The sequence below is a fragment of the Balearica regulorum genome, chromosome 23, assembly GCF_011004875.1.
Source record: "Balearica regulorum gibbericeps isolate bBalReg1 chromosome 23, bBalReg1.pri, whole genome shotgun sequence".
NCBI lineage: Eukaryota > Metazoa > Chordata > Aves > Gruiformes > Gruidae > Balearica > Balearica regulorum.
In genome coordinates this window covers 2,584,483-2,856,135 of record NC_046206.1, presented here as the reverse complement: position 1 = coordinate 2,856,135, position 271,653 = coordinate 2,584,483, and the positions used below count along the sequence as shown (strand labels likewise).

General features: G+C 55.4%; 15 protein-coding genes and 1 long non-coding RNA gene across 31 annotated transcripts; 6 read left to right on the top strand and 10 right to left on the bottom strand.

The window, feature by feature from the left end:
- Window positions 1–58,298: 58,298 nt before the first annotated feature.
- Window positions 58,299–65,894, bottom strand: LOC142604889 (uncharacterized). The gene is made up of 4 exons (XM_075774445.1): window positions 61,878–65,894; window positions 60,920–61,122; window positions 59,828–59,936; window positions 58,299–58,569 (listed from the first exon to the last, which is right to left on the bottom strand). The coding sequence occupies exons 1-4, from the start codon at window positions 61,980–61,982 to the stop codon at window positions 58,417–58,419; spliced, it is 570 nt and encodes a 189-aa protein (XP_075630560.1). The 5' UTR covers window positions 61,983–65,894; the 3' UTR covers window positions 58,299–58,416.
- Window positions 65,895–66,040: 146 nt separating this feature from the next.
- On the bottom strand, window positions 66,041–72,834 carry BUD13 (BUD13 spliceosome associated protein). 2 transcript variants are annotated; one of them, XM_075774412.1, is made up of 11 exons: window positions 72,700–72,834; window positions 72,315–72,405; window positions 71,714–71,798; window positions 71,498–71,555; window positions 69,989–71,133; window positions 69,349–69,533; window positions 68,889–68,997; window positions 68,268–68,406; window positions 67,769–67,953; window positions 67,572–67,653; window positions 66,041–67,383 (listed from the first exon to the last, which is right to left on the bottom strand). In XM_075774412.1, exons 1-11 carry the CDS (start codon window positions 72,828–72,830, stop codon window positions 67,290–67,292), a joined length of 2,304 nt encoding a protein of 767 aa, XP_075630527.1. In that variant the 5' UTR covers window positions 72,831–72,834; the 3' UTR covers window positions 66,041–67,289. The 2 variants fall into 2 exon arrangements, 1 of the variants encoding a protein (XP_075630527.1); XR_012838738.1 differs by lacking the exons at window positions 66,041–67,383; window positions 67,572–67,653 and adding an exon at window positions 68,520–68,634.
- A 68-nt stretch (window positions 72,835–72,902) lies between these two features.
- Window positions 72,903–77,052, bottom strand: ZPR1 (ZPR1 zinc finger). The gene is made up of 14 exons (XM_075774439.1): window positions 76,809–77,052; window positions 76,467–76,628; window positions 76,027–76,117; window positions 75,782–75,852; window positions 75,513–75,599; window positions 75,308–75,430; window positions 75,113–75,166; window positions 74,954–75,020; window positions 74,615–74,685; window positions 74,405–74,494; window positions 74,196–74,306; window positions 74,024–74,110; window positions 73,689–73,754; window positions 72,903–73,201 (listed from the first exon to the last, which is right to left on the bottom strand). The coding sequence occupies exons 1-14, from the start codon at window positions 76,935–76,937 to the stop codon at window positions 73,067–73,069; spliced, it is 1,344 nt and encodes a 447-aa protein (XP_075630554.1). The 5' UTR covers window positions 76,938–77,052; the 3' UTR covers window positions 72,903–73,066.
- A 1-nt stretch (window position 77,053) lies between these two features.
- On the bottom strand, window positions 77,054–79,464 carry APOA5 (apolipoprotein A5). 4 transcript variants are annotated; one of them, XM_075774438.1, is made up of 4 exons: window positions 79,308–79,462; window positions 78,486–78,561; window positions 78,281–78,392; window positions 77,054–78,085 (listed from the first exon to the last, which is right to left on the bottom strand). In XM_075774438.1, exons 1-4 carry the CDS (start codon window positions 79,410–79,412, stop codon window positions 77,173–77,175), a joined length of 1,206 nt encoding a protein of 401 aa, XP_075630553.1. In that variant the 5' UTR covers window positions 79,413–79,462; the 3' UTR covers window positions 77,054–77,172. The 4 variants fall into 4 exon arrangements, with proteins under 4 accessions (XP_075630553.1, XP_075630551.1, XP_075630552.1 ...); XM_075774436.1 differs by lacking the exon at window positions 79,308–79,462 and adding an exon at window positions 78,693–79,062; XM_075774437.1 differs by having other exon boundaries at window positions 78,281–78,561; window positions 79,308–79,464.
- A 452-nt stretch (window positions 79,465–79,916) lies between these two features.
- On the bottom strand, window positions 79,917–81,543 carry APOA4 (apolipoprotein A4). Its single transcript, XM_075774440.1, has 4 exons — window positions 81,470–81,543; window positions 81,292–81,359; window positions 81,037–81,163; window positions 79,917–80,929 (listed from the first exon to the last, which is right to left on the bottom strand). The coding sequence occupies exons 2-4, from the start codon at window positions 81,338–81,340 to the stop codon at window positions 80,002–80,004; spliced, it is 1,104 nt and encodes a 367-aa protein (XP_075630555.1). The 5' UTR covers window positions 81,341–81,359; window positions 81,470–81,543; the 3' UTR covers window positions 79,917–80,001.
- Window positions 81,340–83,614, top strand: APOC3 (apolipoprotein C3). Of its 2 annotated transcripts, none has more exons than XM_075774449.1 (4): window positions 81,340–81,720; window positions 82,985–83,044; window positions 83,181–83,307; window positions 83,422–83,614. In XM_075774449.1, exons 1-4 carry the CDS (start codon window positions 81,714–81,716, stop codon window positions 83,516–83,518), a joined length of 291 nt encoding a protein of 96 aa, XP_075630564.1. In that variant the 5' UTR covers window positions 81,340–81,713; the 3' UTR covers window positions 83,519–83,614. The 2 variants fall into 2 exon arrangements, with proteins under 2 accessions (XP_075630564.1, XP_075630563.1); XM_075774448.1 differs by lacking the exon at window positions 81,340–81,720 and adding an exon at window positions 82,838–82,856.
- A 490-nt stretch (window positions 83,615–84,104) lies between these two features.
- On the bottom strand, window positions 84,105–85,718 carry APOA1 (apolipoprotein A1). The gene is made up of 4 exons (XM_075774442.1): window positions 85,699–85,718; window positions 85,443–85,498; window positions 85,025–85,178; window positions 84,105–84,945 (listed from the first exon to the last, which is right to left on the bottom strand). Exons 2-4 carry the CDS (start codon window positions 85,483–85,485, stop codon window positions 84,348–84,350), a joined length of 795 nt encoding a protein of 264 aa, XP_075630557.1. The 5' UTR covers window positions 85,486–85,498; window positions 85,699–85,718; the 3' UTR covers window positions 84,105–84,347.
- Window positions 85,719–86,940: 1,222 nt separating this feature from the next.
- Window positions 86,941–170,761, bottom strand: SIK3 (SIK family kinase 3). 7 transcript variants are annotated; one of them, XM_075774384.1, is made up of 25 exons: window positions 170,740–170,761; window positions 124,715–124,831; window positions 122,479–122,542; window positions 116,545–116,706; window positions 111,047–111,171; window positions 110,186–110,309; window positions 109,071–109,189; window positions 108,584–108,694; window positions 108,267–108,410; window positions 107,610–107,690; window positions 107,388–107,497; window positions 106,395–106,548; window positions 105,772–105,927; window positions 105,105–105,175; window positions 101,358–101,501; window positions 98,038–98,188; window positions 97,209–97,334; window positions 96,814–96,899; window positions 96,026–96,135; window positions 95,191–95,548; window positions 94,008–94,876; window positions 90,157–90,320; window positions 89,415–89,547; window positions 89,004–89,171; window positions 86,941–88,730 (listed from the first exon to the last, which is right to left on the bottom strand). In XM_075774384.1, exons 2-24 carry the CDS (start codon window positions 124,754–124,756, stop codon window positions 89,014–89,016), a joined length of 3,762 nt encoding a protein of 1,253 aa, XP_075630499.1. In that variant the 5' UTR covers window positions 124,757–124,831; window positions 170,740–170,761; the 3' UTR covers window positions 86,941–88,730; window positions 89,004–89,013. The 7 variants fall into 7 exon arrangements, with proteins under 7 accessions (XP_075630499.1, XP_075630500.1, XP_075630503.1 ...); XM_075774385.1 differs by having other exon boundaries at window positions 107,610–107,687; XM_075774388.1 differs by lacking the exon at window positions 170,740–170,761 and adding an exon at window positions 170,076–170,304.
- Window positions 170,762–170,897: 136 nt separating this feature from the next.
- On the top strand, window positions 170,898–177,746 carry PAFAH1B2 (platelet activating factor acetylhydrolase 1b catalytic subunit 2). The gene is made up of 6 exons (XM_075774443.1): window positions 170,898–171,034; window positions 172,126–172,213; window positions 172,690–172,779; window positions 173,022–173,138; window positions 173,793–173,915; window positions 174,573–177,746. The coding sequence occupies exons 1-6, from the start codon at window positions 171,006–171,008 to the stop codon at window positions 174,849–174,851; spliced, it is 726 nt and encodes a 241-aa protein (XP_075630558.1). The 5' UTR covers window positions 170,898–171,005; the 3' UTR covers window positions 174,852–177,746.
- Window positions 177,747–178,047: 301 nt separating this feature from the next.
- Window positions 178,048–179,681, bottom strand: LOC142604893 (uncharacterized). Its single transcript, XR_012838741.1, has 3 exons — window positions 179,475–179,681; window positions 178,901–179,443; window positions 178,048–178,415 (listed from the first exon to the last, which is right to left on the bottom strand). It is a non-coding gene; the product is annotated as an uncharacterized LOC142604893 (long non-coding RNA).
- A 24-nt stretch (window positions 179,682–179,705) lies between these two features.
- On the top strand, window positions 179,706–187,296 carry SIDT2 (SID1 transmembrane family member 2). 4 transcript variants are annotated; one of them, XM_075774409.1, is made up of 28 exons: window positions 179,706–180,308; window positions 180,550–180,671; window positions 180,791–180,952; window positions 181,069–181,114; window positions 181,224–181,325; window positions 181,404–181,487; window positions 181,605–181,716; window positions 181,873–181,938; window positions 182,053–182,146; window positions 182,305–182,360; window positions 182,656–182,667; window positions 182,818–182,889; window positions 182,969–183,043; window positions 183,317–183,379; window positions 183,832–183,953; window positions 184,039–184,112; window positions 184,207–184,273; window positions 184,417–184,490; window positions 184,601–184,724; window positions 184,830–184,947; window positions 185,022–185,158; window positions 185,236–185,344; window positions 185,433–185,509; window positions 185,622–185,668; window positions 185,985–186,090; window positions 186,210–186,320; window positions 186,420–186,533; window positions 186,618–187,296. In XM_075774409.1, the coding sequence occupies exons 1-28, from the start codon at window positions 180,108–180,110 to the stop codon at window positions 186,678–186,680; spliced, it is 2,610 nt and encodes an 869-aa protein (XP_075630524.1). In that variant the 5' UTR covers window positions 179,706–180,107; the 3' UTR covers window positions 186,681–187,296. The 4 variants fall into 4 exon arrangements, with proteins under 4 accessions (XP_075630524.1, XP_075630520.1, XP_075630522.1 ...); XM_075774405.1 differs by lacking the exon at window positions 182,656–182,667 and having other exon boundaries at window positions 179,732–180,308; XM_075774407.1 differs by lacking the exon at window positions 183,317–183,379 and having other exon boundaries at window positions 179,733–180,308.
- An 809-nt stretch (window positions 187,297–188,105) lies between these two features.
- On the top strand, window positions 188,106–191,338 carry TAGLN (transgelin). Its single transcript, XM_075774447.1, has 5 exons — window positions 188,106–188,248; window positions 189,666–189,865; window positions 189,989–190,166; window positions 190,262–190,364; window positions 190,605–191,338. The coding sequence occupies exons 2-5, from the start codon at window positions 189,686–189,688 to the stop codon at window positions 190,744–190,746; spliced, it is 603 nt and encodes a 200-aa protein (XP_075630562.1). The 5' UTR covers window positions 188,106–188,248; window positions 189,666–189,685; the 3' UTR covers window positions 190,747–191,338.
- Window positions 191,339–191,785: 447 nt separating this feature from the next.
- PCSK7 (proprotein convertase subtilisin/kexin type 7) lies at window positions 191,786–209,316 on the bottom strand. 2 transcript variants are annotated; one of them, XM_075774410.1, is made up of 16 exons: window positions 209,198–209,316; window positions 207,553–208,035; window positions 206,933–207,067; window positions 206,355–206,520; window positions 204,480–204,570; window positions 203,915–203,969; window positions 202,013–202,151; window positions 201,315–201,415; window positions 198,040–198,207; window positions 196,869–196,976; window positions 195,819–195,921; window positions 194,213–194,369; window positions 193,987–194,081; window positions 193,771–193,864; window positions 193,390–193,507; window positions 191,786–193,215 (listed from the first exon to the last, which is right to left on the bottom strand). In XM_075774410.1, exons 2-16 carry the CDS (start codon window positions 208,021–208,023, stop codon window positions 192,814–192,816), a joined length of 2,403 nt encoding a protein of 800 aa, XP_075630525.1. In that variant the 5' UTR covers window positions 208,024–208,035; window positions 209,198–209,316; the 3' UTR covers window positions 191,786–192,813. The 2 variants fall into 2 exon arrangements, with proteins under 2 accessions (XP_075630525.1, XP_075630526.1); XM_075774411.1 differs by lacking the exon at window positions 209,198–209,316 and adding an exon at window positions 208,363–209,148.
- A 26-nt stretch (window positions 209,317–209,342) lies between these two features.
- RNF214 (ring finger protein 214) lies at window positions 209,343–216,876 on the top strand. The gene is made up of 15 exons (XM_075774417.1): window positions 209,343–209,554; window positions 209,642–209,879; window positions 210,296–210,355; window positions 210,733–210,873; window positions 211,573–211,712; window positions 212,130–212,198; window positions 212,908–213,004; window positions 213,286–213,374; window positions 213,819–213,909; window positions 214,344–214,442; window positions 214,806–215,182; window positions 215,424–215,559; window positions 215,855–215,962; window positions 216,332–216,427; window positions 216,621–216,876. The coding sequence occupies exons 1-15, from the start codon at window positions 209,463–209,465 to the stop codon at window positions 216,684–216,686; spliced, it is 1,899 nt and encodes a 632-aa protein (XP_075630532.1). The 5' UTR covers window positions 209,343–209,462; the 3' UTR covers window positions 216,687–216,876.
- A 1,214-nt stretch (window positions 216,877–218,090) lies between these two features.
- On the bottom strand, window positions 218,091–226,230 carry BACE1 (beta-secretase 1). Its single transcript, XM_075774425.1, has 9 exons — window positions 225,782–226,230; window positions 222,294–222,382; window positions 221,569–221,785; window positions 221,164–221,301; window positions 220,949–221,083; window positions 220,698–220,799; window positions 220,404–220,553; window positions 220,109–220,280; window positions 218,091–220,010 (listed from the first exon to the last, which is right to left on the bottom strand). The coding sequence occupies exons 1-9, from the start codon at window positions 226,025–226,027 to the stop codon at window positions 219,769–219,771; spliced, it is 1,491 nt and encodes a 496-aa protein (XP_075630540.1). The 5' UTR covers window positions 226,028–226,230; the 3' UTR covers window positions 218,091–219,768.
- Window positions 226,231–226,385: 155 nt separating this feature from the next.
- CEP164 (centrosomal protein 164) lies at window positions 226,386–263,789 on the top strand. The gene is made up of 31 exons (XM_075774359.1): window positions 226,386–226,703; window positions 228,715–228,802; window positions 229,160–229,271; window positions 229,451–229,664; window positions 230,501–232,135; window positions 234,275–234,433; window positions 235,328–235,456; window positions 235,640–235,717; window positions 242,380–242,454; window positions 243,775–243,858; window positions 247,121–247,206; window positions 248,768–248,917; window positions 250,904–251,116; window positions 252,363–252,494; window positions 252,773–252,989; window positions 253,587–253,664; window positions 253,922–254,053; window positions 254,343–254,465; window positions 254,700–254,843; window positions 255,065–255,148; window positions 255,958–256,026; window positions 256,374–256,552; window positions 257,119–257,245; window positions 257,674–257,741; window positions 257,926–258,133; window positions 259,185–259,292; window positions 259,782–259,896; window positions 261,123–261,470; window positions 261,935–262,001; window positions 262,431–262,553; window positions 263,457–263,789. The coding sequence occupies exons 2-31, from the start codon at window positions 228,721–228,723 to the stop codon at window positions 263,554–263,556; spliced, it is 5,439 nt and encodes a 1,812-aa protein (XP_075630474.1). The 5' UTR covers window positions 226,386–226,703; window positions 228,715–228,720; the 3' UTR covers window positions 263,557–263,789.
- The last annotated feature ends 7,864 nt before the right edge of the window (window positions 263,790–271,653 follow it).

The following is a 271,653-nucleotide window of genomic DNA, read 5'->3' as shown; positions in this document are numbered from 1 at the left end:
CATCAGGCTGAATAAGCCAATCTCTTGGCTAAATGGAAAACCGGGAGATCTTGGATGTGAAGAGACACTTATTTATCCTTTTACCAGACGGTCTAATGAATAATTTCATGTTTGCAAAAGCTCATTTTGAAATTTGAAGACAAGAGATATATTGCCAAGACGACTGGGAGACTGCGACATTAATTTTGTGCTGAAAGATTTACTTAAAAATTAGATTTTACAATTTTAATGCCTCCATTCTTTTCTTTAAATAAGCTGTGAAATGCAGTTAATTAGACTTAAACCCTAGAAGCTTAGACATTTGGGCTGCAGTGTAAGCTACAAAAGAAAACGGTCTTTTTCACTTGCAAATTAAATCTAAATTCATTACTAAAACCTCCCTTTGCCCATAGCAGCCCAAAAGCTGCTGGGCGGGGGGGGGGCCGGGCGCAGGCACCCACCCCGGCAAAACCCACGGGGTGCCCCCAGATGCCCGCGGGGAAGGGGAAAAGGAGGGCGAGAGAGGCAACAGGAAGGGTTTGACTCATTAGCCGGGCACGGAGCGCCAACATCAGAGCCGAGGGAAGGGTGGTGGGGTCTATAGCGAGGGATATATCGTGGAGAGGGGGCAGGTTTCTGCCCCAGGCTCCCGGCAGCGAGGGTCTCCTGGAGCATCCCCACCTTGGAAGGGCTGGATGCAGCCCAAAACCAAGTCGCAATGTGTTCAGCTGTCATTGAAAACATCTCATTTTGAAACTACAGAGGAGTTCGAACCAGAAGTCCCCTCGAAGCCCATCCATTAGCACAATAAGCTCGACTCCCATTTTTAATACGTTTTCCTTCCTGCAGCCACGTCTGCTTTTGCATCCTGTCTCCCCGAGGCTGCAGAAAGCACGTTTTCCAGCAGCAGCGCCCGTGAGGGCAGCACGTTAGAAGCAAGGCGCAGGGCAGACCGCCCACGGAGCGCGGACACAGGATCGCAGCAGCGTAAACTTTTTAACTGATATTCACCCTCTACAGAGCAATGCAGGGCCACACGCCCCATGGGGATGAAATGGCAGCAGCTGCCCAGCACTTTTTGATTATTCCCGGCTAAGTTCATTTTTCACAAGGATTTTTTTGGGGGGCAAATGATTGCAAGTGACGAAGAGATTTTGGAGAGCTGTATCACACCCCCACTGCCCCGCCACATACAACATCCCAGGTACACGAGAGCGATGCCACGCAACCCTCCAGCGCGCCGAGCGCTCCCTGCCCGCCGGCAGCAAGCTGCTTTCCCTGCCCGGAGCCAGCAGCCGCTGGGGACCGGGGCAGCCCTGAGTCGAGAGAAGAAAGAGGGGACAGTGAACACACGGCTTTGCCAAGCCCTTCAAAGGAGAAGAGAGGCTCTGCGGCCGCTGTGATGAATTATACATACGTGTGTGCGTGTGTATATATATACACACACACATACACACAAAGGAGGGGCCCGGTGCAGGAGCCCGGGCGGCAGGCACTGCTGAATTCCCGCCGGTGCGGGGATGCAAAGGTCTCGTTAAGGAAAAGGGAGGATGGGGCCGGGGAGCCGATGCGGCGTGTGTCTTGGCAGCTTTTGTTGTTTCAGACAAGTCAGTCCTGCGTGTGTTTAACCAGGAGCCAGCTCTTGAGAGGCACAGCGGGTAATTGGGAATAGCCTCGAATGAAAAAGGCATCTCAGAGCCCCGGGGGAAATCTGTTAAAACACAAAATTATGAATGGTGTTAAACTGTAGAAGACAAAATGATGTCTCTGTTTAGATGCCGAATTTACAGTAAATACCACATTCTCCCTGTGGCTGCTGTTGTATTTATTAATGTTATTTGAACACATCACAGAGCCCGCGTTCGAACTGGCTTCCAGCAGCAGCAATAAATCTTGTCCAGGTGGCTCCAAGAAGAGGCTGCTGAGGCCCCCAGGGCTTCCACCCCGACCCCAAGGCTGAGGGCACCTCTTCTTCTGTGCCCTGCCTCGGGCAGGAGACCCCTCAGTCCCCTCACCTCCCACCCACGCAACAGCCATTTATCTCCCCCGATTGCACCGTCTTGCCAGGGATGACAAAATACGTATTGTAATAAGCGCGTCGCTCTAAGCGTGCCCGGGCCGTGTGTCAGCGTCGGTTTGCGATACCGGTGGCAGAAGGATCTCAAGATAATACGAGCCTCTTCATCTTCAATGGAACTGGATGGGAGCAATTGAATGTCTGCGGAAGATTACAAGCAGTTATGGATATTGCTTGTCATGCTGCCATCAGCTGCCGCCTCGTTCAATCGACTGGGCGCGTGCATTTTCGGAATGGCTAATGCCAGAAATATTTACCGTGGCCAGCACGAGGTGGCCGTGGCCCTTGGGAACGGCAGGGCAGGTCTGCGCGGGGCAGGCGATGCCCAAGCGCCGCCCCAAAACCATCGGGACAGCCCCCGCCTCAATGACGGGGCCGTATAAATCATCTGCCAAGCCACTCGCGTACGCGCAGGGACGGTTAACCAATTAATGCCTTTGGTTACGAGCCAGATAGCAACTGGTTAATTACCACGCTGTCGTCGCCACCGCGATGTTAGGAGGTAAACATGGGGTTATACGCCATCTGTCTCCCAAACCCAAATGGTTAACCAGGAATATTCATTTTGTTCCTATTAAGTGTAATTACCCACTAATCTGTAGGAGCCTTTTATTTCTATATAATTACAGGATATTTAACAAATAAGCCAGAGAAGAGCAGAACTGGTGGGGCGACGGGGCTGGGTGCTGCATTGCTGATGTTTGTGCCGACGGGAGACCCAGGACGGGCAGGGGATGCCGGTGATGCGGGGACCAGCATCCCTGCGGCAGAGCCGGGGCCAGGCATAACCGTGGGAGGGAGACCGTGTCGATAGGCACAGCCTAAGGGCCTGGAGAGGAACGAGGTGACTGTATCCCAGTGTTCCCATTAGCCGTCCTGCAAACAAGCGTGGCGTGGCACAGCCGTCTTGGCGCTGCACCCCGGGGTAGACAGGGACGATGGGAACAAATAATGGCTCTGGACCTGCCTCACGGCTCAGCCGCCCAAGGCACGTGGGCGTGCTGAGCAGGGGCGAGGGAAGGGGGAAATGAGACCACGCAGGAGCCATTTAGAAAATTGCAGAAAAATGTTTGGGTTTCCTATATAAAAACAGATCTGTTATAGGAGAGGAGAGCCTGGAGCAGAGAGCGTGAAAGGCCAGGGAATACTCAGCAGACCAGAAAGCCGATACGAATGTATTACCCGCTCTTTATCACACCTTCCTCACACTGCATCTGGTGCAAACACAAAACCGAGGCTCAACGCCCCCAACGTGCTCCCCACAGGGCCGGCACCACGAGGCTGTTGGGACTCAGACCCCGAGTGCTCACCACTGGCTGTTCCTGGCCGAGACCCCTCAGAGGGACGGCTCCTCACCGGGGTGAGTTACCCTGAGCCTGGGTGGAAACATCCCCGCCCAGGACAAATCCCCTGCCTGGCCAGCCAGCATCCTCTGCAGAGCCGTTCCCTCGCCCCGGGGCATGTTAGCCTGTTAATATTTATGAAGCTCAGTTCCCGGGATCACAAGATAATCTTTGCCTAATTTACAGCCCTGATTTCCCCCTTGAAGACCCCAGCTATTTATTTAGCTTATTTATTTATTGCCTCTCTCCCTCCCTCCCTCGCATCAGCTGCCCGCACCGCTGCAGGAAGAGGCTCCTCTGGCTTATGCTTCGGCATGAGCCGTCAGCAAGGACCACAAACATGCAGAGGGGTCTGTGATGGATACAGCATCCTGCATCCCATCTCTGCCTGGAGCAATGGTGCACAGGACCAGGGCAGCATGCCGTGAGCTCTGCTCAACGCCCATCAGCTGCTGCCACCAGCAAGTCCCTTGCCAGCATCATGGCAGAGGCAGGAGCAGCTTGCTGTCTCTTAGGAAACCAGCTCAACAAGCTCCGGAGGCTTCTCGTGCAAGTCCTGCTCACCCTTCAGTTAGGGGCTGACTTGGGCAACAGAGTCTGACGGGTGTCACCTGGTCGCTTAAGCCGCCCTTCTCTGGGCTTTGCCTTTCTCTGGGGCACTGCAGCGGAGCCCTAGCATCATCTCCCTCATTTTATCTGGGCATCTTTGCTTAAAGATGCTAAAGCACATCCTTTGCTTGCCGGGCATTGGCCTGTCTGCCCTGCCCAATTCCTCTGGCACCCCAAACAGGCTCTCCTAACAATCACAAGTCTTGAATTACCCGAGGGGGAACAGGAGGCATTTTCCATGCACCCTCAGCCTCACAGCATCATGCGCGGCTCCCGGTGAACCCAGCCTAGATTTGGAGCAATACCTCTGCTGTCAGCAGAGCCACTGCCCTGCCTGCACCACGGCCGGCACGGGGAGCCGCACTGCTCGCTGTACCATCCACACGACGGTTATTAAACACACAACTGAAGCACCTCTAGCCAACCAGTGTTTTAAAGGAAAAAAAAAATCAAGGGGATAAGTGCTTAATTTAAAGTGATTTATTCCATTAAGTAACTCTTTACCATAGGCCTTTTTTAGATGTTCAAGTGTATTTTTCATTAGTGCTGCATAATAAAATAATTGCAGACATAGGACAGAATTTGTCTTTTTTTTTTTTTCCTCCCAGAAAATTGTACTACAGAAAAGCAGACATATTTTCTACCCTTTCTGCTCTCTCTCTGCCACAAGCCAGAAGGTGGCTGGGAGCGACAGGGGAGAAGTTTCAGACTCCTTGCAAGTCCTTTCCCCTTGGGGTGAGCCCCCGAGAGGCTCCTTCACCCCCCGCTGTGCCCCCAGTTTGGCTCTCTTGCCTCGCAGCACCCACACGGGTGACACAACAAGCGCTGGGAAAACGGCAGCGGGAGAACTCGGCGCGGGCAGAGATGAGGATGAGGATGCTGCGGCCGGGTCCGAGCCCCGCGCTGGGCCGGTTGCAGGAGCAGCCCCGGCTTGCCCAGCCTCCTGCCATGGGGCCAAGCGCAGGCTCCGGCCATGCCGCGGATGCTCTAGGTACCAAACGCGAAGCCGGCGGCCCCGAACCGGACGGGAAAGTCTCCCGGAGCCGGCCCGGCCAGGGAGCCGAGGAGAAGGCGAGGGCTGAGCTCCCCCTCACGGCTCCGCGGCAGCAGTGCCGCCCCTGCAGCCGCCCGGGGGGATGCCGCCGTCCCAGCCCGTCCCAGCCCAGGCGGGAAAAGGCCTGGAGCGGCGCAGAAACGCGATCAATATTGTCCGGATGCTCCGGGCAATTGGCACGCAACGGGGAGCAAGAGGCGAGTAAGAAGCTATAAACAAGAGTGACTTTGCCCGGTGGTTCTAAGGATGCAGGAGCTGGAGCCCGGCAGCTGCATCCCGGGGGAGCGGGGCAGAGGTGTGCCCGCGGGATGGTTTGGCAGGGGCCCGGCAGCAAGGCACTGCCTTGGCGAGCCGGGTCGCCTGGTGTCCCATGCCGCTCCGCCTGCTGCGGCCACTCGGCAGTCCTGGATCCCACGAGCATCCTTGTCCGTCCGTCCCTCCCCAGGCGTTGGGACCACAGGATCCCACTGGGGCAGCATCAAAACCCAAAGGCAATCAGGTTTCTTTGGGAAATGCTGAAGCATTGGGTGGGTTTGATAATTTTTTCTTCCACGTCATCTTGGCCAAAGCTATTTGCAAAATTCGGCCTTAAGCGCTTAGCAATGCTGGCCCTTCCCAACATCAGTGGGGAGCTAATTTGCCAGGTGTCAGGAAAAACACCCAGTCTCCTACCTTGAGTCACCAGCTGCTTTCAAGAGTACACCTCATCCCTGTCCCTGTTTTCTTGTCATTTATTCTGGGAAAAGCTGCCCAGCTGCACCTCCCTACAATTTTTCCAGAAGGGTGGTAAGTTGGAGTCGGGCATCCCACAGAAAAAAAAAAAAAAAAACCCCAACCCACAGCTCTGATTTTTCCAGTAAAGACAAAGAGGAGGAGCAGGCAGGTGCTCCATGGAGACAGTCTCTCCAGAGCGGTCCACGCATGCATTGAATTTAATAGAGCTGGTTTTTTCCCAGGTACAGCCTGTGCCAGTGCCAGGCAGCATTTGAGGGACTGGGGTTGAGCCCAACCCGGCAAATCTCTCCTTTATTGTCATCCCTGCATTTGTTTCCATGAGGTAATTAGGGGAAACAAGCGGTGACCTGAGACGTCGCACTCCTGCTCCGGCAAACGGCGGTGCCGGGCGGGCAGCGAGCATCCCAGGCAGCGCCGCCAAGGGGAAAGCTGAGATGTTCGCTGGCGTCTCAAGAAAGGAGCAACCTCCCCGCGTCCCCTTCACCTCCCTCATTCATCACTGTCACACTTGGAGAGGGTTTTTATTTAGCCATCAATTTATTTCCAATTTGACTAATCTCGGGCTGGAGCATCTCGCACAAACTCGCCGAAGATGCCGGGCTGTGACTAGACTGACGAGCCGCACCGGTTAATAGAAACTCCCATGCAAGTACGTCGGGCAAGAGAGATCCTGGAGGCAGACTGCAGGCCACCGAGATGCTCAAGTGGCTGCAGTAAACATCCCTCCTCCTCCTCCTCCACGGCCACTGCTGGGGCCTTTGAGCAGTTTAAATTTATGTATTTGCCTTCTGGATTGCCCCGTCTCACCTTGGGAAGGCAAGAAAAGCTTTCAGAAACAATTTATAGGGAGATAATGCAGAGGGGCTGGCAGGGAGGGGGGGCAGGCGCGGGCAATCGGTGTGGGGAGCCGTATTTCTCGGGGAGCAGCTCCCAGCACCGTGTTAGCATACCCTTGCCGGTAAGGTCATGTTGCAGCCATAGATGTACTCTGGAACAACAATTACTCTAGATAAGAAAAATCTAACTGGATAAAGGGACAGCTAATCAGGAGACTACAAGCCCTCGAATTGCTCAAGGAATCCATATTGATCTGAACAAGATATCAAATGTAAAATAAAGGATTTTGCTAACTCCACAGGCTGCTTCAGCCCCTGCAACCTGGCGCTGGACCAGCAAGCAGAGGAGCTGGCAGTCCACACCTCCTCTCCCAGCAGATAAAGCCTCCTCTGCCCCTTCACAGGTAGAAGCTGCTTTTTCAGCCTTTGCTCATGAAAAGCACCTCCCGGGTCTGTCCCAGTCAGCACCCTTTGGGGACAGGAGGGCATGCTGGGCCCCCCCACTCCTGAACACCTCCTGGCAGACACACCCTCAAAATCCCATCCTGGCCCCCCACGACAGTGGCTTCAACCACCCTCCCGTACACACCACCGAAATATGAGGCTGTAATTTCTCCCACGGCCAAGTCACGGCAGAGAGGCTCCCTCCAGCAAGAGCATCCATCCCCCGACCCCAGAGCGGAATATAGATGCGCGAAGGGCTGGCCTTCTGCCCCGTGCCACCGTAGATCAGGAAACAGCGTGCTGACATTAATACGCGAACACCAACGCAAGCGAGAGAAAGCTTGGGCCTTAACAGCCACTATTAATGCACTGTCAGAGACAGAGCTGCTCTTGCCTGGCAGCCCCGCAGGAGGCTGAGCCCCCCAGCCCACCCCTCCCGAAGCTGGGGGCTGCGCCGTGAGACACAAAGGGCCCCATCTATCTGCTGGGGGACGCTCTGCTGGTACTCCGTGCCCTGCACGAGGTGCCATATTTCCATCTGCACCCAGGTCAGCATCCCCGATGGTCCCTGCTGGTTTTGGAGGGGCCGGTCACTGCCTGCAGGCTAGCGGGGATGCGCTCACGGCATGCATCCTGCTCCCAGCGCAATCCCCTGGGACAGCCCCAGGGACCCTCTCCCAGCGCAATGCTGCAGCCACCCCACACCCAACCCCCAAGGGAGCAGCTGGGGACCGCGGCCAGCCCTGCCCTGGGGCTGTGGAGGAGGACGGCGGCGAGGAGCAGAGATGGATGCCCTCCCCAGCCCTGCAGAGCCCGTGCCAGGCAGCCCCTGAGTTATGTCTCTGAACCACGCGCCGTGCTCTGCTTCTGCATCGATTTAGTAGGGGAGTTGGTTTATGCTAAACAAACACTGCTTGATTATTAAAAGCATATTTATCGAGGCTTAGCAACTCTGGTAGGAGAGACGTGGCTGGAGCTAGTGCCAGCAAGGCGAGCGCTCCTCGTTGCAGAGCCGCCTAACAGCAGCGACGAGGTGCCAGTGTGCGTGTCCCCCCAGAAGCAGCGCCAGGAGCCTCCGACGCCAACGACCTGTGGCTTGAGCCAGCGCAGAAAATCCGGCGTTTTCTTCTTTCCACGCAGTTTGCACCCGGCCATTGGCTGGCATCCAGAAAGGAGGCGGTGAGGGATGGCGGTGCCCCGTGGAGCGGGACGGGGCTGCCGAGCTGAGCCGCCAGCACCCTCCAATGGGGACAGGACCGAGCACCACGGACCTGGGCACGCAGGGAGCCACCTTCGTCTCCACTATTTCTGCAGCATGACAGGGCTCAATGGTGGCTGGAAGAGCTCCTTCCCTTGCCATTTAAACCCAGTTTTCCTTCCCGCCAGGCTCTGCTCAGCCCCTGCCTTCTCCTGGTTTGGGTTGAGCAACTGCAGGGAGGAGGCACAGGAAGCCCCCCTGGGTGGGCAGCCATCCTCCCGGCTCCACAGGAAAGCATCTCTCTCCCACTTGTGTTTTGATGTTGCTATGGTGATTGCCAAGCGATAAATCTTGATTATTATTGCCCAGCGCTTTCAGCCGCAAGCAAAGGCAACCTTTCCTAAGCCGCTGGGGTGCCTTTGTCTCCGCTCTCCACCCGCCTCTGGCTTTTCTGTGCAAAGCCTTCCCTTGCCTGGGCACGCACCCCCGGGCAGGTCACGCTGCGGAGCCGCCCGGCTCTCCTGCCTCCATCCTCAGCCCGGGAGCATCACCCAGGGCATCACCTGCCCCTGCGCCGCCCGCCCCCCTCGCAGCTGGCTGCCTGCTCCCAGGAGACTTCATTTCACCAGCACCGAGTCGTTTCCTAGCCGGCTTTAGCTCCCAGCACCGGCACATCTTCCCACACCCGCGAATTCACATGAGCATCCTTCCAGATCGTTCCTGCGCTGTTTGCCCAGCTCTAATCGATACCCCTCAATGAGAGGAGCTGGGGCGTCTAATGGGCAGTTATAGGCTCTCCCACGGTATCCACGTGTAGGTGACTGCCAGCCAACAAACCGGCCCTGGAAATCTGGGCTTTGGACCCCCAGACCGCATATGCCCCTGTTTCGGAACAAGCTCCGCTGTCCCTCCTGGACAGATGTCATTTGCAATGTATATTCCGGGCTGTGCTTTCATCTCGGTCCCTTTTGTATTTTGCCAGAATATTTCTCTGTGTAATTTCACCCAGGGGGAAACAGGCATCTGAAATTCTGCTTTCAAAATTCCCTTTCCTCTGCATCCCCAGCTCTCTCCCATGCTGGCTCTCTGCTCTGCACCGCAACTGGCGGTAAATCTATAAGCCAGCTCCCTTCCCCTTTGAAGTGCAACTGGCACCACTTGGATTCCCTGACTTTTTGCTCCTTTTATCTTCCCTCCTATTTCACTTGTGGATATTCAGATCCACAGATTACATTTGTCTTCCAAAATTGCTTTCTCAGTCGGTAGCTCCTTCCCCAGCTCGTTCCTACAGGGTTCATTCAGCTGCTTCTACAAACCTTCCCGTTCCTGCTGGCTCCATGCTACGGTGACACAGCCTGGGGACAAGACCCCATCTGCCAAGCCGGGTGAGAAGTGAAGAGAGCCTGGGGACAGCCCAGGACCGCTCGCCACCCTTTGGGCTTCCAGCAGTGCCCGTCAGGCAGCTTTCGGAGGGGCAAGGTGCTCATGGGGAGATCCAGCCAAGGGAACCTGGACGGATCTGGCCCTGGCCGCCAACATCAAAGGAAGATAATCAGGGCTCCACACTGCTTCCGGGGAAGCAGATGCTGCGGCGGATGCTTTCTGCTGCCCGTGCCTCCCCCCTTGCTCCTCAGGCTCCCTTTCATCTGCAAAATCAGTAATTGAATTAAGTCTCCAGTGGGGATGCTGGGACAGGCTCCGCACGCCGTCCTGGTCAGCGCTCACCTCGCCTGCCGGGTAGAGGAGGAGGAGAGGCCAGGAGGAAAAGCGATGCTCAGCCATGGGGCAGTGATGGGCCAGTCCTGCAGAGGGGCTGGGCTGGGTGCAGCCACCTGCACAAAGACCCAGGGAGCCCATCCCACATTCGCCCTGCACAGGGACTGGCTCCGCTGAGCCAGACTGCACAGGGAGGCCGCACTGACAACCAGCCCAACGTTTCCATCCATTTATCAAAGCTCCAGCAGTTCCTCTTTCAGGGTGAGCAAAACAATAAAACACATTGAGCATAGAAAGCGGCATCCAGAACGCTGTATTAAACGCAAGTTAAAAAAAAAATAAAGTAGAGACCTGTTGGCTCATGCCATCTCTCGTTCTATATCAAATGTCTCGGTCCCAGACTAATGGTGTTATGTAGACTGTTATATTGGTTCTTTGCTTTACAGCACCGTACATCCACCCCTAATGCTGGAGATTTATTCTCCTCTGCTCAGCAATTACTTGCCATATTGTCCTCGAGCGCCGCACGCTGCATCGCGCCGCCGTGCGCGCCGCCGTGCCCGCCGCCGGCCCCAGGGAAAGCCGGCAGGCATGAGCGGCTGTGCCGGGGCTCGCCACGCTGCTGGCCGAGCACTGACCATGCGAGAGCCCTCAGGAGAGGCAGAAACAGCTCCTGCTGCTGCCGCTGGCTCCCCGCATCACCCCTCGGTCTCCTCACGTGTAAAATCCTCCTTGGCGGAGCCATCGCAGCTCCACAGGGAGAAGCGCCGCGCAAAAGCCAGGTGGTCCCCGACCAGGGGTGCGACGCAGCAGGGGGAGAACTGGGAGAGGGGGAACCTGCATTTGAGAACCCACCAAAAACCCATCCCTGAAAGCGTTTGCTTGTTGTCCTGAAAGGGGAATTAGAGTCCGGCACTGGTGCATCCACTCCTCTGTCCCATCCGGCGCCCCATGCTGCGGTGAAGCAGAGCGATGCTCGCTCTGAACCCGGGGTTTATCACCTGCAGGATTATTAGCAGGTATGCCAGGATGTTTTGCTACAGGATAAATCAGTTCCTTCCTCAACATCCGAGTCGTCTGAACACCTCATTTGAACATTTATCATAGGGCATGGCACGCGCTCCTCTTTACAAATTGAGGTGTTACACGGCGCTGGGCGAGCTGACACACCGCAGATAGCGCCGGGAGGATTTTGTCACCCTGATATTTCACAGTGCGCTCGAGTTGCACTTGTGACTGCTGTTTGTTCGGGAGGTGTAATGAGCCTTTTTAAACAGTGCTACTATAATTAAAGTTTTATATAGACCTTCCTAAAGAAGAGGAAGGGGGAGACCCGTCTTTGAAACCTGCTTACAAAGGGATGTCACAGAGGGAGAAGGAGAACCCTTGACATGTGCGGCAATCGCCGCCATGCTCCAAGGCTTCCCCGTGGCGCAGGAGGCTTCACCTGCCACCGCACGAGCAGCGGCATCCCCTGCCTGCCCGGTGCCCCGCTCCACCAGCGCTGCCTGCGCCCTGCCTGCGCCCTGCCTCCCCACCCGCCGCTGCTCCAGGCAGTGCCCCCCCGCCCTTTAGCCATTTCCCTGCCGCAAGCTCCCCGCAGCTGCAAAGTGGGTTTTTCTGAGCACCCTCAGTAAAAGCCGTTCTTTCGGCGTGCATTTTACTGGGGCTGGAAATATCAGAAGCACGAAGATTAAATTGCAGATCTGCAGCATGGTGCTGGCTGGCGCCTCAGGCAATATGTTTGGATGCTCCGCTGGATTAGCTGGAGCTCTTGACGTTGCAGAGCCTGAGCCAAAAGCTCCTCTCTGTGTGCGGCGTGCTCCGGTGCCGCACGCCGGGCTCAGCAGGGACCCGCAGGCTGCGTGAGCTGCCAGGCGAGCGTGCCAGGTAAAAACAGGTTGGGCAGAACCTTGCTTCATGAGGGGGAGGGCTGCAAACCAGAGGGGAGCAAATTCGGGCATCCCCTCCGTTTTGATACCCCTGTGCTGCAGCCGTGCCTGCTGGCAGCAGGATCTGGCCAGAGAAGGACGGTTTGGAAGGCGCCCGTGCCACCGCGGGCATTCTCGTCCTCCTTCGCCAACCGCAGCGAGGGAGGGACAGCACGGAGCAGCAGTTTTCCCACGCCACGGGGTGCTCTAGCTGGAAAGGGCTGTTGGCAGGTCCATGCCGGGGCAGGCAGCACCGCGCCTCCACCCGCACGGTCCGTATTGACTAACATCCCCAGCACGGCGGCACGTGTTGCCGCTCGGGGGGAGCGGAAATTATGGGCTTTTAAGTGCAGGAGGAGGGATTTACGGTCCAGCGCTATTAGCATTTGGCACGACTTCCCCGCAGCACATCACTCAGGCACTGAAGCACAAGAGATTTATGGGAGGGCAGGGTTGGGGAGGGGGGGGCATAATCCCTAATAGCGTCGCACTAATTCTCCACAGGCAGAAAGGGCTGCGACAGCACAACGGGCTCAAAGATAAGCAGATTATCTTGTCCTGCCTCAGAGGAGCGCTGACCCCTGACTTGCTGAGCCCAAGATTAAGACCGAATTAACCTCCAGGAAGGGGGTTTCGTGGCAGAGGATGGAGGGTGCCGCACGGTTTCCCCGGCCCCTTCTCACCCGACAGGACTCGCACGGGTCCCGCGAGGCAGAGGGGACTTCTCCCGCAGGACCAGTTTGGGGAGACACGTCACGTCCGCTGCCCGAGAGAGGACAGAGAGCAATGCTGTAGGCAGATATTCACTGCCGACATGGGCGTAGCCTGGGCGCGAGCAAATTAGAAAAACCTAGGCAGACAGACAAGAACTCCAAGACCTGTCCTCGAACAAAGGAAGTCAACCCCTGGTCAGAGACTGCTGAACGATGTGCGATAACACCCACTCCACTCCAGGCAGACTCCAACTAGTTAGGAGCCATGCATCAAATATCAACCCAGGGAGACAGAACCGCACGAAGTGGCGAGACGGAAGAGACGGCAACAACACGACGCGAGTTGCCACCTGCCCCTGCTGCGGCCGAGCAGCCCCCCAGCACCCACCCCCCCGGCACCCAGCTGCAGCCACGGCACCGGGGAGAGGCGCAGCAGCGAGCAAACCCAAAACAGTAATGTAAAATATCTGAGGGCTGTGGAAACAGCCCTGGGGATAAAACTGATAGAGCAGGCCAAGCACGCCTCGTTCTGCATGCCGAGTGGCATCTCTATGTTTTGGGATCAAAGCCGAGAGAGCTCGCACGGTTTGGGTATTTGCTTGGCACTGAATTGTGAGTAGATTCAGCCTCTCGGATTGTAAAGCCTGCAACAATAAAGTTGTCCTCAAAGGGCGACTTTCAGCCCCCTCAGATTTTTCTTTCTTTCCTTTCCCTTTGCTTTCTGCCATTCACAGAAGATTGCGGATCGAAATCCGCGAGGGAAGATGAGCGTGAGTGCTGCGGCAAGGGGAAGCAGAGCTCTGCCTCTGCACCCCCCTGGTCCTGCAGCAGCCTCTCCCGCGCCCCATCAACCCCTCCGAGGCTGCGGGGTATTTACCTCGATAATCCAGGTACCTTCGTCGATTTTCTGATCCCTCCATCACTGCCAAGAGCTGCCCTACCTGTTTCCCAAGCCCCCGACTCACCGAGGGGCTGTGTTTGGTTTAGCTCTTCCCTCTGCCCACCTGCGGCTGAGCTGGAGCAGGAAAACACCAGGCAGAAAAAGAAAAAAAACCCAGGACCTTCACTCAATGCCCCTGAGCACGTTTGTTACAGAGAGGCAGATATTTATTTATTTATTTAAGCGTGTGACAACCCGAGTCAGCCTTATCTGACCAAAACACTTTGTTGATCAGACTGAGAAACGCATCCCGGGCAGCAGAGCCATCTCGGCACGGTGTGAAGAAACGCCGGCGGACCCGCCATGGTGTTCAGAGACAAGAAATCACCTTGGAGTTCAAAAACCGGCGAAGGAGATAGTCACCTTGGAAACCAGAGCCGTGCCAAGATGCTGCCGAGACCCCGCCGGTGCCGGCTGCCCCCCGCGCAGCAACCTGCCCGGTCCTGGGAGGGTGTCGGTCGCTTGCCCGGTGGGGGAATGCCTGAGCACCTCACCCAAAGAGCAGGTGGGGAGAGGGAGGCACCTCCCCGGGGCAGCTGCTCCAGCAGAAGCAGCAACCTCAGGCTTCTGAGCCCGGTTTGATCTTTGTGAAGTCACTCCTTACTCACAGCTGTGGGGAGGAAGGAGCTCACGCAGCTGGATAGCAATCCCCGGGCACATTCCCATCACCCCCCTCCTTTTCCCTTAAGCACAGGGATTGCAGATCCATCATCCAGCGCCAGGAACAAAATGCCTTTTACAGGTGTTTTGCTTCAGCACGATGGGCTGACGCATCCACAACGGGCACACGCTCTGAGCAACGTCGCAAACGGGGGTTTGCGGCCCTTGGGTACCTGCGGTCACGTAAACCCCCCTGAGCCAAGCAAACACCAAGCATGGCTGCGCTGCAGCCCGCTAGCTACGTTGGAGCGAAGCGGGCCACGCGAAAAATCACCGTATTGCTAATGAAAGCTCAGAACAATTTCCCTCAGCTGCCCCAATGACAGGATGCTGGGGCAACTTTGAGCCGTAACATTAAAAGTTATCTTCCTTTCCCGCAGTAACAGAAAGCACAACGCAGAGATGAAAGTATTTACAAGCCCAGAAGAACTCGCCTGCGGTGCATTTGCAAAGCGTTGCTGGCAGCCAAGGAGGTAATAACATGTCCCTTAAACCCGGCACCGCTAAGAGGATCACAGCAGTCCCGGCATGAAAGAGTCTGCCCTGGAGCCCGGCCAGCCCGACGCCCTTCCCCGAGCTGCCACGGCTCGAAGCCGCCGTCCCCCCGCTGAGCCGGGAACACCACAGCACCCGGCATCGCCACCGCGGGGGAGACCCGGATTAAAGTTGTCCCTTAAAGTTTGTTGGCTTGGGGTTTTCTCCCCCCCCCAACCAACCAACCAACCCCCGGTGAGATGATAGGAATCATCTGCTGGCACAGAGCTGGAATGCTACCACTGCCTTTTCTATATATATATATATACACAAACACACGTATATATATTTATAAAAACCCCAAGTTAGAATTGGTGATGCCTGGTATGAAGCAGTTTGTCACCTGTGCTTTTATGATTACAGCAACTAAGGGGAAAAAGATGTCCTTTCAGATAAGCATTGAAAGGGGGGAAGAAAAGGAGCTTTCAAAGGGTCTTTGTTCTCTTGAAGTGCTCTCGCACCCGAAGCCCGCAGATTTCTCAGAGGAGGTAGGATTGAAAAAAAAAAAAAAAAAACCCAACAAAATGCGTCCTCATTTTCAAACTGTTTCATATTAGCAGTCATCAATTACAGAATTTGCCTTGACTAATGTTTCAGGACACTATATCAGCCTCTATGTTTATAATTGGATCCTAAATTAGGATTAATTCTCAAGGAAAAGGTTCCGAGCTAAACAGGTGATTTCTCTCTCCGGAGCTGCGGTGACACGCTCATTACTAAAATAATCATCTGCTTTTTAACGTTTAGACGGAGAGATTAAAGACCCCGAGGCACCTCTCACGGGGCACCCTGGGCTGCGTTTTAGGGACAGGACTGCAGCCAGGGGCTGGGGGGGACCCCCGGCCCCCTCCCAGGGCTGGCGCGGGACCAGGCTCTGCCAGGAGCTTGGGAGGCACTGAACGCCGTCGGCTCGAAAGGCCGGGGCGAGGATGGGACCGGGGATGCTCTCACGGCACGCTGCTCCGCACAGCCCCTGGTCCCTCCCTACCCGGTGCCCCCAAAGACGCTGGGACCCTTCCAACGACTAAACAGTGAGATATTGTTATTATTTATTAAACAGTCGGTGTGTTTCTCAATAGAAACTTCATTAGGAGCGTTAGGTATAGATAGTCACCGGCCCAGAACCTACAAGTAATTATGTTTAATTATTATGCCTGTATGTTTGGAATAACGATAGCTGCCGAGCACCGAGATTAAGAAGCAGAGTCAATTGGAACAGGAGCTTTTTTAATTTTTTTTTTTCCTTAACAGTTCCCCTCTGTTCTTAATTGGTTTTTGCATTTCTCAGCCATTGCTAAGAGCCGGCGAGAGACGCTGCGCCGCATCCAGCCCTGGCAGAGCCCCTTCCCTGTGCGATTTGCTTTCCTAAGCAGGGGTCCTGGAACCGGAGGGATGCTCACCCACGGGGCAGGGATGGTGGGAGCCCAAAGGGAAGCCCGGCTGGGGCAGCACGCTGGGTGCATCACACATCGGCTCCTCACAGAACCTGACCCAGCCTCCTCAGGCACGTTTCCTGAAAATACCGGGTATTTCAGTCTGCAAAGCAACACCACACAAATACAGCCCCTCCGGCCCCTGCCAAGGGCGCCCGCCTTCCCCCCGTGCCTCCCCAGCTGCACCAGCCAGGAGCTTGGAGGAATTAGAGCATTTGGGAAGGAAAACAGAACTAGAGAGAGGCAATGTTGAATGTAAATATCAAATATGCATTACCATATGCCTGCGCCTTCGCGGTCTGTTAGGAGGCAGCGTGAGCCAGAGGGAAGATGCAGAAGCAGAGCTGGAGGCTCAAGAAGAGTGCGCTTCTTCCCTGCCAGCCTGGCACCCCCAGCCTGCGCCGGAGCACATCGCTCATGGAAATAAGCGGCTGGGGATTTGCGCCTGCTGCTCTCCTCCCCACCGAGGGCAGCCCGCTGCCTGCCCATCGCCCTGCCGAGCTGCGGCCACGGGGCCGGGACAGAAACGTCTCCCCCGCGTGCGAGCCAGAGGAGAGGGGCAGCAGCACCGCTGCACCCCCCCCAAAAGCCACAGGCGCCGTCAGCCCGGACAGAGGACCTGCAGGGCGAGGGAACCCCTTCCAGTGGGATGGGGACAAAGCAGTTTCCCCAGCACTACCCTGCAGGCGGCGAGGGACATGACCCACCTGCGAGGGCTGCCCCCCAAGCAGCCTCCCCCAGCCCCGACAGCAAAGCCTCTGCCCGGGCACAGCTCTGCACGAACGCGGGGCCCAGATGGCGGTTCTGGCTGTCTAATCACGCACGCAGATGCTATTAGCCCAAAACCTTTGATTCGCACTGGAGTTCCAGAGCGGATCAGCCAGCAAGCCTGCTCGGGGTGCGGGGATTACGCAAACGGGGTAATTTGCTAGCAGGCGATGCCGCGTAATTCCATCTCGTGCCATGCGCCAGGTCCCGCTGCCTCTGCCTCATGCCCACATCTCGTCCCTGCTGCTCCCGGCACTCCGCACCCGCATCCAGCCCTGGGGCATGGCTTGGCTCCGCTCTGTGCAGGGTACAGCGGGAGAGAGGCAGCTCTCCGGAGGGAGAGCCAGGAGTCGCTTTGCTCCCGGAGGAGAGGAGGAATGGTTTGGGGCAGGATGTCACCCTCTCCCCACAAAAGTCAGCCAGCCCTGCATTTCACACCTTCCTCACAGCACGGCCATCTGAGCAGCAATAAAAGTCCTTCCCCGCGAAGGTTTCTGCGGCGGAAGCGGCCCTCTCCATTCAGGCTGTGTGGGCAGGTAACGAAGCCCGCATGATTCACAGCGCAGGGAAGGACAGCCGCTCTCCCAGATCCACCCAGCATCGTTAGGTACGGACCGGGACCTGTCAGTGCCGCCAGTCCGCAATTATCCGCTTGCTTAAATCCCTGCACATTTTCAAGTGCTTTAGTTAATTGGAAATATATTAAACATGGGTTTATAAAAGTTAAACATGTACTTAAATACTTTGCTGAACTGCGGCGTGCAGCCAGGCAGCCTTCACCTGCGCAGGTGATGGCAGAGCCCTGGGCAGTGTCCGTGGGTACCGCTCCCGCAGAAGCGAGCTTCGGCCCTCCGTTTAGCGCCCGTCAGCAAGGCCACGCGAGCGAAGGGATAACCGAGGGTCATTTAACTTTATTTTGCTATCAGTGCGCTGCGATGGGAGTTAATGGGTGTTTTACCGGGTGTTGCAGAGCGGCAGCGTTCGCAGCAGGATGCGGGAGGGCAGCTCCATCGCACTGGCTCACGCCAGCCAAGGCTGTAACCGAGGTATCTCTGCCATGCTTTTGTCATTATTCATATGTTTTCTTTAGAGAGTTCCTTTGCCAGCCTGATTCTGTTTAATCCTGCTGCTTGACAAGCTAGAGCAAAGAAATTCAGCAAAGGGGCGGGGGGGGGGAAGGGAAAATATTGTCCCAGCATGGCATTACAGGGGTTACAAAACTGCCACGTTTCAGGTGGTTTTCCCGCTGGCTTCTGGTCTAGGATTCTTCAGAGGCACATTCTCAGCTTTTCTGCCACAAAGGCTCCCTTCTGGTTTATTTAAATCCGAAGTGTTATGAACACACCAAGCACCACAAGGTCCGCAATGAAATCACCCGACTCAACCGCAGTGGTACGACGTGACCAGGAATGGGGGTTGCCCTTCCCTCCCCTCCTTTTCCCCGTGGCAGCGCAGCACCCGAATAACTTCTGTTTTCACGCCTCGGCTTTGTGTCCCAGGTTACAGTGAGCCTCCGGTCCTGCCTTTGCTCTGCAAGGATGCTCGCAGGAGCCAGGACGGGCTCTGGGAGAGCTCACCACCCCGAAATCGGGCTGGGGAAGGGTGAGGACAGACCACCAGCCTCCAAAGCAACCCGAACCTGAAGTCCGAAGCGTAGCGCGTTTTGCCAGCGCTGGGGTAGCACCGGGCAAGCCCTGCAGCTGGGGTAACGGGCTCTGCTCTGCCACACAGGGCAGCGCTGCTCTCTGCATCCCTCCGGCTCCACCACACCTCTCCAGCAACACTCGGTTGCTCTTAGATACAAGCAACGGGGTTTCTCAAAGAGCCCAGTATTTTCCCAAAAGCCTACTGAGCGGTCGCGTTGGTGGCTGTGTTATAACGACGTACCCCTAGGTCCCCCGCCAAATTCCAGCCTCAGCAGCTCACGTTGTCGCAGTGTAAAAATGCTTTATCAGGTTAAATAAACCTTCCCCGACTCAATCTTGAGTGAAGGGCTTTTAAGAGGTGATGGTGAGCAGGGAGAAGAAAAAAAAAACCCAAACAACAAGATAGACTGCAGCAGCAGCTTTACGCCTCTCCCCAGAGAGGGTCATCCTTAGAGAAGCTGTTCCTGGAAAGAGAATTGACACAGGCAATTACAGACACGTCCAAAGAAGTCGGGTCCAGCGAGTCCCTGCAGCCCCGAGCAGGCATCCCTAAAACACAGACGCGTATTCACGTGGCACACATTTCGCTGTCCGAAAACTCACAGCCCTGGCTCTTGCTCATGCGACTCGGCCAGGACTCGCCGAGTTTCCTCGGGTCGATACGTGCCTTGAGACGAGCGCTGGTGTGCTAGCTGGCAGTCACGCCGCACCACTTGGTTTTTCTTGACCCGTGAGAGATGTGCTCGAGGGACCCGGTGGGATCGATGCGCAGGCTGTCGAGCCGCGGCAGGGACAGACGCCTCCCTCCGAAAGCAGTGCCAAGTGTGGGGAAGCTGCACTTGCATCTGTCAGGGTGGGGGGCACAGCCCCTGCATCCTCTGCCAGAGACCCAAAGCCCTCCTTGGGAGGGGCACAAATCGCCAAGTCCCTAGTCCATGCTGGCACAGGGCACCGGTCCCACCAGCAAGGGAAGGGCTGGCCCAGATTGCATTTATAGGCAAGAAACAAGGCTTTTCAGGCTGGAGAGAGCCGCAGCGTTTGACCTCGCTTTGTTCTGCTTCTCTTTGCAACTCTCTGCCGGTTTTTTGGCCACACTCCAGTTTCTCCAGCCATTTTTCAACTCCCCTGTTCAAAAGCAGGCTGGGGACAGCCCAGCAGCAGCTCTGCAGTAATAAACCTTGCAGGGAGCACGGGGGGGAGCGCCCAGCCCGGGGACCTACGACAGCCCCCGGCAGGCGAGGGACGGGGGCGGGGGGGTGTCTGTCCCACCCCAGCGCCTTCTCCTCTCCAATCTTTTGGCAGGGACACAGCTAACTCTAATTGCAATTTCCATTCTGGTGGCTGCGCTCTGCAGGCAAAATAGGTTCTGTCTATATAATGAGTCACTCCTGAATATCAATCTACGCAGTATAAAATGGAGACAATAGCTGCTTACATGCATAGTGAGTTAATTATGAGCATCTGCTATTAATCTTGCTATCAGACTGCTAATTGCTCCTTCTCCTCCACAAAGGCGTGCTGGAGGTGAAACGGCTCAGCCGCCCTTCTCCGAGCCCCGAAAATGTGCCTGGGGACAGGGCTGCACCCACAGGTGCTCCTCACCTACGAGAGCCACCAAACAGGCGCAGACCCTAGGAAAGCCCAGCCTCGGAGGAGGATGAGCAAGCCGGCAACCTGCTTTCTGCCCGGAGGGCTCTCCCCATCAGACTAAACGCTGTGTCCCCCCCGCACCGAGGCCGTGGGGCAGAGGGCAGGGGTGCAGGGCACGGCATGGGAACAGCCCCGAGGGGTGCCAGGGCGGGAGGCAGAGCCATTGGAAAGGCGGGTGGCAGGTCCCCCGAGGCGGACACCTCCGCAAGGACCCTGTCAGCCGGCTGCTGCGGGAGATTGAAGCCTTTCGGGGGGAGGCTGGCGGGCAGGAGAGATGTCGAGTTGCACTCTCGCAGGTGAGGACTTGACATCTCGCGTGTAATGAGGAAAGAAATTGCATCAGGAGCGTTTGGGGAAGATGACAGCGGATCAGAAATGCCTCCTTCTCCCACAGATTTATTTTGTCAACCAGTCACTCAGGGAAGCGGGAGGAAGGCACCGTCAGCAGTGAGGGCACTGGCAGGCTGAAGAGCCCTGGCCCTTTCATCCGACAGGTGCTCAGCAATTGCTTTAGACAAACTCCTGGCGATTGCCTAACAGGGAAGCAGCTAGCACGCCTCAATTAGCTGCCTAGCAAGGCAAGAGCCGGCGGTTGTCCCTCATTAAGGGGCCGGCTCGCTTCCCCAAAGCACAGAAGCGCAAGGCTGGTGGAAGGCACCGAAGCCCGAAGCGACGGGGGTCAGCAGGCGGGGGGCACTGACACACACACACACACCCCGCTCTCTGTCCCACCTATGTGTGCTTGGGCAGGGAGGCGGCCAAGGCCACTTTTTAGCCTTTCCAAGGCTTTCCTCGGCTGAGAAAGGGGTTGGGGAGGCTGGAACATCAGTTCCTGGAAAGGGATGCTGAGGATCTCATCAGCATGTGAATAAAAGGGAGATTAAATCTGAGCCCTGAATATTCACTGTCGGATGTAGGAAATGTTTGCTCCGGTGTTCTGAAAGGCCTGAGAGGAAAAACAAACGTGAAACAGTTTCCTCCTCCTTGTCCCCATCCCTGCTGGATGAATGCCCTTCGGTCCCCAGCTCGGCTTCGGCAGCAGCGGGCCGGGCAGTGCTGAATATTCATGCCACTGCACACAGAGCCGACCAGTCCCCCCCGCCCCGGGATAAGCAGATTTCACGCCTCGGGCTGCGAGCTGATCTCCCCATAAAGGTCAGGGAGAGTTTCCAATCGCTGTCCCCCTGGGATGACGCTGTCCCGGTGTCCCCGCACCTGCGGCAGCAGTGGGAGGCCAGGTCTGAGCACAGCTTGTGCTCCTCGCGGCGAGCCAGCCCTGCTATTTTCCAGCGAAAATCCCCAAGTCCCCTGCCTGAAGCTGGCAGGCGTAATTTGCCGAATACATATAACCTTTAAAAAATGGACAAACTCACATGTTTGTTTATTTTTAATTAGTTCCCTTTTTCCATCTGCCTGAAATCTAAGTGTCTCGCCGCCTTTGAAACCCCACGGTCCTCCATCCCAGCGCAGACACAAGAGGTTTTTCCAGGGCTCCCGCAGCGGCTCCCGCACACCCGTGTCGCACCTTCCTGGTGAAGCAGTGACGGCCTGAAGCCTGATCTCCCTGAGACCACAGAGCCCCCCTGAAGCTAGCGAGCAGCACCATGAAAGGGAAGGTATTTCAGATATTTTAAGACACTTTGCAATCTTCCGTATCGATTCCCCCTTCCCAGTAATTAGATGTAGCGATTAGACTCTCCTTCCCACTACATCGTAAGGCTGCTCTGAGCGGAGCTTACCAGCAGTGTTTACATCGGGGATGCTAACGCAACCTCATCCACATGCACAGCAAACAGCCCAGCTGTATGACCGGAGAAACCTCCCTAAGAATCTGGCATCAGGATGCGATATACATAATATATAACAAGCATGTTTATCAGATGATAACGCATCGCAGCTGCTGTTAAACGAGCACGCAAGCCTTGAACTGCACGGAAACTTCATGTATTATTTAAAATACTTTCCCATGAATCCTGTCAAATCAAAACCAGCTACCGTGCCCATGAGGATCGTGGTCGGGGTACCGCAGTAACATCTCTCAATGATAATGCCTGCCAGCAGCACGCTGCCTGCAGCGCCCAGCCCCGCTGCCCACCTCGGCAGGCGGTCTCACAAGCGCAGGGTGTTTTACTGGGGACAGCAAGTACACGATGGGGAGTCACCCCTGCGCCCGGCCATGAAACTGAGCGCCCAACAGAGCCAGCAACAAAATGCTGTGCGGTTTTTTGGTTTTTGTTTTTTCCAAAACCAAACTTCCCCAAAGCCCCTAAAATCAACGTCCTGCTAAGTAAGGGGCTGAAGGAGGAGGTCCCTCTCTTTCCCATTCCTTTCTGAAGCCCAGACCTTTTGACAGAGGCTTCGAGCCACACTTGGGTGCGAGCCCAGCCGCATCCACTGCTGTCAACAGGAGGATTCCCAGGATTCGACCAAGGCCCAAGTCACACATTGGAGAAGACGGGCATTACCGCACCACGGAGCCTGGAAACCAGCCAGGCTATACGAAACACCGAGCTGGCACAGGCAGCATGCATTAACGTGTCCACTACTGTATGGGTTCCTCTCTGGTTCCCAGTGGGAAAGGAGCCTCCCGCAGCAGGGCATCCCTCCGCCTGCCTCAAAGAAATGAGGATTTAGCACCAGCTCCTCCCAAATAGCTGCAGCAGGCAGGGTGCGATATCGATCCCTGCTCACGCGAGCAGCCCGTGTAACCTTGTTTGCTCAGAGCCAGTATAATTTGGAGATTATGCGTTAATGAACAGATGATGTATGTTTCAATATACAGAACACGAAAAGCAACAGAGATCTCAGGTAAATAGACAGCATAACTCTCGACGGATGTTCACCAGTCCCAGCTCCCCCAGCAGAAGGGCAGGCCACCACGGAGCTGAAGTCCCAGCACCCAATTTCATCACCCAAGACCCCTCCGGACATGTGCCTAAGCCCCCTGGGGGGGTCCAGCCAGGTGACACTCAGCAGAGCCATGGGACAGGGTGTGTGGCCGTGCTCTCCCTCGACAGCCGATGGCCAGAGATGCCAAGCAAAGGACCTCTGAGAGCTGCATCCCACCCAGCCGCAGTTAGGACACCCAATTTGCCCTGGAAAAAAAAAATTGCACCGGGTCGGGAAGACTCTGTCATGGAGGGAAGCAGCTTGAAGGAAAGTGTCTATCCGCTGCCAGGCAGCCCTTTTCCCTTGGACATCGCCTGCCCGTGCTGGGTTTCTCCCCAGATTTTAGGGCCGGAGCAGCCCTGTATGCTCGAGCTCAGCAGGGCAGTGAAAGACAAATGGTTTAATAAGTGCTAAATCCAGGCTCTGGCTTCATCACTTACTTTTTTCTTCTTTCTTCTCAATGTTTCTTACCGCTCCAGATAAGAATGAATGTGATACTGTTATTAAAATCTTCCTCTATATTATACGCAGAGGTCGATGTGGTTTGCCCTGCTATTTGCATTTTTAAAGGCATTTCAAATACAGGCTTTCTCTTTCACAGGGAAAATAAAATAGACCCGCACGCCAAGCAGGAATAATCCATCCTCAGCTGCAACTGAGACGGAGGCTGCTGCCAGGGCCGGGCAGGAGGGAAGGATCTCTCTTCCAGGCTGCACCTCTGCTCCCCACCTTTGCTTTCCCACTCGCCGACAGGAACGGCCCTGATGCTCAAGTGCTTCCCCAGGAGCGGCAAGGCTCCATCCCTCCCCATTACTCCTGCACTGGGTGCAGCAGCAGCAGCATCTGCAGGGCTCGTGTTTATCGGAGGGCTGGGCGAGCCTTCGGCGATCTATCCCCCTGCCCGCCGCAGCGCCAGGAACCGATCTCGGAGGCATTTCCCACAAAACCCTCCTCTCCCCAGCACGCCGCGCAGGAACGGCGGGAGAGGCTGCGAACATCGTGGCTTATCGCCCTGCTGCCCTCTGGGATGCTGCCGGGACAGGATGCAAGCGACCACTGCTTCGCCCTGGCACCCGAGCAGGGGTCCCGGCCAGCCCGGCTGCTTATTTCTTTACTTCCCGTTCGGCTGCCTGCAGACAGCCTGGGAGAAGCAGCCGAGGGACTTTCTGTTTGGGAAAAGAAAAACTGCCATAAATTTATTTACTTAAAGGATTTCTCACCAGAAAACAGCCCCTCGAGACTCCCATTTTCCGAGAGTGAATCTCTCACCTAATCACAAAGTGCTGCTATTTACTGTATCTGCTATCAAGGCAGGCAGTCTCTGTCCCGCCTCTCCTAACATCTATTTACCAAATCCATTTGCAAGTCTAAAATTTAATCAGCCAGGTTTCATCTTAGAGGCATTAACATTCAAATGGGACTCACTCCCAGAGACAGAGCCCGAGTAAACCGACTGATTCGGGGGGAGACGGCGCATTAATAACGGGCGCCCGTGAGCCGGGCAGCTCTCTAGTTCCCGGGTTGGGTATTCAGCCATTTATTCACAGGCTGCTCAGAAGCAAACCCTCCGCAGCGAGCCTGGAGCTGGGATACAGGGGGGTGGCAAGGGGCAGGACCACCACATCCTGATGGGCAACGCAGCAGGTGTGACACAGGATCGTCCCGAGGCACCTGCATGAGTGACCCCAGCAAGAGGTAGACGATAATCAAAGCAGCGGTCTGCACACAATCCTAGTCCCCCTTCTAAAAAAAAAAAACCTACCCTCATTGCTTTGCAGTGAACCCCCCCCCAAAATGCCGAGGAAATCCACTCAAGGGGGATAAGAAGGAAGTACTCCCAACCGCCCCGCTGCATAGCGCATGCCTCATGGGAAGGATTCATTAGCTAACGCTCATAAAGCATGTTTTACAGCCTGCCCTTCTCATTGAAATGGATGGGAGGTCCGCACTTGACCTCGGTCGGAACAGGAGACAGTTGATGACAGAAGCCAACAGTATTTTATACAAACCAGATTAACAGGCCCTGTAAAGCACCCAGGCTGCTCGCAGGACGGACCGAGGCAGTCTTAACCCAGCTAATATGAAGAAAAATTTAGCAGCTTCATCAAAAGCTGGACCACTGCATCTTTTGTGGAGTTTCACAGGATTTTTGGTGCAGACAACCCCGGTGGGTTCACAGACCCGGCTGGGCAGGGAGCGATGCTCCACGCAGCCCTCGCCCCTGTGCCACCTCCCGTGGCTCAGCACCACCTTCCCCAGCAGTGAGCATCCCTCCGTGGGGGACCACAGGACAAGCAGCCAGTTTCAGGCTGGCTAAACTTCTTCCTCTCACACCACTGGCTTTCCCAAGCATCGTTTTGCTAATTCTCCAGCTCCTTCCAGGAGGAATCGGAGATTGTTAACCGACATTTCCCCTTCCCTATGCCCAGCTGGGGAGCACAGCACTGTAATGAAGCGCCTGCTCCAGCTGATGTATCTAGGACATCAGGCATCATCGGGGCTTCTTTCATTATCCTCACCTCTCGCTGTCTCCAGCGCTGACAGATTTAAATTATTTGCACCGCTTTCTTGCATACTTCATGAGATCAACTCCGGTGCCTCCCGGTGGCACCTGCAGCAGGAGCCAGGACCGCTCGGACCGAGGGGGCAGGGATGCCAAGGGACATCTTTGGCTCTGCCCCGCACCAGGGCCAGCCGGGATGTGCCGAGCCGGCGGCCGGGCTGGGGAGCTGCACCCTGTCAACGAAATACGGGGCTCTCGGAAACATCAAGCGTGAGCAAAGATGACACGATAGTTCATCGGACAGGGCGAGCACGTGCCCGGGCACGCGAGCAGGGCTGCTCCATCCAACACAGCTGGGTACCGGCCCAGCAACAGCCTTTCTCCTCTGGAAATAACCTTTGCTGTGCTTTATTACAAGCCATAAAAAGAAAGAGAGTGAGTGTGAGCGAAGAAAGGAGAGAGACATTATGTGTCGCACTGTGATAGCCTGCGATGTCTTCGACTCCAATAAATAAATAAAGGAAGAAATATTCCCCCGGGCCCCTCTGACATATCTAATTGATATCACTAGGGATCTTCCATGAAGCAAACAGGAATCTAATCTATTGCCTCGTACAGCCAAATGGAAGCAGCGGGGTGGCTGCCACCGAGCCTCCAGCTCCTGACAGGGACGCGCCTAATGGAAGTGGAAACCGATTACGGGCAGCCTGATATCCAAAAAACAAATAGGGGGCCTGGGGAGACAGTCGCTGCACTGGTGTTGGAGGGGAACTCCGCTCATTTTCCCACCCGCCTCCCCCACCGTGCTCGCTGATGGAGCTGCCTGGTGAAGTCCCGCTCACCCGCCCACAAGAGCACTTGGCAGCTAGGATGCAAACGCGCAGGTGCCCGCACGCACCGGCGCGACATCAGCTCCGTGCCCAACTCCCACCACCGTCGCGCTGGGGGGATTCCGGGAGCAATCGCGCTGACGGGCAGGGAGGAGCAGCCAGAGCCCCGGGAAAAATGCCGTTTTCCAGAGATTTCCCCAGGAGAGGGGAAGGAAGAATGGGGCTGGAGAGGATGCGGTAAGGCACCAGAATTTTCCAGCCGCTCCCCAGAGTGCGCCAGCCCCGACGTGAGCAGACGGGCTTTGCTGAAGGCTCGCTCTCGTCTGGCACGCTGTCCGGAGGAGCGATGTACGAGCGGCGGCTGGCGCCACGCGGGAGCCCGTGCCTCTGCGGAGGTGCCCTCAGCCACATTGGCTGCCACCTCCCACCTTCCTTGTTTAATTAACTCCCTCCTGATGTAGGTAATGGAGCTCCGGAGCTCTTAAACAAAGATTTAATCAGCCCAGCCTCTGCGCTCACAGCAACTAGCTCCCTTTGTTAGATTGGTGTGAAATCCAGGGCACGGCTAGCCCGTGACAACATCCTCACTGTTAATAGCTTCCAGCATCCCGCGTGTCCCTGGATAGTCCAGCACCGAGTCCTCTGGACTCTCTTCTCCGTGCATCAAAGAGTCGCTCGGGTCATTGATTTTTAGCATCATGCAAATCGAGTTGGCGGGGAGCTGGAAGCTCCAGTGCATTATTATTTAGGATAGATAAACTCTTATCCCGAGTTCACAGCACCTCGCTGAGACCGAGGGAGGGTTTCTGATTTATCGTGATTGTTTTCAGTCCTGCGGAGGAGCCACAACAGAAAGTGGAGGAAGGGGAAGCGGGCAAAACCGCTTCCATCACGAGGCCCTTGCAGAACCAGGGTGCTGCACCATCCCCGCCGCACACCCTGCCCTGCCCCGCTCCCCTCCCAAGGGCAGAACTTGTGACCTTCATCGTTGGCTTTGCAGGGAACAAAGAAACCGTCAGAGCCAGGCACCAAGGGAATGCCTGACGAGTTGCCGCCGCAGCGGGTGTGAGGTGCAGAGCCTCGCAACCCCCCCGATCCACATGCCCAGGCACCCCTCACCAAGCGCCAGCCGGCCCCAGCACAGGCGGAGCATGCCGCGCCGGCTGCCAGCCCGCGCCGAGAGCCCCCGCAGGTTAGCGAGCGATCCCCTTTGGCCACGGACGATGAACAAGACGGTGATCTATCGGCAGAAAGTAGACATCCAAAGCTGTCCCGGCCCCCTTCTCCCACCCCAGCCCGCTCTGCCCTCGTCAGCAGCTCCTTCCCGACCCGAAGCGAATTGCAGATAGATTGGCTCCCGGCAAATGGCAATAGCTTTGCAGAAAGCCATCTTAATAAGTGCATCTCCCAGCCAGGGGTGAGAAGCAGCAGCTGAAGCACTGGCGTGGATGTCAAGTTACAAATGAGACATCCAACTGCTTCATTTATTAGAGGGAATCAATTCGACTTTTCATATTCACCAGGAGTTTCAGGCAGGAAGGACCCCATCAGCAGCCGGCACTCAACCCCTCACGCTTCAGCTCGATGCGGCACACGGGGGGGACAAAGGGAACGAAAAGAAAAAAATAATCTCTTGCTGCACAGCATCATTGGAAAACACTGGTGCTGTTCTCCAAGACCAGGAAGGGGAACAATGAAGAGCGCACACTGAACATGCTGGCCCCTTCCTCCCCATCACCCCGGCTCTGCCGGGGGCAATGCTCGCGGACTCCAGGGAATCACAGCCAGCAGATGAGCGTGGTTAGGATACGTGTTCCAGCCCAGCAAATGGCACGTTGGTCACTGAAAACATTGAACTGAATATTTAAAAATATAAAAATCCCAGAAGTGTCCCCGATTCCTGCTCCAGCAAGAGCAACTGGCAGGCCAGCAACTGAGACAGCAGCAGTGTGGCCCCCAAATATTGCGAGGGAACCCACCAGCCCAGGCTTGCCCCTCTGCACGCTCGTCCCTGCCTCAAAGCCGGCTAATGCATATCCCGCTTTTACGGTGCTTGGGCTAAATGGGGTGAGGGGAGAGAGGCGCCGGCTGTCTTTGCACCGGGGAGCCTCGGCTCTGCCCTTTAGATGGAGTTAACGGGTTGTGCGTGTGCATGCGGTTTAATCCTCCAAGAGCCGTAATTGCCACTGTACAAAAATATTACAGGTCACTGGAAGCAATTTAATGATAATAAAAATTTTTAAAAAAACAGGAAATGAAGCAGCTGCCGTCCTTGATTTTCAGGCTGCTTTATCATGCAAAAAACTCCTGTTCATTTCCCCACAGACAATTAACATATCCGCAACTGCAGCAAAGACCTTCCTCTTCCTCCTGGCGCCCCATGCTTGCAGGCCCAGGGACGAGGACCGCTGCTGAGCCGGGGGGAGCAGGATGCGGCCCCAGCAGCCCTGAGGCGATGGTCCCAGGGCACCCCCCACCATCGCTGCTGCCGGCCGTGCCCGAGCTCTGCCCTCCTTACCAGCGCTGCGGACTCAATCGCGTGCCTATGTAGGTTAATGCCCGCTGTCCCCCAGCTCGAGCTGACCTTGCAGCTGCTTCCCAAGATGATTCAAGTGGGCAACTGCATTTTCTTTGCCACTTTAACCCCTTCTCTGCTCAGAGCCTGAGGCCACGGGCAAGCCAACCCTTTTCCAAGGCACAGGGAACATTGAATCACTCAAATGAGAGCGCTGATGTTCATAAAGGTGCCCTGGAAAGGGGAATGACCGTCCCAGCTCCCTGGTTTCCCACATCTGTGGTTAGGCAGCACGAGGAAGAACAGCTTTTCCCTCCGTCACGCTGCCCAGGGAGGACCCCGGACCTCAGGAAACACCAAGGGGATGCTCACAGCCAAACTTCTCGCTCTGCATCCATCTCCCGATGTCCCACAGCAGCATTTCCCCCGCAGGTGCCCTCTGCCTTTCCCCTGGGCTCCCCGAGGGGAACCATCACTTTAAAGCGCACCTAAAGCAAAACATGTAATTGCACGCATGTCTGTTAATTACCAAATCAATCAAGCCTGCCTTGCCAATTAAGAAAAGGTAGCAAGCGTTAGGCTTCTTGCCAGATGCCTTTCCGCCACTCTGGCAGCCTGATGGCGTTTGTCTCCAGATGTGACATCCCCTCTGCCCTGGTACATACAGCCCGGCTCCAGGCACCCCAGAGCTGCTCGAGAGAGACACCTGTAGGCAAAACACCGGGAGAGCCCTGCAGACCCCCGAAACCCACCCAGCACCGCGCGATACGGAAACGCAACGCCGCAAGCGTTGCAAGGGAAGGGACGAAGCCGGGGCTCGGGGGCTGGGAGCGCGGCCCCATCGTTTGCTGTCACCGGTGAGGTGGTGCCGAGCGGCACCGGGAAAGGTCACGCTGCTGGAGAGCGCTGCCGCATCTCACCTAACACGCTGGCCATTAGGACGCTGTCGCATCCTCTCCCAGACACTTGTAGCGCAAAAGGGGAAGGGAAAACACAGAGCTAAATTAATTCTGATGACAAAGATAATAACAAGATCAGGAAATGGTGCAAAATGAATCCATTACAATTACAGCGGCAGCACTGTCGGCCCCAAGGTCTTCCTCCGGGGCTGCGGGAAGATGAGCAAGCACGGTGCTCGGACGGCGGGCGCTGGGCACGCAGGCAGATCAGCTCTGTGGAGCCCATCGCCATAGGGACAAACGCTCTCAGCTGGGAGGAGACCCTTCCTCTGCCAGCCAGGGCCACGTTGATTCTCACAAATAAAGCACCCAAACTCATAGCATACCACCTGCTTCACCGTCATGTTTACGTGCCAGCCCTCATTCCTCAACATCCCCTGTCGAGGCACATCCCACACCCGGGGTACGGCCCGGCCTGAAGAAACGCAGTGCGGAATTTGGGGAAGACCGCTGGGTTTGTCCAACCCCGGCTCCCTGCGAGGTCAGCAGCGCCAGAGCGCATGCCAGCGGTGATCCCTGGAGCCGGGTGGAACACACACGCCTGCCTCACCAGTGCTACTTCCCAAGTGACTGATTGATGGTGCTGGGCAATCTCACCTCTTTTCAATCTCTCCAAACGCTAATTAATCTGTGCTACCAGAGCTCGGCCCACCCTTTGTCCCAAATGATTTACCCGATGCGCTTGGCCCTTCACTCCACTCAGCTAGAGCGATCAGATAGATTTTAGTGAATTGCTTTGTTATTCACAATTGCTCAATGAACCTCTATGTGAACTTATTGCAGTCTCCGAGCTGTTCTGAACTATTTGCTTCATTGCTGTCACCCTTTGTTATGCCTCGCTAACGGCCCTGGGGTCGGCTCCCTCCAGACAAGCAGCTGCACTTCGCCTTGCCGGTTGGACAGGCGGAATACGGCAGCGGCCGGATGGAAGGGCGGCTGGAAACCCCCCTCCCTGCAACACCCATCTGAGCCAAGGCTTTGCCTGTTGCCTTCTTATGGGCGGGAATAAACTTACACAACTCCCCCCCACCCCAAGCATGAAAAATCGGCAGTCACCGCTGCTACTCAAGAGGAAGGTGGCTTGCCTATTTATCTGTCCGCAAACGCCCACGAGGAAAGCGCGGTCTGGCCACGGAGGGATGCAGCACCCAAACTGGGAGGGCTTGCATCCCCACACCTCTGACAGGAAAGCTTGTCCCTGCCCACGGCTCCCAGCCTGCTTGGGGCAGCAAGCTGTCCCCTCCGACAGCCCATCCATCCAGGGCCACAGAGGAACGCGAGCGGGGTCTGGGTGCCCGTTCTCCTGGAGCCGTGCAGGCACTTGTCAGAGCTAGGCGATGGCGACACTGTTATTATACATGGCCTCAAAGCCCATTCAAGGCACTGGAAGATGAATTATGTTTCATTTATATCAAAGAAGCAATCTCAGAGCCCATTTGTGATCAAATTTGCTGTCAGAGAAACTTTGCTTTATCTCATTACATCTGATATCTCTTGGCTTCTTGTCCTTGAGACTATTAAAGTTTAATGTCAAATTTGAGATGAAATGGAATCGTTGCTGTATCATCTCATCAGGACCCCGTGCGCCCCGTCCATCCTCACGGACCTGACAACTCATTACACCAGGGCAGCCGGGGGGAGAGGAGGACAAGGGGAGGAAGCCTTCCTCCCCACACCCTGAAATTCGGGGGGCTGCAAAGGAGGGTGACCCCAGCTCCTCCGCACTCACTCCTTGCCAGGCTGACCAGCTCTGCCAGCCCTGCGTGGGGCAGAGCATCAGCCGGCCACCCCGAGGACATTTGCCCTTGCAAAGCAAAGGGGGGGGTCTTGGGGGGGGCACGAGGGGAATTGGGAATGGAAAGAGCTGGCACAGCCCGCCACACCACCCTGCCGTGCTGCCGCTCCTCAGGGTAACCAGAGCTATGCACCTGGGTAATCCCGGCTCTGAAAACCATCCACCTCGGTCCTTCGGACACTGAGCCAGGCCTGCGGCGCAGCAAGGAGTTTGCAATTCAGAGCCAGGCTGGAAAACAGCCCCCTCCAAGGTGAAACATCCTTTCCAGATCATTTAGTCTTTCCACAATCCTGTTTCCTGCAAAGACTAAATGCCTTTGATGATAGGCTTTAGCAGGCTCCCAAGAGGCTTTCCTGGAGCTACCTTGTGCGACCTCCCAAAGACGCTGCGCAGAAGGGTCTGCCGGGTCTAGATTAAAGTTAGTCCTCCTTGACTGGTCCATGAAAGCGTTCAAAGCCAAACGCACCGCGATTTTTTCATCTCTCCAGGAAAATCACTCGCAGGCGCCGCTCTTCCCACCTCCCCAAACACAGACAACAGGGTTTCTGCCACCGCCGAGAGGAAAAGGATGGCAGACGGAAGACCGCGGGAGAAGCAAGCAGCAATTGCCCATCTCCCGGGCTCGGGGCAGAGACCGCAGTCGGGGAGGGAGGACTCGGAGAAGAGCCAGCATTTCCCTGGGTAATCTGCTTCCGAGAAGGAGTTATTATCCATCGCAGGACAAAAAAGGAAAAAAAAAAAAAACATGAACAGAAACTTTCCGACAGAGTCACTAGCACAATCCCTCTGCAATCTCAAAGCCCACTGCAAAAGGGGGGGAGAAGCAGAGAGACGTAACAGGGCGAGTTCTCCAGATACCCTCTCGTTTTCAGGTGCCCAACCTTCGACTCTCTGGCTGGGATTTTCAAAGCAGCCGAGGGACACAGAGGCACAATTCCTGCCTTGTTGCAAAAGTCTCAAGGAGTTCAGTCTCTCCAGATTAACAAAGAGAAGGTGATGAGGTGACTTGATCAAAGTCTTTAAATACCTACACAGAGAACAAAAAAAATTGATAATAGAGGGCTCTTCAGTCTAACAACAAAGGTGGAAAAAAACCCCAGTGGCTGGAAACGAGAGCCAGCCGAAGGCAGACCAGACATCAGGCGCAGGCTTTACAGCGAGGGTAATTAAACACAGGGGAAGGTGGCAAAAGGAGCCCCGGCACCCAGAGAGCTGTAACCCCTGAGGGGTGTTTGGGCAAGAAATCTCCCCTGCTAAAGGAAAAGCAGGTCAGGGAACTCCTCCAGCCCCTGTCACGCAGGGTGGACAGCAAGACCGGTCGTTCCTCAGCGCTTAATTTATGGGAAAAGCTCTTCCTTGTGAAGTGAGGGAAGCTGGCTGACTACATCCCCTGGGTAAATAAATCTGGACACCTCTGTCCACATCGCTTCAGATGATGATGGAAGCCGCACTACAAGCCGAGCTAGCCAGACCAGACCCAGGGACCCGAGGCAATGAATCAACCCAGACAGCCCCCGGTCCTCCAGCCTTTGCACAGAGCTCCCTGCGGAGATGGGTTCCTGCGATTTGTCACCTTGGGGGTGAACTGCGTTCTGGGGGTGATGCCAGAAGTCAAGCGAGGCAGAAGAGTGGCCCGAGATGGGCTTCAGCCAGCATCTTGCCAAGCCAGTGCGTCTCCGGAGCGACTGTGGCTGCGTGTTTGTCAGTGTACGTTTATCCATCCCAAGGGGCAAGCAGACGCACACCAAACGTGGCCCCACTCCTAAGCGAGGCTTTGCCTTCCCAGAGGCAGCTTGCGAGAAGAGCTTGCCCGACTCCGTTTACATCAGTAATTTAACAGAGAAACGATAAGCGATCCAACCCACGGGAGGCAATTCCCCTGAGGGAACCGTCACAGCAGCCACGTTACACGCTATCATTGCGCCAGGGTTTAAGAGCCTGACCCTATAGGCACCCAACACTTGGCCCCCCTAAGCCCAGTCCCACCGGGGCCACGTCTCCCCCTGGGATTACGGCAGGAGCCGGCACCCAGGGCAAAAGCTGCCAGGGATAAACACAAGCTCCTTTCTTCAAAGCGTCAAGAGGCTTTTCCAGCCTGGGCTAAACCTCTGGCATCAATAGCCGCTAAACACATCATCATCCACACTTAAAAGCATCAACAGCAGCCTTCATTAGGGCACCCAGGCAGGGGCCAGGGCTCCGCTTTTGTGCTTTTCTGTTTTTAATGGGTTAGTTATGGCACTTCCAAAATGAATGAACTCTGAGCCCAAAACCCCCAGCTCAATTGTCAGTTATTGCTGGCAGTTTATCAGCATTAACTGATTAGGCTCAGGATGATGGATTCCCCTGCCTGCGACTGGTGCACGGCAGAGGAAAAACCTCCTTTCCCTCAGTTTTCTCTGTCACCGAGCAGTAATTGCCATCTCTAATTCTCCCCAGCCGCTCCCCCCACCGCAACCTCCGGCAGCAGCTTTTGTTTTCATCCTCTTGCAATCACAGAGAAATAATAATAATAATAAAATAAAATTCAAATGAGAGGGAAGCTCAGCCCCAGCAGAATTTAATTGATGATCATTACACTTTGGAATCTAAACTCTTTTAATTTCATTGTGTTTCACAGAGAAGAATTATGAAATTACGGCTGGCCAATTACAGATCGTGCCTCTGCTTTGTGTGCCTTTCAATTCCTCCCTTCCCTTCAAACGCCCGGCTCTTTCCTTTGAGCAAAGGACAGATGGGAAAGGGGAAACGCTGCCCTTTCTTTATTACCCCGGAACACCAGGGAGAAAAGGAGGGCTGCGGAGTTTAACGTGCTGGTTCCCAGCAGTCCGTGGGGACTGGGGCTCCCCACAGCAGCCTCTCACCCCGGGACGGCCGTGCTGGGGTTCACCCAGGTGCCGCCCCAGGCAAGGAGCGGCCCAAGGATGCCCAGGGGATGCCAGCTCCGGCCTCTGCATCCCAGAAGCAGCTCTGGAGCAGGGACAGCAGACACCCGGGTCCTGCAGGAACCTTGCAAACAGCCTTTCGAGGGGCTGTCAGAGACAGATATTTGGAGAATCAAGGCCACCGTCCAAGAGCGGTGACACAGTGACACAGCCCTCCCCAAGGGCTGAGGTATCGCGGTCCGGACATCCTGGCACAGCTCGCCAGCCGCCTCTGCGGCGCTTGCAGCCGCCTGACTCCAAGCAGGCTTGAAACCCATTTGACAGAGCCCAACAGATGTAAGGTACATCATTCCTGTAATCTCATTAAGGGAAACTTTAAGGGAGCCTGTTCCTCGCGGCTCTAATAAAGGTTTCATGCATTAAATTTCTCCTTGTTTTGTTTCATTTGCTGCAAGGATTTTACTCTAAGTGGAGCTTCACCCAGTAGGAAGGGGAGAGATTTGAAGACGTTCGTGATGCTACACACAGACTCGCAAGTCTCTCCCACGCTGTCTGGTCCACTTAGGAGTTTCCATCTCCTTCTCCGGCACCGCCTCGCAGCCCGGCTTCACCACCTCCCAGCGCAGACCGGCATCCGCTGGGGACCGGATCAAGCCGGGCAACCCCATCCCACACAGCGGCTCTGCCCCCTCGCTGGAAGCAAAAAGCTCCCCCCCCCCCGCCATCCTGCACAGCAGAAACCTTGATGCAACTTAACATTTAATTTAGGAAATAAAACAAACCCCACCGCGCAGCGGTCGACAAGAGGTGGAGCAGTTTGAGGGGCCCGGCAGTGAACGCACTACGGGAGCCGAGCGCAAAGTTAGCTCCTGTGCCTTCCAGTGGGGCTCACAGAGCCGCCTTCCCCTTTCTTTTGGTTTGGGTTTTTTTTTTCCTAGGGCTGAATGGGAAAATAAAGCCTTTTGCAAAGCGTCACTTGAAGAAAAATACATGCCACCACCAGAGCTTTGCAAAATAAATAAGTGAAAAGTGATAAATTTTGGCTGTCTTAAGACAGACCGGCATTGCTTATCAGCCACGATTTCACCAGATAGCTGCTTCAGAAAACAGACACTGGTCTTTTTGTAATAAATGAAAGCAATAAAGCCAAAGTGCCTCCTCTGAGCTATAATTAAGCACCACAAGCGAAGCCATTCCCCCGCCGAAGAGGCTGCAGCATGGGGAGCCTCCTGGGGAGGGGGCGCAGAGGGGGGGGCCAGTGCCTCTCGGGTGCTGCACCGCAGAGGATGCTGCTGCACAAATGCCGACCCCGTGAAGCCATTCCTGTGCTCCTGCTGCCACCCGAGATCGTGGCAAAGAGCACCGACACACATCCCCGGAGCGGCTTTTCCTTAAAGAGGTGTCTATTTAACACAATTTCCATCACAAGCGGCTGCTTTGCATTTCTTCTGGCTTTATTAAAACTGATTTTCTATTTGCACTATACAAGCTGATCTGATTACATTTCCATTTTCCCCCCCCCCGCCCCTGAAGAGAAGGGGCTCGCTCTCCTAAGACAAAATGAAGATCAGGCTTGGCCCCCCCACACCTCCCCGCCTCCTGCTCAAGGGCTCTTCTGCCAGGGGACCGGGAATGAGGACCAGCTTCCAGAGTCGGAGCTGCGAGGAGCTCTGTTCTGCAGCATCCCACATCTGTTTCCATGGGGACAGGGAGGCAGCGATTCAGCAGGCCTGATCCCACTTTCGCCTGTATAAATACCAGCCAGGAGCTGTGGCGGCAGAGGCGGTGGGTTTGCCTTTCAGCACAACAGGAACGGGTGAACCCAGGCAGGAGCCAGCTCGCAGCCCCGCAGGAAGCCGTTGGGATACCTGCCCTGGCACGTTCCCCTTTGGGCTGGCAGTGGGAGCGTCACCGGCACGCGCTCCGAAAAACGGCTGGACCACCAGCAGCCTTCCTGCACGGAGGCTCCTCCTCCCTGCTTCTTGCTGCTCTCCATCCTCATGGGACATCTTCTAAACTCGCCTCCTGCGTGTCCCAAGGGGGTAAACTCAGGTCTGGCGTCAGCGGGCAAAAAATGCCCGTAAAGCAGATGCTAATAAATAGGTCAGCAATTCATCCATCAGCACGGCCCGCCGAGGTTTGGCAGGGCTGTCAAGCAGCGCTGTAAGTGAAATGAGAAGATGTAGCCAAACGCATGGGTCCTCGCCGGCTGCTGGTGAGAGGACGGGCCAGCGGCGAGGGCTGGGACAGGCGTTCCCGTGCCTGTGGCCAGCCGGCCCCGTCGTTTCCAACCCCCCTTGCAGGGATTCTGTGCTTAAAAAGCCAAGAAAAGTTTTCATCTCAGATAGAGATTTTTGCCTTTTTTTTTTTTAATTAGGAAGCATCCGTTAATGTCCCCGCCCTCTACAAGGCTTGATAATTTCTCCCCCTCTTCCCCTCTCGCTCCATCACCAACCTTGTGGGAAACCATTACCAGGACGACGCTCTGAAGTACCAACTTTATTAAGATTGATTCCGCCTGCCTCCAGTTTTGACAAGTCCAAAGCAAACACACGGGGCCACGGGGAGATTTGGTAATAATTACCATCTTTCATTACTACTAAAACATCAATTGCTCTTGTTCAATTAGTATCACAGATCCAGGCATGGCAAATTTCGTAGCACAAAATAAGCTGAAAATTGATTTCTGAACACTTAATGCAGATCCGAAATTGCTAACCTGATAAGGGGACGATGGCAGAACAAGCTTACCGTCAGGGAGGGATCGCGTGCCGATGTAATTGCTTCAGCAGAAGATTAATAACTTGTATACTTACATCTTGTACATCAAGTAGGAGTTACTCATTAGGGGGAGCACGAAGAAGGGGAGAACACGTTAACAAGGATGGAGGCAATTAGAGGAGAAATTGAGGCAGAAACGCTGGCGGCCCGTCGGCTCGCGAGTGATGCCGTGGCTGGATGTGGGGCGGCTGCCCTGCTCACCGACACGATGCCACCCGCGATGGTAACGCACACTCCAGACCTCCCACCCAGCTCGCCAAGCAGCTGCTTCCAAAAAGAAAACCCTCACAGGATCTGCAGCCAGAGCCCCCAGCCCCACCAGGGATGTCTCTTTCTCTGGATAAAGAGAGAGGGAAGAGGGTTTCCCCACCGTCCCACTGCGAACTGCCGCCGCACACAGATGCTTGCTACCTGAAGCCCAGCCACGCTCCAGGGCACACCATGGCGCTCATTGCAATTAAAGACAAACATTTATACCAAACACTTCCAAACTCCACTCGAATACTGAGGATTCGCGCAAAAGGCCAATGTTTTCTTCCCTGCTGCACCGCGGGACCTGGGGATGGCAAGGAGGCATCTCCTCCCAGCCCAGCAGCACGGCCCACCTCCCTGGGCTCGGCTGATCTTCAGTTCCCAGCAAGGAAGAGGAGGAGAAGGGGCTGCTCCCGCACCTCCATCCCACACTGCCCAGTGCCTTGAGGGAGGCAGCTAATTGCCGCGGCGATAGGCAGAGGCATTTGCATAATGAAGCGTAGAAGGGATGTTTGGCTCATGTATTTTTTAGAAGGTTTATCTTTAATTTTATTTAGCTTAAGAAGGGCACGTCACTCAAACCCGGCTGGTCATTTATAAAAAAAACCATTTCAATTGTGTCTGTGCAAAGCTGTCTCCAGGCCTAAGTGGCTCCTCCGACCAGCCCCGAATACTAATGGCAATGGCACCGACACGCGAGCGAGCTATGGAGCCCGCTGTCACGCAGCAAGCCAGCAAGGTTCCTTTCTGCCATCCTCACCCAGGATTTTGTGCGGAAAAACCTCTACCTTTTGAGCAGCGGTTTTCTTTAGTGCTCTTGAGCACCACCTCTGCTAGGGAAACACCAAGATTAAAGTATTGACGGCCAGCAGAAGCCCAGGGGCAGCTGGTTTCTGAAGAAAGCTTTAAGCAACAGCTGCTGGCAGACTCTTTATGCAATGTAGAGATAGACTGTCTTTGTTTTAAACCATGAGAAAATTAATCAAGCCAGCCTGACACCCCACCCCACCTCCCCCCAGTCTGCCCCGAGGGTGCCCAAAGCCCTGGCACACAGCTGGGGAAGGTGCCAAAACCCTGCGGTGGCCCCAGGACCACCCTCCACCGAGACCCACCAGGCTACTGAGGGGGAGCCGACACGCACCGGCTGGGACTCGGCACATCATCTCCAGCCAGGTGGTTTTCCTTTCGCTGCAGACCCCCCGCAGCAACCCATCTCAGTGTTAGACTGGCCAATGTCTTCCCAAAAACTGCCTGCAAGCCAGCAGCCAGCATCTCCTCGCACCCCAAAGACAAGGTTTTCTCTCTCCAAACCCTTGTGACAAACGACAGAGGAAGGACTGTGAAGACACAAAGAGGGTGTGGTTGCCTATTTGCTCAACACATTTTCTCCTCTCTTTCATCTTCCACCTCCCGCACCGCTTCACCTCCCACACCTACCCGCAGCTTAAAAGGAGAAGCTCAGCTAAAGTCTCAAAAGCCAGAAATTCAGCGCACGCCTTTATCCATGCCGCAGGTAGCTGGAGAGACCTTGCCAGCGTTGTCCCCGGTCCCACGCAAGCCCTTCTTTTTCCTCCTGCGCTCCCTAGAAAGCTCTCCCAGCATCCATACACCAACTTTGCCGGGTTGGAGGCAGTTTCTCAGCACCAGCACAGCCCCGCGCACCGTTCCAAAACACGCTTTTCTCCTCTACAAAACCCCCGCGTGCCGGGACGCAACTTGCCTGGGGCTCCCAGAGCCGAAGAGCATCTCTGCCCGGTCCCGCCTGGCCTGGGTCCTACAGCCCTGAGCTGGGAGGGGTCACCCCTATTTAAAGGCTCTCGATTTGCCCAATTACCCCTGCAGCAGCCCTGGGTGCTAACGAGCAGAACCCGGCTCAGGTGGGCAGCAGAGCTCGCCCTCACCTGAGAGCTTCTCCCTGCCGCGCCGGGATCAAAGCAGCACGCACAGGCGCACCGAAGTTGGAGAGAGGGCTCCAAAGTAATTAGCACGTGCGCAGCCACTCATTACTATTATTACTATGACATTATTAATTTCCCCACCTCTCATCTGCAGCTTTTCAGTCACTTCGTTTCAATCTGCTTTAGCATCGGGAGATGGAAATTAAACCCAAGCATTTATCCCGGAGTCACGCGGCCCTTTCCCTCCTCCTCCCGCTCCATCGCGCCCGGTCCCCCGAGTTCCCAGGCTGGGTCGGGGCTGGCAGCCGCGGCTCCGGGTCGCCCCCATAAATCTGGGGCTTCGCTAACCCTGGCAGCGCCGGGGGAGATGCGTCCCCGTCCTCCGTACGGGAGCCGGTGCACGGAGGAGCGTGCACAGGGCAGCAGCCAAGCAGGGAAAAAGGATACGGCGGCTGAGATATATTTGTTGGGAGTCATTAGCTACTCTCTGCGATCAATCTATTACCATAAACTTAAGCTTCCATATTCTTTCATTTTAAATGAATTTTCACATCGTATTTCCAAATGAGCTCTGCCTCCAGTCAGCTCCCATTTATCTAATAATGCTATGCAAATATTTTGTTATATTTCAATGAAATATGTCGAAAACTATTACCCAGTGCATTATCTCAGCATCAGCAGGGGGGCTCCGGTCCCTGCCACCGGCAGGCTGTCGCTCATCGTGCCCGGAGCTGGAGGAGGATGAGCGGCCCCCCTTGCCCCCTTGCCACCCGGCGTGAAGGTCACCCGAGGCAGGCAGCGCTTGCCCGTGGCGGCAGGGGGGTCTCGGAGGGGGGGCAAAGCGCTGGCAGCACCGTTAAGCAGGCGCTGAACCCCTGGGGCCAGGCGTGGGCAGGAGGCAGCTGCTCTCCCGTGGCAGCCCCCTCGGGCCCGACCCGCAGCTTATTGCCGGAGGGTGGTCTTGCTGGGCAAGAAGGACCACCGAAACGACCCCTCGGGGTACGCAGCTGCTCAGTGGGAATGGCATCGCAAGCCTTGCAATTGCAAGTTGCTCCTCTCTCCTTTCCCGCCCCAAGTACCGATTTCTGGGAGCGGGGCAGCTTCCAGCCTGGGAGACACGCGCCTGTCTCTTGCAAGCCAAAGGGCTGAGACATCTGTATAAATAACCCGCCTTTGATTTCCAGCAGACGCTGCTGTGGTAGCGGTGCTACATCGCTTCGGTTCTCCTCCGCCCTCCCCTCGACTTGTTATTGCCAAAGGACACGATGTGCCGTCCCCCGCCCCTCACCACCGCACGCAGCCCCCTCTCCTGATCTCAGAACCTGCTTTTATAGATTTTTTTTATTTTTATTTTTTAAAAGCACTTTTATACTTTTAATTGGTATTCTGCAAACTCAGGGCCTTCCCTAAGGAGCTGGGATGTTTGTCTTCAAAAAGCCTTTTTTTTTTCCCCCAACAAATTTTTTAAAGTACAAATTTTCCTGGCACGGATGAATGAGCTGCCATGTGCCCCGCACGACCTGCCCGCAGACCAGGCAGCTTCTCCCAGTTTCAAGCACTACGTGAGGTGGGGGAGGAGGAGAGGCAGCATGGCGATGCAGCATCTCTCCCGGCAGCCAAACCTCCGCCCCATGCCCTCCCAGATTTTGCCGGGGACTGGGGGTCCGGACCCCAGCCCCACCACCGCCCGGCGAGCAGCCGTAGCCTCCCTCTGCTCACGCTCTCCTGCGCTGGCACCAAATTAAATAACTGCAACTCCCTTTTTATTTTCCATTTGACAGTAACGTATTGCAAATGCAGCCGGTTTTGACATCCTAATATTCAGGCTTGTATCCCTTGGGACAAACACGTCATCTGTTATCTGAGCAAATGATTTGTACCAGGACAGTGGGGAGCAGGAAAACGGAAGAGACAGGCAGTAGCCAGGCAGGAGCGGAGTGGAGCAGAGCGTGCCGCAGGCAGAGCATCCCACGAACGTGTCCTCACCCCGCCAGGGAATGACATCCCCGTGCCCCGAGCACGGCGTTCGATGCCTTTTACCACCGCCGCCGCCGCAGGTCGCGTCCTCGCCACGGTGAATAGGGCAAAGCTGAGAGCCCGGCGGGCACAGCCACGGTGATGCCCAGGGTGACGGCATGGCTCTGGCTTTTGTCTTTCCTCGAGCTCTGCCCGACTGTGTTTTACCTGCCAGGGGAAGCGGCCGGCATGTTGCTGGGGCTCATGCAGAGATCCCCATGCCGGCGAGCCCACGCCGCACACCTGAGCATCGCCTCGTCCAGCTGCCCAAAGGGCCACGCTTGGATTTCACCGAGGTTGCCCCCGCCGGAGCGCGGGCTGCCTTCAGATGCCAGCGGCGTGGCCATCTCATCAACACAGCAACAAAGCGCTTGTCACTGGGCTAATTTTATTAGGCGGGATCTCAAATGGCTAATTTCCTTTTCGTAATGAATAAATTAGTGGAATCTCTGCTCTGTTTTTAAGGCACTTATCCTAATAAAAGGCAGAGTGGCATCTAAATTCGTTGTGACCCATGGTGACTGATGCATTGGGTTTGCGTGGCCGGGTGCAGCGGTCAAGCACAAGGCATTTCCCTCAGCAAGGCACCGAGCTGCCCATCCAGACCCTGATCGCTGGGAATTTGAGCCATGGCTTTTTCTGCGCCTGTTTCTTTTTAGACCTTAATGTCAGCTGTAGCCACTCAGTGTCGCGTCCCTTGAAAAGGTTCGCACGACTTAGGCTGTATCAAAAAAATCCACTGATTATTTGGCTATCTGTTTAAGGAATAAAAGTGGCAGAGCTTTAACAGCGATCCTTTGAGCAAGCAAGACGCAGCCGTGGCTCGTGGCCGAGTGCAGAGCAAACGCAGGCTTTTTTCTTTCTCTTCCCAACACCGCTCTCCTGTTCTCGCTCCGCAGAGGAAATTGATTGTTGGGCGTTATTTAATCAAAGGCGGGGGCTGGTTCCCAGCTATCCGCCCTCCTGCTGCATCCAACGGCTGAGCCCCCGCCGGCTCTAATCCAGGTATCCGTGCAGTGCCCCCACGGCCCCGCCAGACCCCCCCACCCTGCTCCGGCTCCCGTGCTCCCCGGACCACCCGCATCCCTCGGCCACACTCCTCCGTCAGCGCCCTGGAGGAGAATCGTCGCCTCGGATGTTCTCCAGCCACATCTGCCGGCCAAGGCCGCGGGGACGTGGTGCCCCAGAAGCATCCCGGAGCTGCAAGGTACCCTCAGCCCGGGCTCCTCGCGGGGGACATCGGGGCTGAGACGATCACCTCAGCATTGAACCCCAAACTAGAGATCCCCCCACCCTGCCCTGCCGCCTCTCGCCTCTCCCTCCCCACCAGGCGCTGATTTTAGAGCGGTGGCCGGAGGAGGGGCGGGGGGGCGGCAGTTTGCAAGCTGGTGTCTGTTAAAATCTGTGAGGTAGGAAGAAAGAGGCTTGGCGCCCATGAATATTCTGTAGGAGGAGATGGATTAGTGTCTGAGACATATCTGAAGGGATTTGCGAGGGAATTATTTATGGTGGTAACAAGTAAGCACTCATTTAGCTTATATTATACATTATACAAACAAGGCATCGAGCTCTGGAAGTTAAGGCAGCAATGCCACTCTAAATTAAATCCATCAGTGCCTTAATTAAGATCTATATTTAGTTCTTAATTAAGGGGAGTGGAGCCAAGGGTTAGATGCTGCGATCCCGTGCAGCGAAGGAGTATGCGGCGGGCGCTTGGCGGGTTGGGGAACCCGCTTCCCGTGACACCCCCCCGGGAAGTTTGGGAGGAAAAAGTTAACTCGGCCACAATGGGAATTCGAAGGCAGCCGAGGACACGGCTTTCTCCTCCCGCCTCCCCTGCACCCGCTTAATCAGCGGCTACAGCGCGCGGCTTTGATCCCAGAAATCAAACCCCCCGTCTGATGGGTGACTTGATGTTATGCTAATCCTGGTTGATTGAGCTGAGATAATTACACTTCATCCAGGTTTCCTGGGAGTTTTGAATAAATATTGATGCGCAGCTGTCCCCCCGCTCAGGTACGTACGACGGAGAGCTCTTTGCCGGCTCCGGGCTCGCCCCGCGCCAGCGCACAGGCGATGGGACCGGCGTCGCTCCTTGCGCTGCCTGCTTCTCCAAAGCGGCGCGGCACCCGGCCACGGGACCCTGCCCGTCCCTCCCTCCCTTCACAGGGAGGCTGTGCGGGGCCGCTCCTGCCCGGGATGCTGCCGGAGAGGGAGCAGCACTGGGATGCTCCGGTCGGCATCCCTGGCGCTGGCGGCGGGGCGAGGGGCTGCCTGAGCCAACTCGGGAGCAAAAGAGAGGCGAGAAAACAAGCTAATCAAATTATACATTCCTAAGAAGCATTTATAAGCTGTGTGCATTCTTTAATCTTAATTAGAAATCTTAGCGGCTCCTGCCGGCTCTGTAATCAACGTTTGAACGCGGCTGACCCCCATGGCGCTAACCTTGAGAGGCTTGGGCAGGTATTTGATGAGGGACCTGGGGAGAGAGCCACCCTCGCCACGCTCCTCGTGGCGGGGAAGCCCGGGGGTGCAGAGCCCGAGATCAGAGCCGAGCGACGGGGTAACAACGAGCATTACAGCTGAGCGCTAATTAAACAGCCTGCGCCGCCAATTCCAGGAGCCCCTCATAATCTCGCTCATCTGGCTCAACAACATCCCTGTTTGCAAATAAACACGGTTTCCTTGCATTCCCCCGCAAGGAGGGCAGCACTGGCTTTGGGGAAATCGGGGAACTCCTGCCTGGTAAGTGCGATGCGTGGGATGGAGGCCCCTCTGCAAACACCGTCGTCTTCGAAGCTATTACCGGGCAGTGTCAGCTGCCTCTTCGTTAGCGCCGAGTATAAACAGAAAATCGTTTGCTCGCTGCAGATTCCAGCTCAAGCTAAGCAAATTTGGAGAGGGATAGGCAAACAGGGGGCTGGCTGCCCGGCTAGCTGGGCGCACAGCGGCAAGCGCAGACGCCGCAAGCCCCGTGCCCGGGTCCGGACTGGTTTAACTGGGAGATGCCACTGGGAAGGGCTGGTTCTGGGCGCCACGCTGGGCCCGCGCTGGGCCGTGGCTGCCGCCTAGATTTCCGTGGATTCTTTGAAGCTCGGGAGTAAAGAGAGCAGTGGTAATAAATAAGAGAACCGCCATCCCGGGTGTTACTCGTGTAATTTGCAGTTATTTAATAACCTCTTTGTGACTTTAAGCAAGGCAGCCAAAAATCCTTCCCTCCAAGGGGAAAACTACGGGGCGCTGCATCCTGGGTACCGCCATGCATAACTGCTAATAAGCAATAAAGACAGAGTTTTAGCAATAATTAAAGCTACCAACGGCAGACTCCCACGTCCTCGGCGTTAATGACTGCAGCCGCCCCACGCAGCAAAGGAGAGGCACGCCACCCGCGCCGTCGCTCCCGGCACGCGCTGCCGGCGTGCCCACCGCTGCCCGGAGCATCGTCCCCTGTGGCACCCTGCCCTGCCGAAACCGCCCCGCTTTGCCGCAGCCAGCGGGAAGCGTCTCTCCTTTTATTTTATCGTATTAAGCGCCTCGAAAACAGCAAGACCTCACGGTTGTAACCTGTTGCATCGATCGGAACTCGCAGGCTAATTAAGTCGCGTCCCTCCCTTCCCACGGATGAGGAGCGGGGCTCAGCCATGGGTGGTGGAGCCAGCCGTGGGTGAGCGGTACCCAGTACAGGTGGCATCATCCCGGGTCTCTGCAGAGGGCCCCAGCACGTGGGGTGCCAAGGGGAGACCCCCACCACCGCCGCCACTCCATGCCACGCCGCTCCCCGTGCCCACCGCCCCTGCAAACAGAGGAGGGAAAGGTGGGATGATTTGGTGGCATCTTTGCTTCTGGTCATGATAAAAACAGACAAATAAATAAATAAATACAAGGGGCGGGGGGGGCCATGCCGGGGGGGGGGGAGAAAAATCCCTGTGAACATGAGTAATGGCCCAGGAATGAGCAACCCAAGATAAAACTGAATAATAACATGTCAAAAACTACACGATGTGGGTTTTTATTCCCCAGCGGAGTTTCCTTCCTGCTAATCCATCACTGTAGAAGATGCAAGATTACTGCTTTCAGAAAAAACTCCGGGAGATAAATGTGAGTAAATTAGGGTTTATTATATTATTTAGGACGATATAATTTCAAACATTCCTTTATTAAATTATTTATGTCCTTGGCGGTGGCTCGGCTGGGCAGCGGCCCTCCCCAGTAGCATCCCCCGGTGCCAGGTGGCCACTGCGGCGGCGGGCAGGGAAGGGGACAGCAGCGGTGACACAGCCTCAGCCGAGCTGAGCCGTCGCATCCCGTCAGCAGGGACGCCAGCTCGGATGGATCCACGGGGTTGACGTCGTCCCACCCAGCTCACGCTCTGCAGCCCCCCCCCCGAGGGGTGACATCGGTTGGGGCAGGTGGCCCCCCGGGGAGGTCCCCCGCTGCCACTTAATGCGCCAGGGGAAACAAACCCTGTCCCGCTCCCCTCCCCGCTGGCGTTTAAACAAGGTGCCGGGCACTTTTCTGGAAATTGCAGCAAAATTACAGTCACATCAATAATGAAAGGCTTGTCCTCCTGAGGGGAGGCTGGCAGGAACCAGCCATCCTGCTGAAAGACAAATGTACCCTGTATTTAAATCCAGCGGCAGAGATGCTCGCTGGTGTATGGCCTTTCTATTAGCGTGCAGCAAAGCCCAGCGGATAGGTCAGCACTGTCAGAAAATGAAAGGAGACGCAACGCCGGGACAAGCAAAGCAGGTAGGGAAAGGTGAACTTTGTCACGGCGGGGAAAAGAGCCTTCTGACAGAAATTTAGCGTGCTTAATGAGCAGCCCAGCGCCTCCGCGTCAGGCCTGACATCTCTGTTTTCCCAAGCGAGCGGCGCCGCTGCTCCTCCCGAGACCCCCGCGTCGCCGGCTGGGCCCCCCGCGCACCCCATGGGAGCTGTGCCGGGAGGCAGCGCCTGGGCAGCCGGGCTCCGTCTCTCCCCAGGCATCTATCAGCCGCGCAATTGCCAGCCGGCTCCCCAAGCCGGGCGTGCAAAGCTCAGCTCACCGCTGGAAGCGAACTGACCGCGTCCACCAGCCCCGGCGAGATGGTCGCTCCATTTGCACGGCCGTTCCCCGGGGAAGGGCAGCGGCCACCCCGGCTTCGGGCACCCGGCACCGGCTCCCAGCCTGCGCCCACGGCACCCTGCCAGGATCGTCAACAAAGCCGGGGTCCCCCACCACGTCACGCCTGCCACCGGGCTCCTCGGCGAAGGCGGCGGCCGCGGCATCCCTTCTCGTTAGCTCTCCCCAGCCCCACGCGGCCGGCTAACTAGACCGGAGCTGACAGAGGAGGATTACCCGCTCCCAGGAAGCCAGCGTGATTGTGTTTACTCCAAAACCTGGGCCGATTTAGTTGTCGGTGCGCATCATTAATCTTCTTCTACAATCCCTTCCCCATCTGCTCCCACTTTTTAATGAACTGCCACTTGCCACACTCAATAAAATCAGTGCTTCGCGAGGATTGCAGCAAGAGGGGGAAGTGAGAGGCAACGCAGGGAGGGAGGGAGGGGACACCGATAAAGATACAGACTTTGCTTTGGGAAGATGCTGTCTCATCTGCATGGGCAAATGAATCACAACATCCCTCCCTGAGACACTTTTGGCTGCCTTGCCCCTGAGCAAGTTACTAATAACCACATCAGACCGCGCCAAACACGAGCCTTACGACGCAAAATGTCAGCCCAAGTTTGATCCCAGCTATGCTGTTTTACACAATTATTTTCAGCGCATGAATACTGCAGGCGGCACCGAGATTGTAGTTTTCCAGCTTGCTGGCAGCTCTGGGGATTCATCCGATATCAGGCTATTACCTTCTGATTACTTTCCTTGGCAGCCAACCCGTTCGGAGCTGGCAAATAAACAATAGGGAAGAGTGTGATGGGGAGCTTAGCTTTCAAATTACACTTTTCAATCATTTGTCACACCAAAAGTATAATGAGTGTTTAATACAAAACTCAAAAGACTGCGGGGCTGGGGCGGAGGGGGAGGAGGACGCTGAGTTTGGGTGGAGCTCGGAAACTTCGTCTCCATTCCTCCGGCTTTTCCACCCGCGGATGTGGCCAGCACTTGGTGGAAAAGCCCCGTGGCCGTGAACTGTGCTGGGACGAGGGAGCCGGAAGCCTGCCCAGGCGTCACAAGGGAAGGACGTGGCGGGGGAACGTCCAGACATGCTTACGGGGATGTCCTGGCGACGGGGAGGGCCGGCGTGGGACGCAGAGCCACGGGCCAGCGCTAATCCTCAAGCATTTGTTGCCTTAACGTCACCTGTGACCAGACTATCTCATCTTAATGCGGATCTAATGTGGAAATCCATACAAGCTCTAGAGTCGTTCGGTATTAATTAAGCGCCGCCATTATATTACTCGGATTGCTTTGTGTTTATTGCTCTCTGCAATTAGCGGACGAGACCTGCTCTGCAGCTGCACCGCCTCCCTGCGCAGAGCGGAGCGTCCAAGCTGGGTGCCTGGGGAGGGCGAGGGGCGAGAGCAGCCCACCCGCCCCACCCCGGCCCTGCCCTTTCCCAGCGCCCGCCTCTCGCCCTGAACAAAGTTTCGTACGGCAGGCTTGGGGGAGAAGATGCTTTCGGAAGCGAAGATGCTTTTGGAGATGGGAGGAGGCCGCCTCGGTCTCAGCATCTTCCCCCGAGGTGTTTCAGTCCTGACTCGTTATTGAGGCTCACAGTCCCTCTGCCCACGTGTCAGATGAGAGAGAAGAATAGAAATCGCTCCTTAAAGTTCACAACCCGTCACTCCGGCTTTCAGAAATACAAGCAAAAATGGCAAAGCAGTAGGGGGAAAATCCATTTCTTTCGAGATGATCTTTCCCTGGAACATGTCCTGTTGATTTGCAGTCAGGCAAAGGCAAGTGTGTTTGTCTGCGATAGGGGAATCAGATCTGTCTAAACTCTCCGCTACTCCAAACTCCCCCCCTTCCAAAGAGCTTTTGAAAAAAAAGAAAAGCCTCAACAGAGAAAGCTCTCCCGATCGATGCCTTTTCCTTTGTGAACGTGCCCCCCGAGGACCAGCCCTCCCGCCCTTCTCCTGTGCCGCTGGGACCAGAGCTGGGGGGGCTGGGGGGGCTCCGGCCTGGGTGCCACGATCCCCAAAGTCCCTCGGACCGTGCATCAGGACCGCGGCGACCTGCCACGTCTCCGGGCTGAGCAACCGGGAGGAGGCAGGAAGAGCGTCCCTTTACTTCGAAAGGGATAAAGCCTCTTGCTCCCGGGGGACCAGCCCACGCAGACCCCCCTGCCCACGCGTTCAGGGCTTCCTCGTCGCCTTCCAGCATCCCGGCTGGAGGGAGAGGGGGCCCGGGGCGGCGAGCAGGGCCTCCCCACCCCGCCTCGGGCTGCTCTCGGACCCGCACCTCGCTCCCGGGCCGCCGGCGGGCTGCGGGGGATGCTGTCGGTCCCGACCGGGCGGGAGCGGGGCTGCGATCCCGGCCTCCCGCTGCGACCGCGGGGCCCGGCGTAGCCACGGGGCTCTTCTTCCACACGATCCGCAGCCGGCGCAGGGCTGCGGTTGGGGACGCGGGGCGCTGCGCCGGTGCAGCACTGCCATCTCCCGTCCACGCCACCGCGGGGACAGCCCGGGGCTCGCCCACCCGCGCCAGCCCACGGCCGGCCCCACGCAGCCCCCCCCCGCCCTTTGCCAGGGGGTCCCCGCCGGGGCTTCGCTGCTCCCGCACTTAGGCTGCCCCCCCGCCCCGGGAGCGTCCCCGGGGCCGGCTCCCACGCAGGACCCCGCCAGTGTTGGGGGGGGGGGGGGGGCTGCCGGCACCCCAGCACCTGCGAGGGTTTGCACGGCTCCCCGTGGGAAGCGGCCCTTCTCACCTGGCACGGAAAGGGGAAACCACAGTGCAGCAAAATAAACCGGAGAAAAAGAAACCCTTCGTCACAAAGAAAGGGGGGGAAAGACAAAAATGCAGAGCGTGACCTATAAACATCTGCTCACGTTCCCCTTCAGTTACTGCAGAGAGAGAAGCCAAAGATATTTCAGGCTTCTCATACATCTGGGAAGGGTTTTCGAGTTTGTTTTGCTTCTCCTCCCCCCCTCCAGTCACTTTTCAGGCTGTGACAACCAAAAGGCCCCCGGAAAGGATCACAGCATTAAATCTCCCCGTCATCCTTTCCAGGTAACGTCCCTAAATCCTCGCCTTGAAAGGGTACACGGCAGGGAGGTCCGGCAGGTCTCCGGAGCACAGGGAAGCGTCGCAGCAGTGAGGGGGACAGGCAGAAACGCACGGCAGGGCTCAGGGGAAACACCGCGTCTCTGGGCGTGGGGGTCCCCCTTGAATTCCCCCATGGGGTGCCCCCAGGTAGGTGCCGGCATCCCGGGAGGCGGCAGCAGTGGCTGGAGCCCCGTCGACCACCAGCTGTTTGGTCCCCGTGGGCCACGCAGGCTGCAGGGAGGGGTTGCCCACGGCTCCCTGCCCTCACGGCTGCCAGCCCAGCCGCGGTGATTGCCAGCAAATAATAAATACTGCATGTTCATGTTTGCTCTCCTGCTGCCCCTAATTTCTCACCAGGATGAGCAGCTCCTCACTTCACTTCCCCAAAGGCAGCCCTTTGGGAGAGCCCCGCTCCCTGCGGGAATACACACGGCCTCGGGGGGAGCAGCCCGGGGTCTCCCCACGAACCACCAGCCCAGGGTGGTCCTGGCTGCTCAGCCATGAGTTACGGGGGGTTGGGGGGGGCTCGTCGGGAGAGAGGCCGATGCAAAGTCCTGCCTCCCCTTTAAGCAGGTGCAAGGGATGCTCGCCAAAGGGAGGATGCAGCAGCTGGCCCTCTGCCAGAAAGGCACGGGAGAACCCGGAAAGGCAACGAGGAACAAAACCCAAACGGCGTACGGTGCCGGGAAATCCCGACGGGAGCTCAGGAGAGGAGAAGGAAGAGGTTTGTGTCACCTTGGAGACAGAGAAAACGAGCCCGAAGCGGAGGGAGCGCGGTGCCAGGAGCAGCGGGGGTGGAGGCACATGAGCCCCTTCCCAAAGCTGCCCCTTGACATGGGAGAGCTGGACGGAGGGCCCGGGAACGCAGCCCACGGAGGGTCTGGAGGAGCACGAAGCACTTCTGTGGAGAACCTGTTTAGCGGAGAGGGAGCGGGAGGGTGAGGCCGATGAGATAGCGGAAGAAGAAAGAAGTGATGTGGGAGAATAAAGGGAGCGAAGCGGAGGGGAGACAGTGATGCAGGAGAAAAGAAAAAAGATCAGATGTGAAATGTGGGAGAGCAAGGATAAAAGCTGTAAAGAGGCTGCACCGGCACTCCAGCCACCATCACACAGCCAGAATTTTCCATCTTGTTAAGCGCTATATCTATTTTGATAAATCCTAACCATTGTCGTGCACCGTTTCTCCAGAGCAAGCAACGCCTGCAGTGGCCTCAGAACTTGGGCTGAATTCTTTTCGGACTGTCCACCCACCCCATCATGCTCGGCTCTTTGCTCTTTCCATCCTGCACAACCCCCTTTGCACAAACCTCCGGGTTCTCTCCCGCTTGGCAAGAGACTCAGCAAGGGAGCCTTTCACGGAGAAATTCCCCGGGGGGTCCCAGCCTCAGATGCACGCTGGTCCCCGGTCACCACCGGGGCGATGCTGAGGATGGAGGGGTCAAGCGACCAGCAGACACCTGCTCAGATACTTGCATCGCTTCTGGGAGAGGTCCAGATTCCTCTGTACTCACTTGGGGTAGAGATTTTTAAAAAGAATGTTTAAAAATAAATAAATAAACCCAGCAAGCTCTGAAACATCTTGGGGGCGAACGGTGGCCTCACCAGTCTGGGCGGATTAAAGCTGCGCACCGAGGCAGAGCTGTTCCTACCTTCACAAGTGGCAACAGGCAGAGCAGGGAGAAGACGTCACGTCACGGGCAGGTGACAGTGCTGGCAACTGGCTCCAGGTGTGGTGTCACCTCCCGTCTGGCACCCCAGAGCAGATTTGGGGACCGGCGTGCATCCCCTCCTCAGCTCCGGAGGGAGCCCACCTGCCTCCCCGCCAGCCCAACCACACCACACTCTGCAAGGGACAACTCGGTTAATGTAGGGCATCAAACAGCCCGCAATTAGCTCTTGATCTTAATTACACACATTACTGATGAGCTCATCAACTTAATCTAATTAGTCTGCAGAGCTCAATTGCCTGTCCCTTTTTCTTAAATAATGTGCTATGTAAGCCTATTAGCCCTTTTGACGAAACCCGTTCGCTTACGCGATTTGTCAGCCAGGCGCAGCACCGGCCGCCTGGCACGGCCAGCCCTGCCACGTGCCCCCCGTGCCACACGCACGTGGCACGCACACCCGCCACCGTCACCCCCGCGTCCCTCTGGTCCCCAGGGATGGGGGAAGCTGCTTTCCCGAGGGGGCTGGTGTGCTGCAGAAAGAGAACATCAGGCTTGGGGGGGGGGGGTAAGGGGGGGGTGGGCACCCCCTTAGCAAAGCCGAAGCGGGGGGGCTGCTCGGCGCTGGCTGCGTCCCTGCTGAAGCTCGCCCTCCTCCCCGGGGAGCCCCCAGCACCGCAGCCACAGCCTCCCTTCCAGGAACCTGCCCTCGCCCTCTCTCTGAGCAGGAATCGATGAAATCCCCTAAAAAGCTCATAACTCGGAGGTAATTATAAGAAGCATCAATTACCCGGCGATGCGGGTTTCATGAATTCAATTAATTTGCATAGCGATCGATTCAGGCGGGTCCTCTCCGGGTCCCTGGAGGAAGTTAGGACATTGTTCTGCACGCTATTGATTTCAGAATGTAAAACCAAAGCGCGCTCTCCTCTCATTCAGAGCTGCTCATTCAGCCATATTAACTTTCAGATCATTTATTTTTGTATGTCTTTCAACTCTGTTTGTTGCTATCACACAAATGCAGAGTATTACATTGTAGAGAATAATTGAATCAATACAGTCATGGCACTCTGGGTCTCCCAGGCTCGCAGGAGCGCGAGCTGGCAGGAGCCCGCACAGGCTGAGAGGGCTGGTTGGTTGTATTCTTTTTCAACCTTTCCAGTTATTAAAAACGCTCGTCTGGCTACATATTAACTTTCTGCACCACGCGGCTGTTATTGTTTCGCCCGCGTCGCGGTGGGAGACGCCGGTGCTGTGATGAATACGCGGAGAGGACGGCTGGCTGGCTTCCTCCGAGCATCCCTGCATGCTCAGCGGGAACGCTCCGCGGGACGGCTGCGTGTGTGTCGGCCGTGCAGACCTGGCCGGCCTTCCTCCTCACCCCGCCAGCCTTCCTCGCCTCGCCGGCCCTCCTTCCCCTCTCCGTCCTTCTCGGCCGCAGGCAGCCGCACGCGAAGAAGGGACTCGGCGAGAGGAAGAAGCCCCTTCAAATGAAAAGCCACTGCATAAAGGAAGAATCCTCCTTCAGATTGAAATGGCTCTGAAAAGAGATGGGTTTTAATTCCGCTTCCCCTCCCACTGGGATATTAGACAGCTAAATAGCAGCGCGCCTGTTTCCTTCAGATAACCGGTTCCCAATGAGCACCCTAATTGTCCCCGGCCCCTCTCCGCCGCCGTGCCGAGCAGGTCATTTACCGCCCGGCACACGCAGCTAAACACCAATCCATTTTCCAAGGGAAATTTCTATTCTTATCTGGGCTCTGCAAGAGGGTCGCAAGCGGCCCCTGTTAATTGAAGCTTTGATGTTTGTTGGAGGAGGCCTCTAATCAGCTCCGCAAAGGGCTGAGACGCCGCATCGCGCCTGCACCTGCCCATGCCGGGCAGCGCCAGGTTCCGCGGCCGCGCCACGAAGGGTGTCCAAATAAAGGGGTGAAGGCGCAGAAAAACGCCGCCTTGGCGATGAAGGGTGATGAGCCGAGGTGCCCCCGAGCACCCTGCGGGCCGGCGGCCACGGCACGTGACGACCTGCAGCGCCGAGCGCCCGCCCGCGGGCAATTCCCGACCATAAAGCGTCTTTTTAAGCGCTTTGGCTCATCTTCCGCAATATCCTCCAGCAAATCAAGCATCCCCTTCTTGGGATGTTTTCAATCTGTTTTATGTTGATTTTAATTAAAGAATTTGAAACTGAACAAACAGTTCGTAGCAGGTGGCCATACAAGTGTGAAATAAGCAAACTGTTTTATCTGCCACAAACTCCGCCAGTAAATTCCTTCAAATTAATCCCAGCCTCCAAAAGGCTGCTGATTCCGACTGAAGCACTGCGCAAGCCGGGCTCTGCCATTCCCCAAATATTTGCCTTCATCCCGGCACCGGGAGCAGGTGCGGCGGGAAGCGGGGATGTACGGCGGCTCCAGCACCGGCAGGGCTCCCTGTCTGCCTGCCTTGGCTCACACCCGCTCCCGCCCCTCGAGGGCAGGACGCTGGATTCCCTTCTGGGAAAAACTGCACCCTGGGTTGTTTGAGTGGCTCCTGGAGCCTGGCCGCACCCCGTAACGCCACCGGCATCGGCCCTAGCCAAAGAGGAAGCCTCCCCCTCATCCTCATACTGCTGCAGGGCAGCACATCCCGCCTGAGCCTCGCTGCTGCCGCCTGCTCCGCTCAAGGACCATCCTCTGCAGAAAGGAGCTCCTGCCATAACCTTGACGGTACCGAGGCGGCGAAGGGCCTTTGCCCAGGTAACGGGCCCCGCATAGTGACGGCCCCCTGGGGAAGGCAGAAGCGAAGCACAGATGCCCACAGGCTTTTCTTCTCGCAAGGCTGCACCGGAGATAGCTAGGGGAGGAAAAAAAGACAAGGGAGAAGAAACACGCACACACACACTCCTCCTCGTCTCGTACTCCCGCCCTCTGTCAGAAGTCTTATCAGCATCTTTCAGAGATCACGTTTTGCCGTCTGCAAACGACATCTTTCTCGCCAGCCAAAGGTGGAGAGGAGCCGCCGGCTCAGACAGCGTCTTGGGTCCTGGCCCTGGGGCACGCGGGGTGCAGGGGCACCTCGTACCCTCGCACCGTGCCCATGTGCTCCCCGGCACTCAGGACCCCCTCGCACCGGGGCGTGCGGGTACTCAGGAGCATCACCACCGGCGGGCAAGCAGCTGTGCTGCCAGAAAGCAGCCATTTGCATCTCCCTCCTCGTCCCCGCCTCACCCGCCATCCCCTGCTGCTGCACGTGCTGCCGGCTCTGGGGTTTGAACGTTGCTCTGCTTCGCTCCCTGTCTCCTGCCCGGGGGTTTCATCCCACCGCCACTGGCGGGAGCATCATTCCCACGGCTCGGCGGAGGGGCCGTGCTCTCACCCACCATCCCCACACCTGTTTCCATGGCAGTGGCAAGCGCTGCCTGCCGCTGCCTGCCGCTGCCGTGCACCCAGGCAGCGCGAGGCCCTCTGCTCCCCTGCGCCTTCCCGGGGAGGCTTTGGGGTGCACGTCGCTCCCCCTGCCCTGCTGCCCCTTGGCGCCGAGGCGGGGACCGCACGCCCGGGCGCTGCGGGAAGTGGGCAGCTCTCACCCTGTCTCACCCGAGCAGGAGGCTCCCGGCTCGTCGCCCCGCTCCTTTCAGCGGGAGAGACGATTGTCCGCCAGCTCCTTTTTCTCCCCGTGATGTTCAGAGCGTGTTTAACATCCCATCTCTCCCCGTTCGCCCTCCCCAGTGACCCGGAGCTGGGAAATCAGAGCGGCGCTCCCGGTCAGCCCGCTCTCGGGAGCCCGCACGCGCCCGTGCCAGCCGAGCTACCCGGATAATTACAAGATGTTCCGCTTTCCTGGGATTACCATCGGGTTTTCTTCTCTTCCCCTCAATAAATATGGATGCACAGCTGCTGCTAAAAAAGAATCAACAAAAATAAAAAGGGGCAGGTTGCGAGCCCCGCACGCTTCCCTCCCAGCACGCGGTCCCAGCGCTGCCTCTGTCCCGGATTCCGGCGGGTTGGAGGCGAGGGGAGGGCAGATGGGGGGTTTTCTCCAGACTCGGGTGCCTGTGAAAACAAAACAATACTAACAAACGCATTGGGAAGGATACGGGATTTAATAGAAAGTTCGGCAGCGCGCCTTCTCCCGCAGCCTCGCCCCTGAGGTTAAGCAGCTTCACCACCTTCCTTGAAGGCATCCCCGGAGTGCCTCATCCCAATAGTTCCTCCTGGCCTTTAAAGGCAAGGATACGCTCTACTCCATCTATTAATCTCCTAATCGCTAAATTAATTTCCATCTCAGTTACAGTACATTCGGAGTCTATTAGTAAATCAAGTCGTAGCTGCTTAGCAACTTTCGTTATAAGATTCCTATTAGATCGTGTTTCAAACCGATGGAGATGGAACAGCTATTATCTTAATAAGTTAAACATTAAAGGCTCTACGGCGGAGACGGGGAGCGCTCCCGCCGCTCGCAGCCCCGCACGCACACGTGTGCAGCCTGTGCACACACGCCTCGGCACGGCCACGGCGCGGCGGGGACCCCCACACCTCCCGCCTTCGAGGGAGCCCACCCTGCGCCCCGAGCATGCCCGGGGCTGGCTCTGTGCCGCAGCGCACGTCTCTCCTCGCTCCTGAAGTCCAGGCAGAGCCGGTCCCCCGCTGGGCTTCATTTCAGAGTCCCAGGCTGTCATTACGGGGAGAAAAAAAAAAAACAGAAAAGTGTTTGCTCGCTCATCCGTGCTCCGATTTTCATCCAACCTTGCAGCACGTCCCCCCCTGCACGGGGCAGGATGGGGGCGCAGGGCAGAGGGACACCCAGCAGCGCCCGTGCCCTGCTGCAGAGGAGCTCAGGACCAGCGCAGCTGGATGGAGCCCGGCTCCGGGGTGCCCGAGAAGCAGGCGGGCACGGCCAGGCACCATCTGTGCCCACCCAGCTGGGACGGGGAGGCTGTGCCAGCAATCGCTCGCTGCAGATTGCCTCCACCATCCGGCCCTCTTCCCCCCTCGCCGCGCCGCACGCCGACTCCTCCGGCTCATTGGCGTGAAATTTAATTTGCAGCAATCAGCTGGAGGTGAGGCAGGCGCCGAATTAGCTCGACGTGATGCTCTCGCCTCCTCCCGGACCCCTCCTCCCAGCTGGCAGAGGCACGCGGTCCCCCTGCCCGCACCCTGCCCGTCACCCCAGCCCTATGGCACCCCAGCCGGGGGTGGGGGGGTCACCCCCAGCCAGGGCCGTGCTGGGATGACGCAGGAGCGGTAAGAAGCCGCCGCGCTCCTCCTGTCTGGTTACACGAGCGACGCAAAGGGTGAGTTATGGCGTGGCTGGATGCACACATATTCTGATAAGGAAGAATAATAACTTGTCAAAGATATATATGATATGTGTTTTCTTTCCAGACAGAATATATATTGGGATAATTCATCAACTCGCCTGGCACTGGCCAGAAGAGAGAGAGAGAGAGAGAAGAGAAAAAAGATTCGCAATGAAAAGAAGCCAACGTGGAAAAACCCCTTGGCATTGAGTGCTGCCTCCGAGCTGTGGAGATCCCTTTGCTCCGAGCCGTGCCTGGTGGGGACCCGTCGCCTGCTCCGCTGGTGCCGGAGCCCGTGGCCGGCCACGAACAGGGCTCCAGGAAGGCTGAAGTCACGGGAGCACCGGGACACGGCCCTGCAGAGCGGCGTTTGCTGCAGCGGCAGGGCTGCTGAGCGAGCAGAGGCTTTAGCAACAAGCCGCCGTGTTTATCCAAACGGGCTGCCCGAGATAACAGGGGCTTTACCGTGGCAAGCCCTAAATCCAGCTGAAACCCTACGGCAGAGCAAAGCGGCGTTCCCTCCGGCGAGAGAGGAAAAGAGAGCTCCTGCCGAGCTGCCATCGCTCCCTGCGACGCCCGCCCCGGCCTCCCGCAGCCCCCCAAAGCCGCTCTTTGCCGTGTTGTTTCCCCACCGTGCGGGAGGATGGAGCTCCATCCATCGGCAACTACCTGCTCCCCGCACCGGGCAGCCGCTCGCTCTTTGCGGGCAGCCAGACAGCGCAGCCACGAAGTGCGTGCACCCCCCACACCAAACCGGCCAGATTTCCCTCCCGTCAGCTGAGGGATTAGAAATAAAGCTCCTCACCAATTAATTAGTAATTACTTTGTTTGAAAGATAAACGTGCCGGTAAATAAAAGCCACGGCAAGGCAGAGCGCTGCCGAGCGGGCGCGGGGGAAAGCGGAGGCTGTGTCCCCAGCGGGGACCCCGCTCCAAGCCGGCACGATGGGGAAAGCGCGCTCCCGAGGACGAGAGCAGCAGAGCCGCTGAGACGCGAAGCTGGCACATCCCAAAGCAGCAAACCCAGGGACCGCAGGAAGCGGTTGGTAAAGTGATTTGTCAACTGACAGGCAAAAATATATTAGCAATTTAGGACCGTGATTTGCCTGCAACTTTTTAATCCTTGAGATGCTGTTGAAAAGATTAAAGTGTCAGCTTTGATCCATGCATTTGGATGGAAAAATAAATATCGCCAGCATTTATCCTCCTGGCACCCCGGTCAGTGCCCGGCACAGAGCAAGCACCCTTTGTCACCCATCCGCCCTTCGGCAGCCCCTTTCGGGCTGCTCCTCCGTCCCCGGCTCGACCGCCGCTCCCAGGGCTGCGTTCCCATGGGAAACGCCTCGCCGTCACCCAAAGAAGCCTCCTGCGAGGAGCGCTAGCAAAAGCCAGGCCCTATTTTTATTTGATGCAAGCCCCCGGGAGCAGCAGGATGCTGGTCCTGGGCAGCGCCGAGGCAAGAGCGGAGGCAGAGCAGGTCGGTGGCAAACAGCTTCCAGCAGCAGGCAATCAGTGCTCAGACAATACTCCCAGAAATGTCAGGCGAGCAGGGCGAGATGTGGAATTACGCTGACATTTTATTTAGGGGAAATCTGGATGAACCTGCCAATGTTTTAATTCTGGTCTAAAAGCCGGACTCAGCTGGAAAGTGCCGGGGGGGGCTTTTGTTTGCACCGCTCAGGCGGAGACTCCGGCAGCAAATGGATGGACGTGGGACGCGGGATGCACAGCCCAGGCGCGGGACGTGCCACCGGGACCGTTCCCATTCCCGCAGCCACGCGGGACGTGGCCCCGTGGGGTGCGGCGGTGGCGGGAGCCAAGCACCTGCTCCTGAAACAATAAGCAGAGATCAATGTTCTGGGTAATTTTATGATGCGGAAATATGCAGCGTAATTCAATTTTCAGCGAGGAAAACAAATGAATCTCTGCTTGCTCCCCTCTCAGTTTTTTTCCCCCTCCTTCCCGCCCTCGTTTGATACCGCTCCATGTGGCAACATCAAACGATCTTTGAATATTTTAGCTCCTGTAAAATATTTATATTATAACGCGAGGAAGGAAATTGGTCGCTTCCAAGCCATGTAAACATATGCCTTCTAACAGCTGGATCCCTGGCAGTGCTCGCCCGGTGAGGAAGCGGCTGCACTGCTGTCGTGCTCCCAGGTATCTAAAACGCTTGGGGACCGAGCATCACCGAGGAAGGGCAGGACCAGTGGCTCCGGCCCCGGGCAGCCCTGCCCGAACCGCTGGCCTTCACCCCGCCTTCCCCTGCTTGGCAGAAGGGTGGGCAAAGGGGACGGATGCTCTGAAGGCCCCAGAAGAGCGGGGAGAGGGCGAGGGGCTGCCCTCCGCCTGGGCAAGGCGGCACCGCCAGCACCAGCCAACTGGAGATTAATTGAGGACTGCCATTAAAATGTCACTGAGAAAATTATTAAGTTAAGGTAAACCACTTCCACGCGTCAAAAGCAAAGGCAATCAGTCCCAGGCATGTCCCCCTAGGAAATTATGTGGAGTAATTAATCAAAAAGCTAATGAGAAATGTGTTTTCTTTCCCAGCCTAACACCACATCATATTCTTATTAGCCAAGGTTATTACAATAGTAATCATGCATGCTCCGAGTTCAAATTGGGTTTTTTTGCTCCACTGCCACCAATTTAGAAAGCCATTAATGGAAAAGATAAACCCCGATACACAAACCAGCCCTTTGTGTTTATTCACCTGGCGTATGATAATTGCCGCACGCGACCCCCACCCCACCAACATATGTTCGCCGTTACCCAATTACGGGCCGCCCCTTCCCTCTCCTCGGTGGGCACTGCCTGTCCCGGGGGAATCGCTCCGCTGGGACGGGGCTGCCGGCTCCCCTGGTCCCTGCTGCTCTGCTCCTGCAGGTCCTTCCCAGGATAGAAACAAAGGCCCAAACTCGAGCACATTTTCCTCGCTGCGCACAGAGACGGGGACCGGCGCGGTTCGCGAGTGCAGGGAATCTGCCCTGTTTGTTTGGATGCCTGGAGGTGGGATGGGAGCTGTTCCGTAAATCTGGCTGCAAGCGGGTAATTTGCTCGGTACGACGGGTTCCTCTCCACCCACCTTGGAGAGCCGCCATCTGCCAATCTTTCCAGCCCTAAAGTGCACAGTCAGCAGCCCGGCAAAGGGAAAACATCTCTGCTTGATATTCAGCATTAAATAATTCAGCCCCCTACAGAGAGACCGGGGAGAAGAATGAGTCTGACAAAAAATACAAAGATTTCCTGTGCCATGTTAAAAATGCATTGAGCGGCTTAGTGCGCTGGAGGGATGCAGAGCAGGGAAACCCTGTCTCACGGTGACAGAGGGGACTGTGGTGGGGCATATAAAACTCTCCAGCGTGCAGGAGTACCTTTTTTTTTGTGTGTGTGTGTGTGTGTTTTCTCGCAGAATCTGTTTTTCTTGCTTGTGCTTATGCAGCGTCTTGGAGATCAGGCTGCAAAAGGGCATTCCCCTGGCCAGGAGACACCTCGCACCTTCCCTTCGCAGCTCCGCCGGCCGCGGCCCCGGGGGCTTTGCATGCAAGCGCCAAAGGCTGGGAGCCCGGCTCCCGCCCGCCCCCGGGGATCACGCCGCGGCTGCCGGCAGATGCTCTGCCCCGAGCAGCCCAGCTCCGAGCCTCCCCGCACAGCTCGCCCCTCTGCCTGCCCGCGACACCGCTCGGGAAGCCGGCAGGATCTCTCCGGGATGTTTGGCGGCTCCAGCTTTGATGTGCGGATTAATGAGAACTGACACTGCTGGAGCAAAGCCTTCAGAAGCCCAAAGGCAGGGCCCAGGGCAACACTGGAGGGGACGACACTCTCTGCGCGTTCCCTTTGATTGCTCAGGGCTCGGCCTCGCCTCCTGGCAGCGGGGCGAGATGGCAGCTTTGCAGGACGGTGGCAGGGAAAGGCAGGTTGCCCCAGGCCGCCCAGAGCCCTGGCTGGTCCCACTGGGCACCATCGCCGGGGCTGGCTTTGCCACGACACCCTGGCGCGCCAGCCCACACAAACGCCAAGGTCCTAGCGGGAGGCAGGACGCTACGGGAGCCCAGCACAGAGCCGGACAACGCTGCTTCCATGCTCGTGCCTGTTGCAGGCTCTCTGCCACAGCGTTGCGCTCCCTCCTCCTCCTCGCCACACGACCGTGGCACTGGGGAAGGTCACGCACGCTCACCTGCGGCACTGGAAAGGGACGCGGTGTCCCTCTCTGTCCACTGCCAGGGATGGGGTCCTGTCTGGGCTGGAGACCTCATGGCGCAGCACTTGAGCAGGGCCGGGTTTGGCCAACGTCCCGGCGTGGCACGCTTGCTCGCTCTGCACAGCGCTGGCCCGGCTCTGCTTGCACGGGAGCTGCGGCTGCAGCACACTGGAGCGCACCTGGAGAGAAAACATTATCATCATCATCACCGCCACTAAAACACCCCAAAGAGGAGCTGACCCAATATAACAACTCCCTCCTAATCTGCTAACTGAAGAACCCCTAGGCATAACGTTCCCTGGCACACAAATTGCACAGCCAGGGGCGAGAGCTCCGCTCAACGCCGAGCGGGACGAGGGAGCTCGCAGCACGAGCAGCAGCCAGGAGCCTCTAATCCCCCCGCCAAAGCAGGGATCCCCCACTCCCCAGGGCTCTCCGTGGCCCCCAGCTGATGTCTTCATCAGAAAGGGGTCCCTCGGGACCACAGCAAGGCGGGAGCCCCTGCGCCCACCTCCCAAAGCGCCGGCACCACAGAAGCGGTGGGTGGGCGAAGCCCCCGGTGCCCGCCAGGACCCCTCTCTGCATTAAGCCGTTTAAGAAGAAATCTATTAGCCGGTAATTACACACAGGCTAGAACACTACAATTTTATTACGGCTATAAAGCACTCCACAATTATAATCTGTAATTTCTGCTGTAGGGTGTTTACCGCTAGAGCAACACCTGATTTACAGGACCGCAGCAGGGCAAAGCAGGCAGAGGGTGGGGAGCTGAGGCGGGGTCCCGAAGCGTGGGGACGACGATAAAGGCTCTGGCTCCCCGCTCAAGGGTCTGCCTCGCTCCTTGCAGCCCTGCAATCCCCGGCCCCACAGCCTCAGCCCTGCCACCAAGGGGACCAGGCGGCCGCGGACAGCAAGCCCTCGTCCCCATCCTCACCTCCTGCGCTTGAACGGGAGCCCAGGCTGGAGGGTTGCGGCCGGCTGGCTTGGCTGAGGAAGTTACAGTTTCTGAAGGTCCTCCAAAATGAATATGGATGCACATCTGCCTCCGCTTAGGTGTAACAAATTCTTAGAGACCGTGTTAAATTATCCCAAAACTGTGCCCACCGCTGACATCTCAACTTCCCTGGGCACGGACGGGTTGCGGCCCGGAGCTGCCGTGGGATGTTTCATCACCTGGAAGGAAGAAGCGCTGCAGACTTTTAATTTTTCATCAGTGCTGTGCAGATAGAGGATGAGCGGCCGTTCTCCGGGAGGCAGGGGCCGCTGAGCTGCCCCCGAGACCCCTCTCCATGCACCGGGACACAGGGGTGGGCTGGGGGACTGCAGGGAAACTGAGGCACGGGAAACTTCCCCCGCCCTGCGCAGCCCCAAACCGCAGGCCCCAATCGGCTTGGTGCCTTGCTCTAACCGGCAGATAACACATCGAAAATGTGTTTATTTCCATCCAGGCTGCTTTTTAATTTGATTATTTATCTCCCGTTTAGCTTTTGACAGATCAAAGGCTCGGCGGAGGGGAAGCGGAGCTGGGCCGTGCATGAAAATGAGTCTTGATACATAATTAATTAACATAAAACAGTTTCATTAAGAGATGGTGTTACATGGCTGTTTGTCTTAAAAATTTAAGCTGTGTAAAGAGCGCAGGGGAAAGGCTTCTCCCCGCCGGGGTGGCCGGGGAGCCCTGACCCCGGCATCGCCCGTGCCAGCCCTGGTCCCGGCACGGCACTGGCTCCCGCATCCCCCCCGGGGGAGCGCCGTGAGGGGCCCGAGGGCAGCCCCCTCTTCCTTAATTACGTGCAACATCTCCAACCCTTGATTATTAATCTGCTTTTAATTCTATTAAGAGATGGCCAGGAGAAAGAGTATCAATTTTAGATTAACAAGGTTATTAGCACTTAATTATGTGAGGTGTCTTTGTAATTGAAAAGGAAAAGAGGAAGCGCCATAAATATCCCCAGCCCCTGAGCTCCTGGGGGTTCGCGGGTGGCTCTTTATTCACGAGGCTGCGGAACCATAAATATTAAATATCTCGCGAAAAAAATTACAAGGCAGAGAGAGGATGCCCTCTGGATATTCCGGCGCCGAATGTTCTTGCATTTACAAATATTCATTAACTGGGATCTGCAAAGTTATTTCCACCAAGACTCGGCGAACGAGCAAGAGAGAGAGAGAGGTTATTTAAAAAAAATTGAGTCTAGAGTAAATATTATTAGTAATTTTGATCTCTGCGTGTCCCTAATTATTCCATAATTAGGGAGAGTGCACGTATGCATATGCAATCGCTAACCTGTCAGCCTCTGTGACTTTCGCTCCCGGCCCCGCCGCGGGACGGAGCCGCAGGGAAAGTGCTTTTCCCCCCAAATCCTGCGCCCTGGGGACCCTGCCGCAGCACCGTCCCCCGGTGAGTCACGCAGCCATTGAGCTCTGCCGAGTGCCCGCCACTTGGAGCCGCTGCCCACGATAGGAAAAATTAAAATGACAAATCTCAGGCTGTTTTTAATTAAAAAATAATAGGAAAGCTCAGCAGGAAAGCGGTACAATAACACGTCACTTGCCAGAACCCGCTTTGCTGGAGCTGTGGTAAAAAAAGAAAAGAAAAGCCACCAACCAAGAGCCAGGTTGTCGGGAGAAGCCCCATTCCCCCTCACCAGAGCAGAACGAACGTGGCTGAACGTGGCAGCCCTCCACCTCTCCGGCCAGCCCCACGAGCGCCCACCGCCACGGGCGAGCCCTCCCACCAGTGGGCAGGGGTCATGGGGGGCAGGCGGCAGCACACACCGGGAATTCGGCTCTTAATCTTAACTAAACACATTGCCGATGCGCTCATCAACAAAAATCTAATTATTATGTGCGAGGCCAAGCTTAATTGCTTGTCCTTGACATGAATAATGCACCACGTAAGCCTATTAGCCAGTGTAAGCCTATTATTATTATTATCGTGCTCGCTGTCAAAAGTATAAAAGTAAAACAGTCGAACGGGTGTGGGGGGGGAAATAATGTTGTGCAATTAGCACCAAAATGCCAGACAAATCAGCTCATTAGTTGTTCACGGGGGCAAGCTCCGCCAGTCATTAGCAAGCGCGCATTTGGGGGCTGGTCAGGGGTGAAGCCTGCCGGGACGCCGGTGCCAGGAGCGTGCGGCATCCCCGTGGCATCCCTGGCCGCCCTGCAGCATGGTTCTTCGGAAGAGGAGGAAACTGGCTCCAAAAGCAGCTTCTCCGCAAAATTACGGAGTTTACAGTTGAGAGCTGGACTCCCAGTTCAAGGTGGGTGCGAGCAGCCAGAGCGCCCGGCTGGTGTCCCTCTCCCCTGGTCTGAAACCAGGCACCAGCCCGTTCCGACCCTCGACCTGCCCCCAAGCCCCGCTCGGCTCCTTTGCATCGTTTGCTAATTAAATTCCAGTAATGAGAAAATCAGGATGCAGGAGCTAGCTGAGCAATGCCGCCTCCCATGCACGCACTCCTCCCGGATTTATCACTAGTCACAGGATGTTTACAATAATTTTTAATTTGCACAATTATTAATCATTTCTCTATCTGCCTAATTTGCATAATAATTACTCTGCTCGGTGTTTGCCATGACTGTGAATGACAGTGTTTTAAATTAAATTAAGATTTTAATATTCATTTTTTGGGGGTTAAAGCTAATCAAAGTCACCGCTCACTGCCAGGACCGGGGCTGCTGCCCTTCCAGAGACACTAATGAAGACATCAGCTTCCCGGTGGCACTGGCTTTATCTCCATCACCTCTCTCATCCCAGAGGATCCCACAGCGTTACCCAAGCGCTCTCTGATGCCAGAACCGCTCAGACACAGCCACAGCCGGGACAGGAGAGCTGCAGCGACGCGGGATGCAGACCAAGGGCACTGGGGCAAACTGGCCTTCGCTCTTCTTTACTGTCCCACCTTAGTGTTCCCTCAGGTAACAAGACAGAAAGATCCATATTAAAATGTCAGAATTGCATCCTGTGAGCTCTCCCATACTCTGTTATGTTTCACAGATACATTTTACGGAGAAAATATCTGGTAATAAACGAGTAATAGACACATTGTGTAATTCCAGTACGGTAACAAACACTGATAGGAGGTCCCTTGGGTAGTAACAAACACACGTACCTCTAACTAAAAATCTGAAAACTGCAGTTTTCACAGTAAGTTGCAAGAGCAGCAGCTCACACTGTTTTCAGGTACTAAAAAACGTGCTCCGTACCAGCATTAAAACGGCTTTGCTTCCCCAGTAGCAGGTTATACGCCCAACCATCGCGCCAGCTGCCGCCTTCTGCTGCTCCGCAAGAGGCACGCTCTCGCTCAAGCAGCGTGGACAGGAAGGTACGAGCATTTAGCCAGGGCAACAACTGTCCACAGTAAGGTGAGTTGAGTAATTCCACAGTATTTTACTGGTTTTTTACATCTCCAGAAGCACTTGGATAAGCGAGAGCAAAAATAAGTATGTGTCAAATGTAACGGCACCCTTCTTTAAGGCTGCAGCTGCCTCAAGTTACATGAAAAAAAAATAAAAATAGGGCCTTGGTGATTGAAGGGGAAAGTACAACTGGAAAATGGGCACGGCTGAGGAGCAGGCTTTCAATAAACAGCAGGCAGCTCCAAACTCTCGCTGCTGCCTCACGCTATCGCCTCGCGCTCCCAAACCATTTTCCTGCCAGACAGGCTGCAATAGGGCCCACGTGAGTAGAGCCTTCCTGACGCTGCCTTTGCGCCCACAAAAGAAATGAGACCGGCTCAGCTTTGGCTATGAAAGTAAAATAAAAAAAGCCACAGCTCGCTCCCACAGGACCTACAAATGGTGCCTGGTTCTCCATTCCTCTCCCAGCCTCGGTGACCGGCTGTGAGCAGCAGCCCACGGTTTACACAGAGTATTTTTCCCCAAAACACGCGGCGAAGCTTAGCTGACTACCCCATAAATACAGGCGGGACTGGCAGCGCAGGTAGGGTCCAGTAAGTTCCCACTTGTATATCCTATATATATTCCCACGTTATATCCAATTCTATTACCAGGAGACTAACAATGATTTACCCTCCTCATCCCGGCCTTGGAAAAAAAAAAAAAACAAACCACAAAACCAATCACCACCACGCAAAATCAAGTAAGAAAAGAAAGCTGTTATTGGCAAGTGTACACACAGATTCCAGGACTGCTAGAAACATAAGACAGTGAATAAAAAAATTAAAAAAAAAAAAACAGGGAAGGAATTCCCAAGACTCTCCCACTCCAGCAAAGACTTTGTCCTTATACTTCTCACCCACAGCCCTCCTAGGGCTCGAGAATCCCCGCAAAAACAAGGTATCTCCATGGAAACTGCTGGCTGCGTTTAACACACGCTCCCTGGGACTTCAGCGAAGAACTGTATTTATTTCCACGAGTGCTTTCTCACAGTCGGGGATTAAGGGAAGCTCTCTGCCTGGCCTCCAGCTCCAAGCCCGACAAATCTGATCACAGGCAAGGGGTTACACTTCACATGCTCCGAAGCAACAGTCGGGGGAAGCAACTGCAACGCCCTCTGTACGTGTATTTCCACAAGAAATTGTCCCCCCGAGCATTGCCAGGGCTCCTGAAGGTTTGGCTCTCGGCCTCTTCCAGGGGAGAACCAGAGACACAGAACGACCAGCCTCCTGCTCGGCCCGGGCTAAGAGCAGCTGAGCTTCACTAACTTCACCGCAAGTCGGTGACTCCATGAACTGGGGGACATGGTAACTACAGAAACTTAAGAGAAGCCCTTTGGGTGCGCTGGGAAGGACACAGGGCAGAGCTGACATCAGCTTGCTGGATTAAGAGGTTTTAGGGTACCATCCCTCTCTGGAAGAACTCGAACACAACTGAAACTGCAACTGGAACAGACTGACCTACTGGATGAGGTTCGCTCCCCACTGGCCAAGGGTTTGGCGTACTTTCACCATGAAGAAAAACCTGAGATTTAGGACACCTGAAGACTTGTGAACCGCCCTCAGAGGACAAAGCATTTGGCATAAAACAATTAAGCATAGAGTTTCTACAGTTAGAAGACAAATAAATGGACCAGAAATCAATGTCTGCAGCACCTCAGGGGAAGCAGCAGAGAGCCGAGGCACTGCCACCAGCAGCGGCCACTGCACCTCTCCACCACTACTCCAGTTGCAGTTCTCTGCGCCCATCCTCTCCACCCGACGGGAATATCCTCTTTCAGCAGCTCTCCTCTAAATTCAGCCTTGCCTCTTGGAAGCAAGGTCTGCTGGGACACTGAGCGCCAAGGACAGGGCTGGGTCCAGGCAGAGCGAGCCATTCCTCATGGCTCCAGCAGCAGGTGAATCTCAGCAGCATCAATTCAGGAGCTTTGCACAGTTCTTCGTCTTGTCTACATGTCCTCAACGCTCCACTTGTACGCGAGCTCCTGAACTGCCTTCTTGTTGGCCATCCGGGCAAAGCGCTGCTGCTCGAATCCGTTGGACCTACAAAGCAATACAGAGAAGACCGTGGGTTGCTGTGCAGATGCTTTTCTGAAGTGATGAAACTTTTTGGAGACATCACAAGTTTTCCACTCTTTTTCCCTGGCTCAGTTTCCCTGCTCTATCTGTGGTTAGCAGCAGTTAACGTCTCTGAGGCTACTCTAACACAGCGCCGTCCGAGGAACACGTACCTGTCCACACCATCCCAGCGATGCCCAGGCCATATATTAAATCTGTTGAGTGGAGGTGCTGGTCCCTTGTACCTGGGTTTTTCTAGAAACAAAAAGAGCAACACATACTACTTCAGCACAATCACGCGGTCGCATCGCCATCGATGCCACACCGCCAGGGCCTTAAACCACGTACTGGTGAAACTCAACATCCAAACCTTTCTTTTCTTTGTTCTCTTTGGCCTTCCTTTTCTTGATGAAGTCAGCCATGGGGTCTCCTTCTCTCTCTTGCTCCCGCAGCATTCGATCCAGATCCTGATCATCAATGTAACGGGCCAATGGCTTCTGCATCTCTTTTATTGCATCCTCCACGTTCTGCTGCTGCTGCCTGCCCTGCGCTAGCCTGAAAACAAACACAAACAGGTTCACCTCCAAAACAAGCAATCCTTTACCGTGACTTGCTCCATCCGCAGGATGGATCGCAGCCCTGAACTTCCGCTGTGCACACATCCAGCAACAGAGAGGATAACTGAGGGAGTCTCTATGACACGTAGGATGTCTGCTCTCCTGGTCCTAGGCTCAAACTCGGAACAAAGTGAGGTGCCACCAACACCACAACACCGGTACCAAAACCGGGCTAAAAAATCAGGGAGCGGAGAGTCCTAAACTGTAACGCGAGGCCCAAAGACGGCGCCAGGGAGCTCTGGAGAGCCTTACCCTCTTCCCCATTTGGCGTACTGCTCGTCTCTCTCCGACTTCGCTTCAGCCTTCTGCATCTGCTCCAGCCGCTCCTGCGCAAGGTCTCTCTTGCGGCCTGTCTTGTCTCGGAAGACCGTCTCTGAGTGTCGGGACTCCTCTGGAGCGGGGAGATGCCTCAAGTCAGGCGTGTGGGAACGTTTCACCTTCTCCAGACAATTTGATGACTAACCGTGACTTGTTTCAATGTGTTTTCTTTTCACTTGTTCTAACCTTCAAAAGAGCTCGTCATCCAAAACCAGGCAAGATGACAGCTCTTGCTTTTAGCTGCTGCCCCACACAGCCACGCTTGTACCATGAATATCAGTCTGCTTCTTCAGACTCGCAGCTGGGGCAGACAGAGGGGGGAAAAAACCTCTCACCCTCTCTACGATTTCACCGGCATTGCTTTGAAATCACCATAAGTCTGTTACTTCAGAGGCTCCGTGACCCTACCCAGGGAATCCATCAGCATGCCCAGCTGCTGCCGCACAGGGATGTTCCCCGTCAGCACCCCAACACCAGGCCCTGATACAGCATCAGGAGCCAGCTGAGAGCAGAGAAAGGGCAAGCTGGTGCTGATGCAGCGTTTTACACCCCTACCTTCCAAGTGCTTGTTACTTTTCTCATGCTTCCTCAGCTCCTGCTGTTCCCTCTGCAGCACATCAGCTGACACCAAGCCAGCTTTGACCCCAGAAAACATCACATTTGCCTACAAATGAAACAAGACAAAAGTCACAGTTACTGCTACCTGAGAGCTGTCCAGCGATCCAGAGGCATAACGAGGGGACTGCCTAAAATCAAGAGATATGTGCCAGCAGAGTCAGCCGTGTTACAAAGGCACTTTGCTCACAGACAACTTCCCCAGACCTCCAGAAACAGAGCAAATCAAGGCAGAGCTCCTCTCTCATTCCGCCTCTTATTGCGAGCAGAGGGTCTGGCACGACTGCGTACACGAGGCATACGAAATTTCTACTCCACAGTTTTTAAGTCGTTAGGCTTTTACAGTTTTCTATCAACAGGAAATCATCCACAGCTTAAACGGAAAGAAAAAAGTATTTACCTTCTTGGGAGGTCCCTTCGCATCACGGTCAGGGGGACTCCTTGGACTGTGCTGATCCTTTCCGGCTGGCAGAGCCCGTCGTGGGGGAGATAAATCCGAGTCTGAAGATTGGCTCCGGTTGCGTTTGAGAGGGCCTCTCTGAGGCGAGGCCACCTGCCTGAGCTTTTTCGTGGTCGGAGAAGCACCTGCAGTAAAGATATACACTAACTAAAAATCGCAGAATTAGTCCCACAAAAGGGCGCACGAGGTGAACTCCTGGAAAAATCAAGGCCTTAAGAGATGACAAGCTCTAGGGAAACAACAGGTATGTGACAAAAGCCTGAGAATTCTCTTCCTTCTGAACACATACTGCCTGGAGACAAGGCTGAAACTCTGTTTTCCTTTCTGACATGTTTCAGCCTTAGCCAGCTAACCCTTAGGTTAATTCTGGTCCAGCTGATTTCAAAAAAAAAAAAAAAAAGAGATTACAAGATGTAATTTGCATTTACCAATGCAAACAGCCACCTATCTGCTACCATTCCACGATCATGGACTACTAATTCCACGCCACTTGCCTCTGAGGAGCATGCAGACATGATCAGAGTGGGCAGCCAGCAGAGCGCAGGACAAACAGACAGAACAAACTCTTAGTCACACTCACCTTTTGTTCTGCTCTGCTTTTTCAGGCTAGGTAACCCAGTCCTCTTTTGCTGAGACGGTGATGAATCCGGGTCAGAATCGTACCTCTTCTTCCGTGGGGGGGATAGATCTGGAGTAGCCTGATGCTTCTGTCGTGACGAGGACTTGTCAGAGGCACCGTGCCTGAGCTGAGACTGCTCTCCTTGCACTCCCCCTGGTCGTGACTTGTCTGTGGTTTTGCAGCCCTTTTTCCCCGTGGCTGAACTGACTCTCTTTGGAGAGACGTCCGGGGAGTCGTGACGCTGCCGCCTGGGAGGCGACAGGTCCGGGGAGTCGTGACGCTGCCGCCTGGGAGGCGACAGGTCCGGGGAGTCGTGACGCTGCCGCCTGGGAGGCGACAGGTCCGGGGAGTCGTGACGCTGCCGCCTGGGAGGCGACAGGTCCGGGGAGTCGTGACGCTGCCGCCTGGGAGGCGACAGGTCCGGGGAGTCGTGACGCTGCCGCCTGGGAGGCGACAGGTCCGGGGAGTCGTGACGCTGCCGCCTGGGAGGCGACAGGTCCGGGGAGTCGTGACGCTGCCGCCTGGGAGGCGACAGGTCCGGGGAGTCGTGACGCTGCCGCCTGGGAGGCGACAGGTCCGGGGAGTCGTGACGCTGCCGCCTGGGAGGCGACAGGTCCGGGGAGTCGTGACGCTGCCGCCTGGGAGGCGACAGGTCCGGGGAGTCGTGACGCTGCCGCCTGGGAGGCGACAGGTCCGGGGAGTCGTGACGCTGCCGCCTGGGAGGCGACAGGTCCGGGGAGTCGTGACGCTGCCGCCTGGGAGGCGACAGGTCCGGGGAGTCGTGACGCTGCCGCCTGGGAGGCGACAGGTCCGGGGAGTCGTGACGCTTCTTTCTTGGGGGAGAGAGGTCCGCAGAGCCGTTGTGCTTCCTTCTTAGTGGTGACAAGTCTGGGGAGTCGTGACGTTTCCTTCTTGGTGGGGAGAGATCTGGGGAGTCATGGCGCTGCCGCCTGGGAGGCAAGAGGTTAGGGGAATTGTTTCTCTCTCGCCTGGGCGGAGACAGATCCGGGGAGTCGTGGCGCTGGTGCCCTGGAGGGGATTTGTCCGGGGAGTCATGCCGCAGCCTCCGTGGCGGCGAGCTGTCTGGGGAGTCGTGGCGCTGTCGCCTGGGAGGGACAGAGAAAGTGAAAATAGGAGTGAGATTTTCATTTGCTTTGCTGACTCCAGACTGGAAACAAAAACCAAGTGGGACCCGTAAAGCTAGCAGTAGGGGTCAAGAATGAAAACAGCTTTCTGAACGCGAATTCATTCTTGATTCTGCGCCTCCATGTAGTGACCTACATCACTGAGCCGCAGACGTCCCAAAGTAGACACCAAAAAGCCTCTGAGGCAGCCTGGACCACAGGAGGCTGTCATTTGTCTCCAGGGACCCTTGCAACATTTCAACTATAGAACCCATTTTGTGCCCTCACAATACCATCCTCTCACGTGGAAGCGCTCCGTCTAGAATTTCTAGTTTGAGCCCCGTACCTTGCGGTGGATTTGGCAGGTACTGAAATATCCGAGCTTTGTGAGTCTTCATTCTGGTCTGAAGAAAGACAATCAGAAAGTCACTATCATTAGGCTTCGCCCCTGTGCGTGATCTCTTTGGCATTTCAAGGATTTATTTTTTTTAGCTAGTATGATTTTTAACTTGCAATGTCATTTTTTAGAGCAGTTAAAACATTCAGGGAAAGAGGGTCTCACCTCCTAAAAGTTTCCACTTTGTATTTGTTCGGAACTCCTCCATGAGCTTCACTTCATCTGGACGCTCATCAATAAATTCTGCCACCTGAAGATAAAACACCAGAGTAAACAACACGCCTTTGAAGAGAAAGGACCAAAGAAAGGCTTTCTACCCTCCAACACAAGTAACTAAGCCTGATCGCACTGACAGGCAATTGACGGGCAACTGACATGTGGCCATGGCTTAGCTGCCTTCCTACACACTGATCTCAAAACCACCTTCCGCAGCCTTTGCCTTCAACCTTTATCTCTGTGCTGCCGAGACTTCCAGCTCCAGCAATCGCACAGTCGCCTTCTACCTTGTCTTGACTGGCTGTTTTAAAGCTGCGAGAACCACCGCGCTGACCCTACCACCCGCTTTTGGCCTTTGTGGAAACGCAAAGGCCATAAAGAAGGGGCTAATCCAACCCCCGCGCACTTAGGCCAGAACTCCCCCATCCCTGCTGCAGAACCTACCAGAAAAGGGGGGGGGGGAGGGTTCGGCAATCGCTCCCCACAGGGTGGGCCATACAGGGAACGGATTTAGCGTGTGAAACCACGTTTGATACGACTCCCCGCTCACCACAGGCATGTCCCCTTCGTCCTCCTCCTCCTCCTTCTCCGGGACAGCGGCGATGCTATTCCAACTGACATCGTCGTCCACGATCCGCATCCTGGCAGCGGGGAGAGGGACCCTGCCGTCAGTCCACCGGCCAGGCAGGCCGCGGCCGATGGCTGCCGGCTGGCCCGCAGGCGGCGGCGGGGACCGGGCGGGGGAGGGGGATTTCTACCCTGAGTCGGGGGGGGGGGACGGACCCCGGGGACTGTCCCGGCCCCGCGGGACGAGGAGAGGCTCGGGGGGAGGGTCGCAGCGGGCGCGGTCCGCGGGGAACTCCCCCGCCGAGGCCCGCGGAGGGTCGGGCCTGCCGCGAAAAGGCCACGGGCGCCCCCTTTTCCCCGCAACTCACCCGCCTCTGCCGGCGCCGCCCGGCTGCTTCTTCTTGCGGCGGCGGCGGACCTGGGCGGCCTCAGCGGCGGCCGGCCCGCTCAGGTACCGCCGCAGATACTCGGCCTTGGAGAGCCCCTGCGCCGCCATCATGGCGCCGGCCGGAAGGGACGGCGAGCGCGGAGGGACGCGCGGGGCGGGGCGGCGGCAGGCAGACACCGTCCCTCCGTTCAAAACCTTTTATTGGGGCGCAGCCCCCAGACCCGGCGCTCCCCGCGACGCACCAGCCGTACGCGCCGTGGGGAAAGGGAGAGGGACCCCGGCCCCGAATCGGTCCTGGTCCCCAGAGCCAGCAGGGCAGGAGGCTGAAGGGCTCCGGCCGTGCCCAGCTACCGGCCCGGGGCTCCCTGGGACTCGTAGCCCTCCGTCCGCATGTCGTTCAGGCCCAGCTCTTCGTTCTGCTCAAACGTGCGCTCGTAGCGCTCCACCTTCAGCTCCGGGTCCTCCTCCGGGGCGTACACGTTCTGCGGGGCGAGACGGAGCCCTCCGTCACAGCGCTCCCCTCACAGCGTCAGCCCCCACGGCCTCCGTCACAGCGCTCCCCTCACAGCCTCAGCCCCCACGGCCTCCGTCACAGCGCTCTCCTCACAGCGTCAGCCCCCACGGCCTCCGTCACAGCGCTCCCCTCACAGCCTCAGCCCCCACGGCCTCCAGCAGCGCCCGGCGATGGCGGGCGGGGGGGGGCTTCGGACAAGGTGCACCGCCCCCAACAAGGGCGAGGCTTGTCCGTCAGCCCACAGAGAACATCCCGTTCCCAGCCCCGGGACTGCCCGGGGAGCGGGTACTGCTCCCATCTTCCTTTCCCCCAAAGCCAGCAGAAGTTTCCCTGGGCAGAGCCTGCGGCGACCCGCTCACTACCACAGCCCCAAAGGGAACCCTGCCCCCCCGCCGACACAAAGGAGAAAATCCACTCAGAACGGCTCCGGAGACTTGGAGGAGTTCAGACCGTACCTGAAGATAGCTGTTGCCCGCAGGGTCATCCATGATGAAGTGAGCTTTTCTCTTTCCCTCTGTGATCTGCAGAAAGAGAGCGCGTCCAGGCATTAAGGCTCTTTCTGACCCTTCAGCACCAAGACTTTCTGCAGCTTTAGACGGTTCTAACATTTTCCTCAGTTAAAAACCACCACCAGACTGATACGACAAGCAGGGACGTGACGGGTTAAGGGCGGAACAGCTAGAAAAATACGGCTACACTCGCCAAGGAGCTCGGTTAAACAGACGTCATAGCTGCAGCGACAGTGGCGAAAGCCGCATCACGGAGTGTGGAAAATTAAAAGCACACTCACCTCACACAGTTTCCCAATGAACTCTTGAAGCTTCTCAGTTTTGCTGGGCGTAGAGCTGTCCCCCAGAGTGAAGGGGTTTCTCTCAACCTAGAAGAGCAGAGCCGCTCGCTCAGCCAGCTCGGAGCCCCCCAGCTCAGAGCCCCCCAGCAGGCAGCGGCGCAGGACCACTCACCAGCTCTCTGATGTCCTTCAGCAGCCCTTCCAGCGTGGTGAATTTCCCCCCCAGCGCTCCCATCCCCAGCTCGAACTCCAGCTCTGGGATCTCCACGCTGCATGTCTCTGACTGCGAGGGCGAGCACCCCATGAGCCCCTCGCCGAGGGACGGCCGGGCCCTGCACACCCGCCACGGGAGGACAGGGCGGGTATCCAAAGGCACCGTACCTTGAGGATGTCCCTCGTCATGTCCGAGGGGTCTGTAATCCTAAGGGTAATCCTGGTGCCCTGTGGTTCGATTGCTCCTCCAGACTTCACCTGGGAACACCCGGCACTCAGCTTCGCGGACTTTTAGACTTAAATCACGCCCTAAGAACGTTTACCCTCCAAACCCAGGGACGGTTCCTTAGCCCAGGGCTTAAGGGTTTTCCACCTCACCTCATTTGTCCTGTGCCCACAGGAGTCGCAGTTTGTGGCCATGATAATCACTTCCTTGAAGTGTGGGATTTCTGGAGCAGGCAGTCAAGGAAAACTCAAGGGAAAGAGAGTGCCTGCACCCTCCTCGTGGCCTCAGTCCTTCCCGAGGCATTGCAGGAGCTCACTGGCAAGTTGGGAGCATCACGGAGACGCATGTACACCCTGACGGGCTCTACTAGAAATAATTTATTCCTGCCTTATAGGTGCAGCAGAAGAGACCCAGGTCAGCACACAGAGTGACTGTCACCCCCACGCCAGCCTCCATGCAGAGCCCCGCAGAGGGCACCCGCTAAAGGATACGCACTAGCTTCATGTTTGTGTTAGCTGGGGCGTTGCACTCGGGGCAGTTGGTGTTGAACTGCAGTACCTGGGTCACGGGAATGGAAAGCAGAATCAGAAAGCCCGTCCTGGGTGCCAGTCACCCCGGCACGGCCGCTGCTGCACCGCAGAGTCACCTACCTCGTTCCTCAGATCCTCCGCGGGATCGGCCACCTTCTCATCCAACTCCTCTCCCTGCAAGAGGGGGCACCAGAGGCAGCATTAATTTCTGTTCTTTAATTCAGGGTCACCCAGAGAGCGAGGGGGCCGATCGGCCCCGCTGCCCCGGCGCACGTGGGCCCGCTGGCTGACAACACCACAGCAGCTCCCCATTACCTCCAGCCCCAGCATGGCAGCCTGCTGTGGAGTCCTCCTGTAGCGAGTGACCACAAGAGCGTCATCCTTCTGTGGCGCGTGAGGGTTCTCCACAAAGCTGTTCCCTGAAGGATCGTCTATGATCTGCGGGAGAAGGAAGCCTTGGGAAGCTGCCCCACACCTCCCCACCCGTGCAGAGAGGGGCTGCGTGCTTGAGCGTACTCACAAAGGTGAAGGAGGAATGTACTTCTTTCAGCTGCTTCAGTTTACCAATGAACTCATCGATTTTACTTGCCACCTCCTTGTCCGTTGCCTGCAAAAGAGGACACGCTTGAGGCTGATGCCAGGGGCGGCCCAGAGCCAAAGACAACAGCAGCACAAACCAGAGAGCCCCCTACACTCTCTTCATCGGCAGCGTGCAACACCCAGGATGAACAAAATAAGCACTTCCCGAGCAGGTGTCCCTGAGGAGCGTCCCCTTCCCCAGCATCTTACCCTGCGGATGGGCTGGTCCTGCTCCAGGCCCGCAACAGCTCTGTCAATTATCCCTTCAATGGTGGTAAGCACTTGAGAAGGAAAAAAACCAGAAGCGACGGCACCGGTAAGTACACGGCGGCAAGCGCTACCCGCCCTGCCAGCTCGTAGCGATCCCTGGCAGCCTCCGCACGTGGGCCCTGTTGAACCGATTTGACCCAACGGACCCCGCTGGGGTCCTTACCCAGCGCCTCCCGCGCACCCACCTCCCTTCTGGGTGAAAGCAGGGATCTCAAAGTCCAGCTCTGGGATTTGAGCCGTGGCGCAGTCGGTCTTCACCACCTCCCGGTTCATGTCCTGCACACAACAGTTGAGGAGCAGCGTCAGGATCCCCGACAGGCCCGGGATCCCCCCACACGAAGCGGCCACACCGGGGCACGCAGCGCCCGCCAAAGCGGCGGCAGCTGCAGGCCAGCTCTCGCAGCCCCTCCGTTCGTGCAGAAAATACGCGCGTTTTGGGCTTTAGGTGGTCGCTGCAGAACAAACGACGCGGTTTCTCAAGCGGCACAGAAGACAAACGCTTTATTGCTCGAACAAGGCCAGCTCGCGAGGGACAGAGGCGTGTGCAAGGCACGGGCAAGGCAGCTCCCCACCGCCCCGGCACACGGGGCGGGGGGGGGGGAAGGAGAGGGGAGCCCCCGCTCACCTGGCGGGAGGTGACGGCCAGGGTGTAGCGCACACCCTGCTCCTGGATCCTGCCCGCGGACTGGATCTCCGTGTTGGACCAGGAGCAGCTGTCGCAGGCGAAGGAGCTGACGATGATCTCTTTGAAGAAGGGGATCCTGGTGAGCAGGAGCCGCGTCACCCCCTGCGGCAGCGAGGGGCCTCGTGGGAACCCGGCTCCTCGGGGCGCCGGCTCCCCCAGTCCCCGTATCCCCGCCAAGACCCCCGGGCGGGCCCGGTCCCCGAGCCCCCGGCAGGCCCCTTCCCCGGGCCGGGCCCGGCAGGCCCCGCCGCCCCCCCCGCGCCCGCCCCGTTCCTCCCTCACGTTTCGGAAGCAGTTCATGCACAGAGACTCGATCTCGGCCGGGCGCTGCTCGCCGTCCTCGGCGCTGAGGGGCCGGAACAGGGACCCCCGGGACCCCCGCGCCGCCTCCACCGCCCCCAGCGCCGACATGACGATGACGATGCCGCCGCCGGAACCGCTCCCCGCCGCGCCTGCGCGGTCACGTGAAGCGGGCCGGTCACGTGAGGCGGGCCGGTCACGTGAGGCGGGAGACTGCTCGCCCCGGGGCCCGGTCAGCCATGGCGGCGCCTTTATTGGGTACAGCTCGACCGGAGCGGCCCGGCCCCCGCCCCCTGCCCCCGCCCCCCGCCCCCTGCCCCCGGCCCCCGCCCCCGGCCCCGGCCCGTCAGCGGGCCTCGCCGCCCCGCTCGCTCAGGCTGTGGGCCAGGTCTCTCCAGAGAGCGTCGAGGCGGGCGTGCAGGTCCTCCACGGGGGGCGGCCCGTCCTGCAGGTCCCCCGGGTAGGAGGGCCGGGAGGAGAGCTTCAGCCTCATCTCCTCCGTCTCCTGGTCGAGGGCCCGGGTGAAGGCCTGGATCTGGACGTACGTGTCCCTCCGGAACTCCTCCACCCGCCGCTGCACCTCCCGGGCCAGCTCCTCCGTGTAGTGGTCCGCGGGGGCCGGCGGCTCCTGGAGGCCTCCGGGGTAGAGGCTGAGCTTCAGCTTGAGCTGCTCCAGGTTCCTCTGGATCTGCTGGTGGAGGTCCCTCGCATTGCGGGTCAGCTTTGCGGAGAGCTCCTGGATGTACTGGTTGAGCTGCTCCGGGCTGGCCCGGGTGTGAGGGACCACGTTCCTGTGCAGCTCCTCCACGTTGCGGTGGATCTCGGTCACCAGCCTGTCCGCGTAGGGCTGGAAAATGTCCTTCACCTGGTCGGTGTGGAGCGCGATCTTGTCGGCGTAGTGAGCCATGAACTTCTGGACCTCGTCCGCGCCCTCCAGGAGCTGAGCTGTCGCCTCCCGGCCAGGCATGAGGTGCCGCCGGAGCTCCCGGGCTTTCAGGGACACCTGGTCCAGGAGCTCCTCCGTGAACGGCTGCAGCCGGTAGCGAAGATCTTCCAGGTGCTTGCCGACCTTGTGGTGGACTTCGTCCACGTACGGGGACAGTTTCACTCGCAGGCTCTCCAGCTCTTTCCTGATGAGCTTCCGCAGGCTGTCCGAGTCCTGGTAGAGCCGGGGCTGGAGGCCTCTGTTGAGGGGCGCCAGCTTCCCCAGGACGTTTCCCATGTAGCTGACCCCATCCTGAAGACTCTCCTTCAGGTTTCTGCGCGAGACAGCAGACATGGTGACAGACTTACCTCAGAGCCCCCGCTTTCCCCTAACACGCCCCTAATAAAAGCTGTTGGCAGCCGCCAGGGTCGTCCCCCTGTGCTTTTCTGTCCCCGGGGAAGGAGAAAACGGGGGCCGACGTGTGTCGGGGTGGGCGCTGCAGGGCGAGCCCCTGGAGCGGTGTACTCACGCGATGTCCCTGCCCAGCTTGCTGCTCCGGCCGTGCTCCGGGCTCTCCTTGTCGCTCGTCAGCTGGCCGAGGTACTCCCAGAAGCCGCTGCGTGCCAGCTCGGCCCGCGACACTGCGGGCAGGATGGCGGCGGTGAGCGGGGCGGCCGTGGCGCTGCCCGCCCCTGGCTCTGCCCCGTCCCGCGGCCGCCAGCCGTGACACCCACCCGGTAAGGTGGCCAGGAGGGCGAGGAGAAGTGCAGCCTTCAGAGGCATGGTCTGCCCGGCCAGCGTGCCACCGCGCTGCAGGGGGGAGAGAGAGGAAAGGAGAAGGGAGCGCGTTGGCTCACGTCGTGCTGCAGGTCTCCCCCCCTCGCTTGCTTTACGCGAGGCCCTTGCTCCTGGCGTCCCCCCGTAACGTGACCAGCACGCACGCGAGACGACAGCCAGCTCCTCCGGCTGGACAACGTCAAACCAGGCGCAAGGTGGCCCTGCTCACCACGGCTACTGCTTGCCTCCCGCGTCCCTCCTGCCGGGAGCCAGCCCGCGGCGCCCTTTATATACGGCTGGAGGGAGGCAGAGAGGCACGGGCGATAAGGCGCATCCACGGGGCTAGGCCTTTTGGACCTCACTCCGTGTAAACACAACGTGGAGGTCCACAGACGTTCCTGAGAGGTGACGTGGGGGCCGGTCATCTGACCGCCAGCCGCCCCTTCACCTGCCCCACGCCGCTCCCGTCCCACCGTCTCGGGATGAGGATGACCCTGCCCTCGCAGCCGACCTTTGCATCATGGAGCAAATGGTGGACGGGAGCTGCCAGGGTGGCGAGGGGGTGCGGAGCAGTGGGACGGGGACACCCACCAGCTGCGGCTCGCTGGCTGGCCACTCCTCTTGCAGGAGCTTGCAGCCCAAAGCGGGGGGAAAAGGGAGCCTGCACCCCCGGGATGGGGCCGGGGCGGGTGCGGGAGGATGAGCCCGGCTCCGGCTGTGCCAGGGAAGGGTGGAACGGGCGTAGTGGCCGTGCCCGCAGTCCAGGCAAGAGAGCGCACCTTCCGTCTGGGCTGCCTGCTCGCAAACCTCTGGCTGCACGGCCCCGCTTCCCACCGGGACACCAAACCCGCCACGTTTTGGTGTGTTTCCTTTGCAAGTTGCATTTTCCCCTGGGCAAAAAAACGGCAATGTTTGCAGCTTGGGTCTCATCCCCGTAAAGAGTGGCGGTGGCTGATGCCAGGCTTTTAAATCAGGAGAGCGCTGCAATGTTGGCACTAAAGCAACTCAGCAAACGGGGGACCCGCTGGGACCGATGTCTCCCCAGTGGGGCTGGGGTGCAGGTATCCCGCCCTGGAGGGCAGAGTCCGGCATGCCACAGGGGCGAAACGCCGAGCGGTCACCAACACTCCTCTGGCACCAAAGTCCGCTCCGCTCCCTCACCCGCGTGGACGCACGGGCTTGCCCCCAGCAGCCCTGGCCGCACTCCCGTCCCGCGTCCCTGCACCGGGGAGTGAGACCCCCCCACTAGCCTGGCCCCACCTCTCTCTCTGTGCCCAGGGACCCGAATTTGGGGGTGACGCTCTCCCCTCGGAGCAGCTGGACCGGGCGCCCCAGGTTGCCCAGGACGGCGGGGTGGGTGCGGGGAAGGACAGACACAGACCAGCACGTGCATCACGAGGGGCCAGTTTATTTCCGCTGCCGGCAGCGGCCATCAATGCTCGCGGTACAGGGGGACGTGGCGCCGGGGGGGGCTCAGTTCTCTGCCGGCTTGGCGGTGCTGAGGAAGGCGGCCACCTTCTCCCGCACCTCCTTCTCCAGCAGTTCCAGGTGGTCCTCCACGCCGGCGGCGCCCGAGTCCAGCTTCCCCCGCATCTCCTCCAGCCGCTTCACCAGCTGCTGCCCGAAGGCCTCGCCGAAGGGGGCTGCCTGCTGCCGGAAAGCCTCCAGCGTCTGCCCCACGCGCTCGTCCAGCTGCTGGGCCAGGGGGGCCAGCCGCTGCTGCAGGTTCTCGGCATCGCTGCTCGCCAGCTGCCGCAGTTCCTGGGCCAGCGGGCTGAGCTGGGCTCGCAGCTCCTCCGATCTGGCGGCCAGGCGGGCACGCAGCTCGTCCGCCGCCCGCTCCATCTGCGCCGTCAGGCTCTCCAGCTGCCGGTTGAGGCCGTCCTGCACCTCCTGGGCGTAGGGGCTGAGCCCCCGCCGCAGCTCCTCCACGCTCTGCCCCACCTGCGCCTTCAGCTTGTCAGCCAGGGGAGCCAGCTGCTCCTTCAGGCTCTCCACCCCACCGTCGATCTGCTGCTGCAGCCGGTCGGCGTAGGGGCTGAGGGAGGCCTGGATGCTCTCGGCGTTGTCCTGCAGCCGGTCGCGCAGCTCGGCGGCGTAGGGCTCCAGCGCCTGCCGCAGCTCCCCGGCCCCGCGGTCCACCTGGGAGCGCAGCTCCTCGGCGTAGGGGCTCATCTTGGCTTGCAGCTGGCGGATGTTGGTGCCGATCTGCTGGTGAACCTCATCGGCATAGGGCGCCAGCTTGGCCTGCAGCTCCGCCAGCTCCCGCTGGATCTGTTCCTTCAGCCGCTGCGAGTCCTGCGCCAGCCGTGCCTGCAGCTCCGTGGCGAAGGGCACCAGCCGCCGCTGCAGGTCCTCGGCGTACGAGTTGACGCTCCGCAGGTTGCTCTCCAGCAGGGTGCTGGGGAGAGGGGGGACGTCAGCACCCCGGCGTGCCCGCAGCCCCCTCCCCTGCCCGGCACCGCCGTGTCCCCCCACCCCGGCACCACAGCCCGCGGCTCCGCTCACTTGAGCTGCTTGGTGATCTCGGCTTGCTGCAGCTGGTCCACCGTCTCCTTGGCATTGCTGCCCAGCTCGGTGAAGTACTTCCAGAGCACGCTGGCCACCTCGTCCGGGTTGACGTCAGCCCGCGTCCCTGCAAGCAGATGCCGGGATCAGTGCCGGCGCAATCCCGCTCAGCAGCTCCCCTGGGGACATCAGGTCCCCATCCCTGCCCCGGGGCAGGACCACCTTCCCGGTACCGGGAACCCGCACGCGCCTCACCTGAGACTGCGAGCAGCACCAGGACAAGGGCAGCCGCCTTCGGAGACATCCTGAGTGCTGGGGGATGCCTGCGGGAGCACAGAGCAGAGATGAAGGGAGCCCCGGGGGCCAGCAGCCCCCCCCCCACCGCAGGCGATGCGGCCACCGGCTCTCCCCAGCCCTCCGCGCAGCCGCTCACCTGCACTGCGCTGGGTGCGGGTACCTGCTGTGCCGGGGAAGCGCCCGGACGCTATTTATGCAGCCTGAGCACCCTTGGCGGCTTCCACGCAGGCCTGTGACACAGGCCCCGGGCTTGGACTTTAGCAAGGTCACAACGTGGAAGCGCCTGACGTGCGCGCAGCCCTGACATCACCCGCAGCCCTGACATCACCCACAGCCCTGCCAGCTCCCAGCGGGGTGCCAGGGGCCAGGGCAGAGAGGGGATGGGGGGTACGTATGGACGCCCCGGGGCTGAGCCCCTCCTGGGGGCAGGGACCCTGGTGTGGAGAGGACAGTGCAGGATGGGGGGGCAGCCCCCGGCTCTGCGTCTCTGCGGGATGCAGCGATGGCATTGCAGATGGCTGCGCAGCACCCGGGAAACGTGGCGTGGCAAGGCATGGCATCTGGGGGAGGCTGCAGGGACCCTCAGCCCTGCTGCCCGCTGCGCTGTGCCTGGGATGCACAGTGGGGCAGGGCACGGGTGCGGGGGGACGCTGTGATGGATGCACGGGGGCACACGAGACTCTGTATGTATGCAATAGCATCGCCCCCTCGAGCGCGGGCTCCTGGGTGAAGCCCTGGGTATGGCCAGGACCCCGCAGCTGTGGGACGTTGTACCCATGTGGTGCCAGCGTGCCCTTGACCCGAGCTGGGACCCGCATATGTCCCTGCCCGCGGGCATCCGGCTCTCGGCACACGCCTGGGGATGCAGCTCAGCCCACCCACACCCCGGCGGACTCGGTCCCGGCAGCGATGTGTCATGGCTGGGGCGAAGGGCACGGCTTGCAGGGACAGGGATCGGCCACCGCCGGCGATGCCAAGGTCCAAAGAGCCTTCGTGATGCCCCACGTCTGGAGGGCGCAACCCGGGCACGCAGCACCCGCCTGCGCCTCCTGGGTGCCCCCCGGGGCCCCTCACGGTGCCCCCAGGCAGAGGTGGCATCGGCCCCGGGGCCAGTGCCACTGGATGTCACCCTCGTGCTGTGCGTGCCCACGCCAGCCCCAGGCCCGTCCCCACGGCTGCCCTCACCGTGGTGCACCCAGCAGCGGGCACTGGGCTGGCCACACACGCACCAGCGCGCACATAGGTGTGCACATGCACATGCGGAGGCATGCACACGCATGTGCACACACGCAGATGCGTGCAGAGCCCCCGGGCTCTTGCCTTGGTCCCCAGGGGATTTCCCAACGCGTGGCCGGGAGGCAGGCCCCGCTGCGGCACAGACCAGCACGGTCTCTGCAGACGCGCCCCCTCCCCGGCCAGCCCCTCTGCCCCTGACCTTTGCACAAACCCCCCCCCGAGGCGGCTGCGGGGAGGGTATAAAGTGGGAGCCCAGGGCTGCCCCCGCGTAGCAGAGCCCGGCGCAGGTGAGCGGGGAAGCCCACGGCGAGGGTCGCGCCAGGAAGGGGACGGGGTCGAGGTCGGGGTCGGGACTCCCGCGGGCGCACGGGCCCCCACCTGCTGCCCCACGCCACGTGCTCTGCTCTCTCCCCAGCCATGAAGGCGTCGCTCCTGCTCGCGCTCGTCTGCACGGCCGTCCTGGCCGCCGGAGCAAGTAAGGGACGGGCGAGGGCTGCAGCAGGACGAGGGGGACAGGGCTCAGGGTGCTGGGGTGCACGCACGGGGGAGGTTTGAGGGGGGCACAGCCCCGTGGCTCCGTCCCCCCTCTCCCACGAGGCTTGCGCTTGCAGGAGCCGATGTGCCAAGGGAGCCAGAGGCGCTGGTGAGGAAGGTGCAGGAGTACGCCCAGAAAGCCACGGCCATGGCCAAGACCACCTTCAGCATGGTGCAGGAGTCAGAGGTGGCTCAGCAGGCCAGGTGCCCCCCGTGCCCCCCCCCCCACCTCAGCCCAGGCACCCGTCCCTGCCGCCGTCCTGTTGCCCACGGCGGGGCCCGGTGGGTGCCCGGCTCTGAGCCCCCCTCCCCTTGCAGGCAATGGCTGTCGGACAACATGGACCTGGCGAAGCAGCGGCTGGCCTGGCTGAAGGAGCAGCTGGTGGAGCTCTGGAAGCGGACACCGGCCGCGTAACCCTGCCAGGGGCTGGCCGGGGTCCGGCTGGGCCAGGGTCCCCCCGGCTCCCCACCCACTGTGGCAGTTTTTGCAATAAAGTGGCGCTGAAGCAGATGGCTGTGGTGGCATCACTGGGGGGGCGGCGAGGAGGAGCACGCACCACGGGGGAAAGGAAGGGCTGGGACAGACTCCGGCGCTGGGGCTGTGCATGGCCGTGTCGGGGTGCCGGGACCCCTTGCCGTGGGGCGAGCACCGCGTGCCACCGCCCCAGGCGCACGTGCCCAGGGTGGCAGGAGCTGGGTGCCGCTGCCGTGAGCCGGGGGGGTCCAGCAGCTTCTGCAAAACCAGCTCCTTGCCGTGCCCCACCACCCTGGCAGAGCCCTTTGTGCCGGGAGAGCTGAGCACAGGGCCAAGCCCGGCTGCACCCTGAGCAGAGCTGGGCTCAGTGGCAGGGAGAGCCCAGGCCGCCCTCCCCGCCGGCTCCCTGTCCCCCCATTCCAGTTGTGTCCCCCCGGCACCCCCCGCCCGGAGCACCCTTCGCCCCCAGCACTGTGTGCGGGCTGCCCCCCTCCAGCATCCACTGCAAAGACCGAGCCAGCTCCAATAACTTAAGTTGTGTTTATTTGACACAAGGAAGGCAAAGCTGAGACGGACGCCGGTTCAGGGAAGGGGAGGCAGTGGGAAGGGAAGAGGGGGTCCCCAGGGAGGATGCCCCGGGGCTGGCCTGGCCCGTGGCTCCCGCAGCCCGTCCCCAGAGTCCCGCCGGGGGGAAGCACCCCGGGCAGCGGCCCCGGGGCGGCTGCGGGAGCGGGGCCGGGGTCAGTCCCTGGCCACGCCGGCCAGCGGCTCAGGCCACGCTCTTCTGGAGGTCGTCCAGGAGGGTGATGAAGCGGGTCTTGAGGCTCTCGGCATAGGGGGTGAGGCGGTCCTTGAAGTCCTGCAACAGGGGCGTCACCTTCTCGCGCAGGTTGCTGAGCTGCTCCACCACCTTGGCCTGGTACTCGGCGGCCTGGGGGATGCCCTTCTCCCGGATCTCCTCCAGCTTCTGGCTCAGCTTCTGCCGCAGCTCGTCGCTGTAGGGTGCCAGGTTCTTGCGCAGCTCCTCCACATGCCCGCGCAGGCGGTCCCGAGCCTCCTCGGCCACCGGGGTCAGCTTCTCCTGCATCAGCTCCACCTTCTGCTTGGTGAGCTCCTTCAGCTCCTGGGCCACGGGCGCCAGACGCTGGCGGTACTGCTCCAGCTCCTCCGTCCACTTGGCAGAGAACTGGTCCAGGAAGGGACGGATCTTCTCCTTCACCTCCTCCATGTCCTTGGTCAGCTCCTGGCGCAGGGCCTCAGTGTCCTTCAGCCACATCTCCCGCACCTCCTTGTAGTAGGGGGCCATGTCCTCCCGCAGCTTGGCGGCGGCTGCGCCCAGCGTGTCCAGGTTGTCGGCCAGCTTCAGGCTGGGGGGAGCGCAGGGAGGTCACGCACGGTGCCCGGGGACCCCCCGCCAGCCCTCCCACCATGCGCCCCCCCACTTACTCCAGCTGTTTGCCCACGGCAGAGGACTCGAACTGGGCGATGGCATCCTTGCCGCTGGCCTTCACCGTCTCCAGGTACACGTCCACCATGTCCTTGAGGCGGTCCAGGGGTGCCTGGGGTTCATCGTGCTGCCAGAAGTAGCGGGCCTGGGTGCCTGCGGGGAGAGCCCGGCACGCTCAGGACAGGCAGGGACTGCGGTGGGATTGCAGCGGGGACGGCTCCAGCCCTGCCGCCCTGCCCATCACCGCCCCGGGTCCTGCCCGGGACCGGGGAGCCACTTGGCAGCAGCCTGACTCGCAAAGCGCTTTGGAAGCCAGGCGCTTCCAGCGCCGCTCGCGTCTGGCTCAGCTGCCCCGTCCTGCTCCATCCCGCGGGGGTTTGCGGCTGCCGCCCCAGCCCCAGCCCCGCGTGGACCTACCTGTCAGGCAGAGCAGGGCGAGGGTCACCACCACCGCTCTCATCTTCGCGCTGAACCTGGGGGCAGATCGAAAGACTTAGGTGTAGGAAGCCCCTGGCAAAGCCGGCCCCAGCGGGAGCCGAACCCCCCACCCCGGCACGAGGGGTCCACGGGCGAAGCCTGTGGGACGGGTGCTGCCACGTCCCAGGAGCGGCAGGACTCCATCCTCTGCGGTGCCGTGGGGGCTCGGAGCCCCGGGAGCAGCCCGGGCTCTTACCAGCTCTCTCCTGCTGCTGCCGTGCTGCCGGTCGTCCCGTCTGAGCCGGCTGCTTCCCCGCCGCCGGTATTTATGCAGGAGGGGGCAGTTCCCGCCGGAGATAAGCCAGCACTCGCAGCCCAAGAAGTTGCTCCCCGGCGCGGGCGATGTGGCGTGTAGAGTTCAAGGATCGCGCGCGTGGGCCAGCGCCGAGGAGCGCCGGCTTGGCAGGGGCGGCGAGCAAACAGGAGCTCCCCGCGGGACGTGGCTCACCAGCCAAGGAGCCTGTTTACGCTCCCGGTGACCCAGATTCCTGCTCACTGCTGTGGCCTGGCCGGGGCCTCTCGGCAGCCCCCGGGGATTGGCCGGCAGCCCGGGGACAAGGTTTAGACCCGCAGGGATTTGGCCTGCCGTACCCAAGCCCCTCGCCCTCTGCTGCTGTGGGTCTCTGCCCCCTCCATCCCCCGGCCGGTGAGACCCATGCTGTCACACCACCCCCTTTTCCCCGGTGCGTCCCCAACACAGAGGTCCGGGGAGCCGTGCCCCCATGCATGCAGTGGTACCCGGGCGGCAAAGCAAAGGCTCAGCCTGCAGCGGACACCGCCCTGGCCGCAGTCACCCCAAAACTGCTCCGTGGCCAAACCAAGGTGCTGCCCCGTCCCACTGCCACCAGCCCGGGGACCCGCAGGAACCAAGTGTGTGGGGCTGAGCGTGGGGGAAGGTGGGGGAACGGGGGAGGAAGGGGCAGAGGAGCGCGAGGGCAGCAGGAGGGGGTGGTTAACGCCCCGGAAAAGCTGCCTGCTGCTTCAGAGCAGCCCTGACCCCAGGCTGGTTCACTGGGCACTTCATTGGCTTCACCTTCCCCTGCGGCACTGCAGCAGGCTGGGGGTGCAGCTCCCTTCCCTCGCCACCCTCCCCAGCCCCACGCCTTCCCGCCGGAGCTGCCCCGCTCGTGGGAAAAGCCCGGCTTTGGAAAGACACGCTCGACAACAGGGGTTTGATCCGCAGCACTGCGAGAAAGGGGGCAGGGAAGCGACCAGCCGTGCTCCCGGCCTTGCGACAGGGCTGAGGTCGAGGTGCGCAACGCCCTGTCGTGCCAAAGGTGGGGATGGAGGGATGGAGGCAGCAGGGCGGCTCCGGAACGGGCCGGGAGCAAGCGCGGCAGCCACAGCACCTTGAGCTTTCGCCCCCAGCCACCCCGAGGGCCGAGGCTGTTCCGCCTCCGCAGCGGGCGTTGAGCAACAAGGCAAACAGGAGGCCAGGGAAGATCATAATCGTGGTTTTATTTGTCATGATCCCACTGTCCAACTAATTGACTAGTTGCAAGTGACCCACAAAAAAATGGACTGAAGATTTACTGAAACTTTTTTTAGTCCAACATAACTGAGGAAGAAAAAAAATACTTCTGACATTTCCAAAAAACAGAAATAATAGCAAAGTATATTAATATACATTCAACATATACTGCGCGTATTGATTACTACAATACAAAGCGATGATAAAAAAAGTGTGATACTGCGAAATGGCACGGTTAAGCGAGTCCCTGCTGTTTCGGCTGCTTGCTGTAGGGTGGCCGTCGACTCTCCCAGAAGTACAGTGTCATGTAAACAAAAGGAAAACAAACCAAAGGTACAGAGCGAAAAGGCTTTCAGTGTTTCCCCTCTCAGGCCCCGGCAAACCCCGCCTGGCTCCTCGGCGGGAGCGAGGGGACGCAACCGGCTGGCGAAGCCGCTCGGCAGCTGTGGAGTTTCTCTCCTCTCCGGTTCTCGGGCTGGCAGAGCCGGTTAGCGCCGCTGTCCCGGGGCAGGGGAGAAGGGGGAGGCCGGGAGGAGGCGTGGGGCAAGGATAGCAAAGTCACCTCTGCCGTGCTGGTTTCACGCTCCCTTCTGTGCAAATTCAGGAGGGCTGGGTCGATTTTTCTTTTTTTTTTTTTCTTTTTTTTTTTTAAAATATTCCAGAAAAGTGTCAATAAGAAGAATTGGAGCTGTAGCTTGTGAAGTCCCAAAGGCAATGATGACACCGAGTGCTCCCGAGCCCCGGCTGGGGGGGGCCTTCGCATTCTATCCGCCAAGGAAAGGATGATGGAAAGAAGGACAAAGAAGAGATCTACGCACGGCTGAACTGTATAAAGGAGAATACCACTGTCGCCACTGGCACGAGAGAGAAAACCAGTCACAAGTACAATGTCATTAAAAGAAATAAAATACTTTGAACAAAAGGTGCAAGTCACAATTCATATAGAACAGAATCTAGTTAAAAATTTCTCTCAAACAGAAATTCCTTTTGCCTTTTATTAATAACAATAATAATAAAACAACATTTACCAAAAAACAATTCCTACATGATCAGGAGAAGCTACGAAAACAAAGGAAAAAAAAATCTGTCTTCCCTACATTAAGCCAGGAAAAAAAAAAACCAAACACAAACCAACCCCAAGTTGTATGTGGATTTGAAAAGAAAAGGTTGGGGGTGCGGGGAAGAGGTGATCCTCTCAGCACACCGACAGACGGAGAGAAGGAACAGAAGCAGACAAAGATGAGACAAGAAGCGTATTGCACCAGGGGCGGGTGTTCCCCGCCGGCCGCTCGCTCGGCCGGAGCCCCGGGGCTGGGACACGCGATCTGCTGCCAGGGCCCCTCGGGGAGCCCCGCTCGTCCCCCCCCGGGGCCTCGTCCCCCCCAGGGCCGGCTCCAGGGAGGCTCAGTCCCATCCCTGCGGTGCCGAAGCGGCGGAGGGCCAGAGCGGCCCCGGGGGCCGCCGGGCCCCGGTCAGTCCAAGCCCTCCAAAACCAGACTCAGTGCTCAGGCTCCGTGAATCCTCTGCCGACGTCGTGTAGGACTCGGGTTCTCTGGTTATTTCCGTGATAGCTGGAGTTACAGGCAAATATGGCAAAAATGAAGGAAACCAAAGGAACAACACACTGGATGAACTGATTATGAGGAAAGGGGCCATGGTATTCCAGTTAGTCAGAAATACTACGGCAATTTGGCGCAATGCTGCTAGATACTGTTGGTTTAAAATGGACCTTTTTGTTTCAAAGCTGTACAGAAAACCTGCGAGAGAGAGAGAAGAAGCAGAGATGTTAGGAGACACTGGGGAATGGTGAATTCTGCTTCTGCAGCCCTCCACCGCACTCCCAGTCCAGACCCGCAAGCTACACCCCGGGAGGGAGGGAGGCAGCCAGCGCGGAAGCTCTGAGCTGACGGTCTCTCCCCTCGGAGAGAGGAAGGAGACACATGCCAGAGTTGGGCCAAGAGGCCTTTGGGTCTGCCATCCAGGCAACCTGAGGTGCGCAGCTGGAAAGAGAAGGACACCTGAATACTCACTCCCTCCTGGCTACACCCCTGCCTGCTCCATCCCAAAGGGCACCTCCGGGTGCTTGTAGCTCAGCAGGACGTCTGTAATACATGTCGACGGGTAACAGGAGGTGTTTAGATGCTGGTTGCCATCACCTAGGTTGGGATGCTCTTGACCTTCCAAACTCTCCCCGCGTTCTGTAAGGTCAAAGGATGGCGTCAGAGCTGGTGCAAGGAGCGCTAAGGACTTACATCTCCAGCGAGGGCATCAGGCCAGCACGCTGCCGCAGCCTAAAGCATCACATCACAGACAGAGCTGCCTTGTGTTTCTCTGGAAAGCCTAGATCTGCGCTCCCACCAACAGCAGCACCCACGGAGACCGCGAGCGGCACCCACCCCATGCCCCCGTGCCACGTCCCCGCAGCTCGGCCAGGTCCTTACCCTCACTCTCCCTGTCGCGCAGCTGCTGACTGGCCATCAGCGACGACTGGCTGAGGACGGCATCAGACATCCGAGCGGAGCTTAGTGCTTTTCCTGCCATTAAACTCATTCCAGGCAAGTTATCTAACTGCACCTGCAGAGACAGCAGGACACAAGTCAAAAGGGGCTCAGGGCGAGGCACCCCAGCTCCCCGACATGCTGCCCAAGGAGCTTCTGCAAGCCTTCAGTGAGGGTTTCCAAGTAAAAACTGTACATCAGGGACGGCTTAAGTCCTGCCGATGACAAGAATGCACCGGACAGTCCCAAGTCCCTTCCAGACCGGCACTGAACTAACTAGGGAAGAGCCCTTCTCATTTACGGAAAGGAGCTGCACAAAAGAACGCACTGAGGTTTGGCAGGACGGTTCCCAACGGCCCAAAACACAAGGGAAGCGGAGCAGCCGCTCTCTGCTCTCGGTCAAGGTCTGGGCTGCCACAGCCGGCTCGTTCAGCAGCACCGCGGAACCAAAAGCTGGGCTTGGTGTGCCTGAAGAGACCTCTGCAGCCAGACCCAGCCCTGGGGCAACCCGTGAGCCAAGGAGGAGCGCCGCCATAGTGGTCTAATTGGCTGAATTTTTCAGCATTGAGCAAACAGGACATGCGCTGCCTTTCCTATATGACACCCCGTACATAACCCACACAACGCGTCAAGGAAGCTCTGCACCGCCTTAAGCCCTGCCGGGCACGGGCTTCTTCAAACCTACGTAGGCATCATCACTGTTCTGAATGGTGTGATGTCTCTGCAGGGTCCTGGGCCGCGGGTGCTCGCTGGAGGCGGGTCGCACAGGGTAGCCCAGTCCATTGTGGTCAGGCACCTGCATCGCTTGGCCGGGGGAACTCCTGTCCATACAGTTCCCTACAACGGACTCTTGAAAATCAGACAAGACAGAAAAAGGACAGATTAGCACGAGGAACTCGCGGCACCACGGCAAAACCATGGGTCTGAGATGCGACGGCGCAAACAGACACTCATCGCTGGCAGACCAGCGTGCTGCTGGGTGGGTGGAAAGGGACCCCCGGCTGCTCTTGTTGGGGTGATGCAGCACCCAGACGGTACTTGGGCAGGTTTCTTCCTACAGCATCGAGATCTTTGGGACCTAGGTTTACAAAAGGGGCCTAGAATTGGAGGGACAGGGGCATCGCAGCACAGGAACCAGACTCTTTCCGCCTGCCTCCGGCCCTGCCGCCGCCTTCCCCTCAAGCTCGAGCTCGCCCTCCTCCCTGCATCGCCCACATTGTTACACAAGAGCATCTCCCCAGCCTCCAACACGAGATGTTCTAGCGGGGCCCCTTGGCAATTGTAAGCAACATAATCTTGCTGGAAGAGTTGGCCAGGATGTTTGCTTTTATCAGATGACTTCTCCCTGCCCTCCTACAATCTGGCTGTAGGAGTACACGAGCATTCTGCCTAGCAAAGTCCATCTGCACTGCAAGCTCTTATGACCGAGGGTAAAGGCTACATTCCTATCAAGCAAAACCTCTCGTCATCAAGTACACGATGTTTTGAATAAAGTCCTGAGGTATGGAGAAGCCTATCATTGGGTCCGACGCACGTAAACAGCTCTCCCTGGGTGAGCAGTCCTGCGAGCACAAACATGCCGACGTGGCCAGGAGTACTAGGGAGCTGCCCTGAAATGACACAGCTGCAGGTAGATCCCCCGGCCAGAGCTATCTGCTTTCATAGGGCTTTGGCCAGCGGGAAGCGATCTCCCGCTGTGCTGGGACACCACACCTCCTGACTGGGACTGCAACTGCCAGATGCCAGAAAGATGCTCCCCAAAGAGCATCTGTCCACAAAGTTACCCGGATCCGAACGAGACCCCATCCCAGGCTCGGTCTGCCCCCCGAGCTCTCTGCGCCGCTCCCAGGCACACGAGCGTGCCTAGCACATCGCTCCCAACGCCCCGCCGCCCTCAGAGGCACGGCCGTCCTGCAGAAACCCCATCCCGGGGCAGCAGGAGATGCAGCCAGCCTCCCCCTTCCTTTGCACAACCGTGGGGTTACGTGCGGTTAACAGTCAGCTTTCCCGGAAAAGCGAGAAGGAAAACATGAGGTAACAGATGTTGGTGGAGCAGTGCCACCCACACACTGCTCGGGACACTGCTCCAACTGTGGGAACAGTTGTTCGGGCCGGCAGCCTGCTCCTCCAGCTCCACAAACAGCCCGGGCCCAGATGCGAGCCCCCGGCACCAGCCCCTGCGCTGCAGGGGATGAGGCACGGCAGGACGAGTTCCCCCCCACTGGCCTGCAATAGCCCTGACCCAAAATACAACCCTACGCTTCCCCTTGCCAGCACAACACCTCTGGGGACACAGCTCAGGCCGCAGGGGCAGGACGGCCTGAATGCACGCTCCCTTCCTCACCCCAAGCCTGCAGGAAAGCCTTTTTCATCCCCGCATCCATGGGGGACGGGGCTCCTGCGCCAGGCGGCCTTTGTGTCGGCACGGCATGTGACACTGGCACCGTGGGCAAGGCCACCACCGCCAGCTCAGCTCCTCCAGTGCTGAGGAGAGGCAGGTTTCCCATGGGCAGCGTTCCCAGCCCTGCGACAGCTCGGTCCGAGCAAAACTGGAGCAGAGCCGTTCAAAGGCGGTTTAGTCACATCTTAAACGCAGATTTGGTCGATGCTCTCGCAGTTGCAGGCTGCCATCTCCAGCAGATGCTCAACAGACAAGCCAGGGCTTTCCGATCAGGGTCAATGCACTCCCTCAGAAGGCACAAAAACTCCCACCCCGTGCTAGGGAAAACACGCCTGGTGAGCTGGGGCAGAAGAGAAGACATCCCCCCGTCTCAAGAGAAGCTGTGGCCTTGTAACACAGTATAGGGAACATCAGGGGAAACCCCAGGGATGTGGCTGAGAAAGGCCAGCTGTCAGCACCAATGCTCGGAGAGAGGAGCCGTGCGTGGCCGGGGCAGGTCCCGTCACCCCTCGGTGCCTGTGCATGGCATGTTTGGGAATGTTGGAGCGAGGGGAGCGCCAGGGGCACGTACACCGAGGTTTTGTAGGACTTCCCTGTAGGTGACCGTACCTAGGCAGCTTAGATGCTGACTCTGCCTGAAACCGAAGCGGCCCCGGCCTGATTCCAAGTGGGTTATTGAAGCCAGGAGGAAAGCAGTGTGAGCGGTTGCATCCGAGGACAGAGTTTACTACGTGAGGCCTCCAAACAGCCCTGTCAGAAGGGCTTACACAATACTATTTGTAAACATTTACTTGCTTTTACTCATTTACAAAGTCTTGTGGTCTAAAGTCCTCTTCCCTTGTGTAACCGGTTCTAGCACCATCAGCACGGGGGCAGAAGTTTAGCTTCTGACTTCATTAAACCTTGTTCATCTAACGGTCTATGGTTTTCAGATGCCAACTCATGATTCGGTACAAAACGTGGCTCCAGAGCTTCCAACCTCCGTCTGACCTGAGGCGATTCTCCCCTTCCGTGCTTCAAGCACCACAGGGAAACTGAGGTCCGGGAGCAAACACATCGCTAATCTGAGATGTGAGAGGAGTCCAGAAAAGCCATGCCTCGTCCCTGCCCCCCGCCCGCACTTGGGGGCCGGGGGGGGGGGGCCAGGGCTTGGCAGGCCTGCTCTGCCCTCCGAGCCAGCCTGTTCCAACCCAGTACTTTCCCAACAAACCCACGCTGTGTCCCCAAACAAAGCCGTGCCTCCTGCGCCCTGGATGCCGCTCCTCCCCAACAGGGTCCTCTGCGCCAAGGGCAAGCCGGTGGCTTGAGACCAGCACAGCCCAGTCCTGCAGCGCATACTGATCCACCCGTCTCTGCCTGGAAAGCCTCTCTCTTCAAAGCCCTCCTAGCGAGGGGCTGGGACAGTGTTTTTCATACAGTGAAGGCCTGTAATTACAGCTCGGGCAGGAATTTCTCTTACATTGCACCGCTGCCAACGCAGCCACCGAGGAGCAAAGGCGCCACAGCTTCCAACTAGCAGAAAAGCTCTTTGGACACTAATGGCAAGCTTAAACTCCTCACTTCCTTCTGAATCGAGCCCTTCTAGTTCAAGCAGGGCGAGAGCCTTGCTGCTGCTTCCCAGAGGAGCTGCTGCAAGGCGGCCTTCGCCACTACTCTTGCTGTGCGCGTCTGTGGCAGCTTTGGCAACGCCAGGGCCCGAGGGTCTGTTCTTAAGGGAAGGAGCACGCCGCTGCAGGTGGGGGTACGCTAGTAGCTGAACTGTTTCTAGCCCAGTGCTTACGCAAGATAGCAAACGTGACCAACAAGAATCGATGTATCAAGAGCACGCAGCATCCCTGAGAAGACGGCAGTATGCGGGGACCTGGTCTTTACCTGCCCACAGAAGTAGGTCAAATTCCAAAGAGAAATCAGCCGGTCGGGTTCCCTTCTTATTTAAGGCTGTTTATTAAAGAGACTATGCCTGCAATTTACTTAAGGCCACAAAAGCCAAGAGGAATCTAGGTAATTCCGTGCTATGCAAACTATGTCACGAAACCCTTGGCGTGCTGGGCAGAGTCTCCGGCGGGAAGGCAAGCGGCACGCGCAGCCAGCACGGAAGAGTGTTTTGTCTACACGCGCACGGCAGGAAGGCTTACCTCTGCTGGGCACCTTATTCCTACTGAATCCAGCAGCGGGCTGATGCCTGTATTGGTGCGTCCCCAACTCCTGCGCGTGATTAGCAGTTCCTAGCAAAGATTCTGGGTCCCCGTGCCCTCCTGCGTTTACCAGCAGAGGGGTCTCGTGGCAACCTTTGGTCAATGTGTTTGAACTCTTACTGTCTGGAAAGCTGTCCCTGGCCCCCTCGCACGCGCAGTCCTCCTCCATGCTCTCCGAATGGAACAGGGCCGGCTGGTGTACGTATCCGTGCGGCGGCACTGACGCAGGTACCTGCTGGATACATTCTTGCGCCCTGATTTTTAAGAGATGCTGGGGGCTGTTCTGCGGGTGGTACGTGTCAGCGCTCTGATAAGGCAAAGACAGCGACTGGCGCTCCGAGAGGTTCTGTCCCACGCTGGTGCCCATATTCCCAGCATCCCCTTGACTCATATGCCTGAACAACTCTTGAAATTCTTGCTGCTGCTGCTGCCGCCGTTTGATGAGCTGTGCAAATTCTGCCTGGGGCAGCCGCATGTCCGTGTGCCCTGTGAGTGAGTGCCGGGGAGAAAGCAGTCCCTGGAGGATGTGCGGTACTTGCTGGTGTCGGCTGTAGTCAGGAGGTGTCGGGGACAACAGTGCTTGCTGTAGTGCCGATGCAGTGTAGTGCTGCTGTTGCTGATGTGCGTTTTGAGGGAAAGTGGGGTACTGGTCGAGCTGGGGGACTTTCAGAGCTTGCTGAGCTGGAGGAAACCCAACTCCTCCCGACGGGCTGTAGTTGCTGGGGGAAACGCGAGGCTGCTCTGGGAACAGGTGGGGGTGTAAGTGCACCTGGTCGTAGTTGGTGGCGGGATACCTGTTCACGTTCAGGCTGCAAAGAAGAGAGGACAAGTGACTGTGCTGCAGCAGCTCTGGCTCGGCACACAGGGCGGCCTTCTCCTGTCAGGAGGCAGAGCGAGCTGCTCCCTAAGCTGCACGGAACAGCATTCCCGCAGCCTCCCCGAGCCCTGCCCTGGCTCAGGAGCCGCTGCCCAGGGGCAGGGAGACAGCTCGCTCCCCCGAACCAGTGCGGGGCAACCCCGGGCCGGTAAGGAAACCACATCTTGGCCCGAGACATCCGCCCCCCACTTCTTCCTCCCTGCTCCCAGCTCGGGTAAGCGGCGCAGGGGTGGCCGGCGGCCTTACCTGTGCGACTCGGCACTGTCGGCGCTGAGCTGCTTGGACAGCTGCCTGTGGCCGTAGGTGAGGGAGGCCATCAGGTTAGCACGGTGCTGCAGCTGGATCTGGTTGGCGCCGGGGCTGATGGGCATGCCCCGCGCGTGGGAGGGCATGCCCTGCCCGGCCACAGAGGCCCCTTGCAGGAGGTTGTTGCTGACCATGTCGCCGGGCTCCTGCACTTGGATAGTGACCTGCTGGGGCTGCGACTGCTGCTGCAGGCCCAGGCACGTCAGCCCCATGGCTGGGGGTGGGGAACAGTTACCGGACTGCGGGAAGATTGTGTTGTGGGACGGCATCCCTTGGAACTGGGACTGGGAGGCGGCACCTACAAGGAACAGAGACCCTCAGCACTTGCGCCAGCTTGCAGCAAGGCTCAGGAGCGAGATCTGGCCCGCGCGGGAGCTGCCGCTCTTCCGGGCTGCCCAGGCTGTGGGTGCCGAGGAGCGCTGCTCCAACCGCTCCGTCATGCTGCGCCAGCATGCAAAGGTCACAGCTAGAGCCCCTTGCACAGAAAGAGAAACAAAGCCGGGCTGACAGGTGATTTGCATAACCCTGAGAATATCAGCCCTTCCTCCCCACCCCCGGGAGCGATACGTAAGGATCTTATGACAAGGAACCCAACAGTGCATTCCAGCTGGCAGCTCCTCGCAAGCTCTCGATAACACCAGCCCTTGCTGCCAGATGGAGAATCTTTTACATCATTGGCAAACTGCGTGAGGACTCAGCCGCAGGGGGGAACCCAAGTCCCTGGCACCCCCCCATCCTTCTCCCTGGGGTTTTGACAGGACTTGTCAGCGCTTACCGTGGGGCTGGAGCACGCTGCTGCTCACGGGAGGTGGGCTGCTGTTTGGCTGCCTGAAGAGATGGTTATTGGGGTGGTTCGGGGGTGGGCTGGATGGCTGAATCCGTAACCTACGCAGGGAAATGAGCACCTTTTTGTCATGCCTGCTCCTCATTAACATGCCTCTTCAATTGTGGGGGCTCACACCAAATGCCATGTTTCCCTTATTTTAAATAAACCCCATAAAGTGCTTGTTTGGGATTCCAAGCTCATTACAGCTTGGCTTCTTTTCTGAGAACCACCTTGCCCAAATCACACAGGTAAGTGAGCATAACCCGGTGGCTACAACAGAAACCCAGGGACAAGAACAGCACAGGCTTGTCTCCTGACTCACTGTGGCTGGTGAGAAACCTTCCTTTCTCCTTCCCAGTAATTCAGCCTGACTCATCTATAAGTCAGGGTGCTGCAGGTGAGGATGACTGCCTAGCCTAAAAAGGCGTGAGGCATCCAGCAGCAGCTCTGAGTAGAAAGCATGATAGACACCAGCTACTGAAGGTAATGCATTTTCGAGCCGGTCAGAAGGCAGAACCGTCAAGCATCTGTTCAAAGCAGATTCTGCCTTTGAATCATGTTTTTCTGCTTCTCAAAGTCCTTTGGACAGAACCCAGCTAAAAGGACTGGCACATTCACCTTGGAACTGCCATGCCCTTCTAGCTTTCAGCCCTGGCCTCTAAGAGCATTAGCTCATCCCTGGGCTGGAGTCAGAGTAAAACCCATTCCCCAGAGCTTTACTAAAGCTATTTCTTTACCTCTGAAGCTGGTGGGTGAGCAGAGCTGGCTGGTTTTCACATGGAGCTTGCAATGGTGGAGATGGCTGGGGTGGCCGGATACAATCCTGAACCAGGCACCAGAAGAAAACAAGAAGGGTTTGCAATCAATAACGTCTCAACTAGTGAATTTAGAAGACACAGACTGGTGAAATAGGACATATCCTGATTCACCAAATACTCAATCCCTGAGCACAGCTCTGGCTATTGCAGCAGCTGTGTGAACATCACTGCTGAAGTCCTTCAGGCTTGCTTCTCATTCCAGCAAGCAGAGCAATCCACCCTCCTCCATCCCACTGGGACCCGCGCAGTTCTATCTGCGGCAACGCAGGAAAACACAGCTCGGACTTCAGAGGGTCTGGCTTGGACTCCGGCACCTGAATCTGCTGATGAAGAATCTGATGGTGCTGCTCCTGCTGGTACAACATGTGCTGCTGCTGGGTCTTCTCCAGCGTCCTCTCGTCCATGTGCCCACCATACATCTTCTGAAGCTGCTCGCACTCCTGTAACGACATAGCTGCTAAGTGACCTTTTTATTCATGGCACAGTTGCTGTGCAAAAAGGCACTGTCTGCAGCCTGAAAAAGCCAGTAAAGAAAGCCTAATCCATTTAGTTTGGCAGAATCAGGTGGGTACTAACACAGCTCGCTGAAGCCTTAGATAAGAAAGGTATGCACCTGACACCAAGCTGGTGCTATTGTGTTTCCTTAAAAATGCAAGCATAAAGCTTTAGTCACAGTAACTTCAAGGAGAAAAGAGCATCTCATATTTCTACCATGCTGCAAGGTGAAAGTCCTGTCCTGGGGCCAAATCCCGCTCAAGCCATTGATAAGGTGTGCGCTGGCTGCGCAGGCTTTGCTGCCACAGAAAACGTGGGGAGAACGGCAGCCACAGTCTGACGGTGCCGACAGGACCTTGAGGGCACGCAGCGCGGCCCACGCGTGGGCCCAGCACGCGGCTTGCTCCCCAGGAAAGGCAGGGAGGGAAGCCCCCAGCCTGCAGGCGAACAGCGCGTACATTCAGAGGACACTCAGCAGGGTTGCTGCAGACAGGCAGGATGGAAAGAGCTCCTCAGCTGGAAAGCCGCTGCATGTCCTCAGCCATTAGCAGTAAAGATTGCACCTTCTGCTTCCCGAGGCAGCAAGGCTGAGACAATGAAATAGCCCTCGCAGAGACTCTTTCGCAGCCCCCCACCCCTCTCTTTTACCTGCTGAAGCTGTTTGATGCTACTGTTATTGCCCATCTTCTCCAGGTGGGCTTTGAAAGCCTGGATGCTGGCAGCACCATCAGAGAAGCGCCGAACCGGGGAGAAGCGTTCGGTGGGGAGGTGCAGAGTATTTGAGTCCTTGTAAATAGAACTGAACACATGGGGAAGCGGGTTAGTGAGGCCAGCTAAAAAACAAACTCCGGCACAGAGACATTTAATTTACACCAGCCGTGCCAAGCTCTACCTGCCTGCTCACCCGGGATAAATCACGGTTTAGATCAAGAAATAAAGTGCCACCGTCACTGTGAACAGGAAACGGGATTACAAAGCAGCCTCGGTGCCTGGGCAGATAAATGTCTTTCAAGGTTGGAGACTACTCGGCCACAAGCCAGGTTCCAGATGGGTAGCAACTCACTGTCCATCCATACAAATACATCTGTCCCTCGGAGGGAAAAGGTTTACAGAAACCACTCAGCATCCTAAAAATCTAAACCTGACCTCTCTGTTAGCCCCTTCCTCAGCCTTCCAGCTCCCCAGGGTCCCTGACTACGCCTGATGCCTGCAGAAAACAGGAGGGACATGTGGAGAAAGGAGCCTGACATGTTCTGCAGTCTCCCAGGAGGAAAGGGGGCTAGCATCCATGCTTAGAGATGCACTGAATTTAAAAAAAAATAAATTAAAAAAAAATAAAGAAGGCAGGACCATAGCTCTGCACAGTGAGGGAAATCTTCCTAGTGCATTAACCAAGCTGTCGCTCCACATGCAGAGCCTCCCAGTTGCCTGGATGCTTGGCACTGGGCAATCAGAAAGAGTACACTGGAAAAGCAGGCACAGCCAGTATCGGGGCAACTGCGCCCAAGGCACTACAAGCACTTTCCCTTCACAATGAGGTTTCTTCTTCACCATCAGAGGGAGCCAGATTTTTTCCAGGAGTCGTTTTCTTCCAAAGTTGGGGCTCCCCATTATCAAAGTCAAGCACTAAGCTCCTGCCCGGCCCTTAGGCGCAACCAGTGTTATCATGACAAAGCTAACTTTCTGTAAGCATGTCACAAGGTGCCTTATAACAAACAGTTATATAAATATAACGTAAAGTTTCTCTGCCTGCCCTAATGCTTTCTGTGCAAACGCAACCTACAAAACCCAGCAAACAACACTTAACGGTACGGGCTCCAACAGTAGCCTTTGCCTATGAGAAGGTCGCGGTGACGTGGTCTTTACAGCACCGACATCCTGGCGCTAAGCCCAGCAGGAGCCCATCTGCCTGCACACTGGCATCGTGAACTGTGTTACCACGGGCAAGTGGCTGCTGTGGCTACTCTGAGTGTATGGCTCTTCACCCAAGCCTGTTCCAAGAAGTGAAACTATTTTTCCCAGAGAGGCTGCCCCTTATCAGAAGGTGACTGATGCTGGACCGCTTCCAGCACGCTGGGTTCAGTTCTCGTCACTTGGCTTGCCTTAGCGGAATGTACTTCAGTTTCTATAGATTACACACAACTGTCTTCCAAGGACAGAGCTGTGCCCCTGCCTTTTGATGCCATCCCACCCGTTATCCTGACCCCCTGTTGCACTAATGGAAAGCAGAAGCTACAGATAAAATTACGCTGAGGTTCCCAAACCCATCCGGCCAAGGCAAAACAACAGTATCGCCTTGTACATCCCTCGTACTTCAATTCTGTTTTCACATACTAAGTTATCATGACCAAAACCAGACGCCACATAAGAAGGTGGCTGAAAACATCTTAAGTGCTACAACAAACCCCACCTGCCACACAAAAAGTGAGGTCTGCCTACGCGATGACACAAGACTGCTAACGGTTTCTGGGCCATATGCACCTTGGACACAACACGGGGCAATCTGTTTAGGCCATGGTCAGATGAAGTTTCCGTGATTTCACAGGTAAAACATGAGGCAGGCTCATAGCGTGTTATGACACCGAGGGTGGAATTAGCAGATACCACCCTGTTTGTAATCAACAAAACAGCCTAGGGACTCTGAAGCCAGGAGGCAGAGGTGACACCACCGTGTTTACAGGTTCAGTGTGTTTTAACAGCCTTGTTAAAAAGAAAAAAAAAAAATCAATTCCTGCAGTGTGTGACGGACTCAGCTTACCTTTACGTTTTGAAGCAATCCTTAAAGCAGGACGCAGCACATTCTGGTTGTTTTGCAAGCTGCACTCCTCTTCCTATCAAGCTGTGACCCTAGAAATCTTTCCCCTCCTGCTCTTCCCACCCCCAAAGCACCTCTGTGAGGGAGTAACTTCAGGGTACTGAGGTGCTTATCTTGGCTTTCTGGAGTTCCAGCGTGGCACTAGCACTGCCTCAGTCTGCTCAGAGTTCACCTGTCTCTGCTGATTACATCAGTGCTCAGCTCAGCAGGTATCTGGCTACAATAAAAAGCGCTTTGTCAAGCTTGCCAGCGTCAGCTGGCTGAATGACTGAACACCAGCACCAATCCAGCCTGGTAGGCGACTGCTTTCTCAACAGCAGAGACCAACAGGCAGAAAACTGCAGTTCACAGCTGGCTTGCACTCTCAGCGCCGAGAGGTTCAGAGCACCGGTTTTAAGCTCCCTCTGTGGCATCAGCGTCTCCAGCTTGCTGCTGTGCCAAGGACTCCGTGTCAAATTAACACGTCTCTCCATCAGGAGTGCCCCACCCACGCATTTTGAGTGGGTTTGCATCCAATCTGCAGAGGTTCCCTCTTCCCCAGACGTGGTGATTTTTTTTCTTCCCACCCTGGCTTCCTTTCCCCACATCATTCCCATCAGAGGTTCGGATCAGAAGTGAAATGACTCTTGAGGAGCTTTGCAAAGAGACTGTGCAGTCAAAACACACAACTCTGGTGCAGAACAGTGAGGTTTTTAAGCTCTGGCGTAGGTGACTCTTGGTGCAGTCTTTTGCCTGCATCTGCCTCCAAAAAAAAGCTCTGTAGAAAATCTGCTCTCTACTGCTAGCTTGACACCTACCATCACAAGAGAGAAAAGCTCTCCTCTGAAGTGCATAGCTTATTCCCAACCCTTATGTGACGGCAGCCATTCTGGCAAATCACCTCCAGCCACAAAACCAGGGCCAGAGGGGAAAAGCCAGCCGATTCCTGCCCCTGCCATTGCCTGCATCTGCAGGCACGGAGCCTGCGCCAGCGCAGAAGTCCAGCGTTCCCAGCGCGGGCAGACACCCTCTGCTCCGTGGGTCTGCTCTCTGTGCCTGTTCCTCCTCCTCACCCCTCCCTGCCAAGCAGGATGTCCTCAGTGCTCCATTCCAGACGACATCTGAGCAGATTTCCTGGCGCAAAGCTGCCCGAACGGCCGGTGCCATTACTCACCGGTGCTGATCGGGTACCAGGTGTGGAGCCCAAGCCCGGGGTCGGAAGGACTGCTGTCCTAGCTGCCTCTGCAAGTCTGGAGGGATTTCAGCTGTAGGGTTGGTCATTGCCAGAGTGTGCCTTTTTGACCTATTTGCCAAGTATCTGCAACAAGCAGGAGCACATTTTATAAGAGACTGATGGGAGTACTCCAAAAACAGGGAGCGTTAGATAATCCAGAGTAAATGGGAAGGAAGGATGCTCGCTCCAGCACTCAGAACCAACCAGGGAGAAGCACGCCACGGACACGCTGCCCATGCCCGTCACGTCACTGAGTCTTCAATGCTTAGGGGACAAGCATAGTTTTAGCTGCTCATGTGCTACTGCCAGCCTCAGAAGGGAAGACTAGCCATTTGCTCTTCCCAGCAGGAAAGCCACATTTCATCTCAAGGGGAACGCTGGTATATCCCTTTGGGAATACCCAGGTGGCCACCTGCCCTGCACGTGGATTCGCTCCACTAGTGCGGGTCTGCCTCCCTCTCCCAAGGCCCCACCGAGCACCAGGAAAGTCCGCTGCATGCATGGAGCCAAGAGACGAGTCACAGATAACCCTAGCAAGAGCTGGCCGGAGAACGTGTGCGGAGTGGAGCTGCCGCTCAGCCACACGCTTGTGGGATGGCCTCTGAGCTCCAGAGCCACCCTGAGACACCCCAGGGCTAGCCGCGAGCAGCCGCCAGCTCATCACAGCAGGGGAAGTGGGCACGAGGGCCACCCCACCCGAGATTACGGGTGGGTAGAGCCTCTGGCTGCCCGAGGAGCATGAGGAAGGGCGCTCGGCCGAGGAAGGCTGGTGCCTGGCCCGAGTGCGCCATCTAGTCCCTGCTCTGCTCTCCGGGGAGTGGGAAATCGCCCAGCCTTGCAGGAAAGGCCGGCGAGAGGGTCCCTTCCTCTGGAGCCACCAGCGCTCAGGCTGGGCTTGCCTCTTACACCAGAGCCTGTGGGCAGCAGCTTCAGCCAAAGCACCCTCTGCACCAGAACTAAGAATCACAGCTCCTTCGCAAACTCTCTAAAGACTGAGGGAGCGCGCAGGGCACAGCTAGGAGCCTCTGCTTTGGCAAGGATGTGACGAAGGGCCAGGCTGCCCTGAACTGCTGGTTACCGGTTGCGGTGATGCTCAGAGCAGCTGGGGGCACGGGGCCAGAAGACAGAACAAGTGAAGCACCTACCCGGGACACCCTGGCTTGGGACGAGCGCGAGGGCTCGCACTTTACCCGCTCAAGGCCAGGTGGGATTAAAGCCCGCTTACCAACCCAACTATTTCAATTCTTGTGAACTGGCAGCAAGAGGCAGCGGTGCTAACTGTGACAAAGATCACTTGGCCAGCGACACCAGGGGTACTACAGGGAATTCTCGCCCTCGCTCTCATCCCCTGCTAAGGCTCCCTGCAACTGGTGAAGCAGAGAAGAGCAGCAAGCAATAAAGTTGTTGCCTTCTCCAAACCCAGGCTCTCTTTGCTCACTACTGAAGCCACTTAAGCAGAAGACAGCAAGTTAAGAGAATGAAGAGCGCTTAGCGTTGTGGTAACTTGCCAAAGTCGGTGCCATTAGCTGTTTAAGAATCATTTGATGCAGACGAGGAAAGTTTCCCAAAGAGCTTTACAGCTGTGGTTTGCAAAGACCATTTTATTACAGACCTCCAGGGAACAATCCAATCATGAGCTATAACAGCGTTTTGGGTGGAAGAAAGTTTCCCAAAGCTCAAAGGAGATGTGACTGTTCCCTGGAGCAGAGAAAAGACTGCGCTCTGTTTTCAAGGTCAGATAAAGGAGGGCAAAAACTGCTCACTGGTGGCTGCATACAGAGCCTTTGGAGCAGTGTTCTGAGAAGCTAAATATTTGCATCTGTCCCTGATGTTAACACTATTTACCCTTCTCCTCTGATGACTGCTGACATGTTGCAACATAAGGGGGTGGAGAGTGAGTTAACACACAACCTGGACAGGGCTCCTTCTGGGCCATCTGGTGGAAGAAGAACATGTGGTACAAAGGGACTAAGGGCAGCACCAGCGAGAGCAGCAAAGTGACCTACAGGTCTGAAGAGATTTGCCTTTCGGTGGGATCCGAGCACCTCAGCAGCTCGCAACCTACAAAATACTACATGGGGGTTTCAAAATCTTTCCAGCTGAGCCAATGCTTTGACTTAAAAGACTCAACTGAAACTTTAGGTTTTAGAATGGGGGAGGTGAAAATCCACCCAGGTAAGATGTCCAGGCACACCCTTGCCAGGAATCAGATTTACCTGATTGATTCGTGCAGTCAGGAATACTGTCTACCACCTGAAGTGTGGTCTGTGGACATTACGGGCCCTAAATTACAACTTTTAGTAGCTAGCTAGGCAGCACAGCTGTGTGTACAGCCTACGAGGGAGGGCAGCGCACTGTTAGGATACAGCAGCTTAACAGAGGTTGAACACAGCCTACGGTGCCCGGAGATGCACGCTATGCCTTAGCCTCATTTCCTTCACTGCGCTGCTTTGCACTGGGACGGCTCACGAGCGTGTCCCTTCCCAGTATCGTGACTCGGTGTACGACCAGCAGCTCGTGAAGCTGGAAAATACTGTGAGAGTGAGGGCGAAGATGGGGGTGGTGAAGAACTGGAGCATAAGGCCATGCAGAAGACACAAGGTGTGCTCTGCGTCGACTCTGAGGTAGGGCTGGAAGCAAGTTCTTTCACGTGTACCAGCTGTGACTTTCTTCTGAGCTCAGGTAGGCAAAAGGAGTCTCAGCGCACACTCTGCACAATCTGTCAGCGCACACACCCACCGTTCAAATCCCCCCTTCGCTCTGGAGCACTGAAAGGAGAAGAGCCGGCAAAGGCTCTGGATGGAGTACGACCTCCACCGGCCCCAGCGTCTCTCTGCCTGCAACCAGCCCCCGGTCCGAATCCTGCTCCTGAGCGCAACCCCTGAGGAAGCGCTGCCTTACTCCAGGTGCTGGCCTGTACAAACTGGGGGGGAATCCCAAAAACTTGTCCAGTTCGAGGTAAGAAGCAGGAGCACTCCACACCCACACCCGCTACATGTTAGACGGTTAACAGAGAGGAAACTATGCAAAAGCTACTAAGGAAATGTTAGCAAGGACACAGTTAGTGTTTTCATGGAGAAGGTACGAGCATCTTTTACCCGCTTCCTCATATGTGTTTGGAGCAAAGAGAACAGAAGTTTCCAGCCTGAATACCTAATAATCCTTTCCTTACTGGAGCAGACTATTTTAAGGCCTACTGCTAAATTAGAAGCTAGAGGTACCCGCATTTCCAGCAAGCTCACTTTGTTTAAGGCATCAGAGTTGGATGTTTACTGCATGTCTTGATACAAAAGCTGCATTGACACCCAAGGCCACAGATGAGATCTTCCTACCTCCTCATTCAGCAGGGAGGGGTGAATCACTTAGCACTCATTTCGCAGGTTAGTGTGGATGGCATGCTGGTGCACACTAAGCAGAGGAATTTAGCAGTTTCGGAGTTTCTGGAGAACCTACTGCTCAATTAGCTGACCATTTCAGAGGGAATCCAGCTTTGTAAGCACCTAGTAGTGTCAGAGGAGTAATTGCCTACAGTAACCAATGCCCACAAGAACACGAGAAATGCTGAGCCTTTGCTGTAATCAACATTGTTGCCTGCGATGAAGCTGCTGTGTTTTAATTCAGCTGTGAACACCACAGGGTGAGCCTCTTGGAGGTACTAGGGGCAAATGTTAAGGGACTGGGAGTTACCTCTGCACAGCTTCCTGATCTGGCTCCCCATCAGAGCTCTCCTCATCCACAGGGGTGACAGCTGGGACAGCCTGTAGAGAGGAGAGAAGAGAAGAGAAGCTGTGGGTTCTAGGAAGGGGCCAGCACAGTCCCAGCCGCACAGCCGACCTTCCCAAACAAGCTTTCACAAGGATTCATGTCAGCTCTGCCACAGCACCAAGGACACTTGGCCAAGACCCCCTTCCAACATTCCTCCCCCAATCAAAATGGCCTTCACAAGCTTGCTGCTACCAGGAAAAATCATCAATACAGATGCGTCGAGGAAGAAAGAATGTGCATTAATGCCGAAGATGGACATTTTCATTTTCTCTATCAGATCAGCACAGGAAAAGAAAAGTAGCCGTTACAAAAAGCTCACAAACACTTTGTCAATTCCGGAGAGGAATACCATCTCAGCTGCTGGCTACAGGAGAGCACAGCAACTCTCCCACAAGGGGACAGAGCACCCGCCGCTCCAGAGTGGGGGAACCTTTGGAGGCACACGGGCACGCTCCCTGCAGTGCTTCCAGGGTGCTACCGACTGAGCCTCCTACTCCGTCTGCTCCGACCTGGAGGCGGTCACCTCTGCCTGCAGGAGAAGATATTTGTAAGCGTGCCACCGATTGTCTTCTTTCCTTTTGCTACTTACTGGCGTCATAGTGACGAGCGGAGATGGACCTCGAGGACGTTTGAGCAGTTGCTGTGCATGTAACTGGATGTTAGCTCCGCCGTCCGATGCCCTCCGGCCCAGGGGGCCCATGCCATTCAGGAGCTGCAGCGTGGGGGGCTGCAGCAGGGACTGCTCCTGGGAAGCACACAAGTGCCGTTACCAACCCTGTACCGGATCCCAGCCTGAGGTCACAAACCCAGACCCTGGCACGAGAGGAGACGAGCCTTCTGGGCTTCAGGAGAGATGAAGGAGTGTCACCCACATCTCAGAGCTGACGTGGGGCAGAGAGGAGCAGCGTCAGTGGAAAAATAGTGTTTAACTCTATTTCCCTGCACTCTGCTTTAGTCACCAGGCAGGCTGCAACCTGCAGCTTCAAAGCCAGGCAGCGCAGTCCTATTTCTCCCCAGCCCAGTAATTCATTTCACATCGCAGTGTTATTTCATTCTCCAGCTTTTTAAGTAACCAACTAGACTCACACCTAAAGAGACAGACAGCAAGAGGGAAAATACTGGAGCTTACGGAGTCCAAGGAACTGGCAAATAGAGCACGCGTGAGCGCACACATGCACCTACACGGTGGGGAACACGTGCATCGGGCAGTACCTTGTACTCCAGCTGACCCGTGGGCTGCAGGTTCTGCCTTGGCAGCACGTTGTGCATGAAGTTCACGTTCGGGGTCACCTGCAGGAATGGAGCCTGAGGAGTGACGCGGGGGAAGCCAGGCAGGAGCTTCTGTAGATCTTCCATGACTTCCGTCCTGTGCAATCACAGTTGTAGGCAGGTGAATCAGCAATGATGGGAAGAGAAGCACCCATGGGCCCAGTGGGCTCTGCTTCCCTTCACAAAAAGGCTTCTCATTGCTTGGGAAAATGGTCACAGAGAGCAGCCAAGCCACTCTTTGTGGCTTGGCTTCTTATTTGTCCCTTTTCCCCCTGCAGGTTGAGATTTGCCAGAACTAGCTCTTTGCACTAACCTCAATCGGATTTATCACAAAAACTTCACCTAGGACACAACAGCAGTGCAGCTCAGGTGAGAAACTGGCTTGCACACCAGTGAACACCACCACAGCTTACACAGAGCTAATCAGGAAAAGGAAAACATCTCATCCTCAGCTGCAACACTAACCCAGTTGTACAACAGGACTAGGACATTTAAAGGAACGCTTTTGCTAAAGAGACACCTTGAATTTCTTTCTCCATCTAGCAAAACCCAAGTGTACAGAAATAACTCCAAGCCGCTCGTGGCAGGAATGGGAAAACAGAGGTTTGGTACTAGCCACGATACAGATACATGTGCTCATCGTCACCTGGCCTGGCTAGAGCAAAGCAGAGACCGGGGACCGAGGGGCACGCTGTGAGGTGTGTCTGCCAGCCCAGGAACTGGAGACCACTGGCAGACCAGAAGGTATACTCTTGTACACTCTGTGGTATATACTCTTACATACCAGAGAGCCTAGAAGTCCCCCTTTGGGCACTAGCCTCCCATCTGCCAATGTAGCACACGAATTTGCATCTCAGAAGGACGAGAATCACGTGCTAGGAGTAAATCTTCAGGTTCCCTTAACCCTCCATCAGGGAGTTAGGGTCCAGTACTAACCGTGGGTCAGCAACTCCAACCGTGTGCCTTCTCATGGAGAGGTAACGGACCAGAGCTTCAGGCGATGGCTCTTCCCCTTCATCACTGTCCAAGTTCATTGTTCCGTCAGTCTGGGCAAGCAAAACAGTTGAGATGTTGAAATACAATGTGAGGATCAAGCAAAAGACTTCGATGCAAGCCCAGGAAAAGAACTTGTAGGGGTCATCAAGGGGTGTAGCTCACCTCCACAATTTGGTTTTCAGGGTTGATGAGCTGGACTTGTGGCACATTGATGCTCAAGGTATTGCCTGTCTGTTCTGTCTGCTGAGCAGAGATCAAAATCAGAAGACATGAAGCTAACATCTCTTACAAACACTGATGGATTAACACCAGTGCACAGACGTGAGCACTTGGGAACAGGGAGGCTACCCTGAAGCCAGTGAAGATTTATTCTTAATTCTCAAGGGTTTGCCTGATTTCCCCCCATCCCTTCTGTTCAGACAGTGTCAGCATCTCTTCTGCTTCCCGTAGGACCCGGCCTCTCTTAAAGCAAGTACTCATTTCTTGGACAGCAGCACAAACTGAGGAAGAAGCACGGCACAGCAGTCTCAGTCTGTAAATTCTAGCTCCCAGCCAGCAACCCCCACCTTGCCTTCTCCTCTGTCACCAAGCTAACATGAGACTATCTGAAGGGTATTCATTGAGCCCACAGCCAAAGAACAAACTGTTCCTACTCTCAGGATTATGGCACCCTAAATACACAGGGAATTCTCAGATGAAGAACGTTTTGACAGTCCTGCCAGGATGAAGACACCCACGAGCAAGTGGGAGTTTAGCAGGTAAGGGACTGGCTGGCCCTCCTTCGCAGGGCTGGAGGAACACTACGCAAGCAGGATCTACCTGGATGTTAGCGGAGGTGGGGAAGGTCATGGTCCGTGGTATATTTGGAGATGCTGCAATGCGCAGATTCTTGTTTCTCTTCAGACGGTCGCAGAGCAGGCTGTAGATTGCACTGTAGTGATCATAGGCATCGGCTCGTAATGACTGAAAGAGGAAAAAGGAAGATGTGGTCAATTCTTTTTGTCAAGAAAAACACCAACAAAATACTCCATGCAGTGCTGAGGTTGCTCAGTTACCGGAGGTGATGAGCAACAACCACAGCTGTTCCATCTGCAGCGGGAACAGGCAGGACGTAACTGCCAGCTGCGGTCTCCTACCTGAATTGTGCGCTCCTTGTCCAGCCCCATGTCCGCCATTGCCAGCAACACATCCTCGTTCAGCGGCTCCATCTGCCTCTCAGTCTTCAGGTGCTGACACTCTGCTATCAGCTGTAAAAGCACAGACACAGGCTTCAGCACTGACATTCCCGAAGGCACGCCGATGAGTCACAGCGCTCCGAAGAACCTGTGTGCCAGGCTCCGGCTGCAAGCTGGCACGAGCTTTGAAGGGTGATGGCACACCAATTCAAAATCTAGCACCTTAGGCTCTCAGTGCCGGGGGGGAAGATACAAAAAAATATATGTGTATGAGGAGCGACAGGGAAAGCAAGACCAGGAGACACAGAAAGCAGAACAGCAGCACTCGGTATGAGAGTTCTCAACCAGCCGAAACGAACATTGCAGCGCTACGTGCCCAGAGCCCATTTGCAGCCTGGCAGGCGCTGAGCAGACCCCACTTGCCCAGTGGCTCGCTTCTGCTGCTCACCCTGTCAAACTCCGCATCAGCCTCCCCAAGCTTCATCCACTTGTGTTTGCAGATCTGCTCCATGGAGAGCCGCTTGCTCGGGTCCAAGACCAGCATGTGGCGGATCAGATGTTCACATTCTGCAAGGGAAGAGAGGGGCTGGGTGACCCGCAGGGGGGGACACTGCTTCTGGAGCAGGCAGCCTCGTGCTGTGAGGGCCAAAGCCCTTTTCTGATTTCCAAGCAACGCACTTCTCTGTAGAAAGTCATACATAGCAAAAAATACTGCTTCTTCTGCCCTTCGCACCCACTCAGTCCCCAACGTGCCACTTGGCCGCAGATATTTGATTTCCCCATGCTAGGAAGGAAGGAAGGAAGCCAGCCACCTAGGCCAGCGGGCCCCTATGCTGTTTGCCGGAGCCCCTAGGTGGCATGCTGTCACCCTGTCCCTCCCCGTCCTGCCGCCACTGCCCAGGGACACGACGAGCTTTTGGGGGTTGAAGAGCAAAGTAGCCTCTGAACATTCCCCACTCAGCAGCAGCTCGCTGTGAATGATTCCTCCATCGTGTCACGTGCATGCTGTCACCATGGGGCACTGCTGAGGCTCTCCCTCAGCATACCTACCTATGACTCGTTCTTAAGTGAAGGTGGTTTTATCCGAGGATGAATCACACTTTTCAAAAAAACAAGATTCATTACTAAAGCGTTCCGAAGCAGTTTTGCAGAAACGGGACAGAGATTCATCTCTAATGTGGCTACTGCTCGAAATTCACGTGCCACAATGCTGCAAAAAGCTTCTGGTCTAAAACAGGTATAGAGAGAGCCTCCACATTCCTAAATCGCTCCTCCATTTTTAGCTTTCGCATCTCCCAAAATTTAGAAAGAGAGTATCTTTGACAACATTTTGCTCTAGTTTGTATAGTTATATACATGAAAGCTAAGATTTTAAATAAGAGTACTTTGGTTTCTAAATTCCAGATTCAGAACTCATTTCAGCTTACGCTACAAACCACCATCCAGTGGATAAGCTTCCTGGCATAGCGCTTCACTGGTATATAAATCAACTGGTATACCATAATTTCAGTGCTCCAGAGAATCTGTAAGCCTGCCCAGCACCATGGTGCGTGCGCCCCTTACCTGTGGACATGAAAAATGGAATGCGAAATTTCCCGCTGAGCACCCTCGCCCGCAGGTTCTGCAGCGTGCTCCCGTCGAAGGGCAGAGCGCCGCAGACCAGCACGTACAGCACCACGCCGAGACTCTGCGTCCGAAACAAAGGTCGCATCAGCGATGTTAGAGGGAGAGACTGGGAGACTGCAGTTAATTGCAGTAAATGTTGTTTCAATAGAATAAAATAATAATAAAGAACAAGCAAATCCCATGGGAGCGGACCTCGTTGACATCTCAGCCCCAGGCCAGGTTAATTCCTCCTTCAAGCCTAATTTAGGCTTTCTTTGGAGCCTCAGAAGCCCTTCCACTCATTGGGCTTGGCTGGCAGAGCTTGGGGAGCCCCACGAGGAGGAGAGGCAGGGCAGCAGGCCACCGACCAAGCCAGCGTGGAAAGGCAGGGCTGCAGGGCAAAGCAGGCTTCTCAGCACGGCACAACTAGTGCCACACAGGAGACTGTTCCAAGGCTCCACATTAACCTGCTCTCCACAAAAACCTCGTAGAGCAAAACTTGAAAACTTCCTCTCAGCTCTGCCAGATGCAAGCCCTACTGCAGTAAGTACTCTGCCATTCAATAGCACCAAAGTAAACTGTATTTTTGGGAAACTAAATGAAAATGTACATCTGGGCAACTAATATTTTTGGCACATGCCTCCCAGTAAAGAAAACATGTCAGACAGTAGCCAGAATAAAACTTTATAAGCATTTCTTCAAAAAACATTTTGCCATATCGGGAGCTTCTCCCCAAGACAGGTACTAAGTATTCATGAAGCAAAGCCAAACAGAGCAAAAATTAGATCAAAGTAAGACAGAATGAGGTTCATCGCATACCCAAATGTCAACCTTTGGCCCATCATATTCCTTTCCTTCAAAGAGCTCTGGAGCAGCATAGGGAGGACTCCCACACCAGGTTTTCAGCAGCTGACCGGGTGTGAAGATGTTGCTGAACCCGAAATCTGAAAGAACAAAGAGAAGCGATTAGAGGACCATGATCCCCTCCAACCATCCTGAACAACTGGTATATAAGTAATTTGCCAAGTCCGGTAAAGTCAGGTACAATCCTGTAATGGATAACCGACACACAGACATGGGAGAAACAAGCACGCAGAAGAGGCAAGAGCAGCAAGAGCAACGCCGAAACCACCCAGACAGCGTGCAACTTCTCTCCGTACCAAGAGAAAAAGATCAAGTGTTAACAGCGGCACCTCCACTGCAGACAGTGTAAAGCACACCCGTGTAAACAACCTGCTGCAAAATACCACGACTTAGGCCTGCTTCACATACTATAACCGCACGGCTTTCACTTAGCAGAACTTTCTAAAAGCCTGCTCTTCACTTTCCATCCATGCCATTTCCATGCTGGAGTCATTACACCATCAATCAGATCAACTAGGGCTGCTGCAAGTCAGGCGGATGGTTTGAAATGGGGCTTCCACCTTGGATTCAAGAAATCCCACATAAATCCTGTGTGTTAAGTTGCAACCTTCAGCTTCTCCCCTGTCAAATTTCACAACTTCCTTAGGGCCAGGGCAGCCGCCAGCAAGGACAGAATGCAAAGACAAAAAGAACAGGAATTTTGATTTTCCAGAAAGTACTATGTGAGCTGGTTATGGCAGGCAGCTCTACAAACCAAGTCAAATTATCCACCAACAGCAAATAATAAAAAAAAAAAAAATCCTGAAAGAGAAATTAAAAGAGAGGTCTTAACCTTAAAAGCAGTCAACCATCAGCTTAGCAGGCACCAATGGCATTCGCTGCTAATTAACCTGCCACCCCCTGGCACACAGCTGGGACTCACGCTGGAGAGAAGAAAGGAACCAAAGTCTGGAGTCAAGAGAAGCAAGCTTTTTCTTACAAAGAGACAGACTCTTTGCTAATAATTTATTTCTTTTTCACCTCAATTGAATAAAAGTAAAACACACAGCCTCTCTCACACAGAGAAATACTGAGAAAAACTGAGAAATACTCACAGTTTGCAAATTCTAACCGATTAAAGCAAAAAGCATTGTGGCCAAAAGATACAGTACAGCTGCAGAAAGGACAAGTCTTCGATAAAGAGCTTAAGATTCATTTTGACTCCGTCACTGGTCAGAGCTGCAGCACATTGGGGATAAAGCACAGCTGACTGCCTACCTGGCAGTGAAATGCAGGAGCCCAGTGCTGTGCAAGGAGAATTTCGCTGAAAGTGCCTGTTTTAATATGTGTATACAAACAATAAAGAATATCTGAGATGCCAAAGCACAATAGCTCTTTTCCTGTTTCTTGAAATAATTACACATTCATCTTGAAAATTCACCTTCCTTTTCATATGCTTATTTCTCCTTACAGTCTTTCATATGTGCTTCAGAAGGTAAGAACTTTGGCATGCATTCTTCAGCTATCAAGAAAGGTTTGTTTTCCTGAATCGCATAAGAATATAGGTTTGCCCTAACACATTCAAGACTACCCTGCTGAAAGGGAATCGGTTGTCTTTTTTAAGCCTCCTTACACCAGCACCCAGAGTTTCACACCAACTTCCAAGAGCAGCCACCAGCGAGGCCCAGCGACGGCTGACACCTCTGTGCAGGAGGCACAGAACGCTCCACGGACAAGGCACAGACTGGTGAGTCTGTGCTCCCACTCGCCACTTTTCTTACGGGATTTTCCATGACCTGATTTCAGGTGACTCTCCTCGCCTCCTTCCAACAGCTCCTGCTAGCTCAGCTCCAGAAGGGTACATCCCATCCCTTTGCAGGGGCAAAATTTGCAATGCAGAGATGGTTTACGCTTGTGAATACCACTTAGCGTGGCGTGCTCCTGCAGAAATACCCGGAGTACAGACAACACTGCTCAAACCCAACCTCAGAACGGAGTGCAGAGGTGGTAAGTGTTTTTTAAAAGCATCACAGTATCAAAACAAGGCAGTTAAACACCTTTTAGGGTTTTACTGTTGGAAACGAAGTCATCTAAACTTCCAAGACACAAGAGCAGTCAGCCTTCGGAGGACTATTTCAGGGAAATAGTACACAGCGGCACAATTCTCTTCTGTCTCTGCAAGCTTCAGAGCTGTTGTGTCTCACGTTTAGAGTGGGATGCGTAACGAGTGCCTGAATTACAACTACCAGAGCAAGCGACAAAAACCACAGCTCTAAATGTATTTCCACATCCTAACAACAAAGCATCTGTAGTCAAGTTCAGATGTAAACTCTTTCCAACTGTGCAGGAACAGGCTGGAATTTTGGTACTTCACAGATTTTGAGCAAATTATTCTGGTGTAGTTACTTTTATTTGTCCTCCTGTGTACTCAGGTGGGCTTTGGGAACCAGCCATCTTTTCAAAGCAGTGAATATCACCCCATGCAGCCCGGCACCAGCTCCAGCTCTGCATGGGACAGAGGGACGAGGCGTTCCCTGCTCTACCCAGCACTTTCTGGGCTCCGGGTGAGTCACGCTGCTCATCTCTGCGGGGAGCTGGAGCCAGACGCCTCCGTCTTAGACAACGCGCTGCTCAAAGGCTGGCAACAGCTTCCAGCACCCACCTGTGCTGCAGGAACTGAGGTCAGGCCTGGTGAAAACAGCAGGCTTTTTTAAAGCCCCCTAAAAAGTTAAGGGGGAAGACTTGAAAACCACAAAGCAACAAATAACAAAACAAAATCTAAAAACCAAACAAAAACCCAAACTACAACTTAAACTTTCTTAAAAACTATGAGAAGTCACCCCAGTCCAAGGAGACGTACAAATCCAAATCCCCAGGGAGCAACCAGGTCTCTTTCCACAAACAGATACAGAGGGAGAAGAGCAAGGTAAAAGTCACAATGATGTGATAAAGGGAGAATAAGGAAAATATTTACAAACATCTATGCACTACAGAAAACCCGAATGGGCCCTGTCCCTCACGTTTCCTCAGAGCAGAGCTTCAGAGAGCTGGTTCTAGCATCTGCACAACAGGGACTTTTATCCTCAGAAGGTGAAAGAGCCAGCAGGCTCCTGCAAATTAATGCAAAGCAATGCCTAGATTGGATTCCTCTCTGAAATCGTACCCCAGGAAGGCCTGGGTATTTAGCAATAATCTCAGCTCCTGGCTGAACTCTCTGACTCGGAGCACCAGCTAACGTAGTGCCAGAAGCTACTGACTCAGACTTTCAGAAGGTACATCGGAGAAAAAGCATCCATGGGAAAAATGAGAGCTAGGGTAACAGCGTTTGTATCTTACTGTTTACAGAAAAACTATAGTTGCAATCACTCCCAAACCCCCAAACCCGAAAAGCCCACTTGTAGTCACCACAGAGTGAGAAGAGCAGCACTAACCTACTGCCGGACTGCTGCGCTACCTCGCAAAGTGTCAGGCACTGAACCGATGCTGAGCAAGGGCTGCAAAGCTGCAAATGGGGGTGAGCAGCAATGCGCTAGAAAAGCTGCGCTGCTGAGAATCTGAAAGGTCTGAAAAACTCCAGAAGCTGCTGAAATGCACGTCAAAGACTGCGCATATGGCCATCAGAACCACCGCAAAGCTGTAGTCCCTTCAGAAGACACTCGAGATGCATCAGTAGCTTCCATCAGCTGAATATTAAATGTGTTATTGAAGAGGTTTGAGCTAGACACTGCCAACGGGTTTGGCAGGGCGAGTTTAGCTGATCTTCCACCCTGCATAGCAGGGCTTTGTACGTTTCTGTAGTATTTATTCTGGGAGGTCTGGTGTGAAAGATCAGTTGCTATCGCTTCTTTTTTTGCTCTTGAAACAATGGAAGAACTGGCGTCAAGTTGTAACTGATGAGTTATAGAGACAAAACTTAATACTTGGAAAATCCTATACTATAAATCAGCTTTTCCAGGCTACTCTTCAAATCACAGCTGTATCTTCCTGCCAAGTCAAACACTACCACCACCAGGGTGGGAACTATCTTCTAGAGTCCATTCCGGGAGGAGAGATTTGGAAGGAAAATAGTTTCCAACTCCCTCAGATGATAAAAAAGTTTCCATAATTTTCAGACATCCACAGAGCTTGTCAGCATGCTCGTGTGGACATTTCTTTAGGAAATCCAGCTGTATTCCAGTTTCTACCTGGGTTAGTTTTTAACTTTTCTTTCTCTTTATTTGCTGGGCACCCTCCCCACAACATGCAGATTAGATTTTACCCCATGAACACAAGATGGCCTCAAATCATTAGTGCATCCATTTGCATGAAGCGGGTACCAGGCAGCGCTGCTTACAAAGCCTTCCTGAGCAGCATTTCTCGTGGGAGCCCTGTTACCTGCCACCCACTCCTTCCACTGCCCAGCGCAGCGGTTACCAAGAGGTGCTTGCCGCTGCCCTCCTTCTGTACAGAGGCTCTTATCCAGTATTAACATTGGTCCCAGACTGAACAGTTCTATAGCCTTAAGCATCCCTTTTCTTAAAAAAAAAAAAAAAAATCGCGTTACAAACCCTTGTAAAAGCCAACAAGGTCTCCAAGGAAGTCTACTAAGAGAGGGGACAAAGTGCTTTCCAAAAATGCTCTGCTGTGCACTAGGCTCTAATAGAATTAAATGGTAAGTACGAGCTCTTCCGATGCAAGAGCCCGTGAAATGAGATGACCAGGGCATACTAAATCCTCTTGTTTCAATCGGTTGCTCCATAATCCCACAAGGCTACATCAAGCCAAGCCTAGGTAGTGCAGCCCAGGCTCACTACAGGAGGATCGCAGACATGCAGGCCTGGGCTAGGTCAGTCTGGAAACCACCTAAAGTGCAGCTCTCTCTTTTTTTATTAGCAAAAACCCCACTGCCTGGCAAAACTCTGGGAACAGACGGTAAGAGCCTGTTTGTGTAGTAACTTCAGCTTCTCTCCCTGCAACGAGTAAGATACCCAAAGCACCGGGGCTGTTCTCTTGCTCTGTCAGACAGCACAGTGAAGTGATTCCACGAGTGCCGTTTCCCCTCCGCTGCTCTACCATAAGCCTTGCCATCCCTACTTTTCCATTCTTCTTCTCTCACCTAGTCCGACCTGTTTCAGAGAAGTCCTAAACCAGCAGCAGGACTCAAAACGAGGTCAATTTTTCAATATTAGTCTTGCCCATTATCCAGTGTATTGGAACACCGCAGCATCTAGAGGTGCATATCTGTTTGTGGAGCCAAACCTGCTTTTCTTTTTTTTTTCCTTCTTTTATTTTGCACTGCTCTAAGGGAGACGTAAGTCTCCTGGCTACAACCTGGCAGTTTCAGCTCTGGGCAGCAGGCCACATAGAAATCCAAAGCTTCCTTTAGCTGCACTGTGTTTCCTTCTTTCTGAATACCTGGAAGCAGCCAATGCCTACATTTATTAACTTCTGAAAGCAGCTGCCGCCTTCCTCCCACACCGCTGGTCTTAGCTCACCTGCTATTTTGATGTTAAGGTTGGCATCCAGAAGTAGATTTTCTGCCTTCAGATCTCTGTGGACTATATTACGGCAGTGACAAAAGTTGACGGCGGCCACTATTTGCTTGAACTTTCTCCGGGCTTCCTTCTCTGCCATACGCCCATGGGCCACCAAGTGATCTGCAAGGGACGGAGCAAAGAACAAAGCAGTTATTCACACAGCGAGCGCAATCCAGACAGGGGCTTCTCGCAGGCTTGCGGCGAGCGACGCGGAGGGTGGAGATGGGGAACGACGTGGGCACCAGCATGTTTTCCAGGATCCAACATCAGATGGGGTCACCAATGAAGCTATATGGGAAGGGACTCCGGCACACGGCTGCCACAGCAGCCCCTACCCGGGCTGTCTCCAAGTGAAAGGCTTTAAAATTACAAACCTTCCTCTAATTAGAGGACAGCTGATGGGGCCGGCTGGAAAATCAGAACTGTTTTGTGAGAACTGTAAAAATTTTAAAATTTTTGTCTGTATCAAAATAAAGCTTTTTTTAAACCTTCTTCTTCGGACAAATACCAAGCCTGAAAATACTTGCTACTGTTTTGGTGCAATATTCAACATTGCATCTCATTACGAAAACAGAGCTTGCCTCTACTACAGAAATCTGAGTACTCTCAAGCATTTTGTTGAAAATCTATACTCTCACTCAAAGATAGGATTTGCTGCCAGCTAGGCTTTCCTTAGAAGCTAGCATCACACACGTGGGAAAGTCTCTCTAAGAGATGAAAGGTGGGCATACAGCAGCAACCCAACTTAACTCCATCCGCTTAACACCTCAAAGCGCCCAGACAGAGAAGCCACACATCACACCACCCTGCAAGCAGGGATGGACAGGCAGGAGACAGGCAGTAGAAGTGGCAGCAACAAGAGGAGAAAAAGCACCCCGCTCCCCTGAAGCATCGGCAGAACAGGCAACCGAAAACTCTGCCAGAAAAAGCGTAAAAATCCAAACGAGCTGCAGTTATGAAATACATTTCTTACCCTTTCCTAATATCTCTCTACTCTATAAGCAAACCTAGCTAAAACTGATGTAGCACGGTAAGCAGTTTGCAAGATTACGGAGTTAAGGACAGTGCTACGAGTAAAAAAAAAAAAACACACCAAACCCCAAGAGAAAGCGGAGAAGCATCCTGGCTAGTCCCCAGCAACCACACATGGGACCAGGAGTGCTCCCGAGTTTGCCCACCATGTGGGAAAGGCTTCAGAGGTCTGCACAAGCCTTCTCCCCTCCAACGTGGGCCACGGAGTGGGTTAGCAGAGGCACTAGCAAGCCAGACCCCGAGGGCTTATCTCCTTGCCCACCTCAAGAGGCTACTACTTCTCGGCTGTGCTATCGAGTCGACCTCGAAAACTTCTGGACAAAAATAGGCTGAAGTGGTTCATTTCACTCCATAACCTCCAATAAACTGGAGAGCTCGATAGACGAGATCTGTTCTTGAAAATAATAAAAATAAATCACTTCTGAAGGTTTCTCATCAGGTGGTTGTATTTTTCCCAGTCACCCATTAATTAAAATACCTGCGACATAATTGACTTGCAGTAAATACTAATTACCAAGATCCATCAAAGCAGTTCTGCTGGCTCCTGACTGCACAGCAACCTACTTCTCTACATTTGACTGCTCATGTTGTGCAACAGAGTGGAGTTGTTTTTCAGAGAACTTGTCAATTAAGTTCTATTCATCGGATAAACTTATTCCATGTGCAATTCTGAACCAGGCCTGGGGAAGGAAATCCATGACCAATTCTGATATGACCCTCAAGTCACTTGCTAGGAAAAGCAAACTTTACTATCTCAAACAGCCCCATCATATCGTATTTAGTCATTTGCGCAGTCATAAGGTTTTTTACTCTACAGAGTTGGGGGACAGACAAGCAGGGTTGAGCAAGGGCCCGCTCCAATTTAAGCATCCCCACTGATCGACAGCGCGTAGCTCGGCTCCTAAACAAGTCAAGGTCATTCACATCTTTTACTCCACTTGAATCTGGGAGCACAGCCTGCCGATATAGCCGGTGCTCTTAAAACAAAGCGCAAGGCTCCTATCTCTCTCAAACAGCCCCTTCTATTAGTCAGTCCTGCTGAGGCTGTGGGAAAAAAATAATCTTTTTAGGTTAGGCGTGAAATTTCACTTTTCCTGAAGAAGCATGAGTGGAGGCAGGTCTCCAAGCTCTGCACATAGGCACAGCACTGGGAGACCGCTGACATTTCTGCACCAGCTCCAGAGGAAGGACAGAAACAATGAAGCTACAGAATACTTCACATACCACCAAGGGCAACTGTATGCCAAAATTAACCATTGCAAGCTTAGTCTGCATAAACCTCTCGTGCAACGGAGGCTGCAGAGATGACCCGAACACTCAGCTGGGAGCCAGCACGCTCATCTCCAGTGCACCGAGTCCAGCAGCACAGACTCGCCACACCTCGGTGCGCTCTTCGGGAGCTGAAGGGGCGTACGGCGTTGCTCCTTTGAGTGTTTTCCAGAGAAGGGATGCATGCTCTCCTTTCACAACCCTTAAAAGCATCAGTTGCTGTTCTCTGTGCTTCTACAAAGCACCTGATGCTGCTCTCCACATTAGAAAACACAGTAAAATCCTACACTGAAGAAAAAAGCATCTTCTGGTTAAGAGACAGGACTAATACACAGGTTTCCACTTTTCGCCCCTAGACAGGCTCCTTGCGCTTTTAAGTCACTTTCTGTCTGGAAAGCGAACGCTGCTCGAGCTTCGTGTGTAGTGGATCAAGTTAAGTTTCCAGCATATTTGGTGACCTTGTGGTCTCAGAAGCAGCCTGACCTTCTAGAGACTGGTACCATGTCGTTAAACGTGTCTGTCCGGTTCACACTCAGAAAGCTTCGGATGAGCCGGAGATGGAGAGAAGGGGCAGAGGCAGCAGACGTGCTAACCACAGTAACAGGCCATAGTTTTGTCAAGTTTCCCAAGAATTTGTTAATCGACCAAGTACCCGTACTCTTGTCAATGAGGACTGCAGATTATTTACAGTATTGATAGTAAAGAGCTGAAGTCAAAACAGACTTTTAGACTATTTTCTGTTTGACCTCAAGAAAAGGACACTTGAGGGACCTGGAACAAAGAGCACCCTATGTTTAAAAGGAGACATTCATTTGTTCCTGATGTCAAACCAGCAACCCAACCACACGCAAAACATGCGTAGGGACAAAACCAACAATTTACATTTTGCTGCTTAAGCCCACAGCACAAGTCTTCTCCCTGATCCCCGTGCGCCGCTATGCAAACAACATGAATTATCCAAACGTTTCCAGTAACAGATGAATCAAAGGCACTCAGGGCACAGCTTGCCCACTGAAGGAGCCGTCAGCCCTTTTACTGGAAATTCAGATAAACAGGTTCTAAAGCTCTCCGAGGTGATAAGCCAGGAAAGCCTGCAGAGCTCAGACCGACAAGGGACAAGACAGACAAGCATCCAATGCTCACTGACTTAAACCATGGCCATTTGGAGAAACTACCATTCTTTCAGCTAAAAATTCCAGCCTATATTACTGCCTATGAAATATTCACAGTTGTACAGTACAGTTTAAACCTCTGAAAGCCTTTTCAAAGCATCAAGGGAAACGACTTAGATTTACTTCTAACAAAACCCTGTGGTCCGCAGAAGCATGAGGCTGTGATTTCAGATTATTCGAGGCGCTCAGCCTTACACCGAGTGTTTAGCATCCAGAAAACCACGTTGTCAGCCCCACAGCTCAGCACTACACTTTTGCATTAAAACCTAGGTCACACAGACGTTGAGACAATCGAGAGAGACAAAAGATGCAGCACAGGCACATTTAATACGGAGGATTCCCCAGGAACAGTGACTGCCCTGTCCATGCACGCCCAATGTGGCTATCCCTGCGGCACGTCCAGCCATTCCTAACAAGCCTACCGTAAGAGGGACGGGCACCGAGTCGGAGCAACGCGTAGGCAACGTTTTACCCTCCATAACAGGTAAACCCCAGCTTCTGCCCACTGCACGACGCTGGCAGAGCCGGAGCGGGTGCGAAGGCAGCCCGTGCCGGGAGAGACTTTCTCCAACAGCACGAGGACGTGAGATTCTTCAGTGCTAACGACTGCAAGGAAACCCTTCCAAAATGGGTTGCTGTTTCCTCCCTGTAAATTGCTTCCGCTGTTAGAACAAAGTCTGCATGACTCCTCAGGAAACGCCAATGACAAAGAGACAAGGTTTTAGTTTCCCCCTCTCTGCTCCAACGCCAAGGGCACGTGGGGCCTTGTGCAGCACCTGAAAAATGCTGCAAGTTGGCTGTTGGGGCTAACAGGCTCCTGGCTTCAGTCTGGAAAGACGTCAGGGCTGCTCCTGGCTATCAATGAGGAGAACATGCTGGGCAGTGTAATGGAAATTAGCCATGCTAATGAGCTGAATTTACTACAGCATATTTCAGACAGCAATTAGATTTTCACTTTGACTCGTGTAGAAGGCTATTTTTGCAACCCAGAAAATTCATTCCAAGTTTGTATATGAGCTTGCACACAGTTCTGGATTTAAAAAGGATGAGTCTATCTCTGCCAAATTCAACAGAAGAGGGAGAAAAAGAAAGAAGTGGTTTATACTTTTCTGCGGTGATCCATGCACAAGCAAGCTCTAATACACATTCAGGTGATTTTGCTTGCTGCAGAAGGCAAGAAGAATTTCACAAGCCTTCAGAACCGCTGGGTGTCTTACACTGTGATTCATGTTTGAGGAAACAACCGGGCTGGAGAAAGTCAAGGTTTCTCATCCACACTTTGCAAATATCAGCTGCTACTGGCTTCTTCCTTCAGCTGTCACCTTCTCAGAGAAGAATCCAAGGGACGTGGACAATGTCAAGAAGGCAGCATGACACGACAGCCATTTACAAAGGTACTGAGGAACTGGCATTAGGTTACATTCACTGGAAACCAGCATTTTTTAGCTCCAGTTGTCTTATTTTCCTTAGTTTGGGGCTTTTCTTGCTTCACCAAGAGCTCCATCTTTTATTACAACTCAGCCCCAGTTCCAGCAGAGTGAGAGGCTCTGACATCAGAAGTGAATATACGGCCATGACTTAACAGGACAAAAAGGAAAGTATTTCCATTTAGCTGACAGGCCATATGTGACTATCCTCACAAGGACATTGCCTAGAAGCAGATTTAAGCCAGCTCGCTTCAAGCACAAAGGATTTTCCCCCTTTTTCTGAGGCTCACATTGGCTAAGCTGGTAAAGACCCATCTTGCAAAATTCTGACTCTGTCACCTGGCACAGAATCCCAGTGTCTGAGTAAATCTCTATTTCTACAAGTTCCTCATTGGTTGTAATCAGACAAATTAATAAGTCAGTCAACAGTTCTGCACAGATACTTTTTTTTTCCCTTAAAGAATAGCTTCTGTGGTCTAGAAAGCTCAGCCAAAACATTGTTAGCAGACAATGGAGTTTAAAATGGATGTAACTAATATATGCTAAGATAGCATCAGACGTCAAAAAGATAAGAAAATACAGGTTTTGAGAACAGAATACTACAGTACCACAGGACAGCCTGATTCTCTGAAAGCTACTGATAAACACCAATGTTTCCGCTACAGTTAACAAGTTTCACGTCACTTGCTGGGAAGCAAAGTATTCAGCAACACTTTAAAAATCCAACCAGATGACTATTTCCAACATCTTTAATCCCAAAGTCAGCATGAAAGAGGAGTGGCACCACCTGTCAATGAATAAACAGAGGTTATGGAAGTTCTTCTTCCATCGTCAAGTTGGTATCATTTATTTCTTTACCCCTCCTGTCAAAGGAACATTTTCAGGCTGAAGGGCATCTCTCAACTGAAACAAGAGAGCATGGCAGCTATTTTCAGTTTACTGTAGTTGACTGAGTGCATTATCTGATTAAAAAATGCAGTAAACGTACTTACCAAATATTTCCCCTCCGCTAGCATACTCTGTCACTAGATAAATCATCCTCTCCGTCTCCATAACCTGGACACAAGGACAGAAAAGCGACAGATAAGGAGACTGCTGTGTGCAAAAAAGCAGCGTAAGCAACTGAGAATTTTTATTCCTTTTAACACGCACGTAGCTGCTTTCATCAAAGCAAAAATATTACTTTCCCACACTTTAGAGAGCTATGCAAAGGAATGGACAGGAGCTGGGGAAAGAATCAAACAGTGAGGATTTTGGGGCCATAGCAGTCCAACATGCCTGTCTGACAGACAGTGGGTGAGGGCATACAATCACCCTGAGCACGGAAAAAACAGCAAATAACACCTTCCTACCTGCAGATTTGGTAAGGGTGGCTCCAAGGGCTCTTTTGTGACCTGATTATGTTTTGTGATCCGCCTTGGGGCAAGTACACACTTGGGGTGTTTTCCTGAACTTGATGCTATTTGCTTAGCAGGCTTCACAGCTTTGTCAATGGAAAAACACTCCCAGGACCGCAGCGCTGAACTGCCAGTGCCAGGCACGACAGGTCAGTGTTGATATTCTGGGTGTTTAGAAAAGGCCTGGAAACATTTTGATTTTGTTTTGACTTTTCTCCCTTTCAAAGACAAGTGAAAGTTCACCTTTTGACACAAAATGGACTATTATCCCAACAGAGAAGCTAGGTACCTGGAGCCCAGCACTGCTTGCTCTTACTAAGAATCAGGACATCACATTTGAAAAAACACAACCCTGATCCAAACAGCAGCTGCTTAAACAGCTGGATCGCTGTTATTCTGCATTTTAAAACAAGAATATAAACAGAGATGAACCTCAGTTCTGCTCAAGTGTCACAGGGCTCGGATGTCATGGTGATACCATATATCCAGAAAACCCCTAGGTAGGTATTTTTAAGTGCATTTCTGTTCCCAGACACTATCTCTTACACTGTAGACTACTGTCATCATAGACATTTTCTCCTGCTTCACTTGCACCTTTTAAGTTTTATAAGCTCAAGGAAATGTGATTTTTAAACTCGGATTCCCAACAAAAAGCTGTGAAAGGCTCAGAATTCCCAGCACCAGGTTTTAGGAGTTTTTAATCTAAAAACAAATGTCACTGAAAGTACCCTGACAGAACGGCCAAATGAAACATGCGCCACAGTTCGTACTCCTTTCTCACCACAGCAAAGCTGAGCCACAAGTGTCACCTGTTTGATATTGTATCAAAGGCTTCAGATGGAATGAAAAATGGGGGTTTGGCTCCAAAAAAAAAAGCTTTAAGGAGTCACTTTGCAGAGAAGCGGTCCCTAAGAATGCCACAATTCTGCAGTGTCTGGTGTAAGCATCTCGCACTTGGCAGTTTGGTCAAAATAGCTAAACATTAACCTCTGTCACTTCTACTCTTTGGAGTCCAAATAATTACTCATACCTATCAGGCAGAGTGAGGAGGAGACTGGGCTTGAAGAGACAAGAGTTGGTTCTGGGGAACAGCCACTTCTACCGAGGGCTACCACAACAGACAAGTTCAACATCTTTGTCAGCGACACGGACAGTGGGATCAAGCGCACCTTCAGCAAGTTTGCCAAAAACACCAAGCTGTCTGCTTGTCTCTGACCTGTTGCACCTTCCTTGCCGCTCTATTTGATCGCACGGTCAGAGGGGCACCACCAAATACGTGCGTAAAAGGCAACGTGCATGGAGCCTGGCTCTGGTGGTTTTGTTTGCAGACTAAGACACCAAACAAGCTGGGAAAAAAGTCTGCAAACAGCATTCAAAAGCAGGTCTGCTGCTGCTATTGATCACTTTCCAGGAAAGCAGAGAGTCAATCACCAAGTCCTCTGGGCCACAGGGCAACTAGGCAGGGGGAGGAGAGCAGGGGACCTGCCTGCTTTCAGTCCTGCTAGCGGGTAAGACTTACTCTCTCCCTTAAATCGAGAAGGAGAGCCTGCATCCTGTTTCAACTGGGAAACTGAAAAGCACACAATAGCCATAAACAAATGGCAAGAGGCCAGCCCACAGCGGAAGTGTGATCTCCCAGAAAAGAGAAGGATTAGCCACACTCCTCCCCTCCCGCCCCTCTAATCAAAGTACTTTGAGACCTTGAAAACAGAAAGGATTTTCCCAGTATTTCACCTAGGAGAAATGGAGGAATAGCCCTAGAGAAAGCACTACTATACAGCGTAAAGCTATAGTGCAGAGGGATGGAAAGGCCACTGCAGAGTGCTCCTACCTGGTATAACCTGATGATATGTGGGTGGCAAAGCATCTTCATGATCTGAACTTCTCTAAATATCTTCTTCAGGTTCTCTTCGTCCAGCTGTGTCTTATCAATGATCTTTATGGCAACCTAGGAGAAGGGGAAACAAAAGAGAGGTTGACCCAATCGCCTATTTGGAAAAGCGTTTTCAAAACCAAATACTGCTCATAAGACCCTGCTTTGCTGAACACTGCATGGAAACAGAATACGTTGCCGCTGCCTCAGAGAGCCCGGGATCCCTGAGCAGCCTCCCAAAATCCAGCCAGCTCACCATAAAGCAGGTAAGGAAGCAGCTTTGCTTCCTACCTCTCTGTATTTTCTCTAGCAAGGGTATCTCATGAAGAGAGCAGTGTCACAGAAGGTAGGGGGATTTTTAGGCTGCTGCCCATTACCACAGTACAACATGGTCGCAGAGGCACCCAATACTGGGCTGAAACGCCTAGATATATTTCAAGTGAGTCCAAACATTTGTTCCGTTTGCTGAAAGGAACCGGTTTCCCAGATCTCGCCATCCAGCTTTGCTCTTCAGCCTCGTCACTGTCATCTTAACTTACCGCTGGAGGATGTGCCCCCACGCCAACCTGAGAGCTGTGGTGCTTCGGTGTAACAGCAGTGAGACAGATGGAGGACTTGCCAGCTGGCTGCACAGAGGGGGGACAGCTTTCAGGAACCGAAATCCGGACGCATATCTCACTCGCTATATAATAAGGCTGATAAATACAAGCAGGGATGGAAGTGGGGGGGTTCAGGCTTCCAACAATTGAGGTATTTATTTATCTATTTTAAAACAGAAGTGCTCCATAGCGCTACACTAAAATAGTTTAAACAAGTCTAAGTGCTTCCAGTCAGCTGCTCTCCAGAAACTCCCAGCCTCAAAACGTTCCTCGCTTCTCTTCCCTCCGCCTTCCCTGAGCATCCTTCCCTAGTGCTGGCAGCTCCCAGCTCTTTTGGGCACAAACAGTAAAGCCATCAGGCTCCAAACGGGGAGACAGATGCTTCTGTGGTAAGAAGTCCACGCACAGGTAGTAAGGAAAGGAATCTTTTCCAGAAGGCCAGGGTTAGCAGGGAAGAAGAGACAGCCGCCAGTGACACCTTGCCAGAGCAACCAGCTGAGAGAAAAGGCTGCTCTTAGCAGCAGAGGAAGGTTTGCACTGCTTCTTCTGAATCAGATCTCAGCCTTGAGTTAATAAGCACCTTCCTCCCCACCAAGAAACATCAGTGTGAGCGAGCAGCTATAGCATGCCAGCCTAGTTCAAGATTTGTGGGCTGAATTAACATCCACCAGCAGGTTTTCTCGCTCAGAGATGGCACTTTCCCTGGGAAAAGAGCCGCTTGTACAGATCTGCTCCTGGTTGCTTTGCGAAAGCATAATTTACAAAACTTCTGTCAAGGAAGACTGCAGAATCATGCAAAGACATGGGGAAGGGCATGCAAAGCAGCACTGCGGTAAAAAGCGCTGATGATGCACAACCAGAAAGATCTGACACAGGAGCCCAAAGCCCAATTACAGAAATGCTTAGCTTGTAACAGACTCCAAAATTCGCTGGGGACGAGGACAAGTGCTCCGCGCACAGAGGCGTGCCATGTCCGTGGACAAAAAAACCACAGTGGCACGCAATCCCAGACACATGTGCTTCTCCTCTAGTGCCAAACCCCCAGTGCAATGCTAAAGGATGCTCTAACGGGCATGGCGCTAGCTGGAGAAAAAACAAACAAAGGATCTTTAGGATCTTTAAGGGAACAATCTGAAGCACATGAAAATTAAGCTTCATGTTTTATGATAAAATCCTTGCCAGGGGAATAACTGCCCTGCATGTAAGCAGCACACAGCAGAAACCTGAAAAGGCACCAAGCACAATAAGCTGTTTCTTTCATTTGAAACCTTCAATTCAGAGTACAGGAACGATTCCAGACTTCTAAGTCACTGAGCATGCCTCCTACAGCAAGGACAGAAGCTGAAAGGCAGCCAGGTCTGGCACTCGGCACAAGAAGCTGCTGGCAGGAACGGGGCTACAGCTGAGACACAAGGTGAAATGGCAGAATCGGACCCCAGCCCGTGACGCTGCCAAGCGCTAACCGGCAGTGATTAACAGGGTGACGGGCTGCTGCTGTCCTCTTGTAGGCTGGCAGCGCTCTGGGCTGCAGCTCCTCCTCTGCTGAGCAGCAGACAGGCAAGAAGCGCACGTTTTGTTAGCTACGGTTCTGGTAGGTCTGCACGGCGTGGTTTCAACGACAATGCTCAGGAGTGGACCGGGAAAGCTGAGAGAGCCGGAGGGGGCTCTGAGAGCTCTCACCGCGTGTTTTTCACCAAGGATCTTCCCAGCAAGAACGTGCTTTCCTAAAGCTTAAACCAATGTACATAAGAAAGGAAGAGAGGCTTCCTCAAAGAGCGAGGCCAAGATGTCTACCAAGAGACATGAGTCATTTTCAGGCACAAATACGAAAATGAAAATCCACACAGATCTGCAGTATGGCTAAGCTCCTTACTCATTTCCTAGCTCTCTATTTGCTCTCAGGAAATCTCATTTCCCAGCTTAATTTATGGCTCAAGTTGACACTCTTGGCCAAGTTCAAGGTATGTAGAGCATTTGCTTGCCTAGAACTTGGTCAGTAGGGCCAGACAAAAAAGAACGGAACTACTCTGTTTTCTCTGTGATAACGCAGGGCAGGGAGAACCAGGCTGCCACCTCACCTGCTTGCCTGCCCCACGCTTGTTACCTTGCTCCGCTGTGTGCTTTACACGTGGTGCCCTGAAACTCCACGCCCAGAAGACACACAATACCTGAATCTGCAGCAAAGGAACACAAACACCAGCCAGAAGATGTCTCCTTGTGAAGGATCTTGCTCTGTGTTCGGCCAAACGGGTGGCCCTTGAGCAAAGCTAAACCCAGCCTCAGAAGCAATGAGGAGGAGAGACCTGGTGCTTCTGAAGGGGTTTCTTCATTTCCATCCAAATGCCTCCAGCAACTGATGTAACATGAAAGGTAAAAGTCTCCTGAAAAAGCGTGGGGAAACCACCTTGTGCTCTGGTTTCAGGAAATTCAGAGCTTCCTCACAAACGTGCGAGGGTGGAAGTAGGAAATCCCCTCTGCGCGCACTTGCAGAAGGGAAGGCGCAGGGAATTTCAGGGGGGGGGGCTTGCATTTCACCTGGGGCTTTGGGGAGGGACTGTCCTTGCTTTGCTTCAGAGGACTGCTTTTTTCCAAAGAGAAGGAGTGGTTGAAAGGCTTTCCAGAACAGACCAAGTTGGTTTCTCCATTCCTGCATTTCCCAGCTGGCTAATATTCTCCCTTCCCTTGAAAGATGATTCAGGATTTCAGCAGGGAAAAAAAAAAAAAAAAAACCAAAAAAAAAAGACTGGCAGAAGTTCTCTGGTCACATCAGCCAGACTGACTTCATCTACAACTTGGTCACAGGGAAACAACCACAATGAATTCTGCTCTGCTAAGCGCACGCTCTCCTTCCTTTGGGAAGGTCTGCCCTCCCTAAGCCTCCCAACCAGGAAAGAGCCCCCGCAACCACACGCCGATGCAGGTTATGTGTGCAAACTTGCAGCCTTGCGTTGCAGTTCTTCCTGCTAACAGTAACTTGCTGTTGCAGTCACAAAACCATCACGCCCTGGGAGGAAGCATCGAGAAAGTAGAGGCGAACAGGCCTCACGCTCCAACTGGTGGGAACGCTAACATTTACAGCGCCACTGGAGCTAGCGTTCTGCAGTATTATTTATGCAAAAAGAATCCATTTCAGGTAGTCTCATGAAACACCAAAAAAACCCCCAAACCCAAAATCAAGTGCATTCCCTCATGCTTACACATACCACAAAGTAGAGGGGAAAGAGCAAGACTAAATGTCATTAAATAAAGCACAAATTCAGCTACAAGTAGAAGTGGAAGAAAACCGTGATCTAATTTTTTAAACAATGAAATACCATGAGAAAGGAGTCTGAAGAATTAACTATTCTTTTATCAAAAGTTAATGAAGCTTACAGGCAGTAGGACATACGCCAAGTCTGGAGCATACATGCTGCTACCAATTAACAAAATGTTCCCTCCATCGCTAAAAACATTTCATTTTTTCCTTCTTGGATCCAAGTAAAACTCGCACTGGTAATTTGAGGCAGAAATTGTTACTTGGAAGAGACATTAATCCGCTAAAAACAACAGTTGGTAGAGAGAACGTAAGGTGTTCAAACAACTCCAGCAAGTCACCGCAGAGGTCTTGGTCTTCGAATCCAGGTGGCTCGTCCATTTTATTTCCCATTTTCCTTGTCCTGGTGCACTTCAGCCGAACACTGCTCTGTATTTTTTGATTCTAAAGCTATGCTGAATATGCATACACGCCAGGTGAAAGCCCTTGAGAAGCAGTGGAAATTTCAAACACAGATTAGCATGAAAGCAAAAGGGGTAGTTGAGGAACTACAGGAGAGGTACTGAAACTCTGGAGGGCCAAAAGGGCACGAGCAGTTATCACCGGTATCACCACGTCCCCCTGTGCCACACGGGAAGCCAAGAAGGACAGAAAGGAGGTATATCTCAGGTCAAAACAGCAAGTTGCTTTCACTACACCCCAAAATTCTAAGTTCCTATCTCGCTGAGACACCAGATTCTAAAATCTGGTAGCCACCAGAGCTAGAAGATCACGCCGAGGGTGAGTCTCCTAAACGAGGCACAAGGCTCGGGACAGGAGAGAATACCTACTTGCAGGAATTAAAATTTCTATAGACATCCTGTTTATCAGCCAATCTTCATACAGACTTCCTTCAATCAATACTGCCCTGCCAACAAGAAGGGAAATAAATTGCCGGGTGCCCAGGCAGAAGAGTACGAGGGCAGGGAAAGGACAGCCACTGCACTCTTAACTGCTCCAACTTCTCGGAAAGTATCCAAGAGAGGTGAAAGAGGTAGGAGCAAGCAGTCTGGTTTTAGTGGAAAGAAGCCATGAAACAGTGAACATTTCCTCTTGCTTCTGTGCAGTGAACAAGGGAAAAAAAGCTAAAGACCCTGTCCTGGGCTAACATCTATTACTTCATGCCACACATTTGCTTGGATCCAATTATAACTATAATTAAACTATAATTAAAGTCTCCTGCCTGGATGATCATTTCATAAAGAAACCACCTTTTCCATTTCAGTCCAGTTGTTTCTATAGCTGCCTAAGCTAAAAGTCAGGAAAAAGCCCACTTCTTTCAGAATGGAACAATGTGATCGGTCTAATCAGCAGTCATTATAAGTGTAATTACGCCAGTAAGCGTTTCCATAAGTCAGCAATTGATCTCCTCAATGTAACAAGAGCCAACAGATGGCACCGACAAATCGACTGCACTAAAAAAAAAAATCAGCATGTTTGTTTAGGAGAAACACATTTCCTAGAATTGTTCCGAGAAGTCCTCCTGCTCCAAATTCCTCCTGGAAAACCCTCAACAAACATTCCCTGGATGTGTTCTGCTGTAGATTTCCATGACCATGTAACTTGGTGCCTGTTACTCTGAGGGCACATGGCAGAGTACAACTGAATGAAAAGCTGTCCCCAGTGTGGGTCTGTGGACTAACAGATGAATAAGCTTGGAGAAGGCCAATCTAAATGCAACGACAGTTACCTGAATTCCTTCTACATTTGCAGGTTAGGTCAGCTGAGAAGCCCCCTCCTTTCCACCCGCTGGAGCTAGAGTTTTACAGGCTGGCGACGCGAGCTGTCAAAGGGGCTGACAGAGAAGAACTTCCCTTTCCAGCTGCTCCTGCCTGCCAGAAGCATGTGGGAAGCTCGGGAACATGGCCTGGTTGGATTAGGCAGCCGCTGGAAGGGTAAAAATCACTCCTGTAAGCTGCACAGGACCTTCAGGAGAACTCCAGTAGCAGAGACCAGAATTAAGACAGAGGGGGAAGAAAAAAAAAAATCAAAAGAGAAACCCCTGACATCAGCAGGAGATGCAAATTGCAAGGCATGGCAGTCCCGGCCCAGCGCCGACAGCACAACGTACCTCAGGTCATACTTAGGTGTTAAATACAGAATCCTCCAGATCTTCTTTGCTGCAAGTGGGACGGTGAGCATTGAATTGCTACAATGCACCCACCAAGGGGCTGACGCTCAACCATTTCTTCTTTCCAGCCGACCTGCACCGCACTACACGCTCCAGCGCCATCACGTACAGCACGCTGTAGATCCTGCTCTGCCGCTGCCTTTTTTCCCCACATTAGAGCTTATGCAGAAGAGCTCTGCAGAGCAGATAAGCAAGCAAGCGGACAGAGAAGACAATATGCATACTAGCTACGTGTAGAGGCACTGAACTGGCATATGGACAGACGTCTGTGACAAAAACAAAACTTGAACTCTAGGCTACCGGAGGTCACATCCCTTTCCGGGAGCTCAGTCTGATAGATGTCACTCTACAGCAACGCCACGTTTCCGTATGGATAGTCGGATGGCAGAGGCACATGTTTTTCAGGCAAGCTGTCATCACAAGTCTGCTTGTGTGTTTAGGGTCACCAAAAGCAATCGCTCCAGATTTAGATAGGCAATTTGTACAATTTTTAGTCAGAAGAAAATGCTCGACAAAAGAGATGCACTCTAACTGACATTCTAGATACCCAGATAATAGAACTTGTTTCTGAACCAGCACGACTTCTCTTGACAAGCTCATGGGCAAACCAGAGGCATCTCCTCCTTGGAATTATCTAACTAGCAGAATCTATCTAACTAAAAGTGATGTGGCAGATAAAACCAGGACGTTTTGCACCAACACTGGTGGCTTCTGGAAGTGGCACAAATGCAAATATTGGCAGCAACTGAAGGCAGGAAACTGTGGACCAAGATGCATATAGAAAAGTTGCATTTGCTCAGGAAGGAAGTTATCGCCTTGTCCACATCCCTCTTCAGAATCAATGCAGTGACTTGTATCTTGCACAAGGTGAAGAAAATACCGATGGTGTTTTAAGAAAAGTCAATATGTCCAAACCCTCTCGGCCTACTGCAACATTAATACCCCGCTTGTGTGAACGCTGTACTCTGCTATGACCTTTCCTTGTCCCCAGGGGAACAGAACCAGGATTGCAACGACAGAGGCACAAAAACCACATTCACATCTACAGCTCTGCAGATCAGCTAAACCCAGTCAAGAAAATCTCAGCATTTCAGTAGCAGTGCAACAAGCCTACAAACAGGGTTGGAACCACTGCAGCCAGAGGAAACTCATCTACAAGACCCTCTATGAGCCCAGCCTTTACTCAGGCTGACAACCAAACTACCCATTCCTCCTTTTCCAGTCTCGTATTAACACTGCACTAGCAGCTGCAGCTTCTCTTTTCAAAAAGAAACCGCCAGACACATACAAGAGGTGAATGCCCCTGCCCAAAACACACTGCTTCACAGCACAAGCCTCAAACGGTGACAGAATCCCAAATGCAAGTTCTCTTTTTTTCCTATTCTGCAAGATACAAGGGATGACGACGGGTGCAGCCTTGCATGTTCCGCTACAGCAATAGAGAAATGACGTTCTGCAAGCAACAAGCAAGCTTGATGGCGTTGCTAAAACTGGCTTCCAGGAATTGTTTTCTCCTCCACCTGCCACAGTTACCTTGCATCACAGGTCAGCAACAGTGCAGTTCTGTAGAGGTTTCCCTAATTATTTCATCACCTGGGGTAACAGTAGGAAACAACAGGGTGAAGGTAACTCCGAATCTCCAGCTGCCGAACATGCTCATCTAACTACACCACAGGCCTGCTCAACAGCGTTACGGGCATTAAGATTGCTGAGAGAGGCAAGGGAAATGTCACTGGAGACGACGGTGAGGTAAACAAACCATTTCAGTGCATGAAGAACCTCCTCCTGCAAATCAGAGGTGCTGCCAGTGCAAGGTCTTCAGCTTGCAGCAGGGACACGCCATGAAGCATCACCTCAGACCACAAACACAAGACTTGGGAAGGGACAGCGCAGAGGGCCAGGCTGCAGCACTTTGCACAGAACTGCAGCAGCAGCTGCTTTGCTGTGAAGAGCTTCTCTAGGTTGTACGGTATTACAACATCATACCACAAAACCTGATGGCAGCTCAGCAAGTTACCTGGGCTTCAGGCTGGCCGAACTTCACCAGAGGACCAACCTGCAGCCAAGGCGGTCGGCCATCCGCAGCTGAAGCTCCAGAGTCCCTTAAGCTACACCACATCTACGTCCAGCCTTTACCTTTCTTAAGGCAAAGCTGCCAGAATCTTTCCCGAGTCCTGGTCAGACACTGAAACTCCTGGTCCCAGCCACTACTGCCTTTTCTTCCTCAGCTCCCGCGAGAGACCAGACAGGATCGAACCAAAGGCAGAGCAAATTTTAGCAAACCAGATTCTAGCTAGCCACACCTAACCAATTCAAACAAAAGCAAGGTATATTCACACAATTCCCCTCTCTCCTAAATTCCACCGGGTTAACTTTGTACCATGCTTACATTACAACTGACCTCTTCATCTTTTTATTTAGCGCTCTGTTACAAGAGGAGGAAAACCCTCCAGCCCCACGGCTTCAGCTGACATTGGCACCAATGATTTGTTTTTAGTTCAGAAGCCTTATAAAATTGCTGTAATGCTTAACAGATGCAAGTTGAAGGAACTTCACAGGAGTCAGAACCATGAATTAGAGGTGGTATGGAAAAAGTATTTATTTCCCCTGGTTGAGGAAAACACCAAACCAGACCAACAAATGCCAGTCAACCATGATGGCCTGTACTACGACACTTAAGTATGTCCACATGTCCATCCACGGAGAGCAAGCATGAAAGACTCAATGCCTGATTAGGGGATTAAATTCAACTCCTTCATACCTTGACTACAAATGCAGAATATCTAAGAACTGGCATTAAACGTTAGCTTAAGCCTAAGGAAAAAAGCTTAGGCAAAAGCCAAGTATAGGACCCTCGCCCCGCCACTAGCTCCTCCTTGGCTTCGTTACGTCTTGTTCCTGCCTGAGGATGTCTGATCTAACAAGAGTCTTTGCACGGCAGGGATTGAGATCTCCAAACCAGTGCACGCTTTAATCAGTTCACAAAACCCAAGTTGCAAATTAGGCCACTATCTGGTCAAATCTAACCCAAGCTGCAGGTGTAAAACATCACACAGGGAAAGTGGCCCTTCCCTGTCACATTATCCATGGCCCTGCATTAACTCTAGGGGGATGTACCCAGGCAACACAAGTACTCTGTGGGTTTGCTGGAGTAAAAGGAAAGAAAATTCAGCAATGAACACTGCTGTGGCTCAGCCGTACAATCTGCTGACAGTCTGCAGAGCTACCTCCATGGGTTCTATGCAAATTAAAAGCAATCTTGGCACTTACTACACAAAGACTGCACTTGCTAATTAAAACCGGTTTTTGAATGAGCTTAGACTAGTACAGAACCTTATGGAGGTACATTTAAATTGATGCAAACCAGTTAACTAGTCAAATGCAATGTGAAAAAGCAGATCCTGGTCACGTAAGACCTACTCTGTAGCGGGGGCTCAGATCCCATCGCTCTGGCCAGCAGATGTGAACGCCACATTTCTGCTTAGGCCTGACCAGGCTCCTGCTTACACTACAGCTCAGCTTCCTGGCAGCCTGCACGAGAGAAGCCAAGAAGTGAACCAAAACCCAGGAGGACGCTCACCCACCTTGGTCCCCTTTCAATACAGGTCATCCTCTGTCTCAGGGCACCATGTTCAAACTGTTTCCTTAATCACCCTCCACCCATAAAGTAATTAAGTAGCCGAACTTTTGTCCAAAAGCACATAGGCAGCAAGGTCTGTGCAACGCTGGCCATCAGGACATGGCACTGACCTCATTTTAAATTGAGACGAATGGACAAAAGGTCTGGGGGAAAAAAGACGACAACACAGGATGTTCTTGCCTTTATCTGCCGTATTTCCCACACACGTAGAGCAGCGCACATCATGCTGCACGTAGGAGGGGAAGCACAAAGCAGCTCGTATGTGCTCCGCTCCGCACCTTGGCGGCAACGGAGACAGCTGAGCATCTGAGGGGGAGAGCGGCCAGGACGTCACGGGGCAGGATCCTGCGGGAGGCCAGGTTGCTTGGAGACGGAGCCGGCAAGAAGAGAAGGAAAAGCCGCTGCCGAGAAGAAAGTCGAAACGCCTGTCACAAGCAGAGTTCAAGCCCACGCCCCGATGCACGGTCACCGCGGTGGAAGGGGGGTTTTAATCAGAGAGGACGTCATCATCATCCACTCTCACGGTTGTTCTGGGTTTCTTCCAAAAACTGCAACACCCCCAGTGATATCCAACATATTGCAGCAGGCCATAACAATAGCAGGAGGATTAGACCACTTCTGAGAAAAGCTAGCTATTATAAGCACTAGGGTCTCCCCAACTTGCAGGAATTACAACCAGAATGATGCCAACTGGCATGGGGCTGAAGACACCGCTTCCCCTCAATGGTGGTTACAGTCTTTTTTCAAGCACAGAAAAAGAGTCCCTACAAATGACAAAAGTAATTTGTCCCCACCTCACAATCTCCCTGAAAAGCCCAGTGAAGGAGTAAGAAAATAAAATCTATGTGGAGAAGCGTGTTAGATCACCTACGACTAAAGCAGTCCCCTCTCTTTTGGACACTTCCACACCTGCCCTGCGCTCCCAGCCGGCCCTGCGGCACAGCCAGCTGCTCAGCACCAAGGGTGCACTGCAGCCTAAGCGTTCAATCCAAACAAGATTCAGTCTACCAACACCTTTAATACCCATTTGTCAATATTGTGACAGGAGATGTTAGTTGTGCATTATAACTGACCAGCATGCCGACATTTGACTCCTACCACCCCTTGAGATTGCCATTTGAAGATCTGCAGGGGCTGTCAAACAGCCAGTGCTGCTACAACTAAAAAGCCCAACTAGCAAAGCTTTATTAACACGTATCACAGCAAAGGAAGAGCCGCTTGAAAGAGCACCAGCGCAAACTCTCACGTTGCGACTTATTTACAGCTGCTTTGCCCAGAACCAAGCGAGAGTTGAAGCAGGATGCACCCCAACTACTAGATCCAGCTCATTTCAGCAGCCAGAGTCAAGACCTGCTTGCAAGATCACCTGTACTCCAAGGAACTGGTTTCTTGCATGGCTAACACTCTTGCCTGCAGCCTGCAGAGCTGGAGGAAATCATACAAGCCTCTTACTCACTGGTGCAGCGTTAGAGCAACACTAGGCTCTTGGACCGAGTTGCTTAGCAGCAGAGTTTTGGAAATGTAGTCGCACGCAGGAAGAAATCTGTCACAGCAGGCTACGCATCAAGAATGCTGTACGGCAGCAGCCATGGGCCTGCCTGCTGCAAAACTAAGCTGTGCTTGCTGCAACGCTGAGACCTCGTTTGGGAGCAGATGGGGAACGAAACAGTCTACCTCCCAGGTTTTTAGGGAGATACCCGTCAAACATCAGTAGGAAGTCTTTACAAAACTGCTAGGATATTAGAGCAAGCAGGGTTTAAGTGTTACTGAAAGTTCCCCTGGATTGTCATTTTGCTCTAATTTAATCATGACCTGAAAGTGCAAGTGACAAAGAAAACAGTACATTTCAGGTATGCCGCTTAAAATGGTTTCAGTGCAAGTGGATCTGAGTATTAAAACCCAAAAGCTCAGAAGTAAGGAAAGTCAGAGGGTGTGCAGGAAGTGAAGTGATAAGAAACATACTGTACTTTTGGGTTTGAGTATTTTTTAAGCAATACTTACAATGCAAAGATCACTACTCAGATCAAGATGTCTAACGAGAAGCGGGAACACCCCAACCCTGCTCACATCAGCCACACATACTGAGCGTCCAGCACTGGTGCACAGCAACAGGTCCCTCAACAAGTAAAGAGTAGTGGCTATTTTTTTAATGACAAGAGCAACACGCACGCAGCAAGAACATCTCTCGTTTGGCTCACCAGTCCTCCACACAGCACAAGAAATCCTACTGCCGTGAGCTGCAATCAGGAAAAATAACTGGCACGGTACCAGGACATGCAGCGGGGCCACAGGGAGCCTTTGCACCGGCTGCCAATGTATTTCCTGAGGCTCCTTAAGGGTTAAAGCAGAGGACTTCTGGAAGATATTAAGCACTGATGTCTTGGCTTCCCTCCTGCAAACAGCAACAACCTCCAGAGGAATCTGTCATCCCGTATAACAATCCCTTTCACTCAACCTCAGCGGCCCGTTCCCTTTGCCTCGCTGCGGCCTAAGCAGTGGTGGCTCCATGCTGAGCCATTACACCGAATTATGCCCACATTCCAGGGAGGAGGCCAGGCTCTGCAGCGACGCCAATACTTTTAATATGGAGTTATATTACGCGCAGTTATATTCAGAAGCAGGATAGCTCCTGGTTAAAAAAGGCGGCTGTAAGAACACAAAACATCACATTGGGATCACAACAGTATCAGAGAATCTAAAGCGACAGAGAGGGTGGAACGAATCATTGTTCCACTTTGTGTGCCATCAAGTCCATTTGGAATACAGCGTTCTGGGGTCTGAAATGCAAACTCGTACAGCCGTTTCCCTAAGCCTGTAAGCGTTAGGTCTTTACTATACCGAAGGGAGTCTACTTGGATACTCAGAAGAAAGCAAAAGCAACGGCACACGCTTGCAGAAAAGGGAGTAGTGCTGTGATCGTGCTACAACTCAGTGGCCCCAAAGCGGAGAGAACTGGTACCCAGGGTACCTCCTGGTGAATCGGGAGCGGTTCTCAGAAGGCCTGCAGCTAGTTCTGCTCCCCCGACACCAGCGAGAACACCAAATGCTCTACGCTGAGGAACTGGCACCTCGCACTCGTCAGCTTTTCCCACAAGTCCTAATATTCGTGTGCCACCATTAGTAAAGGCTGCTCAACAACCAGAAAGACTATGAAAACAGAGCTATGAAAAAATCTCATCGGATAGGCCAAGTCCTGAGGCAGCCATTCTCTATCAGCACAGCAGGGTTTTGCATATGATCCACAGGAGTTACGATTTCAGGTACATAAAGTGTCCACGTGTGCATTAGCGTGCAGTTCGCAGGGGCCGTACCTGCAACGCAGTGCCTACTTTTAAATGCCAAATGCATTCCTGCTACAGGATCTGTAGTCTACCGAGCGGGAAGGGACCGAGGTTTTGTCAGGAAAGCAAAGGACAAAGCCAATGACAGACCTAGATGATGTATTCAGAAATTTTTAGACGCTGCATTTCCAGCAACAGCCTTTCTACATTTGCTGTGATTAGATGGCAGTTTCTATGGGAACAAATAAGATGCCTTGTGAACGGCACTTTCTTACGGCTTAGCAGGAAGCGCACCATCCGCTCGGTACATCCAGAGATGCAGGCTCCCAGGCCCCTCGGCGTGAGCGTGTTTTAAATGCGGGGGGTGGCACACGCCCGCCCTTCTGAGGAATATCCACTGCTCTGCAAGACTGTGCCAGCCGTCAGGATCAGCGTATTCTCAGTGATGGCCAACACATTCAGTGCCTGCTTCAATGAGGGCAGCTTCTCCTGCCCATATAAACGTTCGTTCACTCAACACATGAACACTGGTTTCAAATCCGCAGGCGGTGCCAGGCCTGCCGCACCTCCAGAGGTGAGACCCAAGCAACAGCAGACATCCGCTCGTGCAAAGCAAGTCTGCAAATAGGGCCCGGGGCCAGGAGCGAGGGGGGGCACACAGCCACAGCAGCTCTGCTGCAAATTCACTTACTCCTCAGTTCCACTTCTGCCTGCTCAGAACAGTTTTTGAAAGGTTGTCGTTTACCTCTCAGACATCTCGATCAAGAACGTGTTTACTACATGCCTGCAAAACCTAGTAACTTTAGTCTGCATTTGGCTCCAAAAAGGTTAGAAGTGATCAAACCAATGCAACACAGGTTTTTAGCCCTAAAACGTCAAGATTTTCATTGCAGTTTCAAGAATACAGAAGAAAACAATTTGCTTCTCAAAACCACTGCCTCTACTTACTATCTCCACTCCTCCCAGTTAATTAAAAATCCCTCAACTAGTTGGTTTAGGGAAAGTATTGTTAGAAAGATCTGTTCTGCACTCCCTGGGCCTGAAAACAACCGTGGCTGCCTCCATCCCCCCCGATTACACAAAAGAACATTTTCAGAGGCAGCAGAGGTTCCAGAGTATCACCACCCCTCACTCCAAAACTGTTATGAAATGAAGTGGAAATTTTTAGGAAGAGAAGCCAAAAGTGAAACTGTAAGGAATGTAGCCTTCAACACATTAACCCTTGGCAACCAAGATAAAAAAATCCCAGCACCAGATAAGCCCCTTCCTCGCCCCAGTCTTGTATGCGCTTTGCAGTAGAAGCGAAACAAATTGTGCCAAATTTCAGGAAAGCTGCCTCCCCCGTGCCCCTGCCCCATCTATTTCTCATTATTCGCACTGACTCAGAGAGAGACATTTATTAGAGAGATTAAAACTAGTGACCTTAAAACCTCAATCCGGTCAGAGCAGCATCTCTGCCGGAAAGAGAGCAGGCAGCACAGTGGTACAGCTGTCCACAGACCAGCACACCCAGGGAACCACCCAGCTGCGATCTCGCTCCACCGTTACCATCCGTCACCCTAGGGACCTTCATGGGGACGCTGCTGAAAACCAGAGCCTCTATGGGCACAACAGGAGTGGCAAGACTGGAGCTCAACTCATCTGCTGTTTGCAGCTTAGTGATCTTCCCCGGCCTCCTCCAATCCCCCCATCAGGTGGGAGAACCACTGGCTGCCTTTGCCCTTCTGCTTTCAGCAGAGTTTAGAAAAGCACAAGGGAAGACGCATGGTTGGCAACTTACGTTTGACCATAAAATTTGGGTTAAAATAAACCAATATTCTGCAGTGGAAGATTAGGGGGAATACCTAAGTCAAGTCAGAAATTTCCTCACTCTTAACAAGCAAGAAGCTCATAGCTTATGAGGACAAAACCACCCTTGCAGTTACTTCCCCTAATAGTCATCAGTGATGTCAGAACACAGTACCTGCCTCTGGTAGCTTTAGGAAGCTTGCTTCAACCCCCCAAAAAGCACAAAGATTAGCTTAAAAATTAAATTTGTTTCCTAACAAGGCAAACTTGACAGAAAATCCTTCCACAGCAGCAACTGCATGGACCAGCTTTTGAAAGAATCACCTTTTGCTGTGGTGTAGAACTGAATTACAACACTAGAGAAGCCTACAAGCCACTTCCAACAATAGTATCTGATTTCCCTTATCAGTAGAAATGGTTTAAACCCACAGATAACACACTCAGGACTTGAAAACCTACACTTCAAAGCCAAAAACACAACACAGCAACAGCCTCTCGTCTCAGGGAAGCACAGTACAGCATGGTCCAAGCAAAACGGCACCCAGACAACCGCCGTGCAAGGAGAACAGACTGCCGAGCCAGCTGGGGGAACGGGCTCACACGTGGGTCGGCGGATTTCCACCTCTGCCAGACGTTGATTGCTATTTCATCGCAAAGAGCCTCGAGACACAGGGCACTGCTGCCAATCTCCTGTCCTCAAGGACCCCACAGTCCTGCAACACACGATACCTCTTTGCACTGCTCACGTGGCAAGCAAGAGCCCTTAAGATGCATGTTTTTCCCTTCTGAAGGTAGATAAGCTGAGGAGTCCTCCCAACAGCTCAACAAGCAAAGGAGGTAAGCCTTCGTCTGCAAAGAGGAAAGAGCCCCCTTCAAGGGTTATCGTAAAGGACAGAGTGGAGATTTTATTTCCAGCTTTACTGGCAAAGCAGGGACATCATCACTGTAAGAGAGAATCAAATCATCACAGCAACCAGGAAGTCAGATCTCATGTTCATCATTCACCTTTCTGCGCAAGCTGAAGCATAACACAACTACTCGGAGGAGTTAATTCAGGCAAGGCCACGACAGTTGCAGAGCTTCACACTAAACACCCAAGCAGCCCACCGCTTTCCAAGCATCACCCACAGCCATTAACCACAGCTTGGTGACAGTACATGGCAAAGGGCCAAAAAAAAAAAAAAGGAAAAATCAAACAGCAATAGGTGTCACACTCTTATCACTGCTGCTCCATCTATGCAAATCAAGCATGTTCCTCTATTCCAACAAGCTGACAGCTTTGGCTGGCAAAGCGGGAGACGGGCAGTGACCAAGGGCTCAGGTGGCTGCGGAGTTCTGCGGGGGGTTTCTGCCCTCGGCACCAACGCAGTCCTTGTCGTGCGTGACAAATAGCCGTTGCTGCGCCCCAGCTCTACAACTCAAAGCGAGGGACAACGGAGTATTTTTGGAGCACGGAGACACTGCTATTTTGAAAGCAGACTTCAGCACTGTAGTACCAAAATTCTAATTGTGGCTGCTGCTTTGCTGCCGTAAATCCTGTTCTGAGGGAGTAAGACAGCAGCCAATACACGAGCGTAGGCATTGCACAACTGGGCTTCTACAAGCACTTGGTGTGAAGAATAATGTTCTTAAAAGATTTAATTTCGAGGGAATGTTTAAATACTGAAGAGTAAACACTGAGTCAGACACACGCACTAAATACAGGTAAATGCAGCAGGGGCACGTGGAAGCAAAGCCGCAGCCTGGAATTCACTCAATGCCTCTCCTTGTACATGGGAAATTCTGGGCCCGACAGAGGACAAAGCCCCTTTTATATGGGCAGAAACTGCAAAAAACAAAACCCAAACAAATAAAGCCAATCTACAGATCCATTTGGGGGTCTTAAAACAAGTCTGCAGTACACAGCTTCGCATGTCTGAGTTGTCAGTACGTGAGCTTTTCCTTACGTTTAAAGCACAATGGTCAGGCAACAAGTCCTTACAATCAGGGAATCGAGAACAGCAGCGATACAGAAGAAAAGGCAGGTCGACGATCACCGCAAGTGTCTAGGCAACTCCTGTGCACCTTTGCAGAGGTGACCTTTCAGTAAACATTGCTCCCTTCCACGCGTTAAGGTTAACAATCTAAATATATGGTGCTTTTCCCACTTCACTGTATTTCTTATTTCTTACAGCAAACAGGTCAGTAGTAATTGCACCAGGAAGCTGACAACACATTTTGATTTTTCTTTCAGTAGACTGAAAATATTTACTTTCACAAGAACAAACTGATGCAGCTCTTGAATTATTTTTCTTATCCCAGATCTCATGGTACAGCAAGATGCATGTAAAAGCACAAGAACTGTATATTAAGGTAACTCTCCAGTTCAAATGGCCACAAAACACAGAGGTGGGTGTAGTTTCTACAACACCCCATTGTCCATACACCACATGGATAATGGGCGTCTGCTGTTACCAAGGTACCCTTCCCTAAGTGCACCACCAGGAAATAAGGCTGTTTGACAACGTCCAGAGCTAACCAGAAGCACCCTAGCACATAATGGCATTTGTTAACATCCTTACACAGCTGAACTACCATTTCAAAACAAGCTCAACAAGCCATGACAAAAGCAGCAGGCACAGCTGGAAGCTCGCACCATCCCTGCAGCCTCAGAAACACGGGCGAAGTGGGATCATTCAGCACGTCCAAGACAGGGCTTCCCTACCTGCCCATGGGCTGGCTATCTCTGGCTGCCCCGAGGCCCGGTGCCCGCTGGCCTCTGCCCTCACCCCGTGGTCAAACGGAGTTCGAGCTGCCCTTGGGCAAGGGATTTTTGCCGCCTCCTCAGGAGACCACAGATAGTTCTTTGCAAATTTGGCAGACCATGTGGGAACTGACACAGCCAGGGTGGGCAAGCCGGAGCCAGGAGAAGAGTTTTGGCTCCTAAACTAGAAGCCTGAAAAATTGGAAGTGGCACTCCATTTGTTTAAATTACCTTCTGAAACCATGCTCCATATGTGGGAATAAACAGTTACTCTGGTAGCCCTAAACACAACCAGGAGTAAATTGTTCCAAGATGCACATCTGCATTTACCAAAGATTAGACAGATAGTCTGCCAAGTTCAGGATTTGATTTTCCTTACAAGACTTTTTTTTTTTTTAAAGAACTCTTAACTGAAAATGGCAGCAAAGAAAGGTACTATATATGGAACAGACCACCACTCCCTTACCTTGTTCACATAAAGGGCTCAGTCTGTCCTGCTGCCTTGTGCAAGCAAAGACCACCCAACAGAGCACACCCTGCCTGTCCCTGTCAATGCACTTGCATAGCCCACGTCACCCTGGACTCCAAAAAAAGCAATAAACATGCATCATGCCCACATGGGCGTTATTTCGAGGGCAAGAGGAAAAAAAAGCTTTGCATTTCATCTGTGAAGCAGCAGAGTCTCCATACCCCTCACTCGTGCCAGCTCCCAGAAAGGTGTCTAACCTTTCTGAGGTCGTTTCTAGTGCTGCGGTGGAACGGGGCCACCGAAGTCCCGGCCACAGCCGGGAAAGCCGATGACATCAGGTAGGTAAAGTCTGTCTTTCAGGTAACTGCAAAAAGCACAGCATGCTGAGGGAAGCGAAGCCTTGGCCTAAGGTAGATCAGCTACATTTTGGACTGGACTTTGCCTAAAAGAACCAACACAAAGTTAGATATTAGCTCGCATTGATCTGTTTTACAAGTGCAGCAACTGCTGATGCTAAGCGCACCGAAGGGGCTTTCGGGCATATGAATTCTTCTCTGCACGTATGAGGCCAGTGATTGAGGCAGGAGGTCAGCTACGTGGATTTGGGTACAGTGATGGGATTGGGTAATAGTACTCCAACAAGAAGGAGCTATTAGCTTTTATGGTGCACACATACTGGGAGATCTAGAAAGGACAAGTTCTCAGCATCACACCCAAAAACATTGGTGTGAGCAATGCCAACTGCAGGACAAATATGTCCCAGAGCTGGGAACGTTATAGGAGATTTGGGCGAGCCTATGGGGCTATGGCTCAGTCAGTTATCTTCCAGGGAGAACAGCTTTCCCTATATAGGCCAGTTCTACCCCAGTTCTTCATTCATCACTATGTCGCTTCAACAGCGGTTCTTTCCTATCCCTGCACATTTGTAAAACACAACAAAATTAATAGTACAGATGCAAGCTTTGAAGCGATTCTTTCTTATCAGAAGGACTACCAGAGTCCCAGCTTGAGGGTAAGATCTCTGTTCTGCAGGAAACCCACTCCATCCTTCCTAGAAACAAGGCCAGCATACTGCCAGTATTTTTACATGCTACCGAGCCCTAGAGCTCTAAGGCTCTAAGTACTCGTCCCCTTTGCGCTGTACAGTCAGAGGGGATTTTAGCGAGGAGCTCATACTATATGGATATCAAATGTCATGTCCAGTAAAACAAGCCGCTTGCCTTCTAAACCTGGAATATCACAAGACCACTACATAAATGTCAAGCACAGCAGCAGTGCCCGGTGAACAGCCGCAAGCTCACTTGCTGCTTGCTGGCTGACATTAGGACAGGATCACCAACCAACCACCTCTGCAGCAAAGCATGCACGGCACCCTGCTTAGTTCAGACTAAGCACCTCTCAGTTGCTCAGGTAACCTCAACACGGTGTATGCTGTAAAGCCTGCAAATAATTAAGCACAGCCAGCGCTACCTGATCTGAGCAGCCATCGGGATCATTGCGAGGCATCTCTTTTCCAAAAATATTTTCTGAAATTCTCTTTTTCTGGCACTCTAATCAACTTGGAAGGCTTTAGCACAATCACAAAAATAACCCCCTGAGAAATACCAGGTCTGGTTTTAAGAAGCCATATTCTATAGCTAAGCAACTTTCTTCTGTGTTGAGTCTTAGTTTTGTAATTCTGCTTAGTTGGCGATATGCACATTGGTCGAGGCGTTTCCAAAAATGCACCACTGTTTGTGAAGTGCATGATCAATATAGGTAGGAAGCTGATTTAACAAGCAATTTACTAGTACTGAGCAAGATCTTTATGGCAGCTGTACAAGAAAGTGTGGAAAAAGTGTGGCAATCCAAACACAGCATCTTGCTTATTCACACTTGATATCAACATTTTACCCAAGTATTGACTACTTGGCCTTAGCTAGCTAATTTACAAGGTAACTGCATTCTTCTGCTCTTCAGCATTTTTATCCTAGCATGCAGTAAAAGTCCCAGCCACCTGAAACAGCTGTAATGCCAGAGAAAACAGTGATATTAAAGGAAAAAAAAGAAATCTAGAGCTGCATAAAGGTTCCCTAATACAAAGTCTTTCCACGCGGCTGCAGAGTCGTACACAAGTGCTATGTGGCTCTCTGCTGAGCACATACTGAACCAATTACACAGGAGCCTCATAAGACCCACACAACTTCAGGAGCTATCGCATTATAGAACCTTATGTAAGGCACAATGACGTAAATACAGTGTCCCTTGACACATGGAGGGTGCAAGATGAGCGAGCCTGCAGAAATTTCAGATCACATTTCCGATCTCCCCTATTCATTCATTTGTATCATTTGTGATGACCTTGCTCTCCAGGGACATCTATTACCAGAAGCAGATAAATGAGATTTCTATTAACTTAAACTATACCAGCAAGACGAGAAAGACACTGCCTCACAAGGCCGATTATTATTTTTTCTCTCTTTAAATGCAGATGAAAAAAAAGCTTGTTTACCAACTGCAAGACCGCTAACACCAACAATCATCACTGCCTCCAGTGCTAGAAGCAGATAACCCTGCGAGTTTGCATTTCAGCTAAACTATCTCTTCTTAGGAAGAGAGAGAACATCCTGAGAAACATCCAGGCTAGTGAAGAAGCCTCCAAGGCAACATACTCCTTCCCTCTTCCCCCTCTGCTCCCTACCACCACAACTCCCAAAAAATTTATTTCCATGAGAACTAGTCAATCTCTTACCCTCTTGACACCTCCAAGTAAATTTAAAACCTCACATCAAAATCCTAACCAGCTAAGATCAAAAGACAGTGCGGAGATAGACCTTGGGCTTACTTCAATTCAATCCCAGCACCATTCGGCCCAGCAGCACGATGCAGGAAGATACCAGCCGCTGGAAGTATTTAATGCATGCCTAAATGCTACTTTTTCCCTCGTTTCAGCGTATGCAACAGCAGCACAGAGGCCAGGAAGCTGACCTGCTCTCAGCAGCCTTGCTTGCATCAAACGCACAGAGCCTTGCTCCATCTTAGGCCAAGCGTGCGTGAGGGTGCTGTTCCTGAGCCACTGCACGTGCCATCTGCTTTCCAGGAAAATGTCTTTCAACACAGGCATTTTCCCCCCAGCGTCTGCCTCGGGGATGGAAGAGCATGCAAAGCTTAAGGGTATTTCACACCATGGTATTCAGCAGAAATACAGCTTCCCCTTCGTCACCAAGTCAACCATGCTTTGTTTTCTCTCAAAGGCCCAATGTTTAGAAATGTCACTTTCAAGGGTTACTCGCCCTCTAAAGAGAGCTAAGAGTATGAAATGTGACATCTACTTTCCTTACCAAAAATCATCCCGCCTCCCCCAAGGCCAATGGGACTCAGAAGCCACCATGAAATCCTCAAGAAACCTTTTCCCCAGAGTCACCCAACTCTACTGCTAGCGAGCCAAAGTGCAGTTGGACAGTAGGCAGCTAGCCATCCACTTGGCTTCTAGCTCACAGCATGTAAACCAGACCCATTAGCATAAGCTAACCACTTTAAAAATCAGTCAGCAAAACCCCCTATATGCCCCTGTCCTGTGTGAAAGGCACCTTATGGTGTTCCCTGTAAGCAGGCAGAAAGCCTCAGGCTTCCCTCTGCAACCAGTGAGGAGAAAGCCAAGCCTCACAGAACGGCACCTCCGTCAAAGGGGCCTTCCCTCTTTGCCAGTCGCAGTTCTGCTGGAGCTGGGATAGTGAAGAGAGGAAAGAGTCGAGTAGAGCTGGCACAGCCACAGAGATTTGTGCGGTGCAGGAGAACTCTGTCGGGCTCTCCAGAAACGAGCTTCAGTCATGTTAGCTTGACTTTCTGTGATTCAGGTACAAAATGAAAATGAGTTTCTATTCTAGCACGTACCAAAAATTCCTTAAATGCAACAGCTGCCTCAGGGAAAACAAGAACTTTTCCCTGGTTATGGAATGCAGTACAGTCTTAGAGAATAAATAACAGTGACATCTGAGATAACTATAATGGGCTAGGGCCAGTACGCGTACCTTCTAAAGAAACCACAAGCTTGCCAGGGAGTAAGTCACTCCCATCAGCAAGGCTCTACAAAAACGTGTTTCTTACAAGCTCCAGCTTCCACCCGTTACGTGTCACATTCCTCTTCTCACACCCGGACGCAGCCATCAGGCTCAGAGGTCAGACCATAAAACCCGACTATAAAGTCATTAGCTGCACCATCATATCACACAAACAGCCTGCGTATCCTGGGGAGCTGCAAAAGAAAATTCTGCTGGAATGATGAGTCTAACAACTAGGAAATGCTTACAATAAAAAAAAATCTCATTAAGAGGAGTTCGAGTTTAAATAATACAGTTTCACACCCTAACACAGGTAAATACAGCTTGAGGGTCAGTTGTCAGGAGCAATGTAGGCAAACAGTGCTCAACTGTTACAGCCATGGCAGTGACTGGAGCCAGGGCAGATAACGGTATTAAGTGTCATTAGAAGAGCAGAATACGCGCTACGCTCGTCACCACGTGCACAACACCCGTTACAGGCTGGGAAGTTCAAAGCTACCGATGGGCACAGAATATTGAAGTGCTGCCAAGCTGAAATCATTTTCCAGCTTACTGTTCAGGACCAACTAATCCATGGACCAGAGCTTCCCAGAGCACAGATCACGATGGCAAGAGACAATGGGAGCACGTAAAAACAACTGCAAACCAGCCGGTGAGCTAGCACAGTACTCCATGAGTAGGAAGATGCAGCTGCTAACAAGCTAGACAGGCAAGCAACTCTTCAAGAAGATGTGGTGTGCATCAAGCGCAGTTTCACAACCACCAAGAAAAAAAACCCCCAATGTTAACAAGACTTGAGGAACAGCCCGGAATTATCTTGCTGCAAGCCTTCAATCTATCACAACCATACCACTGACACACGGGCAGCTCTAAGACTGAGCTGCTCCTGCTAGTACGGCACATGCCTCACTTCTGGGTAGCGTGTTTTGCAAGCTGCAACGCTGCCTAAAGAACAGCTATCAAGGGACAAACCCAGGCTGCGGTAAGCGGTACACCATCACAGATTCACACAAGCAGTTACACAGTCTCGAGCATAGTCCTGCAGCTCAATGCTAAACCAGCCTGTGTGCTTAGCAGAGCCCATGGAAATCCAGAGCGCTGACGGAATAGCTGTTGAAACAAAATGAATGGCAGCACAGCACCTCACACAGTGAGGATCAAACACCACAGCTTCTACTCAGTCTCTCTGGTCACGCTCTCCTCTCCTTCCCCCTCTCACGTTCATCTCTCTGTACTTGGGAACTCTCGCCTTCGTCGGTCCGAGGGGAAGCTGGCTAGCTGAGGGTAAACAGTTCTGCTTAGGCCCTCTGGGGAAAAAGAGAGAAAAAAGCCTTCCAACGTCACCAAAATGGAATGTGAGGGAACCAAGTGCACTTGGTAGGGGGAGAAAAAGGACAGCCTTACACTCCAACCTGTTTGTACACAGCACTCGCCTGCAGAATACACAAACAGAGCCTCCAACAACGCATCTGGGCTTCTGCTTAAGATCCCTTTTGCTCCGAGGGTCTGAAGAGATATTTTGGTTCGTGGAAGAGTTATGTTAATCAAATGAATCATTTGATAGGAATGTACAGTCATCTCAATGCAATGGAAAACCTAGAGATTAAAGTGTTCAATCTACGCATCCAGCAGAAAAGGTTAGAGTAACACTTCTTTAAAAAGCATTACTCATCCCTGCTTCAACTGTACATCACTGCAGAGGTGTGGAGAAAGGAGGATGAATGGCATCAATAACTTATCAGCTGCAGTACCAAGCAGCTGGGTAAGAGTCATAAAAAAGCATAAAGACCTAAACCACCCCAAATGTACAGAGTCTTTGTGCAGCAGGGCCACCCCCTAGTCACCGAATCTTGAAGTGGCAAGAGGCACTATGTTTGAGGCAGGTTCTCACCTCTACCCCACTCTTACTGTATCCGAAGACGTGCATATAACGGTGGCACTCGCACGTTTTTGCTAGCATTACAAGAAATCCCCTGTCTCAAAGAGAGTTTTTTGCAGTGCTGTAGCTATTTACCTAAGGAGAAAAAAGAAAACAATGCAAGTCTTGGTTGAAAATAGCACAAATTCTGCAATACTTGCATGCTTTCCTAGGCTTCTAAAACTACACTCAAGAAGTGCAGGTGTACAGTCACAGATCAGAGTTTTTGCAGTGGCTGTTTAAGGAACTTAATTTACAGAGATTAGGCACCACAGCAATCCTACATAGGGCCTGTTCTTTCCTGGGGGTTATACAATGAGTTTGAGTTACCCGTTCCAACTTGATTTTACAATGCCATGACATTGTACGATCTAAGAGGTAATAGCACACGAGCAGATCACTTCCTTACATAGGCCAAGCTCTCTGCAGGGCCCTTCTGCAGGAAGCCCAGCAGACGGGCAGAGAGTTACCCTGGCAGGAGGTAAGCTGGAATCTGTCCCATGCCACAAACCCCTCCTCAATTCCATTCAGGTCCATTGAAAAGTAATGCAAGAAAGAGAGCATATGGGTAGATGAAAAGATATTCTGATTCATTACTGAATGCCAGCAGACATATTGCCGTACTTAGCCTCTAGCTCAGTTGCAAAAATTGTTTCTGAAAAGACTTTGAGCCAACAGATCTGGTTATATAAAGCTCAGACCCTTCCTCTCCTGCATGAGCAGATAGTCTTCTCGATGGGTGACTGGTGTTTGCTAGTAAAACATTCATCCCTCCACAGACAAAGACGATGCATCTAATCAAAACAGCTTCCCCGTCCTTCTGGTGGTCTAGCCAAAGCTGGCATTGCCAGCTAACACCCGATTATCAAATATCTGCCAGAGATCAGAGTCTCCATCAGAAGAGGTCTCGCTGTGAAAAGTGAGGCCCGAGCAGCCAGCACCAGGGACTGACGGTTCTGCACAAGTCTCAAAGCAAGCCAGCAAAACAACACTTCAGACACAGAGCTCATTTACCATAAAACCGTGTCCATGCTCCTTTACCATGATGTATCCTGCTGCCATTGGGGCAACACATCATTCTTTGCCCTACTGTAGCTCACCAACTGAGTTGGCTGACCAGGCAGCCAAGCAGAAAAGGATCATTAAGGTACCAAGCACTTTTAATAACTGCAGGTTACTGCTGAACCTTCTTCGTATCTTTTATCTAAACAAAATGTTACAGGACCAGGCTTGTTTTATGCAACAACACCCTGGTAGCTTCTACTCCTGATAGCAAGCAAGCAGTTAGTTCTGTACACCTTGCTGAATGATCAACTGCCTTACAAACAGATTTTCTACCTTTTACAAACCGATGCCTGAAAAAGTTAAAAGATACTCTGTCTTCTGAGCTGTGCCTCCCCTTTTCAGTTTCTTTACTAACAAATACATATCAGGATACTCCCCACCCCCCCCAAGATTCTGATAAACTCCTTGTGGTTTAAGCTTTACTGGAAACTGTGCTTCCTACCTTGCTACTTTTTCAGATTTCTCTCTCTCTCTCTCATTAAGCAATTTAGATACCCAAGTAGTAAGTGAAAGGAAGGTTCTTAATCATGAGATCTAAACAAAACTGGTCTTTTGTCAGCTCGTAGCTCCTGATAACTACCTCATCTTCTGGTAAAAGTTGTCTAACACTACATTGTCTTTACACCTTCAGTTGTCTGAAGAAGGTCAAATAAGCACGTTGTACTTTCCTCACAGAACACTGGTAGTACTCCTGTGGTTGGTTAATACTTGCAGTGGCAATGCACTAATTCACTAAGCTATAGTAACTCAGCATAATTGCAATCAGCTGGAAATAACCAAGGGCCCTGTCCTAAAAATGACAGTCTCAAGAGACAAGTGCAGCAAGCCACAATGTTGGTGAAGTACAGTTAGCCACCCCAGCACACCCTCCAATTACTCCTCAAACTCACTGCTACTTAGCAAGACTGCAGCTCTAGATGCGCTTTATCCAGTAATTCTCAACACCAAATCCATAAACAGTCCCTGGAGCACAGATGGAAACTGATGCCTCTCCCCTCCCAGGGGAGTTCCCTCATCACTAGGCTACAAAAATCATGTTCCCTCTTGCCTGCAGTCTTTGAAGATATGAATCTTACGTTCCTTCCTACACAGTACCCCAGTTTCAATGAGAGGTAAAGCATCCCCTCCCTTACCAGCCTGTAGTTTAGCGATTAGGGCACTCTCAGAAGCCAGAGTCAGGGTTGCCCGAAGGCTCAAGGAGACGGCTCAGCTCTGCTATTGCCGTAAATGCCATTTCCCATCTCCCTTTCGCTCACCTACAGGGTACCAGCATTCACCCATGATGGACGACCTCAGGTGCAAGCTCCAAGTTGGACGATGCTCCAAAAGCACATTTGTCTGCCCTGCGTATAGATCTGCCCTTCCCACTAGAGCAGGATGCTGAAGAAAGGGGCCAAGCTGCTAAAAGCAGAAGTAATTCAGTTTTTCCTCCTCGTAGCAAATCAAAGCCATACAACAGCATTTTGTGTGAGGAGACTTGAGACAGGAGAGGAAACCCTTAAAAGCCAGCTGTTAAATAAACAAGAGCAAGAACAGGTTCACTGAGAAGTACTGTCTATATACGAAGTTTTAAGGCTTAAGTCAAAATATTTGGAGCGAAACGGAACTCTATCCGCCTAGCATCGCCAGTTAAATCTCTCTCCAATACAAGCATCTCAACACAAACCAGAGACCCGTGTCCAACAAGCACACAGGTATTGCTCAAGTTTCTGCTGCCAAATGCCTACTTCCTCCGCACCTCCTGCGGCTCAATCATTTGGTGATAAGTCAGCTATTTCTCTATTTTTTTTTTTTTTAAGGCAAGTGTCTAATCTTTACAGTTTCAAATAACGTCCAAAATACTGACTTTGCTCCCTCAAAAATCTGGAAGTCAAAGAAATGCTTTATTTTTTCCACCCTTGCCATTAACAGCACTCCTACACTCAGGGATCCTAGGCAGCTGCTTTGCTGTTTCCCCCAGTGTCAAAAGCACAGGGGAAGGTTTCACCAGTTTCTTTTCCTATCAAAGCCCAGGCAGTAACCTTCCTTTTCAGAGCATCTCACCAACGACTGCCCAAAAATGAGGTAATGACACGGCAGCTTTACAAGCCACAGGAGACCGTTTCAGTGGCCGACAAAATCTGGAATTACTCAGGTCTCCATTCACTTTGGAGAAAGCCCACCTTAGAGTTAACTGCACGGCGTGCTGTCAGCACTCAAAGCTACCGCTAAGCAAATTTCCCCATAGCTACTACTTTAATGAAATTATCTGCTGAGCTGGCCACCAGGTTTATTCATTCTATCAGGATGAGATAGTTCTTCAGCACATTTTCTTCAGTCTACTTTAAAAGGGAGGAAATGAAGGTAACACGAAATTGGCAAGATGAAAACAACAAAAAGCTGGGGATTTACTAAACAAGTCACTTTCCCTCTCAAAGCTTTCAAGCCTACGGCTCCACTACCTATGGAAAATTTAATACATTAGCCCAAAGTAGTCATTACCTAGCCACAAAGAGAAACAGCAGATCAACAACCACTCAACACGCCCTCATGTTCAGGCAGGATCAGAAGAAAACCAGCAGACGCACAGGGTCCCTTCCATCCCCCTGCTCCCACTCTCAGGGCAACACTGCCGTCCAGAGCACTAGGTCAGAACAGAGCCACCTCTAATTGCATCTTTTTCTCCCTGACCAGCCGTGACAAGGGCTCCTCAGACACAGCAGCTATACAAGCACATCATCTCCCATGCTCCAGTAGGTTCTTGGGATAATCTGAGGCTCTCTGGAAAAATCAAGCACAAGGCTCGTCAGCTCAGACACCTACTGCTACAAGCCACTGCCTTTATAAAATACTGATTTTATAAAATATTGATCACTGCAATAAGCATCTTCCCAGCCATCCTGTCGAGTCACCTCCCTCATGGCCACTGCACAGCCCAGTATCGGATGTAGCATCGCCACCTTACAGGCATCGCCAACAAGTCACCCATAACACCCATCAAAACAGTACAGGTCACGTGGAGCAAGCAAGCAGAGAGCAGTACGGGTACAAGAAGGTTGCCTGTTATTGGAAATCATCGGTTTCAAGTAAGAGCTTACCAGCTTTCACTTATAGCACAGAAATTAACATCAGTTCCTAGCCCTAAACACTAGCCAGCTTCAACAATGCTGCCCTGGAGTTCTCAGTACCCACACCTTCTATCCAGTTGAAAAAAATCATAAACTTTAGACAGAAGTCAAGCTGTTACACGGAACTCGTCTCACTCCAAATATACTTAGAGGCTACACGCTCAAAATTGTTTCCACACATTCTTGACATCAAATCTCTGCAAAACATGATTCTTGTCGTTCAAGTCCGTTGAAACAGAAGTAGCTTTCATACCACACAAGCAACCTTGACTCTTCCAAAGGAAGATAAAAATGAAGCAGTGCTGATAGGTTAAGCTTTAAGCCCCCAAATATGTATGTTTCGGAGGTTTGGAATCAATTCAGGTTTTAGCATTTTTACTACCATACCTTACTACCAAATGTAGGGAAGGAAAGAAAAGGTGATCAAAAAGGAAATCCTGGACTAGTTTGGGCTGGAAGGGATCATCTAGTTCCGAGCCCCCTGCCATAGGCAAGGACACCCTCCACTAGACCAGGCTGCCCAAAGCCCTATCCAACCTGGCGTTGAACACTTAAATCAGTACTTTCTGAATGAAGTTCCTCAAGAAGCAGTAATGTCACTTCTATGCAATTATCAGACCTTGCCAGTTGGCACTTTGAAAAGATAGACAATCAAAGCCCACTGCAGAAATCTGAAGTACCCCCCCCAAGCAGCAATCCTCTACAACTGCTCCAAGAGCTACAGCAGAACACGCTGCCACGGCCGAGCCCAGTTTGTAGCTGCTACCTGTGTTAAAAAAGTTTCCTGCAATCTCAGCCGCTGAGCCGTCCTTTGTATTGCACACAATAACCAGTTGCTGGAGAAACTATGTTCCACAGACATGTGAAATGAAGGACAAGTTTTCCAAAACTGCGTTAGTGGTTTCAGAATATTTCCCCAATGACTTCTAATTAGACTTCTGACTTCTAAGTTCCTTTTTATCAAATGTGGATCTAAAGTGCATCACAGGTGCACAAGACAGCTTGCCGAAAAATGAAATTCCAACCTACACGAATTTATAAGCACATATATCACAGCTGCAGAGTGAGCAAGAGCTTACAGGAACTGTAGCTGTAATTCTTCCTAAAATGAAATCTCAGGCTGAGACTCTCAATGTGACACACAGCAGCCCCAGACAACCAGAAACCTTCCAGGCCAAAAAGGAAGGGACATGTGGGCAGTCTGACTCCAAAGGCCCTAGAAAGCACCCATCGTGGAGTCACTGAATCAAAGGGTGACTTGTGTCCAAGCCAACAAACAAGTTCACCCTCACATTAGGCACCTTCTTTTAAGGAGTCACTCAAAAGCTGGCGGCTAACCGCCTCCTAGAAAACAAACTGCTGACGTCTGAAGTTATCTTGTTGGTCATTCGTACTCACGCTAACATCATGAGGGCCTATGACCTTCTGCACTGCTCCAAAGTTCTTCCACTCAGTCAGCCAGCAGTGACCACACAGCTGGAGATTCACATGTACAGCTACTGTCTTTCCGATCATGTTTCCGGGGGCTGAGTTGTCTTCAGCACTTTGCTTTTCTTCATCTTCACATACCTCAGAAGCTCCAGGAAAGAAAACTGGAAGAGTTCGGCTGATCTTGCAATTCCTAGGTCACTTCCACTATTCCCACGCCTTTATTGCCGTGGTCTCTATTAGCAAGCTCTTCCTCCTGCCTCGTTTGTGCTGCACTGATCAGAAGCCTGTGCTGACAGGCCTGCAGCCCATGAAGGGACTGAAGCACACCCCTTCCTGCAAGCTCAGCCCAGCCAGAGAACACAGGGGACGGTCCCACTGAACTCTCCACAGCCCACTAGGAAAATCTGAAAGCGAAGAGGAAACAAAAGCAGCCCTAGCACACAGATGGTGGAGCCTTCCACGCTAGCTTTCTTTTCAGGACTCCCACTCCAACCGCTTGTGACTGTTCTGCGCACCTGGTACACAGGTACCACCTCACCCGCATCTGCCCGGTCACCCCCCGGGCATGCTGAAGGGGAAAGACGCGTTGTCCAGAGCAGCAGGGAAACAAACGCAACCCTCGCAGCTGGGAAGGTCCCAGAGCCAAGTCAGGGGCCTTGGGGAAGGCAGAGGAAGAGCTACCAAAGGGTGGAGGGCAAGTGTGCCCATGGAATTAAGAATAATTATGCTGATTCTCCCTCGCCCTATTGCACAGCTCCATCCAGCGCCCTGTGAATGGGGACAGGGAATCCCCACTCCAGGTACGAGTGAAGTGCATGCAATTCACATGCTGCAGGTTACAGAAGCAGCCGATCCAGTAGCTTGAATTATACTTTACCAAAGAAAAAAAACCCAAACTGAAATTCAAGCTCTATCACAGCCTTGTGCTGCAACTTCACATAGGTTGCCAACTAAGAACTGCGCTGTGGGATTAGCCAATGTTTATGAAGTGCTTTAAAGATTAGAAGTGTCACCTATGTGCTAAATATTTCTCTGGCACTATCAGCTTGAACAGCAACCGAGTACCTTGTATCTACTCCTGCTGATCTTGAGCTGGTTGCCGAAGGCGTCAGTCAACCTGACTTCCAACCACCAATGCGTTTGGCAGTAATTCCAGGGGCACTTTCAGACGCATCGCAGGAGAGGATGGAATTAGGGAACTCCTGAAACTGTAACTTCTAAGAACTACTAGCAGAATGATGACAGTAATATCACCAGAAGAGGCTTAGGGATTTATTTCTTTTAAAACATTCTCATACGCGTGCATGAGACTGGAATACTTTGGAATGAAGCCCAGTTGTGCAAAGAGAGGCCCTCACCGTCATTCACCCAGACAGAACTGGCTTGGCAGTGTTATGAAAAGGTACTTTGTACACATCAGCTTGATAGGAGCTAAACACATATAGGTTTAGAAACATTTAAAATACACAAAGCTCAGTCTGCCCTTCGGCCCATGGGTTTGAACCAAAGGCAACAGAATCCAGCAGCTATTATCAAGCAGTCAGAAAATGAGAAAATCAGTTCCAAGAATTTACTCTGCACTGGAGAGAGAAGAAAAACTGAGCTGGAAATCCCTCGCTTTATAAACAGCTACTCAGAAAGCATTGTCAATAGGAGGTTGTTGTACACATTTGGCTCACAATTTGCCAACAACGAGGAAAATTAACTCCACAGAAGAATTCCCGTAACACGAGCTCAGTGTCAAAACTGGAGAGGTCACACCACAAATTCCAAGGGGAACGTCACCTGAAATGGATGCTGCACCTCAGAGGGGTACTTTTTACCATGGTGGCCCAGCCTGCGCCCAGATGCTCTTGCTCCTACTTCCAAGCGGCATGGTTCTCGGTCAAACACAGAACGGACCCCTTGCTCACAGGCCACGAGCATCCAGACCCAGTGGTCACCAACACCTGGGCTCTACTGCCAGGGCCAGAGCACCAGGACCTCGCCAGCAAGAGTTTGTTCGCACCTTGGTGTACAAGCAGGGCAGAATTATCTTCCCTGCCTCTCATCAGCTGTACAATCTCTTATCAGCCACACCACACCTGGCTCCCGCAGCCCGGGGACCCCCAGGCAGCACCGGCACCCACATGTCACCGGGCCGGCGGTGTGCAACCAGCAAGGCAGCTGCAGCCCACTCAACCTTGAGTTTTCGGAGCGGATCCCGACAGACCCAACAAGGGACGGCAGCCCCGTGCTGGGGCTGCACCTGCCCTAGCGCTGTGTCTGCCAAGGTGAACGCTCCGATAGCCAGAGACGCAAATGCACGGAGCCCAAGGACAGAGGAGCCTGTTACAAAGAAAAACATTTTCCAAAGCCAAAACAGTGTCACCGCAATGCTTTCTACTCAGCAGTGGAGCCAGAGGACAGCCGGCTTATTAATGCTTACTTGCTCAACGCAGAAACAGCGAGAGAACAAAAAAAAAAGCAGCAGTTGTCAGTCAGACAGTTTGTCTGCAGCCCGGGAGGGCATTTTGGGGTGGAATCCCATAAAAGATGACAGAGTAAGCACAGGGCAGCGGTGGAATGTGTGCAGGTCGGGGTGGCTGACAGCTGCCTGTGACTTCAGGTGACTCACTGAAGTCATGCCATCAACTGTTCTTACTCAAGCCATGAATTAGTAGCATGGGTGACTGAAAACTCAGAAGACATGCTCGGTACAAATAAGCCTCCTAAAAAACACACGACGTTCCCGCAGAGCCACTTGTGCCCTTTTCTGTGCAAAGCCAACTGAAACCAAAGGATCAAACCAAACAGAAGACTGGAATTGCCCTTAAAGACCTTGAAATACATTTAATAAAAGGAAAAAAAAGCGCCTAGCAAGAAATAAAAAAGCTATCTTAATCAAGAGTTGATCTTCCTGGTCTAATAAACAACTGGAACATCCTAGGCACTGAATTTCACCACTAAATTCAGATGCATAGCTGAGGCTTCCACCTGTGAGAAGGAGGCAGCACCAATGGAGGCTTTTTTCAGAGCTTTTGTTCTGGGACCCCAGTGAGAAAAACATCTCCTCAGCCCACCCCTCTTTTCCCTCCAACTTGACAGGATCTGAATCCAGAGGACAGGAAGCTCGCTCTGTTTCAGGCAGCAAGAAAGGCCGCCTTATCACACGGACAAATGCGTAATTTGGAGACCGATATGGGGTAAAACAAAAAGCATACAAACATATAACTAGCTTTAAAGCAGCCTGCTCGGGTGCCTCTGCAGAGCTCCTCTTGTTTGGACAAGCACATTTGCTCTGGTGACTATTTGAATGATGACTCACTCGAACAAGCCAGGGCACCCTTACCACACCAAACCCCAAACTGCTGACTTAGGGCTTGGGATGCAAATCCGCCAGGAAGCAGCGTTTCCCTGCCGAGGGCCGAGACGCCCAGACCTGGTCACTGCAGCACGTCGCAACAGGACGCGCCGCGACAGCTGGGCTGCTCTGGGCACGTCACGCAGCAGCGCTCCACGTGCAGCTCCAAGCCAGCGCTGAAAGAGCAGCTTTCGATCACATATATATGTATTAAATGTGACTGTAAATGACGTTTGGGGAAAAAGACTGGTATCTATGATGAAACAGTTAAGTCAATTCTAATGCTCTGAGACTATAAAGTAGAAAATGTAAAGCAGACTGGTAAGATGCAGCACCGTGAGGAGAAAAACCCTACTTCAGCTGCAGTTCTTACCTTGAGGACAAATTCAAAGAGAAGACAATGGGAATAAGCAAATTTTCTAACATATTCTTGCTCTCATAGCGCTTCTTAAGTGGCTTTTTTTCCTTTTAATACTCTGAAGGGCTCACGTCAGTCGGGCGCAGGACTGCCTGCCCAGCACCTCATCCCCTGCTCCTCCGGAGCCAGCACAGCGCCCAGCTCAGACACAAGCCTGCGCCCGCCGCGCTGGTGGCACTCCTCCAGAGACTTCCACTTTTGTCTCACAAAGCATGTGAGAGTCACAACCCATGACGAGCCCGGCAGTAATTGCCGTATCAATTTCAACGTTCCTCCAGCCAGAGCAACGCCTGTAACTGTAAACCATAAACCTTTTAATATCTTGCTCAATTATGAGGAAAACAACTTCTGAGCAGCGGCAGCATCATTCGGCACCCGTTGCCATTTATTCCACCACGACCCGGGCCCTGGCTGGGGACGGCCAATCCATGCAGGGAGAGGTTGCATTGAGAGACACTGTCAGGGGGGAAAATAAGCAGAAATAATGATGTCAGTGCTGCTCAACCCTTCTCTTGCTGACCTCACTCAAGAGCTCAAAATGCTGGGATGCATGGAGTGAGAAGACAGAGGAAGAAGGTGATGGCATGCCGTCAGAACATGATTTGGTGCTAGTGGACTGTTTACAAATCCAAGAGAAAGAGCCTAAGAATTAAGCAACTAAATTGGGCACTGTCATACAAAGCAGTCTTACAACCGCTCCCTGTTATTTACAATTATCAAGGAAAGGTAAACAATCTGAATGACTGTTTGGAGTTTATAAAACATTCCCATCCACTGTAGCCTTTGAAGAACCAGTCAGATGCTTTGCTGAAGCAAGAACAAGATGGGCAGACCTCACTTCCAACCCCCGACGCCAAACCCCTCGAGTTCGTCACCACCTTACAGGCCCTCCGGATCGCAGGCAGCTTTTCTCGCCCAGGAATTAAGGGGCAGGTTTTGGAGACATGCAGGCATACAGCCTTGAGAAGGCTCCCACCTTGCTCCACGCAGACCTGACCCGTTTTTGTCTCGCTGCGCTGTGAGCTGGGCTTTGTTGCCATGGTGAAAGCTCTGACACATTTAGTTTTCCCACTAATTTCCTGCTGAACTACAAGCTACTGATGCTTTGCACCTTGCTGCTTATCAGTACCGTGACAAGGAACCCCACCACTGCCCGTACAAATGGAGAACAAATTTGGCCATGTGCTGTAAACCCCTTACACTTCTAGTCTCTTGCAAGAGTCATCCACTAACCTGGTGTCCCGAGAAAAAAAAACAAGCAGTATTTGCACACGAAGGACGATCGGTTTCCATATGTTCTCAAGCAGCTCAGATTCTCAGCTGAAGCCTTCCCAAAGACAATACTTGATACAAACATGATGTTGTTCCACGGGCTCTACCAGCATATCTTCTGGAAAGTTTTTTCAGAACTGCTTGTCTTGCTGTCGTTGGATTCAGAGCAGAGTACGCAGGAGTGACCGCTGCCACCAAAAAAGGTGGCCTAAAGGGTGTGTTTCTCCAGGAAACTCACTCCCTGCAGACCACACAGGGGCTTTCCAGGTCTCTGAAAATCTATCAAAAGGAACTAGACAATTTAATAACCCTCATCATTAGAGGCTGTGTCCCATCCTTGTCTTATAAAAAAAAGGTGGTAGAGTCTCAAATCCCATACAGCAATTCCTGAACCACCATACTTTCCTTTGAGCTCTAGCTTGAAGCAGTTAGCTTCATACGCGGTTGTCTCAACGGTCAGCAAAAACAACGATCTGGTTTTGTCTGCGGTACCAAACTAGGACCAACAGCACGCACACAAACAACGGAAAGTCAAGATTAAAGCCCACATTGTCTAGCAAATGACTCAAGCTGCAGAAGCGCCTACTAAGTGGGAAAATACCTATAGTCAGTATTCACTTGTCTTTTTACTGTGTAACGGGAGTCTCAACTTGGCTGAAAAAATACTAATATTTTGTTCTGACTAAGCATAGGTTTCCCCACGTACCTCAGCGGCTGTGGGAAATGCACAGCCCCTGCAACTCTGCCAGGGCAGTGGGCACATGACACCTACGCCGCAGCAAACTCGTGGAGGTAACTGCAGTGATTTCATTCTCCTCCACCAATTCAGGTTTTTTGTTTCTAGTAACATAAAACAGCTGAACTAACTAGCAGAAAGGAAAAGTCTTGTTTTGTATTTTTTTTAATCTTACACTTCCCAAAGCAGCTCAGGTGAAAAACAAGCACTGTGGAAGCCAAATATTAAAATCCTCATACACAGAGTGAATCACAATGATTTTTATTGGTTTCCAATGAGACTGTGCTTGAAAACAAACAGTTGCTGTATAACTGACAACCGTCTCACTGTGTCAGAACGCTTGAGATGCAAGAACATAGACGGGCTTTGTACAGCTAAGAACATATTCCTTAATGGCTACTGGGTAACGATTCTATTTGTTTAATGGTACATTTACACATGCAAAAAACTCAGTAGTATGAGCTAAGCTATATAATAATCAGCCCTATTGGGAGCAGGGGGGAGCTGGGAGGAAGCCCTAAACCTCAAAAGCTCCTGAAATCAGCTACAGCTGTTGCAAGCCTCAGGGATGCACAAGATAACAGACACAATAGAAGCTTCCCACAAAAGAACGCTATTGTCTTCTGGCCACCTGGTAACAAGAAAACCTACCATAAATCAAGGGGCATGTTATCCTTTCCATGTTCCTAGGCAGAGGAGAGGCTGGAACAATTCCCTGTAGAGCCCGCGGGGCTGCAGCGAGCTGCACGGCCAGTGCTTGTGTTGTCCAACGTCAGGAGCAGCCTCGGCCGGGAGATGCCGTGCATACTGCCAGGAGCGCTATCCGTCAGCGGCACTCCGGTCTAGCTGATAACCTTGACAGAGCCACTTGCAAGATTACAGCCCAAGGATTTCCTACAAGCACAGCTAGAGAGGAAAGACTAAGTACAAAGACTAATACTTTTCATCTTCAGTGGCTGACAGTGCTACTGAGCTTAAACTAAGATTTAGGAAGCATACATACATGGTCACACTGTCACAGTGACTGGCCAAAAGGCAAACGCTCTTTAGCACTAATATTTCAGCTCAATGGTAGCTACGGACAAGGCTAGAGATCAGAGCCTCCTATCAAGGCAGGGCACAAACTCTCAGAGCGGACACTTGCAGATTTAGAGCTGCTCCTGACATAGCTCAGTAAGTAGTTCAGCTGGCCGCTGCCGGGACTGTTTTACCCAGCAGGTAGTAGCAATCCCAGGCCTCAAGGCAAAGGTAAGCGTGAAACCTTTCCTGAAGGGGCAAAGAGAAGCAAACAAACATGCCATGAGAAGTGGCATTGTTAGCTCAAGGAAAGCACGGATCAACGTCTTTGTCAGAGCTCAGACACACAGATGAGAAGCGTTTCTTCATCTCATTTCTTCGCTTTCATGACAATGCAGTCCATATCCCAGAAGATGTAAACAGCTAAGCCTACCTCCCCTCGGACGCACACACTGCCCTAGCAGGGGGAACCTGCGCACCAGCACCACTCCAGACTCCTTTGACAGCAGCACGATACCTGAACAGACTGTATCCTTCTACCTCACAGACAGGAACCGGCTTCAAATTAGGATCACCGCTGCAATTGAACGTGTTATCTGATCAGACTTCACACACAATTACATACCACTTGTCAACTTATTCCTTCCGTTAAAAAAAGACTTGGGTGTTGTGAAATGCTACAATTAGTTTTTAGGTGAAGCCTCATCAGCTCCAATTCAGCTGCTTTTGCCCGTCAGCAAGAAGCCGTAGGGCTCAAAAGACGCTGTCCCCCGAGAGGGACCAGAAACACACCTGGAACTACCTGATGAGCCTGAACACAGGAGAAAATTCAGGAACATTTCAGCCTGAATGACAGTAGATCCCTGAGCCTTACAAAACCCCTTGTGCCCATGGTTCTTTCAGATGCCCATCACCATTATGCCTCTATGCACATTACATACATATTTCTCCACGTAACATCCTATGCATGGGAAGAAGCAAAAAAAAAAACCCACTTACAAAAGCTTGTCCCACATTCTGTTGCAGAAATCCACATGCACTCTCTCAGCCTTAAAAGCACTTCACTGGGTCCATCTCATTCAAAACTACTTCCAACAGGACTAACCGTATTTTAAAAGTTCTTGGTAGGAGACATGAAACATCCATCTGCTTGCTGAAAGGCAGCAGACGTACACAGCCTCCAAATCCAGACTTTAATTGACATACTTTAATCTGCTGCCACAGCCCCACATTCTCTTTTATTCCCAGTAGCACCAAGGCGTGCATTCTCCTAATGGAGCTCTGACAGTTGTCCTGTGCCTGGCTCTTTGTCAAACCACTCTAGCCTCCAGCTCCGGGCCTGCAGTCGCATGCTGATACCCTACAGAGACTCCTTTTCTTCTAAACCATCTTTGAAACTCGATAATTAATGTACTATAACTGCATCAGATACTTTAAGAGTTGAAGGCAGAGCTTCCAGTTGCCAAACCATATGGAAAAGTAGCAAACACCGAGCAGATACCGAACTATAATGAAAACATTAAAATGGACTGTCAGTAACACAGTCACTCTCTGCATTACACAACATCAAAACTTAGGGCAGTCCCTTCATCCATCTGCAAAGCAAGACAATAACTCAGCGCTTCTGCGAGCAGGCCCTATGCAGACGGCTGAGGTAGGACTCAGCTGCCTTGCTTTGGGAAGCTGGCCACGCCAGCTCCCACTCCAGTCACGGGAAAGAAACAGGCAGTTTTGCTCCGCAGCTCAGTTGACCTATTTTAGGGTGGGCTGAATCACCAGCCAATCCCAGGCATTCACATCCAAAGCCAGGTGAAACACCCCACTTCAGCTGCACCTTCCACTGTGCCCAAAGAGCATTTTGTATGTGGATTCGCGTCCTCGCTTTCTTCTCCCGCGGCATCTGCCGCTCAGCTCCTTCAGATGAGTTCTTGGAAGCTCCAGCTCCCCGACTCCCGTGGGGATGTCTCTCAGCGAAGCATTCGTCGTCAACAGCCCACGACAGCCGCTCTGCACGACGCAGTGTGAATACCTGTGTGCACTCCAGCTAAGGGGCACGAAACCCACGCTTGCATTTACCCCTTTCATTTCATTTCAAACCTTTAGTGACCAAAACACTTCCAGAAAGAACATATGCACTCCCACCACCTGCATACAATAACCAAGTTGTATCAATAATCAAAGCTACCCTGGCCAGGAACTCCAGGCTTCAGCCTGCGTCCCCACGGTACAGTCCTGCACCTCACTGGGAGGCACGCTAGAGTCACTCCCAACACGCCTGTTCTGTGCGAGGACCAGGCCTGAACGCTGCCAAGGAGCAGAGCAAGGCTCGGCTCAGCTCCCCCCGCACTTGCAGGCAAGCGTTGTGCTATTTCTGAGCACAACGTGTCAGTTCCACCGGGCGTGGGAGTTTGTTTGTGTGGGTTAGGATGATTCGACTACTTTGAAACTTGGCTGAAGCCACATAATTCCCTTTTTATGGAACCCCTTTGATGGCCATTTAACAGAGAGGGTGAGGTTTAGCCTCAACTATAGAGACTTGGGGTCAGAGTTACTAGAAAAAGAGACATAATGACTAATAATGAATCAGCCTTCATGGTTTCTTCATTTAAGTGTTAATGCAGCACATGAAACCCCTGGACCGGGATCAGCAGAAAGGCCCTGTCTGTAACAATGAGTACAATGGCTTCACTAGAGAATTTCCAAATCGCCCTACTCAAACCCAGACGAGCTCCAAAGGGAGACACTTGAGCCGGTTTAACCCTTGCTCACGCAGGTTCGGCAGTAGGCAGCATCTCGCTCAGGCGCTGTCGCTTGCCAGTCCCGCTCTCGCCTGCATGGCGCATCGTGCTCACAAGGGGAAGTCACAGTTCACATGAGAGTCTTTTCAGCCGGGGAGAACTTCCACTACAAACTGCAGCTTCTGTTCTGCTGCCGACACTGGAGCCGCTTCCTAAAGCCTTACTTTCATGGGGAGAAACATACAGCTCTTACGCAATCATCTTGACAAGATCAAGAAGGGGCGAGCTGCTGGGGCTAGCGGATTCCCATAGCAATTGCACAAGGCTGGTACGTGACCCAGTGAGAGTACGTGGGCAAGCGGGAGTTCAGCTGCTGCTTCCCTGTGAAAATATCTAATACCCAAGGAGCCCAGTCTCCCAGCAACACACTGCTATTTCCTTATTTCCCTCTAACGTGATTCCTCCTTCGAACACGAATGAGAACACGGGCTCTAGAAACCCTCAGTAAGGCTCCACAGCCTTCACAAAACCTTTGCGTGACACCTACCAAGACAAGAGACACCGATCCTCTGTGTGTCACAGCCATTCCTCTTCCCACTCCCGTCAGCGGAGACTACTTTTCCTCCCAGGGGCCATTTCTGTACCTGCCCAAAGATACCACCACCCTGTCGACTAGCGTTTGCTTGCTCCCACGGCTTCACCTTGTCTCCTGCCACAGCAGCCCCAAAGCTCCAGCACAGCAAATATCTGGGAGGAAGGGACCCGGGAAGCAGCCAGGTTGAAAAGGTACAAACGATGTACCCACCTCACCCCCCAATTAAGCTAATAATGACATGGCTGAGAAGTACTAATTATCTTGGCTGTTCTAGACTACTCCCACCACCAGAAAAGGCTCAACACAGGACAGGTGCCATAGGGCCGTTCATTCACCCTTCCCCTGCAGGAACATCGCCGGTCAGCTGGCTCTCCCAGCCCCGTTTCTACATGTTTGTGCCATCAGACTCATCGAGAAGCAGCTTGGCCTCAAGTTTAATCGCACTCTTGCATTAATCTCTTGGTAATCATATGTTATTTGCTGCAGCAAGAAAAAAGTTGTAATGAAAGATAAAATGTCACTACGTCAGCCTGCAGTTGATATGGCCAATGCCTCTGTGACATTTAAGAAATACTCCCTCTTATCTCCATGGTGGCAACTATGCTTAGGCAAAGTCCATTTCTAGCTTTTAGGCTTTCACTAAATCTCCCCACCAAATGAGAACCAAAATACAACTCTTTCACAGCATACAAACGATGAGAACAAAGGCCACGTGAGCAGCGGCGTAATAGATGCCTGAGGAACTGGTGATCCACAACCATCAGCCTTTCCTACGGCCAAGAGAAATGAGCAGCAGGACAGGTGAAGCACCAACAAACACTGAAAAAGAAAAGGAAAACAATTAAGGTACAGTGACCGTGTGAGGCCCTCACACAGCTCATTACGAAATGTGCAGCGCCAGTATTGAACAACTGCCATTTGACGTGACGACGATGAATCACGGCATACCGGCACGCAGCCTACTCGGAGATTCTCACACTCGGCGCGCTGACTAGAGGAAGCCATCTGTGGTCATCCCGGAGCCACGTGCCTCGTCACTGCACATCCAAGGTAGGGAAGAGCAAGACAGAGCAGCCGCCGAGACTTTTCCACCCACTGGGCTGAGAGCGCTTGGCATTTGAGGAGCGAGAAATCCAGACAAGTTGTCACGGCTTCTTGAGCCTCCTGCATTCAGCAACCAAAGCATGCCAAATGGAGCCCGATTCCTTCCAGAGCAGCAAAGCTTCTTCATCCACAAAGTCCACCACCAGCTGGACATTTATCCTGGTTTTAAGCACCACAATGCCCACCTCCAAGAGTTCCAGTACAACATTTGTTCTGCTGCTGACTCCAGCTCACCCAAAGACAAACCATAGAAACTAAGCTGGTTCTCCCACAGAAGGGAACATCCCATCCAAGTAAAAGTAAAGATGCCTCCCATTCTCCAGAAAAGGCTCAGCTCCCTACAAACTTAGAAAAAAAAATATAAATCAGCATAATTCTGGCCCTTCTCCAATTGTGCTTGTGATGCTAGAAGAAGGGCTCTGTTCTGCCAAGGATTAAAGCATCGTGGTTTTGGGTTACTATCCAATAGAACAGCTTCAGGTAGCCCCTCAAACGGGATGCCATTACACACGGGTCAAACTTGTTCCTAGCTTTGGCCATTACCTAGCTATTACTTAAAATGCTCAGGAACTCAAAGATCAGTGGACAACCAGGCTGGAAGAAGTTAGGGCAGCCCAGCAGGAAGAGCCCTGGACTTGGGAGGTCACCATGTTCTTCCAGGACTCCGAATTCTTATCGCCAAGAGAAAAAACGGAGGCAGAAATTAATACTCACCTCCCAGTGAAACAATCAATACGTGCAGTGCAACGGTTTGAACTCACAGAATAAGGGAAGTCTTAACGTTTACGGCAACGGGCTACTCGTGACAACATCAGAGGGGGAGTTCAACTGTGGCAGGTACGCTCCGCAGTCTGGCTGGGTCCCCACTCACACTGTAGCTAGCGGAAGGGAAGGAGTAAGAGCAGGAGAGAGAGAGCTTTTGGCATTGCACAGCGGTCACAAGAGGTCCCTCTCCTCCATCCTCATCCCCAATAGCTCCTGAAGACCGAAACGCGACATCCAAAGAGCACGGGAACACAAGGTACGCGCTTCACAGCGCGTTCGCCAAGTCCCCTCCGCTAACGTACGCTCATTGAACCTTACGAAAAAACGCAGTCTTAAAACCAACTCCAGCGCCTGAGCAGAGCTGGAATTCTAATGAAGTCGCTTGGATGACTTCTAAATGGAAATTGTGTGGAAAACAATTCATTCAGCAGGTCACTCGGGAGATGTTTAGAACAGAAAGAAGAAAGGGTTTCTCGTGAAAGTGAGAAGAGACGAAGGGAAGGGGGGACAGAAGGCAGGAAACAGAAGAGGGGGGCTGCTGCAAGCTATCCTGCAGGTGCCCAATTAATCCTAGTCAGAGCAGCGGCTCCAGCTCCCGTCCAGCCATCAGAGCAGCGCTCTCTTACAGAGCGCAAGATTCCAACTTTGGATAACCAGGGACCAAATGTAAATCGCAGGCTTGGTTAATACATGAATTGTCAACTGTTCCCTTCTATTCCATCAGTTCCAGCAGAGACAATTATGAATACAGGCCTCTTGCCCTTTAGGATGATTAAGATTCCCTTTCGTTAGTGTCCCCAACACTGCTGACCCACATTCAACTCGTGAAGTTCAGCTATATGTAAACTGCAGTGTTCTGTGTCAGCAATATGTGCCAGACCATTAGAGCCGGGCGCACACAGCACACGCTCTCCTCCTCTCTGTAAATAAACCCAGTCCTGAAGTTCAAAACGGCTGGAAAAATCCCGGTCCTTTAACACGAGAACAGACACCAAAATATTCTCCGCTTTTCTTTTTTAGGGAAAAGGGGACACAAGCCAGGAACGCTCATGCCATTATCTTCAGATGTCATGTCAAAGTCCGCTTGACCTGGTAAACGTCCATTGGAGAGGAAAACAGCCTTCAAAGCCTCATCGTAGGCCACCTTTAAATTCAGGAGCAGCAACGAGCACAAGCCTTCGGAGCTGTTAATTTCCCCCTCTTGAAAAGGTCTAAAAAGACAGGGTACAATATATTTTTAAGCTTATGCAGGCGTGCACACTGGAATTCCTTTCGAGACGTCAGCCGAGCGCAGTTCCCAAGGAGGGGCTGTGACCAGCAAACCAGCTTTTCTCTAAGAGAATGTGACACGGGGTCAAGTTTGTGCAGGGATTTGGTGGCTATATTTGAACGCTGCTGCCTGATTCTTCTATGCAACTACTACTGGGAGAGAGAGAGAGAGATCACCTCAGGAAGGGGCTGCTCAGCAATGGGGCTACGTTCGCGTTTCGTGATCAAAGAATTCTTTCAGATCGCTGAATGGGACCATTTTGCCAAGGCTTTGCTTTAAGTCAAATGATTAAAGAAGTATTACCGCGATGAAAACAAGCTCTCGGTAGCATTATTTTGCATTACCGCTGCCATCCAAAGAGGCCTTCCCATACAGATTGGCCCTTCCCAAGGCATTTTACATCAATAGCTCCCCTCAAACCTCATGAGTGCCAGAGCTTGAAGCACGTAGCTCCTCTCTCCTTCCCCACTCCTCTCCCAGAGTTAGTAGGGACAGCAGGAACCCTGCAGAACACAAACATCAGCAGTCCAGGATCGCAGGCAAAAAGCAATCCATTTGCTGGCACTCTTCAGAGGCTGGGATTTGAAAGGAAATCTGACCTCAGAGCAGAGAAAGCTTCCAGGTCAAGTTTCAGCTCCAAGCTATTCCAGCTCAGCCTTCCAGGCACCGGCACAGCCGAACAGATGGCACTTGTTCCAGCACAGGTATTTCCCCGGTCTCCGAGAGCACTCGGAGTTCAGAGGGACTGCATCTCCTGCCCGCAACAAATGTGCAAGCGCACCAAACCCACCGCTGTAGGAACTCACATGCTCCACCAGGCTCAGTGGCAGAGGCAACTACTACATCTGCCATCCCACCAGGAAAGACCTGCGCCGCTTCCTGAAGCCAACAAACCACCCTCAGTCATTTCACGGCAGTAGGAACGAGCGTAAACTACAGTTTAGCAAAGCACAAGTTTTTTTTCCAAGCTCAGCATCCTCTTCCATCATCCATAAACCACGTGTAAAACCCAGCCTCAGCCCTGTCACTGTTGAACAAGCCTGCGTGTGTTTTGCCGTCCTTCAGAAAAATCCACTATTCCCATGCAAAAGCCCATCTCCGCTTCGGTATTTTGCAAACTTCAGAGCCAGCACCACTCAAAAGAAACCTCGGCTCAACGAGGGAGGCTGAAAATAGGAATGCAACCTGCAGCTACAGGAGCTATCTCCACTCAAGAGGGTCAGCCTCCCGCATGTGAAGCGTCTGAACTTATCGCCCTTGCTTCCACCAGCCAAGTTCAGCTGGGGAAAACAATGGCCAAGCCCTGCACAAAGCAGCAGGAGCTGAAGTGCAGGTGAGACTGTAGCATCTAGGAAGGCACAGAAACAGACGGGTCAGTTCATACGCAACAGGCGAATAGAACCTGATTCTGGAAAGAACCGTCTAGGAGGCGTTAAGTAACTGATTTTAAACTAGACCCTGAAATTCATTTTACTGTGTTATCTGGGCAAAAAAAAGCCTGAGTTTCACCAAATGAAAAGTAACTTTGGATTTATATGAATGGTTCAACGTAACATAACCCTTGAAGTCTACAGCAGAGCAACAAAAGCATGCAAGCCAAAGCCTTCTCCACAGCCTCCACCCGCAGCGCTGCCACGGGAGCCCAGCGCAGGGCAGTCGCACGGGCCAGCGGGATTTAGTCAGGGCCCGTCCGCTCCCCGTCCCCGGTTCCACTTCCACCCCAATTTTCATCCTGCAACAGTTTCTGGCGAAGACGCCAGTACCGCCACCAGCAGCCTGCGCTGGCAAACCCTCGCAAAGAGGCCGACGTAACAGACGAGATCCTGACTTTTGCAGCGATACGTTTGTTCCTCACGGATCTCCTGCCGTATTCCGAGGGCTAACGGAGCAGGCGAGGCTGCCAACCGGGGAAGGAACCCGTACCTGGAGACACCTGCGCACTAGAACCACTCCCTCGGTAAGCCCCTTTCTCACGCTGCTCCTCGCGTTTTTGCGGCACGGCCCTGGAAGACTCGAAAGGAATAATTTCTTCAAGCCCTCGCTAAGCCACGGGCTGACGGTGTTGCCCTTTACGTCAGGCGGCATCCCCCACGTTCGCAAAACACCCGGTTGTGCCACCTCCATCTTTATTTACCCGGGGAAAACGAGACAAACGCAGACGAAATTCCCGGCGGGACCACCCGTACCAAGAAGCCGCGCTGGAGAGCGGCCGGTGTCGCCCACCGCAGTGTCACCAGCCCCTGCCCGGGCCGAGGGCCCGCTGACAGCCGCCCCGGCGGCGGCCGCCCCGGCTCTGCCCCCACTCGCCGCCGCGCCCGGACCCCACGACGGGGCGAGGAAGGGAATTTTCCGGCGCTGGACACCCGCGCACGGCGGGCGGACCGGCGGGCCCCGGCCGAGCCACCCGCGGGCTCGGGGCCGGCCCCACGCACGGCGGGGCAGGCGGCGCTCCCCTCCGCGGGGCCCGGGCCGGGCGAGGCCGCCGCGCCGGTGGCGGGTGGGCAGAGGTCCGCGGCCGCGCCGCCCCACGCGTGCCGGGCCGCGGCGGGCCCCTCACCTTGGCGCGGGTCACCAGGTGCGTGGCCAGCTTCACGACGGCGAAGTTGCCCTTGCCGATGGTCCGCTCGATCTCGTAGTAGCCGATGCGGGCGGGCCCGGGGGGCCGCGGGGGCGGCGGGGCCGGGGGCAGCCGCGGGGCCGGAGGGGGCCCCCCCGCGCCGCTCGCCGCCGCCGCCGCCGCTGCAGCCGCCGCTGCCGCCATCTTGTTGCGAGGAGCAAACCCCCCCCCTCGGGGCTGCGGCACCGCGTGAGCTCATCCGCGGGGGGGGAGGGAGGGAGGGGGGGCAGGGAGAGGGCGGGCGGCTGCCATGGCAACCCCGGGAGGCGGGCGCAGTGACGCCAGCGCCGCCGTGACGCGCCCGCGCGTCACCGCCCCGACGCCGTTCCGCATTGGCGGCGGGGCCGGGCCGGGGAGGGCGCCCCCGCGCGGAGGGCGGGAGGCAAAACCGAGAGGGAACGGCGAACGGGGAGCGAGCGACACCCGCCCCCGCCCCTCCGGTCAGCGCCCACACCGCGATGGCGTCACGGCTGACGGCGCCCTGGGCCAGCCAGGCGTCACCCAGCAGCCACCCTCCGGCCATTAGGGACCACCCGCCCGAGGTTTCCCCCCTCGGACCAGGCCCCGAGGCGCCTAGCCCCGCCCCGGGCACGCCTCACCTCACCTCCCTTCGCCGACGGGAGAATGACGCCGCAGACGTCACGGCCGGGAGAATGACGTCATCGCCAGGCCGCCGCGGCCGGGCGCCACCTAGGGGCCACTCCGTTCGGAGCGCTGGGCGGGACTTCCGGCAGCGCGGCCGGAAGCGGCGCGGGGGGGGGGGGCGCGAGCGGCGGTTGGCGGGCGGCCGCGGCGGAAGCGGAAGCGGCGGCGGCGCAGGCGCGGTGGGAGCCCGGGCCGAGGGGAGGGAGGCGCCCGCCCGAGAGCGCCATGGAGTCGCGGGGGGAGCCGCAGCCGCCGTGAGTGCGCGGGGACGGGGCCGGGCGCGGCGCTGGGGCAGGCCCGGCCCAGCCGGGGCCGCCGCCGCCATCCCACCCCGCCGCCCTCGTCCGCCGGCCCCGCCGCGCCGGAGCGGGGAGGCCCCGGGCCGCGCCCCGCGGAGGAGCTGGCGCAGGGGCCGCGAGGGTCCCGCGCACCCGCGGGAGGGCTCCTCCGCCCCATCGCGGGGAGGGAGGGCTGCCGGGGCGGCTCTGACAGCGGGGAGCCACCGCCCGCGGCGGAAGAGCTGCCCGGGCGGGGTGGGGCGGTGGCGGGAAGCCGCCCTTATCAGGCCTGCCCCGCCGTGATTGCCACCTGGGTGCAGGTGCCGCTGCCAGCGGGGCGGTCCAGGTGGGCGGCGGGCCCGGGATTGCTGCCGCCTCTCGTTCCGATCCGGAGCGCAGCTCCAGCACCGGAGGAGCGGTTCGGTTCCGGCCCGTCGCCCGCTGCCTTGGCCCCGAGCTCAGTGCAGCCTCTCCCGTCTGCAGCCCGGCGCTGCGGCTTGCCCCGGGCACGCACGGCCTTCGGGAGGGAGGGCTGGGCTCGGCCCCTGCTCGGGGCGGTAGCTGGAAGCGTTAGTAGCCCGCTGTCCGGTGCTCTTCCTGCTTTCGATCCTTCGGGATCGGTACCGCTGTGGTGCTCTGTGCCCTGAAGCCAGATAATCCACCTGAACTGCGGAGCTCAGTAGTTGTAAGCTGGGTATCTTGATGCTAATAGGGGCTAATCCTCGGGTTATTAGCATTTATTATTATGTTATCCAGGCCTTGCGTAGCTGAGGTGAGCTTCTGCAGGACATCCTCCAAAAGGAGCTTTTTTGTGGGTTCTTGGAGCGTTATAGTCGCGTGCCTAAACATCCAGCGGGCAGATGGCTGCAGGAGGTCTGGCTGCAGAGTCGGTCCGGCAGCCGTGCGCAGAATAAAATGTATTCAGTTGTCGGCCAGCAGTCAACACACGTAGGAATCGGCCAGAATTGTCCCTTGTGAATGTCAGGAAGTGCAGCGGTTTCGAGCCAGCCGGCCGTTTCCCCGGCGCTAGCACGCTGCAGTAGCCGCTGCAAATGTTCTTTCCTCAGGAACAAAATGAGCCAGGGAGACTCAAATCCAGCCGCAGTTCCACATGCCGCTGAAGACATTCAGGGAGATGACAGGTGGATGTCCCAGGTAAGGCTGTGTGCTCACGGGGGGGGTTAAATCCTCTTTACTGGGGGAGGCTGTTGGGTCAGCGCTGCACAGGCCCCGTCTGGCCGCAGTTCCCACCCCAACGTCGTAACAGCTCCACTGCCCCACGGCTGGTGGTTCGTGTCGGTCTTGCAACGATGAATCAAGGCAAAAAGCGGCGTTGTTGCATGACCTGAAAGCCACCCGGTGAAACCGTTTCGGAAAATATTCCGTTTGGCCCGTGAGCTGGGAGGAATTTCCTGCTGCTCTTACCGGAGCCGAGCTTGTTGCTGGGGTCTGTGTAGTCAGGAGGAGCGTGCAGCGGTTGGCGAGTTAACACAGAGAGGGGTGTCGGAGGGAGGGAATGAATGGCACAGTTCTGCAGCAGGGGAAACTGGTTGGGCAAGTGTCCCTTTCTGTCCTGCAGCAGAGATAGTGACGAGGAACCGTCAGCTCACCTTGCTGCTTTCTTTTAACAGCACAATCGCTTTGTCTTGGACTGCAAAGACAAGGAGCCCGATGTGCTCTTCGTGGGCGACTCCATGGTGCAGTTGCTACAGCAGTATGAGGTACGGGTATAGGGAGGGGGCTGGTGGGCTTACAGGGATTAGAGCCGCGCTCTCTAATCCAGTAACCGGCGGTCACGTGTGATGCCGACAACTTCTCCTGCTCCGATCCGATTTTCCTGCCATCCCTCCGGGTTTATTCTGCCCCGCTTCCTTTCGTTGTCCTTGGAGTCATCGCTTGTCCGTGCGGTGTGCTTCATGATCGGGATGCTGCTCTGAAATAGCAAATTGATTTCTGATTGCAGATATGGCGAGAGCTCTTCTCACCGCTTCACGCGTTGAATTTTGGGATCGGTGGAGACACCACAGGACACGTTCTATGGAGACTGAAGAACGGGGAACTGGAGAACATTAAGCCCAAGGTATAAGCAGAAAACCAGCCCTGTGCTGACTTAGAAGAGACGTCAGTGCTTGAGTGGCACAGGACAGAGTGAGCTGTTACTTTAACAGAACCGTTTGAGCAACCGTTGGCGCCGAGCGTGCGTCAGGTATTGAAACGTGTTTGGCTGAAGCGGAGGTGTTGGGGAACGGAGCTGTACTTCTCCCACAGGGTTTACACTCCTGAATGTGCAAATCGGAAGGTGTCACCGATAAGCGGAGGTGGCCTTCCAGTCCTAGCAAAAACGCTGGTCAGGCCTGCGATTCACGATAGCTGGGTGTAGTTTGGAGTTGCAGCATGTCTCTGGGGCCTGAGGTGTGTTCTCGGCCTCTAGAAAGGGACGGTGAAGTATTTAACAAAGAGCGAGCAAAGAGCTCTGAGGCTGTGCAGAAAAGCTCCAGTAGTACCAGTTCTTCATCTGTACTGAGGGCCGAAACTGAAGCTCGTAAGAGGCTCTGCAGAAATCGGCAATAACTGACAGCCGACGACCTCGTGCAGTCCTGCTTTGCCCTGAAGCCTGGCCCTCCGTGCGTCTCGCTGATCGCGGATGATGTTTACTCAGGGTTTTCAGGGTCAGCAAGCTCATTGTGACTCATTCTGAAAAAGTTGGAAACGTTTTTTTTTTTCCTCCTTGTAGGTCATTGTTGTTTGGGTTGGAACAAATAACCACGAAAACACAGCAGAAGAAGTAGCAGGTGGAATCGAGGCTATCGTGCGCCTGATAAACACCCAGCAGCCACAGGCCAAAGTTATTGTACTGGTATGTCTCTGGGAGCGCTGTGAAAACAAACTGCTCTGAGGAAGGCCCGCGTCGGCTGTACCGTGCCTCTGCGACGCCGGGCGTTACTGGTCATTACGGGGGAGGGCAGTCGCTTTATTTACCTTCCGCTCCATGCCTGCCTCCCCTCGTTGGCTCGGCTTTGCAGAAGCCGTCCTGTCGGCCCCTCCGGAGATGGGGGTAATCATTCCCTTAGCGGTATCGCTGTCCCGCTTAGAAATGTTGTTGAAGCAGCCCTGCGAGGGACAAAAAGGGTGCCCAGATCAGAGCTGAGATCGGAAACCCTAGCTGGTTCCTCGTCTCGGCAGGTTAGCCGGTGCTCCTCCTGTTGAGAAGCTGGGCAATGGCGTTGGGTACTCTGCCGAAAGCTTAGCAAAGAGCGCAAACTGACGCTTTAAGAGAAAAAAACAAAAAAAACCCCGCAGGCGAGTGCTGTGCCGGCTGTGCTTGTAGCTGCTCTGGCTCCTTCCGTAGCGTTTCAGATTGGGTCTGAGTGGACAAAGTCTGACTCGAGGGACGAGTTCCCCTCGTCACAGACATCTGAAGTCGTGAAAGGCAGCCTGAATTGGAAGGGAAGGCAAGCGCTGTTATGCCGTCGAGGTCATACGAAGCTCTTTTTCTGTCTCCTTCTCGTGCCAGGGCCTGCTACCTCGCGGAGAGAAGCCAAACCCGCTGCGGCAGAAGAATGCCAAGGTGAACCACCTGCTAAAAGCCTCGCTCCCCAAGCTGCCCAACGTCCAGCTTCTGGATGTGGACGTCGGCTTCGTGCACTCAGACGGCACCATCTCGTACCATGACATGTTTGATTTCCTGCACCTGACAGGAGGGGGCTACGCCAAGATCTGCAAACCCCTCCACGAACTGATCATGCAGCTGCTGGAGGAGACCCCCGAGGAGAAACGAGCTGCCCTGGCCTGAGCAGCTGACGTCAGCGTCAACAGCATCATCCAGCCCATCAGATCAGTTCTGTCACTGGCACTACAGAATCCTTCTTTCTTAAAGCACTTTCCATTGTAGAATGTTACCGGATGTTCGTACCTAGTGTTTTGAGGGGGAAGGCTAATGTTTAACTGGTCTTGTACAGATGAGGGCCGGCTTGGTTGGTTTTATTGCAGGAGGAAATTAGCTGAAGAAGAGTTTTACTTTTAAACCATTCCTCATTTAAACCGAGAACAGGACTGTCGCTCTCTGCCCCTCTCATGTCTTGTTGCTCTGTGGTTGTCCTAGAACCCCCGTAGCCTGTCTCCGACAGCCCGCGCACAGCTCCTGGCTCACCGCTCCTGGCTGTAGGGATCGTGCTCTGTGTGTTAGCCTGTGAACAAGAATCACATTCCACTTGCGAAAGCCAGAACGGATGCATTTTTCCAAACTCGGTCCCACCTTGTAAAGTTTTCTTGGCTTGGGTTTGTTGTGGTTTTTTTCGGGGTGGGATGGGGGTTAAGTGACGCCTGTTGCTTCCTCCCTCCTTCCTTCTGAAGCAGCGCAAAACTGGAATTCAGAAACGTAAAGAAAGGAACGGTTAACTCGCGTAACACTCCCAGGTGCTTGTTCTTGTGCTTATTTCACCGTGCCTGCTAGCTGGGGCACCTTTCCTCTCCTCCCATGCAGCTTTCCCCGGGGGCAGCCTCATTCGGGTGCTGCTGGCTGTCCTGTTCTCTGCTCCTGTCTCTCTGCGGTGTCGCTGGCTTTTAACAGTTGCTCAGTTTAGGATTTTAATTACCCGGTGAACACCGCGCGAGGCGGTCGCTTCCTCGCGACTCTGGAACCGACAGTTCACTCCTCCGAGATGCCCCATGCCACAGGGCTCTTTGCAGCGCTCTTTGTTCTTCTCCTTTTGGTTCTCTTTTTTTTTTTTTTAAGTATGACTGTTACATCCTTTTTTCCTAAAGGAAACCTGTCTGAATAGCCCCTGTCTGCAAGGCCTAAATCAGTCTGAAGCTTTACAGGTTCCAAGGTGTATATTTCGTTATCGCTTCTGTTTTACTTGTCGAAACATTTTATTTGAGCAACTACAGCCTCTTACAGTAAAAGGTGAGGTCAAGGCGTAGCTTTTCCTGCCCCAGACGCTGCTCCTCACCTCTGGCCAAGGCAGCTGGAGGGGCAGGTGCCCTCCTTTGGGGGCTGCCGCTAGGTGGGATTTTCGTTTGGGTTTTTTTTTTTCTTTTTTGGTTACGAGGGCTGGTTGGAGTCTGCTGAGGATGGTATGAAAACAGCCTTTCATTTCAAAGTGAAAGGATGTCTTTTTTCAGAAAACACACCGGTTTGGACCCGAAAGGCAGAGCCCTAGGTGAACAGATAACTATACTTGCAGATAAAACAATTTTAAACAAACTCTGTTCCTCCTTGGCTTACCTGCCGGGGCAAGAGCTTGGCGGCGCTGCGCGGACCTCGGCTGCGGTTCGTGCCGCAGATCTCTGTGCTTCTTCCCGCGTGAGCGGGGTCCGGGGTGACGCCGGCTCCTCTCGGCGGGTAAATCACAGAGGAACGGACAGCTTTTTAGCGGGCACTTCGTAGTGTGGTTCGAGCAAGGGGTGTTGAGGTGTCCAGGTTGCTTGCTGTGCCCTGCTGCAATGAAGTACGTAGGTACTGTGTATAGTCTGTCCGCCCTTTTTTATAATAAAGGGTGCTGGTGTTTAATGCAGTCTATAACCTAGCAGTAAGGAATACCTTAATGTCCCCACTACCTTCCCCTCTCCCTGTAGGTTTGATCATAGCAGGATTTCTGCCTGGATTGCATGCGTAGTGTGTGTTTTGTTTCCAGTATATGTGATCTACACACAGATGAAGGAAGGATGAAGCGTTCCACTTACCAGGATAAGAAGTAGGAAGGCGCGGAGCGCCGCAGTAGAGGAGGGATCGCGGTTCTCTGCCCCCGTGAAGCAGACTAGGGATGCTGCCTCGCGGGACGGGCTTTGAGGGAACGTTGCTGGCACTTCCAATTAGATGCTCACTGGAGAAGTTTGGGCAAGGGAGAGTGCAGAATGAAACGTTAAAGATATGCTGCAGTGGAGGGTTCCTGGGGGAAGGACGCCTTCTGCTCCCTCTGAGCTCACCAGGTTTCTAGGCTTGCGCAAAAAGGCAGCGCGCTAGTTTAATCTATGCATCCCTGCTTCCCTCCCCGCTGTCGCTGCATTTGGCTAAAGAGATGCTAACCAGGAACATACTCTTCCAGTAAAAAGCTCTGGTTTCTCGACTCAGCACCCGTGCGGCCTGGGCCACGAGTCAGCCCCTCTCGGCAGGCTGCCGAGTGGACCGAGAGGCTTGGCAGGCTCCTGAGCCCGCCGCAGCGTGATCGAGGACGGCTCTGCTTAGGCTCGGCTCGCTTCGGTGCCACGCTCGCTTCGGTGCTCACGGCGCTCCTTCTCTGCTCCCGTAACCATCTCCGATACGTGCTGGCGCTGTGCAAAGAAAGCGAAGACGGCTTCCTCTCCGCTCAGACTTCAGCTCTGCTTGTCGCTGCCCAGTAAGAAACTGTCCCGCTCACGCCTGCGAGGTTTTCTGGGAGGGCGAGGAGGAGGGAGAACCCCTCCTCGCTGACCTAGCACTACAAACCAAGCGCCTCTGTGTAGCAAAGGTTCGGTTCCGGCTCTGGAACCCCGCAGACCTGTGAGGACCGTACAGTGTGTGAAACGGGGCCGCAGCCTCCCTGCGTGCTGCCCTCCCTGCCTGCCTGCCTGGAGGCACTGCCCGCTCACCGCCCTGAGCCTTCCCCGGGACAAAAAAATTGTGATTCTGCTTTGGCAAAAATGCATCGGCTGGTAGAACTCACTCTGTTAGTGCATATTTCGATATAAATGTCAATGTTTCACCCCACCGTGTTGCAGCGTGTGTGTGTGTGCGTGTGCCTAGGCGCCCGCGTCTTTCCCTCCCTCCCTCCTCTCCCTCGCTGTGTTGGGTGTTGGTGACGTGTTTCGTTTCGTTTCTGCGGGGCTGTGGAAGCGGCTGGGGAGGTGCTGCCCTGCGCAGAGCTGCTGAACCAACCTCCCACCTGCAGCGTGCCCTCCCGGGGCTCCTCGGAGCCGCGCTCGGCTGGTTCCTCGCTCCTCGTGTAGTATCTGTTCTTTTCCCCGCGCTGTCGGGGGGGCTTTTCTTTCTTCATTTTTCCTCTCCTTTCACCACGCAGAGCTCAGGTCCTGTACCCAAAGCTGTAAGCAGCGCTCTGCAGGTAAAGCCCACTGGTATTTTGACCCTCGACAGGACATGAGCTTGTGTTTGATTACTCAGCGATTTATTTTTAATAGCCCTGAAATGAACAGGGCATGCCCATCGCCACCCAACCCAACTCACAGTCGTCCCAGCGGAGGCGATACTCAAGTTTGAGCAGCGGCTTAGGAGTCGGTTGGAGTTCTGCTTCTAGCTCCTGCACGGGCGTCCGTCTGTCCCTGAGCAAGTCGTTCCATCTGCTGTCAGCGTCACCACCCGTAACCTGGAAACAACGCGCAGACTGTCTGAAAAGTGCTTTGGGATCCTCGGCGAGAGGACCTGTAGAAATAAAGTGCACAATAGCAGCAGCGCTCTGGTCTCTTGACGTTTGTCCCGCACAGAATAGAGGGCAACCGGTGGCAGAGGTCTTGGATGTCAGTCCCAGCCTAGAAAATGCCTTTCTACGAGATTTTGTGGGGCCAAGCTGTTTCTGCACGGCCTTTAAAACCAAAAAAACCCCAATCACATATGCGTAAAACGTGACATAATGGCCACAAAGCCCTTAGAGAGAGGATGGCAAGCGGGAGGCTTGTCCGCAGCTGGGACAGGGCTGCTTTGGGGAGATGCGCGCTAAAATGCTGTGCAGCTTCGCTCCCGCTTCCCCAGCGAGTGGAGCCGTGGAAAAACTTCAAATTACCTTAAATTACTTCACCCTCTGATGACGAAGGGTGCAGCAAATGGGAGGGGAGGCCACGGGAGCCCCCGAAAAATCCAGAGAGGAGCGCGGGATGGGGAAAGGCGCCCGTGCGGTCGCAGTGCCGTACCTCGCCTCGCAGGGAATTTTTCCGTACCCCCACGCATGAGGATTTTGGTGGTGGGCGGGTGGGGCGAGTGGTCTGGTGTCACCGGCGCCAGCCGGAGACGTGCCGCTGGCCGCAGGCTGGAGCTTGGCGCAGGGAGGAGTCCCCGAGCCGAGGAGGGAGCTGGAGCAGGATTTCCTCCTGCGGCAAGCCAGGGCTGGTCACGGCTCCGGCATCGCTCACCCCACCTCGTCTGTCCGGACCAGGCGGCCGCACCGACGCATCCGAGCCTGGTGCTGGGGGCGGGGGGGGTTGGCAGCATCCCTGTCCCCCCGCTGGCAGCAGGGCCAGGTCGGGTCGCCGGCGAGGGCGGCTGGTGGCAGTTGGTCGCTGCCACGTGTCGGAGCGTGACAACCCCCTGAACGAGGTCGTGGGCAGCGCAAAACGTCTCCCAACGCTGCCGGGGTGGGGAGCTGGGGCTCCCCTGCAGGGTGGGGGCTCCCCTCGGGGGTCCCATACGGGGCAAGGGTTCCCCTCCGGGGTCCTATATGGGGCAGGGGCTCCCCTCTGGGACAGGGCTTCCCCTGGGGGGTCCTACATGGGGCAGAGACTCCCTTCGGGGGTCCCCTGTGGGGCAGGGCTTCCCCTACCGGGTCCCCCTAGGGCAGGGGTGCCCGTGGAGCGGGGGTTCCCCGGCGGGACGAGGGCTGGCCGAGGGGGCCGCTTCCCCCCGGGCAGGGGACGCCCGCGCCCCGGCGCCGCCCGCCGCCGCGTCACTTCCCCGGCCTGGTCCTTTAACGTGTGACGGTGCGTGACGTCACCGCCGGCCCGTGTTTACAGCTGCCTGCGGAACGGGGAGATACAAACTACCGGCACCGGGCACCGGCAGCACCGCCGGGATCCAGCACCGGGCAGCGGCAGCAGAACCGGGCACCGCCTGCGGACACCGGCACCGCCACCGGGACCCGGCTCCGCCGCCCGCGCCGCCCCCGGGGCTCTCCCGGCAGCGCCCGCCCGGATCGGCACCAGGGCCAGCGCCGGCCCGGGGGACCCGCACCGGCCCCGGCCCCGGCAGCGGGGCTCACCATGGGGCTGCGTGCCCGGGCGCGCCCCGGCTGACCCGTCCCGTCCCGTCCCGTCCCGTCCCGTCCCGTCCCGCCCCGGCGGACCTTGGCCGGCCGGAGAGCGGAGCGGCTCGGAGCGGCGCGGCGCGGCCGGGGATGCTGGCGGGATGCCGGGCACCGGGGCGGCCGTGCTGGCCTGGGCGCTGCTGGCCTGGGCGCTGCTGGCCCTGCCGCCCGCCCTGCCCCAGCCCCGCGGCCGCCGGCGGGTGGAGGAGAAGGAGGCCCGCTTCAACACCACCTACGCCGACTGGGTGGACGCCGACCTGCTCAACATCTACGCCTTCAACCACAGCGTCCGCAGGAACAGGGTGAGCCGGCGGGGTGGCCGGACCGGCCCGTGCCCGCTGTCCCCGCGGGTTCCCCTTCGCCCGGGGTCCCCCGGAGCCGGGGCTTTGGGGCGCGCGGCGGGGGAAACGGTGGCCGCCCGCCGTTCCCGCGGCGGGGAGGCATCCTCTGCCACGAAGGCCGAGCAAAGTCCAGCGGCCGGGGACGAGCCCGCGGCAGCCGGTCCTGCCCGGCCAACGCCTCGCCTTCCCGCTCTCCCCGCAGACGGAGGGGGTGCGGGTGTCGGTGAACGTCCTCTCCGACCACAAGGACTTGCCCGTCCTCTTCGTAGTGAGGCAGAAGGAGGCGGTGGTCTCCTTCCAGGTGCCGCTCATCCTCCGGGGCCTGTGAGTACCTGCGGGACGGGCGCTGCGCCCCTGGCCGGCCGAGGTGCGGGGGTCCTGGCGGGCAGGGCTGGGGGGGGCGGCGGGTGCAGCACAGCTCGGCGGGTGCTCTGCCGGCCCAGGTACCAGCGGAAGTACGCGTACCAGGAGGTGAGCCGCACGCTCTGCCAGCCCCAGACCAAGGCGGAGGTGGAGACCCAGCACTTCTATGTGGACGTCTCCACGCTGTCCCTCAACGCCTCCTACCAGCTGCGGGTCACCCACGTGGAGAACTTCGTGCTGCGGTGAGGGGAGCCCCACAGCCCGGTCCCCGTCCCTGCCTGCCCGCTGCCTGCAGGGGCTGCCTGCCGGGACTGCGGGCTCCCCTCGCCAGCCATCGTCTTTCCCGTGCTCCCTGCAGGACCAACGAAAGGTTCGGCTTCAATGCCACGGCAGCTCAGCCGCAGGTGAGGAGGAGCTGGCGAGGCGTGGCGTGGCGTGGTGTGGGAGAGGGTCTGTGCCCAGGGAGGACAGCGCGGCCACGGTGGCACTGACGGGCCCTTTGTCCCCCCCCAGTATTTCAAGTACGAGTTCCCCGAGGGAGTGGACTCGGTGATCGTGAAGGTGACCTCGGCCATGGCCTTCCCCTGCTCCGTCATCTCCATCCAGGACATCCTGGTAGGTTTGGGCAGTGGGGCCTCTGGTCTACGTGACCCACAATGCCCGACGGGTCTGACGGCCCCTCCGCCCCCGCAGTGCCCTGTCTACGACTTGGACAACAACGTGGCCTTCATCGGGATGTACCAGACCATGACAAAGAAGGCGGCCATCACAGTGCAGGTAGCAGAGGTTATCGCTCCGGGGTGGCCCCGAGCCCCCCGGGGAGCCCTGGCTGCGTGGGGCAGCATGGGAAACCGCTGACCCCTGTCTCTCGCCCCCCTGGGTCGGCTGCCGCAGAAGAAGGATTTCCCCAGCAACAGCTTCTATGTGGTGGTGGTGGTGAAGACGGAGGATGAAGCGTGCGGAGGGGCTCTGCCCTACTACCCCCTCTCCAAAAACGCCTCCCCAGGTACGCCCGGGCGGGAGCGACGCTGAGGATAGGGAGAAGAGCGGCACGTGCAGAGGGCTGAGCCCCCCCAGCCAGGCAGAGGAGTGGGGAAGGGCAGCACAGCTCCCCTCCCAGCCAGGTGGCGGGGCTGATCTACCCCCCCGTGCCTTCTTCCAGATGAACCCGTGGATCAGCACAACCGGCAGAAGATGCTGGAGGTGACGGTGTCGCCCGCCATAACCTGTAAGCCTGGGGGGGGGCCGTTCGGGGCTGGGGGGTGCTGGGCTCCGCAGGGGTCTCCACGGCAGGTCCCCAGGGCGGCCGCTCCCCCTGAGGGCTTGTCCCGGCTCTGCGCAGCGGAGGCCTATGTGAGCAGCGTGCTCTTCTGCCTGGGCATCTTCCTCTCCTTCTACGTCCTCACGCTGCTCATCGCCTGCTGGGAGAACTGCCGGTGAGTTCCCGGGCGTCGCTGCCCCGGCCACCCGGTCCCCTCCGGGCGCTGAGCCCCTGGGTGCTGTGTTGTCCTGCCCCTGTCCCCGGCACAGGGTGCTGTGCCCCCTCGTCCCTGGGTGCCAGCACGGCGCTGCTCACGGCTGCTTCCCTCGGCAGGCAGCAGAAGAGGAAGGGGCTCCTGGCAGCCATGGACTCGCCCAGCCTGGACACGGGTGAGGGGCTGGAGGCAGCAGCCGGTGGCAGCGGCACGTGGAGGGGTCTGCTGGAGGTTCCCAGTTATTTTGCCCTCTCGAGCCCATGACAAAGCCCTCAGTTCTGCAGAAGGTCCTCACTGTCCCCCTGAGCCCTGCTTGTCCCCCAGCTCCCTGGGGACAAACCCCGACGTCGGGGAGATGGGGACATCCCGGGGCTCGGGCTTCACCGCTCTGGGGCTGGCAGGGCTGCGCTGGGGCTTGGGCATCTCACCAAGTCTGTCTCTTTCTTTCCATGGCTTTCCGGGACTCCCAGCATCTCTACTGGGTAGGTGCCAGCATCTGCTCTGTCCTCGGCTGCGAGCGAGCTCCCGTGCCAGGGCAGGGGCACTGCTCTGTGCCAAACGGCCACATGGCCCTGGGTGGGGGGTGCGGTGGGCGGCTGCCGCTGGCTGACGGTGACCCTCCTGTCTCGCAGGGCACAACTGCAGCATCCCCGACTCCTTCCTGGGCCACCATCCCTACGACAGCTACGGTTACGGCTCCTTTGGTGAGTGCCGTGCACCCTCCCCTCGCCTCCCTGCCCATCAGCAGGCGGCCGTGCCCACCCCGTCTGGCCATCCTTGCAGGGAACGGTTCCTCCGGCAGCGCCGAGGGCGTCACGGACAGCATGGGCTCCACGGAGGTCCCCTACGGCTACGCGGGTGAGTCCCGGGGCAGCGGTGCGGCGGCTGGCACGGCCGCAGCCCTGCAGAGCTGGCGTGCCTGGGCAGTGCCGGGCTGCCCCGACGGTGCTGTGCTGCCGGCAGCATCCTGGCTCTGCCCCTCTCCATCTCCCGGGACCCCAGGTGGCCAGCCCTTCCGTGCAAGCCTGCGGCGGGGTCTCCATCGGCGCGGGTGGGACAGCCAGATGCTGGGGAACCCTCCCCGGGGCTCAGCCCCGCTCCTGCTCCAGTAACTCTCACTTTCCTTTGAAGGCCAGGAGCAGTTCAAGCGGCGCACGTCCTCCACCCCGATGAGGCCGCTGAGCATTGCCATGGGTAGATGCTGGTACCGGGCAGGGACGGGCCAATCAAGCCAAAATCTGCCCTGCCCCAAGCTTGCGCCCGGGGCACTGAGCACCTCTGCTCCCTCCTCCCTCCCTCCCTCGGAGCAAGGGCAGCCACCCAGCAGCCCCCCCCGCGGGCAAGGCAGCACCCGAGGGGCTGCAGGGCAGGGGGAGGACATCATCCTCCCGGCCCCCAGCCGTCCCCAGCTCGGCGGAGCCCCGGGGAACCAGGGCATGGGACGACGCTGCCCACGCGGGTGCAGCCAGCGTGTGTCCGCGGGGCAGGGGCAGCGCAGGGGTCTGCACGGAGCTGGAGCCTGTCCCCGATGTGACTTGGGGAGGAGGTGGCCAAGCGGTTAATTGGGGGTGATTGGGGTCCCGCGGGGTGGGCGCCGAGGGGAGCTCGGCTGGGTGGCTCTGCTGACGGCCCTGGCTCGGCCGCAGGGGAGCGGTCGCTAGAGAACGTGGCCGGCCGGCCGCGCCTGGACTCGCTCAGCTCCGTTGAGGAGGATGACTACGACACGCTGGCCGACATCGACTACGACAAGAACGTCATCCGCACCAAGGTGCGTCCCGCCTCGTGCCCCAGGCCCCCCCGCCGGCTGCTCCCCGCCGGCCAGGGCGAGCCCCTCCACCTGCCTCTCCTTCCAGAAATACCTCTGCGTGGCCGATCTGGCCCGCAAGGACAAGCGGGTGCTGCGGAAGAAGTACCAGATCTACTTCTGGTGAGTGGGGGACAGCGGGGATGGGGGGCGCAGAGCAGTGTTCTGACCCGGGGCGGGCAGCAGGGACCCCCTGAGACCCCTCTGCCTCTACCAGGAACATTGCCACCATCGCTGTCTTCTACGCCCTCCCCGTCGTCCAGCTCGTCATCACCTACCAGACGGTAAGCGTGTCCACGGCGGCAGCCATCGGGGCTCCCGGGAGCTCTGGGGGTCCCCAGCTGTGCTCCCCAGCCGTGATGGGGACATGCCTGCACCCCGGCTGTCCCGCCGTGTCCCCACATCCCACCGTCTCGTGCCCGTGCAGGTGGTGAACGTCACCGGCAACCAGGACATCTGCTACTACAACTTTCTGTGTGCCCACCCATTGGGGAACCTCAGGTGGGTTACGGGGGTCCCCATGCCCTGGGCAGGGCTGCGGTGGGGCCCCCGTGCCCCAGGGAGGGAGAGGGGTGCGCAGCTCCCACAGTCCGGACATCCCCCTCCCGCAGCGCCTTCAACAACATCCTCAGCAACCTGGGCTACGTGCTGCTGGGCTTGCTCTTCCTGCTCATCATCCTGCAGCGGGAGATCAACTACAACCGGGCGCTCATGCGCAATGACGCCCACGCCCTGGTAAGGGACGGGCGGCTGCCGGGCTGCATGCCCGAGGGGGATGGTCCTCGGTCGCCCAGGACCCCCGCTTCCCCTCCCTCCCTCCCTCCCCTCTCGCCCCCCCAGGAGTGCGGCATCCCCAAACACTTCGGGCTGTTCTATGCCATGGGCACCGCCCTCATGATGGAGGGGCTGCTCAGCGCCTGCTACCACGTCTGCCCCAACTACACCAACTTCCAGTTCGGTGAGTGCCCCCCAGCCCCCCACCGCCCGCCTTGGGGCCGTCCCTGCCCCGCTGACCGCTGCCCCCCCCCGCAGACACCTCCTTCATGTACATGATCGCGGGGCTCTGCATGCTGAAGCTCTACCAGAAGCGCCACCCGGACATCAACGCCAGCGCGTACAGTGCCTACGCCTGCCTGGCCCTCGTCATCTTCTTCTCTGTCGTCGGCGTGGTGAGTACAGCGGGTGCCGGCGGACGGGGGGGCCCGGCTGGTCGGCCCCGCTGCCCGCCACCCCGCTCGCCCCACAGGTCTTTGGGAAGGGTAACACGGCCTTCTGGATCGTCTTCTCCGTCATCCACATCGTGGCCACGCTGCTGCTGAGCACCCAGCTCTACTACATGGGCCGCTGGAAGCTGGGTGAGGCGGGGGGACGCTGCGGCGATCCGGGCACTTGGGGGGCAGTGTGGCGGCACCCCCCCCAGTACGACCTCTCCTCTCCCTGCAGACTCGGGCATCCCGCGCAGGATCCTGCACGTGCTGTACACGGATTGCGTCCGGCAGTGCAGCGGGCCCATGTACGTGGTGAGTGCTGGCACCACGGCTTGCGGCACCGGGGTCCCCTGGCTCTGCGGAGACCCCGCCTGGCAGCGCTCCCCCCCGCCTGCCCCTCACAGCCCCCCCTCGCCCTTTGCAGGATCGAATGGTGCTCTTGGTCATGGGAAACATCATCAACTGGTCGCTGTAAGTCAGGAGCCGGGCACATGCCAGACCCCGCTTCTCCCAACCCGGCCGGCGCTCCCCTTCCCCGCTGCCGCCCCCACCCCACTCCTGCGGCACAGCTCCCCCGGCTGCGGTCCCCGCCACTGGGGCTGGGCTGAGGACTGCCAGCTCGTGACAGCTGTGAGCTGAGCACAGCAGGTCCCCCCCGTAGCTGCGGCGGCCTCGGTGTGCCCATGCGCTGCTCGATCTGCCAGGGATGCCAGGACACCTTGGGGACAGTGGGTGGGGGGACATCCCAGGCTGCGCTGACCCCGCTGCCTGTCCCCTGCCTCCCCAGCGCTGCCTACGGCCTCATTGTCCGCCCCAATGACTTCGCTTCCTACCTGCTGGCCATCGGCATCTGCAACCTCCTCCTCTACTTTGCCTTCTACATCATCATGAAGGTGCGAGCCAAGCCCCCTGCCCGGCTGTGCGGGCACTGCGTGCCCGGTGGGGAGGGCAGGGCAGGGACGGGCACCCCTGCCAGCTCCTGCCTGCACTTTGACCCTGGCCTCTCCCGCAGCTCCGCAGCGGTGAGCGGATCAAGCTCATCCCCTTGCTCTGCATCATTGGCACCTCAGTGGTCTGGGGCTTCGCCCTCTTCTTCTTCTTCCAGGGGCTCAGCACCTGGCAGGTGAGTGGGAGGGCGGCACGGCACGGCACAGCGCGGCACGGCAGGGCGGGTGGGGCGGCCACGGGCCGGCGCGGTGACGGCTAGCCCTGTCCCCGACAGAAAACGCCGGCCGAGTCCCGGGAGCACAACCGCGACTGCATCCTGCTCGACTTCTTTGACGACCACGACATCTGGCACTTTCTCTCCTCCATTGCCATGTTTGGCTCCTTCCTGGTAGGTGTCGGCTGCCGCCAGCACGGCTGCCCGCTGCCCCCGGCCGCCCCGGCTCACCGCGGCCCTGCTCCCCTCGCTCTGCAGGTGCTGCTGACACTGGACGATGACCTGGACTGCGTCCAGCGGGACAAGATCTACGTCTTCTAGGGGCCGCCAGCCGCCCGCTGCCCTGGGATCGTGCCAAACGCCCGGCCACAGCCCCCCGGGAGTGGGGACCCGTCAGGGTCACGCGTGCCCCTGGGGAGGGATGCCCGTGCTGCGGGTCCCGCCAACCGCTCCGTCCCCCTCCCCACGCAGCCCCGGGGGTCCCGGTGCGCCTCCTCCCTGCCGGCCGGGTCCCTCCCTGCCGCTACGTGCCCGTCGTAGCCAAAAACGGGGCTGGGGGGCCTCCGGGGCACCCGTCCTCAGTGGCAAGCGACACTGGAAAACGTGCTGCTGCTGCTGCTGCTGCTCTGCGTCTGCGCGCCCGCGGTGCGAGGGGCCGGGGCGAGCGTCGTGCCGGTGGCCCCGTGGCCCCCCGAGCCACGCGGGTGTGGGTCTCTCTTCAGTGCCTGAGTCGTACGGGTGGGCGGTGGGGTGCGTGCGTCCGCGGGGGCGGCGGCGTGGCAGGAGGCCCCACTCGCGTCTCCTTCGGCGTGCCAGGGGGGTGCCGGCCGCTGCGTGGCCCCCCCCCCTCGTCGCCGCTCCCCACCGGGGGGTCTCCGTGTGTTTTCCGCGCGTGGGTCTGCTGGGAAGGGACTCGCATTAAAGTGTCTGCACTTTGCCCGCGCCTGCCGCCTCCTGCCTGGGCAGCGGGGGGTCCCGGGGGTCCCGGGGGTCCCCGGGCTCTGCCCTGCCGGGCTGCCGCCGGGTGTCAGCCGCGCTCTGCTGCGGCGCCGGCTCCTCCTTCCCACCGGGACTGGGGCAGAGGGAAGATGCCGCGGGGGGCCGGGCAGCGCTTCTGCCGCCCTCCTGCCCCGGAGCCCCCCTGTGCGGCACGGGGGCTGCTGGGGGGGGGTGGGGTGTCCGGGGGTGCGGAGGGGGGCTGGCAGCCCCAGGGAGGGTAGGGATGCTCGGGGAGGTCCCGCCTCACGCGCGGCGAGGGTCCCGGAGGGGGGGGGGGGGGCCGGGGCTCCCCTGGGCATCCCGGCCCGGTGCCCCGGCCCGCCCGAGCGGGGCAGAGCGCGTCCCGGGGGCGGCCGCGGTTCGGCCGGGCGCGATGCCCGCGGGATGCCCGCAGCATCCGTGGGGTGCGGGTGCCGCCCGGGCTGCCGGGCCCCCTCAGCAAGCCCCGCTCGGCCGCCCCCCGCTGCCCGGCGGTGAGCGCACGGGGAAACCAGCCATGAAGTCAGGGCAGAAACCCTCAGCGGCGGCGGCGGCCGGGCGAGCTCCTGGCTATAAAAGGACTTTGCTCCAGCAGCCCCCGGCCCCGCTTCCTCCCTGCCCCCGCAGCGGCCGGGGCGGAGGCACGCGGGGAATGCTCGGCCGCGGGCCCGAGCCGCCGATTTTCGGAGTCTTTCCCCAAATATGGTGCCTGGGCCGGAGCCGGGCTGCGCGGCGGGGCTGGCGCGGCCCGGGAGGGAGGGCCGGGGGCGGGGGGGGGGGGGGCTGGCCCCCGGGCTGCGCTGACATCACTGTCCCGGCGCCGGGCTTTTAGCACAGGGCCAGCCTCCTAACTGTGCAGTGCGCTGGCTCCCGCGCAGAGCATCACCCCTCGCCTCCGTGAGCAGCCGCTTGTAAGTCCTGCCGCGGGGCGGGGGGCGGGGAAAGAGCGGGGAGGGTGCCTGGGGCGGGGGTGCCAGCCCCTGGCACCGGGGTGCCGTTCCCCGGGACGGGGACGCTGCGCCTGGGTCGGCGATGCTGCACCCGGGGCTGCGATCCCGCTCCCGGGATGGGGATCCCGCTCCTGCAACCGGGATGCCCGCCTCGGCGGGGACGGGAGGTGGGCACGGGGCTGGCGGGTCCGGGGGCAGCCGGTGGCCAGCGGGCACTGCCCGGTGGCCGAGGGAGCCGTGACCGGCGAGGCTGGGCTCTGTGCGCCGTTCTCCCGTGCCGGGCTGGGCCAGGGCACGGGGCGCTGAGTGGCCGAGGCACGGACCGGAGCCGGCTGTGGTGTTGCTGGATGTGCCCGACGGCGCTCGGGATCTGGGCGCAGGCCACCTGCGAGGCTCGTGGGGTACCGCTGCAGAAACCGCAGGGCTCCCGGGGTACCCCCGCATCGCCAGCAGCAAATGGGGTCAGCATCCTCTGCTGCACTGAGCTGTGCTCGGTCTCAGAGCCCGTCCTGTAGGAGCCGGGGTGCATCTGCCCGGTGGTTTGGGGCGAGCCAGCCCAGGGCAGGGCGTGGGTGCAGGGACCGGACACACGGCTCCTTGGGGACACAGCTCCGGCGCTCGTGGCTTAATGCCAAGCAGGGAGCTGTGCAAGGAGGAGCAAGGCCAGCTCTGCCAAGGGCTTGGCTGCTGGCTACCACCGCCTCGCCCTCCTGGCACCATCCCTGGCATCCCCGGGCCCTGCCCGCAGCCAGCTACCTGCCCTCTCTGCCTGCAGCATGCCCTTACAAGGGCAAGGCCACGGCTCCCACCGCCGTCCTGCCTTGCCCGCGCTCCTCCCTGGCACCACGACCTGCTGCACTGAGGCTCCCCCCACAAAACGGCCACCCTGCCTCAGCATGGTGTGGCCACCCCACTGCGCCATAGCCACCGTGCCGTGCCACGGCCACCCAGCCCTGTCGTGGCCACCCGGCCACCCAGACCCCTCCGCTGGGGTCCGCACGGGGGGGGGTCCACATGGCAGCTCTGTCCGGAGGGCACGGCCACGCCGGGGATGTTCACACCAACCAAGAGCTGGCGGATGGCTGAGCAGGCAGGGGACGGGATGAAGCTGCTCTCCTGCAAAGCCTGAGCCGGGGAGCAGGGACAGGGCTCCTCTACCGGGACGGGAACTGTCCATCCAGGCAGGCTGGAGGGTCCCAGCCGCGCACTCACCTCCAAACGTGAGGGCTGTTGCGTGGCAAGGGAAGAGACGGGAGGAGGGCTCGTCCTCGCTGCACCTAGGTGGGAGGTGGATGCCTTGGGGCACTGGGGTGTCTGCAGGGTGCCAGGGCAGGGGGAGAGCATCTCCACAGCCTGACAGTCCCCGTACCGCGGCCAGGTCTCCCACCCGCCGCAGACATGGCAAACAAGGGCCCGGCGTACGGCATGAGCAGGGACGTCCAGTCCAAGATCGAGAAGAAGTACGACGATGAGCTGGAGGACCGGCTGGTGGAGTGGATCGTGGCACAGTGCGGGGCCGCGGTGGGTCGTCCCGAGCGGGGCCGCCTGGGCTTCCAGGTCTGGCTGAAGAATGGCATCGTAAGTGGAGGGCCGGGTGCCCGCCATGCCCGCTGGCCCCGGGGCTGGGCGGGTGGCCGGCGGGGAGCTCCACAGCCGGCGGCGTGTGCAGCGTGCTGAACCCAGCCTCTCCTCTGCCGGCAGGTCCTCAGCAGGCTGGTGAACAGCCTCTACCCCGATGGCTCCAAGCCCGTCAAGATCCCCGACACCCCCCCAACCATGGTCTTCAAGCAGATGGAGCAGATCGCCCAGTTCCTCAAGGCGGCCGAGGACTACGGCGTGGTCAAGACGGACGTGTTCCAGACCGTCGACCTCTTTGAAGGTGTGGGTGGGCAGGTGGGGGACGGCCGGGGCTGGGACGGGGGGGCCGGGGCTGCCGCACCATGCCCATCCTCATGCCCCTCTGCCCCTTGGTAGCCAAGGACATGGCGGCGGTGCAGAGGACGCTGATGGCCCTGGGGAGCCTGGCAGTCACCAAGAACGACGGGAACTACCATGGGGACCCCAACTGGTTCATGAAGTAAGTGGGGGAGCATGGCCCCAGGCATGGGGGGGACCCCCGGCCCCACGGCCGCCTGGAGCGGGCTCTTCCCACTCTTTCCACATGGCCGTGGGATGCCAAGCTTTCAGCTGGGAAGTGACAGTGGCTGGGGACCCCCCTGGGGAATGGGGGCTGCTGGGCACCCCAGGTCTGGGGACGAGGGTCCGGCCACATGGGGGGGGGCACGGGTGCCACGTGACCTCTCCCTCCACCCCGCAGGAAAGCGCAGGAGCACAAGAGGGAGTTCACTGAGAGCCAGCTGAAGGAGGGCAAGAACGTCATCGGCTTACAGATGGGGAGCAACAAGGGGGCGTCACAGGCGGGGATGAGCTACGGCCGGCCCCGGCAGATCATCAGCTAGGCAGCCCCCCTCGCCGCCCCCAGCCCTCCCGCTGCCGGGAGAGCAGCCCCAGCCGGGACCTCCGTCTTCGCTCCCCCTGGCCCAGCGCGCCGCAGCTGCCTGAATGCCAGCGGCCGCCACTGCCCCTCACCAATTGGTATTTATTGAAAAGAAAACGCCAGCCAGCCCAAGCGACCCTTCAGCCCATCCAACGGCAGCACGCGCCCAACCGCAGCCCCTGCGCGCGGCGATGCACCCAGCCTTGGCGACGCACCCAGCCTCGGGGACGCCGGGGCAGCCCCGCCACGCTCGCGCCGTGCCCCGGGCAGCCTCTCCCCTCCGGCCTCGCACGTTCCTGCCGCACCCCCGCGAGCCCCGCTGCCAGCCGGTCCTGCCCCTGCCGCGCTCGCCGGCACCCGCGGGTGCCCCGTCGCCTTCCCTGGGACGGTGGGTGGGAAGGGTGCGCGCCCCGGTCCCCGGAGCCACCCTGCCTGCCCGCAGCCCCGCACGAGCCCCGCGCCACCGCCGCAGAGATCCTTGTGAATGGGGAGAAAAGGAAATTGGCCTCGGTTTTGTACTTCGTTTTTGTCAAAATTAAAAGGTTATTCATCTAGCATGGCCTGACGAGGTTTCCTCCCGCTCGCCCGTGGCCGGCAGTGCCGGGAAAGCCGAAGCCACCCGCTGAGAAGCTGTGCAGGTGGCCTGGGCCACGTCTGCTCTTTCTTCCAGCTCCGAACCTGGGAAAAGCAGAGCTGGGGATCAGGCCTTCCCTGCCAGGTTCGGATGGCGCTGTGGGGTGGCTCTGCCCTCTCCCACCGAAGCCGCAGCACCGACCTTCCTCCTCGCTCCTTCCAACGGCTCTAGCCCAGCCCTCGCCTCCCCGTGCCTGGCACAGCCCCGGTTATCACCTCGGAGGGCTGGGAGAGCCAAGCACAGCGTCCCATGGCCCTGGGGCTGGGAGAGCCAAGCACGGCATCCCACAGCCCCGGGAGGTGCTGGGTGACTCACATTTCCACAGCAAGAAAGCGCTGGGATGACAGAGGAGTGATGGATGGGAAAGGAGGGTTTTTAAGACTTTATTTGGAAAGCTACACAAAAGGGCTTTGCTGATTAAAAAACAAACCCCAGCTTTAAAAAAATAAACCAACGAACCCAAAGACATATGAACAAGCCAACCCCGCTTCCAGATGAGCCACTGCCAGAGCAACTCAATCTCTGGTTCCTGGCCCAAAGCAGGCAGCGCCCACAGCCTCGTCCCTCCCGGGCACAAACTGACGCCCCAGCAAGCAGCGGGGAGGCAACCGGGGGAAGCGGCCGCAGTGAGCTTGTGCTGCCACACTAACTGCTGCCAGAGGTGCTCCTTGCCCCCGCTGCAGCAGGGACAGCCCCATCCTGCCCCCCTCCCAAGCAGGAGGGTCGAGAAAGTCCTGCTGCCTTCTGCCTCCCAAACTGCGGGGCCACTTGCATGCCTGTGGGTGACGAGGAGGAGGTGGTGGGGTCAGAGCACAGGGGACAGGGAGCAAGTGCTGGTTTGAGATGCACAAAATGACTCCCCGCTTCTAAGCTGGGCCTAACTGGTGTGTACTGGTCAGCTTCCAGCCCAGTGGCACAGGAAAATGACAGTGCTGCGGGGTCCCTGCCTGCAGAGGCAGCTGCCAGGGGCCCTGCCACATTTTCCAGGCTCACTCTGCAGAAATGAGGGACAAAGCGACGCTTCTTCCCCGCACTGCAAGGCCATGGGAGCCGCAGTGCACGGGGGACTCTGTGCGTAGCTCCGCCACGGCCGCCACACACCCAGGAGGCATCGGTGTGGGGCTTTGCTCCACGCATAAAGGGAAGCCCCAAGTGTCGCTGCAGGGCAGGCTCCATTAGGAATGGGTTTAAGGCTTGCTTTTGTTTTCCAGAGCGAGGGAAAGGGAAGCTCCCCTTCCGCTGCCAGCACTCTTTCTCCTTGTTTCTGAGCCACTTCCAACACCGCCTGCCGCAGGACCCAACGGCGATGGTCCCTGGTGGCTCAGGAAGTCTCTGCTGCCCGTGCTGGGGAAGGACGTACCGAGTGGGAGGGAGGGACGTGGCCCAAACCCCCGGCTAGCAGGTCTGGTGCTCCCTGTCCTCCGAGAGTAGCTCGTCCGTCGCCTCCCGGCCAAGGTACCCTGCTCCAGCGGGGGTGGCCTCGTGGAAGCTTGTGGCTCTGCCGCTGCTGGGAAGTTTGGGGTGGGTGGAGGTCCAGGAGTCCTCCTCCCCCTGGGCAGGCTCCGTGTGCTCACACTCCATCTCGACATCCTCAATGTCCTTCTCCCGGTAGAGCGGGACAGACTCCATCTCCAGGCCGCTCTCCAGGGCTCGGTGCTTCCCTCCCTGCTGGTACCATCTGCAGGCGGTGGAGCCGTTGCAGGTCAGGTCAAGCCCCACGTTGTTCCTGGTCAGGCAAACCTCCAGCGTGTAGTAGAAAGTCCAGAACACGGCAAAGCATCCCAACAGCAGGAGGGTCTGCAGAGGAGGAAAGCCCTGAAGAAACAAAGCCCACAGCCACCCCAGAGCCCTGCCCTGCTGCCCAGCGGAGAGGGCAGATCGCCGGGAGGATCAGCCACGCCAGCTCCGCTCCTCCAGTCCCTCCTGCGCGTTGGCCAGCCGGCAGTCTCCCCGGCCCGCAGGCAGGCTCACCTTGAGGGTGTTGGCTGTGATTGTGTAGCGCTGCTCCTCAGGGATCTCCAGCCCCGGAGGGCAGGGCAGGGAGAAGTCACTGCTCAGGTACTGCCCGCTCATGGCTTCCTCCAGCAGCCTGGGGGACAGAGGCACCCCGTGAGGGTCCCGCAGGCAGGGCTGCTCCAAGGAGGGTCCCAAACGCCCACAAAGGGTCTGGAGCGCCTCTTCCACCACTGAGGGTTGCCCTCCCAGATCAGCGGCTGGGCTGCAGCCGCACCCTGCCGTGCACCTCACAGCCATGCTGCTCCAGCCGAGCAGCTCCTGTGCAGAGAGCTCTGATAATGCCCCTGAGCCCTCCATCTTCCATCTCCGCCCTGAGACGGGGTTGTGGTGTCCTACCTCTGCCGTTCCTTCATCTCCATCGGGGACCAGGAGGAGCCGTACAGGGTCAGCTGCCACTGCTTCAAGGTCCCAGGCCTCAGGCTTTCGTCTCCTGAGGAAGAAACAGGTTGGATCAGCGGGGAACCCTCCCACTCGGCTGGGCGGCACCGCACGGCGGCTCCCCAGGACACAGCAGGGAGCTGCCGCCACCGCCCCGTGGAAGGCGGGACTCACCGATGTCCCTGATGACCAGTCTGTACGTGCCCTGTGCTTCCTCGCCCCAGCACCGGACCGTGGAGAAGGTCCAGTCAGCAAAGCCATTGGGATCCCTGCCAAAGGGTGAGGGGAAAAACCCATGAAAGGGTAAGGTAGCCTGCGCCACGAGGCTGGGCACAGGCCCTGGCTGGGTGTCCCGCTCTGCGGCGTGAGCCTCCGCACCCCCGTCCCCCCCGGTGCTTACGAGTCCATGCTCCTGGTGGTCCCTATCAGCGACATCATGCCGCTGGGGCAGAAGAGCCTGATCTCCAGGTTGCCGCGGCGGGGATGGGTTATGGTGACGGTGACTGCCACGTGCTCCAGGGTTCTCATGCCGGAGAGCTCCAGGTCGGCGGTGGTGACTGGTAAAAGGAAGGCAGGGTTTGCCGAGGCTGGTGGCCGGGACAGAGTCCCCGCTTCCAGCTGGCCCTAAGGGGCTGCTATGCCAGTCAGCAGGACACACACGCTCGTCTCTGCCTCCTCCCGTGCCCGCCCAGAGCGCTTTGGCCACTGGGATGAAATAACACCTCACCCTTCATCAAATCCTTCCTGCCCTGGATTTGTGCCAGCTTTTGGTGGCCCCAGAGGCTGCTCTGAACCCAGAGTTACGCAGGAGCCAGGTTGGGAAAGAGGACTGGGATGAGAAGCCCGGTGTCCATCTCAAACCACGGACACTGACAGCCCCAGAGCTGCTAATTATAGCACAGGAAACCCTGGCACGCTTCAGAGAGGATTTCAGCCTGAGGCTCGGCATCCTCCCGGCCCAGCGGCAGGTGGGTGCTCCCCCACATCTTCTAAGCAGGGAGGTGGGCGCACCCCAGGACCGGCCTGCAGTGCCAGCCAGCACGCTCCCCGGGGCCACGGGGGGAAAGGGTTAACTCCGAGTCAGCCTGCGGTACCTGGGGGACAGTAGTGCCCCCAGCCACACATACTTCTCCAAAGCGCCTCTTTTCTGCCTCTCCCACACTCCGCTGGCTGCCCAGCTTTCAGCTCACAACTCCTTTTAGGGCAGAAGGAGCTGCCTGAGCCCCAGCCCTCTCCTCTGAGGCAGAGCGGCAGGGACAGGAGAGAGGGTGAACGTGTGCCCGGCACCAGCCCAGCATCTCCTCAGCCTGCAGCAAGCAGGGAGGGAGGGACAGGACCACCTGCAAGGGGGTGCTGGCCTGCTGAGCCCCAAACTCTTTCCAGGGAGGTCTCTGTCCCGGGGAGGAGCCTGCGGGCGCTGCCAACCCCCAGCACCTCTGCCAGGAGCTGCAGCAAGGGGCGCAGGGCCAGGCCCCCCGGGACAGCATCCCCGGTGGGACAGGGAAGGGACCGTTGGCCAGCCTGGGCGCCAGAAGCTGTGCCCGGCCTGAGAGCCAGGCCCTGCTGGGGGGCCAGGAAGGGCTTGGGGCCGAGCTGTCCTTCCCACTGGTAGCAGCCGGAGCAGCGCCTTGTTTATGTGGACAGAGGCTGGCCAAGTCGGGAGCTGGAGCATTACCTAAAATGGTCAAAGCCAGAGGAGCAGGTTTGGCTACTGCCCAGCCTGGCCACGCTCACTAATGCCTGTCTGGCCCCTCAAAGCCATCAATCTAGGGGATGGAGTTATGGGGAGGGGACCACATCAACAGACACAGATCCCCTGGGGATGGGCAGCAGGAAGAGAGAGAAAAAGCCCAGGCAGCCCAACACTTAACCCCTTCGTGGCCTCAGACAGCCCAGGACTTGCCCTGCCAGGCCGTCAGCGTGCCTGGCTGCACCCCGCGCCAGCGGGAATGGGCTGGATCCCCAAACTCGGTGTGCGTGCCCTCCCGTGGCACACCTGCTCTTACCGTTCCAGGTGACCTCCAGCTCCTGCGGGAGTAAGGGGATGGTCCTGCCTTCCTTCAGTGCAGGGCTCACGTACGAGGCGAGGTACGGGACGGACTCCCAGATCTGTCAGGGGAAAGGAGAGGATTCTGCATGAGGTTGCACCCTCCCCGTACGTCCACCTCTCAATCTCCCACTGCTCTTGCAAGCTGCTCCTGTCCATAGCACACCTAACGCGTGTGGACGTGGGTTTAGCCTGGGACCAGGCCGAGGGCCTCTCCTGTGCAGCACACATGGGCTGCAGCGAGCACCACAGGGCTGGAGAGGAGTGTCCGCATGCCTAGGAGTGGAAGGAAAGCAACTGCCTGCGGGCTGGAGTGGCAGATCAAGGCTCAGAACTCCTCAGCTCTGGGTTTGTCTCCACCCGAGTGGCTTTGAGCAGTTACCCGAAGCCATTTCGTTTCAACCCAGGGCACGGTGGGGCAGGAAACACAGCAGAACTCAAAGGCCTGAGAGAAGAGAGAGCAGCCTGGAAGTCCCTGTGAGAGAGGAGGCATTGCTGGCAACCGGCAGCGACCCGGCACAGCTGCGCGATGCTCTACGCACGAGCGAGGACCAAGTGCCAAAGGGATGCGCCCTGGTCTCCACGCGACAGGAGGCACAGGGAGGAAGAGATGGGGATGCCCCTGCCTGCTCTGACCACACCGCTCCCTCGGCAGCCCCCGGGACACGGAGCCCAGAGTGGAACCTGCTGCGTAGGGAGGAAGGTGCTGGGGCTGCTGAGGGAGCCATGAATCAGAGCTGTCCTCTCCCCCCAGTGAAGGCTCTTGCCCATGGCTATATATAGTGCTGAGAGAAGCTCGGGGGCAGGTTTCAGGCATTACTGAAAGCCTCATTACTTCATACCAAAAGCAGCCTAATAGCGAGGGCCGGCGGATGAATGGGCAAAGCGCTGGCCCTGAACCGCAACAACGTCACCCCATGGCGTTGCCAGTACGGGACCCGTCCCTGCCTCAGGGCTGGGTTGGCTCTACGTGGCTCCGGGGCATGCCCGGGGCAGGGAGGGGAATTACCTTGGCAGCGTTAACCAGCCTCCAGGCGTTCAGCAAGCCGAAGCCGTGCTGATGGCTGTGGCTGAAGCCGGCCTGGTTGACGTCCCACTTCGCGTGACGATCCTCGTACTGAAAAGAAACGCGTGACGCTCTCGTTACCTTGGGGGATGGCGGCAGCCCTGCAAACCCAGAATAAAGGGAACCGGGCCTGAAGGGAAGGAGGCTCAGAAATATCCCACAGCAGCAGGGAAGCGAACCCACATGGCCTTATTAGAAAGAAACAGGTTGACCTTTGTTTGAAATAAGTCCCAGGACAAACAGGCTTCCCAGCTCCTCAGAAAGGAAATCAAGCAGCACGAAAGGGCACAAATGCCTCTGCTCTGAAACATCCCAGCTGCTCCCTGCCGCCCGAGCCACAGGCTGTGGGATGGCAGAAGCCTTGGGGAAGAAGGAACCGAACCCTTTAAATCAACAAGAGCTGGGCCAGGACAGATCTGGGTCCCATCACTTATCAGGTTGTAGTACTCCAGCAACGCTGGCTTGCAGTTGTGGAAAACACTGCCCTGTGCCAAAGCGAGTACAGCATTAGCTGGACGCGGACTCCTGCTCCCCAGAGGGGTGCGGAAGAAGCCCTGTCCCTAAGCCGAATCGGGCAGCTCCACTCAGTTCCCACTCCTGCCTCTGAGTCGAGGTGGAGCAAAAGGTCTGCTGCTGAGCTCTCCGTTATGTCTGTTTTCAAGATCCTGACTCTCCAGAGAGCCTGAGGAAAGGGCAGGGCAGAGCTCCACACTTTCCCACAGCACGGACTGCAGGGTGGCATCACGGACATGCGTGCTGGCCGGCCCTCCCTTCGGCTGGGCCAGCCGCATCACACGTGCACACACACTCCCGGTGTCTGCGGGTGAGGCACGGTGAGCCCCTGGAAGACCTGTACGCTGCAGATGGAGGCATTCCTGGAGCAAATACCCCATTTGTTATCATGACAGAGGAAAATGCCTCAGCCGCATTCCTGAGAGGAACAAGGGGTGAGGGGAAAACGCAATTCCTTTGCTGGGAGCCAGACAACCGAGAGATTTACAGAAGGGCAGACAGACATAAACAAAGATGTGCGCAGCAGGACCTCGGCTGTCCTGCAGCATCCCTGAAGGGCAGCAGGAGGGAGGGAGGGAGGGAAGGAGAGAGCGCCGCTCACCTTCGTGGCAGTGAAGACAATGATGTGCTGGACGTCTCGCCAGGTGAGACACGGCCGCACCTGCAGCATCAGCGCGATCATCCCAGCTGCAAGGGGAGCGGCAGCAGACGTCCCCGTGTGACCCTCTGTGCAGCCTGTGCCCTTCTGCAAATCCCAGTCTGTTGTCACCTGCCGAAGAAGAGGAGAGATGCCTCCTGTCAGGCCACTGTTTGCCACGCTGGGCTGGCTGGCACACATACTGGAGCAGCTGAGCATGCAGCCCCGGCCTTGAGCTGTGCCCTGGCCACACCAGCTCCACCGGCAGCCCACGCTCAGCCTGTGACACAACTGCTGGCGAAAGCCCTGGGGATGCAGGCTAGCGTGCCCCCCACGCTACGCAGATGGGGGCTCGGGGGCTCCCCACCATCACCCTGGAGGCAACTAGGAAACAAGCAATGCCCGAGCACAGGGGGCAGGAACAGGGCCAGCAGCCACGCTCCTGGCAGAGAGCAAGGCAGATGGTGGAAAGCTCGCGAGTGAGGGCAGCCTGCGTGCCCTGCGCGGAGGCCAAGCTCCTCATTTACTGCAAGAGCACCCCAGCAGCGTGCCGGATTATTATTTGCTGTGGACAGTGAAAACCTTCTCCACTGCAGGATGCCTTTGGCCGGGCTGAGCTGACTGTCCTGGGGAAGAGAGGAGCTAACCCAGCCCTTGCTGCACCACTGCTACAGCAATTACAAGGGCGCTTTGTGCAGCCAGCAGCGCGTTTCCTTGCTCTGCCAGGCAGCCAGCCCAGCCAGGCACGTCTGTCTCAACGCCGTCTGCCCCAGGTGAACAGATGGGAAAGCGGGGAGAGGGGTGCGAGGTTTTGCACAGAGAGGGAATCAGAGCGTGACAGCCCAGGCAGGGGAGAGCATTGCTACACGCAGTGCTGGGTGATAGAGCTGCACTCCTCTGCACTGTGCCAGGGCACGCAGCAGCCTTTAAAGGGAACCAGAGACTCACACAACACCTACACACCCCTTCCTAAGAGATTTGCCATGCCAGAAGGAAAAGCAGGGATTGCAGCTGAGCGCACATGCTCCCTCGCACAGGGACACCTCCGGCCTCTCTGCCGTCACAGAGAAACGGGCAGGGAAAGGTGAGCTGGGGCAGCACCCAGTCCGAAGCACACCGAGACCAGCATCCAGAGTCCGACCCCCTCTGTAGAAGGCTTTCAGACAAAACGAGAAAGTTCTCTGGATGCTCAAGGATTCACCCTCTGGAAGAAAGACAGGGGGAGGTGGTCCTAAACCCCCTGCCTGCATGAACTGCATTTATTCCCTCTGTCTCCCAGCTGTCTCTTCTGTAGGGGCAGCTTCCCCCCAGGCAGGAGGGAGGAATTTGCAGCACACGAGCTTTCTTTCTCTCTGTGGTTGCTGAGATCAGGCTGGGAGATGGGAGGGATGGCCAGAGATCCCATTGTCCTTCCTCAGCCAAGACCAGAATGACAACAAGAGCAGGGCAGCAGCAGGGGGAGAGGGTCAGGGATTAGCTGCTGAAGAGCCTGGAAACGTTTCCCAGACAGTTCCCAGCCAAGACATGGGTACCCTGCAAAAACCAGCACAGGGTGGGAAGGACAACACCACAGCTCCCCAGTCGAGAGCTATGGCCCTATGCTGGGAGCTGTGCAGGGTACTCCGGGCACACGCACAGAGCCTTGCTGCCTTCGGACCAAAACACCAATTCAAACGAGCTGCTGCTGCTCCCATAGGGACCTCAAGCTCACCATAAAGAGTCCTGGGACACCCTGGCTTCAGGGACAACGCAACCCAGTTGAGAAGCGATGAACACAGATCGTTTCCTTTGGAGAGCAAGAGCAACTGGGCCTGAACTAAGCAGCTTCAGGGGAAACTCAAGGCAGGTTCAGTTTGGGACCTTCCTCATCTTCGCTGCTGGCCGCAGGGTCACCGGAGCACAACCGGGCCTCTGCAGAGGATTCGTACGGGACTGTACAGCGCACGCAGAGCCTCAGAAGAGGCACTGCAAGGTTCCCAAATTATGCCACCTCACTGCAAACCGAATGTGTCCATCTCCCTGGGCTCCCCACAGGGGGACAGCCCGCACTGCCAAAAGCTGTAGGTTTCGGTGCCTTCTATGCTTGACTCCATAACGTTCTGCCAGCTGTTAACAACCTCAGCTTGCGCTCGGACACTGCATGTCCTACAACATATGCCCTAAGCAGCACGAACTTTCAGAAGGAAATGGAGCTAGTGCCAGAAGCTGTATTAAATTCTTCCCATTAAGGAAACCACACAAAGTTTATAGTCTGGTAAAAGAAAAAAACCCAGCAGATGGCTGCTGAGAAGTTAACTCTGACACCACTGAAGCACAGCTAAAGGGCATTTAGGAGCAGACTATCCTCTGGAACAAGGGGCGTACAAGTTTGAACACGGCACAGGCTGGCTAAAGGAGCGATCGTGGCACTGCAAAGAAGCAGGACAGCTCTCTGGCACGTGCCGCGCCTAGGCTACATGTGGCATCTCGTCCTGGCTCCTCGATGGAATACCAGCGCCTGCGTTGGTGTCCCATAAGGCCAGTATTTGAAATGAAGGCTCTGGACTGCAAGAGCAGCTTGCCGAGTCCCAACCGGGTGACTGAGGAGCCCAGGCTCTCCCTGTTCCCCCGGTTCACCCAGCACGCGGGGAAGCCTGTTTGACAAGCCTGGATTCGGCTCCTCTCAGAGCCACAGCTGCACGTCCCTGCTCGCAGGAGCACCTTAGACACCCTCCCCTCATCTGTCAAGCCCCCCGAGACCCCTGAGCACATGCTGCTGGTGCTGATCTGCCTCTGGGACAGGGACAACACAACCCCAAAGAGTCAGGCCTGGGAGCCAGCGACGCTTACAGCAAGCTGCAGAATCAGAACGGGTCACAGCCACACGGGCTGGTTAGCCTGGCAGCCCCCTGAGTGCACCAGCACCAAGGGAGGAACGTGCTGGGTCAGGCCCGGGGCTGGCAAAAAACAGGCCCGGCTGCTTGGCTCGGGCAAAAAGGACATTTTGTTGACAAGAAGTCATTTTTTGGCAAAAAAAGGAAAAGCTGATAAAAATATTCTGAAAAATTCAGCTAGGAGAGGCACACGTGCCAGAAGAGAGCAGGAGCTGGGGCCAAGTAGTTTAAAGAGCCCGATGCTGCCCCGAGCCCTGCCCCTCCCCGTGCTTGTCCGTGGTCCCGCATCCCTTTGGAGCGAAAGCAGGGCGGGCAGGCATGGCCAGCAGAGCCCAGGGGAAGACGCGTGCCTTGCGTGGTACTCACGATGCTCCTCATCATCTTGTCCCCGCCGCTGAAGGTCACCGCTAACATGGAGGCACATTCCTCGGCGTAGAACGGCATGGAGCCCGTCTCGTCCACCGCCCCTGGGAAAAAGTGAAAGGCATCGACCGTATGAAGCCTCTTCTGTTTTAACTGCTGACATTGCAAGGTGTGGAGCCCCTGAGAACCCGTCCTGCTCACTGCACTTTCTCACAGGCTGGGAGCCGGGCAGGGAAACGGGACCCAAGCCTGCATTTCTCACGGCTGGAAGATCTACAGGAAAGGCAGCCATAATAAATAACCTTCCGCTGTGCTTAGTATTACACAGATCTTCTACCCCTCATGCAGCTTCTGCCCTTGAGAAAAGGGATTAGATGTTTCTTTTCTAACACACATGGTGGGAATGCTGCATTTCGGGTCGCTCCCTCAGCACGGCAGCGTGTCTGTCCCAGCCCCAGCAACGGAGGCCGGAATGCGGGCAAGAATTTCTTTGGCCTCCTTTTGCTCTGTAGGTCAAAAGAAAACTGTGGACTTGAGGGCTGAAACCCAGCACCCCCTACACACTGCCACGTTCATTCCCAGAGGACAGATGCTTTCCCACAGATTCCCACTACCCAGCCAGCTTCCAGCTGGGCAGGTTTTTTAGGATGATATCCTTTTCCCAGCTGGGAAGGAACGAGACAGAAGACACACGCACTCACCTATCGTCACAGTGTAGATGGAGTTGGCATAACCATCGTAGTTGCAGTTGTCGCTGTGTTGCCCGCCATTGCCACTGGCCACGACGAAAATGCTCCCGAAGCCCCTGCGACCCGCTATCACGCCATGCTGCAGGGCGGCCTGCGCAGAAGGAATCGTGGCTGGTCAGGTCACGGAGGCAGGCGAGCCCTTCCCATGCCCTTCCCTGCTGACCCCAGAGGGCTTCACGTGTGGCTGTGAGCAGGGGAAGCTGCTCTCCCGGGGGGAGTGGGGCTCTCCCGGACCTCGCGGCGCACCTCGCTGCTAAGCTAGGCACAGGCGGATGCGTGCACCTCTCCCAAGCTGCCTGCGCCAGGCACAGGACGTGCTGGAAAGCTCTGTCCCGGCATCTCCCTCCAGTAACCTGAGTCCACGCTCTGAGATTTCAATAACCAGCCCTGCCAAGTACTCGGGGTGATAGCCACAACCCCCTCTCCGGGCCCTATTTCACCCGGCTAGCAGCGTCAGGGAGTTGTGTCTGCTAGAGCCCCGACCAGACAGCGAGATTCCAGAGCGAGCGTGTTACAAAGGCAGCGATGCAGCCAGCGTCTGGGCTGGGGAATGGCTGATCTATAGCTCACTATGATTTTAAGTGGATTCTGCATTAAAAATAAAAAGAGAAAAAGGAAAAGCAACCTTCCAGGCAACGACAGCACAAAGACTGACCAGCATTTGAACTCCAGAGCAAGCACAGCAGCCCTAGCCCTCCCGAATTCAGCAGGGCTCGCTCTGGAGCTGGCTCTTCCGGAGCACCAGGGCTTTCCCGCAACAGAGATTACCCCAACATGGCCGCTGCCTTCTGCAAGGCCCCAGCCTCCACATACGCTTGGGCTTTGCCTTTGCTGAGAAACACAACTACACCAGCCCCACTTGGGAAGCGCATTTCCAGGCTGACACCTTGCACAGACGTCATTCCCGCCTAGGTAAAGGGTACGCGTCTAATGGAGGAGCAATAAAGCAATCCCACCAGAAAACAACCCTCCTCTCTGCCCTCCCTTCGGCTGGTGGAGGCACATACTGCCTTGGCCAGAAAGCCCTCCAGACATCCTGGTGTGGTAAAGCAAGCTCTGCTTGCATGCTGTGTCCCAGAGCTTGTTACAGCTGCCTCTGCACGCAGGCAGAGAATAAATTAACTTGCAGAACTGGAAACCATTTGTCATCACGAACCAATAGCTCAGCTGTCAGCATCGCTCCGAACAGCACAGTAACTGCTATCTTGCGGTTAGAAAAGCACAGCAGAAGGCTGCCAAGCAAAAGGGAAATTCGGCAGAACCACATCCCAGGAGCGACGCAGTGCCAGTTCTGGGGCCCCCTCAGTGACCCCTCACTGCGGCACCTGGGCAGCGGGAGCCAGGCGCAGGCAGCAGCAGTTCTGCGGCGCGGGCAATGCGAGGATGCCTTAAAGGCCCAGGAGGGAGCAGCCTCAGCTCTGGCTCTTCCTGCGGCCCCCCGAGAGGGAATGCAGCCCTCGCGTCAGCCCCTTATTTACTCCTAGCATTCGAAGGCATGCTCCTTGCCTCGAGAACCGCCCTTAGCACGGGGAATACTCAGTCTCCTGAGCGGAGAGCGTCCCTCAGGTTGCCAAAGTTGTTGGAATAATGCCATGGGTTGCGAAAGAGCATTTTCGTGCTGGAACCAGCCTCTCCTTGGAAAGCTCATCTAATTCTGCCCGAACGCTGCACTCCCACAGCAACATCACCTCTCCCCACCCCACAGTAAGATGCAACACCTCCGTTGGCAGCGACAGAAGCAAACGTGCGCTGCGCCACAGCGACGTCCCTCCTCGCCTGTCCAGGCAGGCCAGAAACCACAAGCACCAGAGGGGCAGCCCAGGGGTGACCCGTGCTGCTGGGAGTGTTTTTTACCTTTCCCAGTTGATGGGGGCCATCCACAGTTTTCCCATCGTCATCTGGACCCCAGCTGCAAAGGGAGACACCATGAAGCGACCGCCCCAGGAGCTGCAGACAGCAACTCTCCCTCCCATTACGGGGAGCTACAAGCAGCCACCAGCTACTCCCAGCATTACGACCGGGATCGGATCGGAGGGCGCTGTGCTTTCCCATCCGTCAGGTTGGCCCCTCGCTGCTGGGATATTGCTGTCATGTTTGCACTGTGCCCCTGGGTCAGATTCCAGCGGGCAGAATGTTTGATTTTTATTTAACTACCAGCTTCTCACACATTCCGGTCCCCATCACCACAGCGGGGGGGGGGACAGTGCCCCTCCAGCTCAGCCAGTCTGCGGGAGGTGCTGGAGCAGCGCTCCGAAGGAGGCCAAGTACAGCCTGGGCCAGCTCTCCAGCAATAACAAGAATATCGATGTTTCTCTTCACAGTGGTAACAAATGCGCCTGACTGCAGAGCCCCCAAGACAGCCTGACCGCACCAAGCCCAGGTATTCCCGCTGTGGGACACGCTCGGCTCAGGGGCTCACCTGCAGCTGTAGATGTCGTTGATCTGATAGTGCTTGTTGAAGGCGATGGCCTCCATGCTGTCGGTGAGGGGTCCATCCAGCACTCGGATGCCTGCAGGACAAAGGACAACGAAACGTGACCGAGGCGGATCAAAGCAAGCTGCATAAACAGTGCAGATGCATTCCTTGGTGAGTTCACACCAAGGACGCTCGCTCTTCCAGCCTGACGGAACCAGATCTCCCGGAGCTGTGACCCTGCAGATCAATCCGCAGGGGCTGAATGCGCATGAGGGGTCGTAGGCGCACACTCACGCACGGCTCCACGTCCTCTGCTGGACACAGCTCTTCTGCAGAGCAAGTCCTCCACCCCCACTGCCAGAACCAAGCTGATGACAGTGACAGCACAACCGAATGCCAGCTGGGCCCACTCCTGTGCACCCCTGAGCCCCCCTACCCCAAGTGCTGCTCTCTGGGGGCTTCTTTGCATTCCATCCTCAATTATCCTGCTCATTTTCAGGGGTAGTCCTTGCCTGGAGCAATTGCTTCCCCTTCCAAGTCACCAAAGAGCCCGGCATCGCTTTGGGATGGACGGCACGCTTGCCCGCTGAGGGAAGGGCTCAGGAGACACAGGACGCCCCAAGTACTGCGCTCAGAGCAGGAGGGCAAGGCCACCTCTCCAACAGAACCAACGAAGGCTCAACACTGAGTTTTCAGCGACACAAACCATTGATAATTACAGTTCTGCATCACAGTTTAGGCTGGCAAAGGACGTTACAAATGGAAGCCAGGCACACGTCTCAATTAAGCCTATTTATAAACAGTGCGACCGCCCACCCATCTCAGCTCTCGCCTGACACAGCACACGCGGCTTTTTACTGTCACATCTGAGCCTCTCCCGTGGAGCAGCGGAGCGGCCCTGCCGGCCCCAGCACTTCCACGCTGCCAGGGCGGTACCCCTGTCGCCCCGCAGAGCTGGAGGCTGCCCCGCTGTGCCCACCCTGCAAGGCCGGGCACAGCTTTGGGGACTCAAAACCCAAGTGCCAGGTCCCGCCTGAGCTGCCCAGGGTTAAACCCTCCATATTCCCCATGCCGCGGTCAAACTACGAGCTCGTCTTTTCTTCTGCCAGCTGGGCTTCGCTAGCAGCGTCTGCGTGCAGCCTCCCAGGCCGGCCGGAGCTCGGGAACCCTGCTGTGCCGCGGTCAGGGTGGTTGCTCAGGGAGCGCCCCATCGGGGAGGGGCAGGGCAGGGCCGCAGAGCCGCCCGCAGTGCCCCTGGGCCAGGTCCCGACCCCCAGCACCCTGCTGGCACCCCGGGGCCCACCCGCCGGCACAGCCTGGGAACGTGGCACCATCTGCCGGGTACCGAGAGAATCACGGCGCAGCAGCACCGTCCTCTGCTCTGCCAGGGACCCGTCCACGGAGATCTCGCCTCCCTCCGTGAAGGGGTGCGAGAGCTGCAGAGGCCACAGCGGCACGCTCCCAGGCTTTGCAGGGGAGAGACGCGCAGCACCCTGTCCACCCGACCACTGCAGAGCCGAGACCGAGGGCCCGGGGCCAGCAAACGTTTGCTTCCCCGGTGTCTCCAGAGACAGCCTGCAGCGTGGTGTGTCGGCGTACGTTTGCCTGGCTTCAGCTGCGCGGTACGGACACGCATCTGCCGAAAGCTCTGTGGCTGGGCAGGAGGAGTGCCGGGAATACTCTGGAAAAGCTGACGCAGCACACACCTCTGCTGCTGTGCCAGGAACCGGCTCCTCTGGAGAGGAGATCAGGCAGACGCCGGTTCCTCCCTCTGACAGACCAACCCTGGCTGACTCAGAGCCGCCTGGGCCACACCACCCTTCCCACGGAGCCGTGCCCTGGCCCCACAGAATTGGGGGTGCTGCAGCACGTGCCTACCTGCGATGCGGCTCCCGTAGGCAACTCCCACTGTGCAGAAGCTGTTGTTTGGCACGGCGGCAATCTCCCCGGCGCAGCGGGTCCCGTGGTGGTTGCCATTGTCCTCGTCAGGGTGAGGCATAGGGTCGGGATCGTTGGAGTTCAAGTCGTAGCTGCCTTCCGGGCTCTGAAAACAGACCCATGGCAGCGATTCAGGGCTCTGCTCTCCTCTCTTTGGAAAAAGCAGGACTTGGGAGCGTGTTACGCAGGCTGAAACAGCCCGGAAGTCACGGGAACTTAGAGGCTGCTTCCACGCAGGGCTGCAGCTCAACACTGCTATCTGCTGCTGTGGGAAAGGGACTGATGGAGGCAGCTTTAGCAACTGCTGTAGGTCAGAGGGAGGCCAGCTCTCACATCTAAGCAGCACAAAGGCTGGTAACCCTGCCAGCTGGGTGCAAAATCTCCCAGGGAACGGTTTGTGGCTGGTGCTTCCCGCCCTGGCCGAGCCCAAGTTCAGCAGCCGAGCACTCACACACTCGTGCCGCCTTGCCCGGCCTCCAGCCTGCCCTCGCACCCGCCATCGCGGAGCCGGCACTCACGTAATTTGGCTGTATGTCTTTGATGGTGTGCTCCACGCCGTCATCCACCACCACTACCGTCACACCGCGCCCCGTCACGTTCCGTTCCCAGACGCCTGTGACGTTGATGTCCTTCCCAGGGCTCTTGCGGTTGTTCTAAGCACCAGAAACGACAGCGGAAAAAGCGGAGGAGCGGGTCAGCTGTGAGAAAAGCGGCTCCCAGACCTTTCGGACACGCTGGCTACGGTGTGCAGGGCCGGGGCCAGGCTAGGAGCGCGGGGAGGAGTCACAGGACAGTCCCGGGAGATTTGTTTGACGCGGACAGTGAGCAACAGTCGCTGGCTCGAGCCACAAAGTGGAGCGCCCAGTGCCACAGAGCCGATGCCGCGCTCCAGCCTGCTAACCGTACAGCGTGCCACGGCCGAAACCCCTCCGCCCACCCCAGCGGTGCGCGGCCAGCTGCGGGAGCTGCCTCCTCCCGTTATCGCAGCGAGCACACGGCAGGCAGGGTGAGCTCTCGGCGTGCTTCCTCCTTGCCGCAAGGACAGAAAGCGACCGCTTTAGCTGCCGTGTGACAGCTCGCTTGTGGCCACACAAACAGCCCCACCCGCGAGCGCAATGGGAGCCGGAAGACCACTCACCAGATGCCACTGCTGAGGGTATTTGGGATCGTTAAAGTGCAGGCTGCGTTTGGAGCGTTTCAGAAGCTTCTGTTCCGAGTGCCACCGCACGCTGTCGTGCTGTGCAAACAAAGTGTCCACCGACCTCCTTATTGCTTCGGGTTCGCTTGCCGCCTGGCCGTCGGGCTGGTAGGTGAAGAGGTAATGGCCCTTGAGCTCCCCGACGCGGCCCATGTTCACCAGCCCCGCGGTCCGGGCCAGCTCCTCCGCCCGCTGCTCCAGCTCCTCCTCGGGAGCTTCCAAGCTGACAGCCCACATCAGCTTGCCATGCCGGGCGGCATCAGTGCCGGCAGCGCACTCCCCGCCGCAGGCCAGTCCGTCTGACGAGGCGAGGGGGATCCAGGCGGCACTCAGCCAAAGGCACGTGTGGATACAGAGCGTGGCCTCCATCCCTGCGCTCCATAGCGGCACCCTCCACTTCCAATGCGGCATCAGACAGGCGGGCTGCAAGCGGCAGAAAATAAAAACAGTGAGAACCTCTTCTGACCCGGAACAGCGCGGCCACGGCCTCACCTGAAGGTCCCACGGGCAACGCCGGCACACCTGGGCTTGCCACCACCCCCGCCCCACTGCAGCAGAGAGCCCGTTCCAGGGACACGCCAGCCATGGCGGCTCAGCGGCCGCACCTAGGCCGCGCAGGGATCCATCCTCCCTGCCTGCGGGGCGGTGGCCCCGGGGCCAGAGCACACCGTGCTGCTGACTGGCGGAAGGGGGGCCGCTTCCTTCTCTTGCCGTGGCCCAGCACAGAAACAGTCACGAGAAATGCTGCACCAGGCGCCCGCAGCCGAGAGCCGGTTCCTCTTCTGGGGGAGCCCCAGCGAACTCGTGCCTCGCCTCCTGCGTGGCCGGAGGAACCCGCTTTCACCTGGCGCGGGTAGAAACCACCACCGAGCCCCGGTTCAAGCCCCGTTCCCCGAGCCGTGGCACCGCACGGTGGGGAGGGGAGGGGAGGGAAGAGCCTCCCAAGATCCCGCTCCGTCTCCCACGCCCACGGACGCTGCCCGGAGCTCGACGCCCCCACGCAGTTCCCCCTTAGCGGCTCCCCCAGCCCTTTTCCTCTCCCCATCGCCTTCCAGGCCCCTGACGCAACTCAGCAGCTGCCGTTCGCGCCGGACCCCGCGGCCCGGGTTTCTCTCCCTGAAAGAAGGGCTTTGGCCGCCCGCCCCTGCCTCCGGCGCCTCCGGAGAGCGACCGCGCCCGCTGGAGCCCTACAGCGGGCCGGGGCAGCCCCAGCGCTCCCCGCTCCCCCGGTCCTGGAGCCCAGAGCTCCGGGACGACCCGGGCAGCCGAACGTCGCCGGGCAGCGCTGTGGGCCGGGCCGCTCCCCCCCCCCCCGCCCGCTCCCGGTCCGCCCGCGGACTCCCGGGGCCACGCCGGGCGCCCGCCGCGCCCCTTCCCCGTCCCGCGGGCTGGGCAGGCCGCCCTCCGCCCGGGCTCGGCCCGCGGAGCCCCGGGCCGGTGACTCAGTGGCCGCCGGGCCGGTGACCTCTGCCCGAGCGAGGGGGCGGACAGGGCCCAGGGGCCCGCGGCGCTGCCGGCCGCCCCCCGGCCGTCCCGAGAGCCGCCGCTGCCCGCCCCGTCCCGCCCCGTCCCGCCGGGCGCTCACCGGGCAGGGGCCGGCGCCGCTGCCGGAAGCCCGCGGCCGCTGACAGCGACGTCATATCCTCCCGCGGCGGCGGCCCCCTCCCCGCCGCCAGGGCGGCGCCCGCGGGTCGGACGCGCCGCTCTGCGCCGCCACTCCCGTGCCGGAAGGGGCGGGGCGCCGGAAGGGGCGGGGCGGCGGGGGCGCGGGCCGTGCCGCTCCGCTCCGCTCCGGGCCGCTCCGCGCCGCGCCCGGGCCCAGCCCCAGCCCCAGCCCCGCAGCGAGCCCCATGGCGCTGGAGCAGGCGCAGGCCGACGGGCCCGCCGCCGCCCCGGCCCCGCCGCGCCTCTGCGAGCCCGGCCCCGCTGCGCCGCCCGGCAGGTAGGTAGGCCCGGCGGGCCGGGGCCTGGGCCGGGACCGGGACCCGGGGCGGGCGGAGCGAGCGACCGACCTGTTTGTTTCGCACAGCGGGAGCGCTCTCTCCGCCCCGGAGAGCCCCAGCGAGGCGGCGCCGGCTGGCCCCGGTGGAGAGGCGGAGCCCGCTGCCGCCCCCGGCCGGGCCCCGGCGCTGCTGCCGGCGGCGCTCGGCGGCGAAGGGGAGCCCGGGCCCGGCGGCGTGGAGGCCGGGGGGCAGAGCGGTGGGGCGTCGGAGGAGCCCGACCCCGAGGCGGCCCCCGCCAGGCCCTCGCAGAACATCGCGGTGCAGGTGGGTGTCCGGCCCGGGGAGCGGGAACCGGCTCCGCGGCGGGGGGCTGCGCTGAGCTGCTGCCGGGGCTCCGGCTGGGAGGCGGCTGGGCCCGTGGGGACGTCGGGGTTTTGTGGCGTGCGGAGCGAGGCTTCCCCCAGGGGCGGTTCTGACCCGGCCGCCGCCGCTGCCGGGGAAGGCACAGCGGCACCCACGAATCGAGTAGGCTGGGGCCGGACCCTAAGGCCTGTCCGTTCCCTATAGCCGCTGCTGTACGTGCGGCCTCGTACCTTGACCGATCTTGGGGTAAAGGGATGAAAGGAGGGTCGGTGAGGAGCTGAATCCGGGGCTTCTGCAGAGCTGGGCAGGGATGTGGGTCTGGCCGCTCGGTGAAGCTGCAGGGTGGGGGGTCTGACAGCGCTCGTCTCCCTCTGCAGACCGACTTCAAGACGGCCGATATGGACGTGAACGCGGATCAGGACATTGAGAAGAACTTGGTGGGTATCAAAGCCCTGCCGTCGGGTCCGGGCTCTGCCGCTCACGCTCCCACGCTGCTGTTCCCGGGCGAAGGAGCTGGAGCACTGTGCTTCCCGCAGGGTGTCTTTTCCTCGTTAAAATACCAGCCTTGGCGTTCTTAGGCCGTCCTCTTTAAAGGAGGAAACGCAGTGCTAGCTGCAGCTTCAGGCGGCGCCTGCCTTTGTGCTTTCCGATCTAGAGAGCCCCAGCTTTGGAAGTGGAAGCGCTTTAACTGTGCTCCTTGACAGTGGTGCCTGCTGGGCTCTTGCACGCTGCTGCGCTTTCCTGCCCCTGTACGCACTCTCTTTAGCGTGAGGGAAGGGGAAGGCTCTTCCTAAACTGCTGCTCTCTGCTGCAGGACAAAATGATGTCTGAGAGGGCTTTGCTGAAGGAGCGTTACCAGGAGGTTTTGGACAAACAGAGGCAAGTGGAGAATCAGCTGCAGGTACAGCTTAAGCAGCTCCAGCAGCGGAGGGAAGAAGAGATGAAGAACCACCAGGTATTTGGCAAAGTTCTCTTTCAGTTTAACCTGCCCGTTAGCTCTGCCGCTTATGCGATTAAGGTGGGCCGCTTTGGCCTCGTGCGGAGGGATGCGGCAGGGAGCAGAGCTGGCCGTGAGAAGTGGCAGCGACACGCTGCGTCGCCGTTTCTTGTGCGTATGTTTTACAGCGCTAAGGACTGGCCCCTGCCCAAATCGGGGCACCGAGCGGTTCAGATCTGACTGAACTGGGGTCCTGCCGATGATCTTGCGATGTCTCTTTGACAAGCGTGGTGCTTTCTCCAAATGCAAACTGGTGCAAAGTGGGGACAATTCGCTCCGTGTGATTATTTAGATCTCTGTGGCTGTGGCTCACGGATCCTGAGGTTAAACGACCGACTTGCACGTGGCCCTACGGTAGCTCACAACAAAAGGAATGATCAGTGGCCCATCGGCTAGATCTAGAGCAGAGCTCGCTGCCCCTTAAAATCCTTTTGAAGAGACAGGAGAACCCGTGGTTTAGAGCGCCTGCCGGTCTCCTGGGTTTCCTCATCACAACTGCTATATATTTTGTCTGGGTCTACTCAAAAGAAAGATTCTGATGATGCGTGTGATCTCACAATCTCTGTTCAATGAATCTAAAGTAGTAATGGATTTTAAACCAAAACCATTACTTGGGAATTTTGCTCTTTATTTGTGCGATGCTTGTTTTTACTCTAGGAGATCCTGAAAGCAATTCAGGACGTTACGATCAAGCGAGAAGAGACAAAGAAGAAGATGGAGAAAGAAAAGAAAGAATTCTTGCAGAAGGAGCAGGATCTGAAAGCAGAGATTGAGAAACTCTGTGAGAAAGGCAGAAGGTATTAATATGGAAAAGCACCGTGTCCTGTCGTAGAGGTCTGGGTTTGGATTTTTTCCAGTCTGAGGGCTCGGCGATGTTTTTGGATAAAGCTCCTTTAGTAATGGTTCCAAGTACATCGGCTGTTTCTCCCTGAGCGGACGGTCGCAAAGCATGTGTTGTCAGAGCGGCACGGCTCCCTGCGGTGGATTCTGGTTCTATGCCACAATCTTTGTGCAGTATCATGATACAGCAAAATTTCTGCCCTGGAGGATGTCAGCGATTGCTTTCAAATGTTTATTGAATGGCGCAGCCTGCAGAGCCTGTTGTTACGCTGGGCGCGCGGCTGTGCCAAGATGGTGTTTCCGCTCGGGACCCGCGGCTGGGCGATAATGCCTTTGCGGTAGGTGACTCCACCTGCCCTTGTTCTCTCGTGCAGGTTGCTGAAGGAGCAGGAGGAGAAGGAAAACAAGATCGCTTCTCTGATTGCAGAGCAGTCTGATGAAAAGTAAGGCTCTTCTCTGTTACTGGATTAATGCTGTTGAACGCTCATTTCCTTCCGGTCGTTTTGCCCTGGTGTGAATCTGATGCTTCTGGTGATCCTCTTTGGTCCTGGTCACCAGTGGGCTCCTGGATACTTGTGACCTGAAGAGCCCCTAAGATCAGAGTTATCCTCGGCCCGTAACTGCCACCTCTGACTGAATTTCCACTTCCCAGAGCTAGGGCAAGCCTGTTTCTCTCTCTGTTCCCCACAGCTGCCCAACTGCTCTAACCTCTGGCGCGCTCGGGTGTTTTAAAGCTGGGCAGAGGAGCTCCAGATCCGGGCATAGATGCTCACGTAGCAGAGGTGGAAAGGGCCAGCTATCAATGTCTTTGGGATCAGAATGACTCAGTTCTGCGTGCTGCCTCAGGTTGCTGCCCAGTCCAGACCTGTGCGCCTTTCCCTGGAGTTGGATGGAATTTTGCCCAGGGAAATTCCCCTCTCCTCGTTTTGCCCGGCGTGTTTGCCCACGGGTTGTTTGCACACTCTGGAACAGCTCGCTCTTGGGACGGTGGCTCATGCAGCCTTGGGAGCTGTGGCTGGTGTCACGGTCTGGAAGCTGTCGATCTTCCAGGGTGCCGCTCCATCCAGAGCTACCAGGATCGATCGGTTTTGGGGGAGTTTGTCAGCTCTCCCGTTCCAGTGCCTAAGCCGACGGTTCTGTTTCTCTCTGCAGGCAGCTCTGGGAGATGGAGCTAGATAAGCTGAAGAACCAGCACAATGAAATCAACAGGAACATTCTTGAGGAGACAGAACGGGCCTGGAAGGCAGAGGTCAGTGGGTGACTTCTTCCTTGCAGAGCAGATGTTGAAGAGTCTTTTGAAGATTCCGGGTTGTAAGGAATGGTTATGCAAAATGAGGAGTAGTTGAGGCTGAGGTCAAAGCCCCCTCTCTGTGGGATGAGAGGAGGGATAAGCAAATACCGGTGCAGTAAACGTTAGTCGAGACTAACTAACTTGGTGCGGTGCTTAGTGAAGAGATCACAGTCGCGATCTGGTGGCATGAAACAAGGGAGTACGAAAACTGCTCTTCACATGGGGCCTCTCTCTGCCAGATCCTGTCCCTGGAGAGCCGAAAGGAGCTGCTGGTGTTGAAACTAGAAGAAGCAGAGAAAGAAGCAGAGCTACACCTCACCTACCTCAAGTAAGTCCACGTAGTCTCAGAAATGGTGGGGTAACTCGGGTGTCCCTACGTGCCCATCTCCTCTTCCTCTGCTTATGCTGGCAGTTTGACTGAAAGAGTTCAAGGTTTCCCCTGGCTTTCTTTTGAAAAGAACATGATTCGGTAATGTCAGAAAACAAGGGTACGTGGGGCCGTGCTTATCCCCTGCTAGTGTTCACCTGCTGAATGTGCGCTGTGCTCTGGGCAGAGTGCTGTAGGCACGGCCTTGACTGCGGTGTCCGTGCCGCCATCCGCACTCTGGTGGCGCCAGGCGCTCTCCTCTCGCCCAGCCGAAGGGTCTGAGCCCCTCTGCTCGCCCAGCTGGAGGCGGGGAGCCTTGGTGAGGGAAGGCGGGAGGGTGTGGGGCGTTAGCTGCTCCCGCTTCGCTTGCCAGTTGCAAGAGGGAAAGTTGAGTTGTGCTTGCAGATCTGCGCCGCCCACGCTGGAGACGATGCGGCCGAAGCAGGAGTGGGAGATGAGGCTGAACAGGATACGAATGACCAAGGAAAGCGTCCGAGTAAGTTCCGGCCGGATGGCTCCCAGCCTAACGGCAAGCAGTTCTTCTCGTGCAAGCCACTTTGCACGCTCAGTCCCAGTCCTCTTTGGGAGAGAAAAAGCTGCGTGCCCAAAGGCACGGCACAGTCGGTCTGCCTTTGCGAGTAGCCACGGAGACCTCCGGCTTGCTTCTTCAGGCCCGCGCGTGTGGCTAAGCCGCGCGGCTGTGAAAGCAGTTAGTTGCGTTAGTCGCGTTGTGTTCTCTTTCTCCCGCCGGGTCTTTTTTCATCCTCCTGACTCCTGTGGAACCAAACTGTGTCTGCTTAGAGCCTGCAGCCACACTGGGGCTGAGAACGCTCTGCCCAGGCAGGGGAATCTGCCTGTTCTAGGCAAGCAGCGCCCAAAACTTCCTCAGGCAGAGGCTTTGAGAAACGTGTTTCTTTTCTTCTCTGCTAGGATCAGTTCAACGACCACATTCAGATGGTAAGAAACGGAACAAAGCTGAGCAGCCTCCCACAGATCCCGACCCCGACGCTGCCGCCTCCGCCCTCAGAAGTGAGTGCCTCTCGGCCGAACAAACGCACGCTTTCAGTGCCGGGAAGTTGCTGGGAGGCCCTGGGCACAGCCCGCCCACTGGCCCATACCTGGTGCTGCCTCCGCCATGCGCGCTGAGGGAGGCTGTGTGGGATTGCGCTTTCTGGAGTCCCGTGCTTGTCTCCCATCTGTCTGGGCTCGCCTGCTGTCCCAGGAGGGGAGGGGAAGGGTCTCCTGCCCTTGCTGGGAGGAGCACAGCCGCCAGTGCCTGCGGCACAGCCCTCCTTCTGCCCGGCTGGGGGTGAAGGCGCGCGGCTCTGATTTTCAGATGGGCTTATTCCAACCAGCCTTTTCCTCCCCCCCCGCCCCGTTTTTCTTTCTCAGACAGATTTCATGCTGACGGCATTCCAGCCCAACCCATCCCTTACTCCCAGGCTCCCGTTTCCCATCGGACCAGTTCCCGTTCCCATGGTGATGCCAAGCGCCGATCCTCGGGCGCTCTCCTTTCCCCTCCTGAACCCCGCGATCTCCAGGCCCAACCAGCCTTCCCCGCCGCTGCCTGCTTCCCAGGGAAGGAACAGCCCTGTAGTGGCATCGCTCATTGGCACGCATGGCCCTCACATGGCTCCCGCTGCCTCCATCCCTCCTCCGCCAGGCCTGGGGGGAGTTAACGTCGCTCCAGAATTCCACAGGCTGCAGCCGGCCGATAAGCTGGAAAAGCTGCTGGAGAAGTTGTTGACTCGGTTTCCACAGTGCAACAAGTAAGCGCCTCGCCTTGGCCTTTCCTAGAGAGGGGAGGCTTGCGCATGGGACCTGAGCTGGGGTGAGGGGAAGCCGAGCTCCTCTTGGCGTTCGCGGGGTCTGGAGGAAGCGAGGGAAGGCGAGGAGCGAAGGCTGGGTGCTCCCTGCCGGGTTTGCCTTTGAGGGAGGGTCCCTGTTCCTGGGGGCTGCTGGGCTCGCTGGCGGCGGCCGGGAGCTCTCAGCAGGCTGCTGTTCGCGCAGGGCCCAGCTCACCAACATACTGCAGCAGATCAAGACAGCTCGGAGGACCATGGCGGGTCTGACCATGGAGGAGCTGACCCAGCTGGTAGCGGCCAAGCTGGCAGAGCAGCAGGAGCGGGCGGCGGCCGGAGCTCAGGTGGGAGAGCGGCGGGGGGCCGGGGGGTCCCACCAGACTCCTGGCAGGGGGCTGCTGGGAAGGGGAGCCCGGGCAGCAGTCAGAAGCCGCGCTTGCTCCCTGCTTCCCCGCAAACTGAGCCACGCAGGGCCCGCTGCCTGCACTGCGCAGGGCTCGGGCCGGGCATCAGGCGGGTCCCCTGGGTTCCCCTTTCCGCTGACTGCGGCGTAATTCTTGGGAGCAGCAGTAGCTCGGGGTAACCCGGCTGTCCTCTCCTCCCGAGCTTCTCTGATGCGCCTTGTTTGCCTTGCTGCAGCCTCTCGGTCGAATCAGGGCCCCCATGTTCTCTGCTCCGCTGCCTCAGATCAGCACGCCCATGTTCCTGCCCCCGGCTCAGGTGGCTTACCCTGGAACGGCGTCACACGTAAGGCTGTTTGGCTTTCCTGCGGCGCTTCGCCATCCCCAGGGGAAGGGGAAGGGAGGGAGGGGGAGGTGGTGGAAAGGATGAGCCGGTGAAGGTGGGACCTCTCGCCTCATGCAGCTACTTGGTGAGGTAGAAGGGAAGGGTTAGGGGCACGTGTCCTTTGTGCTCGCGCTGGGGAGAGGGGGACGGCCGCAAGAGAGGCGTCCGAGGTTCCACCATTGTGTGATGGCTGCGGGTAGAGGGAGGAGTTGGGCAAACTGCGGCCTCGGGCTGGCGGGATGAGGAGCTGGAATACGGAATACGGGATCTGAGATGGGGCGTCTTACGGCCGTGTCCATCTCCTTTCTGTGCCCTCGCTGCTCGTCCCAGACCCCAGCTGCCTGTAAGCTGTGTCTAATGTGCCAGAAGCTCGTGCAGCCCGGTGACCTTCACCCCATGGCCTGCTCACACGTGCTGCACAAGGAGGTGAGTGTGCTTCCCCGGGGTGAGTGTGCTGCTCTCGGGTTCCTCGTAGCGATTCCGAAGGCCGATTCCCCTCCAGGGGCCCTGGGCACACGTAGCGAGTCTCTGTTGTGCCACGGCACGAGGAGTGCCACACTGTGTTCAGAGTGCCTTTCGAGTTGCGCCAGCGGCTCCTGACTAATTCTCTCTCTTCCAGTGCATCAAATTCTGGGCACAAACCAACACAAATGACACTTGCCCCTTTTGTCCAAGCCTCAAATGACGGCTACTCGAACAAAGTGGTCCCGTGGGAGGAGTTGCTGTGAATAGACAGGATCGGTTCTAAGATTTCTACAGTTCTATATTTATATGACCATGTATACACATGTACATTTTTATTATATAGGTAATGTGTGTATAGAAAGTCTGTATACATACAAATTCATAAATAAAGTGTGTATATTATGCAGTGATTTGGTGCTGCTCCCCATTTCTTAGCTTGCAGCCTCCCTGGCTTCCTCTCAAATAAGCGTTCAGGCCTAAGCTGCTTGCCGGGATGCTGGCAGCTGCTGCAGCTGCCTCTTCCCCGCCTTCTCCGGGGCCGGCGCTCCCAGCAGCTCCGTGCTTGCCGCACGCTGTTCCCCTCGGCGGGATGCCTCGCCGCCCTGCTCCCCCCCGCCCCAGTAGTTCCCCTCTGAGCAATGAACAGGTTGCAGGTGAACAGCTGTTTGGGGTTTTTGGTGGTCTTTTTTTAATGTAATAATTTACCGTGTTAACATTCATTGTTCTTACATAGACGATAGGTTACAGAGTACTGGAGTCTACAGCGACAGCCTGCGGTAACCGTCCCCGTCCCCCTCCTCCGGGGCAGCGTTCCGCACGCGCCTGTACCCGGTGTTCCCTGCCGTCAGCGAACGGGTCGGCTGCGCTGCAGTTCAGGACAGATAACCAACCTGTCGTGCTTCCTCCTTTCCCCTCTCCTGTACTTTCTCCTAAAGCAGGGGCTGACGCACCGACCCTTTCTCCATGGGTTTTGGTGGGATTACGAGGTGCTCAGCACCCCTTACTCGCAGCCTGTGGCACAAACTCGGCACCGGTAGAGCTAGCGCCTGTGCCGCGGGGTTCATCAGTGCCAGCGCCGCCTGAATTTGTCCCCAGTCCAAACCTTTCTACGCGCACGCTGGCCAGCGTGATTTAAGGCAGTGGTCCACAACAGAGTCTCTGGGATCCTGGGGGGTGGGGGGCAGTCCTGGGCAGGCACAGGGGCGCGGGGGTCTGCGCACGCTCGGTGATTGGGTAACGTTGCCCTCTCGCGCCAGGGCGGAATCGCTGGATGCTTGCAGTTTCGGAGCCGGGCACGGGAGCTGGGCGCTACTTGCAAGCGCACTAGTAGTGAAGTGGGACGGTTTAGGGGTGCGTGTAACAGGCTGTTGTGGCGGTGCCCAGTGCTAGGGCCGGCTCGCCTCTCCTGCACGGCGTTACTTCCTCCTCCTGCCTCCCGCGCTGGCTCCCTCGCTGCTTTTTCCAAGGGATATTTAACTGCAGGGTTTAGTTAACGAGCTTTACGTTGGTGGTTACCGCAGCCCTGCAGCGCTCCTGTCCCTGCCCGAAGCAGCAGCTCGGCTCTTGTGCGTGCCTGCACACACCGCAGGCAGCCCTGTCTCTTTTGCTCCTGGAGCAATGTTGCTTTTTAATTAGCGGATCTCGGCATTTAAAACAAAGCACTCCCCTATCCTGCATCCCTCTATGGCTGTCACCGCCTCCTCTGAAAGCAAAGGGACTGCCTCTGCTCCATAAAGCGCTTCTGCCAGAGCGCGCCGCTGCTGAGCAAGCCCTGGCCTTGGGTTGTGGCCAAGGCCCTGGGACTGAGCAGAGGGCTAAAAATACTTTAAAACCCCCCCCCCCAAGACAGAACAGGACTAAATCCCCTAACATTGCGTTTCAGCGCTAGAATTAAAAATATAGATATATGTATATATTGTACAGGTGAGAAGCGACCGTTATTCGTATACCCCTGTGTGGTGTAGGACCTGCTATGTACACGTTCGGATTCTGCGCAGCTGCACTACCAGTGACTCGCATTATTTAAAAAAAAAAAAAAAAAGAAATAAATACAGCCATGTGTTTAAAAACTAATAAACGCTGCAATCCCCACAGCTGCCGCCTGTCCCCAAGCTGCCAGGGTGTCTCGCGCCTCGGGAGCAGGAGCCGGGGCCCAGCCAGGGCCGGGATGCGCGGAGCAAGCGGAGAGGAGCCGCTGTGCCCTGCGCCGTGGGACGTGCTGACGACGAGGCAGGGCAGGGGCTGCAGGCGGGGGCCAGCCTAGCCCGGCGCTGGCTCCCCTATGGCTTTTGAATGCGCAGGCAGGCTGGAGAGCGGCCAGGGTCGGGTGCTTCGCTCTCCTGGCTCGCAGTCTCCACGCGGTGCTCGCAGGGGACGGCTGCTTCTTTCCCTCCCCGTGCAGCCCGTGGGGGCGAGCGCCCGTGTCCCCGAGCCGGGAGGCTGCTTTCCCTGGGGTGTGAGGGGAAGCAGCCACTGGCTTCTCCGTGGCAGGCGCTGTTGATGCTGAAAGGGAGGCAAGGCGGTTTCCCGTCCCCAGAGGGGAGGTGGCGAGCAAAAGCGGAGCGGGGAGAGGATGGGTGCCTGCTCCTGCCTGTCCTGGGAGGCAGCTGGGAGGGCGGGGGGGGGGTGCAGGGAGTCCTAGGGCTGGTGGCAGCAGTTTGAGAGGGCAGGGGAAATGCCATGGAAAATGTTAGAGCAAGCAGTGCGCGGGGGAGCAGGAGGATGGGAGGGAAACCCCTGCCCCTGGCTGTCCCCGGTGGCCCCAGGCTGGCCCTGGGTGGCTGGCTGTCTCCTAACTGCCCGGGAGGCTCCAGAGATCTGAGCGCTGGAGTCTGGCTCAGGCAGCCGTCCCGGGCAGGGAGCCGCATGGGGAAGGCACAGCCACAGCACGCCTGCACGCACGCACAGCTACATGGGGAGCCTGGCCTGGCGGTTTCCCGGCAGGGTGGGCTGAGAAGGGCGGCAGCTGCACAGGGATGGAGGGAGATGGGACGGGCAGGGGGTGGCTCATCAGCATGGCTCCGTCAAGCCATGCAGGGCTGGGCAGGAGAGCTTGGGACAGCCAGAGAAGCTGCCCCCAGCCCCCGGGACAGGGTTGCTATGCTCTCATCCCCCTCCCCGGCTGCCGCGCTCTTTCCGTAGGTCTCAGACAAACGCAGCCCAGGCCTGGGGCTCGCACGGCCGCTCCCAGCCCGCTGGCCCCGATGGGCACCGCGTTCTCCAGGGCCAGGAGGGCCAGGACCTACCTCTCCCTGCCCCGCTGCCTCGCCTGTGGCCCCTGGGGCTGCCCCCGCGCTCCGCGGTCACTTCAGCAAGGATATGTCGTCGGCAAAGTCGTCGTGGTCCCGCCGCAGGCAGTGGAAGCAGCGCCACTGGAACACCATGAGGCAGAGGGGCAGCATGAAGAGGGCGCAGATGGCCGCCATGACATAGGCGATGGTCATCAGGGTGGACTCGTCCGTCTGCGGGATATTGTAGCCGCAGTCCTCCATGTTGGAGTGCAGGTAGGGCCCCTCCACTGCGGCCGTCCGAAACTCGTCGTGCACTGCGGGGAGCAGAAGGCAGGGCTCTGGCCACCGCGCTACCACGGCGCGTCCGCGTCCCCTCTGCCTCTCCCTCCCTCCCTCCGGGCCCTGCCCTCACCGTGGCAGGCGCTGACAGCAAAGCCGATGCGCTTGCGGGCACGGTCGAAAACCACGTAGAAGCCCTCCATGATCACGGCGCCCATGACGGTGCCTGTGGAGGACTGCGAGATGGCGAATTTGTAGCAGTCGTCCTGAGAGGTGGCCACGTCCTCTACCGGGCGCAGGTATTGCTGCAGGAAGAGATGTGCTGTCAGGAACGGAGACGGGCTGCCTGGCACGGTCCTGCCCACCAACCATCTCCAGCCCGCTCTCCGGCTCGGCACCAGGCAGGGGCTGGCCCTGCCAACGCTCACCTGGGGCAGGATGGTGATGCGGAAGGACTGGTTGGTGGCCTCCCCCATCAGGTAGAGGGACAGGACCGGGAAGATGTGCCAAGGGGTGGTGCCGACCTGCCAGCAAACCAGCTGCTCCCCCAGCCAGAAGCCGTCCGGGAACTTCTCCGTCTGCCAGAGGGGAAGGGGAGGTGAGCGGGGCCATGCCAGGCAAGCAGCCGAGATGCTTAGGCTGGTGACGGGCGGCCACGCTGCCCTCGGCCCTGTGCTGGGCCTGGGGACGTGCCCATAGCGGAAAGGATGGGTTTCACTGACCGAAGAAGCTGTTTTGATGGATTTCACCGCAGCCTCAAACACCTTCTTTGGCAGCCTGAGGTTGGTGGTCCCGCTGTCCACGATACTCTTGTCGTAGTTGTACTGGGGGCGGAAGAGGAGGAGTGACCGAGGCACAAGACCCCGGCCCCACTGCCCTCCCCTCCCAATCCCCCTCAGATCGAAGGCGGGTGCCTCCAGCTGCGGCGACAAAGCAGCGCCCCGTCGGACAGGTTCCCCCGCTGCCCCCTCACCTCCTTGCAGTCCATGTTCAGGTCCTGCCCGTTGACCTCCAGCTTGACGATGATGACCTCGTAGTACCACTCCTTCCGGATGGGTGTGTACCAGATGTCACCCACGTACAGCGAGCGGTCGATGCCACCAATGATCTGCAGCAGAGACAGAAAGGCGCTGCCGCCACACGCTGCCAACTGCGGCCAGGCAGGTCCCGCTGCAGCAGAGCACTCACCATGCTGCCCCCCACCGATGCCAGGGCCTCCGTCTCGTTGGGCGAGAAACCTGCCCCGCAAAGCTGGAGGGAGAAGATGTTGGGCACCCGGGTCTGCTTCACCAGGGAGTCAAAGAAGGGCTCCAGGCTGTCGTCGGGCTGGTGGGAGGAGAAAGCAGAGGCAGGACAGGTACGTGTCAGTGCTGTCCCCTCTCCAGGGGCTCCCCTTGCCAGGACTGCTCTGCCCCCAGGAATTCTGGCTCTGTGTGCTGCTGGAGTAGGGCTCAAGGTCACCAGCACAGCTGCAAGCTGGGCCCCGGGACACCGAGCGGAGGCAAGGGAAGAGGCAACGGAACCCTGCTGGGACGGGTGCCCTGGCAGGGCCAGGCAGAGCTGGGGCCCGGCCGGCTGCGAGCCAGGACTCACCCGGGCGATCTCAGCGTACGCCAGACCCAGGATCCCTTCCCAGTTGGAGCCGTTGATGAAGAATTTGTCTGACTCCGTGATGGCAGCGATGTTGGCTCTGACGGTGACGTTGGGGCCGTGGGGGATGGTGACAAGGTCGGTGCCCAGCTCCCCTTCCCACTTGCCCTGGGTGTAGGGCACGTACACACCCTTCCGCAGGTCACGGTAGGTGCTGGACCTGCAACAGCATTAAAGAGCCAGGGTAAGACCGGCGTGGAGGAGGAGCGTGTGCCCGCGCGCTGGGTGACGGTGGGAGCGTGTGCATGCATAGCCGAGCATTTGCAAGCATAGAGGCATTGCCTGTCCTGCAGACCGGCACGGCTGGGCGAGGACAGCGTGTTTCTCCACGCATGCGGCCATTGGGGAGCCCCCACCACAGGTCGGTGACGTACTAGAATGGCTCCTTGCAGCCTGGGCCGAGGCTGTCACGGGGTGCGCAGGGGACAAGCCCAGCTGTTGTTTGCTGTGTACAATGGCCACTGGCCCAGACACCGTCCTAAATGTTGGAGGAGGGCGAACATGTGGCCGAGGGGTCCCTCCTTCTCCAGCTTGGAGGCTGGGCGGTACCTGGCAGGGTCTGGCTGGACCCCCAGCAAGAAGGGACAGCGTGCCTCCGTGGGGCTGGGGCTGTGCGACTGGCACAAGGAGCAGCGGCTGTACTCCCTGCGTCCGCCCAGCATACTCACAGCTGCCGCTGGTAGTATCTCCGGAGGAAGGGGTGAGGCGCAGCTCCCACAGCGAAGTTACTGCTCCCTGTGTCCACCAGGATATTCAGCTGGAGAAGGAAGAGAGACAGGGAGGCTCATGACTGCAGTGGGACCGTGCTGTCCCACCTGCCCGGCTCTGTCTGGCACCTCAGGCAAGCGATGCTTTCCCCGTCCCCACGCCTGGCGCACAGTGGCCGCTGCGCCGTGTTATTCCCAGGGAGCCACAGCTCTGGGTCCCCAGCAAGTCTCCCGACTGGGGCCAGGAGGGACACCTGAGCAAGGGCCCTCTTTTGCCATGCCCGGGGAGAGCTCAGAGACGCTGTGCGAGAGGACACAGCAGTGGAGCAGGAGTCAGCGACATGAGGGTGTTGCACAAGAAGCAAACATTGTCCGGCACTGTGCAAACAGAGCGTGAGCTCTCCTCTCGGCACAGCCCGGCTTCGGGCCCCTGCGCCCGCTGCCTGAATCTGCAGGCAGGATTCGGCAAGCGCCTGGCAGGGTGTTGTGGGGCTGGAGGGAGCAGCGGCAAGACGGGGTGCCCGGGCTCCCCTTGCCAGGAAACCTAATTTGCTCACAAAGCTGGTCGGAAGGACTGACGTTACGCAAGCCGCAGCGGATTGCTGGGTCCGCTAATCGGTCATCCATATGCTGAGCTCTGCTCCCGATTCATTTCTGCCTGTGCCCTGGATTACTGGCTCGCAGGCAGGGTTTGGCAAACGTCCCGGCAGGGCTGGGAGCAGGCTAGCCGGATCCTGCCCCCGGCTGAACCCTGCCTGCGGCCCCCTCTGCCCTGCGAGGAGCCGGGGCAGGTGGGTGAGGATTGCCACGGGGCTCGTGCTGCCGGGGGCTCCTGGCCGTGCCGAGCAGCAGAGCCATGGGGTGAGCTCTGCCCCCCAGCCCTGGGGGGGGCTGCTTCGCCAGCATGACCCTAGCAAGCAGCGCACCAGGGCTTCGGCCCTTAATCTGCGGAGTCAGAGGAGAGAGGAAGGAGGCTAAGGCGCTTGTACTAATCGCAAAAGCGCTGGGCTACAGCTGCGGGAGTTTTCTCCATGGCCCGCTGAGAGGGGCTGGCTGCAGGCAGCATGTTCTGGGCACCCCTTGCCCCTGCCCCATCACCCTGCCCACGGCCCCGTGCTGTGCTGGGGGACAGGTCCCCCCCAGCCCCAGGCTGGCTTCTTGCCTAGGGGAACATTTCAGGCCACGGGTAAAGATCAAAGAGGCACACTCGCCCCTCTGCTATCCCCCTTGGGTGACCGCCAAGAGCTGCCAGGCTGCACAGCCCGACCTTCCCCTGGCAACCCAGCACCTGCAGCCTCCGCTGCTGCGCCCGGGCTGTTCCCAGGGTGGCTGTTTGATCGGTCATTAGGGGCCATCTGCTCCACACAGCTCATCTTCGCTGATCCCCAGGTACCCAGAGGAGACGGGTTTCCCTGGAGAAAGAAGACCTGGAGCTGATGCTGCAGGGAGAAGATGCAGGCGGCAGGGAGCAATAACTGTGCGGTGGTTCGCAGCGCAGCTCAGAACCAAAAATAAAGCGCAACAGAATAGAGGAACTTCCTCGCCAGCACCAGGGAGCTGAAAGGAAAGGTGAGGAGGGAGACGGGCTGGCGGGCAAGAGTGGGGTGCCAGTGCTGCACGTGTGCCTTTGAGAAGGATGCACGCACCCCCAGAGGTAAATACCCTCCCCGCTCCCCGATTTCCTGCATAGGCACAGCCATGCTCTTTCACGCGAATCTTCTAATTCCATTACAACGCCTGGAGGGATTTTGCTGTAGCACGCACACACGCGCGCACGCACACGCGCCGCGTTCACGTTTGGAAGGAGTCCAAGGCTGGAAGATGCTGCCCAAAAGGGTGACTGGCTCAGAAACGCACGAGTGCCTGAGAACAGGTGGTTCGCACGGAAATTATCTGGCAGCTGTGACACGTGGCAGGTCCCAGGCAAAAGATGACGAAATCGCATTTAAAGCTAGATTTTAGAAATAACCTCCTCCCTTTTTCCCTAAACGTACCCTGCCAGAGCAGAGAATAAATCCCAGGCACACAGGGACAACACGGAACCGCTCCCAGAGACCTGATTTCTGTGGCAGTGGTATTACTGGGTTCACATCTCGCTCGTGTTGCTCTCTCCCACCACGTGTGCAGAGCTGAGCTGGGCCCGCAGCATGGAGCCAGCTCGCGGGGAAGAGCCAGCCTTTATTTCGGAGCCTGCGTGGGTGCTTTGGCAGCACCAGCCTACGTGGTGGGCGGCAGGCGCGGGAGCCCGGCCCTGTGCTGGAAGGAGCGTGGACCCTCGAGGACCGAGCTGGCCCCCTCAATCCTGTGGGCCACGCTGGCTGCTGACGGCAGCAGGTATGAGCGTACGGGTGCCGAAGGATTTGGCGGGGAGAACCTCCGCAATCTCACCCATAAAAGAGGGGAAGAACTGGGCCGCCCTGGGCTGTGCCCTCGGCACCCATCCTGTCCCCAGTGCACAGGCAGACGGTGGGTGCCACAGGTGTGAGCTGGGCAGCGTGGCTCCCAGGACGCGAGGGACACCGACAAAGCGATGGAGCAGGAGCAGAGCCCGGCGATGCACCGGCTCCTGCTCTTCCTGCCCCGCGGGCCCCCTTTCCAGCGAGGCCGTCCCCGGCTCCTGCGCGCTGCCTCCCCACGCTACCCCCGGACTCCAGCGCAGCGACGACCCGCATGAGAGCCTCAAAGAAAAGTAACTTCTAGAAAATTCGCCCAGGTCAGGAGCGGCACACGGAGCCAGGCAGGCAGCAGCTGCGCCCGGCGCTGTGCTGGGAGGACCGCGCCAAGCGCGGCTTGGCCCTGCGCTTCCCTCCTGCCCGCATCTGCCCGCTCCAGGCAGGCAGGCAGGCGGCCGCGCAGCGCTCCCGCAGACGGGCCCGCACATTGCCACCCCCCCGCCGCCCACACACCGCGCCAGCTCCTGCATGGTGTCACCCTTCGGCTCGGCAGCCGGGGAGGGAGGGAGGGATGCAGCCTGCCCGCTCCGCACGGCACGGCATGGCACGGCACGGCACCCGCAGCACCCAGGGCGGCCAGGCAGCCCGTGTGTCACCCGGCGGAGAGGGGAGTCACCTTCGGCGGGGGGCCGCCGCCACCTTTTATCAAAAGCCACAGAAAAAGCAGCCCGCGAACATCGCAAGACAGAGGCGGAGCGGGAACGCTTCCCGAGCCGTGCAGCCGGAGCGACGCGGCAGCGTGCTCGGCCATGGCGGCCCCCGCGGCGCGAGTGCCGGTCCTCCTGAAGGCCGGGCGGCGGGAGACACCCCCGTCCCCCGCGCACCCCCAGACCGAAGCAGCGGAGGGGCCGGAGCGGGACCCGCAGCCCCCCCCCCCCCCCCGCCCCGGGGCGCCCCGCGGGCCCCGCTCCAGGCCAAGCCCGGCGGCCCCGCCGCCCTCTCGGCGCCGGGAAGGGAGCGGAGCCCGCGCCCCAGGGGTGGCCGCCGGGCCCCTACCTTCTGCGGGGGGCTGCCCACCGTCATCTCCACGTAGTAGCCCTGCCCGGACTTGCCCCGCAGGTTGTCGATCATCTCCACGAAGCTGCCGCCCCGCTCGGCCTCCTCCGGCGCCCGGCGCGCCCGGGGACCCGGCGGCAGGGCCGCGCCGCCCCGCAGCGGCAGCCGGATGCGCGGCGGGGTCGGGCGGGCGCGCAGGGCGGCCGCCCCCAGCCACAGCAGCAGCCAGGGCCAGGCGGCAGCCATCGCCGCAGCCCTGCCCGCGCCCTCCGCGGCACCGGAAAGCCCTCCTCCCCGCGGGCGGGCGGGGGACGGCGCCTAGCGGGCCCGCAGCGCCCCGCGCCTCGGCCGGGCGGCCGCCCCGGGGCGGGCAGGCGGCGCGGCGGGGCCGAGCGGGGCGGCGGGCATGGCGGCGCGGCGCTCTCCGCCCCGGAAAACTCGCCTGCGCCCGCCGCACCCCGCCCGCCGGCGGAAGCGCTTGCGGCCGCGCCGTGGCCCGGCCCAACCCGCCGCGGTTCCCCGCCTCCGGCCGCGGCCCGGCTGCGGCGGGGCGGGGGGGGACGACACACCACACGGGACGGCGAGGCCGGGGCCCCGGGCCGGGCCGGGCGGAGCTGACGCGTCGCCATAGCAACGCGCGGCGGGACCCGCCCCGCCCGGACTACAGCCCCCAGCAGGCGCCGCCGCACCGCCGTCATCGCTCGGCGCGGCCCTGCCGCCTGCCAATCCGGCGCCGGGCCGTCCCCCGTCGCCCAATGGTGTTTAGCCGGGGGCGGGCTGCGCCGTTGCCAGGGCAGCCGGAACTCGGAAGCGGCGGTGGCGGCACGGCCCCGGGCAACCGCCGGGCGTCCATGGAAGTGACGAGCGGGCGGCGGCGGCGGCGGCGGCTCCCCCCGCGGGCCCGGCCCGGCGAGCAGCCCCGGTGAGGGGGGCGAGGGCCGGTGCCCACGGGGCGGGCGTAGCCGGCGGGGTGAGCCGTGCGGCGTGGGGCTGGCGGGGCGCACGGCCCGGGGAGGGCGGGAGCGCAGCAGCCGGAGGAGGCTCGTCGCTCGGAGGACAGCGGAGCTGTCCGTCCTGTTCTCCTGTCTCCCTCTGCTCGGGGCTGCGCTCTTAGAGGCGCGGGGGTCCGCAGGGTCCTGGCCGTGCCTCTGTCCTACCCGCGCAGCCGTGAAACGGGGGGGGGGGGGCGGGGGGGGACGGCGGTTTCCCTGACCGGGGGGTGCTCCCCGCCCCCCCTGCCGTGCACCCCCCAGCGCTGGTGCCGGGGCGCAGGGAAGGGGCTGGGGTGGTGAGCGGCGCCGGGTACCGATGGAGGAAAACACGAACAGAAGGCTGTGAGCCAGCTGGCCGTGCCCAGATGCTTTATTTGGGAGGGGGAGCGGAGCGGTGCAGTTCTGGTTTGGGGTGTCCTGAGAATGGCTCTGTCCGGAAACCGCCCGGATTAAGCGCTGCTTCTGAGACTCCCTTTACGTAAGGGTTATAAATACGGAGCGGGCTGAGGATGGTGGAAGGTGAAGAGGGCAGCGGTGTGGTGATCCCGCTCCAGGCGGTCATCAGTAGTGTACTAATGCTGCTCAGCCCCTTCCTATTGCTGCTGGGACACCTGGCAGGTGAGGGCCCCCCCGGATCTCACAAGAAAAGCAGAGGCACGCTGGATGCATGGAGTGTTTTGGGTAAATCTAGTCTGACCTTGTCACTCCCCCGTGGCCAGGCAGCAGGGTGTGAAAGGGACGGTCCTGTCCTCGCTCCCGCCATGTGTTCACGGTCTCCCTTGTGCTCGCACTGGCATTTGTGCGGCTGTACGCCTGCCCTGGCTCCCCATGTGGTGTGTGAGGCTAATGCTGGCTAAATGTGGCTGTGCAGAGCCACAGCTGGGGGGGTTTGGGCTGAGGAAAGTCGCTCGTAGCCGCCTAAACCTGCGGTGACTGGGTCATAAGGACCCAGCTGTGGCAGGACCAAATCACTGCCTACAGTCTTTGAGTTAACCAGCAAAGCAATCCTCCAGAGGTGGGACACACAACGTTGGGGTCCTTTACAGCTTCCAAAATGTCCTCTGGGAAGGCGAGAGAGGGTGTGGTGAGAAGCTGCCTTGTCCCTGGGCAGTGCTGGTTTAGCTCTCAAAGCTTTTCTGGGAAAATGGCTTTCCTTCTTTTTACCTTTTCTCATTTCAGCTTGTTTTTTGCCTGTTCAAAAAGTGCCTGAAGCAAGTGCTCATCTTCTCTGTAGAAGCCTGAAAGCCTGGGGGGTGGTGGGGTATGTATCTGATTATAACCTCTGCACTGCTTCAGCTCTACTCCCTGCTTCCACAGCCCCTGTGAAGCATGCAGGGAAGGTCTTTGATTTGCTTTTTGCTGTGTGCAGTGAAAGAGCGCTGTGAGCAGAGCTATGCCCTCTTGCGTGCTTGCCTTCCTTCAGGGTGGTTTGGGCTGCGGGTGTTGTGACTGGGGCAACTTCTTCCCCCTTGGCCTCAGGGCAGGTGTGAAACTGAAGCGGAGAGCTCTGGGCTGTGCCCAGCATGGTGTAGGTAACCAGGGCGGCTCATCTCCCCATTACCGAATGAATAAACAATAAAGCAAAACTGAGCGCCAGGGGTATCTGCCTTTTGTAGGGGAGGTGGGGAAACATGGTTGTGAATAATGTAATATTTCTTCCCCTCCTTTTCTGCTGTTAATTCCCTTTGAGCTGTAGCCCGCTGCCCGGCACTCGTAGCTGTGTCTTCATGCCTTAGCCAGAACTGATGGATTCTGGTAGCCTTCGCTCTTTGCCCTTCCCGTCTGCACCACGCTTGGCAGCCCCAGCGCACCTTGTTCCCCTCCACAACCCCCCCCCGGTGCCCCGTTACCTGCGGGGCTCCGCCACGCGCTGTGTGATGAGGAGGGTTTGTTTCCAAGTGCAGCTGATCACTGTGACTTTCTGTTGCTCCCTTCCTGCAGGGAGCCATGGCGGGAGCTATGGTGCGCATTGGTGACCAGCTCATCCTGGAAGAAGATTACGATGAGACATACATTCCCAATGAGCAAGGTAAGTGACGCCAGCCTTCCTAGGAGCTGCGATAAGGGATTCAAGCATGTAAGTCACCTTGAGGTGTATTGAGAAAACAGGAACATGCGTGGGAATAACCGGGATTTCATAGAAGCCAGAGGTGAAAAACTAGCTCTTTGGTCGCAGAGATAAATGCTAATTTGCAGACTGTCTCCCGGCTTTACCAGCCTAGCAGGAGGTGCCTGCTGACACGTGCGGCCGTGCTGTCAGCTTTCAGCAGCCTAATTTTGGGATTGGGATTTCCCAGTGTGACCATTGCTTTAGCCGAGAAGGTTGGCTTTATTGCGTAGCGCCCGGTGTAGACCGTCTCCACAGGTTCCTCTTCTCGTTTCCTAGAAATCCAGGAGTTTGCTCGGGAGATTGGGATTGACCCTGAGAAGGAGCCAGAGCTGATATGGCTGGCCAAGGAAGGCATCGTGGCCCCATTGCCACCTGAGTGGAAGCCCTGGTGAGAGCTCTGTCAGCCCCTGTCCTGTTCGATTCCTGCCCTTCCCCTGCTGCGTGCTGCCCACGTAGCTGGCAGAGCAGGGTACCTAACGGCTGGTGTGGGGCGTAACGCCACAACAGATGTATCCCCTCTGGATGGGCAAGTACCGTTTTCACTTTTCTTGCTTTTTTGCCACGCAGCCAGGATATCACTGGTGATATCTACTACTTCAACTTTGCCACTGGCCAGTCCACGTGGGACCACCCCTGTGATGATTACTACAGAGAGCTTGTCATTCAGGAGCGAGAGAAGCTGCTGGCCCGTGGCAGCTTGAAAAAGAAAGATAAGAAGAAGAAGAAAGGAAAGAAAGAGAAGAAAGACAAGAAGGAGAAGCAGTCCCTGAAGCGACCCACTGTGAGTAGGCTCTGCTGCTTGCAGTGCTTCTGGGGAGGAGCAAGAGGCCTGGGCAGAGGATAAATGAGTGGCTGTGAATTCAAGGGCGATCCTGTGCTGTTACCGCTTTGGGATCAGAACAGTGATCCCCTGACAAGGGATCCTGTTCAGCAGGGTTGTGAGTTTGATGCAAATCCAACAGAGGTGGGGTCACAAACCCACAAAAGTTGGGAAGCTTTGGTTTAGAAGGACACACTTGGAGTGGGGGGTGCCACAGTCCTGTGATGCTGTTGCTGAGAAGGATGTGGCACCAGCCAAGGATGCTGGTGTTATTCTTGGCAGCAGATATTTGGAGTGCTGGAAAGACTTCCTTCCTTGGAGAAGACAACAAATGGTATTTATGCAGTGTCTGTGTGCATGTTGCCATGATGTATGGGCAGCGAACACAGGTTTAGATGTGTGAGGTTAGTCTGCTTTGCTGTTGGCTTCTGCAAGCGTAACCAAATTCCCTTTATATCCCAAGTGATAGCAAGTCTTCCTTACCTTCTGTTTGCCAGTAATGAGAGATCTCGAAGGGTAAAGATGGTGCTTTCTGCTGTCACTCAAGACATAGACCTCTTCAACTCGGAAAGCCTCAAGCCTTCCATTTGAGCCTTTTCCTTTTTATATATATATATATATATATATATATATATATATACACACACACACACGTAGTTTGAAGTGCTCAAAAACTTACACACCTATTTATACTTATTTAATACACAATTTGTATATATATATATATCTTTACTTTAGGTAGATAAGGCTATATATAGTGATATGGTTTAGTTATTTGCCAATATTTATCTACTTAGGAAATGCAGCCAGGGATTCTTCCTTCAACATCATGTTGTCAAATGCCCTCTGCCGTTGTGCACCCTGGGCAGGAGAGTCCCGAGCCAGATGCAGATAGCCAGATTAGAAATGAAGGCAAAAGGAGACCATCAGACATAAGTGACTCCAGGAGACTATTTGCAGGCACATGGCGGAACAAACTGCATCACCGGCTTGTTTCAAGGTTCAGCGGATCATGTCAAACCTTACCTGATGTGGAGAAAACTTTAGGAAAAGGTCCCTATTCTAGCAGCTTTGGTGTAGGCATCCACTGGGACCGAGGCACACCTGTAGAAATGCAAGAAAAGCTTTGGTTTGATTCCTCTGACTCGCAATCTGATGATTTAGAAGCTAGGCCACCAGCGCAACCTTTTTGTCTGTCAAAGAAATCTTATTCACGAGACTTTAAGAATGTCAGATATCTACTAGAGACCCTTGAAGACAAAAGCCTGCTGTTTGAGGATGAAGAGCTGAAAGAAAAGTGGAAGATGGAAGATGTGATGGGTGAGTGTGTCCATAAGCCTGATCATCACCTCTCAGTTAGAGAGGAATCTCCAGGACTGGGTGGGGATGCAGAAAGAAGTCCAGGCATACTGCAAGCTAGAGGGAAAAAAAGCTTTTACCGCAGGAATGACGAAATGACTCTTTTTGATGCCAGTCTCACAGATGACTGGAGTTTGCAGGAGAGAGTTGATGTTCCATATGCTCAAGAAGAGCTGAGATCCTACAGCAAGGTATATGAGAGTAGAAGTAAGAGAAAAGTTCGAGGTGAGACTTTGGGTCAAGCCATCAGTCTAGTCAAAAGCAATAAGACCATTAGCAGACCTGAGAGAAAGGGTTTAAACCAGATGGAGCTGATGGAAGTAGGAGCAGAAGCAGACAGGAGCAATGGTATAGTAGAGAGCCACTCTGCAGTTCCTCAAGAGATCGGAGATATACTCCCCTGCTTCCAAGGGGTAGATGCCAAGAGAGGAGTCCTTGCAGACCTTTCTTTTGCAGTGGATCCTACATCAAAACATCCTTTTTCATCTGCTAAAGATGGCTGGAGAAATGAAGAAGGAAATGTTTTGATATCAGACTATAATGGCAGCGTTCCAGCCAGTTCTCATAACAATAGTGCACCCCAGGTACTGGGAGCAAGCCATCGCTGCTCTCCGCACCACGAGTCTGGGAGGTGGAAGGATGCGCGGTCTGTGGCCGAAGAGCCTCTACTACCTCATCCCCTCCTGGGGTCGTCCTCGGCTCAGACGCTGGGTCCTGCCCAGAAGTCAGAGAGGGAGCGAAGCTCTGAGGGTATGAAACTGTGCCACAGGCTGCAGGAATGTGAGAAAGGCCCCAGCCCAGAACCTGAACACGTCAGTCTTATGGTGGATTCTTGCGGGACGTGCACTGCCCGGCAGTCTAACGGCGCTGGAGTACAAAGAGAAGCGAAGGGAGGAAATGTAAGAACAGATCAAGCTCCTGGAGTGTGGGGAGAGAAAGTCGCAGATGACCTGCGGGTTGAACTGGGGAGCAACAGTCTCTGTCAGCGCATGGAAGTGGAGATGACCCAAACCAGAGAAACTGTGGGGAGTTGCAGCAAGATAGATGTTGGTGAAGGAGCAGGCGGGAATGAGGTAGGACTAAGTCATCTGTGATGGCTCTTCCATTGCAAATGTTTCTGGAGAAGTCAGAGTGTGAAGTTTTGCTTCTAAGCTAATTTTCAGGAGAAAAGGGGCAAAACCATCCTGTTGGAGGCTGCATAAGCAGATGTGGCATTAGTTATAGTGGCTTTTTCGAATGCTCAGGAGGTAGCTTGAAAAAGCCTTTTTGGTCTTCCTTGCATGGCAAACACTAAACAACCTGTACCTTGTTTTAGCTTTGCAAGGATGTGAAGTGCCTTCTGAACTCAGAAACAGGTGATGGGCAGTAAATCAAGTGGGATGGTGTGCTGGTTTAACCATGACAGATGGCAACATTGAATACAAAATCATCTTTAATTTTGGCTCTAAGACTCTTTGTGGTAAGCGCACTGCAAAGTCAATCTTCCCTGGAGATCCCACAATTTAAATTGGGGGGCAGTAGCTTATTTGGCAATTTTTTAGCTTAATATTGCTTGCTGAATGTCAAATCCCAGAGTGATTGAATTGGTTAAGGTGATACGGAAACCGTTAGTCACAGCCAGCTCTCTGGCATCCATGTCTGGTATCTTGAGAAATGGACTCTCTTCCCTCTTGAATGAAAGAAAATCAGGGAAAAATGTGACCGAATTAGCTTTCTCAAAGAAGAGAAGGATTATTCCCACTGGTTACAGACCTTTGTTTTGCAGGTGGGTGCAGTACTGACTTGCCTGAGCACAATGTAGTGCTTGGACCGCTGCTGCGGCCTTGGGACACCGAGGTAGCTTACAGGTGTGATGGGCCCAGCTATAAATGTGCCTTTCTCCTTCCTCTGTGAATAGCTGGACCATTTGGCTCTGTTCTGCCCAAACTCTTTCCCTCTGTTGCCTATAGCAGGGTCCTTCCCGCCACTGGGAAGAATGTTCCAGGTTGGTTTGTCTTTCATTCATAAGTAATTGCCTTAATTTAATTAGAACTTACCAAATCTCCTGTTTTGAAGGAAAAAGTGGACTGGAAGGTCGCTGTGTGTAATGTTAATGAATTGCTTGGCTCTACTGTTGCTGGTACCTAGCTGTGGCTCCACCAAATCGCTAGCTCAGGCTCCTAATCACCAGCATGTTGTAGTGCTCAGTTAGCTGATAAGAACTATGACTACAAGTGTCAGATAAACTGCAGATTATCCTGAAAGTTTTTTTTTAATTAGCGTGATGGAAGTTTCTTTGCTGAAGGACGGCTAACATCCTCTGCTCCATACAGGTAGTTCTAGAAAACAATTAGTTAAGCCCAGAATGTATGATTTATTCTGTTACCATTGCTGTGGCGGTGACTTGGTGGAAGCAGGACCAATGCGTACTCGTCTCCCTCTCCCTCGGGTGTGCGAGTGCATTAACTGTGTAATCCTGTATGGACAGGGAGTACAGGAACTGTGATTTCTGAGAGCGCGAGCTCTGCTGAAGCGACAGCACTTGGCTGTACCGGCGTGTTACGGGGAAAATCCTGGTGTAGTTTGCTTTTAGCTCAACCTGTGCCGTGTATCACAGGGTGAGGCTACTTGGGTGGGGAGTGCCACAAAGCCAAACAGAATGGTCACCCCTTTGGGTGAGGATAACGGGAGATGTCAAGCATGCGTTGCTCAGAGGTGAGGATGTTGGGTAGCTCCCAGGGCTCTTGCTGTGCTTTGAAAGGGAGAGCTGCATTCAGGAGTTTCTTACGGATGTGCTGCAGCAGAGCTGCTTTCTGCTGCCCGTAACTTTTGGGCTGGTGTGAGGTTGGGAAGCAGCCTGGATTTTGGTCTAAAAAGAGATTGTAATTGCAGCTTGTGGAGGAGAATAGGAGGCTTCTCGCCATCAGAGAGGTTTCTACTTCACTTGCTTCATGTTGTGAAGTTTGCCTCGGGTGTGTGGTGTTGGGCAAGAGCCTCTCCTAGAGGGTGTTGTGTGTGGGCACATGCAAGCGCATGAGCTAGCGTGGCTGTCGCGCTCTCGTTGGACTCAAACCGCTATTCCTTCATGTCTCATGTGCCGTGATTGCTGGATGGGGTCTCACGAGCAGTTTTTCCGTGGTGGTGGGCTGGGTATCGGCAGACAGTGTTTGCGCAGGGCTGTAAGCTGATGGCCCCGTGCTCTCCTGTCAGCGAGTCCCTTCTGTGCTCTCCAGTCCTCAGGCACCCCGCTAGCACCCGTCCAGGTGCCCTTGGGGAACCTTGTTCCGCTGCGTGGCCTTGCGGCTCCTCCGGCCGCCGTCCTTCGTGGGTCGCTGAACTTGGACGTGGTGAGCTCGGTGGACTCCAGCCCTGCGGCCAAAGGGGGAACGCAGGTAAGGCTCTGTCTTCCCGGGGACCGTGCCCTGGAAAGCGCGCTCTGCAAAAGGGTGCAGGCGTGGTGATGCCTAGGGGCTGAAATGACAGCATTTGTGATCTCTTGTCAGTTTTGAAATACTCTTACCTCTTTTTAAAAGAAATAAAATTCCCTACTCTCTTTCACTATATTTTACCTTTTGCTGTTTCTTGGGATCCTGGTGCTAAAGTTGTGGTGGGCTTTCTTCTGTTATGTTTAGTGGCTCTAAAGAAAGAATTGTTTCAATTATTGTTGGGGTGGAAAGTCTGTCAAGTTCCTTTGAGTAGAACTTTGATTTGTGTCCAAATGAAGCATGGCATATGGTACAGATAATGTAATCTGATAAGTATCTTCACTCAACTCTTACCTGCTGAGATTAAAAAATTTAAAGAACATTTTTCTGGATGAAAGTAAGATTTAGAGTCACACCGCGTGATTACTTATGGAATGTGTCCTTTGGGTCAACAAAACAAACATGTTAAGTGGTAACAAAGTGATCTTTTAAAGGAAAACAAAACAGGAGTTGCAGAAACACTGTACAAAACCACCTTCACTGAAACTGTTCTTCCTGCTGAGCTAAGTCTTGTCACTGGTGACTTCAAACACTGTGGTTTGTTACGGTCTTGACCAACCCGGTGTTTTGAGGCAGGCTTTGCGGGTGTGCTGCTCTAGGATGGGAGCCCCTTGGGTGTCAGCCCCAGCTGGACGGGGCTCTGCAGATCAAGGGTAGCACTGTAATCCTGAGCGCCTTCTCGGAATTCAGCAGCTTCCCTGCTGCTGACCAGTGTCTAAGGCAGTGTGCCTCGGTGGGTTTGTACCTCCCTTTCTCTTTTTGGCTGTCTTCTCATTTCCCGTTCTCTTTCTGACTTTGCAGCCTGCAGAGACCTGTAAGCCCACCAGCCAGACTGAGAAGTTGCTGGGCTTGGTCTGTGAAGAGAGGAGTTCCTCAAACACAGCGGCCCTAGACAAAGGGAGAAAGGAAGAAGACGAAAGTGAGAATGAGGTACTCTGTGTGCCCTGGCAAAAAATTCCAAGTTGCAAAATGAATTGGCTGTAGGCATATTGCCCTGGTGGGTTGCTGTGGCTCTGCTGCCCCATCTCACTGCTCAGGAATGCCTCCTGTGTGGCCTGTGGGACTGCAGAGGTCAGAACTCAGTGCTGACCGTCTCCTCTCTGATACTTTCAGAGTCTCCATGGGACAGCGAGACTGTTCAAAAACCTGCACGTGGACATCAGTGCCCTGGGAAGCAGCTTTGACTCTGAGGTAAGACAGTGGATGATGAGACAGGCAGGAGAAACTGGTGGGTTGAGGAGTGAGAGTGCAGGACGGGTGCTGGAGCGATGAGTTTCCTGTGTCACGGGTGAGCTGGAACAACCTGGAGCAGACTGATGGAGAGAAAGGACTGGTGGGGGAGGGTACCAGAAGCCAGACGCAGTCTGTGTGGGTATTGAAGGCAGGTTTCTGCTTGCGGTTTGGTAGGTTTGAGGCATCTTTGCACAGGGCGGAGCTTTCTTCCTGAATGAAGAAAGAGAAATTTAGAGCTACATGGGTGCAATGGGCAAGCTGGAAATCAGCTTTTCTGGGGAACAGCAGAAAGGAGAGGCCCTCAGATCCAAGAGGTGCTGCTGCCCTTGCTGTGTGGGAGGAAGGCTTGTTGAGGAAGGCACAGTTTGCTTCCTCGTTGCTTTTATTTAGTGCGTGTAGTAAGAAGGCCTGTTCTCAGCTGAAGCTGCAGTGGTGGCACTGGGGAGAAGAGAGGAACGTACTCTGGAAATGCTGTTCTTGCACCGTCACTCCATCCCCCAGGAATCTGTCAGAAGCCTCCATGTGGACTGCACGTGGCCATTCTTCTGTGGCAACCTAAAACCTGTTTTCTTTCTTCTTGCTCTGCTGATGAATTCCATGGCTCAGACACAGAGCATCAGCAGCCAGTTCAGTGCACGCGTGGCCTTGTGCAGACACTTTGCTTTCCCTTCCCTGCGGGTGAGCGCTCTCTGCCTGCGCTTTCTTAGCGGTGATCAGGCTTAAGATGACAAGGGCACAATGGGAAGTGCGTTGCAAGCAGCTCTGCTGATTCTGCCCAACTGTTTGCACTGACATTAATCCTTTCTCACCGCTTTGAAAATTCTGTTCCAGTATGTGAAAGGCAAATTAATTTCTTTTAAAGTGTTTTACGGTATTTCCTTTTCAAAGCATACGAAAATTAAGCTGTAAAGTACTTTGCTGGAGAAACCATTTACAGTGCTGGGCAGAAACGGCAAAGGCTTATGCTAAAGCGGAGGTGGAAGAAGAAAGGCCTGACTCTCTCTCTTGTCTCCAAACAACAAGCAGCCTGTCAGGGCCCAATTCGTCACTGAAATGTTAATGTGTCCAGGAACAAAGAGCTGTCTTGGCATTTCAGTGCTGCGGCAAGGTTTCGGGAATCCATCCTGAAATGGCAATTGCTACCCAACAGCCAGGCTCTGCAAATGCAGATGGTGATATCTTAGTCCTGATAAGATATTAGTGCCCCACTGGAAAAAACCATAATTTGCTTGTAGTTCCATGAGATGGCAGTAGAAAGGCATTGCTAGCAACGAGCCTCAGCCAGCAGCCCGAGCCCTGCTCCTGCTTTCTTACAAAACGGAGAGCAGGAAAGAATCCCTCTAACAAGCTCTACCTTGGGGAAATCTTGGTAGTATGGGCTGAAGCGATGAAAAAGCTGGCTTCGTGTAGGCTGTGGATCAGGGCTGAATACCCTGGAAGGTATTAAGGGGAATAATAAATGTAAAGGAAATAAGCATGTGGCTTTAGTGACTTGCTAAGACACGAGGGTGTTGAGTGAGAGCAGAAGCTGCGTGGAAGATGGCACAGCTCCCCTCAGTGGGCTTTTCTGGAGCAAGGAGTAAGGTAACTGGGGAAAAGGCCCAGTCAGATGCTGGATAACTTGAGGCGTGAGGTTTATGTGCAGTAGTTAGAATGTACTCTTGGAAAGAGGGCCTCTTGCAGGCAGCTTGCTTTGCTTGGCGGCTCGTGGGGTTAGCCCTCACCTGAACACAGCTTTCTTGCCTTCTGAATTCCTGTGATGGAATAGTTGCTGCGGACGTGCCCGAGACTGCCCTAAAATACAAAAGGGCTTTAGGGTACTGCTGGAAGGGGCCAGAGGAGGAAAAGGTCTGGAAGCATCTCTGCATGTCTGGGGAGAGGGTCCCATGGCAGGAGAAGTGCTCCCCTGACGCAGTGCTTGCAGCTTGGGAGGTTTAGTTCTCTGCTTTCTGTACAGGTCGATCTCTGGGTAAACACTGGGAGTCGAGGGGGTCTTTTGTGTGGTGGGAAATTAGCAGGCAAGGCTTCTTTACCAGATGGAGATGTGTGAAAGGGAGCTGGCTCTGTAAATAAACATTGCGCAATACAGCTCGGGTGTTACTGTGGAGAAGCACGCAGGAAGCGGTGCTGCTGGCTCCTGCTGGAGCTTTCTGCTCCAGGGGTGCGTGCAGCAGGTGATATGCAGGGCCGCGACCTGACCAGCGCGGAAGGGTGATGTGGGGATTTTTGCTAGCGGAGGTGTTACCCCACCCGCTAGGCCAACAGCAAAGTGGAGGAGGAAAACCGTGGCAGCCCGTTAGCTGATGTCGCTGAAGCTGATCTCCAGCACCGAAGGAGTCCTGCAGAGGAAGCTGGCAGCCTGAGAGAGGTGATGAGTGGCTCTCTGACATCACGGTCCTGCTTGCATGATGTCACTGAAGCTTTGCATGCAGTAGGCAGCTTCTAAGTGTTGTGGTGTGGATCTGATAGTTGCTTGGTTTGTTTCTTTTGCTGGTTAAAGTATTACATGCATGGAGAGAGCTGTAAACTTAAAAACCGAGGGTAAATGCTACCCAGATGAGGTCTGGCAAACTGACCCCCCTCTCCGTGCCGCTGTGCCTGACAACAGCCTGAAATCAGGGAGCGCATCGCCTTTCAAAAAGAGGAAAGAGCTCATACAGCATAGAATGCCTTTTTCTTTCTAAAGGTAGAAAGAATGTGGAATTTTTTTCCTGTAATATCTCATGTTCAACCTGTTAAAGTCTGAAGAGGTGGCAGAGTCATCCTGTTACCTGGGATGAGCAGGATTCTGTTTTGGTGGCTCCTGTTCATCTCCAGATCATATGCCTTTCCAAAACTCGGTCCTGTTGGTAGTGATGTGCTTTTCTCCAGACTTACGCCGATCACTGGAAGTAATGATTTGACAGGCAGAAATTTTGCATCAGTTAGTGTCACTCAGCTGCAGGTAGAATGTGTTACAGCTTGTGAAAAGATCAGCTAAAGCCAATTATACCCCGACTGACTTGTCCTGGCTCTGAAATCCATAGAAAATTCCATAGCCTGTTTTTGCATGAGGAAAACTTCCCTCCTCTGCCTGTGTGTGTGGCATAGTTCCCTCTTCACAAAGGCAACTCTTCAGTGTTAAGGTGTAATGTCACAAGCTTTGTCTGTATCTGTCCCTACAATAGGAATCTACCAGCTAAATAAATAGTTCTGAGTTATTCTAGAGACAGAGGTAAACCTGCCTGGAGAGAGAACTCTGTGCACGGTGTTGTTGGATATATTGGTATATTCTGTTGCGGGCTGTGTCTGTGCCCCTCGAAGGGGAAATATCTGTGTAGTGTTTTGAAGCACAAGAATCCTGACTGGCCTCATTTGACATCTCTTTTCCTGGGCACTGTGGATTTCTCAGGAAAACTCTAAAACAAGCCTGTCCAAAAAGGAGCACAACTAGTGACCGCTCTCTCCAGACGCATTAATCCCCAGATAATAGGAAGTGTAACGAGGACTCCCTCGTTGGAGTAACACTAAGGAAATGCCACTTGCATATGGTTTTCAGGGTTCTGGAATAAAGATGTTGTCGAGGCCTTTGCAGAGCCTTGTGTGGCTGGCTTGCCATTCAGTGGTGTGTCTGTTACCTCTGCAAACCTGGCACCGAACTGGAAAGGGGCCATAAGCTTTCCTTTATTGCAGGTGGGACTCTGAACTGCAGTTTTTTTTGGAAAGTACCCAGTGATTTGATTTCTCTGTCCTCCTCCCCAGTCTGATGGATGGCGCTCTCAGCCCTGAGAAGGTCTCTCAGACAAATGACGTGCTCTCAGTTTGCCGCAGCTCCGGGTTTAAAGCTGACAGCGTTCCAGTTGCACTTTGATAAAAATACATCGTTAAAATATGCGGTCTGTGTATGGTACATGCTGTACACAGGATGCAGCTAATGTTTGACAAGGCACCACAGCATTAATAAAACAGCGAGAAAGTAGGACGTGCTAGCGGTTTTGTGTGCATGCTGATGAGGGAACCTTTTCCTGCTTTTTCCTGGCTATTGCACTTTTTATTGAGTTTTGCGGGCCTCCCCATTGCTGTGAGAGGCAGCCGAACCTTTGGGTGACTAAGCTTTTAATTTGGGATTGGTTTTTTTTTTCCCCAAAGCCAGTGTATTCTGCCACTTCTCAGTCTGGTGTGTTAGCAAGTCACAGGCTTGTTCTGAGCTCAGAGCGGTGGCTTAAATTGGTGCCAGCCCTCAAGTTTATTCCGCTGGAAGGTGGGATGATTGCATTCTGCCTGCTCTTCTCTGGTTAAGATTTCAGGCAGAAGTTAAATGGCCAGTAATAGTCTCTTGCAAATGTCCACCTCTCACTGAACAGATCCTATGTGGAAGCATAAATGCAGAGCACGTAGGGTGCTCCCAGGGGCTGGGGACCTTTGCAGCTGCCGCTGCTAACTCTTATCTGCTGACAGTCTGTGAATAAAGCAACAGATTAAAAAAAAAAAAAATCTGAGCCCAAGAAATGAACATGTTTATCTTAATGAAGTTCCTTGTTTTTTGAAAAGGATTATCTGAAAAGAAAGGAAACTGGTCTTGAAGTCACCCAAAGCTTGGATTTTTCTTTTCTTTTTTTTTTTTTTTTTTTTTTTTTTGCTTCTTGCTGTAGAACCCATGCTATTTCTGACCCTGCATCCTCCCAGAGAGGGTAAGGAATGTTGTAGCTATAATTGTGTTTGACTTGCTGCCTAGAAGGAGTCTTTAAAATCAAGACATGGTGAAGAAGGGCGAGAGTCTTCCTTGGATTCTGATGCCATGTGCCCTCCGGCTCCAGTTCAAGTCCTTCCTGGAGATGCTGACAGTAGCCTGTCTGGCCAGAACAAGGAGGAATCTGATGGGAAACTCGCTGGGAATGAAGTACTGGGCAAGAAAGATGCTGAGGTGGAAGGTGACATCTCTGCAGCTGATGAGCTGCCGCAGTCTCTGGGGGAAAGGAGTGCAGCAGGGACAGATGTGCCCAGTGGTCCTGGGCAACCTAGACTTGCATCTCCAGCTGCTGAGGCAGATGAGCCGATAAGCCCGGCTGCCACTGTCGACACCGTGTCTCTTGATGGAAAGATGGTGAATGGAATGAGGGAAGAAGCAGCAGCTGATCTGAAAACAGACAGCAGTCTGGATGCTGGCGGCGGTGGAGAGCCTGCACAGGTTGGGTTTGGTGTGGAAGCTGCTGTGGTTGTGCCTGTCGCTTTGTAAGGCCCTGATTCGGGAAAGCTCTTCAGGTGCTTACTCATTTTCTGTTAAGTCAGCGTAAGCGCTTTCCTAATCAGCAGGGTGTTCCTGGGGGGGCACGGGTGCTCCAGATTCCCAGATCAGCATCTCTAGTACCGAGCTAGGAAGTCATTCTTTTATGCATACACAGTGCTGTCCAAAGCAACCGACAGGCAAAAACCCTGAACTGTGACGCGTGTTTTGAGTCTTGGAGGAGAAATAAGTCTCAGCTTTCGGTGCTGCCATCTGTACCAAGCAAGCAGGTTTTATAATGAAGTTCACACCAAGCCCAGCTGTCCGCGCTGCTTTGTTTCTCTCCTTCTGTTGTTTCTCTCAGCTTATGCAGAGATGGGGCAAAAGTGTAAAGCGAGCTGCCAGCTGTGATATTCGCAGCTCCGCGGAAGGATGCGCCGGGGAGGTGCGAGGTCAGAGCGGGGAGGGATGGTACCTCGGGGCTGGCTCCAGAGCTGTAGCTCAAGTCTGCCGACTGCAGTACCTCGAGTGCTTTTTCTAGCGCTCTCGGGGAGGAGAACTGGCAAACCAGGATATCTGATTGTGCCGTCTCTGGCAGGAGAACCACCATTAATGGTGCAGATGGGTTCATGGCTGGCCCCTGCAACCGGGGTGCCAGACAGACGCACGCTATCCACTCTTGTTCAGCGTCGTCCAGAAATGTTACAATATGAGAGCTGAAAAACTCTTTTTCTTTCCAATCTAGCTTCCTTTCCACTGATTTTGATGATTTTTCTAGTTCCATTGATGTGTAATTTCTCTGAAGAAACGATAAGCTATAAAACTGAGCCTGGAAAATGTGCTCTGTCCTAAAGAGCTTAAAGTTGAAGGCTTAGCTTTTACAAAAGGTTACCTGCACGCTTGTTTTATGTGTCTGGGTAGTTCTGCTCAAGTCAGCAGAGCTACGTGGGCGTTCAGTGAACGGCTACGTATTGTGTCGTCATGGCTGGGAACAGAGTCCTCGCTGCAATTAGGTAGGCACGACAAGGTGTACCTTTAAAGATCACAATACTGTTCTGTGTGGCTTTACCCATTTGCATGGTGGGCCAGGGAGTTCTTGGAGCTCCAGAGATCCTTGCAGAGGACAGTAAGCAAGTGCCCTTTATCAGGGATATTTGAAGAGCAAATCTCTGCCCTCCCCAGTCCCATCTCCTACCCCTGCCCTCCTTCCAAAGTCCTTTATCTCTGTGAAGTGGTGTTTTGTGCTCGTCTTGTGGGTCATACCCTTGGTGTCTTTCCCTTTTTCTTCCCGATCTTACCAGGAAGAGAGGCCAGATTTGTCTTCCCAGTACTAGTTGTCATCTTGAAGTGCCTAGGTGAAGCTGCAGGGGTAAGACATGTACAGGCTGTAATGCACGTCTCTTCTCGGCTTTCAAAGGCATCCGAGACCAGCGACTGTGGGGAGGACTTGCAAGTCTCTAACCGCTTGGACCGCGAGCTGATTCAGCCTGTGGTGAGTGACTAAAAGCTCCTTGTCCCTTGGGTGTGGGTTCCCTTGGGAGCGTGCAGCCAGGTAACGCTATGCCCACCTCTTGTGGTCCAACTGCCTGACTCTTTAACTGCTAAGCACTGACCTTACGGCCGTGGCACGGGCCAGCAACGTAATCCTGCGCCTGACAGGTTGTGTCTGCGGGTGAGGTAATATCCCTGGAAAACTAGGTCACTTAGAGCTGGGACTGTGCTCAGATAATTAGAAAAAGGAAAACAATAAGCAAAGTGAAAACTGTGCTTGAAGGGACTCGGCAGCTCTTTTTAAAGGGAGTCTGTAGTGCTGGGAGCCCTGGCTCCTGAAGGTCCCAGAGAGAGAATGTGCAGGAGAGTGGCCCTGAGATGGGGAGAGATGCCCATCAGCACTTCTTCATCTCCACAGGAAACTGCTATTGCCATCTGCCAGTGGGAGCAGAGGCAGCATGGCCGGCAAATGGCTGAGAATATCATTATTTATCGGTGTTAGTACAAGCCCGTGTGTTGGCAAGTAGCTTGCCATCTCAAACAATACCTTTTGTAGCGCTTGCTTGTGGGCACGTGTGCACAGACACGCACGTGCTCCCTGTGTGCAGCCGAGTGCAAGGACCCCCAGAGGCTCTGCCAGAAGGGAGAATTATCTTGGAGAGTGAATAGCTTGTGGGCAACTGGCAGGAGCTGACGCTTAGAAAAAATCTCAGAAAATCTGCAGCAGTATCAGAAATGAGTGGTGGAGGCTGGGGGGAAGATCTACTCGCTTTGGGCATATCACACGTCACCCCTGCCTACTGCGGTCGGTGGCATGGAAGTGTGCACTGGTAGTGTGACAGAGCTCACCGATGTGCTCCCTGTGTGGCAGTCCCCTGGCCTCCCAGGGAGGGTTTCCTTAGGGACCATCAGCGAAGGGAGCCTCTGCTGCACGCTGCCCATGGCCAAGTTCACAGGGAATCATGATCTACGGAGCGCTGCTGTCTGCCATCGTCCCAGCAGGTAGCTCTGTATAAGCCACCTCACCTCCCTGTGCCTCTGCACCTTGGGAAGGAGAAAACCCAGCTCGCTGCTGGTCAAGCCACTAACAGCCATCTGTCTGTCTGCAGTATAGATGTGACGTATGCTTGGATGCAGGCCAGAGTCTTGGTGTAGCCTCTCCTAGGTCTAACTGTTCAAATATCTGCCAAACACTTGCTGTCAGCTGGGTGCTGAGTGGGGATTCCAAGCTGTGGTAGGATTTTGGTCTAATCTCTCGGGATCTCTGGCAAAACTTGCGCATGCCCATCAGAGACTGAGCCTTTTCTGCTTTCTTCTTTAGGACCTGGGTTTCCAGAGTTGGCTTTCTGGGCAGGTACTGGATGTGGGGGCTCTGTCTCCTGTTCTGGACAGTCCCATGTGTAAGGTAAGTGCTATATATGTGATCAGGGACTGAACTGTGAATAGGCAGGGTAAAATACTGTATCGGGGTGCACTAATAGCAGGATGATGCTATAGGCGTAAAGGCTTTGCAGAGGCAAGCGGAAGTGATGTGTGAAGTGTTGGGGATTACAGCAGCACTGTTAATGTATCGTTTTTTCTGCGGTGATGAGCTTCAGGTAGCCACACAAAGAACAGAAACTGAGTAGAGGTGGCTTGAGGGGCGCATGTGTGTGAGTGCACACGTGTGCTTTTGCTGCCCCAATACAAGTGTAGATCAATAGCCTTCCTGGGGAACGGTGGGAAGCAGAGTCTATTTTACTTTTTTCTTTTGTGAGTATATTTGTCCTTTTCTCAAGCAGATGGAAAGGATTCATGTAACAGAACATGCTAGCATAAATGGGAAGAAAAGGAGGTTAACTCCCTCTGACAGATTTTTTTGGTATAGGGAAGCTTATTTTTAAGCATTTTGTTGTCTTGCTTGCCTTCATGTAGGGGGGAAAAAAGGCTCCTTTCGGTGAGTCTGGCATATGAAGCAGTGTTCATATGTGTGCACATGTCTGTGCTTCCTATATCACGTTAGCCTGGGATGTAGCTGCGATCGGGCAGTTCTAAGTGAAGACAATTGCTGCGCATCTTGAGGCTTTACCCTTGTCTTCTCAGTGTGTTACCAAGTCGGCTTTCTCAGCCCCACGTTGCTATCGAGCCCTCTCCCGCACCATCTTGGCTCATCAGCGTGTTGGCTGGAAGAGCGTGCGGCACAGCGAGGCAGAGGGTCAGGCTCCAGCTGGGGTTTACTCAGCCTTGCTCTGATTGTAAGCGAGTTGATCAGCTGCACTGGAGGAGGCTTTGAGTGGCGAACTCACCACCTGTCCAGCAGAGAGGAGCAATCCAGTTTGTAAGGTTGTGTCTGGAGAATACACCTGTCCTCTTGTGCCTAATAATGAGCATAATCAGATGTGAAGGGAAAACAAAACATACGCCTGCTGTGTTCTCCCCCCCCCCCCTTTCGCTGCAGCACAGGCACTGTGCATACAAATGGCTCTTTGGAGCAGCCGTGTTTGGAGTTTTACAGCCCTCTCTTGAGGAGAGGGGTGGATTTGAAACGGTGCCCCTGCAGAACTGCAGCTGCTCTCTTGTGTTGGTAGACAGAGGCTAGTCTGAAATGAGACCCTGGCTTGTAGGGAGTATGTTTACTTCCACACAGTGAGCTTGCCTCGCTTTGAATATACTGGCAAAATACTGCTGGGTTTTTTTATTTTTTAAAAGAAAGACCACCTCTGTCAGCTGCATGAGCACAGTACTAGAGGTTTTTGGTTCGCGTGTTTTGGCAGGAGCGGTGGAAGCTTGCGGAGGCCATGTGGACTGCTTCCTGCTAGACCTGGCTTCTCTGCTGGCAGTGGGGAGGCTGCTCCTTTCACCCTTGGCTTAACAGGCATTTAGAGCGCTGGCATCCTGCTCTGCTGGCTCCACTGCTGCGATGAGGGTGACGGCGGTGAGGAGCTGGAAGCAGGCGTGCCATCTAAGCTGGTGCGTGCTGGAGACCGTGGAGATCCTCCTGCTGAGGTCCCTTGGGAACTGTGCTGTGCAGTGGGAGGAGAGGGCCTGTTCTGTCATCCTGCTTTCCCATGGCCACAAGACTGGCTTTGCGTTATCGGTGTGTGAGATGTCCTCTGTGGGACACAGCCTGGCATTTCAGCAGGGCAGAGGACTGGGACTGCTGAGTTAGCAGGAGGGATGAGGCGCTCTGGGAATTTCATAGGCAAGGCTGTAAATCAGCCCTTGTTCCCTGCAGGCAGGTCCTGTCCTCACCCTCTCAAAATGCATCCAGAGGTTCCTGCAGCCCATGATTTCTGGGGAGGGAATGCCCTCCTGGAAGGCGCCTTGGGCAGTGTGGCAGTGGCCCCGTGCACGGGCTTGGCAGCATTACTCTGGCTGGTTGTCCCTATTCCCAGGAAGATCGCATTCTTTGTTTGTCTGGTTTCTTTCCTTTCACAGGCAGCAGTGACAGAGCCCGTTCTGAGCCAGGAAACATTTGCTGAGCTCCTCGGTTCTCAGGAATTGAAGTCATTATTTACACCAGGGCAGGAGGGAGGCTGGGAGGGGGAGCTGCCTGGGAGAGCTCTGACCGGGGCTGATCTGATGGAAGGTGACAGCACTTGCAGGGAATCCTTCTGCTGTTTGCTCCACTGAAAATTTGCATAAATTACTGCTGGTTTAATTCTGTGTTATTTTGGCCCTGCTCCACAGTACGCTCCCACATGGCAAGGGCTGAGCTCACCTGCTGTTCCTGTGGTCCCCAAGAATTTATGAATGGGCTGCTCTTCTGGGGACCAGAAACCTCAGCGGGGAGGATGAGCCCTTGTTGCTTTCTCACGTAGGGCCGGCAGCCTGAAGAGGGAAGTCCCTCCCCAGGTGAAATGCGCAGTGCATTTTGGTGTGTGCCTATTGCAGGGACAGAGGTGCCTGGTGGCTGGCAGGTGGGAAAAGGAGCAGCTGACTATTTTTTGTATTCAAATATTTGCTATTCGTATTTCAAGTATTCACTATGTCATAAATAAGCCAACTGAAGTTGTTCAGGCTGTGTTTCCGAGGGGCCTGGCTTCCTTAGCAGCGCCCAAACTGATGCGTTCTGGGGAGAGCAGCCAGAAATCCTTGGGTAGGCGTGACTGTGTGTGTATACTGCACGCTGCAATCTACCCGAGAACCAGGATGCGAGGCAGGAGCGAGTCCTGTTGTGATTCTGGTCACAGCCAAAATATCAATTTGCTCTATGGCCACAGCATGCTATTTCACTTTCGTGTGTGTGACATTCCTATTTGTTATAGGAGATTGTTGTCCTATGCTTTTCAGGGAGTTTAGTGTTCCTTCGATATCCAAGATGACCTTCAGGGAAAAAACCTCAATTGGTGTCCAGAGTGCTGGCAGGGAGTTGATTTTCTGTATTGCAAAAGCAACCCCCAGACCATAACTGAGCACGACCTGGAGAGTTGAGGTCCTGAGCCTCTCGGTTGTGCTGCTGGAAACTGTTCCCGTCAGGTATCCCTGCGATGTTCTGAGACCCTTGGTTACCTGTGGGAGAGGAGGCTGGCACATTCAGCCAGGCATTCTGGAGCAGCCTGTGGATGCTCTTTGGTCCTTGGGCTCAGCTGGTGCTGCCCTTCAGCAGAACAAACCCCTGTGAGGTCCTGAGAGGCTTTGATGGTGAAGGAGCCAGCAAACTCCACACTGTTTGCTTTTACCTGCAGGCCCAGGAGCTGGGAGAAGAGGAAAAAGACCAAAGCAAAGCCAGTGTAGAGGAAGAGCAAAGCAAAAGAACAAAAGCTGCTGAGAGGTATGGTACAAACAGAGCAACAAAGGAGGCGTGGACAGCTCAAACTCTGACTCTCCTGTCTTGGCTGCCCCTGCTCTGGTCACTCCAACATGTACAGGTGTCCCCTGTAGAACATGCTGGGATGCTGCAGCTTCTCGCAAGGTCTTTCCCACTAAAACTCTTGCTTCTCTCCCACCGCCTCCTTAGTCCTGTCGCAGCAGCTTTCAGCTTCGTTCCGTCTTCTGGCTCAGTAGGCAGCAAACCTGTCTCTCATTGCCTTGTGACCGCCCCAGATGCGGAGCTGACTTGTTTCCCTCACAGCTATCTGACTTCAAGGCTGCAAAAGTCACGGTCTGAACCTTTTAACGTGGCTTTGTGCCCTATGGCCTTTAACCACAGGAGACCTAGCCGCTTGCTGTTGTGTGACTGAGGCAGCCCCCAGTCTCGGCCAGCACTGGTCCTCACTGGGCAGAGCCTGTAGCTGAAGGCTCCCAGGGCTCAGCCTGCTGCCTGTTACTGGTGGCAGGAGGGTCCAGCTGCAATGTGAGCAGTTCTCTTCCACTTCCTTCCATGGAGGTGGCCTAGAGCAAGTCACTGGTTGACTGGGTGTAAGCATTAAGCTATTTTATATCCTGGTATGTGGACAACTCACTCGAGTGCACCAGCTGTTACCCCAAGAGCGATGCCGGCTTCCAGACCCTTAGTTACTGCAAGGACTGGACTGTCTAGGGAAGCTGTTTTCAGCCTGTTTGTGGAGACCTGTTCAAATGGTTGAACTGTGGTGCTGAGCAGTGAGCTCCATGCTCTCTCGAGCCCCTCCCCCTCAGCCTTTGAGCTGCAGCATGTGGCATTTATAGATGAATAGTGTCAAAGCTCTTAGCCTCCACGCAGAGTTACATGTACTCTGGGGCACTGGGAACCAAGAAGCTGTTGCCTGTGCCAGGAAAACTTGTGAATAGAAGAAGCTGTAGTCCGTCTTAATGACTGGCTGCATGCACTTGGGATTCGCAGCCTTGTTCTTAGAGGAGCTGTTCATGTGAAGGTCCCCGAAAACGTCCTCTGCCTGCAGGAGTTCTCTCCTTATCACTTGGTACCTGCTTCCCAGCTGTGCGTCCTCTTTTTCTGCCTGTAAAGCTACCTTGTGCTTGCCTTGTTTCTCTCCTCTGTACTTCCAAGATGAAGTAGGACTGTGACTGTAAGCATGCCTGCCAATAGTGCCATCTGTAATTTGGACATCAGTGTGAGTATTGCTAATAGGGTTGACTTGTCTTGGGGAAGTTCTCTAAGGACTTGGAAAGAGAGGGGATAATCCAGGGGAGGGATTCAGTATTTTAAGGCTGACACCCATTAAATCCTCAGCTGCCTCTTAGCCTGGCAGGGCTTGAGGGGGTGGGAATGGTTTGGCGTTTTGTGCCTCTGGCAGCCCCATGTCGGACGAAGGGGTCCCGTTGGCAGGCATGGCTTGGTGCCCATCGGAGTCAGCCGCGCATCCCGTCTTCCCTCTGTCTTGTCTTCCTGCAGTAGCGGCTAGAATCTGATTTGTGCTAATCTGATCTTCTGTTACCTCTTTTGTGCTGCAAAGTGAGAGGGATCAAAGTGCTTGTGAAGCACCAGAAGAGAAGTGTTTTGCTCTAGAAAATCCCAATCAGGAAGAGGCCGTGGCCCAGGAGCTGGAGGAGGGGTCGCTGGATAGCCAAATCAATCTGGAGGAGCTTGCCGCCCCGCAGAAAGCGTAAGGGCTTTGTTTGAGTCCATAGTGTTGTGAGCATAACATCTTTTGTCCTTTTGTTCCCCTTTGTGGTGTTTGAAGTTAGTGTGTGAAGTCAGCACACCAGGAGATGCAGTTTGGTGGGCACAGCGGAGCTCGAACATCTCCGTATGCAAATCCAAGCAGCTGTTTCACTGGCAAGAGTGCCAAGTGAACAGTCTGTACCGGGGAGGGTGAGAACAGCAGCTCAGCTCGTGGGGTCTGTGGCACAGGGCTCTGTGGGATGGAGAAAGAGCTGCTTGCTTTGCACTTTGAAAAGCCACCTTCTTCCCAGTGTTCCTAACAAGGCTGTAAGTGTTCACCCTACTTCAATAAATAAATGCTTTCACGCAGACTCCAGAGCTCACTTGCTGAGTGGTGCTGAGATTGGGGGGGGGGGGGGGGGGGGGGCAACAAAAACCTGACAAATTGCCCCATTTTTACAGTCTCTGGGAACATTGGTTGCCTTGAGATAATAGGGTCAGAACACAGGATGGTAGAGCGCAGGCTCCTGCAAAAGCCGTGGTCTGTTGCTGTACTAAATTGATGGTCTTTGCAGATATGTACCCGCAGTTCCACTGTGATAGAAGATCTTAGTAGCAGTGATTGTGCTGACTTTGCTTTCGATGTCAAATGACAGATCAGCAGATGTAATTGGAGGTGGGGGAAGGCAGAGCATCTCTCAGGACAGAGTGGTGCAATCTTTGATGCAGAGACCAGCGCAGCATCTCCCTCTTCCTATTAGGAATTGTGTTGAGTTGCGTAAATGCGTGTGTGGTGGCTGGAGCTCTTTTTAAGCAAGAACTGGGGCAAAAGGAAGAACATGATAAAAAGGTGAAAGTGGCTGAATTGCTTTGCAGAGCAGCTGTTAAACGATACCTTCTGTAGGCACCTCTGCAGCTGGCCCAGAGCGTGGAGCACTAGCGAAGCAGGATTTTTCCAGAACCCAACTACCTTTTGCTCTGTCTTGGTCTCTTAGCTAATGGCTGCACAAGTGACCTTTTCTCTTTGACTCAAGGCTATATTACTGGGGCTGTTATTTCCCTAATTCATGGCAAAACAGAAGTCTCTCCACCTTTACACTAGCAGTCTCAGAGCACGATGAGACCTTGCTGCTCCAGCTTTCACTAGCAAAGAATATAAATTTGGTTCTTAGACTAATCTTCATTTTCCCCTCCTTCCCCTTCAGCCTCTCTCAGACCTTATAATTTTGCCTCTCTCTGTCTGCAAAAACTTAATTAGAAACAGATTGGTTTTGAATTTTTGGAGTGCTTAGAGCTTTCTGTTGCCTGGAGCTGGCAAACTCCCAGCACACTTTGCAATTGCAGAAAAATACCTGGTCCATCAGAAGCGCGCTGCCAGTCCCTGGGCTGAAAGCGGGCGCTGTTTGCATCTGCTTTTGTGCCTGGCAGCCCTGGCCAGGGTTTTGTAGCCGCTCGATCTGTTGCGAAGTGAGACCGTGTCGCCCTTGCGAGGTGAGCTCTAGTGGGCAAAATAAGAGCTATTCAGGACCCGAGCGCTGCTAGGGCTGGGTTTAATACCTTCTCAGCCAGACTTGCTCTGGGAGTCAGAGAGGCCCCGCCACCCTTGCGCAGGGACATCCCCAAGCTGTTACCTGAGATAACGTGCTACTCAAAACCTGGAGTGTGTGCTGCGTGTTGCCTGACAGCCTTGTAAAGAGTGCTTAGCAAGCTTGTCTTCTGCCTCCGTGCCCTCCACCCGCCTACGCTGCTGTTCCTCACCTCCCGCGAGCCGAACGGCAAGGGCTCCACAGCGGCCTGCAAGTGGCTGCAGTCTCGTGGGGGTTCTGCACGTCCTTTCCCTTCGTCGACAGTGCAGCTTTTAGAGTTAGGTGGCTTTGGGATTTTTGTTTTGGAGCTGGTACGGTTTGAGGGGAGGACGTTGCTGTTCCTTTCACGTTACTTGGTGTTCTGTCACCCTTTTGCCAAAGGAGCTTTGTCTTTTTGGTAGGCAACCTGAGGAGGAAATCAAACATGAGCAGTCCTTGAACCAGCCTAGTGAAGAATCCCTGGGGGGAATAGCAAAGGAGCTGGAGCTTGAGCAAGAGAAAATGCATATATTGCAAGCAAAGGAGGAGAAAATTCAGCAATTCCAGGAGGAGATGAGGCAGCAGGAGGAGGAGGAAGCACAGAAGCTTCATCAGCAAAAAGAAAAATCCCTCAGGTACTGTCCTCTTACCTCATTTCCCTGCTATTTCTCCTATGAGCCTTTCCTAGCTGTGATTTCACTGCCGGTGGCTGCAGGCTTGTGCTCTTTTAGGCCACCACCTCGGGAATGGTGCTCCTTTGCAGAGTTGCGGGCAAAGGAGGCAAGAACCAAGCATTTGGGGAGGAGGACTGCGGGACTCTGGCACAGACACTCCTCTGCATGAGGATCTGCCCATATTGAAATGAATAGCGGTCTGCTGTCAGTGCCGTAAATGCCTAAAGCAGATGTGTAGAGAGCACAATCTGCCTCAGGAAAACGTTCTCCAGTAGAGACAAGAGAGCATCTTCCTGTGTCCTGCAAGACGAGCTCCAATTCAATACACACGCAGCTTTCAGAGCTCCAAACCTGTCTTATGGTTAACCTGGGAAAAGTTTCCCGTTCAGTGTGCGGAGCTTTACCACCTGGCAGACGCTCAAATCCTGGGCTAAATGGTAGTAACAGGACTGGAAATTGGAGCGTTAGAGGAGATGAGGTTACCCCAGAGGAACTATCTGAAACTCTAGTACTGTATGTTTTTTAGAGACAGACTTTCCCAACAAGACTTTAAGGAATAGGGCATGGATGTCTGGGTGAAACCCAGCCAGTGCGTGAGGATCTAATAGCAATCCAGAGAGCGGAACAGCGCTGGGAGCTGTGTCCTCTCCCTGGGGGGGATTTTTCTCTTAAGGCTTGTATTTTACTTCAGCTGGCCTTGATACTTACGTTCTTAGCACGCTGAGCCAGCCAGAACAGTATCTTGACAGGAAGTGTCATGGGAATGCTGTCTTGGGTGCAAAGACAGACACAGAAATCACACCTAAAGGGAAAAATGTCTATGCAGTAATAAAGCAGTAGTAAAAAGGGTGTCGTATGAAAATACAAAGCTTAGAGAGGTACTAATGCACCCAGGTACCTTGGCTGGGAGCCTGCTTTTGTTTAATAGGAGTTGATTTCATATACCTGGAAAAAAACCGCAAACAAATGCCACATATGATGATACTGTGCATTTTAAAAATGTGCTGCAGAAGTTGGATGCTCGGGGGCTGCATCTCCTGTGCCAGCAGCCAGGTTCTGAAGGTATGGAGGAGAATTAATGGTCTGGAGCCCTGGAAAGGCATCGCTCGGGCAGGCACAGCTGATCTATAGGCTTTGGGGAGGTGGTTTGAAGGTATTAAAGCCTCCTGAACCTTTTTTTTTTTTTTCCTGGCTGCTCATCTCTCAGGACTTTAAAGGAAGATTTGGCAAAGGCTTCTGAGGAGGAAGAGTTGCGTGTCAGAAAGGAAGAAACAGAGAGACTCTCAAAGCTGCGAGCCAAAATCATCTTGGAGACTGAGGCAGAGAAGGAGAAGATAAGGTGAAAAGTTTTTCTGCCCTCCTTAGGGACGTACCTCCCCTGCTTTGGGAGGGAAGCAACCATTTAAAGTGGAAGTGCTAGCATGCCTGAGCCTCCTGTAACTGGTACCCTGCCTTGGAGGCCCGAACTAGGATGCTGTGTGTCGATGGAAGTACCTTGCCTGTCCTGTCCTATCCTATAGCAATGTCTTCTGTCAGCTCTGGCTCCTAAATGGAGCCTGGGGTAAAGTACCAAATTGTGACTCGTTTCTGTCTCTGTCCTTGTTGCAAACCTACCAGGGCAGAGCAAGAGGTCACGCTGCAGAAACTAAGAGAAGAGTGGGAATCCCTGCAGGAAATGGAGAAGGAGAGCCTGGAGAGGAAGCAGCAGCTCGTGTTGGAGGAAATGAAGCTGGAAATGGAGGAAGCTCAGCAGAAAGAGATGATCGGGCTTGAACAAGAGAAGGAACGATTCCTGAGTGAGCACAAGGAGAGATTAGACAGGGAAAAGAAGAAGGTGAGATGTTTTATTGCCAGCTAGGGTCAGACCCCTGCTGTTCATGATGCCCTGGCTTGCGTTGCTATGCTGAAGTGTTGAGATAAAGTACATGCAGGTGTTATTTAAATAATGACTGACTTAAAACATAAAAGGAAGATGTTAGGCATGCTGTTAGAGGCATGATTAGAGAGGAGTCCTCCCCTAATTTTTATTAATAATAAGTAATAGTTAGTTAGATGGCCACACTGCATCTGAAGAAAGATCACTGTGTGTCTCTGCCAAGCTAAACCAAGCCATTTTATCAGATCAGAATACCTCTGGCTGCTGCTTTAGTCCTCCAGAGAGCTTTAAGTTCTTGAATGGAGGCAGTCTGTAGTCCTTCCAGCACAGCATGATTGAGATCCATTGAGGAGGGAGGGAATAGCACCCTCCCAAGTGGGAGGGAAAGCACATAGAGAGTAAAGGCACCTTGTATGTAATCTGGTTTGGAAAGGGTTTACCGTTGTGCTTCTTTTTTTTGATGCTTATGGATAGATGCTAACTGCAAATGCATCCGGTATGACATGTCCCCACACATAGAGGTTTTCCAGCAGAGTCTTGCTCTTCTTTCTGTAGGCAGTAGAAGAGCTAGAGAACCAGTTTGCAACTGAACTCCAGCAGCTGAAATCTGTAGCAGAAGAGAAGCATCGTCAGGTAAAAGACGGTGTCTTTAGAATGTAAATAGGTTTTTTTCCTACTCTGCCATCAAAGGTGGCTAGGGAGGGTGGCATTAATTTTTTCCCACTTCCTAAATGTAGTTCTGGTCTGGCACAGCATTTGGGTGTGTTCAAAGTAGGGGGTGGTGAGACTGCACACACTGGTCTCTGCCACGGTGCTTGCTCTCTGTAGGAGAGCACTAAATGGATCTTGTCAGAAGGGTGACAAGCCTCTGTGGGTGGCTTTTGTGGCAGGTCATTTCCAGCCTGCAGACCCAGATAGCGGAGGCACAGAGGAGCGAAGAAGCTCGGCTGCGTGACAGCTTGCAGAGAACAGAGCAGAAAGTGCAGCAAAAAGCCTATCAAGTAACAGAATATGAACGTGAGGCAAGTATTTTTCTGGGATTGCTGAAGGATCTTCTCTTCCCCCCTCCCTGGATGCGTGGTGAGGTCTGAGAGGCCACGTCCCCTGCCCGGGGTGACAGTCGTGCCTCAGGGGAAAGGACACCCCTGCGGCATCTCGCCTCGCCAGGGCACTTGCTTTGTACTACCCAGGCCGCAGCCTGATCCCACTTGCAAGGTACTCTGCGCTTCAGTCCTTCTGCTCGGGTGAAAGTTGATCTCTTGGGGCACCGCTGTAGTTCAGGGACATAAAGTTTCCATGTTATCCCCGCAGCTCAGCGAGCTGATGAGAGAGAAACGCCAGGAAGTGGAAAAAGACCATGATAAGAAAATGGAGAGGATGAAAGAGGAGCACCAGGAGGTCCTAGCACGGATCCAGGATCAGTATGAGGAGGAGGTACTGCTGGGGGAGAGCAGTGAACCTGGGAGGTGACAGCAGTGGCTCGCCCCATCGGGCCGTACCTGGGCTGGCACTGCTGCTTGCCAGACCTGCCCAGCTCAGCCCCTCCTAGAACTGGAAACCTCGTTACTTCTAGGAGAACTGGGCATTGTTGCCGTGATGTCAGATGAGTTTAGGCTGGGGTTGTGCCTCACTCAGCCACTCTTCTTGTTTGTATCTTGCAACAAACAGGAGAGAAAGCAAAGAGCAGAGCTGTTTGAAGGCCTGCGAAGTGAGATGGCGCGCCTCCGACAGCTTCATGAAGCGGAGGTGAAAGCTCTGCAGGCAGAGCTGGATGAGCGGCTTGCTGCGCTGCAGCACAGGCAGAGGGAGAAGGTGAGGAAAACGCTTTGCCCGGCAGCTTGCTGTGACTTGGCTGCTTGGGGATGGACTGGGTAGGATGACACCTCAGTGTGCCTGCAACCCCCTACAGCCCAGGGTGACACAAGTGGCAGGCCACTCTTTCCCAGTTTCTGTCGCTCCTCCTGGTCGCAAGGCTCTGCCTGGTGAGTGAGGAACTTGTGCTGTTCTCTCTTTAACTCAGCATCTCTGTGCAGGAAAGAAAACTCCAGGATTCAGAAAATGAGCTTGAAATGCGCACAAAGAACGTCAAAGCCAGATCGGTGCAGCTCCTGAGCCAGGTGAGCCAGCCCTCTTGGGCTCGCAGAGGTTTCCTAGCCTGTGCTGCTCCTCTGGCCGCTTCCTTGTGGGGACTTTTCAGCCAGGGCTTTAGCTGCCATCCAAGTGACAGGTGAAGCTTCCGTCACAGTTGGAGCAGGGCAAAGCACTCCCAGTGGTACGGCCTCATGGCCGACGTTTGCAGTGAAAGTCAGTGCTCTTTTGGGAGACGGTAACTGACGGAGGGATCGTCAAATCTTTTCAAGGCAGCATGTCTTGCTTGGTATCGCTTTGGATTTTAGTCAATCCCTTCCTGACCTGCCTCCTCTTCTCCCTGCTGCCAAGAAAAGGGAATGAGTGTTTCTGGATCTTGGGTAGCAGAGTGGGAGAGGGAAGCACTCCAAATGCTCCTGTGGAGCTGGCAGAAATCTCTGGGTGATGCTCTTGCCTGCCAGATCTCTCAAGTCCTGGTCTTCACTGAGGGCTGTAGATCGTAACCTTGCTTCTGTAAAGGCGCAGAAATGCTGGAGGCAACCAGAGGTTTCACAAAAGCAGCCTCCTGGAGGAATGGCTATGTGCCTTGAACACTCTTGCAGCTGAGCAGGATGGGGTGTTCCTCCCACAGGAGTGCAAATATTCCCAGCTTCTCACTTGAAGTCAGATGAAGGGAAGGGAGCTTAAGTGTGTGTGGGGGAATCAAGCAAAACTAATGACAAACCTCAGGTATTTTGAAATAGTCTTGAAACTCAGGTCTGACCTCTGCACTTCACTGCTGCTCGGCATCGGCAGTCTCCTCGCTCTGACACTCGCCTGCTTTCTCACCTGTATACAGGAGGAGGCTCTGAGAAAGAAAAGGCAGCAGCTGCTGGATGAAGACAGGCGGACTGAGCTAGAAAGAGACGTACGTATGCCTTAGCTCTGGAGAGGTGCTGTGCTGCTCCTCTTTTGGGGATGAGGGGACCACGCTAGATCTAGGGCTTCAAAAAAGCAAACTGTTGCTTTTAAATTGAGTCTGCCAATCCCTCCTTGCCTCAGCCTGGAATGCATCCCACTGGGTGTTTGATTAGCTCTGAGCTGTTTCCAAACAAGAGACACAGTCCTGTTATTCCAGGATTCACATGTGGTGTGTGCACGTGTAGCTCTGGGACCTCCTGTGTGCTGCGCAGGTAGCAAGTCTCTTGCCTGTTGTGTGCTTATTGTTTTGGTGTTGGGGAAACTACTATGGGGGATTTTCTGGTTTTCTTCTAGGAAGCTGCTTTAGCTTCTCAGCTCCGCCTCGAGGAGAATAGGAAGGAGCATGCCAGCCTTCTTGAGTCCATCCGGCAACTGCGTAGGTCTCTTGAAGAGCTCCAGGACCAGAAAGCTGAACTGGAGGCCCAGGTGGACTTGTTGCAGACCCGGAGCCAGAGGCTGCAGAAAAATATCAGGTGTGTGTATGAGAAGCTTCCTCTAATGCAAAAACATCTACCCCGTGCCCCTAACAGAAACCTCTCTAACCTAACCGGGACCTCTCCCTTAATTCTTGAGCGCTTTGGCCATATTCCTTCAGGATCCTAAGGGTGGTTCTACTGCATGCCGAGGGCATGGAGGTCCTGGGTTCTGTTTCCAGATCTATTAATGACTTGCTGTGTAAATGTGTCCCTCTGCCTCAAATTGTCAGGGTAACTTGTTTGTCTTCCCATCTTGTCTTGTGAGGTTAATGAGATGCTTTGAGGGAGCAGTGAAAAGACTATTTTGGGTCTTTTTCCGAATATAGCTGAGCTTCCGGGTAAGGGCTTGCTCCAGACAAATGCGAAGCAATGTTTCCCTGCTCAGCCAGGTTACGCTTGACATCACACCGCTGACCCCATACTGTGGTGTTATATTGCACATCTGTGGCCCTTTCCTTCCTGGAAACTGGAGGTTACTTTGGACACCACTGCAGATAGGTTACTGAGCTAGACGGACCTGCAGGCTGATCAAGTGCAGCCACTGTTGCCTTTTCTTGCGACAGTGAGCTGGAGGCAGCTGTCAGGAGCAAACAGGAGACTTTGAAAGAACTGGAGGCAGAAGAAAGTGCGGAATCTCCCAGAAAGAAAGCCGAGCTCCACGTTGAAGACCTGAGAGAACCTAGTCAAGCTGTGAGTAAAGCAGACTGTAAAAGTGCTTGCCTTGTGAGATCTGAGACTGAAACTCCCTTGAAAATCCCAGCTTTGGCTCCTTTTCTGTGAACTCGTTTGAGATGCAGTGATGTGTTCCTCTTTGCCAGAGGACATCAATGTGTTTTGTAGTCGTTGATTTCTGTTTATTATTACTGGAGATAAAGGGGTGTGGGCTACTCAAGCGCCCTTGGAGTTAAAAGCAAGGCTTGAGTCAGGGATAGAGAAGCCTTTTAGTTTTTAACAGGTCACATACAGAACATCCCTGGCACTGGTCTTGGATCTGGGCGGTAACTGTGGTGATGTCATTCTGAGTTTTTTGCTCGTAATTGCCTAATTTGCGCTTATGGCAACCTGGGGTTCTGTTTCCCATATATATGTCTTACTTTTGAAATGTTTCAACTCCTCAGGACTCATCCAGCGAGCCTGCTTGTCCACCCTCTCAAAGCCATGAGGACAGCGACTCCCCGTTGGATCAGTGAGTATCTGTATGCCAGCTGCTTCTGGAAAATAGTTTTCCTTTAGTTCTATAAGCAAATGTTTTTGCTTGGGTTTACGTGCGTTGCACTGACAATCCATTTTTGGGGAGGCTGCTGCATGAGGCTGGCAGGATGGCACAGCCAGCACAGAAAGCTAGGAGCATGCCTGTCTCTTCTGTGTAGCGTCAGGAGCTACATCTCTGCAGAAGGGATCTCCATCAGGAATGCCAAGGAGTTCCTGGAGCGCCAGACCCGCTCCATGAGGAAGAGGCACACAGCACTGAAAGCTGCAAAGCAGCAGTGGCGCCAGGATATGCAGAAAGCGCAGGAGGTGGTGCAGGATCCTGACAGCTCCCAGCTCCTGGAGGGTGTGCGCAAGAACCTGGAAGAGGTGAGCCACCGAGCGCTGCCTGTGTCCGGATTTCGGGCGTCGTGGCTGGGCAAACAAATCCACAGCCGTGGGAGCGATTCCTGGCTCCGCAGGTGTGGTGATGGGCAGCTGTGGGTGTTCAGTCCTCCTGGAAATCTGATGTTATGTGACTTTTTTTAGTGCAGCGTTCATCCCTGCTTGTCTTTCCTCATCGTAACGCAAGGGTTAGAGTCCTTGTCCGTCTCGGGCTGGCTGTAGATTACTTTAGGAAGGCCAAGAGAGCGGTTCAGGAACACAGTGCAAATGCAGTGTCAGAGAAACTGGCCAAATGAGAGCCTAGGCTTTGGGTCATGGCGATGTTTCTGTGCATCAGATGAGCGGCCAAGAGCGCCCGTATGCGCATGCATAGCCCACAGCTAACGGAGCATTGCACAGCAGAATAGTTCCAGTTCTGTTGCACTGTGTGCTTTGGATTAGGAAGGATCTACAAAGCGCTTGCTGCGGTGCAGCCAGGGCTCAGGAGCTTGCTAGATTGCAGGAACTTAATTGTTAATTGGAACTCTTGAGACCTTAAAGATGGAGAAAGCATTTGGTAGGGAAAGGGGGATTCCTGTGTCATGCAAGTCTCATAACGTTTTCCCCTCAAGCAAAGGAAGTGACAGGTATCCATCTCATCAAGGTACAAGTTTAGGGTTGTAGCTCTACAGAGACTTCACCTTTGCTTGGAAAGGGATTCTCGAGTGCTTGCCAGCTCTGCTGATGTGCCAGCCAAAGACAGGGAAGGACTTTCCTTCACTGAGAGCATTCATGTTTGCAGAACCAAAGCCGTTGGCCCTGTTGGGTGCAGGGTTTGGAAGCGAAACCTCCTATTCCTTGGGGTAAACTTGCTTTGAGGCATGTGCTCTGCCCTGTGTACACTCTCAAAGACTCTAGAGCAGTTTTACTCCAGCAGCATGATTTCCTGGGTCGAGTAGGAGTGATGTAATGAAAGTCATCCTGACCGCTAATGTAGATGGTTTCTTGTCTTTCTCGTTTAACTTTCTTCCTTGGCCTGGCTGTCGATCCACTGCAGGAAGCAAAGCAGTTGGACAAGATGAAGTCGGCTATGCGGAAAGGACAGGTGCTGCTGAAGAAGAAAGAGGAGAAGCTAAGCCAGTTGGAGTCCTCGCTGCTGGAGGAGGTAACCACCAGCACTGCTGTTGCTTGTGCCTGCCTTGCTGCACCCCCACCCTGCCCAGAGCTCCTGGCTTCCTCCCCTAGGCTGGGCTCTCTGCAGGGCGTTCGGTCCCTGGGAGGGCTGTTAGGCCTCGTGCTTTCGCATTTGCTTCGATGGTCAAGCACTTGCCCTCAGTGCAAAGAGAACCCAGCCCAAGCAAGAGTTGTGAGGCTTATTGAAAGCACAAAACACCTTGACTTCTGCCTAGAAGGGCCCATTCGTACGGCTGCTAGAACTGGCCTCTAGCACAGGCACGTGCCGCTTCCAGAGACGAAGCGATCTCTTGACTTTCAGGTTTTGCGGTCAGGGACTGAAGACGAGCCTGTCTTCGCTTGGCCTATGCCTGGTGGCAGGCTGGCCACTGTAGACTAGCTGTAGGTAGTATTCTAGTAGCTTTTGTGTTTCAGGGGCAGAACAGCAGGTTATGTGCACTGTTTTCCCTCTTTTGACCAGCTTTCAGATGAAGATACGCTGAAGAGTGCTGCATGCAAGAAGGTTGTGACTTTTGATCTCAGCAACTCTGAGGACTCAAACAGTACATCCAGTATAAATCTACATCAGCCTAAAAGTAAGTGCCTGCCAGGCCCGATATATGCTGTGCCCCATGTATAATGCTTTAGACCTAGTTCTGGCTCTCAGTCTTGCCTTTCTGATGTACCTTCTGTTGTTCTCACTTGTGTTCATTAGTGTCTGAGGCGGGTCTCATATCAGTGACTGAGACTGCTCTGGATATACAACAGTTTTTGAAAAACTTATTTCCTGCCTGTAGCGGCAGATGAGAGGGATGGAATCTGTGTGTGAACTTGCCTTTTAAATCTGTATCTCTATTTTTTTAGAGTGGAATACAAAATCTGGTTTCAGTTCTTCCCTCTCTGCTGTTGCAGAGCTGTATTGTGCTTCTGCAGGTGTCCAGGCTTCCTCTTCCTCACATCTCTGGCAGGAGAGGCTGCTGTGCTCTTCTGTCTGCCTTCCGTTGCCTGTAGCGGGAGTCGTGCAGGTGGGAAGAAGGGCTCCCATAAACAGCCGGGAAGGCAGGAGGGCCATGCTGCTTGCACAAAGGCTGGCAAGGCTGAAGCTTACAGAAAACTTGGAAAACTTCCCTATGGCAACAGACTGACAAGCTGTCCAGTCTGGGATCGTCTCGCTGACCCTGATCAGTGAAATATCTGCAGGCACGTGTGAAGCTCAAGGGTTTTCTCTCACCATGAGACGAGAGCTGCCCTATTGGTCTTACCTCTAGCCTGGCTGGTGGCCCAGAGTGTTTGCTTTTTATGAGCGTGTGAATTGCAACCAGTTTTGCAACGGCTCAGTTTGTGTGCAGTGAGACCGTTGAAGTAGAGCACGATTGCCTGTGGCAGGGTGCAGTACTGGGGGCTTCAGCACGGAACATGCAGCCCTTGAAAGGCCTTGCCATTTGCAAGGGAATCGCCGTTATGTTCATGGCTGCAGGGTACGGGAGAACTCTGAGGGATGGAGCAGGGAGGCAAAACACACGCTAATGCACATCCAGGTTTGTCCTGCAGGCCCCGTTCTTGTAGCACTGGAGGATCTTGTCCTTCCTACCATAGTTCTCCTCTGCTTTGTGCCTAAGCAGCCTCCAAGGCACAAATCCTTGTTGTCAGTCTCTCTCTCTGCTGTTGGCTGCAAAGCCAGGTTTTCCCTCTGTATCCCACCTAGCGCACACCGATCAAACTGCTCGGAGCACAACACAGAGTGGAAAGCAAGTCTCCCACCCGAGGCAGCGTCGCCCTTGCCTTCCCAACAATCGCTTTTTTCCCCTCTCTCTTCTGCCAGTTGATTTGAGAACCAATTTGCAGCCTGCCCCACAGCTGGACAAGATCCAGTACTTGACAGATTCTCTGCGGCATATCACTGGTGAACTGAACGGGGTCCTCGGCGTCTTGGACTCTCTGAACGATCGCCAGTCTCGGCTCTTCACCTCGACGCCCTGCGACGGTGTCCCTCTTTCTACATATGCCTCCTTGGCAGGACTTCAGGCAGGTGGCTCCCTGGTGTCCCCTGCCGGGGTGTCTCTGGTAGACCCGTGGGCCTGGAGCACTGGGCTGAGCTCCAGTCGCTCTTTCGCAGCTGGACAGTCAGTGGACAGCATCCTGGCGGAGAAATGGCACAAGTATTTCCCGGGTAAGTCTCCTGTTAATCCATCTGCTTGCTTGCCTACGACTTCTGGTTTCACCATCCTGCAGGCTTTAACCAGCTCACCCCTCCGGTGCTGGTAAGGCCAGATGCACTGGTGCTGCTGATGGGCAGGGTGCTAACAGGATAAGGAATGAGAACCTCATCCTGGGAAGTGCAGCATATGGCTGATCTTGTCATCCTGTTTCTGGAGCAGTTCAGCCTTTAATGTACACCCACGAAAGCAGTTGTTACTAAAGCAGGGAGCAAAAGAGGAGACAGCCCTGCTTCACTGGAAGCCTCCTGTGAATTGCAGATGGGGTTCACCATCTCCGTGTGCTTAACACCACTGTGGCCTCAGCAGGTGGCTCAGCTTGTAAGGACAGTGTGTCTGTAGCACAAGAAAGTGAATGCACCCAGATGTAAAGACTTACCAATTTTTTGGGGGCCTGTATTTAATGTCTGTTTTCCAGGTGGGTTCCCGTCGCTCAGTGGAAGCTCCAAACCTCTGGACAACAAGCTTGGATACGTACCTGCAGAGTAAGGGTCTTTTTGCCTTGAGCTGTTGTTTCACTGCGCTGCTTTTATTTCTCTGGAATGACTTACAGGTCACAAACAAGTAGATAACAAAATCATAAGCTACATATTAAGTAGACAAGTTAAATACTAGCAGTTATTCAGCGCCACATGCTTGGCACTGCCTTGTAGCTTGGGTGGATGGAGCAGAGGCTGCCACCCAAACCTTGCTGATGCTACACAGACAAAAAGGAGGGCAGCAGCCTGATAGTGGGGGGCTGCTGCAGCAGCGTCACTCTACGATGTAGCTGGGCAGAGGACCTAGAGCTGAGAGGAGGTTGCTTCTTGTTAACCGTGGCTCTTTCTGTAGCTGCCCATCACTTTCTTTGTCATGTCTGGGATTGTTTCTGCTTAGACCTCTCTTTCCCACTTGTCTCTTTGTCTTTGCAACAGTGAACAAGTACGGCTGTTCCAGCACTCCCAGTTCCAGAGCCGTGAGTCAGACAAGATGAGTATTCAAGGGATGATTGAGACCAACAAGAAATGGCTGGAAGACTTCAAGAGGGATTCAAAAGCGTATCCTTTGCCTGGCTCTGGTCTTTAATTGCACTCCAGCTTCCTGCAGCAGGTAGGAGGAGACAGCAGGAGGAGAGTGAATCAGGAGCACTAAAGCATTGAACAGCAATTTTAGCATCCAGTTCTACAAAGGAATACGATGCTCAGCATTTACAGCACGAGGGACCTGTTTGCTCTTCCTTGAGCCGTACTTGACAGAGAAAGTCTTTTCCCTGTCCACAGTTGTGCTGTGATGCTCTTTAGTGCTTCTGCTGTGGTACACCTGGTAATATGAGAATTTAAAAAAAAAAAAACAAAAGAAAACCCCTTTAACTAAAGAGTGCTGAATGGAGGAGGCAGCGGGGTCCTAGCCTTGGAGGCCTGTTCTTGGTGCCACTGACACGGCCCCAGCCTCACGGGTGACTTTGCCATGGGCAGTCCCTGCCTGGAACGATGCGATGGTGTCTCTGCGAGGTGAGGGTGCCTGGCATGTGGGGTGGCCCCGTGGCTGGGCAGGGAGGGCTGGGGCTCCCCAGCGGAGTTCTCCCTCCAGCTCGGTTGTGAGGCATGGCGTAGCATGCGGTTGGATCGAATGAGTGCCAGCTCTGGGTGCTGTTAGCGGGGATGTTTCCAGGCTTGTGTTGTAACAGCATTATGCCGGGGCCGTCAGTATCTCCTCTGCGGCGTACGCTGATATTAGCAGCAAATCCCTCGGGTCTCCGATCGCGCACGCTGTCCTGAGCGCGGTGCTCCTGTGAATTCCCTAATCCCCCTTAATTCCATTTGACTTGGATGCAGCAGGCTAAATACAACACGTGTGCGTGAGGCTGGCTCCTGCCCCTCGGTACCTGCCCCGTCTGCTGGCTGCGCTCGTGCGTGCTAATCCCGCCTGTAAGCCAGGCTTTTCCTTCACCTGGCTGCCAGACCTCTCTTCCCAGGTGCACAGAAGCCCCCTGCCAGCAGCCCCAGCCTACTTCAGCTAGGACTGGATGAAAACAGACAAATTAAAGTGTACCATTACTAAAAGGTGGGACTTGGCTCTGGAGAGACGGCGGTGGGCCGATGCCTGGCCACCTCTGCTGTGTCTTTGTGCTGTGCCCTTGAAATAAAGTCTCTTTACGAGAGAGTGGAGGAAGAGGGAAGTGAACTTCCCAGGTGGATTCTCCTAATCCTGTAATGTGTCCAAATATACTTTATAGACTGTTTAATCCAGAGGTGAAATATCAGGGCTTCAATAAATCAACAGTTCCCTCATTAGTATTCTAGCGATCACGAGCCAGGGCTGTGAATCACGGAGGACTCTGAGTAACTGGTCAAGGGGGAGGATGTGAATCCAGCAGAGACTTTGCTAGAGGAAGCATGTCAGGAAACGAGCCCACACTGATGCCCAGCAAATACTTAACTGCAGGTGGGCCAAGTCATCTGGGGAGAGGGAACAGGGAAATGGCTGTAGAGTCTGGGGACAGAATTGGGGAACGGCAGATTGTGACTCTTGGGAAATGTTCTTCTCTTTGGGGCCGAGCTCCAGACCCCTCTCCAACGGCTGGGGAAGCAGACGGGAGCCCTTGGTGCCTGGCCTTGCTGCTCCTGCAGCAGCTCTGCCGCTCTCTGAAACGGGCTCTGTGCGGCTAGAAACCAGGCTGAGGTGGTGGGATGCACAGCTCTCGGACCTCAGCTGCCAGACGGCGGCCCGTCGCTTTGCTCACTGGGTGGCTGCAGTGGTGTTCCTCTGCAGAGCCTGGATCCACAGCACGTCACGGCCCTGCTGGGGTGATGGAGCTGCAGGGGGGGCAGATGGTGCTGCTCGAACCAACGGGGAGAAGTCAGAGAGGTTTTCCTACTGCTGAGAGGGAAATGTGGTATTTGGTTGTCTTTGTCAGTATTTCCTCCAAGCTGACTTTAAATATTTCATGTTAAAAAAAAAAAAATGTTGAACCACTTGCCGTTTTGTCTGATGAAGAAGTCTGCGTTTCAAGGGATCCCATCTGTGAGAAATCATCTTCAAAGTCATTCTCCATAGAGACGGCTGATGCAGGGAGGGTGGTAAAGCCGCTGCTCCGCACCCTTTCGTGCTGTTTGTGTTCCTCAGTGTGGCTAATGATGCGCAGCGGCGTAAAGCAGAATCCTCTCCTGCGTTGCTTCCCGGGTGCTGCGTACTGGCGCCACACTGCAACAGCTCACGCTGTTTCTATTTCCATATATAGAAATATATTTTTGATAAACATAATTTTAAAAATCTTAAGAATGTCTGTATGTGTCTTTTGCGGATTTCCTTAGAATTTTTTAATTCCTGGGGCAGCCTTTGTCCTGGGACAGCTTGGTCAGGTCCGTGTTCTCCAACCTTCGCTTGCTAGCGAAGCGCAGGGTAGTCCTCCTGCAGGCACTGCCAGTACAGAATCTCAGTAGTGTCCTTGCTGAGGAAATCCTGGTAGCAATGGCTCGGTTTGAAACATGTTCCTTTTTTCCTGTTAAAACCCACGATAGCAGCTGTATCTGGTTTTGTACACAAATTAAATCAACGTGAGCCTGTTTTGTATGGCGGTGATGTTTATAGCTCTGTTTTTCTCTCGTTGAGATGTCGTGTTGTAGCCCTAGATATCCAGCTTGTACTTACCTTTCACATCTTCCCCTCGCTTGTCTCCGGGCTGTTTCATGTTTTGTCTTGTCAAGGTCAGCTCTGGCAATTTCCGAGACCACTTCAGCTCACTGTGGCTTTATTACCATTATTCTATTAAGTACCTGGCCAGGGTAGCAAATGCAGGGGCAGATAGAAAGCTAAAAAACAAAACTAGAAAAGCAATTCTTCATGGGGCTTTCAGCCAGCAGGACAGCTTTTCATGGGCTCGTATCCTGCCCTTTTCATAAAACTGTCATCCAGTCTTGTTACAATGGTTGTCTCGCTCCAGAGCTTTATGTCAAGCTTGGAGGACGGGCTGCGTGCAGGAACAGTCCAAGGCCGGCTCGGCTGGGCGCCCAGGGAAGGGCTGCCTGCGGGGTGGGTGAGGGTGCTGGGGTCTCTGCCGGAGCAGGTGGGCAGTTCTCCCTGGGAAATGGGGAGAACCGTTGCAGTGGAGGGGAACAGGGCTTCGCTCTGGGGCTGCTCCCCGGCACCTCGGGATGCGTTAAAATTGGCTAACTCTGCAGATTGGCTGTTGCTACTGATTTCTCTGTTTATTTCAGAGCAGCCATGAATTTCCCCAAGTGGTGTTTTAAGCGCTGCCGCGGCAGCGGCGTGCTTTCTGGAGTCCTGCCGGTGGGATTGCTGAAATCAGGCAGGATTGGTGATATGCTTTTCCTCTTTCCATGGCTTGTTCCTTTCCCCTTCTTGCCTCCATCCAGCAGCCCTGGGATGCCCACGGCAGCCATTCCCAGCTGTGCATGTTTGCTCCTTTGGGATTTTTTCCCTTTAAGGTAGTATCTCATAGCGCACATCCTTAAAACGCAAACCACCGCCAAACCTTGAATCGCCCCAGTTCTTGCAGTGCTTGACCTGCACTTGTGTGTCTTTGCCCCCTGGAGAGCTGCGGTAAGAACTAAGGGAGGAGGTCTCGGGCGGCAACACACGCTGTCCAGGTAGGTCCTTTAGGGGACAGGTCCCCTACCCCGCTCCCAAGGCAGCTGCTGTGCAAAGAGCACAGGGCGACTCTGAGAAATCCCAAGCCCATCTGAACCGTAGGCACCTCCTGGGCGTGGGAGGCCTTGCTGTCATCCTGCCGAGAAGCCGTCCCGAGCAGGGGAGCTCTGCCCTGGCTCGTGGTCGGAGACGGGGGGGTGTGCGTGCGTGTCTGTGCGCACTGGCCCGCCTATGTACGTAGAGAAGAGGATTTGCTTTTCCTGGAATGCCGGTACCGGGTACATTGGAGAAACGCGGCGATTATAAGAGCAAAAGGACAGCGCGCGATTACTCTGCCAAGATGAACGCGAGCCGTAAAGCTCATTAAGGCGCTTGGAGTCTGCCGGCCGGAGGAGGGACGTTTCAGTCCCTGGCTACTTGGAGACTACTGCGTGTCGCTCCCAGAGCTTTGACTCCCCCGAACGGAGGGGAGCCCCTTGGAGACCCCAGCCATGCTGGCGACCTTGATGACAGCACTGTTTTTTGTAGTGAGAGCTTTTGGACAGGTGAGTCTGGGCTGACCTGGCAGCAGGTAGGATTTAATGCTTTTCATTTCTAGAAGCATGTGTGTTATATTATTAGAGGAGGTGGCGAGTGGTGGGGCGTGTGGGAATGTTGAGTTTTGGAGCTCAGGGAAGGGTTTTTTTTATCTACAGCTGCTCTCTGGGGAGAAGAAAGAAAGTGGAAGCGTTTGCTCAGCTGACCATGGGCTGCGTCGCCAGCCTGGCTGACTCTTGGAGGACAGGCAGTGGCTCTTGGCCCCACCAACCATGCCTCTGGCTGCGCTAGCTCCTTCCCGAGGGTCCTGCAGTGGTGTGCCCTGGCCCCGCTGCATGGCGTGGGATGCAGGGGGAGCGACCGTCCTGGTGTCACGGTGCGAGTCTGCAGCGGGGCTCTGAGCCCTGCCTCTCCTGCCTTCTCCAGACTAGCTCCTGCCCTCTGTAATTCTGTGGCCCCAGAAATACCTCGGGGCAGGGAGAGGAGGCAGAGGTCTCTGCCCTGGTGGGCATGGCCGCCCGTGGCACCCCTGGGCAGGAGGTCTGGGCCACCTGTACTTGATGCAGAGCCTCATGGCCTCAGCCTTGCCCGTGAGCTCTGCAGCCCCACTACCTCGTGATGAGAATCGCTTGTCAGCGTGGGGCAGGATGACATGCCGAGCATTGCCACAGCTGGCGAGGTCACCATGAGTTGTGATGCCTTTGGAGGAGCAGCTCGTTTTGTTGCTCTCCTGCTTCTGTCCTGTCCTCTTACCTGCTGCAAATCCTTTCCGTGTCCAGCTTGGGACCAGCCTGTTCCATGAAGAGCCCCTGCCGTACCTGGTGTACCAGCCCCTGCCCTGGCAGATCCAGTGTGTGACCCAGAGCCGCCGCACCAGCCGGGACAGCGAGGTGAGGGCTGGCCGCCACTGCGAGCCATCAGCCAAGGCAGCTGCCTGGGGGGGAGGGCAGGAAAGGAGCAGCACCCATCTGTGAACCAAACAGGCTGCTTGGAGCAATAGGCTTGGGCAAGGGGGAGAGGTTTTTCTCTTTCCCTTGAAGACAGACAATAAGGTGATGCCAGGAGGCAGAATAAGCTGGAAAACATAAGAAAGGTATTTGTAGATTCAAGCTCCGTTTTAGGAATGAACATATCCCCTAGTGGACCGGACATTCTGGGTGGTACAGTATCACAGTAGGTGCTGGAGTTGAGGGAAGAAACCCACGAAGGTCTGGTTCCGTGCTGACTTGAAATGCACACCTTGCGAGGCTAGCCTGTGCCAGTCTATGTCTGAAGATGCTACCAGCACGTCAGATCTGACTTTTGATGCAAAGCTCTTCTCTGGTCCTCCTTGGAGGACTTCTCACAAATGCGAGGTAATTAATCAGTGCTCTGTGGTGCTCTTTAAGGGAACAATAGTAAGTATTTTCAAGTTTTCCAAAGGGAAGGGGTAGTGGAAAGCTCAGTGAGGCCAGCCCTGTCCCTTTCAGAGCTTCCCAGCTGGCCCGAAAGGGACTGTGCTCACCCCCTCTGCCCGAGATATAACTAAGTCTTGTTGTATTCTACTGTTGCAGAAAGGCAGGAGCTCTCGGCACAACAGCATCTACTCAATTTCTGGAGAGAAAGGTGAGTATGGAGCAGGCAGGGAGACAGCCCTGCCCCAGTAGTTGGGGAAACTCATGGCTGTGACTGAGACACAACAGAAGGGCAGGCGTTGCAGTACCTCGACCCTTCTTCACCTCTTTCTTCTTCCAAAAATCTCTCTGACGTTATGAAGGGGTGTTTTGGAAGTCAGCTTTGTGGGAGGGAAGCCCTCTAGATAGTTGTAGCGCCAGCCCACGGATTGCTGGTGTACAGCATTTTTGGTCAGTTCTCCTCTCTGCGGAGGGTGCCCTTCTTCCCACCCCCGGGAGGGCAGGTGAGTATGCACAGGATGGCGAGATGTCCGCTAAAACCCGTACTATCAGCAAGCGAAGGATGTCCGCTAAAACCCGTACTATCAGCAAGCGAAGGATGTCCGCTAAAACCCGTACTATCAGCAAGCGAAGGCCTGGGCGCTGCACGCACAAATCCCTGTCTCCCCTTTCCCATGAAATCTGCTGCAGTGAATCGCATGGGTCACTGTCCCCTAAAACAGCCCCCCTTCCTCTTCTCCCTGGCCTGGCAAAGCCCCTTCAATTCACCCCTCTTCTCTTTCCTCCTCCTTGCTCTTGCCCCTAAGCCTCAGCCCCCTCTGCCGCAGTCGAGCGCTCAGCAAAGAGGATTGCAGCGCTTCTATTCTCAGCGCAGCTCGGGCGGCAATCCGATAAAGGCAGGTAAAGCGATGCTGCGGCAGAGCGGGCAGGGTGCGGAGCTGTGGCATTCCTCCTCAATGCAGCGGTAGCTCTGGCCAGCCCGCTCGCTCTTTTGGGGGTTTCGCCGCCACGTGAGCGGGTGAAGGTCCCCTGGGCCGACAGTGGCACTCGTGTTGGCGCAGCGGCTGGCGTTACCGATGGTCCCAGCCGCGGCAGGGCTCCTTCAGCGGGCCTGTATCTTGCAGAGCTGTTGGCAGCTGGCACGGCCGGGGGCTCGTTCCTGCAAACATAGAGCAGTACATGCCCCGGTGGCTCCCCGGCCGCTGGTGTTTGATTTTTTGCAGCGGGCGGGATTTATGGCTGACGATGTGTCTTGTTAAGCTGGGCAGGAGGGAGCCAGTTCCCAATGCGCAATTTCTTTTAGGATGCGAATAAAAAAGAGTCCAGAGTAAAAAGATACATAAAAATGGGTTCGGGTGACAGCGGTGAGTTTATACAGCAGCATCTGGCACCAGGATTTCTGATCGCTGCTCGGGGGGTGCTTAGCAGTGACACACTCGCTTAAAGGAGCACTGCTGAGTGGCTGTGATTCAGTTCCTGTTGAATTTCACAATACTTCCCTAATGCCACATTAAGCGTGGGGTGGGGAGGGCTCCCATTTGTCAGCCTGAGAGCTTTATTGCTGTACAGTGCCGGGCTTTTTTTCTAATCTTATTTGTGTGTGTGAAAGTAAGTGAGTATCATACTTGGTGATTAAACGTGGGGAAGCTGAGGTCTTTGGGGAGTAAAGCTGTGTAAATAGAGGGCTTAGCGCTGCCAGGGAGGCTGGGCTTTTCTGCGCCTCCTGTTCCCTGCTCCATGTCCCTCTGCTGTGGAGAACGTGTCCCACGGGCCGCTGGAGTTGTGGCTTCATGCTGTGGACTCTCCAGCCTTTCACCTCCGTAATGGGGTGAAGCCCTCCCATCTGCGGGGAGCCTGGGGTGCACGGAGGCCAGTCTGCCTCCACGGTGGGGTGATGCCGGAGCCCTGCCCCGCGTGGCGGAGCCTGTTCGGGGCCAGCGGCAAGACCTGTGCTCGCTGTGAGACTCTGCTGTCATCCTAGGCAACGTGACCCCTGACGCCAGCGACGAGAGCAAGTTCTTCAGCGATCCTTCTGAGAAGGCGGCCGTCACCATCCAGACGCACTTCCGGAGATACCAGCAGCAGAAGCAGGAGAAGAAGTAGATGCGTCGGCCACCCGTGCCCTGTGCCATCCCTCCTTTTTGTCTGTTCTGTACCCCAGAGAGATTTGTGGCCGTGGTGATGGTGAACCTGCTCCCTGATAGGTAGCTTCTGGTGCCCCGTAGATGCTCCGCTGTTTCTGTTGGTTGCTGCTTGGAGTGAGATCTCTCTCCTGGTCAGTCCTTCCCCGGACAGTATTGCCTTGTGGGCCAGGGGCCGTTTGATGGGACCTGGGCACCCAGGGAGTGACCCGCATTGACAAGCCTTTCCTTGGCGGCAGCACCCAGAGCTGTGTGGGGGCTGGCTGAGCTGTGGGAGTGGGGCTCTGCACAGCTGAGAGCAACTGTGGCTGGCTGCTTACTGCACAGCTGGGGCTCGCTTGGCTGGGTAACAGCCCTCCCCTGTGCCTCTCTGTCTCCATTCCGCCTCCGGAGCTGGGGTAGAACAACTGCCTGTGTCCCCTGCTCGGGGTGGCTGGCTCGCGGAGCTGCTGAGCACGGTGTCCAGGAGCTGGCCCCGAGCGGGATGTCACCGAGCGGGCATGCTGCCGGCAGCGAAGGGAGCGGGTGCTGAGCCACGTGCTGGCCGTGAGCTGATGGTATTTTTCTTGGGGAGAACTGCTTGGGGTGGTCTGGCTTTAGAGCAGGGAGGCGGTGGGGCTCTGTCTCTCGTGGCTGCGTGTGCCGAGGCTGAACCTGCACTCTGCTGGGTCGGGCTCCTTCCCCAGACACCTCTCTGCTAACTCTGGCGTTTGAGTGCCCACTTCCAGGGACAGGACCCCAAGATTCCTTTAGCAAAGGCTCCATTTCCAGCTGCCCCTGCTTATAGTCAGTTTGTAAGCGCCGGTGTTGCGTCTGGCTTCTGCTGGTGCTCAGTTACTGCCTGCTGGTGTGGTCGGCATCTGGTGCAGCTCGCAGCCCTCCCCTGAAGGTGCTGATGGCTTGGTCTGTCACTCTGTGGCGGTGTGAAGCGCCCGAGCTAGCGGACAGCAGGAGGGGTGCGTGGTGTGTAGCCTGGCGTCTGGGGGCTTGTCTGGGGAGCTGTGCAAGGCAGCTGCTGAAGCAGACCTGAAACCAAACCAGCTCTCTGGATTTCTGAGCCTGATAGGGTTTTTTTTTTTTGCCTGTTTGCTGCTGAAGGCAGAGTTGAGCTCACAAGGTTTGAACTGGCTGGATTCCTTCAACTCCTGGTGGGTTACTGTGTGCAGCAGCGTGGGGAGAGCCTGCTGCCATGGTGCGGGGCAGTGGGCTCGAAGCTGGTGTCTCATGGCCGAGGGCTGGAAAAGCAAGCTGTCTGAAACCATGCAAAGCCAGGGACGGTAACTGCTGGGGAGGGTAAGGTGGCGAGTTCTTGTGAAGATGTAGAAGGAAATCTGTACTAGCCAATTACAATAAAGATGCATTAATCCGTGTTAATCATCTGTTCTTCTTTTGGTGGCTAATCCACTTACTCTCACAGCTGAGAACACACTTGCCTTCTTCTTCTGCCCCTTCTATTTAAAGGCTGGGATTGGCGT

Excerpts from the sequence above, each read along its gene's own strand:
- LOC142604889 (XM_075774445.1), bottom strand. The coding sequence starts at position 61,982 with ATGTGCATCCATATTCATTTTGGAGGACCTTCAGAAACTGTAACTTCC. Across the intron at positions 59,937-60,919 it reads GTCCCTTTCCAGTGCCGCAG|GGGGCTGAATTATTTAATGC; the intron begins GTGAGCGTGCGT and ends GTCTCTCTGTAG. Across the intron at positions 58,570-59,827 it reads GCAGATGGCGGCTCTCCAAG|GAGCAGGTGCTTGGCTCCCG; the intron begins GTGGGTGGAGAG and ends TTATTGTTTCAG.
- BUD13 (XM_075774412.1), bottom strand. The coding sequence starts at position 72,830 with ATGATGGCGGCGCAGGGGCTCTCCAAGGCCGAGTATCTGCGGCGGTAC. Across the intron at positions 72,406-72,699 it reads GGCGGCGCCGGCAGAGGCGG|GATGCGGATCGTGGACGACG; the intron begins GTGAGTTGCGGG and ends CCCCGCTGCCAG. Across the intron at positions 68,407-68,888 it reads AAGTAACAAGCACTTGGAAG|AGGAGTCCCGACACTCAGAG; the intron begins GTAGGGGTGTAA and ends TCCCCGCTCCAG.
- ZPR1 (XM_075774439.1), bottom strand. The coding sequence starts at position 76,937 with ATGTCGGCGCTGGGGGCGGTGGAGGCGGCGCGGGGGTCCCGGGGGTCC. Across the intron at positions 75,853-76,026 it reads TGCTTTCACCCAGAAGGGAG|TGCTTACCACCATTGAAGGG; the intron begins GTGGGTGCGCGG and ends TTCCTTCTCAAG. Across the intron at positions 75,431-75,512 it reads TACATTCCTCCTTCACCTTT|ATCATAGACGATCCTTCAGG; the intron begins GTGAGTACGCTC and ends CTTCTCCCGCAG.
- APOA5 (XM_075774435.1), bottom strand. The coding sequence starts at position 78,953 with ATGACCGGCCCCCACGTCACCTCTCAGGAACGTCTGTGGACCTCCACG. Across the intron at positions 78,562-78,692 it reads GGAGCTGGCTGTCGTCTCGC|CGCGGTGGCACGCTGGCCGG; the intron begins GTGCGTGCTGGT and ends TCCCCCCTGCAG. Across the intron at positions 78,086-78,280 it reads AAGCTGGGCAGGGACATCGC|AAACCTGAAGGAGAGTCTTC; the intron begins GTGAGTACACCG and ends TGTCTCGCGCAG.
- APOA4 (XM_075774440.1), bottom strand. The coding sequence starts at position 81,340 with ATGTCTCCGAAGGCGGCTGCCCTTGTCCTGGTGCTGCTCGCAGTCTCA. Across the intron at positions 81,164-81,291 it reads GGTGCTGCTCGCAGTCTCAG|GGACGCGGGCTGACGTCAAC; the intron begins GTGAGGCGCGTG and ends ATCTGCTTGCAG. Across the intron at positions 80,930-81,036 it reads GAGATCACCAAGCAGCTCAA|CACCCTGCTGGAGAGCAACC; the intron begins GTGAGCGGAGCC and ends CCCTCTCCCCAG.
- APOC3 (XM_075774449.1), top strand. Across the intron at positions 83,045-83,180 it reads CGTCCTGGCCGCCGGAGCAA|GAGCCGATGTGCCAAGGGAG; the intron begins GTAAGGGACGGG and ends TTGCGCTTGCAG. Across the intron at positions 83,308-83,421 it reads GAGGTGGCTCAGCAGGCCAG|GCAATGGCTGTCGGACAACA; the intron begins GTGCCCCCCGTG and ends CTCCCCTTGCAG.
- APOA1 (XM_075774442.1), bottom strand. The coding sequence starts at position 85,485 with ATGAGAGCGGTGGTGGTGACCCTCGCCCTGCTCTGCCTGACAG. Across the intron at positions 85,179-85,442 it reads CGCCCTGCTCTGCCTGACAG|GCACCCAGGCCCGCTACTTC; the intron begins GTAGGTCCACGC and ends CTCTCCCCGCAG. Across the intron at positions 84,946-85,024 it reads GCCGTGGGCAAACAGCTGGA|CCTGAAGCTGGCCGACAACC; the intron begins GTAAGTGGGGGG and ends CGCTCCCCCCAG.
- SIK3 (XM_075774388.1), bottom strand. The coding sequence starts at position 170,279 with ATGGCGGCAGCGGCGGCTGCAGCGGCGGCGGCGGCGGCGAGCGGCGCG. Across the intron at positions 106,549-107,387 it reads GTTGGAGTTGCTGACCCACG|GACGGAAGTCATGGAAGATC; the intron begins GTTAGTACTGGA and ends GTGATTGCACAG. Across the intron at positions 96,136-96,813 it reads CTCACCCACCAGCTTCAGAG|GTTACGGATTCAGCCATCCA; the intron begins GTAAAGAAATAG and ends TTCCCTGCGTAG.
- PAFAH1B2 (XM_075774443.1), top strand. The coding sequence starts at position 171,006 with ATGGAGTCGCGGGGGGAGCCGCAGCCGCC. Across the intron at positions 172,780-173,021 it reads AGTTGCTACAGCAGTATGAG|ATATGGCGAGAGCTCTTCTC; the intron begins GTACGGGTATAG and ends TTCTGATTGCAG. Across the intron at positions 173,139-173,792 it reads TGGAGAACATTAAGCCCAAG|GTCATTGTTGTTTGGGTTGG; the intron begins GTATAAGCAGAA and ends TCCTCCTTGTAG.
- SIDT2 (XM_075774409.1), top strand. The coding sequence starts at position 180,108 with ATGCCGGGCACCGGGGCGGCCGTGCTGGCCTGGGCGCTGCTGGCCTGG. Across the intron at positions 181,115-181,223 it reads CCACGGCAGCTCAGCCGCAG|TATTTCAAGTACGAGTTCCC; the intron begins GTGAGGAGGAGC and ends GTCCCCCCCCAG. Across the intron at positions 185,345-185,432 it reads CATGGGCCGCTGGAAGCTGG|ACTCGGGCATCCCGCGCAGG; the intron begins GTGAGGCGGGGG and ends CTCTCCCTGCAG.
- TAGLN (XM_075774447.1), top strand. The coding sequence starts at position 189,686 with ATGGCAAACAAGGGCCCGGCGTACGGCATGAGCAGGGACGTCCAGTCC. Across the intron at positions 189,866-189,988 it reads TCTGGCTGAAGAATGGCATC|GTCCTCAGCAGGCTGGTGAA; the intron begins GTAAGTGGAGGG and ends CTCTGCCGGCAG. Across the intron at positions 190,167-190,261 it reads GACCGTCGACCTCTTTGAAG|CCAAGGACATGGCGGCGGTG; the intron begins GTGTGGGTGGGC and ends GCCCCTTGGTAG.
- PCSK7 (XM_075774410.1), bottom strand. The coding sequence starts at position 208,023 with ATGCCGCATTGGAAGTGGAGGGTGCCGCTATGGAGCGCAGGGATGGAG. Across the intron at positions 202,152-203,914 it reads GCCCCCATCAACTGGGAAAG|GCCGCCCTGCAGCATGGCGT; the intron begins GTAAAAAACACT and ends CCTTCTGCGCAG. Across the intron at positions 193,865-193,986 it reads ACTGGTCATCAGGGACATCG|GAGACGAAAGCCTGAGGCCT; the intron begins GTGAGTCCCGCC and ends TTTCTTCCTCAG.
- RNF214 (XM_075774417.1), top strand. The coding sequence starts at position 209,463 with ATGGCGCTGGAGCAGGCGCAGGCCGACGGGCCCGCCGCCGCCCCGGCC. Across the intron at positions 214,443-214,805 it reads TGCCGCCTCCGCCCTCAGAA|ACAGATTTCATGCTGACGGC; the intron begins GTGAGTGCCTCT and ends TTTCTTTCTCAG. Across the intron at positions 215,560-215,854 it reads GGGCGGCGGCCGGAGCTCAG|CCTCTCGGTCGAATCAGGGC; the intron begins GTGGGAGAGCGG and ends GCCTTGCTGCAG.
- BACE1 (XM_075774425.1), bottom strand. The coding sequence starts at position 226,027 with ATGGCTGCCGCCTGGCCCTGGCTGCTGCTGTGGCTGGGGGCGGCCGCC. Across the intron at positions 221,302-221,568 it reads CGTACGCTGAGATCGCCCGG|CCCGACGACAGCCTGGAGCC; the intron begins GTGAGTCCTGGC and ends TCCTCCCACCAG. Across the intron at positions 220,011-220,108 it reads TGCTGTCAGCGCCTGCCACG|TGCACGACGAGTTTCGGACG; the intron begins GTGAGGGCAGGG and ends TGCTCCCCGCAG.
- CEP164 (XM_075774359.1), top strand. The coding sequence starts at position 228,721 with ATGGCGGGAGCTATGGTGCGCATTGGTGACCAGCTCATCCTGGAAGAA. Across the intron at positions 228,803-229,159 it reads ATACATTCCCAATGAGCAAG|AAATCCAGGAGTTTGCTCGG; the intron begins GTAAGTGACGCC and ends CTCGTTTCCTAG. Across the intron at positions 256,027-256,373 it reads GGACTGAGCTAGAAAGAGAC|GAAGCTGCTTTAGCTTCTCA; the intron begins GTACGTATGCCT and ends GTTTTCTTCTAG.